Source organism: Giraffa tippelskirchi, chromosome 13, assembly GCF_054371585.1.
Source record: "Giraffa tippelskirchi isolate mGirTip1 chromosome 13, T2T-mGirTip1v1.2.pri, whole genome shotgun sequence".
Classification (NCBI taxonomy): Eukaryota; Metazoa; Chordata; class Mammalia; order Artiodactyla; family Giraffidae; genus Giraffa; species Giraffa tippelskirchi.
This window is the reverse complement of record NC_137287.1, coordinates 106122065-106407601: the sequence shown is the minus strand read 5'-3', so window position 1 is coordinate 106407601 and position 285537 is coordinate 106122065. Positions and strand designations below refer to the sequence as shown.

The window sequence follows — 285537 nt, the reverse complement described above, 5'->3', positions numbered from 1 at the left end:
GCTTAAAGCTCAACGTTCAGAAAACTAAGATCATGGCATCTGGTCCCATCACTTCATGGGAAATAGATGGGGAAACAGTGGAAACAGTGTCAGACTTTATTTTGGGGGGGCTCCAAAATCACTGCAGATGGTGACTGCAGCCATGAAATTAAAAGATGCTTACTCCTTGGCAGGAAAGTTATGACCAACCTAGATAGCATATTAAAAAGCAGAGACAACAAAAATAAACTCAAAATGGATTAAAGATCTAAACGTAAGACCAGAAACTATAAAACTCCTAGAGGAAAACATAGGCAAAACACTCTCTGACATAAACCACAGCAGGATCCTCTATGACCCACCTCCCAGAATATTGGAAATAAAAGCAAAAATAAACAAATGGGACCTAATTAAACTTAAAAGCTTTTGCACAACAAAGGAAACTATAAGCAAGGTGAAAAGACAGCCCTCGGACTGGGAGTAAATAATAGCAAATGAAGCAATGGACAAACAATCTCAAAAATATACAAGCAACTCCTGCAGCTCAATTCCAGAAAAATAAATGACCCAATCAAAAAGTGGGCCAAAGAACTAAACAGATACTTCTCCAAAGAAGACATACAGATGGCTAACAAACACATGAAAAGATGCTCAACATCACTCATTATCAGAGAAATGCAAATCAAAACCACAATGAGGTACCATTTCACGCCCATCAGAATGGCTGCTATCCAAAAGACTACAAGCAATAAATGCTGGAGAGGGTGTGAAGAAAAGGGAACCCTCTTACACTGTTGGTGGGAACGCAAACTAGTACAGCCACTATGGAGAACAGTGTGGAGACTCCTCAAAAAACTGGAAATAGAACTGCCATATGGCCCAGCAATCCCACTGCTGGGCATACACACTGAGGAAACCAGACTTGAGACACGTGTACCCCAATGTTCATCGCAGCACTGTTTACAATAGCCAGGACATGGAAACAGCCTAGATGCCCATCAGCAGATGAATGGATAAGGAAGCTGTGGTACATATACACAATGGAATATTACTCAGCCATTAAAAAGAATACATTCGAATCAGTTCTAATGAGGTGGATGAAACTGGAACCTATTATACAGAGTGAAGTAAGCCAGAAAGAAAAACACCAATACAGTATACTAACACATATATATGGTATTTAGTCAATCGGTAAAGATAACCTTGTATGCGAGACATCAAAAGAGACACAGATAAATAGAACAGTATTATGGACTCTATGGGAGAGGGCGAGGGTGGGATGATACGAGAGAATGGCATGGAAGCATGTAAATTATCATATGTGGGGCGAATCGCCAGTCCAGGTTCAATGCATGATACAGGGTGCTCGGGGCTGGTGCACCGGGATGACCTGGAGGGATGGGATGCGGAGGGAGGTAAAAGGGGGGGTTCTGGAAGGGAAAACATGTACACCCATGGTGGATTCATATCAGTGTGTGGCGAAACAGATACAATATTGTAAAGTTAAAAATAGAAAATAAACTAATTATAAAAATAAAAATAAAACAATGAGCCACTATTAAAAAAAATAAAATAAAATAAAAAGCAGAGACATTACTTTGCCAACAAAGGTCCCTCTAGTCAAGGCTGTCGTTTTTCCAGTGGTCATGTGTGGATGTGAGAGTTGGACTATAAAAAAAGCTGAGCATCGAAGAATTGATGCTTTTGAACTGTGGTGTTGGAGAAGACTCTTGAGAGTCCCTTGGACTGCAAGGAGATCCAACCAGTCCATCCTAAAGGAGATCAGTCCTGGGTGTTCATTGGAAGGACTGATGTTGAAGCTGAAACTCCAATACTTTGGCCACCTGATGCGAAGAGCTGACTCAGTGGAAAAGACCCTGATGCTGGGAAAGATTGAAGGCAGGAGGAGAAGGGGACGACAGAGGATGAGATGGCTGGATGGCGTCATTGACTCGATGGACATGGGTTTGGGTGGACTCAGGGAGTTGGTGATGGACAGGGAGGCCTGGCGTGCTGCGGTTCATGGGGTCGCAAAGAGTCAGACGCGACTGAACTGAACTGAAGGTGGCAGGGAATCCCTGGCTGTCCAGTGGCTAGGACTCTGTGCTTTCAATCTCTGATCTAAGAACTAAGATCCCACAAGACGTGCGGTTCGGGGAAAAAAAAAAAGTTGAAGGCTTAAGAGACAGGTGGAGGTGTCTCTTATTTGGAGGCATTCTGTTTTGGAAAAGTGGTTTTGTCTGGGTCTAGACTGTGGATGCTGTGATGATGGGGTTTCAGCCTTTCCCCCACGTCCTTCCCTCTACCCCCTCTCCCATCTGTCCACGTATCCCCTCCCCGCTGTCCTCATTCATGTTTCCTTCAGGGGAGAGAATTCCCACTCCCCTCTCCTGGAGGCAAAGTGTGAGAGGACCACTGCTGAATCCTCACTGGCTCCACCCTCCACAGAGAAGGGGAATGATTTGTCTTTCATTCGAAGACAAAATGCTGTCTTTACCAGTATTTCTCTTTTTATATTTATTTATTTTTGGCTGTGCTGGGTCTTTGTTGCTGCACAGGCTTTTCTCTAGTTGCAGCAAGTCGGGGCTACTCTTCGTTGAGGTGTGTGGGCTTCTCATTGCGGTGGCTTCTCTTGTTGCAGAGCACGGGCTCCAGAGCAAAGGCTCAATAGTTGTGGCGCCCGGGCTTAGTTCCTCTGTGACATTATCTTCCTGGATCAGGGATCGAATCTACGTCTCCTGCATTGGCAGGTGTATTCTTGACCACTGAGCCACCGGAGAGACCCCTACTGGTACTTCTGATAAAGCTGATTGGAGAACATAGCTTTTGCTCTCTGGCCAAATGGACTTTCTAATATCTTCCCCAAACTAAACATGCACACCCCCTGCCCGAAGACAGTAGACCCCTCTCCCTTGTGGGGACAGAACCTCCTCTGGAATTTTACCATGTAGATCAGTGGAGAATATGCTACTTTTGCAGAACTGAGACAGAGAGACAGAGAAACCCAGAAATACCTGAACCCAGCTCCTTCCCTCAGCTACCAAGTGAACAAATCATTCCCCTTCTCTGCGGAGGGTGGAGCCAGTGAGGATTCAGGAGTAGTCCTCTCACACGTCGCCTCCAGGAGAGGGGAGTGGGAAACATTTCCTGAAGGAAACATGAATGGGGACAGGTGGGATGGACTAGATGGACAGATGGGTAGAGGGGGTGGAGAGAAGGATGTGGGGAAAAGGCTGAGACTCCATCATCACAGCACTCCACAGTCTAGACCCAGACACAACCACCTTTCCAAAACAGAATGCCAGAATCCTTATTCCTTGTGATGGCGCTTGCTTGGCGCGCATCCGGGTATGCAGAGTGGAGAGAGGACCTTGCCTCCTGTGCGCTGAGCTAAGAGGCCAAGTCTCAGAACCACACTCCACTGACATGGCCCAGGGTCCCATTTACCTTCAGGGCTGGCCTCTGCTCTGGAGGGGCCCAGAGACTCACCAGGAGGCGCTCCTCTGATGCTGCTTCGTTTGTTGTCAGGCCTTCCCTGAGCCCCTGCCCCTTTATGGCTGCAAAGACTCTAAACCAGCATGTCCTGAACTCCTCATCCTCCTCCCAGTCGGGTCCCTGACACAGGGAGTCCACTTATTCCTCTCGACAACCTGGTGAAGGAGACAGTGTTGGCCCCATCTTACAGATCAAGCCACTGTGACTCAGTGCTCAGCTCACCCGTTAAATGCCAGAGCCAGTGTGGCCTCTGGAGACCTTCGTGGTGCTCTAGAGCAGCTAAACCACAGCATCCGGCTTGTTGCTGGGACTCTGGTGGTTTGGGCCACTCTGCCCCCCATCCCCTGACCACTGCACCCAGTTCCTTCAACAAGTCTGTCCCTGCCCCTCTAGTCCTCCAGCCTGGCATGCCCAGCCCACCACTCCACACATCTTGAAATCTTTCTCATCCTCTAATTCCCAGTATGAGCTAGTCTCTGGGAATCCTCACAACTTGTCCCGGTGTCTAGCTCTTAGCTTTGCCTTGATTCGAGAGATCTGGGGGACTTCTCTGGTGCTCCAGTAGTAAAGAATCTGCCTTCCAATACAGAGGACATGGGTTTGATCCCTGGTGGGGAATCTGAGATCCCAAATGCCATAGAGCAACTAAGCCCTCGCTCTGCAACTACTGAGTCCACGCACCTCAACTAGAGACTCCGTGCGCTGCAACAAGAGAAGCCTGCATACTGCAACAGAGTTCACATGGTACAACTAAGACCCAAGACAGCCTAATTAATTAATTAATTTAAAAAAGAGAGATTTGGGCATACTCTGGCTCTCCTCCCAGCCCTGGCTGCTCCTTCCAGGAATCTTGTCTTCTCTGACCCAGAGGGTGCCCCAGTAAAGGTGTGTGGCCATGTTGGCATCAGAGCCATTTGCAACTGAAGAGCTGCAGCCCAGCCTCTGCTCCCACCACTCAAACAGGACATTCACCTGCCCAGGCGCCACTCAGCTTGTAAGAGAGAACAGACAAGGCTAAATAGCCCCCAGGATGGTAGAATGACAGGCGCCTGACACACCTCCTGGACAGGAAGAGCTTTTTCTTCCTCTTAATAATAGTTATTAAGGAGCCTGTTCCTGACACACTGTGGCCAGGTCTGGGCTTAGCTATCCACATGGCTCTCATCACCCTGGGTCCCCACCCCTAGGCTCAGCCCCAAGGCTAGGATCTATCTGTCTACCCTCCCACTGCCCTTTACCCACTCAGCTCACTGAGAGAGTGAGTGGTGCTGCAGCCCTGGGGAATCTGGTTTGATTTACATGCTTTTATTGGCTGGCCAATAAGTTCGTTAGGGGTTTTCCATAAGATGTAATGGAAAAATCCAAATGAACATTTTGGCCAATCCAATATTATCAGGGTATCAGGGATCCTTGGGGCACTTTTCAACTCAGTCTTCCTATCCTGGCCCCTCTCAGCTGAGTTCCCTTGTGCAGACACTTAGGCCCATGGTCTAATGTTAGGGTCAAAGACCACTCCTGATGCCAGGCACTCATACACCCAGATATGCACCCACTCACACACACGAGAACACACACAGATGCACATGTAGGTAAACACACTGATGTGCAGCTAAGGCAGCCAAGCAGACACACAAACATTGCAGATAGCATGTAATGTGTGTACATGCACAGGTACAATTGTGCATAGGTACAGTGTACAGGCACACCTCATTTTATTGCACTTCGCTTTATTGTGCTTTGCAGATATTGCATTTTTTACCAACTGAATCTTTGTAGCAACCCTGAGTTCTCAGATGATGGTTAGCATTTTTTAGCAATAAAGTATATTTTCAAACTTTCTTTTTGTCTGTGTCATGCATCAAGTGGGATCTTAGTTCCCCAACCAGGGATCGAAACTTCACCCCCTGCAGTGGGAGCCCTGAGTCTTAACCACTGGACACCTAGGGAAGTCCCAGCAATAAAGTATTTTAAAATTAAGATATGTATTTTTTTAGACATAATGCTATTGCACACAATAGACTACAATGTAGTATAAACATAACTTCTGTATGCACTGGGAAACCGAAAAATTTGTGTGATTCACTTTATTGAGATGTTTGCTTTATTGCAGTGGTCTGTAATAAATGGTCCGAACTCATACTATCTCTGAGGCATGTCTGTATATGTTGAGCCATATGAAATGTGAAATTGCCAATATTCAGTGGCTTTTTTACTTACAGAAATGGAATCTAATACAAATGTGGGCATGGAGGGAAATTTTTAAAAAATACAGAGCCAAATTTTTACACCCATGTTCAAGCAGCATTATTCACAGTAGCCAAAAGGTGGAAACAATTCAAGTGTCTATCAATGGGTGAGTGGATAAACAATGTGGTATGTACACACAATGGAATATTATTCAGCCTTTAAAAAGAAGGAAATTCTGTCACACATGGTCGAACATCAGTGAACCTTGAGGATATTATGCTAGGTGAAATATGCCAATCATAAAAAGACAAAGACTGTATGATTCCACTTACATGAGATACCGTCAAATTCATAGAGTTAGAAAGTAGAGTGGTGGGGAACTTCCCTGCTGGTCCAGTGGCTAAGATGCTGCATTCCCAATACACAGGGCCTGGGTTCGATCCCTGGTCAGGGAACTAGATCCCACATGCCACAGCTAAGACCTGGTGCAGTCAAAAAAGTTAAAAACGAGAAAAAAAGAAAGAGTGATGGCTATCAGGGGCTGGGAGAGAGAGAGGAAGGTACTCAGCCTTTTATAGGGACAGAGTTTCAGTTGTGGAAGATGGAAAAAGTTCTGGCAATGGATGGTGGTGATAGTTGCATACCATTGTGGGTGAACCACTGAACTACATACTTAAAAATAATTAAAATGAAAAAAAAATAGTTAAGATGAGGGACTTCTCTGGGAATTCAGTGGCTAAGACTCCGGCTCCCAATGCAGAGGCCCTGGGTTTGATCCCTGATCAGGGAAATAGATCCCACATGCCACTAAGGCCCCGGTGCAGTCAAATAAATTTTAAAAAGTAAATTAAAAAAAAAATTAAGATGGTAAACTTTATGTTAATTAAAAATAATTTTTAAAAAGAGCCAAAAATATGTATCATCAGATAGATATATACACACTGAGGGATAAACCACAGAAACTCAACAGCACTGAAATATGCCTGCTCCCTTCCCAATAGAGCTTCTCTGACCCAGATAAGGTCCCTGCTCCCCCCTCAACAGATCTGGAGATAAGGCCCTAATGAAGGCCCTGCCACCCTGGCTACCCCCACAGCTTATTACCCTCCCACGGTCTGGCTCTGCTTACTCACCCCCCACCCCTCACTCAGCCTCCCCACCTCCAGGGAAGGGCCTCCTTTTATTTTTTTGGCCGCACAGCATGGCACACGGGATCTTAGTTCTGCAACCAGGGATCAAACCTGTGCCCTATAGACACAGAGGAACCTGTGTCTGGTCTGGGCATGACCACAGACCAGTTGAAGCAAGTGCAGCCAGCACTAAACAGGGTCAGGAGACATGGCCTTAGGTCTCCTGCTGTCCTGACCATCCTCACTGGACCTTGTCCCACCACAGAAAAGTGGTGCCTCGGGCTGGCACTGGGCACCGCTGTGACCACTCCTGCCCGGCTTGCCTCCCCCGTGAGCTGCCATCTGCTGACTCCTTTTCTCCAGCACAAGGCCTCTCACCCTGCTCCTGAGGACTCTGGGACTTCGGCCCTTGATGGTGGCAAAAAACAGAAAATTGCCTCCAGACCTGTTTGCCTCCGAACCATGCAACGTGTGCCCTGATCCTCTCAAACGACTTGCTCATAACCGTTAAAAATTAAATTTTATTTATTTTTGGCTGTGCTGGGTCTTCGTTGCTTTGCATGGGCTTTCTCTAGTTGCGGCGAGCAGGGGCTACTCTAACTGTGGTGCTTCTCGCTGTGCTCCTGCTGTGGAGCAATGGCTCTAAGCACACAGGCTTCAGCAGGTGCAACCCACGGGCTCGGTAGTCACTGCTTGCGGGCTCTAGAGCGCAGGCTTGGTAGTTAATGGCTCACGGACTTAGTTGCTCCATGGCATGTGGAATCTTCCAGGCCAGGGACTGAATCCATGTCCCCTGCATGGGCAGACAGATTCTTCTTCACTGAGCCACCAGAGAAACCCATAATCATTTAATATCCATCCCCTGAGGAGGGTTAGGGTTAGAGTTAGGGTCTGGCCCCACCAGGTCAAGAGCTTTCCCAGAGTTGAGCTTGTTGGAAACAGCCATCTGAACAGAATTCTTCCTGAGTGGGACAGCATTTTTCACCGGGACTCTGGAAGGTCAGGGTTTGGAGGAAATTGCTAGGAGCCTGGTGGGGAAGGAGCAGGTGATGCTGGGGTGGGGCTGAGGGGGGTGGGGAAGGAGAGTGTGCTGAGGGCCTGCCTTTCCCTGGGCGGGCGAGTCCCAACAGCAGGCAGACAGGTGAGGCTGACCCGACAGGTTCCTGAGGCCGGGGGCAAAGGGGTGGAGCATGGCTCTGACACAGGGTGACAACAGGCCCGGGGCCCTGCCACACAGGGCAGGCGAGGCGGCAGGCAGGCCTGCTGGGATCTTCTTCCTGCTGTGGCCAGCCCAGGGTGCAGGCCATGGAGCCTGCTGGAGGGTGAGAGGAGCCAGTGGGCAGGCGTGTTCGGAGGCCCAGGGCATGGCGGGGCCCCTGAGGAGCCGGGTGGACGAGCTGAAGCGACCCTGGTGGCGGGAGAGCTCCCCGCTGGTGCTGCAGCACAGCGAGGCGGCCCGGCTGGCGGCCGACGCCCTCCTGGAGCGGGGCGAGGATGCCTACCTGCGGGTCATCTCCGAGGAGCGGGAGCTGCCCTTTCTGAGTGCCCTGGACATGGACTACATGACCAGCCACACGCGAGGGGGCCCGGAGCTCGGCGAGGCCCAGGGACCCGAGGCCTTGGGGCCCGACCGCCTCAGCCTGCACTCCGAAGTCACCTCGGGCACTTACTTCCCCCTGGCCTCCGACATAGACCCTCCAGACCTGGACCTGGGTTGGCCCGAGGTGCCACACACCACGGGCTTCAGCCCCACACAGGCTGTGGTCCACTTTCAGCGGGACAAAGCCAAGAGCATCAAGGACCTTCTGCGTTTCCTCTTCAGCCAGGCCCGCACGGTAAGGGCCCCATCTCTTCAGACACCCATTTCACAGACGTGGAAACTGAGGCCCAGGGAGGGAAAAGGACCAGCACGCATGGCCACCCAGCAGCTTGAGGGCAGCACTGGGACAAGAACCTCTGTGCCCTATCAGATCACAAGCTCCTAGAGGTTTTATTTACCTTGGTAATCCCTTGGTGGGCTTCCTTGGTGGCTCAGATGGTAAAGAATCTGCCTGCAATGCGGGAGACCTGGGTTAGATCCCTGGGTTGGGAAGATCCCCTGTAGGCCGGAAAGGCAGCCCATTCCAATATTCTTGCCTGGGAAATCCCATGGACAGAGGAGCCTGATGGGGTACAGTCCATGGGGTCGCAAAAGAGTCAGACGCGACTGAGCGACTAAGCACAGCACAGCACAATCCCTTGGCAATCAGGGTCATTATAGATAAGCTTAGAACGGGGCCTCAGAGACACCACAAACACCCTAAAAACAGGTGCAAACGGGTGCTCATTGCAGAGAGGAATACTCTCTCTTTTGGGGGAAAGGGTCCATGGCTTCCATCATATTCTCAGAAAGGTCTATGATCCTAAGACAAAGAGCCCCAACCTCAGTGAGCATCTGAGCCACCCCCTTGACTTACAGAGGAGGAAACTGAGGCCAGGGAGGGGATGGTACTTACTCAGGGAGGTCCAGTCCATTGGTGAAATGGAGCCAGGGCTCGGCAGAGGAAAGAGGTCTAGACTCAGGCCCCAAGACCCAGGCACAGCCCTGACGTATGGCTCTGACCACGCCTTGCCTCTTGTGTACCGTGTCTCCACTGGCCTGAATCAGGGGAAGGGGCACTGGAGCCCGGGCCTCCACTTGGCCTTGAGGGCTGGGCTTTTAGCTCTGCACCCAAAGGAAGGAGGAGAGGAGGCTGCTGGGCTCAGGGATGGGGAGCAGGGGCTCAGGAGAAAGGGAAATGGGGGAGGGCAGGTAAGGGTGCTAGTGCTGGGAAGGCTGTAGCCACAGACTAGCACAGCCTCGCTCCTGGAGCCCAGACCACTGACTCAGGAGGCAGGGGGGTGAATCAGATGACGCCAGGCAGGGTTTGAGGCAGGTTAGCCCCAGTGCCCTGGCTAGGCTAGGAGCAGCCTGCAGGGAATCCGCTGCAGATGTTAGGAGCCAGGACGCCGCTACCGGGACCTCCAGAGCCTCCCTGGAAAGTCTCCCTCTGCCCCAGGCAGGGAAGGGCAGGGCCTGATTGGCAGCGGGAATGGGGTTATTAGTGAGTGGCTGCTGTCATCACTTCTGCCGCTTTGATCTTTCTTGCTTATCCTCCCCCCCACCCTCCACCACCATTCCTGGCCAGACCTGTGCCATGGAGCAGGGCATCCCTCGATGCTTTGGTTCCTTGAATCTAGACCCTCCGCCTCTGGGCCAGAAGCCAGACTCCCACTCTGGGCTGTCACTGACTCTCGGTGACCTTAGGAAGTGCTTCCTCTCCCCGTGGCCCAAGGTCCTTGTTTGTTAAGGAAGCAGCAGGAAAGGATCATTTATTGAGCTTCAGTTGCGTGTTGAGGTTTTTCACGTTTGATTCTCCATAACTCAGAGAGGTAGCTATCATTATCTCCATTTAACAGATGAGGAAGTTGAGGCACCCAGAGGTGAAGGAACTCGCCCAAGGCTGTGTCAGTAGGAAGTAGCAGAGTGCAGGTTTGAACCCAGTTCTCTCTGGCTCCAGAACTGGAGTGCTTTGCTCGGTACATGCTGCCTCTCAACCTGGAGGACTGGGAGGGGAGGTTCTCACAGCGGACAGTGAGCAGAAAACGTGGTCCCAGTTGGTGTGGGTGGAAAAGGTCACAGCAACCTCTGCAGCTTCACAGAGGAACAGATGGGTCTGGCAAAGGGCACCGAAGACCCCAGTCACTGCCTGCAGCTCTGATCCGTGACAAGGGAGCCTCAGAGACACAGAGCGACAGCTGGAGCTAGTGGGGGAACTGTGAGGTGCTGGCCTGGGAACTGGGGGCTGGGTTCTGTTTCTGACTCTTTCCCTCTCTGGGCATCAGTCCTCACCTATGTAGAGTAGACCTTCAGACTAGAGCAGCTGATCCACGGACCTCTTTGAGAATCTGACAACAGATAAACAAACTGTCCTTAGAAAAATGCACACAAAAACTTTCAAACATCCAATAAAAATCAATTAAAAAAAAACCCACAAAGCTTTCAAACAGCCTTCTGGGCTTCAAGACAGTGAAACCTCTTTCTTTCTAAGTCAAGAAGCCCTGGGCTGGATCACCACTAAAAGCCCTCCCAGTTCAGATGGTCTCATGGGTTCTGGCCTCCTGCTTTTCAGTCCAGCGCCTGTTTCCTGGGATCTAGCCCCTGCCCCGGGGCTGGGTAGTGCCCCCCGGGCAGGGCTGAGCTCCCCTTCCCTCCTCAGGTGGTGGCTGTCGTGATGGACATATTCACTGACATGGAGCTTCTGTGTGACCTCATGGAGGCCTCGGGCAGGCGTGGTGTCCCCGTCTACCTGCTCCTGGCCCAGGAGCACCTGAGGCACTTTCTAGAGATGTGCTACAAGATGGACCTCAATGGAGGGCACCTGCCGGTCAGTGAGGGATGGGACAGGAGCCAGGGCATGGGGTGGGGCTGTCCATGAGCACTGGGAATCAATAGGAGGGATCTGGGTTCTCTTAGTTCTTTCTGGTCAGAGACTCCATGGGATTTAGACATGGCTTGAGCCCCGATCTCTCAAGGTCACCCCCAACCCCCTTCCCTCCTTGGCTCAGAACATGCGTGTACGGAGCATATGCGGGGACACATATTGCAGCAAGGCAGGTCGCCGCTTCACAGGGCAGGCCCTGGAGAAGTTTGTCATCATCGACTGTGAGCAGGTGGTGGCGGGCAGCTACAGGTGAGTGAGTGGGATGGGGTCGGGGGTGCACCTGGGCCTGGGCCATGGGCTGGTGAGGCTGCCTGGGAGCTGGCAGCTTTGAAGTGCCCTTCTTTCATCTGTCCTTTCCAACATGGACTGACCAGCCGCCTAATGTCAGGCATGGTGCAAGGCCCAGGGGCCAGGGTGGGGAGCAAGAGAGCCCTGGGCTGGGCCCTGGAGAAACTCACTCTGTGGAAGGATTACTTTAATGCCCAGAAAATGCACAGAAAATGTTATTGTTGTTTAGTTGCTAAGTTGTGTCCGACTCTTTGCAATCCCATGGACTGTAGCCTGCCAGGCTGCTCTGTCCACAGGCTTCTCCAGGCAAGAATATCGGAGTGGGTTGCCACTTCCTTCTTCAGGGGAGTCTTCCTGACCCAGGGATTGAACCCTTCTCCTGTCTTGGCAAGCGGATTCTTTACTGCTGAGCCACCAGGGAAGCCTAGAAAATATTGGTGTTGGCCAAAAATTTCATTCAGGCTTTCCTGTATGATCCTATGGAAAAACCTGAATGAACTTTCTGGTCAACCAATAACTTTTGCACCTTGGAACTGGAGGGACTTCAGGGAACCTAGCCCTCAGTCCATTTTACAGATGGGGAAGTTGAGGCCACGACGGGAAACCGTGTGTCCAAGTCCACTAAACCGAACAGCACAGACTCTGGAGTCAGAGCTCTGCTCCTCACCTGGGCCCTTGCGGTGGCGGTAGTGGGGGTGATTTTGTCTTCCTCCCCTGGTTGTGACTCCCGCCTGGTCCAAGGGCCTGCACTTTGCCTCCTGACCCTGACTCTCTGCCCGCAGCTTCACCTGGCTTTGTAGCCAGGCCCACACAAGCATGGTGCTGCAGTTGAGGGGCTGCATTGTGGAAGACTTTGACCGGGAGTTTCGCTGTCTTTATGCCGAGTCCCGGCCGGTGGAGGGATTCTGCGGAGGTGAAGATCCCCCATCCTTCAGGGCACCATGCCATCCCCCAGTGGCCTTGGCCTTTGGGCCAGGAGTTCCCAGCACCACGTCCTCATCACCCTCCTGCACCAGCCTCAGCAGCATCAAACGCTCACCTCGCATGGGCCACTCATACCTTGCTCTGCCAGGAGGCAGTGACCGCACTGACATGGGTGTGGGGTCCTCATCCCCCGGCCCTACCCGCTGTGAGGCCGATGGCCAGCCCTCCCTGCAATGCCAGCTGTCAGACCCTAACCATGGCCCTCTGCTAGGGCCCTACAGGGCCAACCTGAGCAAGCTGGGGGCGTCCCCCTGGTGCCAGTCTTCCCCTGCCCTCAACCACAATAGCACCAGCCCCATGACCCTGGCAGGGGGGTCACCTCTGCTTGCTTGCTCTCGCCCTCTCCTCCCCTTTCCCTGGAGTGTCTCAGGTCTGTCCCGGTTCCCAGAGAACGGGGTCCCAGGAAGCCAGGAGCCTAGCCCCTCACGGGGCCGCTGGGTACCCAGCACAGCCCTAGAGACACTGGAGGAGAACAAGGTGTCTCTGAGTCAGAGCCATGGCCAGCTGGATCTCCTTGTCCCCTTCCCCAGAGCACGAGAAGCAGGAGGCCCTGATTTGGGGGTGGCCTGCAACTCAGGCTCTCTTTGGCCTGGTGAGCAGGCCCCAGAGGACAGGAGGTTGGCTCCAAATCAGAGATACAACCAACTGGATTTCCTGCCCCAGGCCCAGGGTGCCAGGGGAGCCCCTGAGTCAGGCTCATCCAAGGTTGGCAATCGGACCCCAGAGGACAAGAGGCTGTCCACAAACCACAGCCATGGCCAACTGGACCTCCTGGTACAGTCCCCCCAGGCTGGGGGCTCCAGAGTACCTCCTGAAGCCAACTCCTCAGCCAGGGCTGGCAAGCAGGGTCCAGACGAACGACGGCAGACCCTGGGCCACAGCCAGCTGGACCTCATCACAAAGTTTGGTCCATTCCGGGGTGAGGGGCCTGGGCCCAGTGAACTCCCTAGGCCGAGCCCTGCTCAAAAGGCTGGAGTGGACTTGGGGGAGGAGAAGCGGCGGACGCTGGGCCACAGCCAGCTGGACCTCATCACCAAGTATCATCAGTTGCAGGGCGCCAGGCAGGGATATGAGCCTGGCCTCTCCGGGGGCCCCATGGGTGGCCAGCGCAACAGCAACAGCAATGGCCTGTCTGAGGATGAGAAACGGCGGACCCTGGGCCATAGCAAACTGGACCTCATCACTAAGTACAACAAGTCCAAGTTCAAGTTGCTCCGAAGCCGCTTTGAGACCTAGTCGTGCTCCCAGAAAGGGACATGTCTGTCTTCCACCTACTGTGACCAGATTTGTTCAGGTCCCAGACTCTGGGGAGGAAGCTCGGGTAGGAACTGTGTGGGGAGAGGGATCTAGAAGCCCAGGTTAGACATTCCCTGGGCTCAGGATTCTTGATCGTATATGCACATGCACACATATGGGAAAATGGAATTTATAGTTACTGGGCACCTGCCATTTGTCACTGTGCTGGGCCCTCCATACCGGTTACTTCTCATCATTCATCCTTACTCACAATATCCTACAAGATAGATGCTGGTAGGTATACAATTCTAGGACTATAGGTATCGTCTTCCTTATAATATAAATATGGAAGCTGAGACCTAGCGAGTTTGATGACTTGCTTGGAATCAGGTTCAAGTAACTGACAGGGGCTCAAATCTTTATTTCTTAAAGAGATAGTGTTTTTGCACAGACAGGACACACAATATAAATAGTTCCCATGTCCTCATGCACACAAAATCCATATATCATAGAGGTGCCCCAAATACCTGCACAATGTATACTGCACACTGACAGGGTTCACACCTACAGACACGGTCCATGTGATAAACCAGAACACTCAGGATTCTAGTTATAGGTACTCAATAAATGTCACTTGGCTAAATGAATCCAGTACACATTCAGTGCACACTGTAGACCCCTCAGGATCCACAGACTATAAATATGCACTCAACTACACACACACACACACACTCATGGGCATGCATGTACCAACCAATAACTTTTGGTACCTAAAGCTGTGTATCCCGTCTTGTGCTGGACACGCAACAGGGCTCCCAGTCCCTGGAAAACAAGGATTCAGTGCATAAATCATTGGTGTTTGTAGTGAAAGGCTAACCAGTGACAGACGGTGGTAGAGAGCGAAGGCCAGAGAGTGGTGGTGATGATGGAGTGGCGAGAAATGTTTCTCAGAGGAGGCAGCCTTTGAGCCAAACCTTGAAAAGTGGGAAGGACTTGGATAGATGGAGGTGAGATTTAGAGGAATTCCTGGGAGAGGGAACCAGGTGAAGAGAGACCAGGGAGAGGACTGAGGGAGTGAGTCCGAGAGGAACTGAGGAGGAAGGAGAGGACACGGATGCTCAGACCCTAACACACACACACACACACACACACACACTCATCTTGCCTAGTGTCGCCAGAAGTATAGGCTGTCAGATGTGGGTCCCTCTCCTGAGCTGCGGCCTGCCTGGGAGCGTATTTGTGATACAAATCAATAAAAGCAGACAAGCTCTGACCCAGAGGCTGCCTGGTGTATCTTGAGAAGGCCGAGTTACAACTATGCGGGTGAGGGACAGGAGAAAGGCACCATTTGGGCCTTTCCCTGGAAGAAAGTGGATGGCTGGAGGAGGGTGGGTGTGGCAGGGGGTGGGGTAGGAAAGGGGCTCCAAGCTTCCCTCTGTTCTCACTGAGAGTGACACCCTGAGAGACCCTGGGGCTTTTGTTCAAAGTGTGGGCCAAGGTCATCCGTCCACCAGAGCATGTCTCTTGACTGCCACCATCTGTGGGTGGGGTGGCACGGGGGCAGAAATTGGCCTGCCGAGTGTGATCAAGCCTGTGCAAAGGGCACAAGTGGAAGCCATCAGCACCCAGACACTTGCCCACTCTGGACACCCCGCCCCCCGACACTCTGCTTCATTCACCGTCCTCTCTCCAATACCTTCTTCAGTACGATGATTTCCTTTACTTCTCTGGCTGTGCCTCCTCCTCCAGCCTCTGTCACGTCTCACTTCTCCCTAATGGACACTTTCTCCATGAATGACCTCATCCACCCCAGGCTTTGGCCCCACATCTCAGCCCTTCAGTCTCCCCTGGGCTCCAGATTCGGCCTGGAAATCTGTCCCGTACCTTACTCTGTCCCTCACCTCCTCCACACCTTCTCTTCCTCCCCAGGCTTAACTTCAATAAATATATCTCCAGCATCAACCCATCTTTTGCGAGACATCCTGGCTCCTCCATTCTGATACCTCACATCCAACCAGCACAGGTCTCTCTGTCAGTTGTTCCTCCTACAAAGCTCCCGATTGAATGAATGAATAAAAGAATGAATGAGAAGCTTGCTGGAGGCGGGGCCAGGAGGGGATCTGGATCGGATCACTTGGAACCATAGAGTCCGCTCAGGGGTTGGGAGCTAGAGTGGCCGCATGCGAGGAGGCGTGCGCCGCCCTCTGTCGGAAATCCTCTTGGTGGAGGCGGAAACGGAAACCTAGCGAGGGCCGAGGAGGGCTGCTGCCGCGTGTGGAGATTGCGTTTACCTGGTGAGTTGTGGCAGGACACCGGAAGGGTCAGCTCGGGGCGTCCTGAGTCGTGAGGGGTGAGGGCCGGAGGATTTGGGACCAGAGAGTCTGGATGGGCGCGGTGGGCGGGACCTGAGGGGTGAGGGCCGAGTGGGGCGAGGTTGCAGTGGGGCTGACGCGCGGAAGCCGGGGGACGGTAACCTGGAAGCCGGGGGACGGTGACCTGGACCCGGCGTCGAGGCCGAGGCACCCGGTCCCGGGAGAGGATCCACAGGCCCTGAACTGCAGTCCCACAACCCCTAGGCCTCATGGCGGTCCGTGCGTCGTTCGAGAACAACTGCGAGATCGGTTGCTTTGCCAAACTTACCAACTCCTACTGCCTGGTGGCCATCGGAGGGTCGGAGAACTTCTACAGGTGCCGTGGGAGCCCCGGGCCCGCGGGCAATGTGTGGGTGGGTGGCGGGTAGAGGTCCTTGGAGTCGGGCTCCGGCAGCGTGAGGAGGGTTCGGGCCCCTTAGCCCCATGATCATTGAGTCCGTGTCCCCACAGTGTGTTCGAGGGCGAGCTTGCTGGTACCATCCCCGTGGTGCACGCGTCCATCGCCGGCTGCCGCATCATCGGGCGCATGTGTGTGGGTAAGCCAGCTGAAAGTCGCCGAGGGAGAGAGTGGAGCCTCCCAGCGCCTTTAATCTTACCCCTAGAAGGGACCCGGAGGACCCAGGGATTTCTAGGCTTTCATCCATCATCTCCAGCGACTACAGAATCTCTCATTTCTGTGCCAGACCCGGTCTAAGTGTCAACAGATCAGGGACAACCTCTGGCAAAGGTTTCTGGATCATTGTAATCAAAACGTTAAGGGCTTTCACTTTTACACTTGTTTCAGTCCTTCTTCACTGAAGACCCTGGGAGGTAGGAATTACTGGCCTAATTTGACTGATGAGGAAGCTGAAAATCAAAGAACCTAGGTGACTCACCCGGTTCCACACCTAGTGTAAGGGAAGATTGGATTGTCATCTCGCCCTCCCTGGCCACTGACTCTGGTAGATTGCTTCCTCTTTCTGAGGGTCCGTTTCTACCTCTAAAAAAATGACAAGCTAAGATTCTGAGGGATCTTGTGCAGTTACCTATTTAAAGCTTAAGTTCTGTTTACCAGGTACCCCTATAACCATCAGCACTGTTGACCCTGGCCATTGGTCCATCCTTTGAACTGGCTCCGTTTTCCTTTACTGCCACCCCTTATTTGTAGTTCTGCTCAAATAGGAGTTTTTCCTTTATTTTTTATTGTAAGCCTGATGACCTTGGACTCTGAGTGTTTCTTATTCAGGCAGAACACTCTTATCTCTGACTATGATCTTTGGACTTGAAGCTAGTTTTTATGTAGTAAGAGAGAACTTAGCCTGATCATTCAGAGAAGGCAATGGCAACCTACTCCAGTATTCTTGCCTGGAGAATCTCATGGACTGAGGAGCCTGGTGGGCTGCAGTCCATGGGGTCCCGAAGAGTCGGACACAACTGAACGACTTCACTTTCACTTTTCACTTTCACACATTGGAGAAGACAATGGCAACCCACTCCAGTGTTCTTGCCTGGAGAATCCCAGGGACGGGGGAGCCTGGTGGGCTGCCGTCTATGGGGTCGCACAGAGTCGGACACGACTGAAGCAACTTAGCAGCAGCAGCCTGATCATTGGTGTTTTTTTTTTTTTTAAAGGATGGGACAACCTCATAGTTCAGAAGTTCATAGTTGTGTCCTTGCAGAGTTAGGCAGAGGTTTAGTCATTGTTGTCACAATATAATTATAGTTCATTCATCTTGCTGTGTACTCAGTTTTGTGTAAATGTACCACAATGTATTCATTCATTCTGTTGACAGTGGGTATTTGGGGTAGTTTTCAGTTTGATCTGTTATGAGTAGTGCTGCTGTATTTCTTAGTGAACAAATGTATGTATTTCTGTTGGATATATAATATCTGGGAGAGGAATGGCTGGGTATCCAGTGTAATAGGTGATGTCACATAAGTTTCTGAAGTTGTTGCCCAATTTACACTCCTATTGGTTGCTCCATATATCTTTGCCAGCCCTTGGTGTTGATGTTCTTTTTAAGAATTTAGCTGTCTGGTACGTATGAAGTGTTACCTCAGTTTTTAAGTAGTGAAATATAGAACTAATGCCCAAGAGCCCTTCCTTTTGGTCTTGGTCATCCCTGGTGGATGATGGCAAATTGGGCAGGATGTTTGGGACAGACTCCTAGGCCATCTCTGGCCTGCCCAGTGGGACTCCTGGTTCCCTGGTTGCTGTGTGGCTCAGTGGTTTGGAGGACTGGGGTCTGGATCTAAAGCTTTCCTGGGGAAGCTACCTGGACTGGGTTGTATTTTTAGGCCCCAATGCTCAGCAGGTGTCTTATGAATTTACAGTTCATCCTTACACAACCTGCCCTAATTTGGGTCTCTCCAGGGAACAGGCATGGTCTCCTGGTGCCCAACAATACCACTGACCAGGAGCTACAGCACATTCGCAACTGCCTCCCAGACAGCGTGCAGATTCGGCGGGTGGAGGAACGGCTCTCAGCCCTGGGCAATGTCACCACCTGCAACGACTACGTGGCCTTAGTCCACCCAGACCTGGACAGGGTGAGGCAGCCCAGTTTAGCCCAAGAGTCACAGGATATTAGCCTAGTCAGTGGTTAGCCACTGTTCTTGCCTATCAGGCAGGAATTTGGGGTATCTCTTGTGGTTTCTCTTTACACCTGGGCTCCTGCGGTTCAGGCACTGGTTGGAAGAGTGAATAGAGGCCTTTCGTGATGTGACCAGCTAGGGAAAAGAAGCTAGGGAGTGTATTAATCCTCCCTGTATTAATCAGGGAGATTGACTCATTCAGTCTTGCAGCCAGGGCTGGAGAGAAGATTGACAGTTGAACTCTTGCCTGTGGGTTAGAGGGAAAGAAGGTGATGTGGAGACCAGCCTCTGGCTCTTCAGGGCATGCATGGCTTTGTAGCTGGCCTTGACTCTGCTCCAAGCTGTATTCCCTCCTTTTTCTGGGTGCAGCTTCCATATGCAGCTGCATAGCAGAGGAATGAGCTTAGGGAGTCACGCCCTGGGTGGGTCTGGGTGTGGAGGCCCTGGGTACTTTGATTTGCTTGTTCTAGGTGCTGAGCACAGTTCCTTTGGCTAACAGGAAACAGAAGAAATCCTGGCTGATGTGCTAAAGGTGGAAGTCTTCAGACAGACAGTGGCTGACCAGGTGCTGGTAGGAAGCTACTGTGTCTTCAGCAACCAGGGAGGGCTGGTACATCCCAAGACTTCAATTGAAGACCAGGATGAGCTGTCTTCTCTCCTTCAGGTCCCCCTTGTGGTAAGCAGTCATGTTCTCTGACCTCTGTTTTCTGTTGGAGCAGATCCCTTTGCCCATATTTGGGAATCTGGGTTATTACCTGTTACAGTTTGGGGTTGAGGCTGCAGGTCAGAGACCAGGGATTGGGGAGAGTCCTCATGATTTGCCTGTTGGTGCCATGATCCACACTGAGCCATCCTTCGGCAGGCGGGCACTGTGAACCGAGGCAGTGAGGTGATCGCTGCTGGGATGGTGGTGAACGACTGGTGTGCCTTCTGTGGCCTGGACACAACCAGCACAGAGCTGTCAGTGGTGGAGAGTGTCTTCAAACTGAACGAAGCCCATCCTAGCACCATTGCTACCAGCATGCGGGATTCCCTCATTGACAGGTATCGGGGCCTTTCTTGTGTTGAGGGGAGGGGAGGGAGATGCTGGCTATAATGGGAGCCAGACTGTTCATGCTGGTAGGTTCTCCTCGGTGAGGCTACATCCACACAGTGCTGAGTGGGCACAGGGTACAGTCCACAAGCATTGCCTGAGTATCTGCCCATCCCCATCTTTGCAGACGTTGACTCAGTGTATCCCTTCTCTAGGCTGTCTTGCTTTATCACTGACCACCTTCTTTTATAGTTTTTAATCTGCCTGTGTGTTGGTGTACCCAGCCAATAGCCTGAGACAGGAAAGATCTTTTTATTGAGGGAAGAAGGGAAGGCTGCTTTGGTGCCTAAGGGACTTGGGGGTGGATGTGGCGAGTGCATCAGAATCACCATCATCTGTACTTCGGTGGGTTTAAATCAGAAGTGGGTTCTTGAGCCCTAACTCTGGAGATTTTGGAGTGTTAGGCTCTAGAATCTCATCCTTTGGAAGAGCATCAGGTGCTGGATGCTTAGTACCCCCTCCCCCGTTGAGGATTCTTATCAAAGCATGCCATACCTAGCTGGCACAGGAGTCTATTAGGATAGAAAGTAGAGTAAGGGCCTAGTAGCAGACACCCTCCTTAGTAGGGGCAACATTTCCCTTCATTTTCCCACCTTCATTCATTCAGTCACCTGATGTTCATGGAACCCTGTAAACAAGGCTCCATGTGGGATAGTCAGGCAACTTAGTGCTACAACCCTGCCTCTGAGAGGGACTCAGTGTGTAGTTGGGGAAAGAAGACTTAATGGCCACATATAACTTAGCTACCTTCAAAGAAGAAATAAAAGGTGCCTTTTGAGGCTTTGGAGGCTCCCATGAGACACTTAACTGGAGTCCAGGAAGGTTTTGGGAAGGACAAATCAAAGCCCAGTCCATCAGCCTGGGCTTCAGGGAATGAGTAGCTAATTGAATATGCAGAGATAGGGTGGGGAAGTGTGAAGGGTGTGAAGGGGAAAGGTTTTATCCCCAGGGTTCAGGACTCTGAATGCCCATGTCAAGAAGTTTTGACTGTAGTAGGTTTTTTGACCTCTGTTCTGAGTTGGGATGCTTATTAATGTAGATTCTTGACGTCATCCTTCAAATCCTGATTCCCTCAGTTTGGCGTAGGACCCAGCCACGTGTAGTTATTTCAGTAATCTTTCCTGGGTGATTCTGATGAGGGCAGTTTGGAGACCACACTGACAAACTGCTCTCAGCACTGGAGAGCAGTTGAAAAGGTCTGAACAGGAAAATGGTACCAGTGGTTTTGTTATTTGTTTAACAACTTTTATTTTTTAATACCTACTATGTATCAGACAATAATGATGTGGTGATGAATAAAATATACCCTCCCTCCCCTTTTGGAACATTGACCCTCATAAAGAAAACAGTACTTCCACAATTAACCATTTAATTAAAGAACAAAACAGAGAAACTTCTTAGCAACTGAGAACAGAAAGACATTTCTGTAATCTAATAATTCAGGTCAGGTCAGTTCATTTCAGTTGCTCAGTCCTGTCCGACTCTTTGCAGCCCCATGGACTGCAGCATGCCAGGCTTCCCTGTCCATCACTAACTCTTGGAGCTTGCTCAAACAAATGTCCATCGAGTCAGTGATGCCATCCAACTATCTCATCCTCTGTTGTCCCCTTCTCCTCCCGCCTTCAATCTTTCCCAGCATCAGGGTCTTTTCCAATAAGTCAGTTCTTTGCATCAGGTGGCCAAAGTTTTGGAGTTTCAGCTTCAACCTGATAATTGTTACCTACTAAAAAAAACTACAGCAATGTTGTATTTAATAGAAAAACTTAAAAAACTGCTAGGCAGAACTGCCTACAGGCAGCAGCATTGGTCAGCATTGTAGTTACTATTTTTAAAAAATGGGTATTGATAAAGAAGAGACAAAACTCATTAGCCTCCTTTGGCTTTGAACCTGTTGAGTTTGAGGTGCCCATGAGACCTCACAAGGACGGTGTCAGATAAGGAATTAGAATTGTGTACTTCAGGCAATTCCCTGGAAGCCCAGTGGTTAGGACTCACTGCTTTCACTGCTGAAGGCCTGGGTTCAGTCCCTGGTCAGGGAACCAAGATCCTGTAAGCTGTGAGGCACAGCCAAAAAAAAAAAAGATGTACTTCACTTTTACACTCATGCAAATGATTATCACCTCCAGGAAGAATGTTCTGGCCCCAGTCCTGCCACTAGAGGATTTGTGACCTAGACGTGTCCCTTTTCCCTCTCTGAGCCCCCCCATGCCCTTGTCTAATTTAGTCTGTTGGACTTGACCTGTGAGGCTCTGATTATGATCAGCAATTTGAATAAGTTATTTTGAGTTCACCTGCTTGAGTGGAGAAGGAGTTACTTTTCCTTTTTAAGCATTGAGAGTTCTGGACTGGATTGTTACTCGTGGGAGCAGTGGAATCTGGAGAGGGCTCTTCAGGGCAGAGCTGGAACAGGGGTCCTGGGGTGAGGGTGGAGGCAAGCACCCTGAGCATGAGGGTGAACTGTGCTGTGAAGCCCCTACTGACAACACTCCTTCCTCTCTCTCCAGCCTCACCTGAGTCACCGTCCATACTGATCCTGCCTCGGACTTTGGTTCCCTCTCAGTGTTCCACCCAGTCTGTCCTGAATGCTGGCAGGGCCGTGGCAGAGAACTCACCTGGACTCGTGGCTGTATGCCCAGCTTTTCTTCATCTGTGCCCATCTCCTGAATCTATAGTTACTGCAAACATCATGCTGGCTGGCAGGTCCTATAGCTTCTGGCTGAGAGCTCTGTTGTCTGTGCCACCCCCATTAAAGGGCAGCTTCCTCTGGCCATTCTGAATGTGTTATTTGGGGATTTCAGCCTGCACTCAGCCCCCTCATCATTGTTCCAGGGGGAAGGTGGAGTAGGATCCACACACCCCTTAGTTTTACAGTCAATGCCCCCCATCATTAGATGGGCAGCTTCATCCCAGGGCAAGAGAAAGAAACACTCCACTATACTGCCGTTTTCCACACAACCTCAGCCTCATCCTTTTGGCTTCAGAGATTGAGAGTCTGTTTCAGCGCTCCCCTACGCCAGTGTGAGGATCCTGAAGGGCTTTGGGGCACCTGGCCACAGGGCAGCCTTGTCCTCTTTGACCCGCGGTGGGGGATGGAGATTGTTGGCCTGGCTGCTAGGTGCCCCGGACAGCCTCAGACTCATCTCCAACCCTTTGCCTTAGGGCTCTGGGTGCGTGCGGAGCCAGGCTTGGAGAGGCGTGGGTAGTTGGGGCGGATCCCATCGTCTCAGAGCTGCTCGCGGGGCGGGGCCCCGGGACTTGGGGGCAGGTTTGGCCGGTTGCTGGTGGGTGGGGTCGGGTATGTTGGGCCCCGCCCCTGAAGCCTTCCCAGGCTTTCAGGGGGCGTGGCTCGTGCGCCGTGACGTCAGGACGCCAGTGCCTCCAGACGCCGCTGCGCTGGCGAGCCCGGAGCGGAGACCCGCGCTGGGACCGTTCGACGCGCGGCTCCGGCTTTGCGAGGTGAGGGGCGGGCCCCAGCGGGGCGGGGTGGGGAAGGGGTGGTGTGCGGCCGGCCCCGGACCTGACGGGCCTCTCCTCCTGCAGAACATGGGCACTCAGCTGAGCGGTGGCCAGGGCGCCACGGAGCCGCCGCAGCCCCAGCCGCAGCCCCAGGAGCAGCCCCAACCCCAGCCTGAGGCGCCGGAGGGCCCTGCTCGGCCCCGGCCAGAGCCTAGCCCTTGGGGGCCGCTGGACGACGTGCGCTTCCTCATCACCTGCACCTCCTGGTACTGACTCGCCGCCCTCTGCAGTTAGCGCCCCCCCGCCTCCTGTCGTCCGGTCCGCTTCTCCCGGTCGGGCCCTTGTCTCTCCCCACCTTCGCCCACCCTGGAGGCGCGCGGAGAGTCGGGGAACTCGAGGGGGACTGGAAGGAAGCCTCCTCCGCAGCCTCGCCTCGGGGCACCGTCTTTCCTCCGGCCCCTCCCGTACCGGGATTTGTTCGCTTCTCAGCCTGCAGCCAGACTAGCTCAGACCTCCGTGTTCTTGCCCACCCCACAGTTTCTCCGGCCGTCTGGGTCCTGGGGCAGCCTTCCCGGTCACTGGCTTCCAGAACCAGGCCAGGACTCTTGGTAAGAAGACCCCAAGGCTACTGATCTCACCTCACCTCACCTCACTTTTCCCTATCACCAAGAACTGGGCTCTTGCTTTTGTCCTGGTCATAGCACCTTGTGCCTTGACTTCAGAAAAGACCTTGCCGCAGTGAACCTGCCCATCCATACGTCTCCTGGGAGAGGCGCCATCCTGGGTGGCCACCCTGGCATTATCCGGTTGTATTGCTGGGACCCCAGGCACAGAGGGCCTCCAGGGCCAGCCTTTTGGAGAGAGAGGGCATCTGATTTTGGGGGCTGGCAAATGCGTGGGGCAGCTCCCAGATACCGCAAAGCATCCTGTCTCCCAGAAGCTTCTTCAGGCCACTCAGAACCTGATTCCTATTCCGACAGCCCAGGGAAATGACACACTCTGTATTTTTGTTTTATTTAGAAATGATTTAAAAAACATTATACAAAGGCTGATCAGTTTAAAATGTGACTGACACTGAAATGCTGTGATGTTCCCCAGACTGAGGGGAAGCTGGGCTCTGGGGTCCCCAGTGCTTTGCCCCTCTGTCTGTCTGCCTTGTCCTGGGATGATGGACAAACAGATGACCCCAAGGCAGGAGAATCCATGACTGGAAGCCTCCAGGCTGAGCCCTCTCTGGGCCTGGCCCTGCGTCCCTCACATCTGCAGCCTGGGCTGCTTGCCTGCATCTCCCGCTCTTTCTCAGCTGACCTCAGTAGTACCAGGAGCCAGTGGGGAGCCTGGGGGGCCTAGAGCTTTCGCGAAGTGAGAGCACCAACCTGAGGAGTCGAGAGGGACCAGGGAGCGGGGAAGGGAGGCCGAGGAAAGATGGATAAAAGAGACACTTCTGATCTCATCTTGGACCCTAGAGGGGTCCACAGGTGGGGACCCAATGCCCAGCAAGCCCACTAAATGGCCTGGGCAAGTAACAGCCTCTCTGTGCTTTGTTTGAGGGCACAGTGAGAGTTATCCTTGGCCCCCCAAGGACTATATGAGTTACATGTGAGTGGACAGGGGTGAGCTAATAAAGTGCTTTGCAAAGTATAAAACACTGTACAAACCTATGAATCACTAATATCTCCGCAGTTGTTCCCCACCCGCCCCAGGGAGCCCGCCCTTGACCAAAATGAGAAAAAAAAACAAAGATGATGACGGAACACAGTGGACCCATATAGGTATCTCTGGGACAAGAGAGATTTTGCTCAAGATGGTTCCCAGAGGTCCTGTCTGCTACAGGTTAAGCAGACCCAAAGCTCAGAGGCCACAGGGTGGAGGGCAAGGCCCGTGCAGACTCAGGGGCCCTGCCAGCACCCCCAAAGACTGACATCTCCTCTTGGATTTGGCAGAGAGCCCGTGGACATTGAGCCCATTGGTCCTGCCTCTGGCTCCTTAGCGACAAGCAGGTCTGCCTCTTCCTGGGTTGGTGTGAGGCACGCTGAGCCCTAGGAATTCCTGCCAGAGACAGTGAAGGGCGGGCCCCTAGGCTTGGGGCTGTTACCAGTTATGGGTGCCCTTTTCCAAAGAGCAGTGCAGAGTGGTGGGCCCAGAGAGCTGGGTTAGCAGGGGCCAAGCTCATGGTATAAACACTGCGTCTGGGCTGAGAAATTGAGTTGGTCTCAGGGGACCTAGGGGTGCGGGCTCTGAGCATTTCAGAAGACTGCCCTGGGCTCCTTCCCCCAGGGTCATGAGAGTGTTGGCCTGGAGTCATTTCTGTCTTAACCCATCAGGCTGAGCTGTCAGGCCACAGGCGACAGGCTGGAGCAGGGCAGGGACTTAGGGGATGGTGAGAGAGACGGCAGAGTAGAGGACAGCTACAAACTTAGATCAGCCTCCAGAGAGGGGTCAGCTCCTGCTCGCACCCTGTAGCCTCAATAGCAGGGCCCGGCTCCTGGGTGCCAGGGCACTGGAGTGACCTTAACAGCACCTTGGTCCTTATCGCTGGGGGGAGGGCTGGCCTCGCCAAGACAGTCACTGCTAATTCACCTAAAGCCTCAAGCAGCCTTTGCAAAATGGGACTATAAACAATAGTGACAGGACATTGAAATATTCACGACGTGACAGCTGGGTCCTTGTCAGACCCAGCTGGGCCACAGCCCTGCCTGCAGCATGTGACCCTAAATTATGGGCCTCAGAGGAGACCCTGACGTGTGGAGCAGGTTTCCTGAGGGATCTGCTGTGGCCAGCAGGGGAAACCCAGGCTTGTTGCCCACTGTGTTGGCGGCAAGGGTCCTGTAGCCATGGAGGACAGTGGGAGTGGGGTGGGGGGACATCTGACCAGCAGGTGTTGGCAAAGGGGGACCAGGACTGGTGGCATCTCCCAGATGGGGCTGAGAGCTGTGCTGGCTTCCCACAGAAGGTGCTGGGTCCAGCCAGGTACAGCGCCGTGGTGCCTCATGGACACCACGGGGCGCAGTGACCACAGGGCCTCCTCCTGGCATGGGCCCTGCCTCCTGACAGGGCCTTGCCTGTTCCCTGGAGTAGGGAGCAGTTACCCAGGACAGAAGGCTGGCAGCTGGGCGCCAGGCACCCACCCTGGGGCACAGCCGCCATCACTCCCTGCCCCATGCTCAGCCCAGGCCAATGCACCACCACTTCAGCTACGTGACCCCTGGCCTAGGGCCCTGCTGGCCCCAGTGGGCAGTGGCCAGAGCTGCCCCTCAGACCCTGGTGAGGAGGGGCCTGGCCGGCCAGGCCGAGTGGACAGAGAGGGCTCTGAACTGCTCACACCCACTCTTGGACCGGCCGCTTATAGTAGGTGACAGGCTGAGGGCCCGCCTTGTTCTTGAACTGGAAGATGGTGTAGACCAGCACCAGGATGCAGAGGGACAGGATGCAGGGAATAACCACGGCCACCGCATTGACAGAGCCTGGCACGTCGTTGATGGTCACCATGATGTCCACATCGTCCTGGGGCAGCCTCCGCTCCTTGCGCCGCTCCGCCTCCTTCTGGTTGCAGCCCATCCAGTCCCGCAGGATGTTGCGCGGGTAGCCTGGCTCCACGCTCAGCTTCTGGTTGTCAAACTTCCAGTAGTCCCGGCCCTTGTAGAAGTAGGTGTAATCTGCAGAAACACGGCCCAGCATCACCATCCCAGACACTTCCCTGTACCTGCTCTGGGCCAGCATGAAAAGGTACAGGGGCTGTGGCAATGTGGAGGAGGGGGTACATCTCCCACCCGGGAGGAGCCCATGAGCAGCTCTGAAAGGGGGGGTGGGCACATGGTGGTGGTGGGAGCAGCGTGTTGGTACCCCTGGAGTGCCTGGCACACCCCGCAGAGAGTGTGGCTGGTCAGGGAGTATGACCTGCCCAGATGCAGAGGCACCCAGACCCGGAGCAGCCCACCCTGTCATCTCAGAGGTGCTGGGAAGCCACTGAGGGGCTTTAGGTAGAACTGGTGAGTTCATTTTGTGTTTCCCAGACAAGGACCCCTCTCAGCCTTGGCTCTCAGCCCTGTTGTACTATGTCCATACCCCCTCATGTCCCCCTCCCCCACATGAGTCAGATGAAACCCCCACTCAGGGCTTGGACAGCACTGCCTCCGCAGCTGGCTCCAGGGCTGCGCCCGCTCCTGCCTGAGCCAAGGGGGACAAGGAGCCAGAATTCTCTTGTCGACAGTGGACACCACCTCTTGGTAATTACCGTGCTTTTTTGGGGGCTTGGCACATGTGACTTCACAACACAGATTGCAGGGTCGCTGGGACCCTGCTGGGGGTGGGGCGGTGGTTGGAAGGAAAGGAGGCAGCAGGGCTTGGCAGCCACCACAAGGCTCCCTGCAGCAGCCTTATCGGCTGAGTCAGTCCTGATGCAAAGCAACTCAATCACATTCTCCCATTGGCCAGCTCCTCACACTGGCTGGGACTTTCACTGGCTAAGGTTCCTGATGTCACCTGTCTCTGAGGCTCCCCCAAAGAGTGAGGCCATGTGTGTAAAGCATCAGCTACACAGGAGAGCCACCAAATAGCAGCTCCACCCCTGTTAGCCCCTGGCTGTCTTACCAGAGACGTCTCCTTGGAGAACCCTTCCTGACAACCCTCTCTCACAAGGCCCTCTGCTCAGATGCTCTCTCCCAAGTGCTTTCCCTTACTGCCTTTGTTGCCACCATACTTGCTTTTTGCCTCCAGGCTGGGAGCCAGAGATGCAATGCCCGTCTCATTCCAAGCTCCATCTCCAGCCCTCCCACACAACCTGGCTCTCAGTAATTACTGTGGAATGAATGAATGACCCTGTCGTTCCATAAAAACTAAAACATCCCAACAAGATGACAATAATGATAACAGCTGAAACTTCTATGGCATGGGCCAACTGCTCTATGTAATTTATCTTCATCCTCACAAAGCTCTGTGAAGTAGGGACCATTATTATCCCCATTTTATAGATGAAGAAACTTAAGTGCTATGCCCAAACTCATATTGAGTAGCGGGGGTGGGATATGAAACCAGCCAGGTTGGTTCCAGGGTCTGCTTTTGACCAGATCAGTGGAGATGAATTCAAACATTCATGGATACGTGCTCGGCACCTGGCAAGTCCCAGCCCCTCTTCTTTTTTTTTTTCGGTTGTGCTGTACAGCTTGTGGGGTCTGAGTACCCCAACCAGGGATTGAACCCAGGGCCTCAGCATTGAAGTACAGAGTCTTAACCACTGGACTACCACGGCATTCCCTCAGTCCCTCTTCTTGACAAGCTTCTCGTCTAGTGGGGAGAGAGGCTCTGAGTCAGCCTGCCACCCAGGAGAAGCTTAGAAAATATCTCATACATAAAAAAAAAAAAAAAAGACTTCTCTCTGTTATCTCCAAGCCCTGTGAAAAAGTCCTTTGAACCACCGCATCCATCATTTCAGATCTGATAACTCAAGGAACTCCTAGAGTACTCCTGAGGACCTCCGCTTGAGAAATGCTGCCTGAGGGAATGAAGTCAGTCTATGAAAACCTCTCTCAGTTGTGAATGATACCCGCAGATGAGAAACTGTGACTTGGCAGCTGTTAAGAGAAGATTAAGTGACTGTGTGAATGTGGGTCGATATGAGGCAGTTGTCTTTGCCACCAGGTGATCTTTCTCAAACCTGGATACCATGAGAGTATGGCTCCCGTGGGCGGACCCCAATGAGACCTACACTAAACCAGATCCCCCCAAACACGGCCAGGTTCTTACGTACATCCTTCCTTGCTGATGAAGGCCCCTTGGGGAGCCTGGGGAATGCCCTTCCACACGGTGATGGGCTTGGGGTAGCCAGGGTCTGTGGCCCGCCGCTCCTCACTGTAGCGCCAGTACCGCTCGCCTTTGAAAAAGTAGGTCTTGCCCACAGGTTCCCAGCGCAGAGCCGTGTCAATGCCTTCTCGGGGCAGACAGCTGCCCAGCTCCCCCAGGCTGTGGGGGTACCCAGGCTCCACCGTCACCTCCTTAAACACCCAGTACTTGTCACCTATAAACAAGAGGAGCCCAGGATTAGCTTTCCTCAGTCACTCAATGCCAGAGGTTGTGGTTAGATCCACTTGCCCATCATCTACTGGGACCGAAATCATTCATGAAGCCAGTGTCAAGGGGAAACAGCCCTAGGCCTGCTTGATCCCCATGGCGGGGAAGGCTGGGGCCCCTTGGCCCAGGCAGAGTTTAGAGGACAAGAAGCTGGAATCTCGTGTCAGATCCTGGGCAACTCGCCCCGCGCTGCCGTGGCTCTGTGCCTCACTCTCTTTTCGTCTCACATGACTCACTCCTTTCTCCTTTCTGGGCGACCTCAGCTTCTCCTGGCTTCACACACACACAAGTACTCACCTTCCACCAGTGACACCCAGTTCTGAGACTGTGGCCCATGGCTGCTCTCCCAGTGGACCTGGGCCCCAGGCCCAAGACCCTGATTGCCTACTGACCTCTGGGAATTTCCAGGTCTGCTTCCAGAGTTCCTCATCTCCACCACGAGGGCTCCCTCCCTCACCACCTCTCTGCCCTGCAGCATCCCCAAGAAGATGGCATCACCCTTGGTCCTCTCTTTCCTCCTCCTCTCAGCACTCAGCCTCTTGGCGAGGCCTTTTCCATCTCCTGACCTCACTGCTCCTCCTGGCACAGGCCTTACAGACATTTCCCTCAACTCCAGCAACATCTCAGAAACAGCCTCTTGCCTCTGCCCAGATTGCCGCCTCCCTCTAGCTTTCTGCCACTCACAGACGAAGAGTGAATGCCAGAACTGTCCTGATGGATCGAGACCGCAGTCTGGCTGGGCAGCCAGGGCTCTCAGGACTCTCCCCTAAACGACCTTTCCAGGCATGGCTCTCGCGTGGCACTCCATGGCCATCCAGTGGGTTTTCTAAAGGACTTGAACTACTCCTTCGGCCTGCTCTTCCTTCCCCTTGGAATGCTTCCCTTGCTTCTCACTACCTGCATCTTATCCTTTGTGCACCCCCCTCCCTCCAGGCTCTTACAGAGCTCACACGGCGGCCTCCCGTGGAGCATGGATGCCCTTCAGTTGTCCACCATCCTCTCCCCTGTGTGGGTGAGGCTTGTCACCCCACCAACTCTGGCACATAGAAACCCTCAACGGTCACTCCCTGACTTAACTGCCTGCCCTGCCTGAAGGGGTCTGTCCTGTCAGATGTCAGTGTTAGGGCTAGAAAGACCCTTGCAGGAGATCCACCTTCACCCCCCTGCGTCCCCACCACTCCGCCCTGTCTTGCCTCTTCAAAGTTAGAGAAAGGGCGTCCCGAAAAGGGAAGGGAACTGTCCCACCCCTCCGCACAGACCATGTTACCTTTGAAGAAGACAAATCTTCCATCTGCCCTTTCATAGGCTGCGTCTATGCGGGCGGGCAGGCCCTTCCAGAACTGCTCGATCTGCATGGGGTAGCCCTCCTGCACCCGGTTATTGCGCAGGCGCCAGAACCAGCGATCCTGGGGGTTAAGATGAGGAAAAAAAGAGGCATAGCCTTTGAACCCAGTGATCTCAGCTCTGGGACTCAGGCCCCAACAACCCAACACCTTCCCCTAATCCCTCTCTTGCAAGCCTCCATGAAGTTTGTCCATTTACTAAATGGACATTTACTAAATTTTGGAGCCCAATGACGAAGCCAGGATGCTCATCACCTCTCTTCAATAAGGCACCCAGTGGCTCTTGTTGCCCAAGGGGCCGAGACAGAGCTGGTGGACAGACCTAGGGGGAAGAGGAGGCAGCGTGGAGGAGCTGGAAAGGATGATGCGGTGCCCGGGTTGACCGCAGGAGGGCAGTGGAGAGTTACTGACATCAAAGGGGCCCTTCCCGAGGCTGGGCAGCAGGGGGCGCTCATTGATGCCGGGCAGAGTGCCCGCCTCATGGCGGGCTCCAGCTGGCAAGCAGGGCAAGGACCATGGGAAGCAAGCTGTGGAAATTCCCCCAAGCCCTGGCTGTGAATTCAGGTTCATCCTCTTACAGTTGCATGACCTGGGGCTCAGTACTTGAAGAGCCTCACCTTCACTGTGCTGTGCTTAGTCGATCAGTCGTGTCCGACTCTTTGCGACCCCGTGGACTGTAGCCCACCAGGCTCCTCTGTCCATGGGATTCTCTAGGCAAAAATACTGGAGTGGGTTGCCATGCCCTCCTCCAGGGGATCTTCCCAACCCAGGGATCAAACTCAGGTCTCCCGCGTTGCAGGCAGATTCTTTGCCATCTGAGCCAGGTATTAATGAAGGGAAAGATGAGAAATTATAGGTGAAGTGCCTAGAACAGTACAGGGCCCATAGCTGATGTTGATTAAATGGTAGCTCAACAGGCCAAGTGTGGAAAAAAGCCCTCCTCCGCACACTGGTGCCTTGTCCCACTGCAGCCCTGGTTGGTAGGCACTCTGGGCGAGGCCTGTAACTTCCCGGGGCCTCAGTTTTCTTATGTGTCAATGGGAATGATAAAACCCAGACTTGCTTAGGAATCATTCAGCTGAAGGATCCGAGGGTACAGAAGAATGAACGTGATACATAAAAGATGGTTCAAAAGCTAGAGAAGGTTTGCTTTTTTTAGGTGTTTTACAAAGCACTTTCACATCCAGCTTTTTAAACCTTATTTTGACTTTCACAACTCCTGTTAAGTAGATCTGAGAGAGACAGAGTCTTAAGGAAGGCCTAGTAACTTCCTTTGAGCCTCACAGTCAGAGCAGGACTGGAGTGGACCTCTGTCACCTCATTCTTGGTCAGAGCTCAAAGCTTGCTGGGGAGAATCCACAAGGGGGTGGGATGGGGCAGCCCTCCACAATCCCCCAGTGTGCTGGAGACACGCTGCCCAGACCCCCGTCAGTGGAGGGATTCTCGTCCTGGGGGCTGGGAGTGTGGTCAGCAGGCAGTTTTCACCTGACAGCCTCTCTGGAGATGGCATCAGCTCCAGAGAGCTCCCCCAAGGTCACGGCCTCCTTTGTCGAGGGACTGAATAAAGTTCCAGCCATTTGGGGCCCAAGTGGGACAACTCTGATAGGCCGTTCTAGTTCCAGAGCTCTCTGCGGGGGTGGCCGGATCTGCAGTGGGCCTATCAGTATTGTTAGTTGCTCAGTGGTCTGTGCGATCCCATGGACTAAAACCCGCCAGGCTCCTCTGTCCATGGGATTCTCCAGGCAGGAACACTGGAGTAGGTTGCCATTTCCTTCTCCAGGGGGATCTCCCCAACCCAGGGATCATACACAGGTCTCCTGCATTGCAGGCAGATTCTTTACCATCTGAGGTGCCAGGGAAGTCCCTCTAGTGGGCCTAGTTGCTGCTCATTAACCTCTTCTCCTCCTGCTCCGCTGTGCTTCCCTCCCTTCCTTCCCACAGATGTGGATCCCAAAGGTGCGTCCTAGTCAAAATCCTGCATCCCAGGACTTCCCTGGCAGAAGTGGTTAAGACTTCGCCTTGCACTGTAGAGGGCATAGGTTCGATCCCTGGCTGGGGAACTAGGAGCCCATGTGCCTAGTGGCCAAAAGGCCAAAACATATAACAGAAGCAAAATTGTAGCAAATCCAACAAGGACTTTTAAATGGTCCACATCAAAATAATCTAAAAAAAAAAAATCCTGCATCCCAAACACTGTCCCAGAGTCAGCTTCCCTGACAACCCAACTGTAACACAGGAGCAGGCCACCACTCTGTCAAGCCCATGGCTAGAGAGACTGGAGCAGGACAAGCGATGTAGCCTGGCCAGCTTTCTGTCAGGGGCACCTCAGAACCATCCTCTTGGCCCTGCCGGGACCCGGAGACAGACTCAGCCACGGCTGCACCAGCCCCTACTCCAAGCTGCTGTCTTCACAGCCACGACTCATGGGATCTGCACACACTCTTCGTTAGAGCAATGACTCCCCCAGCTCTCGGGGAGAAACCGAGGTCCAGACGATGGACGTGACTTGCTCAGAGTCACAGACCAGAGGCCAGTCTCCAGCACTTTTTCCCCAGCATTGACCCCTGGGAAGGGGCAGGCTCACCCATCTTCCCCCCTCCCTCTTGAAAACATAGTCCACTGACCCAGCAGCGCCAGGAAGGGACCCCGTGTCCTGGCTGCTGGGCTTGCTTCTGTCCATCTGGGCCCCCCCTGCAGGCCTAATCCCAGAGCAGCCGCTCTCTCCCACGCACAGCGGGGGAAGGGGAGGGAGGGGAGCACCAAGGTCCTACCTTAAACACAAACATCTCGCCCCGGAAGAGGGCCACCGTGTTGAAGTTGCCATCACAGATGTTGGGTTTGGCGCCCGGTGTGGCTGGCCGGTCCCCGAGGGGTGGCCGAGGGGGCCTGGGCTGGCGCTCGTGCTTCCTCTCGGACGGTGAGTGGATCCTGCGAACTGGCAGTGTGGGGAGGGGCCTGGTGGGCTCCAGGGGCTCGGCCGGGGGTCCTGGAGAGAGGGGCTGCGTCTTAGGGTGGGGGCAGCCGTTCCCTGTCCCCCACTGTTGTTGCCTCCGCATCGCCCAGGCGGTGTGAGACAAGCCTGTCACACTTCCCTCTCCTATCCTGTCCCCTGTCTCCATCGTTTACTGCCCCAGTCTTTCAGAAAATAGGTGAAAACAGCCATTAAATGGGAACGCTCATCTTCCCACCCCCCAAAGCTGGGATCTTTTCTTCCTTCTCTCCTGTTACGAGAGAGTACATGTCCCTTCTTAGGCTCGGTGTCCCCTACCCTCCCTCCCCGCTCCCTTCTTTCTTCACCCTGCTCCAGTATGGCCTCTGCCCTGTCACCCGTGGAAACTCCTGTCAAGATCACCCATGACCTCCATGTTGCCAAATCCGATGGTTACTCGACTCAAACTTTGATGTCCATATGAATCATCCAGGGGTCTTGATAAAAATGCAGATTGGGACTCAAGAGTATCTAGAGGGGGGCCTGCCATTCTGCATTTCTTCAGTCTCTCAGGTGAGGCCAAAGTTGCTGATCTGAGGCCCACACTTTGAGTAGCAAGATCACAGAAACGCTTTCCTTAAAACACTCTTCTCTGTTTTCCAGAACCTGCACTTTCTTGGTTTTCCTTCTGCCTCCGTGGACTGTTCCGGCTTTGCCTCCTTTGCTGGCAGCCTTTCCTCATCCGCTCTGCTCTACGGGTCAGCATAGCCCTGGGCCCTCTTCTCGTCTCTCTGTTTTGGTCCCTAGGTGCTTCTCAACTTGGGCTGCACGTTAGGATTACCTGGAAAGCTTTGAAAACCCTGATGTTCAGAAGGCACCCCAGGCCAATTAAAATCAAATCTCTAGGGGTGAAGCCTGGGTAACAGTATTTTTTAAAATTCAACTCCCAAGATGATTCCAGTGGGAAGTGAAGTTGAGAATCACTGCCCTCTGTGATCTCTTCCCAGGTTCATGGCAGTAAAGACCCTCGATGTTAGAGCTGTCCCATAGGATGTTCTATGATGACATAAATGTTCTATATCTGCACTGTCTGGTATAGCAGCCTCTAGCCACGTGCGGCTCTTGAGCACTTGAAATGACTGATTAGTTATTAGCGTGGCAGAGGAACTGAAATTTTAATTTTATTTAATTCTAATTAATATGAATTTAAATAGCTACATGTGGCTAGTGGCTACCATATTGAATACCAAAGATCCCAAATCAATATCCCAGTCAGATCTCTGAGTTGCAGGAGTCAATCCCATCGCTCCACAGTTACAAAAGCCAGAAACCTTGGCATAATCGTCCCCTCACCCCCAGTCTACTCTATCAGCAAATATGGTCCATTTTATTTTCAAAATACCTTGCAGTCCCCACCACCTATCCAGTCCTCCAGGGCTTCACCTATGGAGATTCTACCCATCCTTCAGAGTCTGGGTGAAGCCACCTCCTCTGTGAGGTCCTCAGGGCCCCAGACGGAGCCCTCCTCCCACGCTCCACATCCTGGGGTCTGTGAGGATTGTGCTATAAAGATATGCTGCTGCTCTAATAAATGGGTCTTCCTGTCTCAACTGCCTTGGCAAGAACAAGAACTTCCCACATCAGTGTGAACAGAGCATGGAGTGGGGCATGGTAGCGGGCCCCTCAAATCTCATCAAGATATCAGCCTAGTTTCTTTTTTTCTTGTTTAAGCAAAAAGCTCTGGTGATAATACTCATCCTGTTGTACCACCGTTACTTGGGCGGACGTGTGACTCTCTTGGCTTGACATGGGACCCCTTGAGAGGAAACTGCAGAAGGTAAGGGGAGGGGCATGGAGGGAAGGTGAGCGGAGGAGGGGGAATGGGTGGCCCGCTCGTCACTTTTGTCCCTCCCAGTGGCAGCTCGGACCCTCCCCTATGTTTCCCAAGTGTTCAGGGAGGGAGGTGGGATGCAGCCTTGCCCTCTCTGGTTAAGCAAAGACACCACAGGTCTCTAAAGGTCAGACAGTGGTCAGAGACTGCCGTGCTCCCCAGCCTCCCCCTCTGCCCAGGTGGTGACAGCCCAGCCCCGAGGGGAGAAGGGTGGCCCCTCTCGCCTCCACACACCGTAGATCTTCTGGATGCCCTGGAGATCGTCCTGAGGCAGCTTGAAGTTGTGCGTCTCCATGTACTGGTAGAAGGGCGCCATGATGGCACTGGGGTCGTTGGAGTGCTCGAGGCCCAGCGCGTGGCCCAGCTCGTGCACAGCCACCAGGAAGAGGTCATTCCCTGAAGAGGGCGAGATGGGGAGGTGCCCGGGGTGCCCACTTAGGTGTCAGTGTCAGTCCATTACTTCAGCAATACCCAGCATAAACTTTGTCTCAGGCCCTGTGCCAGACACTGGGACATACAGAGAACTCAAGACATGTCCCTGCCTTTGAGAACTTTCCATACAGTGGCAGTGGTAGGGACAGAGAAAAGAAAATAAGTGAAATTAGTGTTCCAGGCGCTTCAATAGCTGTCTCCAGGGATCAAGTGAGGATTCTGGGGAGGAGGGAGGAGTTATTAACACTTGGAAGGAAGCTGTTCAAGGGAGAGCTTCACAGAGGTGAAGCTTCAGGTAAGCCTATAAAGATAAGAAGTTAGGAGAATGGATTCAGTGGGAAGGAGAGGAAGAGGGGTGGGGGTGGCCTTCCTGACAGAGGGAATGCCTGTAAACAAGGTCCAGGGACAAGCAGTTTCATTTCACTTGGCTCCGGAACAAAGCAGAGGGGAGGGCCAGAGGGAGATGAGGTCAGCCAGGCTGGCCAGCAGGGCTTGTGATGCCTGTGCAGGAATTCGATTGGCTTCTTGGTCCGCGGGGGTGGTGGGGTGGTTTGAGCAGGAGTGGGGGTGGTGGCATGATGTAATCACTCCGCAGTTGGAGGAAGGATCAGTGGGTGATGAGTCCAGAGACAGGGAGATCAGAGGGGTCTGTCCAGAAGCCGTAGTAAGAAAGGGCCTGTGCCAGGAGGAGGGAGCACAATGGGCAGAGGGGAGTCCTGGGGGCGGCAGGCTGGCTGTCATCTTCAGGGACCCGGGTTAGGCGGGGCTTGGGGGTCACGCAGCCGCTCCCAGTCCTGAGGTCAGGATCAACGTGGGGATTCAGATGAAAAAAAAACAACAAGGTCCAGGTGCTGAAAGTGGGACTGGGATCCCCAGTGTGAAGCTGAGGCAGCAACACAGCAGAGTGGTCATGAGCTGGGCCCCAGAACAGGACAGGTCTTGTTCATTTCCGGCTCTACCCGTCCCCTCCCCCCCGCCAGCTTTGTGAACTTGCCCAGAAGGTCTACCTCCGAAACCTCAGTGTCCTCATCTGTACAATGGGGAGATCATATCTACCCCGCAGGGCTGTGAGAGGATTGGATAGGATAAGACACATGACAGCAGTTGTCACCATGCAGAAGACAGAAGCGTGGTCCCCGGAACAAGCTCATTGACCAGAAAAGGAGCATGAAGCCATCGGGGTTCCAGCAACCAGATCCTCTTAAAGTCAATCCCCCACCAAGTGTCTTGATCAAGCCTGGGACAGGGCAGGGCCTGACTTTGCCAGGATGAAGTTGCCCTGGCTTTGGGAAAGAAACGCAAGGGGCAGAAAGTTGAGCAGGCTGGCATATCAACAGCCCTGACTCATATATGTCCAGTTACAGACTCCTGCTGGCCTCAACCTCTGGCAGTTGAATGTCCCTTGAGCCCTGCCTCTATTGCTCAGCCCTAAAAGACAGTAAAGAATCTGCCTGCAATGTGGGAGACCTGGGTTCAATCCCTGGGTCTGGAAGATTCCCCTGGAGAAGGGAATGGCAACCCATTCCAGTATTCTTGCCTGGAAGATCCCATGGAGAGAGAAGCATGGTGGGCTACAGTGCATGGGGTCGCAAAGGGGTGGACACAGCTGAGTGACTAACGCTTTCACTTTCAAGGCATGTCATACCCGTTCCTGCCACCTTGAAGTGCAGGGGAGGCTGCTAGGAGCCCAGGAGGTGCTCAGGAGGCCTTGCACCCATCCCGGCCCCAGTGTCTCTAGCCAACTTGTCCTACGCCCACCGGGCTGAGGGCCCCCTGAGGGTCAGAGGAGGCCGGGGATTGCTTCTGGCCTTCCTGGGTAAGGTTTTGGGAAGCAAGAAGAGCCCTCTGGGGCACACGTGCCTGCCTCCCGCGCTGCTGCCGCCACCAGTGCCTTCAGCGAAGGGGGATGGGTAAGATCAGGGCAAGGTTGGCCAAGAGCCTGGGGCTGGCCTTCTGCTGGGGCAGGGCAAGCTGGCATGAGGAGGCCAGGCTGCCCCCAGTTGCTTCCTCAGGCCCTGGCCCCTCTGGCAGCGGGGAAGGGTGAGCTCATCTCTGAGCTCCATCCCAAACAAAGGCGGCTGCTAGCGCCAGCGGGAGGCAGCTCTGCTTCCTGGGGTCCAGTCCTGGCTCTGCTCCTGGCCTGTTCTACGACCTGGGACAAGCTGTTCGGGCCTCAGTCTCCTGACCGGGCTGTTCCTTGGCGGGTGGGGGTGGGAGGGTGTCCTCAGCTAGCAACCAGGGAACAGAGCCTGAGCACCTGGCCAGCCTCTAACCCTCGGTCCTGTGTCTATTGAGAGCTTCTGTGCCGGGTCTCGGCAGAGAACAGGAGGAAGTCTTGAGGGAAAGGGGCCTGTGGATTTGCTCCAGGGACCAAAATGGCAGAGGAGAGCTGGGGAGCTGGCATGCTACTCCACAGAAACCCAAGAGACCTGTTCAGTGGGGGGGATGCTCAGGGAGATAGAAGGAGAGAGGAGAGGGGCAGGAGAACTACTGGAGGTTGTGAGGGGAAAAGTAGAGGGATGGAGAAGACCCTGTGCTTAATGAGCAGGAGGCGGTTAGGGGCTTCACCTTCCAAGAAGGCGAGAGGCAGAGAAGGGGCATGGTCAGAAGTGGCATCCCAGGGGGCCAGACTGCCAGGAATCCTGGCTCTGCTCTGTCCTAACAGTGTGACATTTTAAATCTCTTCGTCTGTAGAACAAGGGGACTAATGGTACCTTCATCATAAAAATGGGGTGAAGATTAAAGCGGCAAGGTATACACAAAGCGCTCACACCGCCTCCAGGCACAGAACTATTGCGGTTAATTAGCAGGGTCACATTGAGCTGTGTGTTGAAGAAACATCTTCAACAGGGAGAGTTCCCTTGAGCTGGGTGCTCAGGTCCTTTGGGCCTCCTAGCAAGCACCCAGAAGTCTACTTGGCCATTCCAGTATACCTGGTCTCAGCTTCATTTCCTTCTCTTAGCACCTCCATCTTTGGTGAGTCCCATCTCACTGACTCCTGCAACCCCCAAAATGATATGTGCTAAGTCACTTCAGTTGTGTCCTACTCTTTGGGACCCTATGAACCATAGCCTGCCAGACTCCTCTGTCCATGAGATTTTCCAGGCAAGAATACTGGAGTGGGTTGCCTGCCATGTCCTCCTCCAGGGGATCTTCCCGACCCAAGGATCAAACCTGCATCTCTTGTCTCTTGTATTGGCAGACAGGTTCTTTACCACTATCGCCACATGGGAAGAACTCCAAAATGGGACAGCATTTTCTTTTGCCTCTATTCTTTTGCCAGTGCTGTCCCCTCCACCTGGAACAACCATACTCCTTCAGTGTTCAGCCACATCCTCCAGGAAACCTTCCTCGATTTCTCCAATTGGCAGCAAGTGCTTCCTTCTCTACACTCTCCCAGCAGTTTACCTGTACCATCTTGATGGCCCTGACCTCTTTCCACCCTCCATCACAGCCAGGAGCACACTCTCTTCTGCCCCAGGACTGTGAGCTCCTCAAGGAGAATCTCTGTGCTTGACAAGGTAAGGTGACAGCAGCCAGGATGGAACCCTGCTGAATGGTCAGTATTTTTCCAGGTGCAGTCTTTGGATGACCTGCAGCGGAACCAACTGGGGCGATTGTTAAAAATTCAGAGTCCTGGTTGTGAGACAGTTCATGTTTTCTTTGGACAAGAGTCAGAACTTTGCTCTGGAAAACCAAGCATAAACTTTCCAGATGCAGCTCATAACCCCAGCAATAGACTGCTAGAAACTGGAATGCAGCCATTGCCCAAGGACAATCTTTGGAAGGAGACAAAAGGGACCAAGATTGATTGAGCACCTGTGTGTTATCTCATTTAATTTCCACAGAAACTCAGTGAGGGCGTGAGTGCAGCCTTCTGGGAATTTTTTTAAAAGTACGCTTATTTTGTTTGGCTATGCCAGATCTTAGTTGCTTAGTTGTGGCATGTGGGATCTAGTTCCCCAACCAGGGATCAAACCTGCATTGGGAGCGTGGAATCTTAGCCACTGGACCACCAGGGAAGTTCCTCTCCTGGGAATTTTTTGTTTGTTGGCTTTCTGCTCTATTCTTCTGTCACTGCCTGTGTGAACTTCTTAACCACTCAGAACGATCCTTTCCTTACCACCCTGCCAGTCCAGTTCCCGGGGTGAGGAGCGATCTCTACAGTAACTGAGAAGGGCTGGCCTTATGACTCTTCTGGTCTTGTCACCTTCCCCAGGGCTGGGCTCCCTCCCAATCTCTTCTCTGCTGGCTTCACTGCTTGATCCACTGGAAAGAGATGAAGACATGGGGTGCCTTGGAGACTCCCCGAACTTAGCTTAAATGTGTGGTGGGCCAGATTGCCCTTCACACAGACTCTGAAGAGGTGGGGAACTAGAATCATCTATGCATTCCAGGTGGAGAAGGCAATGGCACCCCACTCCAGTACTCTTGCCTGGAAAATCCCATGGACGGAGGAGCCTGGTAGGCTGCACTCCATGGAATCGCTAAGAGTCGGACACGACTGAGCGTCTTCACTTTCACTTTTCACTTTCCTGCATGGAGGAGGAAATGGGAACCAACTCCAGTGTTCTTGCCTGGAGAATCCCAGGGACAGGGGAGCCTGGTGGGCTGCCATCTATGGGGTTGCACAGTCGGACACGACTAAAGCAACTTAGCAGCAGCATGCATTCCAGGAATGGTTCTCCAGGAGCACCTTCTAAACGCACAGGTGGAGGAGATTCTGATTAAGAACTTTGTGGTTAGGGCTTCAGTTCTGTTCAGTTCAGTCACTCAGTCGTGTCTGACTCTTTGCGACCCCGTGGACTGCAGCACGCCAGGCTTCCCTGTCCATCACCAACTCCCGGAGCTCACTCAAGCTCATGTCTATTGAGTTGGTGATGCCATCCAACCATCGCATCCTCTGTCGTCCCCTTCTTCTCCCTCCTTCAATCATTCCCAGCATCAGGGTCTTTTCCAGTGAGTCAGTTCTTTGCATCAGGTGGCTAAAGTATTGGAGTCTCAGCTTCAGCATCAGTCCTTCCAATGAATATTCAGGACTGATTTCCTTTAGGATGGACTGGTTGGATCTCAAGAGTCTTTTCCAACACCACAGTTCAAAAGCATCAATTCTTCAATGCTCAGCTTTCTTTATAGTCCAACTCTCATATCCATACATGACTACTGGAAAACCTATAGATTTGACTAGATAGAACTTTGTTGGCAAAGTAATGTCTCTACTTTTAAATATGCTGTCTAGGTTGGTCATAACTTTTCTTCCAAGGAGCAAGCTCAGCTGGTAAAGAATCCACCTGCAATGCGGGAGACCCTGATTCAATCCCTGGGTTGGGAAGATCCCCTGGAGAAGGGAAAGGCTACCCACTCCAGTATTCTGGCCTGGAGAATTCCATGGGGTGGCAAAGAGTCAGACACGACTGAGCAGTTAGGGCTTAGACAACCTTTTTAAAATAAAGTCCCCTGGGTGAATTTTATAATGGTTGAGTCAGGCTGACATACCTGTACCAACCGTTCAACCTTCATGTCACTAGGAGTGGGACAGCCTGCATCACACATGCTTCCCAAATGTGATACAACAAGGAGGATCAGTGCCACCTGGGGAGCATTCTCTCCAGAAGAGTCAGTCCAGCCAGGCCTGTTGATCTAATTATTGTGTGTACCTGCTAAGTCTCTTCCGTTATGTCCGAATCTGTGTGACCCCATGGACTGTAGCCCACCAGGCTCCTCTGTCCATGGGATTCTCCAGGCAATAATACTGGAGTGGGTTGTCCTGCCCTCCTTCAGGGGATCTTCCCAACCCAGGAATCGAAACCACCTCTGTTGCATTTGCAGGCAGGGTTTTTGTTTTTGTTTTTTAAACCACTAGTGCAACCTGGGAAGCCTACATCAATTATTGATATTCAGGATAGACAGGGAAGAGAGATATGGTAAGAGTGTACCTATGTCAGAGAAAGACAAGTATCATATGATATTGCTTATATGCAGAATCTTAAAAAAATAGGTTTAGATGAATTTATCTGCAGAACAGAAATAGAGTTACAGATGTAGAAAATAAACTTACAGTTACCAAAGGGTAAGAGTGGGGAGATTGGGATTGACATGTACACAATACTATATATAAAATAGATAACTAATAAGGACCATATAGCACAGGAAACTCTACTCAATTCTCTGTAATGGCCTATATGGGAAAAGAATCTAAAAAAGAGTGAATATACGTATAACTGGTTCACACTGCTGAAAACTTGAAACTAACACAACAGTGTAAATCGACTATATGCCAATAAAAAAGAAACAATTATTTATTAAAAAAAGTGAACCCGAATCTAGTTGAGTCTAATGCCTATACCCAGGACAAATGACCTAGTTTCTTCAACAGATACAGGGACAAGAAAAGCGAGGTGACTTGTAAATGGAAAGCGCCTTAAGAGACGTGTCAACCATGAATGATGTGTGGATGCTGTTTGGATCCTGATGAAAGTAAATAACTGTAAAAGCCATTTTTAGGTGATTTGGGAAAATGAACACAGATTGAGTATTGGATTTTTTTAAATTTTATTTTTGGGTATTGGATTTTAAGAAATTATTATTAATGTTGTTGGGTTTGATCATAATTTTATGGTCATGTTAAAAATAATCTGTTAGAACTCAGGGGTTCCCCTGGTGGCTCAGATGGTAAAGAATCCACCTGCAATGCAGGAGACCCAGGTTCTATCCCTGGGTCAAGAAGATCCCCTGGAGAAGAGAATGGCAACCCACTCTTGTATTCTGGCCTGGGAAATCCCATGGACGGAGGAGCCTGGCAGGCTACAGTCCGTGGGGTCACAGAGTTGGACACGATGGAGTCATTAACACTTTCACTTGTTTTTTTTTTACTTTTAGAACTTAGAGAATGAACTTATGGTTGCCAGTGGGGTAGGGTGGGAGGGAGGGACAGACTGGAAGTTTGGGATTGACATGTACATGGTGTTATATTTAAAACAGGTAATCAACAAGGACCTACAGTAGAAAGAAATGTCTTTTAGCAAGAAGGAAAAAAAAATCTGTTAGAGGTATGCATTGGGTTGACTAAAAAGTTCAAATGGTTTTTCCATAACGTCTTACAGAAAAACCCGAATGAAATTTTTGGCCAGTCCAGTACTAGCATATTTACATATAAGATGACATTGTATTTAAAATTCTCTTTAAAATATATATAAAAAAAATCAAGGTAGGGGGAAGGTAGATGAACCAGTACTGATGTAATATTGATAATTGCCGAATTAGGCTGATCGGTGCCTGGGGGCTCATATTATCATTCTTCCTACTTTGTGAGCTTGAAATTTTTCCTAATGGAAATTTAGAATAGAGAAGAAAGCCACCAAACAAAAAATTCCCAGGAAGCTGCACTCAGTGCCCTCATTGAGTTTATGCGAAAATTAATCGAGATAACACACAGGTGCTCAATCAATCTTGGTTCCTTTCATCTCCTTCCGAAAGCTGTCCTTGGGCAATGGCTGCATTCTGGTTTCTAGCAGTCTATTACCAGGGTTATGAACTGCCTCTGGATAATTCATGCCTGGTTTTCCAGAGCAAAGTCCTGACTCCCATCCAAAGAAGACATGAGCTGTCCTGGAATTTCTATCCGAATTGTTGATCATTGGTCATGATGGGGTGGGGCCGACAAGAGGGTGTCAGGATGGTGCCCATCCACTCCTCCCCACACGCACCCCCAGAAGTTCTCTGGATTTTGGGACTGGCCCAAGGTCTCCACCAGCAAGGAGCATTGAAGTGTACACCCGGAGCTGGGAGGGGCAGGGCAGAGGAAGAGTGTCTTTAATCATTCATTTATCTCTCTCGGGGCTGTTATCAGCTAGCAGTGCCTGGCACATAATGGGGGCTCAAAAATGTTAGTTCTCCTCTCTTCACACTTTATCAGCGCACACAGACCGCTAACTGGTTGACAATGATCCAAGAATAAGAATGAGATAAAGGATAGGTGTTCAGAAAGCCGGGAAACACATTGAGGACACAAGGGAAGGAATGCCTGGGCAGAGGAAATGGAGCTGGATGGGAAGGAGGACCAAACAAGAGGGGAGGCGACAGGGAGAAATGAGCAGCTTCATAGCATTGGCCAGGCCATCCCCTGGATCACCCTCTGACAGGCAGGCCAAGAGTCGAGGTCCCTGATCCGTGCGATGATATGAAAAGCTTTCAAGGAGGTGGTCTGCAGCAGATACAGCCTCTGAGGAAATGGGTGTCTAAAGGCTGCTCTCAGCCTGAAGCATCGCCAAGGAAAAAGAAATCACTAAGGATTCCCAAATTTAAGAATCGGAATCTCCAGGGAAAGGGCCTGGGAATCCACATTTATAATAAGAACCCCAGTTGGTTCTTATGATCAGGCAAGTTGGGGAAACTGCAGATTAAGACGGTGTTTCTTAAACGCCTACCTCAGAAGCCCTTGGGGGAATTTATGAGACCATGTGCAAATTCTCACATGCAAATTCCTGACCCCAGAACCAGAGAATTAGAATAGCAAGAGGTCAGGGGCCTGCAGCCTGGGATTGGAATTCATAAAAAAAAGTTTCTAGGTGAGTCTGGTGTGCCCTACAGTGGGAGAGCCGTGGAAACAGCGTGGTGGCTAAGAGCATGTGCTCTGGAGTCGACATACCCGGTTTGAAGCCTTATTTCCCCATTCACCGACTGTGGGCCCTTAGTAGGGACCTTAGTAGGTTACTTATTGTTTCTCTACACCTCAGTTTACCTAGCTGTAAAATGGGTATAATAATAACATCTACACATTATATAGTATGTGGAAAATATTTGACATAGACCTTAGAATATTAACATCCTGATTCTAACCTATTATAATCTAAAATAGAATCAAATCGAATCCTCTGTCCCTCTTCCCTCTAGATTCCTACTGATTTTCTTGGTACTTCTGCTATGTCCTTCAGCATAGTCCACCTTGTGACAGGGTGACTTCTGTACACATCTGTCTTCCCCACTCAACTCTGGACTTCCAGAGGGCAGAGACTGTGTCTTTTTTATATTTTTATTATTTACATTTAAAAAATTATTTATTTACTTATTTAATTGGCCATGCCATGTGGCATGTGGGATCCTGGTTCCCTGACCAGGGATCGAACCTGTGCCCCCTGTTAACCACTGGACAGCCAGGGAAGTTTCCTTGGCAGTGTATTTTTTAAATGTTCAAACACATGCGTCATGTTCTATTAGACTCAGAAGAGGTCACCTAATCCAGCCTCTCATTTGATAAATGAGGAGACTGAGGGTGAACGTTTCGCTCCAGGTCACATGGCCAGGTGGTTAAGCTTTAGTTGAGCCCCTGCAATGCCACCTACCAGCTATGCCATATGAGCCTCAAACTCATCTTTAAAATGGGCATAATGATGTACACTTGCTTACTTACTAAGCAAGTGACTTACAAGTAAATACTGATGAGGAACTCTTGCAAACTGAGGAGTCTTGTTATTATTCCTGCACAGAGGATGCTAGAGTAATTACAGGGCCTGTTATTTACCTGTGAGGTTGACATAAGGGTGACTCAGTCATGTCTTCCCACAGCGTGGCCTTTGAAGCCTTCATCAGTCAGGCCAGAGCCTACCACTTTCAGCTTTAATGCCTATTTAACCTTTTCCTCCAGCCTCTGATCCATTACTTTATCTTCTTAGTCATGGCCTAAACTTCCTCATGACTCTGTTCATTTAGATCATGAACCAAGTAATCTGACTCATCTCCCTGCTCTGATGGATCAAGTGTTGACCCAAGTTCCCACCCTCTTAGGTTCTCAGCTATTTGACAAGAATCTCTGGAAACCAGGAAGCTCAACTATGGGATCCTCCAAGCTCATCCTTAGGGCTTCTTTTCCTGACAGCCAAGCAATCCCCTGTCCCCTCATGGCCTTACCATCATGGTTGGCATTTCCTAATGTCCACGGCTCGTCTGAGTCAAAGTGAGTGTCTCCACCAATCCCTGGGCCAGGGAAGTAGGCATGAGCCAGGAATCCCCCTTCTCCATCAAATGGGGAGCTGTCACCATGGAAACCAGAGGCAAAGAAGATCATGATGTCCGCCTCCTTCCGGTCACTTTTGATCTCGTGGTATGGCACCTCTTCAAAGGTCAGCGGGGTCACCTTCTGCCACACATCGAAAGCCTGGCGAATAGCTTTCCGAGTGTCTAGCTCACCCACCTTTGGGGTGTAGTTGTGAATGCTGGTGAGAGAGGGGAGAAACCACAGGGAGGAACAGACAGGGAATTAGAGACTAGCAGAGCTAAACGGAACATGAGAAGCTGTGTGGGCCTGGAATCCTGTGAGGTAGCCCAGGGATTAAGGAAGAGGCTGGGTAGATAAGGCTCTGGGTCCTCACCCTGCCTTTTACTCAGTGTTTTTGTATTTGATCTCTGAAAGAGGTTATGTTGAATTTGTAGAAAAAAATTAAGTTGATGTATGGCATTTCCTAATTTTTAAGTGTTTCTCCCAATACATAAAATATGTACATGTATAAAAGTTATAAAAACTCTTACACTGTAGAGAGTTTCGTGGAACATCCCTTTCTTTGAAAGGGGGTGGGGGAAGGAGAGGGTGGGACAAACTGAGAGAATAGCATTGATGTACACACACTGCTGCTAAGTCACTTCAGTCGTGTCCGACTCTGTGCGACCCCATAGACGGTAGCCCACCAGGCTCCCCCGTCCCTGGTATTCTCCAGGCAAGAGTACTGGAGTGGGGTGCCATTGCCTTCTCCGGTACACACACTACCGTGTGTGAAATAGATAGCTAGTGGGAAGCCACTATATAGCACAGGGAGCTCAGTTCTGTGCTTGTGTTGACCTAAAGGGGTGTGATGAGGGAGGCTTAAGAGGGAGGGGATACACATGTATGTGTGTGTGTGCGCACGTGCTCAGTTGTTTCAGCTGTATCAGACTGTTTGCGACCCCGTGGTCTGTAGCCCGCCAGGCTCCTCTGTCCATGGGATTCTCCAAGCAAGAATACTGGAGTGGGTTGCCATGCCTTCTTCCAGGGGATCCTCCTGACCCGGGGATTGAAACTGTTTCTGTCTATGTCTCCTGCATTGCAGGCGATTCTTTACCCAATAAGCCACCTGGGAAGCCCAGATATGTATACATATAGCTGATTCATGTTGTTGTATAGCAGAAACTAACACAACATTGTAAAGAAATTTTACTGCAATTAAAAACATTTTTTAAGTCTTTGGCCCCAACTACTACTATTTGTCTACCTAGAAGCTAGTATAAGGGTGGCATCTGATTGGATCAGTTATAGGTTCAGCTATGTAAGGTTACTGTATCCATATTGCATGGTTCTCCGTGATGGAGCATCACCACTTCTGGCTGCTCTGTCCCATGAACACCTGGGGCAAGGACTAGTCACTCATTCTGCAGATACGGAAACTGAAGCCCAGAGAGGTTGCAGGATAGAAGTTAAGGTCAGAGTTCAGTTAGGAGCCAGTTCTTTCTCTCCATCTACTCTATGTCTTCTGGAGACTCTAAGAGTCCATCCAGGTTTCTTAAGTTTCCTTCTCTTGTCAGATTTCTGAAAAGATTCTCTTCTGGCCTCTACAGCTTGTGAGCAGGAGAGCCCTTAGTAAGTTAGTGAGTGTTAGTCACTCAGTCATGCCTGACTCTTTGTGATGCTATGGACTGTAGCCCACCAGGCTCCTCTGTCCATGGAATTCTCCAGGAAAGGGTACTGGAGTGGGTAGCCATTCCCTTCTCCAGGGGATCCTCCTGACCCAGGGATTGAACCTGGGTCTCCTGCAGTGCAGGTAGATTCTTTACTGTCTGAGCCACTAGAGAAGCCCCAGGAGAGCCCTCAGCTCAACTCTGAAGATCTCTGTCTTAGATCCTACTCCTGAACCCAGGGGATCCACCTGAGATGGAATAAGAGACTTGAGAGGTGCCTACCAGGGCCCAGCCGAGCCTGCACTATGCCTGGTCCTGGCCCCACCCCATCTGAATCCAGGTGTCTGCATCTCCTGTGATGGGTTCCAGCATCCCTGCCTGTGGTCACTGGACTTGGAGCCTGCTTCTGTGTTGCCCTTGGTTTCCTGAGACAGTGAAGGGATAACACTGTTGCAGTTCAGCTCCCAGCTCTTTACAGTCCTTAAGAAACAACTGAAACTCTGTGCTGGGAATCTCGGCTGAAGTTCATCAATCAGGCTAAGTGGGAAAGCGATCCAGATGAGAGGGAGTGGGGTTTGGCAAGCGGTGGTAGGGAGGATGAGTTCAGCCATGGTTCTTTAGCCCAGGTGAAAGTTATCAGATAAGTCATACCCCACTTTCCATAACTAAAAATGCTAGGAATCTAAACAGAACAAAATTCATGAGCCCCTAAAGGACCAAACAAACCTGAAGTTGGAGACCCGGCAATCACTGTATGCTACAAGGAAGACAAAGTTGTAGGCTCTTAGAGCCAGGCCCTGATCACAGACCCACCTACAGAATGAGCCTCAGAAACTCAGGCCAGGAAAAGATTGAGTGAGGGTGGGGCCAAAGCCAGGGAGGAGGAGGGGGCGTTGAGGCACCTGTAGGTGATGTGTTTCTGCCTCCATTTCTGTCCCGTCAGGGCATAGCGCTTGTGTCTCCGCCTTCGGCTCAAGTGCGGGTGATCTGGGACACCACACCGAGGCTTCTTCATCCACCTGGGCAGAGAGAGGACACACATCCACATAGACACTGTGGTCACAGGACACTCTAGGAAGGCACTGCAGCATCCCTGCCGTCCCAAGCTGAATGGCAACGTGCACGTTCAACCTAAACTCTGGGCCCTGGCTCTGTTGGGGTCCCCAACAGGAACACCATCGATTGTTCATCTGTTCATTCATTCCTAACTGAATATGAAGAAGCACTGCTGCTTGATAGATTCGGAGTCAGAAGACACGGGCTTGCTAGTTCCAACTCTGCCACTAATTGCACGAGTCCAGGCCAGTGACTGAATCAGTGTGAGCCTCAGTCTCCTCATTGGCAATGCGAGAATTACAGTTCTCCCTGGTCTTAGCTTGTGTGGAGCCTTCAAGGAGGGAGTGCCTGTGGACATGCTCTATATGTGAAATCAGATCACATCACTCTTTGCTTTAAAACTCCCAATCACCTGGAAAAAAAATCCAAATTCCTCACCTTGGGGCTTCCCAGGTGGTCCAGTGGCTAAGACTCCATGCTCCCAGGTTTGGTCCCTGGTCTGGGAACTAGATCCCACATACTACAAGAGTTCACATGTAGGAAGTAAAGATCCTGCATGCTGCAATGGAGATTAAAGATCCCGAGTGCCGCAACTAAGACTCAGAGCAGTCAAGTAATTACATATTTAAAGACAAACAATCAAAATAAACTCCTTGCCTTGGCCCACGGCCCCCACGTGATCTGTGATCACCCCCTCTACCAGGCACCTGTACCTCCTTCCTTGCATCCACTCTGCTCCAGCTCCAGCGGCCTCCCTGCTGTGCCTTGAACATCCTAAGGTCATTCCAATTCAGGGTGTTTGCATTTGCTGTGTCCTCTGCTTGTCATGCTCTTCTTCACATGGTTTGTTCCCTTACTTTATGAAGCTCTCCACTCAAACATCAACCCTTCCAAGAGGGCTTCCCTGCCACCTATCTAAAATAATAGCCTCCCCCCACTATCCCACCTCTAACTGTTTATCCTGCTTAATTTTTCTTCATGGCCTTTATCACTGCCTGAAATGACATCTTTTATTAGCTTGTTGTTTATCCTTTGTCTCTCTTACCTGATTCTAAGGTCCATGAGGGCGGGAACCTTGCCTGTATTCCCACTGCCATCACAGTGCCTGACTTAGGAGGTGTTGAAGGGTGATGGTTGAATGAATGAATCAGATCTAGCCCATGGCAGAAAGGCACAGCTTGGAAAACAGTAAATTTTATATCATTCCAGATGTTCAAAAAGTGCCTGAACAACTGTAGGGCTTAGAGTGTAGTTATCCACAGCACTTAACTACGTTGTACTGTGATTTGAAATCTATTAGTTTATTGCCTCGAATAAATACTAAATTTTCTGAGGACAGGAATGAGTCGTATTCATCATCCTGTCCTTAGAAGCTAGCCTTGTGCTAGGAGCTAAGTAAATCCTGATGACTATTTGTTATCAGTTAAGTTGCATTAGGGAACAGTGAGCCTGGGACTTCTTTGGAGATGTGAACTAGGGGCCCGGGTAGGAGATTTAAAAGATCATGGCTGATTGGAAGGGTCACTCTAGCATCTCATGTCCCTTTGCCGCCCTAATGACCAGCTCACTGAACTAGAGATTGAGATTGCTGCGGGGGAAAACAGTCTGACCTCATTTCCAGTGGTTGAAAGCAGTTGCCTTTGGCAATAGAGAGGAAAGGAGACAGAGACTATTTTAACCAAATATTAAAAGCCCCTTGAGGGACTTAACCAGGTCCCACTCATTTTGTATCTGCCTCACCTAGAACGTCCACACTCAGAAATCAATAATAAAAGACTAAATGTGACAGTAACAGGCATTGATATAAATATGTATAATTTTCAGTGTTCATTCTCTTTTTTAAAAAAATTTAATTTGAGGGACTCCCTGGTGGTCCAGTGGCTAAGACTCTGGGCTCCCAATGTAGGTGGCCTGGTTTTGTTCCCTGGTCAGGGAACCAGATCCCACATGCTGCAACTAATTTCCCCATACCCCAACTAAAGATCCTTCATGCTGCAGCCAAGACCCTGGCAACCAAATAAATAAATATTAAAATAAAATAAAAAAAACAAGTTTGATTCTCAAAGCAACTCTGTGAAGTAATCAGAAATGACTGACCCTGATTTTATAGACAAGGGAAAAGATACACAGATAAAACCAGTAACTTGCAAAATACAACCAAGGGTGAGGCAGGACTGGGACTCTGTTGAATGAATAAATGAACTATCCACTAATGTACCTGAACAAACAAAAGTTGGGGTTTTTCTTTTCTTTTTCCCTCTGCTTAGCACTAGGTTGGGTTAGAGGAGCTATGTTTGTTGAATGAATGAAGGAGTGAATAATGTGTGACATTTCCCAAGGCAGACACTCAAAAATAATCCTTTGAGGGGCTTATCTAGCCTCCTTTCACTGATAGTCCCTGGGAAGAGACCCAGGAGGCACCTTTGCTACAGCAAGCTGGAGCTAGACCCAGAAGGGCCCCGGGGTGGGGCAGGGAGGAGACCAGCTCAGAGAGAGGCAGCGACACCCGAGGTCACAGAGCTGGAGCTGAAACGAAGGTCTCCAAGTTCTCCCTGCAAACACGCTCCCCACTCAGGTCTGGGATTAAGTGTGAGCACCTTCTCCCTTCCTGTGCCTCCAAAACAGCGCCCCCTCCAACCCTGCCCTCCTTCAAAGAGCGGGCACAGAGCAGCAAGTGGGAAATGCCAGCCCCTTCCCTCCGCCTCCTCCTTTTGCTGCCTCCTCCTCCCTCCTGCCACTCCCTGAACCCGGTCCAGAGGGCCTGGGGCTTCTGGAACAGAGTGAAACCCAGGGCCAGGTGGTGCCTCAGCAGAGCCACCAGTGCTGCTGCTGCAGGAGGTGCTGCCATGAGGCCTGCGCAAAGCCCTCAAAATAACCTTGGCTTGGAAAGGTGGCCGGGCTCCCCGGGCCGCAGGCCCAAGGCGTCCACTTACTCACAGCATCACAGGAGCCATCAAGCGTATTGTCTCAGGGGTTCACAACCTCACAATCAGAGGATCTGAGGCACAGGAAATGTTTGTACTGGGCTATGGGATCATAAAACTCCAGACTCACCAAATTTTATTTGAAAGCTTGAGGCTTAGAATAATGGAATCTAGAATCTGAGAGTCAAAATCCAACATTTCCCCTCCATCCCCCCCCCTCCCCCAACCCCTTCAGTAAATGAGCAAGCTGAGGGCTAGAGAGATGATTACCTTAAGGAGTGACTCACCCAAGGGGTGGATTGATCCTGGGTCCACCATTGGCTGGATTTCCCGTTCTCTGCCAGCCGCCTATTTGCCCTCATCCTCCCTAAGCCCTGCTCTCTCCTTCCACCTGAGTTCGGGTACTCCCACCCCCCCAATCCCCTGCCGGGAAACTCTTTCCAAGCTCTTGGCCGTGCCTTCCTGGCAGTAATGGCTTTTCTTTTCCTTTTTATGTCTTTTTTTTTTTTTTTAATCTTTTTATTTTGTATTGGGGTACAGCCCCAATCCCCATGGAAAAGAAATGCAAAAAAGCAAAATGGCTGTCTGAGGAGGCCTTACAGATAGCTGGGAAGAGAAGAGAAGCGAAAAGCAAAGAAGAAAAGGAAAGATATTCCCATCTGAATGCAGAGTTCCAAAGAATAGCAAGGAGAGATAAGAAAGCCTTCCTCAGCAATCAGTGCAAAGAAATAGAGGAAAACAACAGATTGGGAAAGACTAGAGATCTCTTCAAGAAAATTAGAGATACCAAAGGAACATTTCATGCAAAGATAGGCTCGATAAAGGACAGAAATGGTATGGACCTAACAGAAGCAGAAGATATTAAGAAGAGGTGGCAAGAATACACAGAAGAACTGTACAAAAAAGATCTTCATGACCCATATAATCACGATGGTGTGATCACTCACCTAGAGCCAGACATCCTGGAATGTGAAGTCAAGTGGGCCTTAGAAAGCATCACTACGAACAAAGCTAGTGGAGGTGATGGAATGCCAGTTGAGCTATTTCAAATCCTCAAAGATGATGCTGTGAAAGTGCTGCACTCAATATGCCGGCAAATTTGGAAAACTCAGCAGTGGCCACAGTACTGGAAGAGGTCAGTCTTTGTTCCAATCCCAAAGAAAGGCAATGCCAAAGAATGCTCAAACTACCGCACAATTGCACTCATCTCACATGCTAGTAAAGTAATGCTCAAAATTCTCCAAGCCAGGCTTCAGCAATATGTGAACCGTGAACTTCCAGATGTTCAAGCTGGTTTTAGAAAAGGCAGAGGAACCAGAGATCAAATTGCCAATATCTGCTGGATCATCGAAAAAGCAAGAGAGTTCCAGAAAAACATCTATTTCTGCTTTATTGACTATGCCAAAGCCTTTGACTGTGTGGGTCACAATAAACTGTGGAAAATTCTGAAAGAGATGGGAATACCAGACCATCTGACCTGTCTCTTGAGAAACCTGTATGCAGGTCAGGAAGCAACAGTTAGAACTGGACATGGAACAACAGACTGGTTCCAAATAGGAAAAGGAGTCCGTCAAGGCTGTATATTGTCACCCTGCTTATTTAACTTCTATGCAGAGTACATCATGAGAAACGCTGGGCTGGAAGAAACACAAGCTGGAATCAAGATTGCCGGGAGAAATATCAATAACCTCAGATATGTGGATGACACCACCCTTATGGCAGAAAGTGAAGAAGAACTAAAGAGCCTCTTGATGAAGGTGAAAGAGGAGAGTGAAAAAGTTGGCTTAAAGCTCAACGTTCAGAAAACTAAGATCATGGCATCTGGTCTCATCACTTCATGGGAAATAGATGGGGAAACAGTGGAAACAGTGTCAGACTTTATTTTTTTGGGCTCCAAAATCACTGCTGATGGTGATTGCAGCCGTGAAATTAGAAGACGCTTACTCCTTGGAAGGAAGGTTATGGCCAACCTAGATAGCATATTGAAAAGCAGAGACATTACTTTGCCAACAAAAGTCCGTCTAGTCAAGGCTATGGTTTTTCCAGTGGTCATGTATGGATGTGAGAGTTGGACGGTGAAGAAAGCTGAGCGCCGAAGAATTGATGCTTTTGAACTGTGGTGTTGGAGAAGACTCTTGAGAGTCCCTTGGACCGCAAGGAGATCCAATCAATCCATCCTAAAAGAGATCAATCCTGGGTGTTCATTGGAAAGTCTGATGTTGAAGCTGAAACTCCAATACTTTGGCCACCTCACGCGAAGGGTTGTCTCATTGGAAAAGACCCTAATGCTGGGTAGGATTGGGGGCAGGAGGAGAAGGGGATGACAGAGGATGAGATGGTTGGATGGCATCACTGACTCGATGGACATGGGTTTGGGTGGACTCCGGGAGTTGGTGATGGACAGAGAGGCCTGGCGTGCTTCAATTCATGGGGTCGCAAAGAGTCGGACATGACTGAGCGACTGAACTGAACTGACAGCCGATTAGCAATGTTGTGATAGTTTCGGGTGAACAGCGAAGGGACTCAGCCATACATATACACATATCCATTCTCTCCCAAACTCCCCTCCCATCCAGGCTGCCACATTAACACTGAGCAGATTTCCCTCTGCTATATAGTAGGTCCTCGTTAGTGATCCATTTTAAACACAGCAGTGTAAACATGTCAGTGACGGCTTTTCTTAAATAGCTTTAATAACTTTCATGGCTATTCCTTAGAGGCAAAAAAACTCAACTCTCTCCCATCTTAAATAAAAATTCATCCCTCTCTAGCCACCATCTATTCCTCCTTTCCTTCACTTTCAGCATTTTTTTGAGGGGGCGGGCAGGCTCATGGGATCTCAGTTTCCCAACCAGGGATTGAACCCAGGCCACGGCAGTGAAAGCCTGGAGTCCTAACCACTGGATCAACAGGAAACTCCCACTGCTCAGCTTCTTGAAAGTTGCCCCTACGTTTGCCATTGCCGCTCCTCGCCTCCCCTTTTCCCTGTTGCAATCTGACTTTACTGCCATCATTCCATGGAGGTTTCAATGCCCTCTTTGTTACTAAACTCAGCAGACACCTTTCAGCCTCCTGTTTGACCACCGCAGCAGCTGACCCTGCTGATCATCTCCCCCTCCCCCCCAGCCAGCCCCCAACAATGGCCATAGCATACCTGCCAGGCTTCCTCCATTTCTCAGGTGGCTCCTTCTCTTGGGGGTTCTACCCTCATCACTCTTCTCTCCCTCCTCTTTATCCTCTCCCTGAGTATAAAACCATCCGTGTGGTTTGGCTTACTTGTCTTTACCTCCTAAGTATCTCCCTGAGATTCAGTGTTTCCTTCTGAGTTCTAGACCAGCAGAGCTAGCTGATGGTGTTTTTCACTAAATGGGGAGCCTCTGGAGCGCAGGGATCAAAGGACCAAGCCCACTGCCCAGCACACGCAAACATTCAGCAAATGTTTAATAAATGGGAAAAGTGGAACAAGACTTGCCAACTCATCATTATTCTAGAATTTTCTATATCTAGTGAGATGCATACCTCTTAGGGACGCCAGAAGGGTGACTCACAGACCCACAAGTTATTAGAATCAGAGGAGATTTAAGGCCATCTATAACCAAATCCCTTATTGTGCTGATAAGGAAACTGAGGCCCAGAAGGGTCAAGAGTCTTGTCCAAGGTCACACAGCAAGTTTACGGCAGAACACATCCCCAGCTCACGTGAGAGAGGGCACCTTAGGGTACTCCGTCCTCGCTGACACTGCAGGAGTGGAAGATAGGAAGGTAGGATGGGCGGGGTATACAGATGAGGCCATGACAAATGTGAACCCAAACGTAACTCTGGAAAGTTCAAAGGCACAATGTCCTGTGCAAATCTTACTCGATTGTTGTCTGATCCAACACACCGGTGACGGGGATCCCGTAGAACTGCTGCATTGTGGCGACTGCTGACTGTAAGGCCTTCCCTGAGTGCAACGCAGATGACCGTGAGTCATAGGGCAGCAGATAGCCGTAGGACTTTAACCAGTTCTGAAAGACACATGAAAAGAAAAGAACAAATCACGCAGGGAAGGCTCATTTGCCCTTGAAACTAGGGACCAATTTACCCAAAGGACTTATGCACTTATGTTCTGATTTCTGTCTCCTTCACTCCCTCCTGCAGATGCTGTCAAATGAACCTCCAGAAAACATAGCTCTTGTTGGCTTACTCTTCTGCTATCAATCTTCTGATGGATCTCTACTGGCTATAGAATAAAGATTAAAATACATTCCAGCCTTTCCAGCACCCCTTCTCTTTACCATGTACTCAGTGGTTTCCACTGACATATGACTAGACAGGCAAGAGGACCAGAACAGTCATTCTCTGAAGCAGAGTGACTTGATGAAACACTGTGCCCCCCAGACACTCACTGTATCTAGAGGCAGAGTCTGCCGTAGGAACCTTTTGTAGAATGGTAATTCGCATGAGATTATCTACAGTTTTCATTGCTAATCCCTCCAAAGAAGCAAGCTATTATTAATAAATAGAAACAAAATAAAACAGTGTATTATTTAATTTAAATATAACTACATAAATATGAGCATAGAAAAAAGTCTAGAAGGGCATACATAAAATACAATAATATAGCTATGTAAGAGAATTCTTTGCTTTTAGGAAATATACACTGAAGTGTTTCAGCTTACATAAGGATGCAATGCACAAAGTCTGCAACTTTTTCTTTAACAGATTCAGGGAAAAAATTAGAGAGAGAGAGAGAGGAGAGAGGAAAAAAAAACAAATGTAGTAGAATGTAAGAGATGGGGAATCTGGGTGAAAGGTGTTCAGGAATTCTCTGTCCCATTCTTGAAAACTTTTTTGAAAGTCTGAAATAATGTCAAAAAAAATTTTTAAATAAAAAAGGAATGAATATGATTAGCTTTTGTTATAATATCATGGGGACTTCTTTTTTCTGTGCTTATCTAAGTGTTATGCATGGAGTCATTAAAAAAAAAAAAGAAGATAAACTTTAAAAGAGCAAGAGAATCTGAAAGTAGCTTGGATGATGAAGTTCAAACAGACAATGAATCTGAAGGTCAGAAAAGTAAAGATGAGTATTTTCATTGACCAGCTAGAAATCTGAAGAAATCAGAGGACCGGGAAATATCTGTGGCATTAATTGGAAAATGAAGAAAACATCCATGTATCTGTGGAACCCACAAGCATGTCCTGTAGAGAATGCAGGTACATGCTGGTCTCTAAGTCACATGGAAACTGCCGCCCATCCTCAGAAGATTATTTTGAACACTGAGTGAGCAAATGGAGAAAAAAGACCTCAGGAAGCTGTATTAATGCTCTTCCCATCTACAGTTTTGTTTCTTTTCTAAAAATATTATTTATTTATTTGGCTGCACCAGTTCTTAGCTGTGGCACGTGGGATCTTCCATCTTCATTGTGGCATGTAGAATCTTTTTTTTTTTTTTTTTAGTTGCAGCATGTGAACTGTTGCAACATGTGGGAACTATTCTTCCACCAGGAATTGAACCTGAGCCCCCTGCATTCCCCCCTGGCCACTGGACCACCAGGGAAGTCCTCATAATTTTATTTATTTGTTTCTATATGAACATCTTGTTGTGGATGTGCCTGTTATGACAAGTCAAATCAAACCATTTTGGGAAGGAGGCAGACCAGAAACTATAAATAAGTTATTATTTATTTCACCAAGGTGGCTGTCACATCTTTACTGCCTTGTGATGAAATCCATCTGACTGATTAAGAACAAAATAGTCAGAATAATAAAGTCTTAAAACATCCCCAAGAGAGTGACAACCTTACTCTTTTATTAGAGATCTACAACCTGTTTTTCATTCTAAATTTTGGCACAGAGTTTCAAGACTTCTTGTGCTTCCCCCAACGCTGAATCTCTGTCATGCCTTTGTATGTTTTCCCCCTGTATGCCTCGCATACTTCTTAGTTTGGCAAACATCTTTCATTATTTTAAGGTTAAGCCTATAAATTACTCCCTCTGGAAGACTTACCTCACTCCCTAGCTCGGTACTTTCCTCCTCTTCTGTGTTCCCGAAATCCCCTGTTATAGACAGTATAGCTCTTGTAACGTTGGGATCCAATCATTACTGTATTTATCAGACTCTGAACTCCTCCAGGGAAGGGTCCATGTTTTACTCATCTCTCTATATCCGGTGCCCAGGGAGCCCCTGACACAGTAGCTGATCATTGTGTCCACTCAATGAACATTATTGGGCACAGACTACCTAATAGGCACTGTGCATGGCTCTGGGAATGCAAAGATGAATAAGGAGCTCACCAACCAACAAATAAACCCATTGTGAAAATGTACCACTAAAAATCAGATGTGTAGAGAGTTCCATGGAAGAACAAAGTAGGGGGCATGTTATCCACATGGAGGGGTGGGGATGGGGAGCAAGGGGAACTCAGGGGAGGCTTCCAGGTGGTGGTGGTATCTCAATCTTTTTAAAATTAATTAATTTTTGGCTGTGCTGGGACTTTGTTGCTGTGCATGGGCTTTCTCTGGTTGCAGCGAGTGGGGGCTGCTCTCTGGTTGTGGTGTGAGGGCTTATTGCGGTGGCTTCTCTTGTTGCAGAACATGGGCTCTAGAGCACGTGGGCTTCAGTAGTTGTGACACATGAACTTAGTCACTCCAAGGCATGTGGAATCTTCCTGGCCCAGGGATTGAACCTATGTCCCCTACATTGACAGGTGAATTCTTAACCACTGGACTACCAGGGAAGTCCTGAGCTAGGTCTTGAAGGATGCAGTATGTGTAATTACCCGGAGGTGCTCGGGAGCATGGCACATTCTGAGCAGTATTTAAAATGGTGGGAACTTGGGAAAGAAGAGTATGGTGATGAGTGGAGAGGATTGGAAAGGAGGGAAGTGGAGAGAGATGATACACTATTAATTATCTGTTCACAAAGTGGACAAATCACAGAGAATCACTTGTGACTTGACCGTGGTCTCAGGTTAGCCAAAAAGCTCAAAACACCTGGAAATGGACATGACAGGGCAATTGACAAGTTACCTGTCCATTCATCAAGCTCCAACTTCTATTTCCAGGTCAGTTATGTCATCAAAGTATTAAATCCCTGCACTGTATTCCTCAGCCCCTTCCAGCCAGAATGCCACATTATGTTCTTTACAGAAACTTCATTGAAGAATTGTTGGATTAAATAAACAGGGTGCTATCGTGGGAAAGAGGCACAAAGTCCTGAGATTGAATCCCAGTTCATCACTTGCCAGCTGTGTGACTTTAGGCAAATTGAGCATCAGTTTCCTTATTTGTGGGCTTCCCTGGTGGCTCAGATGGTAAAGAATCTGCCTGCAATGCAGGAGACCTAGGTTCAATCTCAGAGTCAGGAAGAATCCCTGGAGAAGAGCATGGCTACCCACTCCAGTCTTCTTTCCTGGAAAATTCCATGGACAGAGGAACCTGGCAGGCTACAGTCCATGGGGTCGAAAAGAGTTAGACATGACTGAGCAACTAACACCTTCCTTATTTGTGAAATGTAAACAATGACCCTCCTCCACAAGACTGCTAAGAGGAAATGATTGAATGTACCTGACATAATCACTCAAAAGTGAAAGTGAAAGTGAAGTTGCTCAGTCGAGTCCGACTCTTCGGGACCCCATGGACTGTAGCCTATGAGGTTCCTCCATCCATGGAATTTTCCAGGCAAGAATACTGGAGTGGGTTGCCATTTCCTTTTCCAGGGGATCTTCCCAGGAGACCCAGGGATTGAACCCAGGTCTCCCGCATTGCAAGCAGACACTTTTACCATCTGAGCCACCAGGGAAGTGACTTGTTTACTCTCCCCTTAGTTGGTGTCTCTGTCACCTTTTGTAAAATCAAGGTGGAAAACACGGTCTTTGACTCCTTCTCTGCCTTTTGAAATCTAGTTATCCTGCCCTCCCTCTGGACCGAGAGCCACCTTGAGGGTGCTATGGAGGGTGGCGTGACAGTCACAATCAGGTCCACTTGCTGTCGGTGAGCTGCAGGGCTGACCACCTCTCTGGGAAGGTGGTCACTGGGAACACTGCGTGCAGAGAAATGAAGCTGACTGGAATTGTTCTCTTCGCCCTGTCACTCAGCTTTACTGAGCCCAAACACAATCACTCTCTGTCAAGCTTTACCTTGACGAAAATGGTGTCTCTACAGGATACTCTGTATGCTTTCTGCTTTCAGAAAATGCATATTGGGTAACCCGGTGGTTTTCCTTTTTGGTCTTTCTGCTGGGAATCTTTCGGTCAAATTTATCACGTAAGTGTTGAACGTGGTGATGCTTGCAAGTTGCCGTTACTTTTTTCATTTTTCTGACCACTAAGTTGTGTTTCACCCTGAAAAATCTTATTTAAAAAGATTGTTTCACTCTGTAAACTGCCTCACACCCTTCCCCAAAGAGGTGTGGTACCAGTCTAAAATCCAATTCCTCCTTATTTGTGGACTCCATTAGTTAATTCTCTTAAAATCCAACTAGGATGAATTACAGTGTCTGGGAAATAGCTGGAGAAGTTTTTTTTTTAAACAACACTAAGGGGAAGTTTTTTTTTTTTTAATTTATTTATTTTTGGCTGTGTTGGGTCTTAGTTGCGACATGCAAGATCTTCCTTGGAGAACATGGGCTCTGCAGTTTGCCACACGCAGGCTTAGCTGCCTCACAACGTGTGGGATCTTAGTTCTCTGACCAGGATTGAACCTGTGTCCCATGCATAGGAGGGAGGATTCTTAACCACTCTGGATCACTGGGGAAGTCCCAGCTGGGGAACTTTGGACAGATGCTTCTGACAAACTGGTCAACAGAGTATTTTCTGAGCACCTGCCTTCAAGCTAGTATGGAATTTGACAATTTTCTCCTCTCTTGCCCTCATTTTTATGATATTGTAGGGGATAGGGAATAGAGAATTTTTGGCATAAACTCTCTTCTAAAATTTGGGGGATTGAAAGGACCTCCTAGTTGGTAAAGGGCCACCAGGTTTACCCAGCTCCTTTGTTTGGATACTCAAGCAAAGTGTTAGTGTTAGTCATTCAGTTGTGTCCGACTCTGCGACGCCATGGACTGTAGCCCACCAGGCTCCTCTGTCCATGAGATTCTCCAGGCAAGGATACTGGAGTGAGTATTCCCTTCTCCAGGGGATCGTCCGGACCCAGGGATCGAACCCAGGTCTCCCACATTCCAGGCAGATTCTTTACCATCTGAACTATCAAGGAACTCAAGCAAGGAGCATCTCAAAGCCAACTAGGATCCATTATGAAGGTCACAGAGTCTAGCTCAGAAGCATCAGGAGTTAGGATCTAAGTACTCAGACCTTGGCCAATGTCTAGGTCACAGACAAACACTGGAATGGATATGACTTCTCCAGATTCTGCTTCCCTCCCAGGTTCACTGGGGACAATCCTCAGGGCTCACGGGCAGACACCTAAGAGCAGAAATGGGAACAGAAGGGGCTGGCCAAATGACAGCTCTAAGTCAGGGTCATTGAGATTGGACCTGGTGTGTGTGTTTGCGGGGGGTGTGTATTACAAGGTGGGAGGCTAAAGACTATGCATTAGGTACCAGACAGTTCCAACTTCTGCTCTTTAACCCTGTCTCTGCTATTCACCTGCTCTGTGACCCAGACAATCCTCTGACTTCTCTGAGCAGAAGCTCCTGATGTCGAAGCAAGTCTTCTACACTGCGGTCAACCCCAATCCAGAACACTCTCTGCCTGTTCACACTTCCAAGCTATTCCTGCTGCCAACAGAGCCCATTCTCCTTAGGCATGCTAGCAAACTCATCCTTCAAAGTCCAGCTGAAATGTCACCTTCTTTGGAAAACCTTCCTAGACTCTCCCTGGCAGAGCTAGTGGGCAACCCCCTTCCCTCCTGCAGTGCTTACTTCTCTGCTGCTCTAAACACAACTACCACAGTGTATATCACCCCAGTTGATTGATATGTTTTCCTCACCAGATTGGTTCCCAAGGAGCAGAGATTGTCATATTTATTTTTATATCTGCTACAGTACTTAGCACAGTGCCTGACATAATAAATAATCAGAGTGAGTGAATGAATGAACGAATTAACAGTTGGTCTAGGAGGTACTGTCTGTGTACCCACGAAGGGATTCCATCTAGGGAGGTTTAATGAGTAATACACACGAAAGCACTAAGCACAATCCATGGTATCGATTAGGCGCTGAAAAAACTGCTGAAATTCCATCTTTTGTGGTTTGACTTTGCTTGATGAGGCAACAGGCTTCATGGTCCCAATCAAAAAAAGATAAAATTCGCTAAAGGAAAGACGCCCCATTCAGTTTTAAACAAAATGACCTAACTTTCATCTTTTTTACACCTGGATCCATTAATCCATCACCAGCCACGTCAGAATTCTAAACTTTACAGCTCAGTTAACTAACTCTAAGACGACGTCTGTCACCCTTTAAGTGCTGAAAGAGGTGTCAACCCACAGGAAAGTGAGAAAGATCTCAGAGTGCGAGCAGGGACCAAAATAGCTGGGCTGAGCCGGAGATGCAGCCGCGTGATTGGTCCGCTGGCCAGAAGGCGGGATTTTGGTGGCGAAGCCTAAGCTGAGAAGCGGAAGCTGAGACGTTGAGCGGTAGTGGCAGGCAAAGGAGAGAGTGGAGAATAACAAGGAGATGAAAAAGTGGCCTGGAGTGGGAAGAGAGAGGCAGACAGCAGAGGCGGTGGTGAGATTAGAAGTATCAAAGGAGGAGGCCAGAAGCAGATCAACTGGTGTGCTGCCGTTTGCTCTTGGCAAACAGAGATGGCCATGGGGGAGGAGAGATGGATGGGCCAAGACAGGGTGTCTCCTGGGGGTGTTCAGGAGCCTCACACCTGGCTGGGCAAACCAGACTGTACAGGCCTGGAGCAGGGGAATGATTAATATCTGGTGTTTGGTCAGGAACACAGAGGGAGAGAAGGTAATATCAAAAAGGTCAGAGGTGAAATCTACAAAGAAGGGACAGGCAGGAAAGTATTAAAATTGGAAGCATGGACTGGAATGAGAAACAATCAAAGATCCTGATCAAAGAGTTGGGGCAGCTGAGGTCATAATCTAGGGTGACGATGTGAGGAACAGGAAGGAGGGATTGACCTCAACATGCATGGGAGGTCCAAGTCCAGTTCTAGAGGTTGTAGATGCAGTGCATGCATGCTAAGTTGCTTTTGTGTCTGACTCTTTTCAACCCGATGGACTGTAGACCACCAGGCTCCTCTATCCATGGGATTCTCCAGGCAAGAATACTGGAGTGGGTTGCCATGCCTTCCTCTAGGGGATCTTCCCAACCCAGGGATCAAACCCGGGTCTCCTGTGTCTCCTGCATTGGCAAGTGGATTCTTTACTGCTGAGCCACTAGGGAAGCCCTGTAGATGCAGACAGACAGTGACAAGCTAGAGCATGACTGAGGAAGAGTGGTCAGGAAAGTGAGGCAGCCATTCATAGGAACTGTAGCCCATGAGGAAAGATGAGGAATGTTTAGGCTGGAGAAGGGAGGGCTGCAGGGGATAGGACTGTCTTTAAAAAGCCAAATGGCTATGGATGAAGGAGATTTATTCTCGTTGGCACAGAGGGCCACGCTAAGATCAGTACAGGAGATCACAGGACATAGATTCAGACTCATGAAAATAAACTACTTTTTAATAGAGATGTTCTATTGGGTTGGCCAAAAAGTTCATTTGGGTTTTTCTGTAACATCTTATGGAATTATAAATCGTACTATAATTATAGTAACTACGATAACATTGTTGTTGCTTTAGTCACTAAGTTGTGTCTGACTCTTTCGTGACCCCACCATGGACTGTAGCCCACCAGGCTCCTTTGTCCATGAGATTTCCCAGGCAAGAATACTGGAGTGGGTTGCCATTTCCTTCTCCAGGGGATCTTTCAGACTTAGGGATCGAACCTGAGTCTCCTACATTGGCAGGAAGATTCTTTACCCCTGAGCCACCAGGGAAGCCCCAAAATGACAACAGTTACTATTATTAGAACATTTATTATATACCTGGCACTGTACCAGGCACTCTAGACTGCAACAACCCCACAAGGTAGGAATTATGATCCCCAATCTGCAGATGAAGAAACTGAGGTTCAGAGAGGTTAAATAATTATCCAGAGCCACAAAGCTAATAAGCGGCAGGATTCAAACTCAGTTTTACCTGAAACCAGGCATTTCACGCTATCAGATCACTAGTCAGGCATCCCATTCCCCTTCCAGGACTTTCTGGATCTCACACTCCTACAGAGTAATGCCTGATCTCAGATCACAGTATGCTCTCAATACCCTTCAGCTAGATTCCTATGCCAGGCTATGGCATCAAACCGGAAGCTTCTTATGACCCAGGTTTCCTCCTTCTCCTTGGCCCACATTGTCTTTTACCAAAGAACTATTGGCTCTGCCTCCTAAACATCAAATTTTTTCCAGCTATCTGTTCATTCAGTAAGTCTTTATGGAGGACCTACTATGAGGACCTACTTACTAAGGACCTCCATGTCCCAGGCATGTGGGCTGGGCTCTGGGATAAAGCATCGAACAAAAACACTCTCTTTACTTTCTAGCTACAGTCTTGTGGATGAACCACGTCACAGTCAGTGCTATGAAAAATAAAGTAGGGTAAGGATATGGCAAGTATGGGACAGCTATTTTATAGAGAATAGTCAGGGAACGTCTCTGTGGAAGTCACATGAGAGCAAGGGACCTGCAGGAGGTGAGGGAATTCCAGGAAGAGGGAACAGAAAGTGCAAATACCCTGAGGCAGCTTCAAAGGCTTCCCATCAAGAGCTTTCACAGGAGGGGGAGATGGGAGGTGTAAGTCAAACGGTACAAAGTGTCAGTTACACAAGATGACTAGGTCCTGGAGACCTACTGTTCAGCATAGTGCCTATAGTTAACAATACAGTATTACACACTTACAACTTTTGCTAAAAGGGCAGCTCTTAAGGTCTTAGCAGAGGACGATGATGATGCTGATGCTGATGATAGAAATAAAGAGGTCAGGAGGAAACTTCTGGAAGTCATGGATTTGTTGATGGCATAGATTGTGGTGATAGTGTCACAGGCGTATATTTATCTCTAAACTCATTAAGTTGTATGCATTAAATATGTGCAGCTTTTTGTACGTCAATTTTACCTCAGTAGAGTGTTTTTGTTTTTACATTGAGGCATCATGATATGGCTCCTGACTACCTCTGCAGCCTCTTTTACCACTCCCCACCTAGCCCGCTGTGTTCTAACTCTTCCAGATTCTGACATATATAGTTCCTTCTATCTAGATCACACTCTTCTTTCTCTAGGGAAGCCTTCCTTGAATCCTTAGCTCAGGAGTTCCACCTACATCCCTGGTCAGTGTTCATCCTTCTTATCACAATTCTTTTTTTTTCTTTAATTTTATTCAGTTATTTATTTATTGGCTGCGCTGGGTCTTTGTTGCTGTGCATGGGCTTTCTCTAGTTGCAGCAAGCAGGGGCTACTCTCTAGTTGTGGTGTGCAGGCTTCTCATTGTGGCGGAGCACAGGCTCTAGGGTGCGGGCTTAGTAGATATGGTGCACGGGCTTAGCTGCCCCAAGGCATGTGGCATCTTCCTGGATGGGGAATCAAACACATGTCTCCTGCATTCATTGGCAGGCAGATTCTTAACAACTGGACCACTGGAAGTCCTCTTGTTGTTGTTGTTCAGTTGCTCAGTCATTTCCGACTCTTTGCAACCCCATGGACTGAAACACGCCAGGCCTCCCTGTCCTTTACCATCTCCCAGAGCTTACTCAAACTCATGTCCTTGAGTCAGTGATGCTATCCAACCATCTCGTTCTCTGTTGTCCGCTTCTCCTTCTGCCTTCAATCTTTCCCAGCATCAGGGCCTTTTCCAATAAGTCAGCTCTTTGCATCAGGTGGTCAAAATATTGAAGCTTCAGCATCCATCCTTCCAATGAATATTCAGGATTGATTTCCTTTCGGATTGACTGGTTGGATCTCCTTGCAGTCCAAGGGACTCTCAAGAGTCTTCTCTAGCACCACAGTTCAAAAGCCTCAGTTCTTCACCACTCAGCCTTCTTTATAGTCCAGCTCTCACATTCATACATGACTACTGGAAAAACCATTGCTTTGACTATATGGACCTTTGTCAGCAAAGTAATGTCTCTGCTTTTTAATATGCTGTCTAGGTTGGGCATAGCTTTTCTTCCAAGGAGCAAGCGTCTTTTAATTTCGTGGCTGCAGTCACCATCTGCAGTGATTTTGGAGCCCCCCAAAATAAAGTCTCTCACTGTTGAAAAGAACCCATCTGAGTTATAACTGATTTTTTAAAACTTCAGACTTGAAGGCTTAACCATGCAGTTTATCTAGAAAATGCTGCTGCTGCTGCTGCTAAGTCACTTCAGTCGTGTCCGACTCTGTGTGACCCCATAGACGGCAGCTCACCAGGCTCCGCCGTCCCTAGGATTCTCCAGGCAAGAATACTGGAGTGGGTTGCCATTTCCTTCTCCAGTGCATGAAAGGGAAAAGTGAAAGTGAAGTCGCTCAGTCGTGTCCGACTCTTAGCGACCCCATGGACTGTAGCCTACCAGGCTCCTCTGTCCATAGGATTTTCCAGGCAAGAGTACTGGAGTGGGGTGCCATTGCCTTCTCCGCTAGAAAATGCAGTCGTTTATAAATAATTTAAAAATTATCTAATTTAACATGCTTATTTTGCAGGAGAGAAAAATTCAACTGAGGGAGAAATGACTTATCCAAAATCACAGAGCAAGTTGGTGGAGGAGCTTAAAACAGAGCCTAATGGCCCTGCCTCCCAGGAGCATTCCTGCTGCCATGCGACACCCTCCACACTAGCTCTGGTTTGCCTCCAAACACTGTGTTGTTTTTTTCCCCCCACTTACAGCCAGTCTAAAAAGGGCTCTCAGGATCGCCCACAACGCCCAACTTAGCTTCTTGACAAACACCTTAATGGCGCAGCACTGCCTCTTGGCTGCCACCATCTCTTGAGTGGGTGGTAAGTGCACTAGCGGGAATTCCCTGGCACTCTGCACAGTGTCCTTGGCCCACTCCCAGGAGGCCACCACAAGCCAGACCATCGCCCTGCCCAGGGAGGTGGCACATTTGGGGTTTGGGGTCAGCCCTGGGATGTCTGAGTTTCCCAGTTCTGGGCAGGCCTCCTTCCAAGGCCAGGAGTGTAGCCATGCGCTCATTCACGCTCTGAGAGGCGAGGGCGCTTGTCTTCCTCGTCCTTTCCAGGGCCTTCCTGTAGATTCGCCATGTTTTCCGTCCTCTTTGGGTTGACTTATTGATGAGTTTAGACAAGGGAAGAGGGTAGACAAAGACTGTGGTCAGGCCTTGGTTTCTCAACTGAAACGCAGACGGCTGAAGTAGATAACCTCTGAGTAATTATATGAAGTTCTATTACTTTAGCTTAATTAGATTGAGTGTGGAGCAGATCCTCTGGTTCCTCACCGCCAGTCTTCAAGTCTGAGCTCCTCAGCCCGGCACTCACAAGCCTCACAGTCTGATGCCAGTGCACCTTTCTAGCCTTAGCCTCTAACTTGTATGCCCCACCCTTCTACTGCCCATCCCATGGGCCCCCTCCTCAAGCTACTGACTTACCTGGGTTGCCTGAACACAGCCTGCAAGTTCCTTCCTCTGCGTCTTTTTTCACTCCCTCTCCCTAGAAGGCCTTTCCTACATGGACACTAGTCACTCCCTGATGATCTATTAGGTATCCTTAGAAAGGCAACCTGAATGCCACTTCACCTGGGAGGACCATCCAGGGTTAAATGGACTTCCTCTGTGCTCCAGAGCTTCCTTGGTAGCTCAGTTGATAAAGAATCCGCCTGCAATGAAGGAGACCTGGGTTCGATCCGTGCTTGGGGAAGATCCCCTGAAGAAGGACATGGCAACCTACTCCAGTATTCTTGCCTGGGAAATCCCATGGTTAGAGGAGCCTGGTAGGCTACAGTCTGTGGGGTCCCAAGAGTCAGTCATGACTTAGTGACTAAACCACCACCACCACCTCTGTGTTCTCATGTATACCTGTTGCTTACAGTGTCTTTCATAGTCCATCAAAAACAGTGGTCTCCGTGCCTGTCAGTCCCACTGAACTCTTATTCACGGAGCTTACTGGAGGGGGAGGTAGACATGCAGAGATGAAATGCTTCATTCCAATGGTGATAAGTAGAATGAGGGAAAAGGAGAAGGTGTTGGGAAAGAAAGCCAGTGACACGGGACTTCCCTGGTGGTCCAATGGCTAAGACTCTGTGCTCCCAATGCAGGGGGCCCAGGTTTGATCCCTGGTCAGGGAACTAGATCCCACATGCCACAACTAAAGATCCCACATACAGCAACAAAGATCAAAGATCCCTCGTTGCCACAAGTAAGACCCGGCATGGTCAAATAAATAAAATTAAAAAAAAAAAGTAAGTATGTGACAGGAGATTTTGACCTCCTGGAGCATGTATCATCTCAGCTGAGACCTGTATATGAGCGAAAAAGGTGAAGGTCAAAGAATGAGCACTCCCGGAAAAGAATATCTTATTGAATTCCTGAATGGGAAGAAGCCTGCATATTAGGAAAAGAGAAAAAAGGCCAGGATGGCTGGAGTTTACTGAAAACTGAAACCGTTAGTCACTCAGTTGTGTCCAACCCCATGAGCTGTAGCCTGCCAGGCTCCTCTGTCCATGGGATTTCCCAGGCAAGAATACTGGAGTGGGTTGCCCTTTCCTTCTCCAGGGGATCTTCCAGACCCAGGGATTGAACCCAGGTCTCCTGCACTGCAGGCAGATTCTGTACCGTCTGAGCCACCAGGGAAGCCTGACCTCTCAGGGAGGTTACTGAGAAGCTGGTATAAAAGGGAGCAGAGAGCTGGGGAGGATTTGGTGATGCAGGGCCTCAGAGGCCTGGTGCTGGGTGCAAGGGGCTTCATGATACTGTTTGTTATGCTTCCAACGTGTGTTTGAAATTTTTCCATCATAAGAATTAAGAGAACTGGCCGTAGTATAGCAATATTAGTTTAGCCTTTACCTTAAAAACCATTTTTAGCAAAGTGAAAGTGGGAGTCACATATCAGATGTTTTTGTTTAAAAAATTTTTTTAATTAAATATTGCAAGCATTCAGAAAGGCATAAAAATAGCTTTTTTTTTTTTTTTAAGCCTTGCATAATCACCTATTGGCTTTGTTAAATCTTGGCTTTGCCATATTTGCTTCAGATATAACTGGCCCTTGTGTAGATTTATTTTTGAAAGGTCACTCTGGCAGCCACGGGAAGAAGGATTAGAAGTGGGCAAGAGAGGCTGATCAGGTGGGAAGTTTCTGGAAGCCAGACGAGACAGGATGGAAGTTTAAAGTGGAGGCAGTGGTGATGGAGAGAAGCAGTTACAGGGACGATTGGTCCAGGAGGTGGAGGTGCTAGGCTGGCTGCTGGTTCTCCTTGAGATGGGCGAGGAGAAGTGAAGGGAAGGACACCTCTTTCCGGTCCATTGCATTTGGAGCACAGAGAATGGTGTGCATGTGAGTGTTTGTGGTACGGAAGTGTTTTAAAATTATTATTGCTAACAAAGTTGTTCATACCCATGCCTTGTTTTCTATACCTTGTTTGTTATAACAACGTGTCTGATCTTTGAGAAAATATTATCTTTTATATACATGGCTTTGCTGTTATCCTATAGATCGTCAAAGCCTAGTTTCAAACTGCCCTTTAAAATGAATGCATGAGACTTCCCTGGTGGTCCAGTGGCTAAGACTCCTCACTCCCAGTGCAGGGTTTGATCCCTGGTCAGGGAACTAGATCCTACCATATCGCAACTAAAGATTCTGCATGAAGATTGAAGATCCCATGTGCCGCAACTAAGACCCAGTACAGTCAGATAAATAAACACATATTTTTTTTAAAAAATGAACGCATGAAGTAATGATGAAGAAACACCAGGGAAGAACTTGAACAAAATCAATCCTGAGGTCCAGTGAAACCAAAAGATTTGTTCCAGAATCACTCTGTTGGGGAAGGCCAGAGCTGGGGTGCACAGCTTTTATCCACACACTAGAACAGGAACACAGACCTGGGTTGTGCTAAGAAAGCTAGTAGAGCCCCAGCAGGGGCCAGCACCCAGCACAACTTGGCCTTGGTGCCTCCACCCACTCAACACGGCTCTGAGGCTCTGAGCAGGTCACTTCCCTGCTCAGAAACCTTTTATGACTCCCCTCAGCCTTTGGACAAAAGCCAATTTCACAATCTGCTCTTAGCCTCTCTTTCCAGAATTTTCTCAAACATTCTTACTGGAAATAGCAATAAATCACGGCCTCAGGCACATCAAATTGTCCACCATTTCCTAAATATGCCCCGCACTCGTGTGGAGCCTTGGTTCATATTTTCTTTCTCTGTGGACTGCCCTACTCACCACTCTTTGTCCTTATCCCCCCTCAAAGTTTCATCTTTGATACAACCTTCTTCCTAGAACATTCCCTGATCTCCCCAACCACATCTCCTCCCGTTTTGGTGCTTGCTCAGACCTTGTTTAAACTTCTAGCACACATTCATCCTTCTTCAAAAAAGGTACTGACTTTTTGCATGCCAACCACGACTTTTTTTTTTTGCTTTTTAAAAAATTCATTTTTTAATTGGCGTATAATTGCTTTACAATGCTGTGTTAGTTTTTACTGTACAACAAAGTGAATCAGCTATATGTATACATATATTCCCTGCCTCTTGAGCCTCCCACCCTTCCAGGTCATCACAGAGACCCAGCTGAGCTGCCTGTGCTATACAGCTGCTTCCCAGTAGCTATTTATTTTACACAAGGTAGTGTATATATGTCAATGCTACTTTTCCAACTTTTCCCACCCTCTCCTTCTCCTACTGTGGACACAAGTCCATTCTCTATGTCTCTGTTTCTATTCTTACCCTGCAAATAGGTTCATCTGTACCATCCCAACCACTATTAAAAGAATTTGGTTGGGGGGACTCCAGTGGTTAAGAATTCACCTTCCAATGCAAGGGACTCAGGTTTGATCCCTAGTGAGGGAACTAAGATCTCATGTGCTGAAGTGCAACTAGGTCTGCACGCCGCAAATACTGAGCCTGCCTGCCTCAATTAAGACCTGATGCAGCCATAAAAGAACAAATGTTAAAAAAAAAAAAAAAGAAGAAGTTGGTGGGGGACACAGATAATAAAATCAATTTAAAAATATTTATCAAGTATCTAGAGTGTGCCAGGCAGACACTGTGCTAGGTGTCATTGGCTGCAGTCTTATTAAGAATTGGTTCTTCTGGTTTTGAGTCTAAACTTTACCATATCATAAGGCTAGATGTTTCCTAAGATTAACCTCTATGGTACTATTATAATTTACTTGTATTTGCTCTAAAACTACCTCCTTCAATGACTGGAATGGCTAAAGGCTATTACAATACTCCAGAATAGGACAGTTTAGTATAGAGGGGAAAACACTCAGATCTGGGGCAGAAAATCCTGTTTCTGGTTCTTGCTTTATTGTTTATTAGCTCCATGTGGGTCCCTGGACAACGTGTGGATAAGTCACATCTCTCTCTGAGTCTCCATTTGCATCTCTATAAAATGAGAATGATATCTTCCCTGTCTACCTCACGGTGCTGTTGCCAGGATCAAATGGGGCCACATGCATGAAAGCATATGGAAAATGCAAAGCACTGTAAGATATGAGGCTGTTAAAGTGACAGGAAAAAACACAGTCATAATAAGAGAAAATGAATGAAAAATACAGCAGATTAGACTCAAGTTAGGCAAAAGGAAGAACTTCCTCATGATGAAAAAAAAACTTTTGAATAGCTGCTTTTAGAGAAAGCATGACATTTTCTATTTATTTATTTAATTTTTGGCCGCACTGAGTGGCATGCGGGATCTTAATTCCCCAACCAGGGATCGAACCCGTGCCCTCTGCAGTGGAAGAATGGAGTCCTAGCCACTGGACCACCAGGGAAATCCCTGAGAAGTTATTTTTTCAGACAAGAATGAAGATATATTGGAGGGCATGATCACACTGAAATAAATTTTGGGCTTGGGAATTTGTTAGCGCTTCCCATCCTTAGACTTAAGTGGCTCAGTGGTATTCCGCGAATACAGAAGACGCAGGAGACATGAGTTCGATCCCTGGGTTGGGGAGATCCCCTGGAGGAGGAAATGGCAAACCACTGCTGTATTCTTGCCTGGAGAATTCCATGGACAGAGGAGCCTGGTGGACTATACCCCATGGGGTCACAAAGAATGGGACATGACTGAGCACACACACATACATATGCACCCCTAGACTCACTCAGGGCTCTAACTTTTATCGACTGCAGGTGCAAATTGAAGAACTTTCTCCACCTGCCCAGAGCAGACTCTCAGAACCCGTCTAGAGAGCAGGAATCCATTAACCCCTGGGACCTGGAGTCACTTTCCATGCTCATGTGGCCAATGGTGATGGGTTTATCCCTTTCTGCCTATAGCGACCTTCCTCGGAATTAAACTGGAAGGTTGGAGGGCCAAAAATCTATTTGTGGGGCACTCAGCTAATAATAAGAGAAAGAGATGTTTTAAATAAACCAAATGCAGGAAGCCAGTTAGAGAATCAGTGGGACCACCCAAAGTGCAAAATATAAAAAAGACTCAAGAAAGCAAAGGAGAAAACAGATTGAATGAATGGGGGGGGGTGGGGCTTTGTCTTTTGGTGATAAAAGATGGGAAATATGAAATCAAAGCCAAGGATAGTGAAATTGCTTTCAACTAAGAAGTCAGGGGACCAAGGAAAAGTTCTACTTCAGGCTTAGTGACCTTGGGCAACTTACAGCAATTCAAGAAATACCTGTTAAGTACTGCTGTGTGCTTTCTTGGTGATCTCTAAGGTCATGGCCACCTCTTCATTCCCCTCTATTTTATGCCACTACCACTAGATGACAGCCTACCTAAAGAGTTGTGAAAGAACTCAAGGGTATCATCATAGAACCACTGTCAAGAGGAATAACACTAATTTCATTGAAGGAAGGATAGGGAGGCAACGAGTCTTATCCCTAAGAAGATTATCAAAGGCATCCTGAGACCACAGGCCCATGAGTGTCCATTTCAGATGCATGTAAATCTTTGGCATAAAGGATATGGAGCAGAATCATGGGTTGCTTACTAAGTAATTAACAATGAGCCCTGAGGGACTTCCCTAGCCGTCCAGTGGCTAAGACTTCGCCTTCCAGTACACGGGGCGCGGGTTCCATCCCTGACTAGGGAACTAAGATCCCACATGCCTTGCTGTCAAAAAACCAAAACATGAAACAGAAGCAATATTGAAACAAAGTCAATGCAGACTTTTAAAATGGTCCACGCTAAAAAACAAACAAAATACCAACAATGAGCATCAAGAGTTGGGGACTGTGCTGAATCTAAAAACATAAAGTGGGGTGGTGGTGGTGAGGGGGTAAAGTAAGTAAATAAAAACATAAAATGTTTTGGTTGGGGAAGGTCCTGCCTAAGAACACAACTTTTTTTTCCCCCTAAATGATGCTTACATTTTTTTTTTTAATGACAAACTCTGGAGCTGCCTCAAAATGCTCCTCTGAGAAGAGAGAAGAAAATGCCTAGAGAAGTCAGGGAGAGTTTCCTAGAGAGCAGGATTTAAGCTGGAACTTTAAGAAAGGAGGCAGACAGATGCGGGGAGGTACAGATGTAAACAGCATGTGTAAATGTCCAGGGAAACACAGGTAGCTTGCCTTAGGATAAAGGAGAGATGAACTTGTCTGGAGTAAGGATGTGTATGGATGAACAGGGGGAAAGGCAGCTTCTAGTGAGGAGGTAGGGAGAAGTCAGATTTCAGAAACCTTAAAAGACAGAGAGAGGACTAAGCAATGTTATGTGCTGGCTGAAAAGCAACAATATTTCTATAAGGTTTCAATCACGTGATCCACTCGGATTCAGTGAGAGGATAATAGTGTGCAAATTATTCAGAGAAGCAGTGGACTTAATTATCTTACAGGAAGTTTTGGATGATATATTAGAAATGGAAAATGGAGTCATTGTGAAATTGAGGGTGATTTTTTTTAAACCAAGGCTTGAGAACTCAGAGAGAGACAGAAAACAGTAGAAGAAAAGAAACAACAGAAGAATAGAAGGCAAGAAATAAACAGGTGGATATAAATAAATAGATGGAGCTGGTCACGTCTGTAAATGAAGGAAGATTAAAAATGCAGGGGGCCCCAAGAGACCATGCCAGGACTTGTCTGATTTAAATTTTTTATAAGTGATCCAGAAGAAGTAGAGCAAAGTGAAAATTTCAGGACTGCAGATCGTGTTAATCCCTTTCAGGTAGGGGCACGCTCTGCCAAAGGACAGAGAGAGAGCGTGCGCTGAAGGAGGGTACTGAATGGATGCAAAATGGCAGATAAATGTCACCCTGGGGAAATGTAAGGTAACATGTACTCTGGTAAGAATAATCCACAGATAGGGTGTTGTGTTCCAGGCTATCAATTTTGGCCCAGGAAAGGGATCAGGGAGCTGCTGCAGATTGTTTCCTAAAGGCAGTGTCCTAATGTGCTGGGGTCAGTCAGGAAGGCTGACAAAATGATGCACAGAAGTGGGAAGGGACCTAAAAACCAAAGAGGAAATCATTCTCTATTGTATAAGATGAGAAGGTCCCATATCTGGGGACAGTGGTCAGGTTGACATCTATTGAAAGTTAGGGCCCAAGGATAGCTAGAAAACGGCAATAAAATGACTCAGAGAATGAATGTGGCTATTCTAGAGGTGTAAGGGGGAAACTTAAGTATGAAAAAACAAAGGCTAAGAGAGGTGGAATAATCAAAGCCTTTATAAAACTGATAAAAATAAGGAATAGGTAGCACTACTCTCTCTTCAGATCCTAACATATTCAACCAAAGAGCTTGTTCTTAATGCTCGAAATATCACAGGAATAAAAGGGTTTCAAAGTTGCGATCATTTAGCCCCATCTCTTTGTTGTTGTTGAGTTGCTAAGTCGTGTCTGACTCTTTGTAGCCCCATGGACTGCAGCCTGCCAGGCTCCTCTGTCCTTGGGATTTTCCAGGCAAGAATACTGGAGTGAGTTGCCATTTCCTTCTCCAGGGGATCTTCCTGACCCAGGGATCAAACCCTTGGCTCCTGCCACATCTCCTACAATGTAGGCAGATTCTTTACCGCCGAGCCACTGGGGAAGCCCCTCTCTTCTTGTATTAGAGATGGTCATGTTCAGGAAGGAAATGGCCCAAGGTCAGAGAAACCATGGTAGGATTAGAAGCCCAGGCCTCCTAAATCCCAGACTGGGGTCTTTCCATTTTACCCTGTGCAACTGGGAAGACTAAAGGAATTCTACTTTTTATAGGGTATAAACTCATGAAGTGCATCACTTTGAGATCAAATAAAGCTGAAAACACAAACAGGCTAAGGAAAGTTTTCACTCAAAGTCAATAACAATTATAAGGCCTTTGGAAGAAAACTACCAGCAAGACTAAAGACTTTCTACACACTTTGATTTGAGGGAATCATATACCCCTTGACAGTCTGAAGAAATCTAGGGATTCTCTCCAAGAAAAACACATTTGCACATGCAAACACAATTTTATACAAGATTTCAGACTCTGATGCCCAGTTAAGAATCCTCGTTCTGGCAGATTCTTCTGAACAGACTGCTTCAACAAACACACTCCATCTCTTATGAAAAGTGAGGCAATTACTTGGATATTCTTCATCAAAAAACAAAGAGCCCACCCCACCCCACCCCCAAACCTACTGTCTCAACATCATTTATTGGCATTGCTATAGGTTGGAAGAGACCAAAGAAATTACCTAGTCCAGTGCCCCTGCCTGGACTTGTGTGACACAGGATAATATCATAGTTAAATATGTGGGGGGAAAAAAATGTGGAGACTACAGTCAGTCTGCCTAGGTTAGAATTCCAACTCCATCACTCACTAGCTGTGTGACCTTGGGCAAGTTACTTAGTTCTTGGAGTCTATATACTCATCTGTAAAATGAAAATAATTACAATTATCTCGTAGTTAGGAGGCTTAAACGAGATAATTCTTATAAAACTTAGCACCAGGCCTGACACATAGTGAGTGCTCAGTAAACGCTAGCTGGCATGATTGTTATTATGCTTGTATCCATGCAGGTATTATGCATACATCCATCCAATCCCCTCCTGGAGCTTTTGCTTGCACATGTCTGTGATGAGCAGCTCATCGCCTCCCAAGCTGGTTGAGCAGCTCCGATTGTTACAAACTTGTTCCTGTGTTGAGCTAAATCTGCCTTCTTGCAACCTTTACCCCCGCCCCTGTGGGCCCTAGTTCTGTCCTGTGGGGCCACGCAGAGCAAGTCTATCCTTCCTCCACGTGACAGCCCTTCAAATAGGAAGACAGTGATCGAGTCCTTCCCCAGTGCCCCGCCACCCCCCTCCCCCCAATCTTCCCGTCTCCAGCTCGAACATCCTCGGCTTCTTCTCCCAACCCACAACAGACTGGCTGCGCTTACTATTTACTCCCAGGCGTTGTACGGTTTCCCTCACACATAGTCATGCAGGCCACACACCCCACTGCCGAGACAACAATCCCGACCCTCCCGCTCCGCCCCCGCCCGCTGCCCCTGTCCGCGGTGCTGAAGCGGCTCCGGGCCCCGCGGGCCTGCGCGGCCCTACCCGGCCCCGGTCCAGGGTCGCTAGCCCGGACCCCAGGCGCCGACCCTCCGCGCGCCACCTCCGCGCCCCCGGCCCCGGCGCCGCCCCCCGCCCTGCCCGGAAGCCCCGAGCCTGCAGCCCGGCCCGGCGCGCCAGCCCCACCTGCCCGGCGAAGGGCGCCTCCGCCTTGGCCGCCCGCGCCGCCCGGTCCCCGGCCCCCGCCGCCGCCGCCGCCGCCGCCCGCGCGGCGCCCGGGAGGCAGCAGAGCGCGGGCAGCAGCAGCAGCAGCCGCCCCGGGGCCCGCCAGCGGCTGCAGCGCGGGGCCAGGCCCAGCGGCGGCAGCGGCCCCGGCGCGGCGCGGCCGCCCCGGCTCTTCGGCATCCCGGCGGCGGGGCCCGGCCGCCCGGCTGCGATGGCGGCGGCGGCGGCGGCTCCGGCCGGGTCCTCCCGCTGCAGCCGCTGCGGAGCCGCCGAGTCACCGCGCCGCGGACACGCGCCCGGCCCGCCTGTCTCCGCCGCCGCCGCCGCCTCGGCCGCCAGCGCGCCCCCGCCTCCGCGCGCCCCGCCCCGGCGGGGGGCGGCCAGGGGCGCGGGGGCAGCACCCAGGCCGGACCCGCGGGGCCGGCGGCTCCGGACCAGCCCCGGAACGCGAGCCGAGGAGTGGCTCCGGGTGCGGGTCGCAGAGGCCAAAAGAACAGCTCCGGAGGCAGGGTCCTAAGAGATGAAACTGGAGGAGGGGGCCCGAGGGGCAGCCCTGTGGGAGGGGGAAGAAGCTAAATAAATAATCCTGGAAACAGAACCGCGCCAAGGCTCTGGGGGAGGATATCTGGGATTGGGGGTCCGAAGCCAAAGGCATAGTCTTGGGGGAGAGGGTCTGAGGTGGGGCGGGGGTCTGGGCCTGGCAGAGGGGAGTGAGGCGCTGCCCTGGGGTAATGGTGAGGTTGAAAGGAATGAGCTGAAGAAATAGCCCTGGAGAAAAGGATCTGAGAGGGTGGCAGTGGAGAAGAGAGGGCAGGGAGGGTGAGAGACTAAAGCATAAACCTGAGGAGCAGTTCAGGGGGTAGACCTGGAGACATTAGGTGCCAATAAGGTGAAGCTCATTCTCTCACCCCCAGAGCGAGAGACATCAACCAGACATCTTTCGTCCAAAACCACCCGTATTTATCGAACACTTTATATATGTAGGGCTCTGGGCTACTTGGGATTAGGGGAAAAAAAGAGGTTGATTGCCTGAAGAGTAGAGGTTTCTAGTTTGGTGAGAAAACATAACTGGGTGGCAAACAAAGTGTCAAAAAGCATACATGCAGCTGCTCCAGGGATCAAAGGGGACTTGATGGGGGAGTGGTGAAGTCAGGACAGGCATTACTGGGGTCAGGTGGGGAGACTCTGGCTAAGCCTTGAAGGAAAGGCCAGATTTAGACGAGGGAAGGGGAATGGAGAAGGCAGGATATTGGGTAGGAAGGTGAGGGTGTACAAGATGTGGTTGGGGCAGTAGGTTTGTTTCTCTGAAGCACAGGGTTCCCATAGGAAAGGGCTGGGAAGTAGGGAAATAGTCCGAGACTGTAAATCCTAGGAAAATGGATTATGTTCTGAAGGGCAATGGGAGTGGTGGTGATTGAAGGCTTTTTTTGAGCAGGATGCTGTGTGGGAAATGGTGTTTTATGGTTACCTGTAATTTGGAGGTGTCAGGCTTTGGAGTCAGGTCTATGTTCAGATCTTGACTCTGTTCCATTTTTATAAAATGATGCTGATATTACTGCATAAGGTTGCCGTAGGATGAAGTGCTTGGCACCTAATAGGTGTTGCATATTAGTTCCCCTCCCAGCCTATAAAATAATGACCAGAGAAGGCAGAGAGATTAGTTGGGAGATTACTGAAATTGTCTAGATACAAGGAAATGATGGTAACAGACAGCAGTTGTGTCCAACTCTTTGCAACCCCATGGACTGTAGCCTACCAGGCTCCTCCGTCCATGGGATTTTCCAGGCAAGAGTACTGTAGTGGGTTGCCATTTCCTTCTCCAGGAGATCTTCCCAACTCAGGGATCGAATCTGGGTCTCCTGCATTGTAGGCTTTACCATCTGAGCCACCAGGGAAGTCATTGAATGCCTATCATGTATCAAGTACTGGGTTAAGCCCTTTAATGTTTTGTATCTCTAACCATGTTTCATGAGTGGCTGAGCCAAGGCAATCTGATTGCATAACTCATTTTTTTTCTTTTTTAGAATGGGGCCATAAAACAAGAAATTTAAGAGATACTGAACAAAGGAGAAAAGGAAAGGAGTTTGGAGTAATGGCAAACCCAGAAAGATGGGTGATGATATCTTTGCAGACTTGTCATAAGGACGAACAGGCTTGAGGGAATCAACAAGGAGTATGGTTTTAGGCTTGCTGCGGTTGAGGTGACCCCTGAGATGGGTACAGCAATGAGTTCAGAGGAGGGTAGAGAATAGATATTTTGGAAATATCCAGGTCAATATGATAGCTGAATCTGAAGGATAGGAGTAGAAAAGACTGAGGAATCAGGGTTGTGAAATATATGTGTGTTAGTTGCTCAGTCATGTCCAACTCTTTGCAACCCCGTGGACTGTAGCCTGCCAACCTCCTCTGTCCATGGAATTCTCCAGGCAAGAATACTGGAGTGGGTTGACATTCCCTTCTCCAGGGGATCCTCCCAATCCAGCGATCAAACCCGGGTCTCCTGCATTGCAGGTGAATTCTTTACCATCTGAGCCACCAGAGAAGGGAGAGAAGGATTTCAAAGGAAGAGAGAGGTGTTGGCAGTGTCAGGGAGATCACAGAGCTGGAAGACTGCATCCACACCATTTGCTTGCACAGCTCATAGTCTAGGAGAGAGATAGACATAAGCAAGTCATTTTGGTTATGTGATAAATTACAACAGAAATGAGAACAAACTCTGTGGAAACACTGAGGAAAGAGCAGCAGACTGCTCAAAGTTAGAAGATTTGGGAGAAAGTACATTTCAGAAGGAGTAAATAGCACATTCAAGGAGTGAAAGGAAACAGACTGGACTGAAAGTCTAAGGACAAGATCTGTCTTATTCATCTCCTTATTTGTAAGGCCAACTGCTCATTGAAATGCAAATGAGAATGTAGGGCTCAAGTGGTCCATGAGCCAGCTACCAAGGGTGCTGGACACGAGTGGCAGTAGGTAATTGGTGATAAAGAAGGAAGAGACTGGATGCTTATATAATGTAACCCTAAGGTAGGTCTCTAGTAGGAAAGGTCTAGAGAGCTTTGTGAAGCCAGCCCATGAGGAGGTTTAGCAGGCTTCAGAGTAACATTCTAAGATGGAGTCACTAGAGTGCTGACTTCTGTTTTCCCCTCTTCATGGAAAAAGCACTGGACTTAGAGTCAGAAACCTGGATTCAGTATTGGCTGTCACTAATTTGTTGTGCATCTTTGGGCAAGTCATTTCATCTCTTTGAGCCTTGGTTTCTGCATTTGTAAAGTAAAACTAATGATCCTGCCCTCTCCACTTCATGTGGAAAGAAAAAGTGAAAGTGAAGTCACTCAGTCATGTCCGACTGTTTGTGACCCCATGGACTGTAGCCTACCAGGCTTCTCCGTCCATAGGATTTTCCAGGCAAGAATACTGGAGTGGGCTGCCATTTCCTTCTCCAGGGGATCTTCCTGACCCAGGGATTGAACTTGGGTCTCCCGTATTATAGGCAGATGCTTTACCCTCTGAGCTACCAGGGAGCCTTCATGTGGAGGGCCACATAAATGCTTGGGATTCACTTTGTAAACTAAACAGTTAATTGAGCAGATGTTAGGAAAAAGTTAAGTATTGATAACCTTATCAAAAGGCATTATTTTCATCAGTGCCAGAGCTCCCTATAGGGAAACTGGAACCCTCTCTTTCTTTTACCTCCTCTCTTAATTTTTTGTTCAACAAATATTTCTGAGATTTCATTTGAGTGCTAGCTGGGGTGGGGGACATAAAGGAGATTAAGTTATAATTGCTTCCTCTAGAAACATAGTCAGTTTGGGAGATAGACACATAAATAGATACCGAGAAGATAAAATAGTATGTGCTATATAAGAGGGAAAAGAAATTTATTATGGGAGTAGAGAGGAAAGAACAAATGTCTAGAGATGGCAGGCAGTGAGATGGGCCTTGAATGACCAGCAGGGATGTGCTGGGTAGAATGGGAAGTGAACTGTATACACAAGAGTGTAGAGATTCATGAACACCATGCTAAGGATAAAAAAAAAATTATTAATACAGTTTTATTTATTTATTTATTTTGACTGCACCCTGCAGCACACGGGCTGTTAGTTCCCTGACCAGAGATTGAACCCATGCCCCCTGCAGTGGAAGCTCACTGCACTGGACTGCCAGGAAAGTCCCTGTGGGAAGGATTTGGGACTTCATCTTCTAAATCAGCAATTTTCAAAATGTGGTCCTGACCCTCTGGTGGGTCTGGAAGATCAGAATTATTTTCATAATAATAGTAAGATGTTATTTTTCTTTTTAGCTCTCATTTTCTCATGAGTGGACTTGTGTGGTTGTCCAGAGGCCTCATGACATGTCACAACAGATTGACTGCGGAAGTAGACATGAGAAGGCAACTATCTTTTATTAAGTCAGATTTAGCAGGTTTTCAAGACTGTAAGACAATATTATTATTTTAAATGAATTACTATGTAAACATTTCTGTTTCTTAAAAATTTATTCCTTTATTTATTTACAGTTTACTGCTCTGGGTCTTTGTTGCTCCGTTGCTGGGGGGAGCTGGGGCTACTGTTTGTTGTGGCACACAGGCTCTAGGTAGTTTCAGTAGTTGCAGCATGTAGGCTTAGCAGTTGTGGTGCATGGACTTAGTTGCTCCATGGCATGAGGGATCTTCCCAGGCCAGGGATCGAACCCGTGTCCCCTGCATTGGCAGGTGAATTCTTAACCACTGGACCACCAGGGAAGTCCCTGTAAATATTTTTAAAAGTCTCAGCTTTGATTTCTAGCGTGGTGGTAATTGTCAATAGAGGTAATCTACATGAAGAAAGCTCTTTGGAGTCCTCAATAATTTTTAAGAATATAAAGGAGATCTTGAGACCAAAATGTTTGAGAACCTTGTTCTAGGCAGTGTGTCATCACTGAAGGGTTTTCAATAAAAGAATGACATGATAATATTTCAACAAATTGTTCAACAAGTATTTATTCAACACCTACTATATGCCTGGCACTAGTCTAGGTGCTGGGCTTCCCTGGTGGCTTATCTACCAATATGGATCTGCCTGCAGTGCAGGAGAACTGGGTTCAATTCCTGGGTCAGGAAGATCCCCTGGAGAAGGAAATGACAACCACTCCAGTATTCTTGCCTGGGAAATTCCATAGACAGAGGAGCCTGGTGGGCTACAGTCCATGGGGTCACGACAGAGTCGGACATGACTTAGTGGCTAAAACAGCAATAATTCTAAGTGTTGGAATAGGGCAGTCAGCAAATCAAATCAAATTCCCTGCTTTCATGGAACTTATGTTATATCGGGTGTAACAGAACACAAACCAAATAATCAATATATATATAGTATTATATGTTAGTAATAGCTGTCGAGAAAAGCAGGATACTAGGATATGAAAGCTGAAAGGTGTGTGTGTGTGTGAAATTTTGGATAGGATAGCCGGGGAAAACCTCAGTAAGAAGGTGTGTTTTCAGTAAAAACCTGAAGGAACAGAAAGACAGTGGACCATGTCACCATCTGAGAGACATGAATTCAGGAGAGGAAATAGTAAATGAAAAAATTCTAGGTCAAGAGCACGCCTCCACGGTTTGAGTAATATCTTGGAGACCAGTGTGATTGGAGTGAAAGAAGGGTGAGGGTTTTAGAAAGTGAGGGTTAGGGAGGGAAGGGGTGCTCTCGCTGAGAAAGAGAAAAAAAAACAATAAAAACTTTTGAGAACTGAAGAAACATCTTTTAACTTATCTTTAAAGAAGGTAAGAACCAAAGAAGCACTTTGGTTACTACTGAGAACGAGTGAAAGGTCATAAGCAGAAAGGCCGGAAACAAGATTATCGCAGTAATCCATCGAGGGCAAGAGGATGGTGGTTTGAACCAGAGTCCAAGAGGGGTTGTTAGATATAGTTGGAGTCTCAAGAAATTTTGTAAAGTTGACCAAATGTACAGAAGATTGGATATGAGGTATCAGAAAAGTTAAGAGTCAACCATTTTTAGTTTGAGTAACTAGGTTGTGGAGTAACTAGGAGAATGGAGCTGCCATTATCTGACATAAATAAGGTTGCAAGAGGGATGGGTTGGAAGATAAATATCAAGAGCTTGGTTTTGGACATGTTAAGTGGGAGATGTCTGTTAACTCCTGAATGGATGTGACAGGCAGGTAGGCTGTTTCAAGTGTGGGTCTGACTTCAGGAGAGAGGTCTAGAGGGGAAAATGAATTTGGAGGTTCTCAGAATAAAGATAATATTTAAAAACCTAGGGACCAGATGAAATTACTCAGGAAATGAGTGAAAGTGAAAAAGAAAAGCGTTCTAGTGTTTCAATCTCCAAATCACTACGGACAGTGACTGCAGCCAAGAAATTAAAAGACGTTTGCTCCTTGGAAGGAAAGATATGACAAACCTAGACAGCATGTTTAAAAGCAGAGACATCACTTTGCTGACAAAGTCTATATAGTCAAAGCTATGTTTTTTCCAGTAGTCATGTACAGATGTGAGAGTTCGACTGTTAAGAAGGCTGAGCACTGAAGAATTGATGCTTTCGAACTGTGGTGCTGAAGGAGAGTCCCTTGGACTGCGAGGAGATCCAACCAGTCAATCCTTTAGGGAATCAACCCTGAATATTCATTGGAAGGACGGATGCTAAAGCTGAAGCTCCAACAATTTGGCCACCTGATGCAAGGAGCCAGTTCATTGGAAAAGACTGTGATGCTGGGAAATATGAAAGCAAAAGGAGAAGGAGGTGGCAAAGAATGAGATGGTTAGATAGCATTACTGATTCAATGAACATGAATTTGAGCAAACTCCAGGAAATAGTGAAGGGCAGGGGAGCCTGGCGTGCTGCAGTCCATGGAGTTATAAAGAGTTGGACACAACTTAACAACTGAACAACAGCAAAATGAAGAGGAATCAACAAAAGACTGAAGAGGAAGAAGAAAAAGAAGAAGCCCAGGAGAGTGAGAAATTCTGGAAGAAAATATTTTAAGAAAGAGAGAATAAACAATTGTGTTACATGTTGCTTACAGATCTAATCATATGCAGATTAAGAAATAGTCATTGGACATGGAAGTAAACTAAATGTCCATTAGTAGGTGAATGGATAAAGAAGATGTGGTACATACATAGGATGGAATACTACTCAGCCATAAAAAGAATGAAATAATGGCTTTGGCAGCAACATGGATGGACTTAGAGATTATCATACTAAGTGAAGTAAGTCTAAAAGAGAAAGACAAATACCATATGACATCATTTATACGTGAAATCTAAAGTAGGACACAAATGAACTTATTTACAAAGCAGAAACAGACACAGACATAGAGAACAGATTTGTGATTATCAAGGGGGAGGGATGTAGGGGAGGGATGGATTGGGAGTTGGGGATTAGCAGATGCAAACTCTTATATATAGAATGGATAAACAACAACCTACTGTATAGCATGAGGAACTATGTCCAATATCCTGTAATAAGCCATAATGGAACAGAATGTGAAAAACAATATGCATTAAAAAATGGTCATTGTATTAACTATGTGGAGGAGTCAGTGATCGTGAGAAGAGCAATTTGGGGGCATGTAAGGGATGAAAATCTGATCTGGAGTAAGTTCAAGAGAATAGAAGAGGAATTGAAAATGTTGAGTGTGTATATATACCTTTTTCAAGCTTTGCTACAAAGGGAAGGAGAACATGTGGCAGCTGGAGAAGGAGGTAAAGTCAAAAGAGGGTCATTTGTTTGTTTGTTTTCAATATGGGAGAAATAATGTTTAAATGCTGACCGAGAGTAGTCCAGTAGAGAGAGAAAATTTGATGCTTCAGGAGAGGGGGAGCATTGCTGAAGGCACATCCTTGAACATACAAGTATACAAGTGGAGAGCTGGCTATGAGCCAGGACACTTCATCCACAGTTAGAGGGAAGAAGAGGATTTGCAGGAGTGTGAGCTTGGTGCCAGAGTGGCAGAGAGTAGAGGGGACCTTGCACTTATTGGCTACTTGCTTTCGTCCAGCATTGTGCTAGATGCTCTCCTTATAATAGTCTTTGATATAAGAGGGAGATGGATTATAAGGCTGTTGGAACAAAGGTACAAAAGATGAGAACTGCACTAATGTTCCTGAAGTTTTAAGGCACTCTGCTGTGTGTTCCCTCCCATAGAACTTTTTCTTTTTTTTCTAGATCATCTTGGCTTCTCATTGCAGATATCAGAATGACTTCCATTTGGTGATAAAGATACTTTACTTGGCCAAACTTGAGTCAGGCTCCTAAATCCTTTCCTGGGGCCATCTGTGTACATGTCCTCATAAAAATCTAATTTTATTTTTAAAATAGTTCTTTTAAAAAAAAAACTTGTTTTATTATTAATATTGTTATTTCATTTATTTTTATTTTTTGGCCATGCCATTGGTCATGTGGGATCTTAGTTCCACTCCCAGGGATTGAACCCTTGCCCCCTGCTTTGGAAGCTTCGGAGTTTTAACCACTGGGCCCACTAGGGAAGTCCCATAAATGTCTAATTTTAGCAGGAACCCAGCTAAGTCAGTTTAACCAGAAGCCTCCCCTCCCTTCGATATCTGATCACCCTCAATATCTAATCAGGTCCCTAATCCTTCACCATCCCTCAGGTGATGTCTGATCACCTCGGTTTATCTTCAGCAGGAATCCTGTTAGATTGGTTTAACCAGAATCCCCTTACTCCTGTTGTTTCTTCTCAGCATCTTCTAGTAATTTTCCAGTCCCTGCTCATTGCCTATAAATTCCCACTTGCCCATTCTGCATTCATAGTTGAGCCTAATTTCTCTCCCCCAAGGCAAAATTCCATCACAGTGGACCCTGTATCTATTGCGATAGTCCCCCTCCAAGAATAAAGTCTTCCCTACAGTGCTTTAACAAGTGTCACTGAATATTTTCCCCTTTAATATTGAGTAGGAAGAAAGTAACTTGTTAGCTCAACCACAGTGTAGAGATGCCTGCTTCTTCTAAAGAAAAAAAATCATGGAGTGGTCCCCACAGTCTGCAGCACTGGGCTGTTCTTGGTACTGGAGGGCCCTGGGCCTGAAACTAGGCAAATTTACACAAAAGATAAAGACAGAAAGAAAATACAGGGATAGAGGAGAGTGATGTTCTGATTTTGAGTCTGAAAGGAAGTATAGCTGGGAGGTTGGAGGGCATGATTCATCTCAGGAAGTCCTAATTTCTCTCCTCCCTCTGAATTCCTAGTACAGCAGTTGACATTTAATGAGGCCTAATTATGTGCAAAGCAATTTGTCTTCATTACGTCACTTCAGTTCAGTTCAGTCGCTCAGTCGTGTCCGACTCTTTGAGACCCCATGAATTGCAGCACGCCAGGCCTCCCTGTCCATCACCAACTCCCGGAGTCTACCCAAACCCATGTCCATCGAATTGGTGATGTCATCCAACCGTCTCATCCTCTGTCATCCCCTTCTCCTCCTGCCCCCAATCCTACCCAGCATCAGGATCTTTTCCAATGAGTCAACTCTTTGCATGCGGTGGCCAAAGTATTGGAGTTTCAGCTTCAACATCAGTCCTTCCAATGAACACCCAGGATTGATCTCTTTCAGGATGGATTGATTGGATCTCCTTGCAGTCCAAGGGACTCTCAAGAGTCTTCTCCAACACCACAGTTCAAAAGCATCAATTCTTCCATGCTCAGCTTTCTTCACCGTCCAACTCTCACATCCATACATGACCACTGGAAAAACCATAGCCTTGACTAGACGGACTTTTGTTGGCAAAGTAATGTCTCTGCTTTTAAATATGCTGTCTAGGTTGGCCATAACCTTCCTTCCAAGGAGTAAGCATCTTTTAATTTCATGGCTGCAATCACCATCAGCAGTGATTTTGGAGCCCCCCAAAATAAAGTCTGACACTGTTTCCACTGTTTCCCCATCTATTTCCCATGAAGGGATGGGACCAGATGCCATGATCTTAGTTTTCTGAACGTTGAGCTTTAAGCCAACTTTTTCACTCTCCTCTTTCACCTTCATCAAGAGGCTCTTTAGTTCTTCTTCACTTTCTGCCATAAGGGTGGTGTCATCCACATATCTGAGGTTATTGATATTTCTCCTGGCAATCTTGATTCCAGCTTGTGTTTCTTCCAGCCCAGCGTTTCTCATGATGTACTCTGCATATAAGTTAAATAAGCAGAGTGACAATATACAGCCTTGATGTACTCCTTTTCCTATTTGGAACCAGTCTGTTGTTCCATGTCCAGTTCTAACTGTTGCTTCCTGATCTGTATACAGGTTTCTCAAGAGACAGGTCAGATGGTCTGGTATTCCATCTCTTTCAGAATTTTCCACAGTTTATTGTGATCCACACAGTCAAAGTCACTTAGTCTTCACAATTAACGTCACTTAGTCTTCACAATTATCCTGTGAGGAAGATTCAAAGAAAGGATGAGAGGAGAAGCAATCTACCTGATGATACACCTGGAAAATGGCAAAAGCAAGACTAAAACCCAAGTGTCTGACACTAAAGCTTGTGTCTTTAACCCCTTGTTCCTTTGTACATTCATTAATCACCTCAAAAATTCTATAAACATTACTAAGTAACTATTCTGAAAGGTGCTGTGGTGAATGAGACTGTCTGCAGGTAAAAGAGCTAAGACTTGAGCACGCGTGTGTGTGTGCAAAGTTGCTCAGCCATGTCCGACTCTTTGCAGCCTCACAGACTGTCAGCCTCCACTGTCCATGGGATTCTCCAGGCAAGAATACTGGAGTGGGTTGCCATGCCCTCCTCCAGGGGATCTTCCCGACCCAGGGATGGAACCTGGGTCTCTTACATCTCCTGCATTGGCAGGTGGGTTCTTTACCACTAGTGTCACCTTGGAAGCCCTTGAGCACAAGCTGTGTCAAATGACCACAAAAAGTTACATCCTCTAAGATTTCAGAGGCAGTGAGGTCACTCTGGCTGGGGAAAATCAAAGATCAACAAGGCTTCCAAAAGAAATAGCATTTGAGGTGAGCCTATCTAACCAAGTAATATGGTTAAAACTAATTGTTTCACGTGCAGTATACACTGAACATTATCACACATATGTTTAAAAGTTACAAGCAATGACAAGAGTATGTGAAGTTTTAATTGGCAGAAAGTGGGGATGAAGGCATGAAGGAAGAAAAGAACCTGATTATTCAAGATATAGAGAGGTCCCAGTTCAATCTCCTACCTCTGTCTCAGAATCCAGCTTCAAATGACTCTGGGTTATTTTCCACTTAGATTTTTTCCCTTAGGAGCATCCTCAAAGTGATGTGCATTCAATAAAACACACTCAGTCATTTAAGAAAATGAGGAAGTACTTTACGAACTGTTAGGAAATTATTTCCAAATAAGATGTTAAACAAAAAAAAGGAAAGTGCAGAATACTGGGTATAATGGGGAAAAAAGATTGTGTGTGTATACGTGTGTGTGTGTACGTGTAATCCCTTCTTTACAATAATATATGGAAAGATATCCAGGGCACAGATAATAGTGATTACCTTCCTAGAGAGGAACTATGTGGCTTGAGGACATAGTGAGAGGAAAATTTTCACTGTATACCTCTATGACTCTTTAACCATGTAGATATATTATCTATTAAAAATATACACATATAGTGACTTCCCTAGTGGTCCAGTGGTTAAGACTTCACCTTCCAATGCATAGGGTGTGGGTTCAGTTCCTGGTTGGGAAGCTACAATCCCACATGCCTCAAGGCCAAAAAAACCAAAACATGAAACAGGATCAATATTATTACAAATTCAATAAAGACTTTAAAAATGGTCACATCAAATATAAATAAGTAGATAAATAAATGGGTTTCCCTGGTGGCTCAGATGGTAAAGAATCAGCCTGCAATACAGGAGACCTGGGTTCGATCCCTGGGGCAGGAAGATCCCCTGGAGAAAGGCATGGCAAGCCACTCCAGTATTCTCACCTGGAGAATTCCAGGGACGGAGGAGGCTGGCAGGCTACAGTCCATGGGTTCGCAAAGAGTTGGATATGACTGAGCAATTAACACTATCACTTCCTTCCAAAGGAAAATAGGTATGAAGTTTAGCTCCTGCAGAGGTAGGGGGCGGAAAAGCAAACTTAGTTACAGATAAACAAAGTTAAGAGCACTTAAAGTAAAAAAAAAAGAAAAAAAGCTAGGAATGTTCAGACCTGCTCACTGTTCTAACTTCTATCTATATAAATAAATAAATTTAAGTTGAACTTTTGAAAAACTAAGTGTATTAGTCTGTAAAGGATATTACCTGAAAGGAGGGCATTTATATTATGATATGGGGACTTCCCTGGACATCCAGTGGTTAAGACTCTGCCCTTCCAAGGCAGATGGCAAAGATTTGATCCCTGGGCAGGAGCCAAGAACTCACATGCCACCGGTGGTACAGCCAAAATAATAATAATAATAAATAAATATATTATGATATGGTAGAAGCAAAAGCAGTTTACTTAGGTGGTCAGTTTCAAAATTTCAGGCCTTGATTTGCATTACCAAAAAAATATCAGAAATAAAAAGAAAAAAACAATAAACTAAAGGTAAAATATTCATTATTAATATTCTTAACATAAGACAGCTCTTTAGAAACCAATAAGAAATGGATCCATTACCCGGTTCAGAAACGGCAAAGGATAAAATGGGCTTCATGTAAAACAGAAACATGGACTTATGCTCTTCTTTTTAAAGTCCAACTTCATTTGTAACTAGAGAAAGGCAAATTGGAACAATGAGCTGTTGCTTTCTCACCTATGACTCTGCAAATACCAACAAGCTGGATATCACAGAGTGTTAAGGAGGGCATGGTGAAAGTACTTTGAGAAAGAATATAAATTGGTAGGTTCTCTTTGGAGCACAAATTAGTGATGCTTTTCAACCTTGAAAATGAGAGTGTGCCTTTGACTCATCAATTCTCATTTGGAGAATTTATCCTAGATGGATAATCCTTGCATATGTACTCAGACAAACGTATAAAATTATTCATTGCAGCATTCTTTGTAATCACAAGACATCAAAATCAACCTAAATATTTTCCAACTGGGGAAACTGCTACATCTAAACAGAGGAGCACTAGGTAGGTGTTGAAAGGAACAGTGTGCTTCTGTATGACTGTTATGACAAGATTAATTTATTCCCTCTCATTATCTCCTGTTTGGACTACAGTGTCCTGCCAGGTTTCCCTGCCTTTAGCTTGCAGGACCTGCTACATAATGTGCAGGCCCAGGGCAAGATGAAATTTCAGGGCCCCTTGTTTAAAAAACATTGTGAATTCCAAGATGATGACAGCAGAGCATTAAAACAAGTGTGGGGGCCCTTTTAAGTGCGAGGCCCTGTGTGACTGCAGAGGTTGCACGTCCAGGAAGCTGGCTTTGCTCCAGGAGTGACAGCTTAGACACTGGCTGCCAAAATGGCATACAGTTTCCTCTGCCTCTACCATCTTTCTACCACTGTCTGATGCCTGTCATGTCTGTCAAGAAGTAACACAAATTATGGGGGAAATTTTCCCTTGAACTCTCTCACCCAAGACACTCTTCACTGCTCCTCCAAACCTTCCAGATTGTTTTATTAACTTTCTTTTTTTCCCTTTTTGGCCGCATGTGGGATCTTAGCTCCCAGGCCAGTGATTGAACCTACACTCCCTGAATTGGAAGTGCTGAGTCTTAACTACTGGACAGCCAGGGAAGTCCCTGTTTTATTAACTCTTTAACAGTGTATTATGATTATTTAAAAATCTCTCCCTCTAAGGTTCTCAAAGGTTTGGCTTATGCTTGTTTGAGTAACCCTAGAACTTCATACATTGCCTGGACATGGGAGGTGAGGAATGAATGAATAGGAGTGGATAAGTTGGGGGTGTGTGTTAAATTATCAGTCATATGGTTTCATGGTTATACTTTGCCTTGATGTTGCTAAATCAGATTAGATTCTAATTTCACTGAGGTCAGCAGGCCTTGATGACTGGCTTTTGGTTCTAAGAGCCATGATAGTTTCAGATGGTCCCCTGAAGGGGAAGAAGGGGCTTGAAACTGAAAGCCTTTGGAGGACCCCCCCAAGTCACCCACCCCTATCTCTGCATCTCCTTTTATACCCTTCAGGCATTTAAAAATAGGGGTTTGATTTCATCAGGTCCAACTGACCCCATCAGTCAGTTGCAGGAACCAGGCAGTAGTTTCAGATTGCCTCTAATCCTTTGCAACACTGGCTTTCAAATGGAGGTATACAATACCCCTATGCTATAGGGACTTCCTATGGGGTTCTCAAGTACTCATTTTAAGGGAATTTGTTTCCAGACCCTCCACTTCTGTATATATTCTACCAGAGAAAGTTCTGGGCTAGAGGCTTCAAGCTGGCTTTTACTTCATAATCGTAGTTCTGCTAGCCTTCATAAGAAAGGCGTATCCTGGCCCAATCTGAATCTTACTGTATTGCCTGGGGCAATTAAAAATACATTTATTGCCTGGGGCTACAAAAAATCCTGGAAGTGACAAAGGGGCAGCATTTCTCTGAGTACCAGTTTTGGGGAAAGATCTTTTCTTTTTAAGTATTAATGTAATGACCGAAAACACTGTATTAGTTTCAGTACACAATATAGTGATTTGATATTTCTATATATTACAAAGTAGTCACCACAATAAGTCTAGTACTATCTGTCACCATACAAAGCTATAACAGTGTTACTATGTTCCTCATGCTGTGCATTTCATCTCTGTGACTCATTTGTTTTGTAACTGGAAGTTTGTACTTAATCTTCCTCACCAATTTCACTCATCTCCATATTCCCTCCCCTCTAGCAACCACCTGCTCTCTGTATCTCTGAGTCTGTTTCTGTTTTTTTATGTTTGTTCATTTGTTTTGTTTTTTAGATTCCCTATATAAATGAATCACATGGCATTTGTCTTTCTCTGTCTGACATCTCACTTAGAATAATACCCTGCAGGTTTATCTATCCATGTTGTCACAAATGGCAAGATTTCATTCTTTTGATGGCTGAGTAATACTCCATTGTATATATACACCACATCTTCATCAAACATTCATTTGTCAATGGCTATTTAGGTTGCTTCCATATCTTGGCTATTGTAAATAATGCTGCTATGAACATTGGGATGTATATCTTTTTGAATTTATGGGGTTTTTTTTCCAGAAAAATACCTAGAAATGAAATTGCCAGGTCACATGGTAGTTTTAGCTTTAATTTTTTGAAGAACCTCCATCCTGTTTTCTGTAGTGGCTGGACCAATTTGCATTCCCACCAATAGTTACGAAGATTCCCTTTCCTCTACTTTCTCATCAGTATTTATTTGTTGTCTTGTTGATGGTAGCCATTCTGACAGGTGGGAGGTAATATCTCATTGTGGTTTTGATTTGCATTTCCCAGTAATTAGTGATGTTGAGCATATTTTCATGTGTCTGTTTGTCATCCACATGTCTTCTTCAGAAAAACATCTGTTCAGGTCCTCTGTTCATGTTCTACTGGGGCTGTTTATTTTTTTTGATGTTGAGTTTATGAGTTCTTGGTACATTTTGGTTATTAACCCCAGATACATTGTTTGCAACTATCTTCTACCACTCAGTAGGCTCCCTTTTCATTTTGCTGACAGTTTTCAGGGAAATATCTTTTCATTATGGGGGACATCATTTATCAAAATTATTTTGAGTGGTATATGGAAGAAAAATAGTATGAAGACCACCGGTTCAAAACAACACACTATGATAGCCTCTGGAGGGTTTCCTAGGAGGTCCTGGACTGGTCTTCTCAACCTCTGGGCCTCTGCAACTGGACCTCAATTTTACCAGGAGGATCAAGTAAATAATTTTTACCTGATTTCTTTTTAAAAAATAATTAATTAATGTATTTATTTTTGGCTGCACTGGGTCTTTGTTGCTGCATGTGGGCTTTTCTAGTTGCAACAAGTGGGGACTCTCTCTAGTTGCATTGAGGTGCACAGGCTTCTCACTGCGGTGGCTTCTCTTGTTGCAGAGCATGAGCTCTACAGTGCCTGAGCTTCAGTAGTTGTGGCTTTCGGGCTCCAGAGCACGGGCTCAGTAGTTGTGCCACACAGACTTAGCTGCCCCGTGGCATGTGAAATCTTCCTGGGCCAGGGATTGAACCTGTGTCCCCTGCATTGGCAGATGGATTCTTAACGACTAGACCACCAAGGAAGTCCTTACACAATTTCCTTTTTAAAAAACTTATTTATTTATTTAATTTTCACTTGATTTCCTCATAACTTCCAGCACGGTTGGCAGTCTCCCTCTTAAAATGCATTCTTTCCAGGGCTTTTGCACTGTCATACTCTGGTTTACCTTTCTACTTCTATCCCTCATTTTAAGTTTCCTTTTCTAGTACCACCTCCTCCAATTGACCTTTTAAATTCAGGAGTTTTGCACTTCAGTTATAATCCCTCTTCTCTTTCTATTTTGTTTCTGTTTTTTGCTGCCTTTGGTTATTTTTATCCCTAGTAATTTATGTTAACAAGTCTTTCTCTGTTGGTTTTCCTTAAAAGCAATACTTTAAAGGAATTCCAGGGGGCACTGAGTGATCTTCTCCAGACCCTTAATCCAGCCCCTAGACTCACTTTCTCTCCTCTTTCTGCTCTTTTCTTACTAAGAGATTTCATCCATTAACCACAATTTTAAATACCATCTGCATCCCAACAACTCCCAGATTTCTTATTCTAGCCTAAGACCTTGTTCCTAAACTCCTAAATCCTATTGCTTATTACACATCTATACCTGAAGGTCCCACAGAATTCATGCTAAAAAAACCTGAAAGCCAAACTCATGTTTGTCCCATTAAGAATATAATTTTCTGCCAAGCTTCCTCAACTGAGCCACAGTATTCCATCTGCCTAGTTTATGCCAGAGGCCTGGGAGGCATCCATGATACCTCCTTAACCTCCTCCATAGCCAATAGACATTCTCTTCCTATGGATTACACTTCGTGCAAGATTCCCCTAAGCCTCCGACTAGGCTACATACCTCCATTCTATACCCTCATATAGCACCTTGTACTTTATAATACTTATTCAAATTGTAACTGCATAATTATCTGTGGAAGTCTCTCCCTTCTTACGTCATAATCTCCGTAAGCACAAGGACCATGCCTGCCTTTTTTTTGACACATGGTAGGATCTCAATAAATATTTGTTGAAAGAAAGAAAGTGAAAGTGAAAGTTGCCCAGTAGTGTCCGACACTTTGTGACCCCATGGACTATACAGTCTGTGGAATTCTCTAGGCCAGAATACTGGAGTGGGTAGCCTTTCCCTTCTCCAAAATGAAAGTGAAATTTGCTCAGTCATGTCTGACTCTTTGTGACCCTATTTCCATGGAATTCTCCAGGCCAGAATACTGGAGTGGGTAGCCTTTCCCTTCTCCAGGGGAATCTTCCCAACACAGGGATAGAACCCAGGTCTACCGCATTGTAGGTGGATTCTTTACCATCTGAGCCACAGGAGAAGCCCAAATTTAATATTGTTAATTTAACAAATTAACAATACTTAGTAGCAACTATGCCTGTCTTGGGAATTTAGTGCCTAATGCTATGTGCCCAGTAGGGGCAGCAGAGTACGGCTAATGGAACGCATCTCGGCCTCCGTGTTGAAACGGGTGACTTGGAGGAAATGATTTAACCTTTCTGAGACTCTATTTTCTTCCTCGGAAATTAAGGCTAATTCTTCTCCCCGCAGGCCAAAAGAGATAAGTAGATATAAAAGGGCTTTAGTGCAAACAAAAGAGAGTGTTATTGGAGTCAGTTATGATAAATACTTGTTGAATACACGGGGACAGAGGCGAGCGGACGGGACGGTCAGAAGAGATAGCGTGAAAGTTCAGGGAAGAGGCTGGCCTGAGTCCAGGGCCAACCGGAGGCAAAGCTGTGAAGTTAACACATTCTGCTCTTGGCAGGCTCCTATCTCTGCCCTTTGATCACTGCCCGCGCCTCCGTCCACCTCTGGCCTCTGGTGCCCTATCACTCACCGTGCTGTTGCAGCTCATTCTTTCCCTTTCCTCTCATCAAAGCACGTCTGTTCTGTGTCCCAGCCCCTCAGAGGCCTGCTCATTGCCATCCACAACGACAGCCACTTAACCCAATAAGGGGCCCCGGCTAACACGGAATGGCAGGTAGTGTGTTATTTTATTGCCCCCCAAAATAGGAATTGGACTTCCTTTTTTTAAAAAAAAAGAAATTAACTAATTAATTTTTTAGGAATTTGACAAAGACACTTGCTTCTTGGAAGAAAAACTGTGACAAACCTAGACAGTGTATCAAAAAGCAGAGACATCACTTTGCTGATAAAGGTCCGTATAGTCAAAGCTATGATTTTTCCAGGAGTCATGTGTGGATGTGAGAGTTGGGCCATAAAGAAGGCTGAGCACCGAAGAATTGATGCTTTTGAACTGTGGTGCTGGAGAAGACTCTTGAGAGTCCCTCGGACAGCAAGGAGATCAAACCAATCAATCCTTAAAGAAATCAACCCTGAATACTCATTGGAGGGATGGATGGTGAAGCTGCAGCTCCAATGCTTTGGCCACCTGATGTGAAGATCTGAGTTATTGGAAAAGACCCTGATGCTGGGAAAGATTGAGGGCAGGAGGAGAAGCGAGTGACAGAGGATGAGATGGTAGGATGTCATCATCGACTCAATGGACATGAATTTGCTCAAACTCCAGGACATAGTGGAGGACAGGAAAGCCTGGAGTGCTGCAGTCCATGGGGTTGCAAAGAGTTGAACACAACTGAGCGATTAAACAACAACTCAGAAAGAATACATTCCAGGGACTTCCCTGGCAGTCCAGTGGTTAAGATTCCATGCTTCCAATGCAGGGGGCATAGGTACGATCACTGGTCAAGGAGTTAAGATCCTACATGCTTCTCGGACAAAAATTTTAAAAAAAAGAATAAATTCCAAATGATGACGCTTTAGGTTCTGTGGAATAAGAAAAAATGGAAAGTTAACAAGGATTAAGGCAGTCCTACAGGGTATGAGGTGGTTGGATAACATCATCGACTCAATGAACATGAGTGAGCAAGCTCCGGGAGGTGTGGTGTTCTGCAGTCCGTGGGGTCGCAAAGAGTCGGACATGACTGAGCGACTGAACAACAAATCTTGGTCTCAAGAAAAATAATTATACAAATACAGAATCTGCTAGATGTGCCTTGATAGCAACATGAGGAGAAAATCTTCTTAAAAAATTCATAAAGATACACATCCATCCATTCTTATGATAAATGTATATGTATCCATATATACAACTTAATTGTAGTTATTATCAGAACAGTTGACTTTTTGGTGTATAGTTGTGTGAGTTTTGACAAATGTACCATCATGTAACCAACCACTACAGTAAAAATACAGAATGGTTCATCATTCTCTAAAAATGTCCATGTATTGGGACTACCCTCGTGGTCCGGTGGTGAAGATGCCAAGCTTCCACTGCATTGGGGCACAGGTTAGATCCCTGATTGGGGAACTAAGACCTGAATTCCACATTTGTTGTTCAGTCTCTCAATCATGTCCACCTCTTTGCGATCCCATGGATGGCAGCAGGCCAGGCTTCCCTGTCCTTCACTGAAGATTGTTGAGATTTCTGAAATACCTGAGGTCGTTGAGATTTCTCCCAGCAATCTTGATTCCAGCTTGTGAGGCATCCAATTAATAAACATACAAAATAAAAATATCTTTTTTAAAAAAAGGTCCATGTATTAACCCTTTGTAGTCCAAACCGTCTCCCACCCTTAAGCTCTGATCATACTGATGGTGTCTCGAGCCCTATAGTCCAATTTATCAAGTTTTCCTTTTATGAATTTTGTTTTAATTTTGCATTTAAGAATTCTGCCTAACCTAAGGTGACAAAGGTTTTTCTCCTTTGCTTTCTTCTAGAAGTCTCATAGATTTTCATTTAGGTCCAAGATTCATTGCAACTAAATTTAAAAAATAGAAAGTGTAAGATACAGGTCAGGTTTACATTTTTACATAGGAATGACCAGTTACTCCAGCATCATTTGTTGAAAAGATAATCTTTCCCATCACACTTTTGTAAAAAAATCAATTGACCGGATTTGTGTCAGTCTGTTTCTGGACTCCCTGTTCTGTTCTATTGATCTGTGCATCTATCCTTTTGCCAGACTATGCTATATTTATCAATGTAGTGGTATTTCTCCATCATTGTTCTACTTTCCCAAAATTGTTTTAGCTTTCTAGCTTATCTGCTTTTCCGTATAAATTTTAAAATCAGCTTATTGATATTTACAAAAACTCCTGCTGGGATTTTGACTGGGATTGTGTTGAGTCTGTATATCAATTGGGGAACTATTGACATCTTAACAAAATTGAGGCTTCCAATCAATGAACATGTTGTATTGCTTTGATTTCCTTCACTGATGTGTTTTTCAGCATAAAGATCCATCATATGTTTTTTTGTATTTACCCTTAAGACTTTCATTATTTTGGTGCAACTGAAAATTATTATTTACTTAAATTTGTTGGGACTTTCCTGGTGGTCCAGTGGCTAAGACTCCACACTCCCAATTCAGGGGGCCTGGGTTCAATCCCTGGTCAGGGAACTAGATCCCACACACCACAACTAAGAAGATCCTACATGCCCCAGTGAAGATTGAAGATCCAGAGTGCCGAAACTAAGACCTGGTGTAACCAAATAAATATTTTAAAATACAAAATAAATTAGTTTGCCAATTGCCAGTATATAGACATGTAATTGATTTTTTTAAGTGTTATTTATTTAGGCTGTGCCATGTCTTATTAATAGTTGTGGCATGCAGGATCTTCAGTTTTGGCATACAGACTCTTAGTTGTAGCATGTGGGATCTAGTTCCCTGACCAGGGATCGAACCTAGGGCCCCTGCATCAGGAGCTCGGAGTCTTAGCCACTGGACCACCAGGGAAGTCCAACATATAATTGATTTTTACATTATGACTTCATATCATGCAACTTTGCCAAACTCATTAATTAGTTTTAGGAACTTTTTTTTGTAGATTTAATAGAATTTTCCATATAGACAATTATGTTGGCTATTAATAGAGACAGTTTCATTTCTTCCTTTCCAATCCATATGTCTTCTTTCCTCCTTGCTTTGTTGCATTAGTTAGAATTTTCTGGATAATATCGAATAGGCAAGAGTGAATATCCTTTTGTGTTCTCAGTCTTAGGGAGAAGTCATTCAGTCTTTAAGGATGATGCCCTTTTGGTGAATGTCCTTCTTTTAGGTTAGGGAAGTTTCCTTCTATTCCTAGTTTTTTGTGAGATTTTATCATAAATAGATGCTGAATTCTGTTAACGCATTTTCCATTAACATGTGTTTTTTTCTGTTTTAGTCTGTCACTATGGTAGTGGGTAAAGAATCCACCTGCAGTGAGGGAGACCTGGGTTTGATCCCTGGGTCAGGAAGATCCCCTGGAGAAGGAAATGACAACCCACTCCAGTATTCTTGCCTGGAGAATCCAATGGACAGAGGAGCCTGGCTACAGTCCATGGGGTCACAAGAGTTGGACATTACTTAGCAACTAAGCCACCATGGTGAATTACATTAATGTATTTTTGGATGGTGTATCAGCATTGAATTACCTTGAGTAAACTCTGATTCTTAGTGAATTAGTAACCTTTTTATATGTTTCTGGATATGATTTACTAATAGTCTGTTGAGAGCTTTTGGTCTATGTTCATGTGGAATGTTGGTCTGTAGTTTCCCTGTAATGTCTTTTTCTGTTTGTTTTTTTCATTTTGGTGTCAGGATAATGCTGGCCTCATAAAATGAGTTGCACAGTGTCCCTCCTTTTCTATTTTCTGGGAGAGTTTGTATAGAACTCTACCACTTTGTCTACTAAACACTTCCTCAAGTGTTTGGTAGAATTTGCCAGTGAAATCATCTATATTTTCTTTGTCTGTGAATTCAGTTTTCTTAAACATTGTCCCACAGTTCCCCAAGCTGCTTTCTCCTCTGTGATCTTTTTTATAAAAAATAATTTAGTTAATTAATTTATTTTTGGCTGCGCTGGGTCTTTGTTGCTGCACTCGGGCTTTCTCTAGTTGTGGTGCACAGGCTTCTCATTGCAGTGGCATCTCTTGTTGCGGGACACGGGCTCTAGGGCATGAGGGCTTCAATAGTTCTGGTGCCCGAGATTAGCTTCCCTGCTGCCTGTGAGATTTTCCCGGACCAGGGACTGAACTGGTGTTGGCAGTTGGATTCTTAACCACTGGGCCACCAGGGAAGCCCCATATTGTGGCTATAATTTGCATTTCTTAGAGTCACTTTTTTATTCCTCTGTTTCTCTCATGCCGCATCCAATCTGTCAGTAAATTCTGTCACCTCTATCTTCATAGTATGTCCAAGTACTTTCACCATTTCTCTTCACACCCTGGTCCACGGCACCATCATTTTTCACCCATATTATTAGTATAGCTTTGTAACAAGAGTGTATGTGTCTGTGGGGCTCCCTGAGTGTGTCTCTGCTCCCTGAGCTCTGTCTTGCCCATGGTAGCCACAGTGACGCTCTTCAAACAAAGTCAGATCACATCACTCCACTTCTCAAAAGCCTCCAATGGCTTCCCATCTCACTCAGCATAAAAAAAAAAAATCAAAGTAGTTATAATTGGCCTCCAAGGCCCTTCGTGATCCTGCTTCTTCTTTTCTCCTTGGCAATATCCCCCGCTCCTCAGATAAACACACTTCCTTATTGCCCAGATAAATGAAACTTAGCCCTCAGGACTTTGGCAGTTGCTCTGTCTACTCAGATTAGATTGTTGCTCCCACAGCCATGTGATGGTTCATTCTCTCTCTTCCTTCAGATCTCGGCTCAACAGTCAGATTTTAGAGGTCTGTCCTGACTGTGCTGTACAAAACAGCAACTCATCACCCCTGGCACTCCTTATCCCTTTATTACTGTCCCTCACCTCCTTTACTATTTCTTTTATAAATTAATTTTTACTGGAGTATAGTTGCTTTACAATGTTGTGTTAGTTTCTACTGTACAGCAAGGTGAATTAGCCATATGCATATATAAATCCCTTCCCTTTTGGACTTTCATCTCATTTAGGTCACCGTAGTGCATTAAGTAGAGCTCCCTGTGCTACACAATATGTTCTCATTAGTCATCTATTTTGTGTACAACATCAGTAGTGTATATATGTCAATCCCAGTCTCCCAATTCCTCCTACCAGCCCCCTTCCCCCACTTAGCATCCATATATTTGTTCTCTACATCTATGTTCTTTTACTTTTCTGCCTAGCAGTCGACAGTAAGTTCTATAGGACAGGGACTTGGTTTTGTTCTCTATTACAGTCCCAGCTCCTCAAATAGTGTCTAAAACATAGTAGGCACACAATATCTTTTTGGAATAAATTCACATAAATTGACAAGTTGTGGTAAGTTCAGAAAAATAATACCAGTATACTAAAAAGCCACGTCACGTAAGAAACCCTTGAGGGAACCAGAGGTGTTTAACCTAGAGCAGATCTGGGGGAATAGGATCACTGTCTTTGAAGCTAGGCAGGGCTGTCACATGTGGTTTTGGAGATCAGAATTTAGACCTGACCCGCTTGAATACTTTTAGTGACAGGGAGCTCCCTACTCTGTGAGGCTGCCAGTTCTGTCATCGGAGTGCTCTGCTAGAAAGTTATACTGAAGTAACATTTATTTCTCTATGGCTTCCCCTTATTCATTCATCTGTTCTCTGTGTTAGTGGCTCAGTCATGTTCGACTCTTGGTGACCCTATGGACTGTAGCCTGCCAGGCTCCTCTGTCCATGGAATTCTCCAGGCGAGACTGCTGGAGTGAATTGTCATTTCCTTTTCCAGGGGATCGTCCTGACCCAGGGATCGAACCCCAGTCTCCTACATTGTAGGTGGATTCTTTACCATCTGAGCTACCAGGGAAGTTCTAAAATCTGTTCTCTGGAGCTCCACAGATCAAATATCCATCCCTCTTCACCTGTTACTGCATGGAATGAGATACCAAGGGAGGGAATTCCTGGAAGTCCAGTGGTTAGGACTCCAAGGTCTCACTGCTAAGAGCCCTGGTTCAATTCCTGATTGGGGAACTAAGAATCCACATGCTTCAAGGTGCAGCAAAAAAAAAGAGAGAGAGAGAGACCAATGGGTCTGCCTGAGGAAATTAAAAAAATGAAAGAAAAAAAGTGACAGGATTTCTGTTTCGTAGAAAGGAATGCATGCCTGACTTTTTGCAACCCCATGGACTGTAGCTCACCAGGCTCCTCTCTCTATGGGTTTCTCCAGGCAAGAATACTGGAGTGAGTTGCCATGCCCTCCTCCAGGGGATCTTCCCAACCCAGGGATAGAACCCACGTCTCTAATGTCTCTTGCACTGGCAGGTGGGTTCTTTACCACTAGCACCACCTGGGAAGTACATACACACACAGAATTGTTGCTGCTTTATTTTGGTGGAAAGGGCTTCTGAGAGGAAAGAGAAGGGAGGGAGATGAGTTGATGGCTTGGGAGTGGAATCTTGGGGAAAAGGACGGAAATATCTACAGGAGAATTTGATTAAGTGTCTGCTGATGGCATGATGATTGTTTCTACCAGGCTCTCCATTAAGTAATCAGTAAAATATTCCTGCTCTGTAGACTTGAATCTATTTGGGGAGGGAATATACAGGAATCTCGAGTCTGGTGAGTGTTGAGCGAGGCTGAGGCTGCTCATAAGAGGGCTGTTATATGCAGGTCCACATACACCAGTCCTTCAGCCCTACGAGGGGATATCAGAGGAAGCAGAGTTTTGGATTCTGCACACTGCAAGTGAGAATAATAACATCTGCCAGGAAATGAGCATAATAACATCCACCAGGAAATGAGGATAATACCTGCCCTTCTTTCCTAATAAATTTGTTTGGCAGATCAACAAAAATTTTAATGAGATAATAGAATAAAAATGTTTCTGTAATGATAAAACTGTATATAAAAGGGATTATTATTACTATTAAGTAAGCAGAAGACTGGAAGACATAACTTCACTTCTCAAAAAATGTCAGTTTATTCATTCATCTAGCCATTTGTTGTCTTTCTTCTAAATTCCTGGCACTGTTCTAGTTACTAAGGCTACAAGGATGAACAAGGGTGTTTGATTTCCCTAGAGGAGGAACTAATTAACTACTGCCTGTAGAATCAAGTATAACTTTTTAGCATGGCATTCTTTCCTTCTTTCTTTTTAAAATTGGCTTTGCTGCCCAGCACTCGATGAGAGATTGAACCCGAGTCCCCTGCAGTGGAAGCACAGATTTTTAACCAATGGGCCACCATAGGACGTCCCCAGCATGGAGCTCTTAATCTGGTACTTAAATGACCCGTTTTATGTCCCAAGACATTTCCTTATACAGACTATATTCAAAGCAGCCAGGTCAGACCATTTATTATTTTCCAAACATACGGTGCTTCTTCACCCTGTTTGCCTTTATGCTGTCATATCCATCCAAACTCCACTCATTATTCATTCATCAAACAATTATTATTGGACTCTGTTGTCTCAGAGGCCTCTTAGGCTTTCTTCATTTTCTTTTTTCATTCTTTTTTCTATGTTTTGTTCTGTGGCACTGATTTCCACCATCCTGTCTTCCAGGTCACTTATCTGTTCTTGAAAGTGAAAGTTGCTCAGTCGTGTCTGGCTCTGTGTGACCCTATGGACTCATGGAATTCTCTAGGCCAGAATACTGGAGTGGGTAGCCATTCCCTTCTCCAGGGGATCTTCTCAACCCAGGGATCGAACCCAGGTCTCCCACATTTCAGGCAGATTCTTTACCAGCTGAGCCACAAGGGAAGCCCAAATCTCTTCTTATGCCTCAGTTATTCTGCTATTGATTCCTTCTCGTGCATTGTTCATCTCTGTTTGCTCTTTCTTTAGTTCTTTTAGGTCTTTGGTAAATATTTCTTGCATCTTCTCCATTCTTTTCCCGAGATCCTGGATCATCTTCGTTAGCATTATTCTGAATTCTTTTTCTGGAAAGTTGCATATCTCCACTTGGTTCAAGATGGTGGAATAGAAGGACGTGTGCTCATCTCATCCTGGGAGAGCACCAAAATCGCAACTAGCTGCTGAACAACCATTGATAGGAGGACACTGGAACCCACCAAAAATGATACCCCATGTCCAAGACAAAGAAGAAGCCACAATGGGATGCTAGGAGGGGCGCAATCATAATGAAATCAAATCCCATACCTCCAGATGGGCAACCCACAAACAGGAGAACAATAATATCAAAGACATTCTTCTACTGTTGAGAAGGTTCTGAGCCCCATGTCAGCCTTTCCATCCTGCGGATCCAGCAAAGGGACTGGGAATCCCCAGGGAATCTGACTTTGAAGGCCAGCAGGATTTGATTACAGGACTGCCACAGGACTGGGGGAAACAGAGATTCCAGTCTTGGAGGGCACAAATAAAATCTTGCATGTACCAAGACTCCGAGGAAAGGAGCACTGACCCCACAGGAGACTGAACCAGACCTGCCTGCTAGCTTGATTAGGCCCCATTTGTTTATTTTTATTTCTATTGCCTTGGGAGATAGACCTAAGAAAACATTGCTACAATTTATGTCAGAGAAAGTTTTGCCTCTGTCCTCTTACAAAAGGTTTATGGTGTCTTTTCTTATATTTAAGTCTTTAAACCATTTTGAGTTTATTTTTGTGTATGGCATGAGGAAGTATTCTAACCTCATTTATTTACATGAGGCAGTCCAGCTTTTCCAACATTACTTACTGAAGAAATTGCCTTTTCCCCATCGGATAGTCTTGCTTCCTTTGTCAAATGTTATTGACCATAGGTGAGTGGCTTTATTTCTGGGTTCTCTATTCTGTTCCATTTATCCATAAAACCATACGTATTGAACTAAATTAAAAGGAGGGAGAAGACTGTAAGCCAAGCTACCCAGAAGGAGGCTTTGAGAATATATGAGGGCATTACTTGTTTATATTTATTCCAGATTTATTTACTTATTGTGTAAATTCAAATTGGGCCTTCAATAGGCTGACTACTGATGGGTAGGCCTAAGCCAAACATTCTGTGGTTGTTCCAGGAAGAAGAATGGGACTTCTAGAACTCTTACAGTTTCCAAATGCCAGCTGTCTGGACTTAGGAACTTAAAATTCTAGTTATCAGAGCTGGAAAGTAACTCAGAAATTTAAGTTCCCTTTTGGCAGAGTGTGACTTAGCCAAGGTCACATAGCTATGAACAAATATTCACATGCATAAGCATAGGCAACGAACCTTCTATTAACTCTTTATTGTGTAGAACTTTCTAGAAATGAGAATCATATCATCTCCCTAGAAGGTCAGAGTTACTCATCCCACTGTTTTTCTGATGCTTTATCTCTCCTTCTTCGGGATGTGAACAAGAACTTTCAGAAAAACCCTGCAAGTAATTCCATCACCTCTACAACTTATGACTCCTGCCACCTCTCACAGCATGTAAAGGAGCATTAACTCAGGATCAAAAGTTCCTAAGTTGTAGTGTCAGTTTTCATACCAGATAACTGTGGAACCTCGGACAAGCTGCTTAGTCTGTCCCAGCTTCAGTTTTTCCATCAGGTCAAGAGTATATGACCTGATGAGAGTATATGGTGTAGGAATGCAAGAGATTTCAGTGCATTAATTTTGTATCCTGGAACTTTACCAAATTCACTGATTGGCACTGCCATTTCTGGTGGCATCTTTAGGATTTTCTATGTATAGTATCATGTCACTTGCAAATAGTGATTGCTTTACTTCTTTTCCAGCTTGGATTCCTTTTATTTCTTTATCTTCTCTGATTGCTATGGCTAGGACTTCCAAAACTGTGTTGAATAATTGTGGCAAAAGTGGATATTCTTGTCTTGTTCCTGATCTTACAGGAAATACTTTCAGTTTTTTACCATTGAAAATTATATTTTCTGTGTATTTTTGATATATGGCCTTTATTATGTTGAGGTAGGTTCCCTCTATGCCCACTTTCTGGAGACTTTTTATCATAAATGGTGTTGAATTTTGTCAAAAGCTTTTTCTGCGTCTATTGAGATGACTGTATGGTTTTTATTCTTCAATTTGTTAACATGGTGTAGATATTGATTGATTTGCATATACTGAAGAATCCTTTCATCCTTGGGATAAATCCCACTTGATCATAGTGTATGATCTTTTTAATGTATTGTTAGATTCTGGTTGCTATTATTTTGTTGAGGATTTTTGCTTCTATGTTCATCAATGATACTGGTGTGTAATTTTCTCTTTTTTTGTGATATCATTGTCTGGTTTTGGTATCAGGGTGATGGTGACTTTGTAAAATGAGCTTGGGAGTTTTCTTCTGTAGTTTTTTGGAAGGTTTTAAGAAGGACAGGTGTTAGTTCTTCTCTAAATGTTTGATAGAATTTCCCTGTGAAGCCATTTGGTCTTGGACTTTTGTTTGTTGGAAGATTTTTAATCATAGTCTCAATTTCATTACTTGTGATCGCTCTGTTCATATTTTCCATTTCTTAGTGGAAGCTTATACCTTTCTAAGAATTTGTCAATTTCTTCCAGGTTATCCATTTTATTGACATATAGTTGCTTGTAGTAGCCTCTTATGACCCTTTGTATTTCTGTGGTGTCAGTTGTAATTTCTCTTTTTTATTTCTAATTTTATTGATTTGAGTCCTCTCTCTTTTTTTCTTGATGAATCTGGCTAAAAGTTTATCTATTTTGTTTATCTTCTCATAGGATCAGTTTTTAGTTTCACTGATCTTTGCTACTTTTTTTTGTTTCTGTTTAATTTACTTCTGCTCTGATTTTTATGATTTATTTCCTTCTACTAATTTCATTTCGATACACTAGCAATAAAAGACCAGAAAAAGAAATTAAACTGTAAGATACTGATGAAAGAAATCAAAGATGATGAAGGTTAAGAGATGTACTATGTTGGTGGATTGGAAGAATCAATATTGTGAAAATGGCTATACTATCCAAAGCAACCCAGAGATTCAATGCCATCCCTATCAAATTGCCGATGACTTTTTCAGAAAATTAGAACAAAAAAACTTACAATTTGTATGGAAACACAAAAGACCCTGAATAGCCAAAGCAATCTTGAGAAAGAAAAACAGAGCTGGAGGAATCAGGCTCCCTAACTTCAGACAAAACTAAAAAGCTACAGTAATCAAGACGGTATGATACTGGCACAAAAACTAAAATATAGTTCAATGGAACAAGACAGAAAGCTCAGAGATAAACTCACACACCTATGATCACTTAATCTATGACAAAGCAGACAAGAATATTTTTTTTTTTTTTTTAGACAAGAATATATAATGGAGAAAAGACAGTCTCTTCAATAAGCAGTTCTTTGAAAACTGGACAACTGTATGTAAAGAATGAAATTAGAATACTCCCTAACATCATAACAAAAACTCAAAATGGGTTAAAGGCTTAAATGTAAGGTTGGACACTATAAAAACTTCCAGAGGAAAGCATAGGCAGAACACTCTGACATAAATTGCAGCAAGATCTTTTTTGACCTACCTCCTAGAGCAATGAAAATAAAAACAAAAATAAATAAATGGGACCTAATTAAACTTAAAAGCTTTTGTAGCAAAAGAAACCATAAACAAGATGAAAAGACAACCCTCAGAATGGGAGAACGTATTTGCAAACATAGCAGCCGAGAAGGGATTAATCTCCAAAATATACAAATAGCTCATGCAGCTCACTGCCAAAAATAACAAGCAACACAGTCAAAAAACAGGCTGAAAGGACTTCCCTGGTGGTCTAGTGGCTAAGACTTCGAGCTTCCAATGCAGGGGGCTCAGGTTCAATCCATGATCAGGAAACTACATCCCACATGCCAAAACTAAAGATCCCACAACTAAGACCTGGAGCAGTCAAATAAATAAATATATTTTTAAAACATGGGCTGAAGACCTAAACAGACATTTCTCCAAAGAAGACTTACAGATAGAAAGAGGCCTATATTTCTGTTTTTGTGCCAGTACCATGCGATCTTGACTGCAGAAACTCAGTCCCATATTCAGGCTGCATTTCTACTTCTAGTTCTCTTGCTATTTCCATACCATCTGCAGTTGCTTTCTCTGCTGAAGTCTTGAACTTTTCGAAGTCACCTGTGAAGGTTGGAATCAACTTCTTCCAAATTTCTGTTAATGTTGCTATTTGACCCCTTAATATACATGTATTTTTTTTGACTGTGCCACATGGCATGTGGAATCTTAGCTTCCAGACCAGGGATTGAACCCCACCCCCTGCACTGGAAGTGCAGATTCTTAACCACTGGACTGCCAGAAAAGTCCAGCCTTGTCATTAAATGTCTTTAATGGCATCTAGAATGGTGACTCCTTTCTAGAAGGTTATTAATTTACTTAGCCCAGATCCATCAAAGAAATCACTACTATGGCAGCTATAGGCTTACGGAAAGTATTTCTTAAATAAAGAAAGTTGAAGTTGAAATGACTCCTTGATCCATGGGCTACAGAATGGATGTTGTGTCAGCAGGCATGAAAGTAACATTAACCTCACTGTCTATCTTCATCAGAGCTCTTGGGTGACCAGTAGTATTAACGAGTAGTAATATTCTGAAAGGAATCTTTTTTTAATTTTAATTCCAGAGAAGTGGGTCTCAACAGTGGGCTTAAAATATTCAGTAAGCTCTGTTGTAAACAGATGTGCTGTCATCCAAGCTTTGTTGTTCCATTTATAGAGCACAGGCAAAGTAGATTTAGCATAGTCTTAAGGGCCCTAGGATTTTCAGGATAGTAAATGACCATTGGCTTCAACTTAAAGTTATCAGGTACATTAACCCCTAACAAGAGAGTCAGCCTGCCTTTTGAATCTTTAAAGCCAGGTATTGACTTCTCTTCTCTAGCTATGAAAATCCTAGATGGCATCTTCCAATAAAAGGGTGTTTCATTTACATGGAAAATCTGTTGTTTAGTATGTGCTGCTTTGTCTATGTCTATGGAATTCTCCAGGCAGGAATATTGGAGTGGGTTGCCATTTCCTACTCCAGGGGATCTTCCTGACCCAGGGATAGAACCGTTGTCTCTTGTGTCTTCTGCATTGACAGGCAGATTCTTTACCACTAGTGCCACTAGCAAAGCCCACTTGTTTAGTGTGACCACCTTCGTTACTTATCTTTACTAGATCTTCTGTGTAATTTGCTGCAACTTCTACATCAGCCATGAATATTCATTGGAAGGACTGATGCTGAAGCTGAAGCTCCACTACTTTGGCCACCTGATGTGAAGAGCCGACTCGGAAAAGACCCTGATGCTGGGAAAGATTGAAGGCAGGAGGAGAAGGGGATGAGAGAGCTCCAGGAGATGGTGAAGGACAGGGAAGCCTGGCATGCTGTGGTCCATGGAGTCACAAAGAGCTACTGAACAAAAACTACATCAGCATTTTTGCTTTACCTTGCACTTTTATGTTGCAGAGATGGCTTCTCTCCTCAACCTCATGAACTAACATTTGCTAGCTTCAAACTTTTCTCTGTAGCTTCCTCACCTCTCTCAGGCTTCACAGAATTGAAGAGTGAAAGTGAAAATTGCTCAGTCGTGTCTGACTCTTTGCAACCCCATTGACTATACAGTCCATGGAATTCTCCAGGCCAGAATACTGAGTGGGTAGCCTTTCCCTTCTCCAGAGGATCTTTTCAACCCGGGGATCAAACCCAGGTCTCCCTATTGCAGGTGGATTCTTTACCAGCTGAGCCACCAGGAAAGTGAGTTAGGGACTTATTCTGGATGAAACTTTGACATAAGGCAATGTTGTGGCTGGTTTGATCCTCTCTCCAGGCCAACCTTTCTCCATATCAGCAATAAGGCTGTTTCACTTCCTTATCATTCATGAGCTACTGAAGTAGCATTTTTAATTTCCTTTAAGAACTTTTCCTTTGTAATCACAACTTAATTAACTTTTTGGTACAAGAGGTCTAGCTTTCAGCCTATTTTGGCTTTCAATATGCCTTTCTCACTAACCTTAATAATTTCTAACTTTTGATTTAATGTGAGAGATGTACAACTTTTCCTTTCATGTAAACACTTAGAAGCCTTTGTAGGATTATTATTGGCCTAATTTCAATACTGTTGTGTCTCAGGGAATAGAGAGGCCCAAGGAAAGGGAGTGAGACAGAGGAACTGTCAGTTGGTGGAGCAGTCAGAACACACACACATTTAATAAGTTTGCCATCTTATATAAGCAGAGTTCATGGAGCCCCCAAACGATGACAATAGTAACATCAAAGATCAGTGATCACAGATCACCATTACAGATGTAATAATGATGAAAAAGTTGAAATATTGTGAGAATTAACAAAAATGTGACACAAAGACAGGAGGTAAGCAAATGCTGTTGGAAAAATGCCTCTGGTAGACTTGCTCAATGCAGAGTTGCCACAAACCTTCAGTTTGTAAAAAACTGCAATATGTAAAATAGATAGTTAGTGGGAAGTTGCTGTATAAAACAACTCCCAGTTTGGTGCTCTGTGATGACCTAGCGGGGTGGGGTGGGGGATGGGAGAGATGCTCAAGAGGGAAGGGATATATGTATTCTTATGGCTAATTCACGTTGCTGTACGGCAGAAATCAACACAACATTGTAAAGCAATTATACTCCAATTGAAAAAACAATACCCCCCCAAAAAAGAAACACAAACCCACAACCCTGCAACATCTGCGAGGTGCAATAAAGCAAAATGCAATGAAACAAGGTACACCTGCACTGAGATATAACTCACATACCATAAAATTCATCTGATTAAAGAATGCAATTCAGTGTTTTCTCTATCTTGTGCAACTATCATCACAGTCTAAGTTTGGAATATTTTCATTACCCCAGAAAGTAACCCTGTATTCTTTAGCAGTCACTTTTTCTCAACACCTCCTCCTCCCAACACTAAGCACCACCAATATAATTTCTATATCTATGGATTTCCTATCTGGATATTTCAGGTAAATGGAATCATACAAGATGTGTTTCTTTGTGACTGGCTTCTTTCATTTATCATAATGTTTTTAAGGCTTATCCATGTTGTAGCATGTATCACTATTTCATTCATGTTTGTGGCTATGCAATATTCTGTTGTAGAAACACACCACATTTTGTTTATCCATTCATCAACTGATAGATATTTGGATTGTTTCCACCCTTTGGCTGTTGTGAACAATACTGCTATGAACATTTATGCAGATGCATTTGTGTAGACATATTTTCAGTTCTCTTGAGTACATACCAGGACTGGAATTGCTGAGTCAATTGAAAAGTATGTTCAACTCTTTGGGAACTGTCAAATGTTTTCCAAAGTAGGCGTACAATTTTAGATTTCCAACAGCAATCTCTGAGGGTTCCACTTTCTCTACATCCTCACCAATACTGGTTTATTGTCTGTCATTAAATTTTAGCCATTCTTGATGGTGTGAAATGGCATCTCAGTATAGCCTCAATTTGCATTTCCTTAATGACTAATGATGTTGAACATCTTTTCATGTGCTTTTGACCACTGGCATATATTCTTTCAGAAACGTCTATTCAAATTTTTTGCCTGTTTTTTATATTGGATGATCTTTTTATTTTTGTGTAGTAAGAGCTCTTTATATATTCTCAATACTAGATCCTTATTAGATATACGATTTACAAATATGTTCCTCTATTCTGTGGGATATGTTTTCATTATATTGATAGTGTGTTGTGAAGCACCAAAGTATTTTATTTTGATGAAGCTCAATTTATCTGTTTCCTTCCTTTGTTGCTTGTACGTTTTGTATTATATTTAAGAAATCACCACCCAATCTTAGGTCAATATTTACACTTACGTTTTCTGCTAAGAGTTTCATGGCTTATATTTAGTACTTTGATCCATTTTGAGTTAATTTGTGTTTTTAGTGTAAGGTTGGAATTCTGACTTCATTCTTTTGCATGTTGATATCCAGCTACCCCAGCACCATTTGTTGAAAAAATTATTCTTTCTCCATTGAATTACTTTAGCAAATTGTAGAAAATCAGTTGACCATGATATAAGGGTTTATTTCTGGAGTCTCAGTCCTTTTCCATTGATCTATATGTCTGTTGTTATGCCCGTAAAACACTGTGCTGATCATTGTAGCTTTGTAGTAAGTTTTTAAATCAAGAAGTTTGAGTCCTCAACTTTTTTTTCAATGTAGTTTTGTGAGCTATTTTGGGTCTCTTGCACTTCATATGAATTTTACCAATTTCTACAAAAAAAAAAAAAGCAGCTGAGATTTTAATAGAGACTGCATTGAATCTGTAGATTAGTTTGGAGACTATTGCTGCCTTAATGTATTAAGTCTCTGATCAAGGAATACAGGCTGTTTTTCATTTATTTAGAACTTCTTTAATTTTTTTCAATAAAGATTTTTACTTTTTGTTGTAAAGATCTTATGCTCTTTTTGTTAAATTTATTTTTAGGTATTTTATTCTTTTTCATGCTATTATAAAGGGATTTTTCTTCTTAAATTAATTATTGGATGGTTTATTGCTAGTGCATAGAATAACAATTTGTTTTTGTATATTGATCTTGTATTCTGCAATGTTGCCAAACTTGTTTATTAGCTCTACCAGTTGTTTTTAGTAGATTCTTTAAGATTTTCCACATATAAAATCATGTCATTTCTGAATAGATATACTTTTATTTCTTCCCTTCCAATCTAGGTGCCTTTTATCTTGCCTGATTTTATTCTTACCTGTAGAACTTCAAGTATTGATACAGTATATTTTTAAAGTAGGTAGAGCAGAAATTCTTGTTGTTTCTGATTTTAGGGAAAAAGTTAACTATGACGTTAGCTGTGGGCTTGTCTGTAGACAATGTTTATAAGGTTGAACAAGTTCCCTTCTGTTTCTAATTTGTTAAGTGTTTTTTTCATATAAGGTATTGGATTTTATCAGATGCTCTTTCTTCATCTACTGAGATGACTGGGTTGATTTTGTCTTTTATTTTATTGATATGGTGTATTACACAGACTGATTTTCATAAATTGAGCCATATATTTATCCCTGGGATAAATCTTACTTGATCATGGTATGTCATCCTTTTTATATTTTGTTGGATTCAATTTGTTAGTACTTTGTTAAGAATTTTTGTGTCTATATTAATTAGATAGCTATAGTTGTCTTGTAATTCTCTATCTGGTTTTGGTCTCAAAGTAATACTGGCTTCATAGGATGACCTGGAAAGTGTTCCCTCTCCTATTTTTTGAAAGAGTTTATCAAGGATTAATGTTAGTTCTTCTTTAACTGTGGTAGAATTCACCAGTGAAGTAATTTGGACCTGGGCTGGCATTTTTTTGTGGGAAGTTTAAAAATTACTAATTCAACATCTTTGCTTGTTATAAGTCTATTTACATTTTCTATTTCTTCTTAGTCTGGGTCAGTTGTTTGTATTTTTTAGGAACTTGTCAGTGTCATCAATGTTATCTAATTTGTTGACATACAGTTGTTTGTACTATTCCTTACAATCATTTTAATTTCTGTGATAATATTTGTAATTTGATCTTCTCTTTTTTCTTGATAAGTCTAGCTAAAGTTTTGTCAAATGTTTATTTTTTCAAAGATCAATTTCTATTTTATTTTTTATAGTCTCTATTTCACTTATCAGCTCTAAATCTTATTAATTCCATTCCTCTATTTGATTTAGATTTAGGTTGTTCCTTTTTTTCTAGTTTCTTAGATGGAAAGTTAGGTTACTGATTTGAGCTATTCCTTCTTTTTTAATATAGGCACTTAACCCTATACATTTCCCCCATCTCTAACTAATCTAGCTACATCTCATAAGTTTTGAGATGTTTCACTCACCTCAAACTATTTTCTAGTTTACCTCACAAGTTTTTTTTGACCCATTTAAAATTTAGGAATGTGTTGTTTACATACAAATATGTGAATTTTCCAAATTTTCTTTTTATTGTTGATTTCTAACTTAATCCCACTTAATGTCAAAGAACATACTTTTAATGATTTTCTTTTTAAATTATTGAGACTTGTTTCATGGCCTAACACATGATCTGTCCTTGAAAATGGTCCATGTATACTTGAGAAGAATATATATTCTGCTGTTGTAGGATGGAGAATCCTATAGATGTTGGTTTATATTGTTTATATTGTTGGTTTATATTGTTGGTCTAGTTGGTTTATATTGTTGTTCAAGTCTTCTGTGTCATGATTGATTTTCTGTAATTATTAAAAATGGAGTACTGAAGCCTGCAACTATTATTGTTGGATAGGAGTTTGCCAGGGAGAAAAAAGAACATGGCATGAAATGGCATGACCGGAAAGGACAAGGTATGGTGGGGAAAACAAGGGTAGCTTGAAGGGGACAGAAGGTGGGTGGAGAGAGGGGGAGGGTACTGTAGACTGCATATTTGTGTCTCCCCCTCCCAAACTCAGATGCTGAAACCTAATCCTCACTGTGGTTGTATGTGGAGGTGGGGCATTTGGGAGGTGATTAGGTCATGAGGGTAGAACATTCATGAATGGCATAAGTACCCTTAGAAAAGAGACTCCAGAGAGCTCCCTCCCCAATTCTACCTTATGAGAACACTAAGAAGATGGGCACCTGTGGACCGAGAAGTAGGCCCTCATCAGATACTGAATATACCAGCAGTCTCATTTTCCACTCTTCTTTTCTCTAGTCCCACTGGGCTGGTTATCCTTCCTAACATCTACTCTGTTTTCTTTTTCTAACTCTAAGCCATTATTTAAGCTGCTCTATGTTTTCTATCTGTGCACAGTCAGATCTTACCCTCCATAAAACCCATCCCTTCCCCCCACACATTCCTCTGATGCTCTATTTTGGAAAGAGTTGAAAAAGCATAAATTCTAGAACATGAAGGCATGGATTTGAATTCTGACTCTGTCACTTTCTTTGCTTACTTACTTTACTTTTTATACTCTTCTGACTAAGACTGTTTCCTAATTTAAAATGAGGAGCCTGCCTTTCTTAAGAGATCTGATGGAGTATTAAACGATAAATGAAAGTTAAAGAACTTAAAAACTATAAAGCACTATGTAAATCACACCATAGCATCTTTATATGTTTCTTCCAGATATTAGGATATCTCAACATTTTTTTTTTTTTTTGGCACTGGGTCTTTGCTGTGGTGCTTGGGCTTTCTCTAGTCAAGGCTCATGGGCTCCAGAGCATGTGGGTTCAGTAGTTGCAGTTCATGGGCTTAGTTGCCCCATGGCATGTGGGATGTTAGTTCCCCAACCAGGGATCGAACGCGAGACCCCTGCATTGCAAGGCAGATTCTTAACCACTGGACCACCATGGAAGTCCCTTGTCTTGTATTATTTTTATTTGTGTATGTTTTATCTTGCCAAGTAAACAATGAGCTCCTCAAGAAGGATCATGTCTTAATCATTTAATATCTTCTGAAGTACATAGCATAAACCCTTGTATGTGGAAGTTACTGATAAACATTTACTGAATGAGTAAATGCATTGATAAATAAATGAGTAAATACAGTAAGAGATATAGGAATATTTAGGGTTTTATTTTGGTTTTCCAACATCTGAAAGCCTGTCCTCTGTGCAAATTTTAATGAGATAGGGTCCCACCTCCCACAAGAGAAACCAAAGATACTTAAAGTTTCCCTCTCATCACCCCCTTGTAACTATAGCAAAGGCAACACGATCCAGGCATGGCCATTTGACTGCTTCCAAAGGACTTTGAATCTTGAACAAATAGTATAAGACACAGGGTAGAATTTCTTTAAGATGTCACCGTGCAGTGGTGATGAAAGCAGCGACTCCAGCTGTGGTATCCTTAACTAGATCATTACAGAAATGAGGCAGAGTCTATCATCATGGTCTAGTCAAAAGACTGAGAAATTTTCTCAGTTTGGAAACAGACACAGAGAGAGTCAGTCACAGGTTGGAACTTTGGGAAGCAGATGCCAAGACAGGATTTGAGGTGCAAGACATTAACTAGGGTCAGGAAATAGGATTGAAACGAGAAGAAATCAAACTATAATGTAGGTCTGACAAAGACCCTTTATTGAGCCCATCTTATTGTCACCCTATTTATTTAACTTACATGCAGAGTACATCATGAGAAATGCTGGGCTGGAGGAAGCACAAGCTGGAATCAAGATTGCTGGGAGAAATATCAATAACCTCAGATACGCAGATGACACCACCCTTATGGCAGAAACTGAAGAAGAACTAAAGAGCCTCTTGATGAAAGTGAAAGAGGAGAGTGAAGAAGTTGGCTTAAAGCTCAACATTCAGAAAACTAAGATCACGGCATCCGGTCCCGTCACTTCATGGCAGATAGATGGGGAAACAGTGGAAACAGTGGCTGACTTTATTTTTGGGGGCTGCAAAATCACTCCAGATGGTGATTGCAGCCATGAAATTAAAAGACGCTTACTCCTTGGAAGGAAGGTTATGACCAACCTAGACAGCATATTAAAAAGCAGAGACATTACTTTGCCAACAAAGGTCCGTCTAGTCAAGGCTATGGTTTTTCCAGTAGTCATGTATGGATGTGAGAGTTCGATGGTGAAGAAAGCTGAGCATGGAAGAATTGATGCTTTTGAACTGTGGTGTTGGAGAAGACTCTTGAGAGTCCCTTGGACTGCAAGGAGATCCAACGAGTCCATCCTAAGGGAGATCAGCCCTGGGTGTTCATTGGAAGGACTGATGTTGAAGCTGAAACTCCAATACTTTGGCCACCTAATGCGAAGAGCTGACTCATTGGAAAAGACCCTGATGATGGGAAAGATTGAGGGCAGGAGAAGAAGGGGATGACAGAGGACGAGATGGTTTGATGGCATCACTGACTCAATGGATATGGGTTTGGGTGGACTCCGGGAGTTGGTGATGGACAGGGAGGCCTGGTGTGCCGTGGTTCATGGGGTCGCAAAGAGTCGGACACGACTGAGCAACTGAACTGAACTGAACTAACAAAGACCCAGTCAACCTGGTGGGGAGCTCTGGAGTGAATACAGCTCATCAGAAATACAGTGGTGTTTCACTGTATTTCAGTGACTTCCCTGGTGGTCCACTGGTTAAGAATCTGCCTGCCAAGCAGGAAACGAGTTTGATCACTGATCCAAGAAGATTCCGTATGCCTTGGAGCAAGTAAGCCCGTGTGTCACAACCACTGAACTGGCACTCTAGAGCCTGTGAATCGCAACTACTGAGCCCGAGTGCTGCAACTACTGAAGCCTGTGTGCCTAGAACCTGTGCTTCACAACAAGAGAAGCCATCGCAATGAGAAGCCTATACATTGCAGTGAAGTGTAGCCCCTACCTGCCACAACTAGAGAGAATCCAAGCACAGCAAAAAAGACCCAACACAGCCATAAACAAATAAATAAAATTTAAAAAGAAATATAGTGCGTCAGAATGGCTGATACTTTATACTTTATACCCTGGCTTTGCTCAGTCACTGGGTGAGAACAGTCCCAGGATGAGCATGGCCTTGTGCAGGACTGTGCTCTGCAGTGAGACAGACACTAAAGGAACGGAAGCCTTTAGAGGTTATCTGCTGGTTATACTCTCTATAGCTAAACAGTACATCTTTCCTTGAAGGCAGCACTGGGTGGCACACCTGTTGTGCCTACCAGAGAGAAAGATGAATTATGACATCGTGAACAAAGCAATAGAGTGGAAAGGAGGGAGAGGATTCTACAGATACTGTATTTTGTAGGTAGGGATGAAGAGGAAGTAAACAAACATTAACATTGAGGTCTCTACATTGATACGATTTGATGGTAATTCTGTTTAACCTGGAGTAAACAACAGATGAGAGAGAATAGGTTTGGAGAGAAAGATAAGGAATTTCATTTTGAACATGTTGACTCTGAAATGTCTGCAAAATATTAAGGTAGAGACGATTTCAAAAATCAAGGCAAATGGGGGCGGATCAGGAGCTCAGCAGCAAGTGCCAAATTTATTAAGTATACATATATTGTCTTATATGGTGGTGTGGTGGTGGTTTAGTCACTAAGTTGTGTCTGACTCTTGTGACCCCCATTGACTGTAACCTGCCAGGCTCCTCTGTCCATGGGATTTCCCATGCAAGAAAACTGGAGTGGGTTTTCATTTCTCCCTCCAGGGGATCTTCCCGACCCAGGGATCGAACCCACTTCTGCACTGCAGGCAGTTTCTTTACTGCTGAGCCACCAGAAAGCCCATTTATCTTATATATATATATACACACAATTTAATACTCATAAGCCTCTATGAGGTAGGTATTGTTTTTATTATACCCTTTTTGTATATTTTATTATACCTTTTGTTTATGAAGTGAGGAAGTAAGTGCCTGGCTCAAGGAGGTAAAACTTGAGTCTGTCTTATGACAAAGCACATGCTCTCAAAGACACCATGATGTTTCCCCACGGAAACCACCACATGTAGACAGTATTTGAAGTCATGGAAGTTAATAGGTCACCAGAAATGGTAGTTTAAGGGGGGACAAAAGGAGCCAAAAAAGAAATTTTAGGAAGTCAACATTTCAAAGGTGAATTGAGGAAGCTGATACATGCAAAAGGACTGACTGAGTGGCCAGATCAGTTTTTAAAAGTGAGAAGTATGCTATCTCAGAAGTTAGGGTAAAAAGAAATTCCTAGTCCACAAAGTGAATTGTTGCAAATATCATGGAAGATAAAGGTTTCACATGTAGAGGTCACTGATGATCTTAGAGCAGTTTATAGACAAGTCAGATTGCAGTGGGTTGGATAGTGAGTGGGAGACGAGGAAGCAGAAGCAAAGGGTACAGTTTAAGGACTTCCCTGGTTAAGGAACTAGATCCCACATGCCACAACTACAGATCCCACATGTTGTAACTAAGACCTGGCACAGCCAAATAAATATTTTTTTAAAAAAGAAATTCTCTCTTTCTTAAAAAAGAGGGAGGTATAAGCTACTTTCCCCAAAGTTTTGCAAAGTAGAGGAAATAATAATGCTGTATACATAAGTAAGGAATTTTATTAGTTATTATTATTGATTACTTAATAACTCCTTGCTCCCATATTACTTGAATTTCACACTTCCATCATTTCTCTGGTTACTACAACCTCTATAGCATCAGTGTCTCTTCCCAAATCTAACATACCTGAAAGCACAGAATGTTGGTTATTTGGGTTGTGGATGACTTGTTTTACTTGGTTGTGTGTTTTAAATGCCTTAGACTCTGTCTTTGAAAGATGGGCCATAGACCACCTCCGTTGCCCCAACTCCATCATCTGTTTTCCACAAATACAAATAAGCATTCACTTCCCAGACCAATTCAGCAAAATAAGGGAGTTCTTTGGTTCTTAGCAAGCGGAGTACCCTGTCTACCTAGGCTCCTCCCCTTCCTTCCCCCAAACTCTTGGTGAGCAGATCTCAGAGAAGAAATAAGCTGCCACTCTAAATCTTCTGGAATATAATGTCCCAGATGGAGAGTCTGCACAGTTCTGCAGGGAGCTGAGATCAGTCTAGCCTTTTTCCAGCGAGGGCTGGAGATAATCAACACCGCCGCCGTCCACCTGTGCACAGGAAGATGCCTACAGCCACTCCAGTGACGATGAAACAGCCCACCAGGACGCCCAGGACCAGTGAAGTGTAGGAACGGCCTGTTTGGCTTCCTGCTGAACGTGGGAAGAGTTAGCTTGAAGAACATACCCCCAACAAGTGAGTCCGTGGTTTGAGTCAAACCCCAAAGGATTTCTTCCCCAAAGGAAGTAGGGGAGGGGCTAGTTTACCAATTCACAAAAGATGTGTGTACTCAGTCCCAAATCGCCAGCCCTGGGGCTCCTGTTGCTCAAGGTATCCATCTTTCAGTTCCACCCATTTGCCTGGAACCCACCCAACACAGGTCCCTCCCTGCGCCCATCATACCTTTCAAGTTGTTCGCGGTGATGTGTTTCTGTATGTATTGCACACAGGTGTCCTGTAGAAATTCCCGCAGTTCGTACCGAGTACGATTGTACTTGTTGAGCTGCTCAACCGTGTAGGTGACCACTCTGGACGGTGCATGAGGTTCCGCCACCCATGAGGCTGTCTTTGGCTGGAAATTTACAAAGGAGCTCCCATTCACAGCCACTTCGAAGAAGACACGGGCTTCCGAGCCCTCAGGAGGCAGCTCGCAGCCCAGGAAGCAGCGAATGATCAGAGGAACTGCAGGTAGGGGATTCAGGATCAGGGGACAGTGTGGAAAAGGTGTCAGGTGTGAGGGGAAAGCGGGAGTTCAGGGTGTAAGGTGGATCAGGGACAGGGACTCCCAACAGGGACTACCCCGAAGTCTTGCCAAGCAGGAAAAGGGCCTGACGGACAGTACAGTACGTCAGCTAGGATACTGACTCTTCTCCAGCCTCAAGCACCCATCCAGCAATCAGCAAAGGCAACGTCGGGCGGGGACACCCATCCCAGAACTCGGCCCCGCCTCGTTCTTCCATAGCCCCGCCCCTCGTTGTGGCCCGCCCACAGGCCACGCCTCTCACCTCAAGGGCCCGCCCTCTCCAGCCCCGCCCCCGTGTACGTCACTCACAGGCCACGCCCCGCTCCTGGTGCACCACCTGCACCAGGCCCACGAACTCTTCCAGGTAGCGATTCAGGTATCTCTTCGTGAGTGCCCAGCTGTCGGGCTCCTGCAAGGGCTGCAGCTGTTGGATCGAGACGTTGTGGCCTGGGCCTTCCAGCACGTGCGTCAGGACCCCCCCCAGCGTCGCGTTGCCCTGGTGCCACACTTGAGAGGGGTTGCGGAAGTAGGAGACCTGGGTCATGTGGAGGTCCCACGGGCCTGGGGGCGGAAGTCAGAGCGTCGGGTCCGGGCCGGCGTGGCAGGGGTCAGCGTGTAACTCGAGATAATAACCCCCCACCCAGAGGTCAGCCGCCCACCTTCTCGGCCCTTTATAAACATAAATTGCCCTTCCACCCTTCCACCCATTTGACGCTGTCAGTAGCCCTGCCAGGAGGGCAGGACGGGGGTTATTATCTTTGTTTTACAGATGAGGAAACTGAGGCTAGACGTGCAGAAGCCACTTGCCCCAGGATAATCCAGAGGAGTGGAAGAGCCACTCTGACCTCCTTTCAAGCTCTCACCCCTTCCTCCCCCCACCCCCCCACCTCCACCCCGCCATTTCCAGTTGGTTATTAAATCCTGGTGGCTCAGACACCTGCAATGAGGGAGACCTGGGTTCAATTCCTGGGTCCGGAAGATCCTCTGGAGAAGGAAATGGCAACCCACTCCAGTATTCCTGCCTGGGAATTCCCATGGACAGAGGAGCCTGGAGGGCTACAGTCCATGGGGTCGCAAAGAATCGGACACGACTGAGGGACTAACACACTTTCACATGAAGACCCAATTTCATCTCCTGTTCTCTGCCTCTTCTGCCGCTGCCCTACTTCAGGCCTTAGTGGTTCTCATCTGGACTGTAGTAGTGATTTCCTCATCCCCTCCACTCATCCTTTAGTCTCACCCCTTTTTATCTGACCTCCACCTGGCCCAGAAATAAGATTACATCCTTCTGCTTAAAATCTTCCAGGGACACACTCCTCTATCAACAGCAACAACAATAATAGCTATTAAGTGCTTATTATGACCTGGGCATTATACTTTACATGCACTATTATCTTATTTGTGCCTTCCTCCTATTAAGTTGATGTAGTGGCTACTATTATTAACCCCATCTATATGGAAAACAGACAAGTGGCATAGGAGAGTTAAGGTTAGCATGCAGGCTGTCTGAATCCAGCACTCTTAACCACTCAACTACACTGTCTCCTCACAAGCTATCTGTCTGTAGAATCAATCCAAAGTCTTTAGCCTGACATTCAAAGCTTCCCGAAGGCTGGATCCTGCCCCCCAACCCCCAGCTCTTTTGGTCTCTTCCCTATGCTTAGATAATACATCAGTACTTGGAATCCGTCACACTGCCTTTCGGCTGACATGTGAATAGCATGTCAGGGTTGCTCTGCCTCTTGGCGAACTTCTATTCATGCTTTAAGGCACAGCTCTATTGCCCTCTCCTTGGAGAAGTTTTCCTAATGCTTCTCCTCTTTACCCTTCCATACACAGTGAGTCAATTTCAGTGATCCCAGATTCTGCATTAACTGTCTTCCAACACACAGACTTCCATCCCTCTTGGTGCTGGAGTCATATCTGGTTATCTCTGCCTCCTACACTTGCCAAGGGCCTGGCATGGAATTGGTGCCCAGAGAATGTTTGAGGAGGGAATGAATCTGGGGTTGTAAATCTCTGTGTAGGGGTGTGTCTCTGTCCATGTCTGCATCTGAGAAGTTGTGCTCTGCATCTATAGATGTGAATAAGTATATCTGTGTGGGTCACCCCCAAACAAGGTTCTTACCTGCTCGGTGACCAGTCTCCTTTGTAAAATGGAGATAATAGTATTACCCACCTTGCAAATATTTTGTTGAGGTTAAATAAGTCAATACACGTATTAGGTGTAGTGAGCACTCATTGAATACTGGTTATTTGCTGTCTCTCTGGGGCAGGGGGTGGGGGAGACTGAAGCTACAGGGACGGCAGGAGAGGAGAGAGGAGGCCCTTGTGCAATTATAATGCAGGGCAGAAACTCCTCTTCTCTGCTTAAATGGAGCCACTGCGACAGCCTGATCCCCATTGAGTTTTCCCACTGACTACAGCTTGTCTTTCCCCTGAGATTCCCCTCACTAGTCTTCCTCCACCGTCTCTATAGTCTCCTCTTCTGCCTCACAGTTCTCAGTCCTAGTCTTTCCCAAAAACTCCCATCACTTCTCCCAGTGTCTCTCATTCCTTCTATTTCTCGTCTCATCTCTTTTCCCATCTTCCCTAAACTCACCTCCATCCACCATCACCCTCAGACCTCTCCCTCTCCAGACTTCACCCACCCATCTCTCCCCTCTCCCCATGCTAATTCTCTCACCCTTTCTACCAGCCCCTTTCCCATTTGTCCAGTCTTGTTTCCCCCTGGCCTCCGCCATCTTCCCCTTCCCAGGAGCTGCACTGTAACTTCCTCACCTTGGCTTTGGGACACAAACCAGTCCCCAGGATCTCCTGCCCTCTGGAGAGATCCAGCTGGCTGCAGGCCCAGAACCTGGGGGATAAACTCTCCTCTGGTCTTGCCTGGGTACCCAGACAGGCTGAGAGTCGCTGGAACCATCCCAGGACAGGACATGTGCCCTCGACTCACCATCTGAGGCTTCCTGGCTGCAGAGGGCCCAGCTGGGCAGGAGCAGTAGTGGCAACAGAGGCAGCAATGTTGTCATCATTCTGTAGCTGAGATTCTCAGCCCCACCTGGGCTCTTGGCTCTGGCAGACTGGGGGCTCCGGCCGGCTGCTGCCTAGGGGAAAAAGAAATGAGGACTGTCTGGGAAGGGAGGAGGCTGGACGGAAGAGGCTGGAAGGTGGCCAGGGCTTGGGAGGAGAAAGAGGGCGGCAGGCTTATAAAGTGTTTTTCTTACCCTGTCTCATTTCCTACCAGGGGGCCGGCCTCCCTCTTCCCCTCCCTCTGCCCCGCCCGGCATCACACCGTGCTGCCCAGACCTGCCTTTTCCATTTTCCCTGGGCCGCTTCCGAGGAACAGTGAGCGAGCGGAAAAGGGGGAGAAGGGCCAGAGAGAAGTCCTGCCCTCGCTGAGTCAGGGGGTGGGGCATCCACTCAGAGCAGATTTTAGGATGTTGAGATCAGCATGTTTCTGACAGGGAAACTGAGGCCCAGAGAGACGTAAGGAATTACCCAAAGTGTATACATCATGGTGATGACAGATCCGGGATTAGAATTCAGTTTTCCAATATGTTGACTACATTTTATCGGAATTTTAAGTAAATAGTAATTATACAGTCAGGGATCTTGTTCTCAGAAATAGTCACAAGGGGAGGGAGGTGGGAGGGGAGTTCAGGATGGGGAACACATGTACACCCATGGCTGATTCAAGTCAATGAATGGCAAAAACCACTACAATACTGTAAAGTAATTAGCCTCCAATTAAAATAAATAAATTAAAAAAATAGTCACAAAATGAAGATAAAGCAGCTTCATGCAGCATTGTTTGAAACAGGAGAGAATTATGAACAATCTAATTCTCAGTAGAGAATTGGTTCCTTGCAGTAATATTTTTCAAAATGAAGTCACAAACTATTAGTGGGCAATGAAGACAGGCAGGTTATGATTAGCAGGGTTTCTCCTTTGAAAGAAATAGAACAGTATAAAAATTTTCAGTGCATCACCCTTAATCAGGGTAAATATCATTTCATGAAATATTTGTTCAACTGTACATGTGTGTGTATTGGTTTTGTGCATGTAGGTTTCTATGATGGATATTAAGTAGCAGTGTAAAGTGTATTTCTTACTCTAGGAAGCAAATACAGTAAGTCCCCTATACACAAATGAGTTCTGTTTTGAGAATGCATTAGTAAGTCCAACAAAGTTAGCCTGGGTACCCAACTAACACAACTGGCTATATAGTACTGTACTGTAATAGGTTTATAATACTTCTCAGGCAAATAAAACAAACACAAAAAATAAAACATTTTTAATCTTCCAGTACAGTTCCTTGAGAAGTACGGTAGTACAATACAACAGTTGGCATAAAGGGACTGGCGTGCATCTTCGCATCTTTGAACATTTGCAACTTGAAGGTTCATATGTAGGGAACTTACTACCAGTGCCCACTCTATTTTCATCATATTACTTAGCACTACCTGAAGTTATATTACTTACTCATTTACATGTTTGTCTGAATGTCCCATTATAATGTAAGCTCCATGAGGATAGAGACCGTCCATCTTATTTTCTTCTGTACCTAGAACAGTGCAAATAATAGCATAATAAATAATAAATATCAGCTAGTGGATGACAGAATGAGATGGTTATAATATGTAGAAATCATCAAGAGTAAGTTATGGAACATTATGTACAGTTTAGAACCACTTACGAAACTCCAATACTTTGGCCACCTCATGCGAAGAGTTGACTCATTGGAAAAGACACTAATGCTGGGTAGGATTGGGGGCAGGAGGAGAAGGGGACGACAGAGGATGAGATGGTTGGATGGCATCACCGACTCGATGGACATGGGTTTGGATAGACTCCGGGAGTTGGTGATGGACAGGGAGGCCTGGCGTGCTGCAATTCATGGGGTCGCAAGGAGTCGGACACGACTGAGCGACTGAACTGAACTGATGTGTCAACCACATACACAGCAACTAAACAACCTATTTCTTTGTGGGAGTAAATGAATCTGGAAGGATATACATCAAATATAGCAGTGGTTTATCTCCAGGGAGGGGCCTGAGATTAAGAGAGTGTGTGTGTGTGGTGTGTGTGTTAGGGAAGGCAATCTCATGAAAGGTTTTCTCTATTTTGTGAAGGATTTTATCATTCTATCTATATTGTTTGAAAATTTTGCATCTAGAATGTGACCATGTATCTCTTGTTGAATTAAAAATAGAAGTTTAAGTAACAAATTGTGGTAGAAGAAGGTGGCAAATCACTACAAGCTGATGTGTTGACATGAGACACTGATAAATGAAAAAGGAAAGTATGTAACAATACATATAATATTGCTGTGCTGTGCTTAGTCAGTCAGTCCTGTCTGACTCTTTGCAACCCCATGGACTGTAGCCCACCAGGCTCCTCTGTCCATGGGGATTCTCCAGGCAAGAATACTGGAGTGGGTTGCCATGGCCTCCTCCAAGGGATCTTCCCAACCCAGGGATGGGACCCATGTCTGCCACGTATTGTATTGGGTTGGCCAAAAATTTCATTCAGATTTTTCTGTAAGATATTACAGAAAAACCCAAAAAAAACCTTTTTGGCCAACCCAATAAAATTATGTTTATTTTTATTTTAAAAATTTTACTTCTGTCCATGTAATCCATGTATAATTCCATTATTATATTAAAAGAAACTTTATGTGTGTACCTATATATTTGTATATGCATAGAAAAAAATGCCTGTAAGGGGACTATCAGTAGAGAGTATCTCTGGGAAATGGGATTAGATAAAGGGCTTATGGGGGGATTTTAACTTTTTATTTTGCATACTGTTTCTCAGAGGGAGAGTTGATGTCATAGAATTGGGGCAAACCTTGGGTACATACCCGGCTCCCAGTCTCTGAGCTGAAAATATGAAGGAGTATCCATACTCACCTCTCAGTTGTTATAAAACAACATAGAAATAACAAAGTTTTTTCCAGCTCATCAAAACAATCTAGTTTGAAGGAGAAGATGGGCCTTGTTTTCCTGAACTGGGGCTCAGAAAAAGCAGAAGAATTTAAGTCACTGCCAATTATATTGTCTCACCTTTTATACAAAATTCAGATCAGTTCAGTTCAGTTACTCAGTCATGTCTGATTCTTTCAACCCCATGGACTGCAGTACGCCAGGCTTCCCTGTCCATCACCAACTCCCAGAGCTTACTCAAACTCATGTCCATCGAGTTGGTGATGCCATCCAACCATCTCATCCTTCCAGCATCAGGGTCTTTTCTAGTGAGTCAGTTCTTCACATCAGGTGGCCAAAGTGTTGGAGTTTCAGCTTCAGCACCAGTCCTTTCAATGAATATTCAGGACTGATTTCCTTTAGGATTGACTGGTTGGATCTCCTTGCTGTCCAAGGGACTCTCAAGAATCTTCTCCACACCACAGTTCAAAAGCATCAATTCTTCAGCACTCAGCTTTCTTTATAGTCCAATTCTCACATCCATACATGACTATTGGAAAAACCAAAGCTTTGACTGCTGCTGCTGCTAAGTCACCTCAGTCGTGTCTGACTCTGTGCGACCCCACAGATGGCAGCCCACCAGGCTCCACCGTCCCTGGGATTCTCCAGGCAAGAACACTGGAGTGGGTTGCCATTTCCTTCTCCAATGCATGAAAGTGAAAAGTGAAAGTGAAGTCGCTCAGTCGTGTCTGACTCTTAGCGACCCCATGGACTGCAGCCTACCAGGCTCCTCCATCCATGGGATTTTCCAGGCAAGAGTACTGGAGTGGGGTGCCATTGCCTTCTCCAAGCTTTGACTAGATGGACCTTTGTTGGCAAAGTAATCTCTCTGCTTTTTAATATGCTGTCTAGGTTGGTCATAACTTTTCTTCCAAGGGGCAAGTGTCTTTCAATTTCATGGCTGCAGTCACCATCTGCAGTGATTTTGGAGCCCCCCAAAATAAAGTCTGACACTGTTTCCCCATCTATTTGCCATGAAGTGATGGGACCAGATGCCATGACCTTAGTTTTCTGAATGTTGAGCTTTAAGCCAACTTCTTCACTCTCCTCTTTCACTTTCATCAAGAGGCTCTTTAGTTCTTTGCTGTCTGCCATAAGGGTGGTGTCATCTGCATATCTGAAGTTATTGATATTTCTCCCAGCAATCTTGTTTCCAGCTTGTGCTTCATCCAGCCCAGTGTTTCTCATGTTGTACTCTGCCTATAAGTACTCTGCATATAAATTTACACAAAATTAGTATGAAGTAATTCATACTTGAAGTCATTCACACTTGAAGAATTTTATCACATACACCCACAAGCCCCCAGCGCTCAGCATAAGAAATAGAATATTATCAATATAATTGAACCCTCTTCTATACTCCTCCCTAATTGCATCTCTCTCCCCCATGGCCCATCATCAAAGTAACCACTAATCAGAATTTGCTATTTTTTTTTACAGCCTTACATTTCTGTATTCTTATACAGCATATGCGTTTACTCTTAAATAATATATGGTGGTTTCTGCAAAAGTTGGGCTTTATGTAAGTGGTATTGAAGTGCTTGCATTCCTCTGCAATTTGCTCTTTTTCTGCCATGCGTAGGTCTATTCATTTCCACTGCTTTATGACATGCCATGATTATGAACATATCACAATTTATTCATCCCTTCACCTGTTATTAGACATTTCAGTCTTTTTTTCTAGCTTTTTGCTATTATAAACAGCATGAATGTTCTTATAAACATTTTCTTGTGCATGTGTGGGAGAGCTTTTGTAGATACAAACCTGGGAGTGGAATTGCTGAGTCATAGGGTATATGCGCATCTTCAATTTGACTAGATATTGCCAAACTGCTTTACAAAAAGGTTGGACCAGTTTATACCCTAGTAGTGCATGAGAGCTCCCTCATCCATCTCCTGGCCAGCTATAGACGTCATCAGATGTTGGGTGTCAAATGGCACTTTGTTTTGGTTTTCCTTTGCTTTATCTGGTTCCTACTGAGTTTGTGCATTTTTGCTTTGCCTTTTGTCTCCCTTGGGGGCTTGAAGGGTACTTTGGGATGAAGTGTCATAAAGTATATGATTGAACCAATTTGGAATTGAAGGCTGTGAGTCTTTGATCTAAGTAGATAGGGCCTGGGTTACTGGGATTATTAAAGTGGATACATAGCAAGACTTCCCTGGTGGTCCAGTGGTTAAGACTCCATGCTTACAATGCAGGGGATGCGGGCTTGATCCCTGGTCAGGGAACTAACATCCCACATGCCACATGGCCAAAAACATAAACTAAAAAATAAATAAAAATTTTAAAAAGTGGATCCACTCCAATATACACAGAGCTAATTACAGAGAGGTCTTTCCCACCAAACTACGATCTGTTGTGGACACAGTAACAACAGCAACAGCTGTTTCCCAAGCGCCCTCTTCACATATCAGTGCCCTGAAAATTAAGTAGCAGAGATAGCAATTATTATAGGTAATGTTTATCGTGGCTAGGAACAGTGTTAAGATCTTTACACAAATAATCTCACATTATTCATATGCCAGCCCTACCAGGTAGGTTTCATTAACGTCATTTTATAAATAAAGAAACAGAGGCTTCGAGAGGGTAAATGACTTACCTAAGGTCATACAGCAAAAGCTCTAATTTGAAACCACATCTCTCTGATGCCAAAGTTTGTGAATTTAACCACCACATAGTATCTCGAAAATTGGGGGCGCTAACTCTCCATCAATATATTTTTGAACACATGCTTCCAACATGCTTGAATATTTATGTTATATATATATAATATAAAACATGCCAAAAGTTCATACCTAGTGTTGGACCTTTATCACTTCCTCTGGGGCAGATAGCCCCAGATTCATTGTCTCCATGTGACAAATTGGATAATTAAAACACAGAAAGGGTAAATGAACTTGCCCAAGGTCACAGAGCTGAGAAGTGCAGAGCAGGGATTGAAACTCGAAGAGGATGGGGTATGGGATTGGGTACAGGAAGACCAAAGAAAATATTGGGGGTGAGGAAGCTGGTAAGTGGGGGCAGCTCAAGGGGTGTCCCCATTCCCTTTCTAAAGCCAGGGATGAGAGTGGTAAGAGAAGAGAAATGCTGCGCTTTGAGCCAGAGCCTCTCCTGCGTCTGGCCTGGGTGGCCGAGGGGACAGAAAACCACCAGGCAGGGTGGGCACAGGGCCAGACACTGGAATTTGACTGAGACCTGAAGAATGAGGGTCCTGTGAGCAAAGGGAAGTGAAGGAAGCGAGTGGTAGTGTTTCCCACTGCAGAGAGCACATGCAGGGGAAAGATAAGGGAGACAGGAAGCTGATAGGGGCCAGCACTGGTGCAACCCCACTGGGTGAGGAGAAGCCCTGCCAGGGCTGCAGGAGCTGGGCTGAGCTGGGGACTGGCAGGGTGCCCAGCTGGACTTCAGAGGACCAGCCCTCTGCCTCTGTGTGAGCTACTGAAGAGAGGCAGCTTAACCAACCAGGTCCAACTCACAAAACAACAAATAACAGGCGAGTGTGCTTCCTTCAGGGATCACCTCCCCCTGAGGATGTGAAAAAATAACAATAATATGTATTGAAGTTTATTATGTGCTAAGCATTGTCAGTAGAGTACTTGTGTTTTATTCTCACTGAAAGTGAAAGTGAAAGTGAAGTCGCTCAGTCGTGTCCGACTCTTTGTGACCCCATGGACTGTAGCCTACCAGGCTCCTCCATCCGTAGGATTCTCCAGGCAAGAATACTGGGGTGGGTTGCCATTTCCTTCTCCAGGAGATCTTCCCAACCCAGGGATTGAACCCGGGTCTCCCACATTGAGGGCAGATTCTTTACCATCAGAGCCACTAGGGAAGTCACTCTTTAACTCTGAAGCCATCCTAAAAGGGTAAGTGAGATGACTCATACAAAGTACCAGAACACAGTACGTATTCAGTAGGTGGAAGAGATAAGAAAGGAACTTGGCTTTGGGGGCAGCAAACAGAACTGACTGTACAGCAGGAAGAACGGAGGATAAACATTAAGTAGGATTTCCTGAAAGAGAGGCAAAGGGATAGAGATGAATCTTACTCAAGATTTCGCCCTGTACACACTCGCACAGCCCAACTTAGGAAACATGAAAACATGCCCCTAAAGTAGGATGATTCCAGCTCCTGCCTTCCCAGCAAGTGGTGGGAGACTGGCATTCCTGGCTTGGCACCTGCCCATCTTTCCAGCCTTATCTTTCCATGTATTCCAGTCTCAGCCAAATCTGCTCCTCTTGGTTTCCTGAGCAGAGAACACACAAATGTTATCTTTTCACTTTATCTTGTCTTTAGATAAACAGAAGTTTCTAATGTTAGCATAATCAACTTTATCATCTTTTCTGTTAGTCTGAGAAATCCTTCCCTACCCTGGGATCATAAAGACATTCTCCTATTTATTTTTAAAAGCTTTATAGTTTTGTCTTTTGTCTTTAGGGGTATGGTGTGAAATAGAGATCAATATTAGTTTCCTTTATGTGGATAGCCAATTGTCCCAGCACCACTTCTTGAAAGTCTGCCCTTCCTTACTAATTTGCAGTGACATCTGTGATTTATAGTTAGTTTCTTTTGTTTCGATGGCTTAGTCGTCTCTCCCTGCCCCAATGCCACATTCTCTCAATTGGTATAAACATAATACATCTTCGTATCTTGCAAATCAAGTCTTCCCACCTTGTTCTTCGAGAGTGTCTTGACTGTTGAACTTCTATACATAAATTTTGAAATCATTTTAACAAGTCATTGGGATTTTAGTTGTTATTTTTAGTACATATAACATGTTAGTGGCTTTGGGGAAAATTGACATCTTCGCGATATTGAATCATCCAACACTTGATAGAGTATATTCCATCATTTATTTATATCTCTGCTAGCATCCCAGTGATAAAGAATCCCTAGTGATAAAGAATCCACCTGCCAGTGTAGGAGACACAGGAGACATGAGTTCGATCCCCGCATGGGGAAGATCCCCTGGAATAGGAGATGGCAGCCCACTCCAGTATTCTTGCATGAAAAATTCCATGGAGAGAGGAGCCTGGCAGGCTACAGTCTATGGGGTCGGAAAGAGTCGGACACGATTGAGCAACTGAACAAGCACACTGCTAGGGTCTCCCAGTGTTGTATGAGTTTGTCTCCAGACATCTTGCCCATACTTTGTTAGATTTCCCCCCCAGGTCCTTTATATTTTAAAATGTTATTGACAATGGTATTTATAAGAAATTTTATGTTCTTACTATTTATTGCTATATATAGAAATACTGGGACTTCCCTTATGGTCCAGTGGTTAGCCCTGGTCCAGAAAGATTCCACATTGCTGTGGGGCGACTAAGCCCGTGAACCACAACTATTGAGCCCATGCTCTAGAGACCTAAAGCCTGTGCTCTGAGCCATATGCCGCAACTGAGCCTGAGAACCCTAAAGCCTGTGCTCTGCAGCAAGGGAAGCCACCACAGTGAGAATCCTGCACACTACAGCTAGAGAGTAGCCCCCACTCGCTGCAACTAGAGAAAGCCTGCCTGCAGCAGTAAAGACCCAGTGCAGCCAAAAATAAATAAATAATTAAAATACTGATAATTTTTGTTGCATTGATTTTGTATCTAGAAACCTTAATTAACTATTTTATTTATTCCAATAATTTTGGGGGATTCTTTTAGATTTTCTACGTGCATAGTCACATCACTAGTAGATAGTGACAGTTTTATTCCTTCCTTTCTAATTTTTATATAGTTTCTTTTTCTTAACTTATTGTTTTGGCTCTGACCTCTAGTACAATGTTAAATAGAAATGGTAGAAAATATAGATGAGTATTCTTGTCATTTTCCTGGCTTTAAAAAGGAAAGTTTTTATGATGTTTGTTATATACAAAAAATAGATACCCTTTATTTGCATAGAGAAGGTTCTTTTTATTTCATTTGCTGAATTTTTATCATAAATCTTTTGAGTTTTTCAAATCCATTATTATCATCTAATGAAATGATCATATGATTTTCCATCTTTAATTTGTTAATGGGGCAAATGGATTAAATTTCTAGTGTTAAACAAACCTTGTAATGTTGAACAGACTTCACGAGGTGTTATCAATGTTGCATATATTTTACCACTCTGATGTTTTTCTCAACTTTCCCAAATGGAGAGTGAGTCCTTCAAAGCTCTTCTTGGATATCACCTCCTTCTGAAAGCCTTCCAGGATGCCCCCAGCTATGGAACCAGTGGAACATTGCCTCCCTATGTAGCTTCATTGTTGCTAAATTGTCACTTTCTATCCCCTTGTCTTCTCTCATGGACTATAAACTTCTTGAGAGATCTTTGTGCACTCTTCTCAGCCCTCTTCCTCCTCCCAGGACCCAGAGCAGAGGTGGTATCAAGTGTAACACCGAGGATGAGGCCATAGATTCTGGGGTAAAGCTGCCTGGGCTCACATCTCAGCTCAGCCACTTGTTAGCTGTGGGATTTAGGGCATGCCCCTTGGTCCCCCTGAGCCCATCCATTAAATAGGGAGAATAATAGTACCTAACTCATAAAGTTGTTTTGAGAATATTTTTCTTGTTATCTTAGACCATAGCAATTGCCACTACAGTCTATGCTTCTCTCTCCCTCTTTTTTCTGTGCTTTTCGTACTCTGAACTACTCACAATTTATTTCCAAGAGTCTCCTTGTGGGATCAGCTTGTAGGATCTTAGTTCCCCAACCAGGGGTCCAGGGATTTAAACTGGGCCACAGCAGTGAAAGCACTGAGTCCTAACCACTGGACCACCAGGGAACTTCTTATTTCCAAGGGTTTCTGAGAGCCATCTCATCTTCCTTTGTTTCCTCTAAAGCTGTTCTTATGCTGCTTTGTTCTTTCATTCAGTGGACATTTATTGAGCAATCACTGTGTGCTAGGACCTGAAGCAGACAACCAAGCAAAGGAGAGAGACATAGAGGCAGTCACTGATAACACAATGTGATAAATGTTAAGAGAGAGGGCCAGGGAGATGGGGGACTGGGGCTGGGGAGCATGGATGGGGATTGAGTTTATGTGAGTAGAGTCCTCTAACTTAGCTGGGTGATTAGAGAAGACTTCTCTGAGGGCTTGATGCCTAAGCTGGTCCTGGAGGGTGAGTGAAGGATGGGAAGTGAGGGGAAGGCAGGAGGTGTGGGAAAAGTGATCTCAAATAGAAGAGAAAGTGCAAAAGGAAATAATGCGAGAAGAGAAAGAATATAACATGCTTGAGAAATTGGTAGTACTTAAGCATGACCAATTTGCCTTGATTCATGGACCTAACATTCCAGGTTCCTATGCAATATTGCTCTTTATAGCATCAGACTTTGCTTCTATCACCAGTCACATCCACAACTGGGTGCTGTTTTTGCTTTGGCTCCATCTCTTCATTCTTTCTGGAGTTATTTCTCCACTGATCTCCAGTAGCATATTGCACACCTATCGACCTGGGGAGTTCATCTTTCAGTGTCCTATCTTTTTGCCTTTTTATACTGTTCATGGGGTTCTCAAGGCAAGAATACTGAAGTGGTTTGCCATTCCCTTCTCCAGTGGACCACATTTTGTCAGAACTCTCCACCATGACCCTTGGGTGGCCCTACACGGCATGGCTCATAGTTTCATTGAGTTAGACAAGGCTGTGGTCCCTGTGATCAGATTGGTTAGTTTTCTGTGATTGTGGTTTTCATTCTGTCTGCCCTCTGATGGAGAAGAAGGATAAGAGGCTTATGGAAGCTTCCTGATGGGAGAGACTGACAGAGGGGGAAAATGGGTCTTGTTCTGATGGGCAGGGCCATGCTCAGTAAATCTTTAATCCAGCTTTATGTTGAAGGATGGGGATGTGTTCCCTCCCTGTTATTTACCTGGGGCCAAACAATGGTGGAGGTAATAAAGATAATGGCAACCTCCTTCAAAAAGTCCCATGCATGCACCACTACACTCAGTGCCCCTAACCCTGCAGCAGGCCACGACCAGCCACCCCCAACCCATGCCTCCGCCAGAGACTCCTGGACACTCCCAGGCAAGTGTGGGTCAGTCTCTTGTGGGGTCACTGCTCCTTTCTCCTGGTTCCTCTTGCACACAAGGTTCTGTTTGTGCCCTCCAAGAGTCTATTTCCCAGTCCTGTGTAAGTTCTGGCAGCTCTATAGTGGGGTTAATGGAGACCTCCTCCAAGAGGACTTTTACCATTACCCACGTCTGCTGCACCCAGAGCCCCTGCCCCTGCAGCAGTTCATTGCTGACCCATACCTCCACAGGAGACACTAAAACACAGCTCTGTCTCAATCTCTGTGGGGTCTCTGGGTCCTGGTGTGCACAAGGTTTGTTTGAGACCTCTGAGCATCTCTGGTGGGTATGGGGTTTGATTCTAAACATGAATTCGCCCCTCCTACCGTCTTGCTGGGGCTTCTCCTTTGCCCTTGGATGTGGGGTATCTCTCACAGCTGCTCCAGTGCCCCACAGCCACCTTTTTCAATTGACTTTTAAGCAGGGTTTTTGCTGCAGGAGACTGTCTGTTCTCACCTCTGGGATGTGCCAAAACAGACTGGTTCCAAATAGGGAAAGGAATACATCAAGGCTGTATATTGTCACCCTGCTTATTTAACTTATATGCAGAGTTCATCATGAGAAACTCTGGAATGAAAACGCTGTGAAGCACAAGCTGGAATCAAGATTGCCAGGAGAAATACCAATAATCATGCAGATGACACCACACTTACGGCAGAAAGTGAAGAAGAACTAAAGAGCCTCTTGATGAAAGTGAAAGAGGAGAGTGAAAAAGTTGGCTTAAAACTCAACCTTCAGAAAACTAAGATCATGGCATCCGGTCCCATCACTTGATGGGAAATAGATGGGGAAACAGTGGAAACACTGACAGACTTTATTTTTTTGGGCTCCAAAATCACTGCAGATGGTGAGTGCAGCCATGAAATTAAAAGACTCTTGCTCCTTGGAAGAAAAGTTATGACCAACCTAGACAACATATTAGAAAGCAGAGACATTACTTTACCAACAAAGTTCTGTCTAGTCAAGGCTATGGTTTTTCCAGTAGTCATGTATGGATGTGAGAGTTGTACTATAAAGAAAGCTGAGTGCCAAAGAATTGATGCTTTTGAACTGTGGTGTTGGAGAAGACTCTTAAGAGTCCCTTGGACTGCAAGGAGATCCAACCAGTCCATCCTAAAGGAAATCAGTCCTGAATATTCATTGGAAGGACTGATGCTGAAGCTGAAACTTCAATATTTTGGCCACCTGATACAAAGAACTGCCTCATTTGAAAAGACCCTGATGCTGGGACAGATTGAAGGTGGGAGGAGAAGGGGATGATAAAAGATAAGATGGTTGGATGGCATCACCGACTCAATGGATATGAGTTTGAGTAAACTCCGGGAGTTGGTGACGGACAGGGAGGCCTGGCGTGCTGCGGTCCATGGGGTCGCAAAGAGTCAGACACGACTGAGCAACTAAAATGACTGACGGAAGCGTGACCAAAACAGACCAGGGGGTGGGGAGGGAGAAGTGATGTGAAGGGGTAAGCAGGAGTCAGATAAAGAGTCTGTCATGCTGCACTAAGGAATTGAGACTTTATCTCTTTTCTTATTTTTAAAAATTATTTATTTTTTGGGCTGTGCCAGGTCTTAGTCGTGGCACCGGGGATTGAACCCTGGGCCCTCTGCATTGGGAGCTTGGAGTTTTAGCCACTGGGCTACCAGATTTTATCTTGAACTAATTCTCACCCCTTTCTTTGGCCCACCTAACACCTGAGTACATGTCACCTACCCCAGAAAGCCTTCCCTGACATGCATGCAAGCCTGTCTGGCATATTTCCTCTGTTTTACCATAGGCCTTTCTTTTTCCTCATCACAGCCCTTACTTCTTTCCATGATAATTGTCTAAGCATCTTTCCTCCATACCGAAAGCTGTAAGAGGGCAGGGAATACTTTAACATTTCTGTAACGCAAGGCTAGTAGAGTACCTGGAACACAGTAAGTGCTCAATAGATACTTATTGGATGAATGAACAAATAAATAGAACAACCAGGGAAGCAGAGAAAATTGGGAGCAGCAAATGCCTGGCACAAAATTGGCCCTTAGAAAATGATTTAATCTTTTAGCATGTATCAGTTTTTCATCTGGAAAATAGGGATAAAAAAGAAACTACCTCAACAGGATATCACGGGTCTGTGAATTGCTTAACCCTTTAGTGTAAAGGATAATTCTCTGTGTGTTAAAAACATAGTTCTCGTACAAATAGACAGTGAGCCTGGGTCAAAATTTCATTTAACTCATTAGTAAGGGAGCTAGCAGGGTGACAAAGCCAGTTCAAAATAGAATATAAAAACTGAGGTTTTTTATAGTCAATGAAAAAGAAAAATCTTGCAATGAGATTGCTAAATTATATACAAAAGGATTAATGTCCTACAGGGTTGAAAAAAAAAAATAACCTTTAGGATCATCTTCTCTACCAGACAGAAAAGGAAATCATCACATCTTATTACTTCACAGAATTGTGAAATGTCTGGCCCCAATCGTTTGTGTAAATAGTGTTAAATTTCTCTTCGGAGGAAGATGACATCTTTTTAATTGGTAAGTTTGTTTGCTTGTTTTTATTTTTTAACTGCACTGTGTGCTGTGTGGCATCTTAGTTCCCTCACCAGGGATGGAACACTCACTTCCTTCATTGGAAGCAGGGTCCCATGGACTGCCAGGAAAGTCCCCGAGGCAGATGACTCTTAAGTGGATTTGCTAATCAACGTTTTATTATGACATCAAAAGGTCACATAATTATCTTTTTAGTTTAGTAACATGTTTTAGATAGTTTTTCTTAACACTGGTAAGTTTAGTTTAATAAATACTGTTATTATAATAAGGCTCCCAGTAAGTATCTGTGGAAAGAATTTTTGTTCCATTAGCTTTTTTCCTTCTCTCCTGCATCAGAGTTTGGGATCTACAGTGCTGGTAGACTGAGGGGAGAACCCTGTAGGGCCCTGTGCTCTTTCTCCCCTCAGCCTGGGGCGGTGTTGGGCTGATTATGTGTCATTAAACAGGTAGAGGAAGTTATCTGCTTTGGGCATCAATAAAGCAGGCACATACCCTCCCTCTCCCAGGATAATTTTTTTTGGAAAGAACTGGATATTTCCAAAAAGGTAGTGAAGTAGGACACCATGGGAAAAAATCAGAAAATTTGGGTACCACTATACTATCCATTTTTTGGGGGGTCCATTTTTCAATTTAGAAAATTGTGGTAAAATATAGATAACATAAAACTTACCATCCTAACCATCTTAGGTGTACAGTTCAATGGCATTAAGTATAGTCACACCTTTGTGCAGCCATCCATCTCCAGAACTCTTTTCATATTGCAAAACTGAAACTTGGTACCTATTAAACAGCAACACATTGCCCTTACCCCAACCCCTGGCAACCACACTTCTGCCTTCTGTTTCTGTGAATTTGACTAGGTATCTCATATTGATAATGGCACACAATATTTGTTCTCAGGGACTTCCCTGGTAGTCCAGTGGTTAAGACTCCTTGCTTCCAAGGGACACGGGTTCAATCTTTAGTTGGGTGGGGAACTGAGATCCCATGTGCTGTGTGGTGTGGCCAAATTTTTTTTTTAAATAAATAAAATGCTGCTGCTGCTAAGTCGCTTCAGTCGTGTCCGACTCTGTGTGACCCCATAGACGGCAGCCCACCAGGCTCCCCCGTCTCTGGGATTCTCCAGGCAAGAACACTGGAGTGGGTTCCCATTTCCTTCTCCAATGCATGAAAGTGAAAAGCGAAAAGTGAAGTCGCTCAGTCATGTCCGACTCTTAGCGACCCCATGGACTGCAGCCCACCAGGCTCCTCCGTCCATGGGTTTTTCCAGGCAAGAGTACTGGAGTGGGGTGCCATTGCCTTCTCCGAATAGATAAAATAGCATCAAAATATTTTTTAAAAATTTGTTCTCTTGTGACTGACTTATTTAACTTAGTATCATGTCTTCAAGGTTCATCCAAGGTAGCATGTGTCAGAAGTCCCTTCCTCTTTAACGCTGAATAACAGTCCATTGTATTTATATCACATTTTGTTTATCCCGTTATCCATTGATGGTTGCTTGCATTGCTTCCATCTTTTGGCTATTGCCTTCTTTTATTTTATAGTATAAGGTTGTTTTTGTTTTGAATTGCCTTTGAGGGATGGATACCATTTTCAAGGGCTTGAGATCTCAAATATTGTAATCTGGCTCAGAGCCTGGGACCGACTAGACTCTGAGACCATCTGTAGTCACTTCTTGATTCTGTATTTTTGCCTTAATACCACCAGGATGACTAGGTTTCTCTAGGCAGATTTAGCCACATGTCCCTGTTTACATGGAATATGAGTGTTAAAAACGTGTTCTGGGGCTCTGATGTGCTCTAAATTTTGCATACACTGGAGACAAGGGGAATTCAAGCATTTCGACAAAGCAACGGATGGAAAATTTCCCAGGAATAAAGTAATTATTTCTTGGAAGTCCAAAAGTATGTAGTTCACAATCTCTGCTCTGGGAGTTGGGAGAATCCACTTGAACCACATGACTTCTTGATTCTAGAAAAGGGATTCCCGGATGCCACCCTGTTAGAAGTAGTGACAAGTACGGGGTCAAATGAGGACTAAAATGCCTTGGCTTCCAGCTTCAGGGAATTGAACCTTTTTTCCCTGACATTCCAGCACAAAGAGAGGGAATGGTGAATGTATCCCCACTTTTTAATTCTGTTTTGGACTTTTATTTATACAATTGTCATCAATTTCATCAACGTAGTAGAATATAGACTAGGTCTGAATCTTGGCTCTATTGCTTGTTCAGTGTGAGACACTGATTATTACTAAATCTCTCTTCAGTTTTTACAATCTATGTCTCGATTTTTAAAATCTTTAAAATGGTACTAATAATAGTATTGTCTCAGAGGATTGTGGTGAGGACTAATATCCCAAGAACCGTGCCTGGGACATAGTAAATGCTATATAAATTCTTACTCTTATCAATATATTTTTGCCTCCTCCTCCTTTCCTCTTTGTTATTATTACCATTATTATTTAGTTGGTAAATAATCAAATTTTATTTTATTTGGAGTGTCTTCCTACAGTTTCTGGGGGGAAAATTTATGTAGTGGATGTGTATTGAATTCTGCTTTCTGATTTTTTGCAATAACTCTATGAATCTGTTAATATTAATATTATCCTTGTACTGAAAGATAGTCTTAGTCTCTCATTTTCCAGATTTGGAAACTGAATCCCCAAAAGGGAATGTGACAGAGACAGTGACTAAAGGACTTCTGAACATAAGTCCACAGCTTGTTCCACTTGACACAGAGTACAAGAATACTGATCTTGTATTAATAAAAACACTCTGCCCATCCTCCAAACACCCACAGGAAGACTTGAACACTCTATGATTCCAAATATTCTCCAAAAGATGTCTTTCCTTTCTACCAAAATTGCAAGCATTTCAAGGGAAAGGTCTGTGGCTTGACTACCTTATCATCTTCATTGTATGCCCAGCACTACGCTTCAGGCTCTTGAGGGCAGAAATTATTGCCTATAACACCTTGGGTTGTTAGGGGCAGATGCTCAATAAATAGGACTAATTAATACACCCCCACTTTAAAAAAAGAGGAATAAGGTAGTGGAGAAAAGAGAATATATATTAAGAAATCAATATGTTCTGGTCACTGCATTAGAATTTTCACCACTCTTCCATTTCCTCCCCAGATATTCTTTACGGCATTATCAATTTCCAGATTTTGAATCAAGAAATTAAGGTTACTCTGAGTTTTCATGAGTAAGTATTCAAGATTGACATATCTCTGGTGGACTACAACCTTTTAGAATCTCATATGATAACCATGGAGTGAGAGGTAAAGCCAGGAATGAAGAGACCTAATACTTTCCAGAAGGTTAAAAAAAAAAAGTTTTTTTCTCATGAACAACCGTGAAATCAACCATATAAATTGTGAAAATAAAAGTCATGATCGTATTTGCTCTGACAATGTGGAAACATACATTTTCATCAAGCTAAGAAAAAGAAAACAGGGACTTCCCTGGTGATCTAGTGGTTAAAAATCTGCCTTCCAATGCAGGGGATGCAGCTTCCATCCCTGGCTGGGAAGCTAAGATCCTACATGCAGTGGGGCAACTAAGCCATGGACCACAATGTAAGATCCTGCATGCCACAGTGAAGATCCCATGTGCTGCAACTAAGGCCAAATACATATTTTTTAAAAGATCTACATTATAAAAACAGAAAAAACAAAGAAAAATTATGAGTATTTGAATCTTGCTAATAAATAGAGACCCATCATTACCAAATCCAGTTAACCTGACTCCACTCTCCCTGTGAACATTTAATCACACTAGAGTTTTGAATGGAGACAAGATAAGCTACAGGAGAGAACAATTAGGCCTGGGCAAGTTTCATACCATGAAAGGGCTCAGACCTGAAAAATGCTTAATATCTGTGCTAGGTTAAAAAATAAAAGTGGTTCCCTAAAGGTAATTAGGTCCAGTGTGTGTGTGTTAGTCACTCAGTTGTGTCTGACTCTGCAACCACATGGATCGTAGCCCACCAGGCTCCTCTGTTCATGGAATTCTCCAGACAAGAATATTAGAGTAGGTAGCCATTCCTTTCTCCAGTGGATCTTCCCAAACCAGGGATCGAACCCAGGTCTCCAGCATTATAGGTGGTCTCCTTACCATCTGAACCACCAGTGAGGCCCAGCTAGGTCCTAGTCCCTGGAATCTGTAAGTATGCCCTATTTGGATTTGGGAAAAGGGTCTTTGCAAATGTGATCAATTAAAGGATCTTGAGATGGAAAATTACACTGTATCATCTAGGTCAGCCCCAAATGCAGTCCCAAGTGTCCTTAGAAAGGCAGAGAGAGGCAGAGGGAGATATGATACAGATCCACAGAGGAGGAGATGGTGTGAATGTAGAGGCAGAGATTAGAGTGATACAGGCCAGGAACGCCAGCAACATTCTCTTCTCCCGGAGAAGCTGGAGAGGCAAGCAGCAGATTCTTCTCTAGAGGCTCCAGGGGGAGTGTGGCTTTGCTAATATCCTGATTTTGGCCCACTGAAACTAATTTCAGACTTCTGGCCTCCAGAACTGTAAGAGAATACATTTCTGTTGCTCTAAATCACCAAGTTTATGGTAATTATAATTCGTTACCATGGTCACAGGAGACTAATACCATGCCCCTGTGCTGTTATCCAAGTCTCAGTTTACTGTCATCTCCTTCCCCTTCCATCTGGTACTTCCAAGAAGAGTTTCCAAAAGCTTCCTAGTGTGTTTTGTTTATCTCTTCTGCCAGGCACTGTGACAAGTACTTTACAGGTTCATTGAATCCTCATAAATCCTATTAGGTAGATCCTAATGTTATTCCTGTTCTACAGATGAGTGAAATGATGTTCAGAAGAGAAGCTGGTGGAGCCATACTCATAATAGGTGATGGAACTAGTATTCCAACTCAGGTCTGCTTAGATTTAAAGCCCACATTTTTAACCTCTATATTGTACTACCTCAAGCTCTCTGGGTTAAATCAGGGTTTTAATTCTCATATCTACTGCCGATGTTTTAGCAAGTTTATCTGAGGGATATTTTCAAGGAGTCTGTACCAACGGAGACCAAACATGTCTTTGTTCTAGCTCAAGGAACTGAAGTGCCATTTTTCAGAAAAGAGAAGAGAATGGCCAGTTCTAGCATCACAGAAAGCTCAGTTTCAAAAGACGTCAGTGATCCATTTATTCAAATTCCTCATTTTATATATGATGAAACTGGGTTTACAGAAGGGGAGGGGCTTGCCTAGGGTCACCTACTGAGGCTTTAACTGGTAAAGTTGGAATTGAAGTCCCAGTTGCACTTCAAACCCGGGGTTGATTCTGCTGCACTGTTCAAAGCCAAGTGTGTTGCTATGGTCTAAAAAGCTGATGAAATTCTGGGAACACGCAAGCAGGAAAATGGAAAAATGGGTCCCGCCTTCTTAAAGCTATAGTGCCCGATTTTCACCCGGGATAACCCACAGGGCTGCAGCCACTGAGCTGGTCCAGGGGATTGGGAGGGAGAAGCTTCTGCACTGGGACAGAGACTGAAGAGACCATGATAATGTGACCACGCCCCACATGGGAAAAAAGATATGGCAAGAATTCATGAATTCCTAGAACTGAAAATATTTCTGAAAATCTTGACAGTAGCAGCTTTGGACAAATAAATGGAAGTAAGTTGTGTCTTACACTTAGCAGGGTACTTGTTTGGGAAACTCAATATATCTAATTATAGTAAAGGCTGGACATTCTTTATCCATCTTTAAAGGCATCCACTAAGAAATATTAAGTCCCTGCAGATCTCTGCTTTAATGCATAATAAGGTGGTTTTTTTAAAAAAAGATAATATATTTAAAGTACTCCATACAGTCTTGGTAACAAGTCCTTTAAAATGCTGTTGCTAAGAAAGAACTTGAAGATGTCACAAACAGATGGAAAGATACAGTCTGTTCTTGAACTGGAAGAAATAATATTTTTAAATGGCTATACTACCCCAGGCAATCTATAATTTGATACAGTCCCTACCAATCTACCAGGGCATTTTTCACAGAACTAGAATAAATAATTTTAAAAATTATATGGTAGTACAAAAGACCCTAGATAACCAAAACAATCTTGAGAAAGACAACAAAGCAGGAAGAATCATGCTCTCTGACTTCAGATGACACTATAAAGCTACAGTAATCAAGATAGTATGGTATTGGCACAAAAACAGAGACATTATGGTCAATTAACCTATGACCAAGGAAGCAAAAATATACAAAGAGAAAAGACAGTCTCTTCAATAAGTGGTGCTGGGAATACTGGGCATCTAGATATAGAAGAATGAAATTAGAACATCCTCTAACACCACATACAAAAATAAACTCTAAATGGACTAAAGAGCTAAATGTAAGACCTGAAAACATTAAACTCCTAGAATAAAACATAGGCAGAACATTCTTTGACACAAATCATAGCATTATTTTTTGGATCAGTCTCCTACAGCTAAGGAAATAAAAGCGAAATCAAATGGGACCTAGTCAAACTTAAAAGCTTTTGCATAGCAAAGGAAACCTTTGACAAAACAAAGTGACAACCTGCTGAATGGAAGAAAATATTTGTAAATGATATGACCAATAATAGGTTGATTGAAAATATAAAAACAGCTCATACAACTCAATATCAAAAAAACAAACAACCCAGTTAAAAAATGGGCAGAAGATCTGAATAGACATTTCTCCAAAGAGGTCATGCAGATTACCAACAGGCACAGGCAAAGATGCTCAAAACTGCTAACCATCAGGGATATGCAAGTCAGAACCACAGTGAGCTATCTCCTCCCATCTGAAGGAACGGCTGTCATCAATAGGACCACAAATAGAACTACCATATGACCTGGCAATTTCACGTCTGGATATACATCTGAAAAAAATGAAAACACTAATTGAAAAAGATACATGCACCCTAATGTTCATACCAGTATTATTTACAATTACCAAGATATGGAAGCAAACTAAGTGTCAATCAACAGATGATTGAATAAAGAAGATGTGGTATTGATATATTTATTTAATGGAATACTACTTAGTATTGCTGGGAAAGATTGAAGGCGGGAGGAGAAGGGAACGACAGAGGATGAGATGGTTGGACGGCATCGTGGACTCAGTGGACATGGGTTTGGGCGGACTCTGGCAGTTGGTGATGGACAGGGAGGCCTGGTGTGCTGCGGTTCATGGGATCACAAAGAGTCGGACATGACTGAGCGACTGAACTGAACTAAACTGACTCAGTCATAAAAAAGAATGAACATTTTGCCATTTGCAAAATCGATGGACTTGGGAGGGCATTATGCTAACTGAAATAAGTAAAAGAAAGATAAATACTGTATGATATCACTTATATATAGAATTTTTAAAAAACCCAACAAATCAGTGACTATAACAAATAAGAAACAGATTAATGGATATACAGAACAAACTAGTGGTTACCACTGGGGAGAGGGAAGTGAGGAGGGGCAATGTTTTAAGGGTAGGAGATTAAGAGGTACAAAGTGTTATGTATAAAATAAGTTACAAGGACCTATTTTACAACACAGGGAATACAGATGATATTTTATAGTAACTATCAGTTCAGTTCAGTCGCTCAGTCGTGTCTGACTCTTTGAGACCCCATGAATTGCAGCACGCCAGGCCTCCCTGTCCATTACCAACTCCCGGAGTTTACTCAAACCCATGTCCATTGAGTCAGTGATGCCATCCAACCATCTCATCCTCTGTCGTCCCCTTCTCCTCCTGCCCCCAATCCTTCCCAGCATTAGGGTCTTTTCCAATGAGTCAACTCTTTGCATGAGGTGGCCAAAGTATTGGAGTTTCAGCTTCAACATCAGTCCTTCCAATGAACACCCAGGACTGATCGCCTTTAAGATGGATTGATTGGATCTCCTTGCGGTCCAAGGGACTCTCAAGAGTCTTCTCCAACACCACAGTTCAAAAGCATCAATTCTGCGGCGCTCAGCTTTCTTCACCATCCAACTCTCACATCCATACATGACCACTGGAAAAACCATAGCCTTGACTAGACGGACTTTTGTTGACAAAGTAACGTCTCTGCTTTTAAATATGCTATCTAGGTTGGCCATAACCTTCCTTCCAAGCAGTAAGTGTCTTTTAATTTCATGGCTGCAATCACCATCAGCAGTGATTTTGGAGCCCAAAAAAATCAAGTCTGACACTGTTTCCACTGTTTCCCCATCTATTTCCCATGAAGTGATGGGACCAGATGCCATGATCTTAGTTTTCTGAATGTTGAGCTTTAAGCCAACTTCTTCACTCTCCTCTTTCACTTTCATCAAGAGGCTCTTTAGTTCTTCTTCACTTTCTGCCATAAGGGTGGTGTCATCTGCATATCTGAGGTGATTGATATTTCTCCTGGCAATCTTGATTCCAGCTTGTGCTTCCTCCAGCCCAGCGTTTCTCATGATGTACTCTGCATAGAAGTTAAATAAGCAGGGTGACAATATACAGCCTCGATGTACTCCTTTTCCTATTTGGAACCAGTCTGTTGTTCCATGTCCAGTTCTAACCGTTGCTTCCTGACCTGCATACAGGTTTCTCAAGAGACAGGTCAGATGGTCTGGTATTCCCATCTCTTTCAGAATTTTCCACAGTTTATTGTGATCCACACAGTCAAAGGCTTTGGCATAGTCAATAAAGCAGAAATAGATGTTTTTCTGGAACTCTCTTGCTCTTTCGATGATCCAGCGGATATTGGCAATTTGATCTCCGGTTCCTCTGCCTTTTCTAAAACCAGATTGAATATCTGGAAGTTCACGGTTCACGTATTGCTGAAGCCTGGCTTGGAGAATTTTGAGCATTACTTTACTAGCGTGTGAGATGAGTGCAATTGTGCGGTAGTTTGAGCATTCTTTGGTATTGCCTTTCTTTGGGATTGGGATGAAAACTGACCTTTTCCAGTCCTGTGGCCACTGCTGAGTTTTCCAAATTTGCTGGCATGTCGAGTGCAGCATGTTCACAGCATCATCTTTCAAGATTTGAAATAGATCAACTGGAATTCCATCACCTCCACTAGCTTTGTTCGTCATAGTGATGCTTTCTAAGGCCCACTTGACTTCACATTCCAGGATGTCTGGCTCTAAGTGAGTGATCACATCATCCTGATTATCTGGGTCGTGAAGATCTTTTTTGTACAGTTCTTCTGTGTATTCTTGCCACCTCTTCTCAATATCTTCTGCTTTTGTTAGGTCCATACCATTTCTGCCCTTTATCGAGCCCATAGTAACTATAAGTCGAGCATAACCCTTAAAGACTGTGAATCACTATACTGTAACATATAACATTATACATCAACTATACTTCAATAAAAAATAACTAAATTTAAGAAAGCTTTAAAACATGCTGTTGCTAAAACATTAATTAACAACAGAAGCTATAACAGCCACTATCTTTAAGACACGTTGATCTCCGCTTCAGAGACTATATATCCCAAGGTTTTGTTTGCTTGAGTTCCACCGCCCATTGCATTCTGGGGCTTGTAGTCCGGAAGTGAGTGGATGATTCATGGGCACGCAGGCGTAGTGCCGCAAACTCCCGGAAGAACCCGCTGGGGCTCGCAGGATGAGCGTGTGGCGGTGGCTGCTGCTGCAGCGGCGGCGCTGACAGGACACGATCTCTATGCTTTTCCGGCTGCTCGTCCCGCTTGGCCTCCTGTGTGCGCTGCTGCCCCTGCACCATGGTGCACCCGGCCCTGATGGCACCGCACCCGACCCCGCCCACTACAGGTGAAGTGGGGGGTCAAGCTCCCTGCCCTTCCATAGTTGGGGAATGGGAAGCCCAGACTTGGTCCCTTCCCTAGTCCCTCCATCCCGGGACCCCCATCCTGACCTCCTGGGACCCTACTGGGCTCCTGGCAGAAATCAGGTTATAATTCCCCCTTTCCGCCCTGTTTCTTGTCCTTTCCCCTGCCTGGTTTCATTTGGTGACCCTCTGCCTTATTTCTCCTACCCTGCACAGGCAGCGAGTCAAAGCCATGTTCTACCACGCGTACGACAGCTACCTGGAGAATGCCTTTCCCTACGATGAGCTGCGACCTCTCACCTGTGACGGGCACGACACCTGGGGCAGGTAGTGCGAGGGGAGGAGCAAGGGGGAGGCCTGGGTCTAGCAGTCTGGTCCTAGGCAGGCAGGTCTACTGAGACTGGTGGCTTCATGGTCTCCTCAAGGGGTTCCAGAAAAAACTCCTAGCCAGGGTGGGGTCGCATTCCCCTCAATTCAGGCCCACGCCACCAGGATCCACCCAGCCTCCTGAAAATTTGGATCACAAGGTGGGAAAAGGCTGTGTTATCCTAGTGGGCTGGATCTCTGCGCTCTGGCCACAGCAGTAACAGGCACCAGCTGTTGGGACTTGGGCAAATCTCTGGAGCCATAGGATGTGTGGAAGGGCTTCAAGAAGTCAGAAGACCCAACCCCTTCATGTTATAAGTGGTCAAACAGGCCCAGGAGGAGCTATACCTCTTCCAAAGGTGAAACTTCAGGGCCTTGGTAAGTGTAACTGAAATGCACTTCCTCCTTTATCTTCACATCCCTGACTGCTTCTTGAGATTTCAGCTCAAACTGTCACCTTAGTGTCAGTTCCCTTAAATACCCATCACCTACTAGTCAGTCTCACAAACACACTTTTTAATCTTCTTTGTAGCACTTCTCACTCTGATACTGTCGTTTTCACTTATCTGCTAGTTTGTGTTTCTCACTTTCACTAGAATAAAAATCTATGAAAAAAAAATCTATGATATGGAATCCTCTGTCTTGGTCCTTGCTGAGTGAGTGAAGAATCATTGCAGTTAGCTGAAACTGACATTGATGAAACACTGTGCTAAGCATTTTCCTTGCATCATCTCATGTAATTAAGGCATTAAGTGCCGTTATCTCCATTTTACAAGTGAATATGCTAAGAACTGGAGAAATTAAGTAAAGTGAAAGTGAAAGTCGCTCAGTCGTGTCCAGCTCTTTGGGACCCCATGGGCTATACAGTCCATGGAATTCTCCAGGCCAGAATATTGGAGTGGGTAGCCTTTCCCTTCTCCAGGGGACATTTCCAACCCAGGGGTCGAACCCAGGTCTCCTGCATTGCAGGCAGATTCTTTACCAGTTGACCCACAAGGGAAGCCCAAGTATACTGGAGTGGGTAGCCTATCCCTTCTCCAGTGGATCTTCCAGACCCAGGAATTGAACCGGGGTCTCCTGCATTGCAGGTGGATTCTTTACCAACTGAGCTATGAGGGAAGCCCCCAAAATTTGTTGGGTTGTTTTTTTTTAGTTGAAAAACTATTGCACGTGAATGGCAAATTTAAGCAGTACAATGTCATATAATAAAATAAATATCTCCCATATGCTAGAACTCCAATCACTGTTAACTTTCTTGTGGGTCCTTCCAGAAATATTTTTGATTTATACCATCGTATAGATATGTATATGCTACCTTGTAGCTCAGTCAGTAAAGAATCTGCCTGCAGTGCAGGAGGCCCGGGTTCGATCCCTGGGTTGGGAAGATCCCCTGGAGAAGGAAATGGCAACCCGCTCCAGTATCCTTGCCTGGAAAATCTCATGGACAGAGGAGCCTGGTGGGCTGCAGTCCATGAGGTTGCAAAGAGTTGGGCAGACTGAGCGATAACACTTACTTATAGATATGTATCTATGTGTCTTTTTAAATTAACTTTTTAAAGGTGTAACTTACATGAAATGCACTCACTTTAAGTGTATAGCAACCCATCATAGTCAGGATAGAGAACCATTTCTGTCACCCTGAAAAGATCCCTTGTGGCCTTTTATAGTTAATCCCTCCACCACCACTGGCCCCCAAAACTGCTAATCTACTTTCTGTATATATTGTCTGTTTTTGAAAATGCAGTTGGAACATATGACACTACCTATTCTGTAGCTTGTCTTTTTCATTGAACTAGATAATTTGAATATTTGCACATTAGCCCATAGAATCTTCATAACAATCTTTTTGAAAACCTCATAGTTTTGCATTGTTTGAATATATTACAATTTGGTTACTCACTCTTCAACTGGTGTACATTTGGGTTATTTCTAGCTTTTTGCTGTTCTAAAAACGACACTGCCATAAGTATTCTCAAGCCTACAGTTCTGTGCACTGTGAGATAAAGTCATAGATGTGGGAGGCCTGTGCTCTGAGCTGCAATCTTATACTGCCTCCCTATGGTGGAGAAGAAAGCCAGAGAATATAGGTGATGTGTTTAACTACAGTCAGCTGCATCTGCCCACCTCCCAAGTGCCTTAAAAGGGTCAAAGGGTCCTGGCGATTTTCACTATGGCATCTCTGTTGTGACAGCAAGTGGGACTGGCAGAGGCATTGCTGTGCCTCACTTATTAGTTTCTGGGGTATCTGATCTGAGGCCTTAATACCTGGTGTCTGATTTTGTTACTAAGCAGCTGATATTTTTGTCCTTTTACAGTTTTTCTCTGACTCTGATTGATGCTCTGGACACCTTGCTGGTAAGTGTCTCATCTATTCCTTTTTCTCTCCAACCTTGCATAACCAATATCCTTCTTTTGGCAGCTTGGCTGTGGGTGAAAAGTGAATTCTTCACCTGGGCCTTTGATTTTCATCTTTCATTTTGATCTTTAATTTGAGGGCAGTGGAAAGCCAGTGGCATTTTTCAAGATGAGGGCAGGAAATTAGATTTCTGTTTTGAGAAGATCGCTGGCTACAATGTGGAGAAAGATTCGTGCAATCATTTAACAAATAGTTTTTGAGTAATTGCTTCATGCACTGTGCTCAGCCCTCTGGGGGAGTGTAGGAATGAGTGAGGCTCCTGCCTGTGCAAATATTCTCATCACATGGAAAGAAATCGATGCCTCAGAGTTGTGGGGATAAACTTAACTGGGGTCTTTTGCAGGAAGAAGAGGTCAATTTCAGCTAGAGAAGGTAACATGTAGACAATTGAGGGTAAGTTGGATTTGTAAATGGGAAGACACAGGGTGTGATTTCTGGTGGAGGGAACAGCATGTCTGAGGTTAGAAAATCAAGGAATAGTAGATACAGTTCTACTGAAGTGGATGAGACAAGGCTAGATGAACAGTGAGAGACACAGAGGATAGATTAGGTCTAAATCATACAGAGGGCTTTAAATGCTGAGATAGGATTGTTTGGGTTGCAAGTGATAGATTTAGACAGGAAGGAAATTTACTGAGTCACATAGCTAAAAAGTCCAGGTAAAGACTAGCCTCAGACCCAGCTGGTTCCAGACAATATAAATAATGTCAGTAGGAATTTCTTTCTCAATCTCTCATTTCTGCCTTCTTTGCTGGCTGTATTCTCAGGCTCTCCTTAACCTGACAGGGTAACTGATGGTAACTCCAGGCTTATATCCCACTCATTTAGTAACCTGTGTGTGGAAAGAATTAGTTATTTTTCATTAATTGCATTGACTGAGTCTCAACGATCTGGCTTGGGTTACACATCTATCCCTGAACTAATCAGTTGGCCAAGAGATTTAGTATGCTGGCTGGTGCAGGTGAAGTGCCCATTCTTGAAGCTGAAGGAATGGAATCAGCTTCTTCATATTATAAGAGTGACTGTGAAAGAAGGGTGATTCCTCAAGGGAAAATTGGAGCAGTCATATCAGAATAAAAGGTATCAGGATTGCATTTGACTGACAGCTTAAACAAAAAGGGTTTAATTTTCTCAAGTAAAAGTAAATCTGAAGGTATTAATAATTTCTAGCATTGGGTCAGCTGCTTAACTGTGTCATCAGAAACCCATGCTCTTGGTATCCTTCTGTTCTGCCATCATTAGTATATTGACTTTCATTCTCATGCTTTGTACCTCATGGTCTAAGATGGCTGCCACAGCTCCAGAAATCAAGTCTGCTTTCAAAGTAGAAAGGAAAAGAGTAAAAGCCATGCCAATGGTGTCTTGTCTCTTTTTATTAGGCCATTTCTGAGAAGTGCCCTTAGTAGACTACAACACTCAGAATTGATTGGATAACACAATCACCTCTAGTGGCAAATGAGGCTGAGAAACAAGTGTGTGGATTTCTAGCTTCTATGGCTGGAAGCTACAAGTATAAAGAAGATTGGGAATCAGTGTTGGGTCAACCAACCTGCAGTATTTTCACCAGGATGAATGTGACAAGGTTAAAAACAACAGATATCCACTGAAAATGTCAAACTAAGATTTCCTTATGTGGTCTACAGTCTTTATATTGGTTTCATTTAAATGAGTACATAGGATTCTTAAATTGGAACCAAAGAATTTACTAATGGCTTGATACTGGGTCTATGTGATTTCCAGCTCTCAGTGTTTTCAACTGTTACCGGCAGTTCTAGAACAGAAACTGTAGGTCTTAAGTTGAAAAAGTGAGAGTCACACCAGCATAAGATCCTAGATTCTGATCTAGCATCTCCAGTGCCTACAAGCCTGGGAGCCTCACTATCAGGTCTCTCTTTCCTACAGATTTTGGGGAATGTCTCAGAATTCCAAAGAGTGGTTGAAGTGCTCCAGGACAATGTGGACTTTGATATTGACGTGAACGCCTCTGTGTTTGAAACCAATATCCGAGGTGAGGGGTGCCTTCAAGGGTCCTTGGAAGAAAGGAGACTGTGGAGTTTTGGCTTCCATATCAACCAGGATGTGGTAAATAGGATCCTATGGGCTAGCCTTGCCAGGGTACTTGACTCAAAACAGATCGACAGAGCTCTTCCCTCCTGGGGGTGGGGTAGGGAGGTCTCAGGATTCCTTATCAGTTTTAGACATCAAAGTGAGCAGGGGACAGAGAAAAGACTGAAGAGAAACATGCCAGGATTACTCACATATTTAACATATACTTGGTACTAGGCTTTCAGCCAAGAGCAAGAAAGATGTAATCCTTGCCTTCTCATAGCTTATTGCCTAGGAAGCACTATCCTATAGAACTTTCTGCACTGATGATGGAAATGTTTTATGTCTGTGTTGTCCAGTCCAGTAGCCACATCTGAAACATGTTTGAAAGGGAAAGTGAAGTCGCTCAGTCGTGTCCAACTCTTTGCGACTCTATGGACTGTAGCCCTCCAGGCTCCTCCGTTCATGGGATTTTCCAAGCAAGAATACTGGAGTGGGTTTCCATTTTCATCTCCAGGGGAAATGTGTTTACTGCAACTGTAGAACTGAATTTTTAATTTTATTTAATTTTAATGAATGCAAATTTAAATAGCGGCATGTTTTTACTACTTGCTATATTACATAGTGTGAGTCTAGGGTATTAGTTTCCAAACCTGGCTGCCGACCAGAAGCACCTGGGACCTTTTTAAAAGTTCAGCTGTCTAGACTCCACTCTAAATCTAATTAATTGGAATCTTTGGGTTGGGTCCTAGAATCAGTATTTTTAGCAGGTTCCAGTGAATCTTTTTTTTTAAATGATTCATTCCTTTTGTTGGGGTAAATTTACATATACTGAAATGCACAGATTTACACATTTCAGTGAATTTTGACCCAATGATTCTTATGAAGCTAGTACAACCCTTCTTTTCAGTGAGCTTCTAGACCATTGGTGGCTTAACAGCCATCACCTCTGGATGATACAGTTATATTTTTTCCTCCTTATTTTTGTCATCTTTATTTTATATATTATGTGCAATGAAATTTGTATTACAGATATATAATTTTTTTAATTAAAAAAGAAAAAGACTACGGAGCAGAGGGACAGCATGGTATAAAATCCTGGTGTAGGGATCAGACCTGAGTTTGAGGCCATGCTCAGTGCTGTGTCCCACAACTGCTGAGCCCAGATTGTCATCTATAAGTTAAGGTTGTCCTTATGTCTGTTTCTGATATGCATGTAATTGTATCAGCCTTCTTTTGGTTGACATTTGCCCAGTATGTCTTTTTCTTCTCTTTTATTTTCCATCTTGCTGTATTTTATGATTAGCTCTGTCTTTTGTAATTTACATAGTATGTTTATCCATTCTGACAATCTTTTCTTCTAACTGAAGCATTCAGTCTCTTTACATTTACTGTAACTACTGATATATTTGCATTCATTTCTATGGTATTACTTTGTGCTATTTGTCCCATTTTTCTCTCTACTCTTTCTCTTTTTTTTTTTTCAATTTTGTTTTTTTTGGCTGTGACATGTGGCATATGAGGTCTTAGTTCCCCCGACCAGCGACCGAACCCACCCATACCCCACGCAACAGAAGCATGGAGTCCTGACCACTGGACAGCTAGGGAAATCCCTTTCTTTTTTATGCCTTCTGTAGGTTGATTTGTTTTCTCCCTCACCCCATTTTTCTTTACTAATCTAGAAAGAATGCACTATATCTAGCTTATTAGTTTTCTTGGAAAATTTAACAAACATAGTCTAAAATTAATGAAGATCTTTATTCTCCTCCTGAATAATATAAAACCTGGCTCTGAGGATATCTGTACCTGTATGCCCTAGTTATATATTTTAATTATTTGTTTTAAGCCATCCATATATTATTGTCATTCTATCGAGTTGAAGGTTTGGATTTACTACTATTTGCCACTTTGAGACCATCTTTCCTTCTTGTATCACAGACCTTACATCTGTGCTCCCTTTCCTTTTATCTGAAAAACTTCCTTTTGAATGTCCTTTAGTGCAGGTGTGTTCTTGGCAAACTTTCTCAGCTTTTCTTAATATGAAAATGTCTTTATCTCACTGCCTTTGTTTGTCCTTTGAAGGGGGGAAACTGAAGCTCAAGTTCACCAGTTTAGCCATATTTCCAGATATGTAACCTTTAGGTCTGTTTTTATAAATCCTAAATATTATATAATAAATTGAAATAGAGAATTGAGTAAAATGAAGGTAATAAGTATCTTTCCCTTCTTCTGGTGACTGGGAGACAGTGACCAAGTACAGTGAGCATGGGCTTTGGAGTCAGGCAGACCTGGGTCTACCACCTACTAGATGGGTGACCCTGGGCAAGTCGCTTTACCTCTCTGAACCTCAGTATCTTTGTCTGAAAGTGTTTGGTGTACGTGCGTGCATGCTAAGTTGCTTCAGTCATGTCCAACTCTGTGCAACCCTATGGACTATAGCCTGCCAGGCTCCTCTGTCCATGGGGTTCTCCAGGTAAGAATACTGGAGTGGTTGCCATGCCCTCCTCCAGGGAATCTTCTTGACCCAGGGATTGAACCCACATCTCTTATGTTTCCTGCATTGGCAGGCAGGTTCCTTACCACTAGCGCCACCTGGGAAGCCCTGTTTGGTATACCCTAGGGACTAAAAGTGATAGTCATTGTTCTTGTGACCCACCAAGAAGAAAAAAGACTTGGTGACCTTAACGCTGTACCAATGTGGGTGTTACGGACTCTTCTTTCCCTTAGTAGTTCTACCCGCTTCCCAGTGAACCACTGAACAGAGCATTGGGTTTAATTTGCACAAGGGTAAGACTGGTCCTTGGGAGTCTGACACTTGCTTTTTGTGCCGTCTGTAGTGGTAGGAGGACTTCTGTCGGCTCACCTGCTATCAAAGAAGGCTGGGGTGGAAGTAGAGGCCGGATGGCCCTGCTCAGGGCCTCTCCTGAGGATGGCGGAGGAGGCAGCCCGGAAACTTCTCCCAGGTAAGACCCATGTCGAGACAGAGCGGAGAGGAAGTCCAGTAGATCCTGCCGCTCTTGCTGGAGAAGAGAGTGGCTGCATTATTATACCAGACCCTTGGTATTTCTACCTTTCAGCACCCACTGTGGAAATCAGGGTAGTCCTGGGCATTTGGAGGGCTAAACTAGGATGGATAAGCTAACCTCATGACTGTGGGCAGGGAGCCTGGCGGCTGCAAGGCTCTTGCCCTTATTTGAGTGAGTGCTGTTGCCCCCTCCCAGGCCCACACACTGCTGAGATGAAAGGATTCCAGATCTGAGTGTTTGCAACCCCAGATTCCAGATTTGGCTCTGCCAGCCAATCTCTTGACCCATATCTCTCCTTGGTTCAATTTCTCCATCTATCAGATGACAGTCATAATTCCTACCTCCCTCTGGGGAGACATAAAATGAGATCAGAATGGAGAAAGCTCTTGGAGGACCTCAAACACCACTGAGACACAAGAGGGACTTCTTTTGTAGCTAAGCCATGTCCAGGACTGCAGGCCAAGCCGCAGTGTTTGTCCGGTGGGGCAGTAGCTGGGCTCGGCAGCATCAGCTGGACACTGCGTTCTCTTCAGGGTGTGGTGGAGGCTCTGAGCCCTGTTCACACCCAAACACGTCACGCTGTGCTTTCCACCAACATCTTGGCCATGTCACTTCTCCCCTACACCCAGGACTTGCCTCTCATCCTTGGGGATGAGCTGAGGAGAATGAGCGAGCCCAGTTCAGGCTCACTGTCTCCAGGTCTGCATGTCTTTTTAAAGCTTCGTGTCCTGTGTGACTCATCCTTGGAGGAAACTCTACCTGGTTTCTCCCTTTTCTTTTGCATTAATTTTTTTTTAATTGAGAAATATACATATTGCAAAGTGCATGTTGGAGTCGGCACCCGTGTCTCTACCATTCAGGTCAAGAAACAGAATTTCGTCAACCCCTTCTCTTTTTAAGACTGCCTGGCTTCTCTGAGCTATCTCTTTGGGGCTTTCTTGGTGGTGACTTGAATCCTCCTTGCTTTCCATTCATGTCTGCCAGATAGCAAGTTTCTTCTCCTACAGTAAAGTTGCTGGGTCTTGTGGTTCTTGGAAGTTTTGACAACTTTGTTCACAGTTTGGTGACGCACGGGCTGCTCTGGGGTTGTTTGACCTTTCAGCCTGGAGAGGAAGTCTCTGCCTCTGGCTTGCTGTCTAGATCCTTGCCTTGAATCGGAAAGCACTGGGGTGGGGTGGGCAGGGCACTGGGCCTGTGGGGAGGGAAGAGGGAGCGGGCACATGGCAGTCATTCCCATCTTAGCTCCGTTTGGCTCGCCGTGTGACCTTTGAGTCAATTCTTTGCAAGCATGTCTTCCTACCTATGAATTGAGGATCGGATTACAATCAGCAGGTTCATGGTTTATATCCTTTAAAAAAAAATAACATAGCCACTAGCTATCTATTTTACACATGGTAGTGTATCTGTGTCAATGCTAAGCTGCTATATAGCACAGGGAGCTCAGCTCAGGGCTCTGTGATGACCTGGAGGGGTGGGGTGGGGGGAAATGGGAGGGAAACCCAAGAGGGAAGGGATGTATGTATACGTATAGCCGATTCACATTGTTGTACAGGAGAAGCTAATACAACATTGTAAGGCACCTATACACCAATTTAAAAAAGGAAAGAAAAGAAAATAACATAGCCCCTAAAACCCTTTAGAGCAGGAATCCCGAACTGGCTCCTCTGGGACTGTTAAGAGGCTGCAGATACAGTTCATTTGTCAGAATGGTGTTTTAAAAAGTAGATGAACGGCTTCCTCGTTGTGCCAACAGCCCCACCACTGCCTATGGCTTAAGCCCCACCTGCTTCACACTAAGTTACTTGCCTGGCCCCTAAAGGCACAGTATAAAACAAGTGAAAGTGGAGCTGTTCTAGCTACAGTGAGCATGCATGTCAACCTGGAGCATAGCCTGCTGTTCCCCTCTGCACCACAGGCAAGAGCCCGAGGCATGGGGAGCAGTGTTTGGCAGCATCTGGATTAAGTGGCCACTGAGGTCTCCAGTTGCGACACTTATCCTTCTCTGGCTCAGTCTCTAGCAGATCGCCTAGGCCAGGGGTCCCCAAACCCCCAGCTGCTGACCAGTACTGGTGTGCAAGCTGATAGAAACCGGGCCACCCAGCAGGAGGTGAGTGGCGGGCAAGCGAGCAAAGCTTCATCTGCCACTTCCCATCAGTCCCCATCACTCGCTTTACCGCCTGAAACATCCCCCTGTCCCAGTCTGTGGAAAAACTGTCTTCCACGAAACGGTCCCTGGTGCCAAGAAGGCTGTGGACTGCTGAACTAGGGGACAAGAGGGAAGCACTGGCCAAAACCTTAGGCTTTAGGCCTGTGTCCAACCATCCCCCCTCCCCGCTCTTGTCTAGGGTCTTAATTTTGTGATGGTTCAGCCTTTCAGACCCCCACTGGCATGCCATATGGCACGGTGAACCTGCTTCACGGTGTGAACCCAGGAGAGACTCCTGTCACCTGTACGGCAGGCATCGGGACCTTCATCGTGGAATTTGCCACCCTCAGCAGCCTCACCGGTGACCCCGTGTTCGAAGATGTGGCCAGAGTGGCCCTGATGCGCCTCTGGGAGAGCCGGTCTGACATTGGGCTGGTAGGTCCCACTGCCACCCTTCCCATCTAGGTCAAGTTGGCCACCATGGCCCGTGCTTACAAGGCTCGGGGCTCTGAGCAACAAATTGCAGTTCAGCTGAAGGAAACTAAGAGTGACTTCAGGAGTGGTCCGAGACTTAGGCTCACGACACGGAAAGTAGATGAGACCTCCAGTTCCTGCTTTGGCACAGAGAGGAGGAGAGCGTGAGAGCTCATCCTTTACCAGGAAGGGGGGCCATGACGAGCTCTGACTCCTTGAGCTTCTCTGATTTCTAGGGAGTGGGTTGCATGCTTCATGCCCTGACTCACTCAGCGACCTTAGATAATCAGCCTACCTGGCCCTCATTTTTACATATTTTTGTGAAACTGTGTTTCCTAGAACCAGAAAATATAAGAGACACAGAATGGCTGTTCCATGAAAAAAAGATTCCTGGTCAATTAAGTTTGGGGAATATTATAAATAGTATCCTTTTTTCTGAAGAGTCATAATGAACACAAACAGGTTAAAGGTTATGAAAACCTCTGATAAGTTCATCTGTTTAATTTTGCTTAATACAATGTTTCATAAACTTATCTGATACCAGGGCTTCCCTTTCCTCTCCACACCTACTAACCCATGAAAAATGTGACCAGTCATCTATGAGGTCGATTGCAGTTCCTAAACTGGATCATCCAGTGAAACTAACAGTAACTGAGGCAGAGCTGTTCAGGAAATAGCTCTGGATTTAGTCAGAAATGAGATTGAGTTCTGGCTTTACTCTGTTGAAACTGTGTGACCCTGGCCAAGTCACTCAACCTTTCTGATCCACAGTTACTTCAGTAGTAATGGTGACGTACTTACATCTCCTCACTGAGTCATTATGACCGATAAAGACTGTGTTGTCTGAAAATGATTCAGGTGGGGGCATGTTTTATACAAATTCTGGTTCTAAGTCACCTTGAAAGTGAAAGTTGTGTGAGGAATCCTTAACATTTCCTTAAGAGGGTGCCACTCTGGGGACCTCGAGTAACTCCATTAGTGAGTCCAACACAGGCAGTCTTTTCTCCAGCCCTGGAACCGTGGTGGACTCCATGGCTGGCCTGCCCACATCCCCTCAGCCCTTTACCATTTCCGTGCACACTGGCCTGTCTTCCAGCTGCTATCACCCAGGTCTCTTTGCCTACAGGCCTTTTTCTGGTACCTGGATCCTGCTCTGCTTGTCCTTGGCTGAAAGCGCCAAGACTTAATTCTCCCCTGGAGCAGTTCTCAGTCAGTGACTGATACTGATGGGAGTTTGTGGATAAACACCTCACTTCCCCATCCCACCTGAGGACTGAGTCCTCTACGCTGAGTCCCAAAGTTGCCCAGCGGGATGGAGCTCCCGTTCTCTGGTGGTAACTTGCCTGATGGTACAGCCTTCCTGGGATGCCTCCCTGCCCTGCCTCACTTTCCCTCCTCTACCGGAGTTTCCAGGAACTCACTTTCCAAATCAACTACTTCCTGCCTTCCTTACTGTGGATCTGCCCAAACTAACAGGACAGTTAGCTGTTTCTTTGAATACCAGGTGAAGCTCTCAGCATCGATTAGGGTTGCAGTTATATGGGCAACATATCTCTTCATTTAAATCTTCAAAGTGTATTTCTGTTTTATTTGGCTGTGCCAGGTCTTTCTTGGCCTCACGCAAGATCGTCGATCTTCATTGCAGCATGGGGAATCTTTAGTTGCAGCACACGGGGTCTAGTTCCCTGACCAGGGACTGAATCTGAGCCTCCTGCATTGGGAGCACAGAGTCTTAGCCACTGGACCAATAAGGAAGTCCCTAAAATTTATGTTTAAGTGGTTCACAAGTCAAAGAATACAAGAAAGTACCCTTAGTTACCCAGTTCCTCTCCTTACAAGCAACTGCTCTGTTTCTTGGGTGTCCTGCCCAAATTGATTAACAGAAGTACAGAGTGTGCCTTGTGTCTTTAGACACTGGAATTGCATGCAGATTCTCAGGCTGAGAAGTCTGAGACAGATTGTGGGAACAGCATGTTCTCATATCCCGGCTCACAGTCACTCTAGACACTAGGCATGAACACATTCTAGGCATGAACACGTTCTTTGCGTGAACACTCCAAGTCTAGTTCTTTTTTCAGTTTTTGACCAGTTTTGTATAATTAAGTCCTCCTAAATGTACATGAGATGCATCTCCATTGTACAAATATGCAGGAGAGCTGGCTGTGAGCCAGCCTTGCTCCCCAACCCTGTACCCCAAGAACCTCCATGTCTCCCAAGAAGTGCTGGGGTGCCTACCTTGCATCTCACCAGGCAGCCAGGGGGGTGGGGACATCCTTGCTCATCTTGGGTCCTCCTTTGAGACCACGTGTCTTTCTCCTAGGTTGGCAACCACATCGATGTGCTCACTGGCAAATGGGTGGCCCAGGACGCGGGCATTGGGGCTGGCGTGGACTCCTACTTTGAGTACCTGGTGAAAGGAGCCATCCTGCTTCAGGATAAGAAGCTCATGGCCATGTTCCTAGGTAAAGAGGGCAGGGAAGGGGGGCTTTTCCTCTTGGTCTCCCCTGTTGAAATATCATTTATTTATAAACTTTCAATTGCTCCCAAGTGCCTGCCTACAGAATTATTTCTGAGTACCGGAGTCTGCATTCAAAACTACCATAGACTTACACTGCCCACTTGAGGCCCGTAACACCTCTTCATGCTGTCCTGCGAGAGCCCAACTGAACCATGCTGCCTTCCTGTAGGCAGCCCTGGATTTTTTTTTATTTCCTGTATTGCACACACTGTGTTTCCTTTGCCTTAAATGCCTTTTTTTCCTGCCATTATGTGTTCAAATTCTGTTCACCCTTTACGGCTCAGCTTAAATGTCATTTTGCCCAGGAAATAGCTTGATGCTGCCTCAGAATTTAGGTCCTTCAGCATCTTTTTTTTGCCGTCAGCTGTCATCACGCGTTACAGCTCTACCAACTAAGTGCAACATCCAGGCCTTATTCATCTTTGTACTTCCCATAGTGCTTTTCAGGAAGTAGCTAGCAGATGAATGTCTGTTGAATAGAAACATTTTACCCTCCAGTCCCTTAGACACTAGTTATAATGATACTGAGGAATTATTGGGCACCTAATAATAATTATGGCTACCATTCATTTATTCAGCAAATATTTGTTGGGTACCATTGATGTGTCAACTGCAGTGCCAAGCACTGAACATAGACTATTTCTTTTAATCCTTACAACACTGAGATTGTCTTATTTATTTGGATGTGTTTTTGGTACTTCATTCATTCAGATAATGTTTTGTTTCTATTTTAAATATCTGCTTTTAAAAAAATATTTGTTTATTTATTTGACCGCATTGGGTCTTAGTTTCAGCCTGCAGGATCTTTGTTGCATCATGAGGGAATCTTTCATTGAGATGCATGGACTCTCTAGTTGTGGCATGCAGGCCTAGTTGCTCCGTGGCATGTGGGATCTTAGTTCCCTGACCAGTGATCAAACTTCTGTCTCCTGCATTGCAAGGCAGATTCTTAACCACTGGACCACCAGGGAAGTCCCCAGATAATGTTTATTGTGCATATTTATTATGTACTCTTCGTGTTGGGGATCTTGCAATCAACAAAACAAAGTCCTAACTCTCATGGATTTACACTCTAGGGGGAGTTAAAAGTTCAAGTTGCCACTGGAATGCAAGCTCCCTGAGGGTTGAACTTTGTCTTGTTTGCCATTCCCTAGATACCTGGAACCTAGGTGGTTTAGTTGCTAAGTTGTGTCTGACTCTTGCGACCCCATGGACTGTAGCCTGCCAGGCTCCTCTGTCCATGAGATTTTCCAGGCAGGGATACTGGAGTGGGTTGCCATTTTCTTCCCCAGAGGATCTTCCCGACCCAGGAACCTAGAGGTGCTCAGTAAATATTGTTGGGTGAACAAATGACTGCATTATCCCATGAGATGTATAACATTACTTTCATCACTTTATAGATAATAAGATTGAGGCTTAAATCTGAAAAAGAGTGGATATATGTATATCTGACAGATTTTATTTTCTTGGGCTCCAAAATCACTATGGACAGTGACTGCAGCCATGAAATGAAAAGACACTTGCCCCTTGGAAGGAAAGTTATGACAAATCTAGACAGCGTATTAAAAAACAAAGATATCACTTTGCCGACGAAGGTCCGTATAGTCAAAGCTATAGTTTTTCCAGTAGTCATGTACAGATGTGAGAGTTGGACCATAAAGAAGGCTGAGCGCTGAATAATCAGTGCCTTCAAATTGTGGTGCTGGAGAAGACTCTTGAGAGTCCTTTGGACTGCAAGGAGATCAAATCAGTCAATCCTGAAGGAAATCAAACCTGAATATTTATTGGAAGGATTGAAGCTGAAGCTTCAATACTTTGGTCACCTGATGCGAAGAGCCAACTCACTGGAAAAAACCTTTGATGCTGGGAAAGATTGAAGGCAAAAGGAGAAGAGGGCGGCAGAAGATGAGATGGTTAGATAGCATGGCCATGAATTTGAGCAAACTCCAGAAGATAGTGAAGGTCAGGGGGGCTTGGCGTGTTGCAGTTCATGGAATCACAAAGAGTCAGACACAGCTTAGCAGCTGAACAACAACAGCATAACTCTTGACTTTATGGTACACCTGAAACTAACACAACATTGTAAATCAACTGTACTCCAATAAAAATACTTTTAATTAAATTAAAAACCCAAAACTGAAGCTTAAGAGGGGAAAAACTTGCCTCAGGGTCACAGCTAGCAAGTAGCAGACCTGGAGCTGGAATTTGAACCTGGAAGTTCGACTCCAGAATCCACACTCCTTCATCCATCTCCTTGCATCCTTGTCTACTTTGAGGCTGGGTCACCCGAGGGTCTTTCAAATGTTTAAATCCATCCCTCAGTTGCCAAAACCTGCCTTCTGTGTCCCTCATCACTGACATGTCCATTGTCTTACTTCTTCTGCAGAATATAACAAAGCCATTCGGAATTACACCCGCTTCGATGACTGGTACCTATGGGTGCAGATGTACAAGGGGACTGTGTCCATGCCAGTCTTCCAGTCTCTGGAGGCCTACTGGCCTGGTCTTCAGGTAGGAGCAGTCAGAGACGGTGGTCCTTTTTCTATGGAATGGGCAAAGCAACCTCATTCTGATGTGTGATCAAAAGCGCTTGAGTACGTTTTATTGGAGGGCTGGATTGGGGAGGGAAGAGAGGCTTAGAGTGAGTCAGACAGATTCAAAAGTTCTGCCAGACTGAGTTTTTCAGGGGGAGCTTTCAGGTGTCAGGAACTGAACTTCTAGTTTGCTGTGGAATGTTGTACCATTTGAAGTACACAGTGTCTTTTCTGGGTTGGGCGGTCATAGCCATTGGACATTTCTGTCACATATCCTCATTCTTGACAGCGGCCTAAGAAGGGCATGAATGCATCTGGGGCCACTCTGCTGCCATCGTTGTGTTTTCCCATTACATGGTCTGACAGCATTGCAGTGGGAAAGGATCTTAGAGCCCATGTAATCAACCCTCTGGGTGTCCTCAAATATTTAAAATATTTTTATAAGCTGTAAATATCTTAAAATACTTTATATTTAAAGTATTTTTATAAACTTTTTTTTAACCTTAAGAAGTTAAAAAACGGTAATAACATGTAGGGGCTTCCCTGATGGCTCAGATGGTAAAGAATCTCCCTGAAATGCAGGAGACCTAGGTTTGATCCTTGGGTTGGGAAGATCCCCTGAAGAAGGGAATGGCTATCCACCCCAGTATTCTTGCCTGGAGAATTCCATGGACAGAGGAGCCTAGCAAGCTATAGTCCATGGGGTCGCAAAGAGTTGGACACGTAGATGGTAGTAAATTTTTTCAGCATAATAAGAAATGCCCAAAAAGAGAGGAATACAGTGATAAATAAGTCTCAAGCTCCCACCCTCAGATTCTCTCCCCAAGCCAGCCCTTATTGCCAGTTTTCTGTACCTCTTTCCAGAAATCCATATACATAGATATGTGTGTATTTATGGCCCCTTTTTTTCTTTATATAATTAGGACCATTTTATTACTTTTCACTGACTGTCTTGGAAATCATTCTTTATTGATACATATAGATCAATTTGGCTTTTTTAACAGTTGCATATATTCCATTGAATAGATATAGTATCATTTATTTAACTAGTTCCCCATTATATAGTTTTAGCCAACCCTTTCATTTTACAGATGGGGAAAGAAGCTCAGAGAGAACTTGTGGATAATATTGAATATTGGTCCAGCTCGTCTAAGATCTTCAAATTTTATTACTTGAATATCCCCTAAAAGGATTTTAAAAAATTATAGTGTCCCTTGCATGTTTTTAATCTTACGAATTTAAATAGTGGCATACCATTCCTTTTTCTCCTCCAACTCATATTTCCATTCTACTACCTCAATAGGATTTTATCCTAATTATAATTTTATGCTGAAAACATTTTATTGGACACCCTATTATATGTCTCTGTGACAAAATTCCGGAGAAGGCAATGGCAACCCACTTCAGTACTCTTGCCTGAAAACTCCTATGGACGGAGGAGCCTGGTAGGCTGCCATCTATGGGGTCACACAGAGTCGGACACGACTGAAGTGATTTAGCAGCAGCAGCAGTGACAAAATTTATTCATATGTAGAAATTTTAAATGTTTTAAAATTTCCCATGCCCATAGGCTCTGAGTATTTATTTTCTCCTGAATTTAGTAATCATTAGTATGTAAATGATTAAAACAACATTTATAGCTTACAATTTTTGATGATTATTAACCTGAAAGCAACTTAATTGGAGGTTTATTTCTTAATGAGATTTTTGGGGCTTTTTAAAATTTTTAGTAGTTTATGTATCTTTGCATGAAGAATGTTGTTGTTTTAGTTGCTCAGTCATGTCCAACTCTTTTGCAACCCAATGTACTAAAACGGGGCACAGTTAACATCAATTTTATTCCTGCTTTTCACTTTTTTTAGATATAAGTGCCGAGGAGCCTGAGCACATAAATAAGTAGATGGAGATGGAAGGCGTTTGATAATTGCAGTATCATTCGGTTCTTTGAAATCATTGAGTTAAGAGATTGAACTGTATAAAATTGCCAGCATTCAACCATTTTTGACCTGAAGAAGTAGCAATATTATATTGTTCAAAGAAAATCACATAATGATCTGTCATCAAAAATTATTTTTAATGATGTCTCTGCTGACAACTTGACCAGTTCCTCTCTTCATTTTCTGAAAGCAAAGACTTGAAACCCATCTGATTTGCAGAAGGATTTGTTACCCAGTGGTTAGAGTCATTCATTTTTCTTAACACCTAAGCTAATATTTTTTGTTTTTGTTTTTCATTACACTAATATTTTAAATTTAACCTAGTTGAGTGTTCAGTGTTCCACAGTAAGGTTGGAGATTGTTGGTGGGTGCATCTTGCTTTGTCAAGTGGTAGAAGGACAGTTGTGAAAGAGACAGAACAGGTAGCCTGCCTTTGTGTTGGTGATACATTTTAGAAAAGTTGAGGATCTGGAAATCTATTTCCTTAAAACCATTTGTAACTACATTCCTCTTAAAAAAACCTGCTTGTACCAGCCAGCCATACAACTGATCACACCTATTGACTTTGCATGATTTTATTTCTGTGCATATTTTCCAAGAAAATAATTGATCAGGGAAAGATGCAACTCATATATGGATATTTCTAGCAGCAAAGTGTATGACAAAGAAAAACTGGAAATGATCCAAATGTCTAGTAATGAAAGAAAAATAAATGATTGTATTTTTTTTCCTTTTTTTAAATTGTGGCAAAATTCACACAACATAAAAGTTACCATCTTAATCCTTTTAAGTGTACAGTTCAATGTAATTTATATTCATGCAGACCACCATCCATCTCCATAACTCTTTTCATCTTGTAAAACTAAAACTCTACACCTTTTAAACACTAACTCTCCATTCTGTCTTTCCCAAGCCTCTTGACAACCAGCGTTATAATTTCTATCTTTATGATGTTGACTACTCCAGGTATCATATCAGTGGAATCACATGGCATTTGTTTTCTTGTGACTGGCTTATTTCATTTAGCATAATGTCAAGTTTCATGCTTGTAACCTATATCAGCATTTCCTTCTTTTTTAGGCTGAATGATATTCCTTTGTGAGTATATATCACACTTTGCCATCCCAGTTTGTATAGGACTTGTGTGCTTTGTGTGTGGCACTTTTCCTGCTTTGAGAAAGGTTTCTGGGGTTATTTCTCTGTGAGGTTATAATAACACTAATAGCTAACATTTAGCTGACAGTTTGGTACATAGAGGTGATAAATATTTATGAAAGAATGATTTATGTGTTGGGCATTTTACACAGAATCATCATAGCCCATTGAGGTGATGTTCCATAGATGAAGAAAGGAGGACACTGAATTTGTTTGTATCCTCAACAGATATTTGGGTGCCTTCACGAAGTTCATAGAGAGTGAAACAAAAAGAAAAACTTAGACAAATTCATAAAATAATAAGTTGCAATTAAGGAAACAAATAAGAGGCCAAAAGAGAGAATATTAGATGGGGGCTTACTTTAGATAAGAAGGACTCTCAGAAGTGGTAATGCTGAAGCTGATATGTGAAGTAGGGGTGGGGTGATGTTCCAGGCAGAGGAAACATGATGTGTGAAGGTCTTGGAGGCAGGAAGGTCTCGGGTGTTTATCAGAGACAAAAGCAGGATGGCCACAGTCCAAGGAAGGGAAAGAACAGTTAATGGAAAGTCAACAGTGGCCAGATTGCACAGGGCCTTGAGGGCCATGGTGGCATCTTGCCTTATGCTGAGTCTGGTCAGCATAAGCCTCTGAGTAAGACAGTTTCTCTGGCTGCATTGGGGAGAGTGGACTAGAGAAGACAAGTCATAGAACCAGTCACTGAGGAGGCCTTTGAGGTCATCTCAGTGCAAGATGCTGGTGAACAAGTGGTGGCTCTGGAGATAAGTAGAGAAAAATCTTGATGTTTTAGAGAGAGTGAATTGATGGGTGTTGCTGATAGAATGGATGTAAGGGTCAGGGAAGAAGGAAGAGCCATGGATGACCCCCAGCTATCTAGCCAGAGTGGAATCAGTGGAAGGTGGTGCCATTTACTGAAAAGGGAGAGAGGTGAGAGTAGAGGCAAATTTGTGAGAGAGTGAGGGAACCAAGAATTTAGCCTGGAAAATGTCATTTGTTCTATCCCTGAGACATCCAGTAGAGATGTCAGGAAGGTCAGCTGCTTCCCTGTGAGCTTATATTAATATGAATAGCTACTTAGAAGCACCTAGTAAAATGACAAGCACCTATATCCTCTGGCTCAGCAATCCTAATTCTGGAAATGTATCTTACAGATACACTTCACATGTTTGAGGTGACATAAGTACAGGGTTATTTGTTGTAGCATTGGTTATTATAGCAAACAGCAAAAGATTGGAAGCAAGTCAACTAACTATCAATAAAGAACTAATTAAATTGTGCTCCAAGCAGTGGAATACTATGCAACTGTATAAATAGGAGGAGGGAGAGGTACTTACTTGGAAAAATTGAGATGTATTGTTAAATGAATAAAGGAAACTGCAGAAGAGTATATTGAATAAGCTGTATTTAATGCAGGGGAAGTGATATATACTCATACACCTTTGCTTATGTTTACAAACTAATGCAAAATGATTACTTGCTGGGGTGTAGGGTAGGAGTGAAACTTAGTATAATCAACCTTTTTCTTATTAGAATTTCAGATCAGATGGCTGACTTACCTATTTAACTATTAGTAGCCAGTACTGACTGAGCAAGTACTGGTGGGCAGGGACTTTGTATACACCCTGTGTCCCTTACAGCAAAATAAAATATACATTATAATTACATGTTGTACATGAGGCTCAGAGAAGTTAAGTGTCTGATTTAAGGTTGCAGAGTGAGTAAATGGCCAACTCAGGCTTTGATCACAGGTCTTGAGCTCCAAAGCCTTTGCCTCCTCTTTTCCTCGAGGGTCTGTGTGGGGTTCTGTATCTGGGTTTCCTGCCTGGTGGCTGCTTGCCTGACAACCAGTTCTCTCCTGCAGAGCCTCATTGGGGACATTGACAACGCCATGAGGACCTTCCTCAACTACTACACCATCTGGAAGCAGTTTGGGGGGCTCCCAGAATTCTACAACATTCCTCAGGGATATACAGTGGAGAAGCGAGAGGGCTACCCGCTTCGGCCAGGTAAGCAGCATCTCTGGCCCATGGCCAGCTCACAGCCTTCAATTCTCCGAACCCCAAGCCCTCAACATCTCTATGAGGTTCCATGCCTCACAAATGCTCACAGCTCCATCCCCACCCCCGCCATCTGCTGCTTCCAGTGACTCTGGGTGGTTTTCCTGCTAGGAATTCTATATCCCTTTTATTTTCAGAGAAGGAAATGGAAGCCTGGTTGGTTGCAATGGCTTCCCCAAGGCTGTTAGGTGTAGGAGTTAGGACTGGAACCCAGGTCTCCTCATTACATCTTATGCTCCTTCAAACTTGGACAAGCGAGTGAGATGGACAAAGCCAGGTTGATGCCTTTTGAGTTCCTGCCATTGGGATTTCGGATGCATAGGCAATCTTAATCGTAAGTCAATGGGTCAGGTCAGATAAACTGTGCATCTGTGGAATGTCGGAACTTTAGGAATGGACTTTAGGAGTGAATCATCTCTCGTCATCCACCTCCTCATTTGCAGCTCAGTCCTCAAGACTTAGAGAAAGAAGGGCTCACACACTCAATAACTCTCTTACGTTCTTTTCCAGCTCTGATCTTCTGATTCACTGAAGGAAAGTTAAACATTACAAGGAGGGGGAAGGAAAGAGGGGCAGAGGAAGGAAGCTGAGTCAGCACACAGTCACCCCCCACCACCTCAAAATAGCTTATGTTCCCATTGTTTTTGACTCTTCCCACCTGAATGCCTTTTAGCTGTGGGATGGGCCTTCTAGTGGCTTCTGTCCATTCTGCCCTTCTCTACCCCACTTCCTTCCTCCTCTGACCTGCTGATCTTCTCAGTGATTGTTGTAGGAATCTTGGAGAAGCAACAGCAGTGGGAATAAAACAGCAACTGGAAACAGCAAATTAGTCATTTTTGACTCCTTGGAGGCTGCTGTTCTTACTATTGCTCATGCATTTATTCTCATAGCTTTTCTTTCTTTTTTTTTTTAAGAGAAAATGGTCAGATTATATTGATGCCGTGTTACTAATAAATAGGATGAAGACAGAGTTTGGGACTAAATGTCAGACCTAGGCTTGTGCATTCCCAAAGATAGAGGGAACCTGAGAGGTCTTCTAATCCAGTGGCCCCAACCTTTTTGGCACCATGCATCAGTTTCATGGATGACAATTTTTCCGTAGACCAAGGTTGGGGGAGGGATGGTTTGGGGATGATTCAAGTGTATTACATTTATTGTGCACTTTATTCTATTATTATTACATCAGCTCCACCTCAGATCGTTGGGCATTAGATCCCAGAGGTTGGGGACTCCTGTTCTAATTGATATCCCCCTGCAATAACCCTATCATGTAGTTATCTCCTGTCTTTGTTCAGTAACCAACAGTGACAGGAGGCTCACTACTTACGGAGGCAATGTGTTTTGTTTGCAGGATAGGCTGGCAGAAAGGCTCAGTGGAAAGTAAGGCACCACAGCCAGGAATCCAGAAATGCCTTAGGCCAGTCACTCTTCCTACCCCAAACAATAGCAAGTGGGAGGTAAGGGAGTCTTCTATAATTAGGCTGGCCAGTGCCGATGCTCTGGTGCACATTTCTGACCAGCAGTGTTGGAGCAGAGAACCTGGCCTAAAAGCCTCCGAAGGCCTTCACCTTCACCTAAGTCCAAGTCTAAACCTTGGGCTCTCACCCTCTTCCAGAGAGTTGACCAGATACACAGGAAATTCAAGCAATCACTAGCAGACGCAGGCCTATGTGTGAGGAAGAGGAAACAAGAAACAAGATGCTTGGCCCTGGGTGCACGGAGCCAGACAGCTGCGAGAAGCATAAGGGGAGGCTTCCCACGAGGGCACCATCTTTTCCATCCCTGAACACGCACAGTGTGTCCATCTACCAGTAAATGTACCCCCATCTATGCTTAGAATATGAGCAGTTAGATTAGTAAGTGTCCACAGGCCTGTGGGTTAAAGGGAAGGAGAAGTAGGAGAACACTGCGGAGATCGGCAGTGGTATTTTCTCCCAAAATAAGACACAGATGGGACTTCCCTGGCCGTCTGGTGGTTAGGACTCTGTACTTCCAATGCAGGAAGCCTGGGTTTGATCCCTGGTCAGGGAACTAGGATCCCACATGCTGTGTGCACGGCTTAAAAAAAAAAAAGGAAATTGAATATAAAACAATTCTGCTGTCTTCTCAACTCTGCCAAAATGAAAAGGAATAATAATTCCTATTGAAACAAACTCTATAAGAGCCAATGTGTTTAATTCCTTGAATTACACATGAAAATGCTCAAGGGACTTCCCTGGTGGTCCAGTGGTTAAGACTGTGTTTACATGACAGGGGGCACAGATTTGATCTCTGGTTAGGAAACTAAGATCCCGCAGGCCAGAAAAAAAACAAAACCAGAAATAGAGTTTGCAGTAATAAATCATTAGGGAAGAAAGTAGTGATCAGGAGTCAGGAGGAAACAGGAAGTAGAACATGAGGAGGAGAGGCTGGTGTAGGGAGAGGAGAAGAGTTCTTTCCTGTCCGAGTAAAGACAGGTGAAGAAGTAGCAAAGTCTGTAGAGCTGTAGCTTCTACCCACCGGGCCCACCCCAGAAGTCATATCTTTCTTTTCCGTAATGGCCCTCTAGATATCTGAAAGCAACACACACATTGTGCTGGGTTTTCTTTTCTCCAGATAAATATTCCCATCTAGTCCAACTCCTGTTGGCTAGTTGGCTAATATTCATCTTATGATAGGGCTCATGTCTGAATGTCAGATTCCAATTGTGTAGAACAAAGCAAGACTGTTGCCTTGTTCTGGGCACAGTGAACTGATGGCTGCATCTTTGCTAGATTGTAAGTTGATTCTTGAATATCTTAACCTTCACCTTTTTGCCCATCCCATCTTGGAAAGGGCCTTATAATGACAGAGTCATACTCTTTGAAGCTTTAGGATCAGGTTAGGCTGTAAGTGGCAGAGAAAAAATAGTAGCTTAATTAAAATAGAAGTTTATTTGGGGGGGGCTTCCCTAGCAGTCCAGTGGTTAAGACTCCTCGCTTCTACTGCAAGGGGCCTGGGTTCAATTCCTGGTGGGGAAACTAAGATCTACACGCCATACCATGTGGTCAAAAGAAAAACAAGAAATTTAATTTATTCTCTGATTTTCTGGCCTTATGTGGTACTCTTTGGTATCAGGGACCTTAATCCCACACCTGCCTGCTGGGAATAGTTGTTAATCCAGGCAGCCTTGTGCTTGGGTAAAGTTAGTGATTCTGTTACTAAGGAAGAAGGAGGGAAAAGATATGGGGAGGTGGGCAGCAGCCTCTGGTCCCTTCCCCATCCCAGAACCTGGCTGCCTGTCTCTCCCTTGGGATGGGAATCCATGATCTATTTTAATGCTGGTCTCCACTAAGCCTCAGATTGTGGGTGGATTGGCTCTGAAGATTCATATCGAGGAAGTTGCCCCCTGTTCCCCCTCGTTGGGACCCTGTGGACACAGTAAGGAGGGGAGGAGTCTCTTGCTGCTCCAGGCAGGCTCCCAGCCTTCCCTGCCCAGCCACTGGATGAGAAGGGTCCATTTTGAACTTTGCAGAACTCATTGAGAGTGCCATGTACCTCTACCGTGCCACGGGGGATCCCACCCTTTTAGAACTCGGAAGAGATGCTGTGGAATCCATCGAGAAAATCAGCAAAGTGGAGTGTGGATTTGCCACAGTAAGTGTTTCCATGGGCCCAAGAATTGGGAAATGTCTCCCCCTGCTGCTAAAGAGCCTCTGGAATATTAACACTGGAAGGACTCTTAAAGGTGTAAGTAGTGTCGGAGAGGGCAGTGGCACCCCACTCCAGTGCTCTTGCCTGGGAAACCCCATGGACAGAGGAGCCTGGTAGGCTATAGCTCATGGGGTCACAAAGAGTCAGACACGACTAGGAGACTTTACTTTCACTTTTCACTTTCATGCACTGGAGGAGGAAATGGCAACCCACTCCAGTATTCTTGCTGGAGAATCCCAGGGACGGAGGAGCCTGGTGGGCTGCCATCTATGGGGTCGCACAGAGTTGGACACGACTGATGCGACTTAGTAGCAGCAGCAGCAGTGTCTTTATTCTATAGACGGGGAGGCTGAGGAACAGAAGCTGAGCCTGGCTAAAGGTCACAAAACAGATAGAGGTGGAGCTAGGATTCGTTCCCAGGGGTCTAGACTCCATGCCCTTGGCCTTCTCCCTACTTCAGAGACCCTCTAGCTGTCTGAATAGGCTACTTTGCTAAGAAGTGTTTTGTGAAACATTTTGTGAAAAGGCCTATAAAATGGATTTTAGAAGGGAATTACAGTCCCACAGCCTTGTTTGCAGGGAAGCCTGATGGCTCAGCAGTAAAGAATCCACCCACAATGCAGAAGACACAGGAGATGCGGGTTTAATCCCTGGGTCAGGAAGATCCCCTGGAGGAGAAAATAGCGACCCACTCCTGTCTTCTTGCCTGGAAAAATTCCCATGGACAGAGGAGTCAGGCTGCCTGCAGTCCTTGCAGTCACAAAGAGTTGGACATGATGGAGCAACTAAGCATGCATGCACACACACACGCACACAGCCTTATTTGTGGGCTTCCCTGGTGGCTCAGTAGTAAAGAATCCCTCTGCCAAACAGGAGATGTGGGTTCAATCCCTGAGTTGGGAAGATCCCCTGGAGAAGGAAATGACAACCCAGTATTCTTGCCTGAAGAATCCCATGGACAGAGGGGCCTGACTGGCTACAGTCCATGGGGTTGCAAAAGAGTTGGATATGACTTAACGACTGAAAAACAACAATAAGCCTTATTTGCAAACCCAAGGATCCTAAATGAAACAGCCCTAGTGGTCTCACAGATGTTTACTGAGTGTATTTCATGGGCCAGGTGCTGTGCTAGACTGAGGATTATAGCAATGAAGAAAGACCAAGCCCCTGAGCTGACATTTTAGTAGAAAAAACAGTGAATGTGCATCTAGGAGACAGAAAGGAGGCCATTGTGGCTGGAGGCGGGTGAGCAAGGGGGAAAGCGGGAGAAGATACATCCCCAGAAGCAGGCAGGGGCTAGATCACATATGGCTTTGTATTAGCCATGAGGAAGAGCTGGGATTTCATTCTGCTGGGAACGAGAAGCCTTGGTAGGATTTACAGCAGAGCAGTGATGTGCAATATTTTAGAAAGATCACTCTGGCCCCTCTGTGGAGAATGGATTGAGGGGGTCAAGGAGGAGAGCCATATCACATCCTTAGAGGACCCAAGCAGCCAAGATAGAAATAAACAGTGGTTATAGACATGTAAAAGCCAGATGTGGAAGCAAACAGTCTGGGAGGAAATTCACCAAAAAGCCTACAGAGGTTTTTTTAGTGTATGGAATTAAAAACAATCAAATCAAAAAAACTCTTCCTTTTCAAAAAGTTGTAATGTGATTATATTCTATGAGTAAAACATAGATGCATATTTTTAAAGAAAAGACCTGTATGTGTAGGAGAAATATAAAGCAACGATGTGCTTTAAATTTCTAGTATGTTGTATTTTGTGAAAAGTCAAAGTGGATGAGCTCAGTGGGACCTTAGAACTCTTGACTTATTTCCATGACAGTGAAGTCTTTTGGAGCCCTGCCAAGGCGAATGATGGGAATAGGCATCTGACTCCTCTGCCTTTGGCAAATAGGACAAAAGAATAATAATTCCTGGTACATCAAGTCCATATTTTAGTCACATTTTTTGGGTATAAAATAGATGTCTACTGAGAATTGGTTTTGTTTAAGAAAATGTATTGCTAATTCTAAAATAAATATTTATTTTAGAAACTAAATGTTTGTAGCAAGTAAACCTATTCATCCCCGACTATAAACTCAGTATGAATTTTTCTTCGTAAAGACTCCTAATCAGTTGTGTACAAGAGCAAAAACTTGGTAACCATCTTAATGTCCAATAAGTAAATGATGCTCCATTTTTACATCATTAAGAGACGTAAGCATTAGATCAATGTTTGGAGTCACAAAAGAGTAGGATAAAGGGGCTAGGATATTGTTGTATCATGTAGGCGGACCAAGAAAGACCGTTCTGATGAGGCAGCATTTGAGCAGAGACCTGCAGGAAGCGAAGGATGGGGAACATATCTGAAGGAAGATGGCTCCAGGCTTCAAGAACACCACTGAAAAGAACCGGGCCAGGCATGAGCTTGTTCACAGAATAGAAAAGCTGAGTGGCTGGACCTGCGAAAGCCACAGAAAGAGCAGGAAAAAGATGAGGTCAGCAAGGAGCAGGAGCCAGATCACACCTGTTAGGCCACAATAAGGACTTTGATTTTAGTTTGTGGGAAATGGGATGTTAACAGAGGGTTTTCCATAGAGGAGTAACAGGTAAGACTTAAGATAAAAATATCCTTGAGCATAGCGTTTCCCAGGTGGTTCAGTGGTGAAGAATCCGCCTGCCAAGCAGGAGATACAGGTTCGATCCATGAGTCGGGAAGATCCCCTGGAGAAGGAAATGGCACTTTAGTATTCTTGCCTGGGAAATCCCATGGATAAAGGAGCCTGGCAGGCTACAGTCCATTGGGTGGCAAAGAGTAGGATACAACTTAGCAACTAAACAACAACAACAAATCCTTTAGGGTAAGAATGGAAGCAGGAAGCCCAGTTGAAAATTGTGATAAACTTGGTGAGAGATGACGTTAAGTGATTTGCTCAAAGACCCGTAGCCTCCTAGTGGCAGGAAGGACTGAAGGGGTCCCCCGACCCTTTCTCCTGCTCTGATGCTAGTCTGACTTACTTCCCTCTTCCACGTGGCAGATCAAAGATCTGCGGGACCACAAGCTTGACAACCGCATGGAGTCTTTCTTCCTGGCTGAGACTGTGAAATACCTCTACCTGCTGTTTGATCCGACCAACTTTATCCACAACAACGGCTCCACCTTCGATGCGGTGATCACCCCCTATGGGGAGTGCGTCTTGGGAGCCGGGGGTTATATCTTCAACACAGAAGCGCACCCCATCGACCCCGCCGCCCTGCACTGCTGCCGGAGGCTGAAGGAAGAACAGTGGGAAGTGGAAGATTTGATGAGGGAATTCTACTCTCTCAAACGGAAAAGGTCAAAATTTCAGAAGAAAACTATGAGCTCGGGGCCATGGGAACCCCCAACAGGGCCCGGAACATTCTCCTCCCCTGAAAACCATGAGCGGGCAAGGGAAAAGAAGCCTGCCAAGCAGAAAATCCCACTTCTCAGCTGCCCTAGTCAGCCTTTTACCTCAAAGCTGGCATTACTGGGACAGGTTTTCCTAGATTCCTCATAACCACTGGATGATATTTTGTTTTTGAAACTAAACTGTAACAATAAATCTGCTTTTGATGATCATGGTTTTCTATTTTACAAATTGGGTTGTTTCATGAGATTTCATTCAAAGGTAGGGTGCACAACTAAAAACAATTGAAAATCTAGTTTTTCTCATATAGTTGGAGAAATAGCTGAACATAAAGTTAGCTGGCTCCAACAACCCCAGGGCTTGATACTTGAATCTCCCTTCCTTTCAAGGTTCCCATTTTCTGGAGGGTGCTGTAAATGTATTTGTTAGTCCTTTTTTGGGGGGCAGGGGGAAAGGTTTTCATTTTTTATTTTTTAATTGAAGTATAGTTGACTTACAATATTATATAAATTCTATAGGGCTTATATAGTATAGAATTATATAAGAACTATACTGTATGTAGAATATAGTAAATAGATACTTTTATACATTACAAAATGATCACCACAAAAAGCCTAGTTACCATCTGTCACCATACTAAGTTTTTACAGTATTATTGACTATATTCCTTGTGCTGTATATTACATCCCCATGACTTACTTATCTTATAACTGGAATTCTGTACCTCTTAATTTCTGTCATCTATTTTAGTCTTCCCCCCACCCCACCTCCCCCATGGCAACCACCGGTTTGTCCTCTGTATCTATGAGTCCATTTCTGTTTTGTTATATTTGTTCATTTGTTTTTTAGGTTCCACATATAAGTGAAATCATAGGGTATTTGTCTTTTTCTGACTTATTTCATTTAGCATAAATGAAATGTCTAGGTCCATTCATATTTTTACAAAGGGCAAGATTTAATTCTTTTGTGTGACTAATATTCACACACACATATATATATATGCATACACTACATCTTCTTTATCCATTCATCTGTTGATGGACATTCAGGTTGCTTCCATATCTTGACTATTCTAAGTAATGCTGCATTGAATATAGGCATACATATCAGCATGTATATATCTTTTCAAATTAGCATTTTTGTTTTCTTCAAATAAATACCCAGAAATGGAATTGCTAGATCTTAAGGGAGTTCTATTTTGAATTTTTTCATACTGTTTTCCACAGTGGCTACATCGATTTACATTCCCACCAACAGTACACAGGGGTTTCCTTTTCTTCACATCCTCGCCCACATTTATTTATTGTCTTTTTGATGATAGCCATTCTGACAGGTATGAGGGAATATCTCATTGTGTTTTGATTTGCATTTCCTGATGATTAGTGATGCTGAGCATCTTTTCATGTGTTTGTGTGTTATCTATATGTCTTCTTTAGAAAAATGCCTATTCATGTCTTTAGTCTATCTTTTAATTGGGTTGTTTGTTTTCTTGATATTGAGTTGATGTTGGATAATTAATCCCTTATCAGATATATAGTTTGCAAATATCTTCTCCCATTCAGTAGACAGCCTTTTCATTTTGTTGATAGTTTCCTTCTCTGTACAAAAGCTTTTTAGTTTGATATAATCCCATTTGGTTTTTTTTTGCTTTTGTTTCCCTTGCCTGAGACATATCCAAAAAAATTGTTAACACCAATATCAAAGAGCATACTATGTTTTCTTCTAGGAGCTTAATGGTTTCTAGCCTTATGTTTATATGGTATGATAAAGTTCATGTATTATTTCTAATAGTTTTTTGGTGGTGTCTTTATAATTTTCTATAAATAGATTCTATATCATGTCATCAATGAACAGTGACAGTTTTACTTCTTTCCCAACTTGTATTCTTTTTGTTTGGTTGTCTGATTGCTGTGGCTAGAACTTCTGATATTATGTTGAATAAAAGTGGTGAGAGTGGGCATCCTTGCCTTTTTCCTTAGAGGAAATGCTTTCAGCTTTTCATCATTGCGTATGATATTGATGGTAGATTTGTCATATATGGCCTTTATTATGTTGAGATATGTTCCATCTATACCCACTTTGTTAAGAGTCTTTGTCATAAGTGGATGTTGAATTTTTTTTGATAGGCAAGAAATAGACTTATTAACGTAGGACCCTATGAAGGATACAAATAGGCAGGCAAGAGGGCTCTACCCCAAGAACTAAGTGGACCACATTTTTATAATCGAAGGAGAAGTGGGGAGGGGGAGAAGACCACCTTATTCCTCTTCCTTTGTAAAGATGTTTCAGGAAAATGATGCACAAGAGGGTGGTCATGTCCTAGGTCTCAGGTAAGTTCCTGGGACAGGCCACCAAGTGAGGTCCTTGGCTTCACACAGGAAAGAATTCAAGAGCGAGCCATAGTAAAGTGAAAGAGATATACACTCTATAGACAGGGTACAGTCCATCTCAAAAGGTGAGAGGAGCCCTGGGAGAAACACACCCCACAGATTGTGGGCAGTCTCAGAAAGTGAGAGCAGCCAGATAGGTGTTGAATTTTGTCAAACACTTTTCCTGCATCTATTGAGATCATCATATGGTTCTATTTTTCAGTTTGTTAATGTGTGTATCACACTGATTTATGGATATGGAGCCATTGCTGGGATAAATTCCACTTCATCATGGTGTATAAACTTTTAATAAGATCTGACTGAAAGTTGGGGAAATGACAGCATCTAGAAACTAACAACTACCATTAGCTATGGCTGCTCATAGAACCACAACCCACCCCACTCATTATTCAGAACTTCTTTGTGGCCAAGGCTAACTCACCCCACATTCTGGGATACCCTTGATCATCAGTCAACATACTGGATTCTAGGCCAAAGAGAAGAAGGAAAGTCCTTTCCTAAATCCTATTCCCTTCCCCAATTTACTGCTACTGCTACTGCTAAGTCGCTTCAGTCGTGTCCAACTCTGTGCGACCCCATAGCCGGCAGCCCACCAGGCTCCGCCATCCCTGGGATTCTCCAGGCAAGAATACTGGAGTGGGTTGCCATTTCCTTCTCCAGTGCATGAAAGGGAAAAGTGAAAGTGAAGTCGCTCAGTCGTGTCCGACTCCTAGCGACCCCATGGGTCTGCAGCCTACCAGGCTCCTCCACCCATGGGATTTTCCAGGCAAGAGTACTAGAGTGGGGTGCCATTGCCTTCTCCGTCCCCAATTTACAGAGTGGCATTTTTTAAATTAAAGTATAATTGACTTACAATATTATACTATTTAGGTGTACAACAGGGTGATTTACTATTTTTAGGAGTACCACATAATGATTTGATATTTTTATACATCACAAAATGATCACCAAAGAAAGTTGTATTTTTCAGGAATTTATTAACATAAAGTTGTTCTTTCTTATCCCTAATGCTACTTACCTATGCCTTGATTAGTCTTGCCAGAAATTTTAAATTTTATTATTTGTTTTTTAAGGACAAACTTTTGACTTGGTTGTTACTGTCAATTGTTATGTTTATTTTCTACTATCCTAATGCTGGCTTTTATCATTTTATTTTTTAAAAATTCTTTCACATTTTATCACTAATCAGGTACTTTATTTTTTATTGAAATGTAATTTACAGTATGATACTAGTTTCAAGTGTACAACACAGTGATTCAGTATGTTTTATTGTTTTCTTCCTCATACTTTCTTTGAGTGATTCTGATGAGGTTGTCTATCACTGTGGCATAAGCTCGTGTGAGGGTATCTTCCATTTACTCCTCTGGATGTCCTCTCCACCTTCTCTCCCCCATGAGGGTGGATTGTTCTCTACTCTTGTGGTCCTGTATGAACTACACCACTGGGTTCACTTTTTCTCTGGCTTCTACTTGGGTTCAGTCAGTGGGGTGTCTGGGCAGGAGATTGGCGAAAGGAAGTACAATGAGGTCATGATATTTATTCCCATGGCTTTCCTCCAGCGGGGGTGCTTCAGGCTAGCTAGTCTCTCAATTGAAGGTCACTGTTTCTCTCAACTTCTTTTCAGGTGATGGTAACCTTTCTGTTCCCTTATTCTTTCAGGCTAGGTATGGTAATGGCTATGCTAGTACTAGCCCCAGATTACCATGATATCCCTTGAGGTTCTCTTACACTCGGCCCATATACCTTTGTAGATTCCTATCAGGTGCCTAACTGTTATATCTAGAGACCATTCCGACTGACACATGTTTTTAATTTAAAATCTAAAGTTAATCGTTCTTTGTATACCTCTCCCAAATAAGAGAAAAACATTAGATTAACAAGATTGCAGGATATAAGATCAATATACAAAAATTGATTTACTTCTGTACATTTGCAATTAACAATATAGAAATTAAACATTTCCACTTATAACAGCATAAAAGAGAATAAATTATTTGGGAGTAAATTTAACAAAAATACAAGAAGATTTGTACACTGAAAACTACAAAACATTGTGAAAAGTTTAAAGACCTAAGTAAGTGGGAAAATATTTCCATTTGCATGGGTTAAAAGACATAATATTGTTAAGGTGGCATTTGTACCAAAATTAGTCTACAGATTCAACGGAATCTCTATCAAAACTCAGTTGCCTTTTTTAGAGAATTGGACAAGCTGATCTTAAGTTATATAGAAAGTCGAGGGACCCGGAATAGTCAATACAATCTTAAAAAAGAACAAAGCTGGAGGATTCACTCATAATGATTTTAAAACTTACTACAAAGATACAATAATCAAGAAAGTGTGGTGCTGGCATAAGGGTAGACATATAATAAATTAATGGAATAGAACTGAGAATGCAGAAATAAACCTTCATGGTCAATTGATTTTTGAAAAAGGTGCCAAGGCAATCCAATGGAGAACATTTTTAACAAATTATGCTGGCACAACTGGCTATCTACTTGCATAAGAAAGATTTTGTACCACTATTTAACACCATATAAAAAACTAACTCTATGAATCAAAGACCTAAATAGGAGCTAAAACGATAAAATTCTTTGGAGAAAACATAAATTTTTGTGACCTTGGATTAGGCAGTGGCTTCTTAGAAGACACCTTAAAGCACATGTAAACAAAGCAGAACAGATAAATTGGATTTCCTAAAAATTAAAAACTTTGTGCTTCAAAGGACACTGTAACTAAAATGAAAAGACAGCCTACAGAATGGGGGAAAATAGTTGCAAATCAAATAGCTGGTGAGGGTTTCATATCTGGAATATATAAAGAACTTATGCAACTCAACAGTAAAGACAATGCAATCAAAAAATGGGCATAGGAGATAGACATTTCTCCAAAGAAGTATACAGACGGCCAACAAGCACATGAAAAGATATTTAACATCATTAGTTGTTAAGGAAATGCAAATCAAAACCATAATGAGATACCACTTCATGCCCACTAGGACATGGTGTCTTAGTCTATTTGGGCTGCCCTAACAAGTTATGAATGAAAGTGTGGGAGAATTTTATTCATTTTTGCAACATTGTAATGACTTTCAACTGAGTTTTGGTTAGGAATTTGCAGTTTGGTTTTTGCAGACAGTCCATAATCAGGAATATCTTGAACGTGTGAAAAATGTAGCATTTTTATTGAAATAGTTCAAATTGTCCTTAAATGGACTGTTTTCATGCTACAAAAATTGAGAATGAGAAGGTGAAAATATAGGAAGAATGAATAGTGATATTGGGGAAAGTACTTAACATTAGTTAGCAGACAATGGCTTTATTTGTGCCTCATTAAGAAGAAAGGGTAGAGACTTCCATGGTGGCTCAGTGGTAAACAATCCACTTGCTAGTGCAGGAGATGCGGGTTGGATCACTGGTCTAAGAAGATCCCACATGCCTTGGAGCAACTAAACCTGTGTGCCGCAACTATTGATCCTGTGCTCTGGAGCCCGGAAACTGCAACTACTAAGCTCTTGCACCACAACCACTGAAGCCCGCATGCCCTAGAGCCGGTGCTCCACAAGAGAAGCCACTGCAATAAGAAGCCTGTGCACCGCATCTAGAGAGTAGCCCCCACTCTCTGCAGCTAGAGAAAACCCCACATATCAAGGAAGACCCAGCACAGCTGAAAAAAAAAGGTAAGTTTAGTAAGACAGGGTTTTAAAAATGACTTGATCAAATGTACAAAACCAAAAGTGACATATACTAATGCATTATTTGTAATGATACTCTTGCCAATGAAAGCATCAATAAGCCAGCAATATTAAAAAGATATTTGGAAACATGACATGCTGAATCAGTCCCTTGAATATTTTCAAAAAAAGAAAAGTATATATAATGTGATAGGACAGATTTTTCTGAGCCATGATGTAAGCTATCAATGAGAAATCCTTATTATCATTGTATTGGATTGTATATTCAGTGCCAAAAGGGAAAACTGTTCACATGACTCCTGAAAAAATAAGAAACTGTTCTTCTGGCATATATATATTTTGCTTTTGTTTTTCTTCCAGTTTTATTGAGATATAAATTGGCACACAGCACTATATAATGATTTGATTTACATAACATTATGAAATGATTTTCACAGTAAGTTTAGTGAACATCCATCATCTCATATAGATACAAAAGAAATAGAAAAAAATATTTCCTCATGATGAGAACTCTTACGATTTATTCTCTTAACTTTCATATATATAGCAGTGTTAATTATATTTATGTTATATATTACATCCCTAGTATCTATTTATCTTATAACTGAAAGTTTATACCTCTTGACTACTTTCATCCAATTCCCAGCCCCCTCCCCCTGCCTCTAGTAACCATAAATCTGATCTCTTTTTCTGAGTTTCTTTTTGAAGTAAAACTGACCTGTGTACACTGTGTTAGTTCCTGTTACACAGCATAGTAATTCGATATTTTTAGACATTGCAAAATGATTACCTCAATAAGTCTAGTTACAATCTGTCCCTGTAAAAGACATTACATAATTATTTATTTTATTAAAAAACTTATTTTGGCCTTGCTGCACAGCATGTGGGCTCTTAGTTCCTGGACCAGGGATTAAACCCACGTCTCTTGCATTTGAAGCACAAGGTCTTAACCACTGGACCGCTGGGGAAGTCCCCGTAATTATTGACTATATTCCCCATATTGTCCATACATATGGACATTTCATAGCCCTGACTCATTTCTTTTGTAACTTGAATTCTGTAACTCTTAATCTCCTTCATCTCTCTCCTCCCCCCACCCCTGACTCCCTTCCCCTCTGCAACCACCTGATTGTTCTCTGTATCTATCACTCTGTTTCTGTTTGTTATGTTCCTTTGTTTTGGTTTTTAGATTCCACATATAAGTAAAATCACAGAGCATTTTTCTTTCTCTGACTTACTTCACTTAGCATAATACCTTCTAGGTTCATCCAAGTTGTCACATATGGCAATATTTCATTCTTTTTGTGGCTGAGGAATATATATTTATACCACATACTCTATCCATTCAGCTGTTGATGGGCACTTAGGTTGCTTCCATATCTTGGCTGTTGTAAATAATGCTGCAGTGACCACAGTAGTGCATATCTTTTTTTTTTTTTCCATTTTGAACACTTTATTATTTTTTTTTAATAAATTTATTTATTTTAGTTGGGGGCTAATTACTTTGCAATATTGTAGTAGTTTTTGCCATACATTGACATGAATCAGCCATGGGTTTACATGTGTTCCCCTTCCTGGACCCCCCTCCCACCTCTCCCTCCCCATCCCATCCCCCTGGGTCATCCCATTGCCCCAGCCCTGAGCCCTTGTCTCATGCATCGAACATGGAATGGTGTTCTGTTTCACATATGATAATATACATGTTTCAATGCTATTCTCCCAGAACGTCCCACCCTCACCTTCTCCCTCAGAGTCCATAAGACTGTTCTATGCATCTGTGTCTCTTATTCTGAATCTCGCATATAGGGTTATCGTTACCATCTTTCAAATTCCATATATATGCATTAGTATACTGTATTGGTGTTTTTCTTTCTGGCTTACTTCACTCTGTATAATGGGCTCCAGTTTCATCCATCTCAATAGAACCGATTCAAATGTATTTTTTTAATGGCTGAGTAATATTCCATTGTGTACATGTACCACAGGATATCTTTTTTAATTAGTGTTTTTATTTTCTTTGGATAAATACCCAGGAGTGAAACTGCTGAATTATATAGTAGTTCTATTTTTAACCTTTTTGAGGAATCTCTATAGTGTTTTCCGTAGTGGCTGCTGCTGCAGCTGCTAAGTCGCTTCAGTTGTGTCTGACTCTGTGCAACCCCATAGACGGCAGCCCACCAGGCTCCCCTCTCCCTGGGAGTCTCCAGGCAAGAACACTGGAGTGGGTTGCCATTTCCTTCTCCAATGCATGAAAGTGAAAAGTGAAAATGAAGTTGCTCAGTCGTGTCCGACTCTTCGAGACCCCATGGACTGCAGCCTACCAGGCTCCTCCGTCCATGGGATTTTCCAGGCAAGAGTACCGGAGTGGGATAGTGGCTGCACCAACTCACATTTCCATCAGTAGTGCAAAAGGGTTCTCTTTTCTCCACATCCTCACCTACGTTTGTTACCTGTTGTCTTTTTGATAATAGCTGTCTGACAGGTGAGAGGTGATATCTCATTGTGGTTTTGATTTGCATTTCCCTATTGATAAGTGATGTTGAGCATCTTTTCATGTGCCTGTTGGCCATCTGTCTGTCTTCTTTGGAAAAATGTCTATTTGGATCCTCTGCCCATTTTTTAATTAGGTTACATAGGTTTTGTTTTGTTTTTGATGTTAAGTTGTATGAATTCTTTGTCTCTTTTGGATATTAACCTCTTATTGGATACGTAATTTGCAAATACCTTCTCCCACTCAGTAGATAGCCTTTTCGTTTTGTTGATGGTTTCCTTCCCTGTGCTAAAGGTTTTTAGTCTTCTGGAATATTTTTTGGTGTGTACTGTTTTTATGGTAAATCAATAAACATATGTCTTAGCAATAATATGATTTCTCCTTGAATCTTTGCAGAATTTTAGAAGTAGTGTTAATTATGGTATTGATTTTGTGATCCAACTTGAGAAAGACAAGTTGGATATTGCACAATGCTTAGTTTATGCCTGAGATGAGTGGTAAGGCCATTTTAAGGAGGGTCTTGTCATGTATTTAGGTATTCTCCTCACACAAAACTGGATTAAAAATGTTTACAAAGTTGATGAGGGCAATTTGGGTCAATATAAATTAGTCTGGAAAAATTAAAATATGACAAAGGCGTTTTAAAAATGTTAGCAGCATCTGAAAACAATGTTATTTGGCATACCCTTATAGGTTGTAAATCTTTGGAAAACAGATTTTGCTGAAATTCATGTGTATATTGGGCAGGAACAGTGGAAGTTGTTCATTTTATTAAAGGAAGTCAACAAAATAGCCAATTTTTGGAAAAAAATTCTTCAGGGATTAGAGATGACCTACCACTTATTTTATCATATAAGAGTTAGTTGGTGGTCTTAAGGGAAAGTCCAAAGCACATTACAAAAATACAAGAATAAAATTCCTATTTTTCTAGCCAAAAATCAATCTCATTTGGAAAATCTTTTCAAAGTTGTTTTTTTGGAATAACAGTGTTGGCCTATTTGACTGATATATTTTTTAACATTCTTAGTGAAATAAATGAGAAAGTTCTTGGGAAACCCAGTCCAACATTTCAAGCCTATCCAAGCATTTTCAAATGATATTACTGCAATGGCAAGCAAAATTTCAATGTTAGGTTGGTGCAAAAGTAATTGCGGTTTTGCGCTGTTGAAGTTTGCTGTTTGATATTAGAATACATTCTTAAATAAATGTGGTTATCTTATACATCATTTTAATTGCATTTCTTGCTTTATGGTTTTTTTTGCTAATGACATTATTTTATATTTATTTTGGACTGTAGAAATGATGTTAGACAAAAAGCAAATTTGAGTGATCTTTTTTATTCGAGTTCAAAATGGGTCATAAAGCAGTGGAGACAACTTGCTACATCAACAATGGATTTGGCCTAGAAACTGCTAACAAATGTACAGTGCAGTGGTGGTTCAAGAAGTTTTGCAAAGGAGACAAGAGCCTTAAAGCTGAGGAGCGTAGTGGCCAGTCGTTGGAATTGAGAACGATCAACTGACAGCAGTCATTGAAGCTGATTCTTGTTATAATGATTTAAAATTCACGGTCTGAAACTGCAATTACTTCTGTACCAACCTAACACATGCCACTGGTTCCATGGATTTTAAGTGTGGCCCCTGGTGTAGAAGCAGCAGCATCACCAGAGAACTTGTTACGAACGCAAACCCATGGGCTCCACCCCAGAACTTCTGATTCAGAAAAGGGAGGGCCAGCAGTGTTTTAACAAGCCTTCCAGATGATTCCCAGGTGGCGCTAGTGGTAAAGAACCCGCCTACCAATACAGGAGAGGTAAGAGATGCAAGTTTGATCCCTGATTTGGGAAGATCCTCTGGAGGAGTAAGTGGCAACCCACTCCAGTATTCTTGCCTGGAGAATCCCATGGACAGAAGAGCCTGGCGGGCTACAGTCCATAGGGTCACAAAGAAGTGGACACAACTGAAGCAACTTTGCATGCTCAACTTGGCCAGGTGATTCTGATGTAAGCTTACGTTTCAGAACCAGGGTATTTGATGTCCCCATCATTGTTGCAACAAATCGATGAAACCTTATTAATGAAAGCAGCTCAACTTAAACGAAATAAAATTAGAGGTTTTCATTGCCCCTTATCTCTTATTGTTGGTATTTGTGTTATGCTGGCCTCACAATAACAGTCGGGGAATATTACTTCTTTATCTGGCTTTTGGAAGAAATTATACATTACTGGTATTATTTCTTCCTTAAAAGGTTGGTAGATTTCATAGCCATTTGGGACTGAAGTTTTTTTGTGTGTGTGTGGGAAGGTTTTTAAATTATAGATTCAATTTCTTTAATAGTTATGAGATTATTCCAATTTTCTATTACTTCTTGTGTCCATTTAGGTATAGATATTTTTTCCTAGAAATTTTATTCCATCTAAATTTTCAAATGTCTAGGCATAAAATTGTAATTATATCCTCTTACGAGCTTCTGAATGCTGAAGAATCTTTCAATTTTTGACACTAATTCTTGGTGGGAATCAATCTATTCTGTTTTCTTCATAGGCTCTCTTCTAATTTGATTGATTGCTTTCTAGGATTGCAGCACAACAGTCCATCTGGGACTTCTTTTCCTTATACTGAAGCTTTAAAAAAACAAACAGAAAAATGATGGTTATGTAAGATGTAAATATTGGAGAAAGATGAGATATGAGTGTAAGGGAACTGTTTGTACTATTCTTGCAACTCTTTTGTAAATCTAAAATTATTCCAAATTAAAAAAATTTTTTTAAAGAACAGAAAAAAATAGTATTAATCATCCACTATTCATCGTTTCACTCAAGGACTTTGGGCTGTTTTTGAGACTTGAATTCACCAGAGAAGTCAAATTTGTCACCTGTCAAGAAGTTCTCAAGAATTATAGGAAAGACTCAGAGGCAGTGGCTTTTACTTAGATTTTTTTCTTTTCAAAAGAGATCTTTTTTTTTTTTTTTGGATTCTCTCCAAAAAGGAGTTTCAAAAAGGGATAATTATACAATTGCAGGAAATAAGGTTTTGAATGTCTTTTGAACTATATGTATGTTAGGAGGAGGGGAAGTAATCTTGTTACTTTATCCTTCTGTCAGATGCAGGCTACCAGGAAGTTGAAAGAAACCACGAGAACTAAGTATAGAACAATACTAAAAATGTTGGTGAGCAAGGGTTAGGTTGTTCGAGTCTGACCAGAAATGCTTCCGGAGTTCTGAAAAGAGTAGGAACTTAGTCTTAAAGAAAATGTGGGATTTGCAGGAGTTGGGTCTTCTCATTCTTAGTAGGACAGGAGGTCTCTAAGGATCCCAGTCTGCCTGGAACATGGAGGGGATGTGGAAGAATGGTGGGAATCAGGGTGGGGTGTGTGTGTGTGTGTTACTCGCTCAGTTGTGTCAGACTCTTTGGAATAATGATGGGAATCAGGGGTGTGTGTGTGTGTGTTACTTGCTCAGTTGTGTCTGACTCTTTGCAACCCCATGGACTGCAGGCCACCAGGATCCCCTGTCCATGGAACTCTCCAAGCAAGAATAATGGAGTGGGTTGCCATTTCCTTCTCCAGGGGATCTTCCCAACCCAGGGATGGAACCCAGGTCTCCCACATTGCAGGCGGATTCTTTACCAGCTGAGCCACAAGGAAAGCCCCTTTGACAACAGAGGAAAGGTTAATTACTATCATCCTAGGGAAAAGGTTGCACTTCCCAGGTGACTCACTGGTAAAGAATCCACTTGCCAATTCAAGAGATGTGTGTTCGATCCCTAGGCTTGCAAAGATCCCCTCGGGAAGAAAATGGCAACCTACACCAGTATTCTTGCCTGGGAAATCCCATGGACAGAAAGGAGCCTGGCAGGCTACAATCCACGGGGTCTCAGAAGAGTCGGACACAACTTAGCAATTAAAACAAGTTGGTGGGGGGGATCAAGATAGCTTCAGTCTTGAGGCCACATATTACTTATTAATTACAAAGGGAAAAAGTGTACCTTTCCAATAAGACCCTTGGCAAATACCACTTAGGCCAAGAGATCAACCTTGGCATCATTAATAATGTGATAAATTTATATTATTTCATCCTGATGTGAAGCAGTGGGAAAGATACCATCACCTATATAGTATTCTTGCTAGAAAATCTGAACCCTAATCTAATCAAGAAATCCAGATAGTAGGGCATTCAGCAAAATTGGCCCAGACTCTTAAAAACTGTCAGTGTCATGAAGACAGAACAGATGAGAGGACTCTTAGACATTAAAAGACACTAAAGAGACATGATATTCAAAAACAAAGCATGATCCTTGATTGAATCCTGTTGGGGGGTGGGGGGGGGAGACCCTATAGGACATCTTGGGGGCAGCTGCAGACAATTGAATAGAAGGTGATATTATACAACATTAAATTTCTTAGATGTGATGGTGTCATAGTTATTAGAAGCAGGTGTGTATTCTTGGGAGATAATATGCTAAAGTATTGAGGTGTAGTATTATGATATCTGTAATTTACTTTCAAATGGTTTGGGAACAAATGTGATATGTGTATATATATATATGTATATATATGCAGATAGAGAAGAATAAAAATAAAATAATGTTAACAATTGATGAGTTTAAGCAAGGATATCTGAGCATTCATAGTATTATTCTTTCAACTTTTCTGAAGATTTGAAAATTTCCCCCAAAAAACTGGAGGGAAAATAAAATATTGCAAATAAAGTGCTTGGCAATGGTAAATGCCCCCCAGCCCCGAAAAAGAAAAGGGTGGGTCTTACATAAGCATATAAGCTCCATGAGGGCAGAGACTTTGTTTCTTTTATTTAGCACTGTATCCCAAGCACCTATAATAGTGCCTGGCAAGTGAAACTGTACTCAACAAACATTTTTGAAACAAATCCTTGAAAAGTTGTACATTAGAAGTGTAATGTGTAAAATATAATCATTGGAAATAACAGCAAAGGACGATATATGAACAGCTGTTTCTATGGTCTGAATATAACTGCCAGTTGCTTTGATTAAAATGACTTTTCTATGTTGAAAAAATTTTTAAATTGCCCCAGAAAATCCATCTGCCCAGTTGAGTAACTAATTTACAGGAAGTGATAGTCTCTGAGTAGTATCAGCATGTTTGGTTAAACCATTTGGGATTAATGGGGGAGCGGGGCGGAAATTAGCCTATTAAGAAGCTTTAGTTTTTCTAACCCTGACCCAAATTGACATCAGCTGGGCTCTTTTGGGAGGGGTCCTACGCCCTCTGGTGGTGAAAGACACTCGTCTGGTTTCTATGGGAAAGGCCGGCAGAAAAGAGATAAAGTGGAAGGGGTGCCTTTATCCAGAGGCTTCTAGAAACCTGGGCTTCCCTGGTGGCTCAGACGGTAAAATGTCTGCAATGCATGGAGACCCAGGTTCAATCCCTAGGTCGAGAAGATTTCCCTTGGAGGAGGAAACAGCAACCCACTCTAGTACTCTTGCCTGGAAAATTTCCATGGACTAAGGAGCCTGGTAGGCTATAGTCCATGGGGTTCCCAAAGAGTTGGACACGACTGAGTGACTTCACTTTCACTTTCTGGAAACCTGTCTCCTTATTTCCTAGTCAGTAGTGACTTGGGACTGAACTTGAAGTGATCATTTTTGACTCAGCAAATAGACAGATTTGGAGAATGCCTGGGCCAGGCTGGGCTGAGGAACGTACAAATTTAGGAATGGACAGTGACATTTGTGGTTGGGTCACAGCTGAGATGGGAAGACTTGCCTCCAGCATGATGAGTGCCAAGGGAAACCTGAAGGGCCATTTGAACTGTAAGATCTCTAAGGATCCTGTCTCCCAGTGTGACAAAGATGAGAGTATAGTCCACCATACCTATTGGGTTGTTTGGTTTTCCTTGATTTTTGTAGGTGTTAATGCATCTGTTCATTAATTTACTGAGCCAATAAACATATTTGATCACCTACTATGTGTCAAGTTCTATTCTGTGTGCTGGGGATATAAATGCAGCAATGAGCAAAGACCAGGATTATCCTCTAGGCGGGGGGAGGGGTGCAGAAAGTGAAAAACCATGTCAGGTCAAACAAAGCAGGTAATAATATGGAGAAGGTAAGTAAGGAGTGCGAGTGCTGTTTTTATATGGATGGTAGGGAAGGTCTTTCCTTGAATAGAAACCTGGAGTACATGAGAAAGCAAGCCATTCAGAGAGCTTCCTGGGGATAAGTTTTGGCTGAGAGCACACTGTAAGTTCCTCACACATTCTGGATACTGACTGTTTCCCAGAATATTCCTTGCCTTTTATGGTTGTTTATGTTGTCTTATGGGGCTTCCCTGGTGGCTCAGACAGTAAAGAATCTGCCTGCAATGCGGGAGACCTGAGTTCAATCCCCGGATTGGGAAGATCCCCTGGAGAAAGAAATGGCAACCCCCTCCAGTATTCTTGCCTGGAGAATCCCATGGACAGAGGAGCCTGGCAGGCTACAGTGCAAAGGGTCGAAAAGAGTTAGACATGAATGAGCAACTAACACTATAGTGTCTTATACAGAAGGCTTTAATGTTGTTATCGTCAAACTTGTCAACATTTTTCCTCTTCATGACTTCTGGGTTTTATGATTGAGAAGAACTTTTCTACCCCCAAATCATAAAAGTAGTCCCATAGATTCACTTCTACTGTTTGTATACTTCGATTTTTAACATATATAATTTACATATCATAAATTTATGAGGTATAATTTACATACAATAACTCACCCATTTTGAGTGTACAGTCCAATGATTTGTAGCCAACTTATGGTTGTATAACCATTAGCACAATCCAGCTTTAAAACTGTACTTTGATTTTGTTACATACAGCTTTTAGTATGTCAGAGATTCATTTTAGCTTTTGGTGTAAAGTTCAACACTTAACTTTTTTTTTTTTCTTTCCCCATTGATTTGAAATGTCTCCCTTACCACATGTTAAACTTCCATGTATACCTGAATCTGATCTTGATCTCCTTGTTTCAGGGGTCACAAATAGGGTTTTATTTGGCCCATGGAGTTTTCAAAATAGGGTAATTTCACATAAAAATTCAGACTTTCGGCCTTTCTGGAAAAAACCAGACAATTTAGCAACAACCTGCTGGAGGCGAGTGGAGCCCACTCCCTGCAGATAGTAATGAGGATGGTGACCACAATCCCAGTTTACCAGAAACAGCCTCTTTATATGCCTACTGTCCTGTTGTAATTAATAGCACCCTTTCATTCTTAAAAATGTTCAGTTTGGGGCAATAAATTATGAATTACAATCTCCACCATTCCTTATTGCACCACACCCAGCATTCCTTTTTCATTTATGTTATTAATACAAGACCCCCTCCCAGGAAGAAAAAAGGCAAGGAGACGCCACGATCCTACCACAGAAGTTTGCCAAAAGCATGATTATGTGGGCTCAGAGTAGAGTAGAACATACTGGGGGGGAGTAATCAGGTCGAGTTTCCTCTGACAGTGAATATGATGTCACAATTTACCAACCATTTTCTCTTCCATTATTTCATTTAACTTCACAGCAACCTACCAAGTTACACAACTTACCCTACTGTGCGTCTGAGTAGGGATGTGCTGTCTTCCCCTGTAACTCGCATTCCAAAACAGGGACCTAGTTATCTTCTCTGCTTACCACTGCTTTTCCAGGGACCGCTCGGTGCTGGGCTCAGAGCTGGCTCCGGGGAACTATGTATTGGCTGAATAGGCTCCCAGGAACTACCGATTGAATGAACTCGGGAAAATGAGGCTCAGGGAGGTCCGCGGCGAGTCCCAGCAGGAAGAAGCAGGTGGGAACCAGAACAGGCGGGCTGATGCCTGGTCTGGAACCCAAGATCTTTTCCTAGTCATTTGACTGTAACCTCCCCAAGTTGGCAAGAAATGGGAGACTTCGCACGCAGGGAGTTGTCTTCGACCTCGAGGGACCTCAGTGAAATGCTGGACCGAGAGGCCAGAGGGACATGTGGCCCGAGAAACGCCACATCGCTCTCTCGCATCTGCCCGCCTAAGAGCAAGACTACATTTCCCAGCAGCCCCCGCGGCACGACGGCCCCTGCCACGCGGCCTGCGCCTCCGCCGTCGGCCCACTGGGGGCGCTGCGGCGACCCTTCTGCCGCCCCGTAGAAATCTCCGCGGCCCCGGGGCCGCTTGCTTCCTGTTTGTCGGACGAGGAGACATGGCGGCGGCGCCGGCGGCTGCTGGGTCTGGGGCCAGCCGAGGGCGACGGGCGGCGGCAACGGTGGCGGCTTGGGGCGGATGGGGCGGCCGGCCGCGGCCGGGTAACATTCTGCTGCAGCTGCGGCAGGGCCAGCTGACCGGCCGGGGCCTGGCCCGGGCCGTGCAGGTATGAAGCCGGCCTGGAGGGGCGGGGCGGGGTGGACCGGGCGGGAGCTGGCGGGGGGCCGGGGAAGAGGCCTTTCCAGGCCGCCGCAGTACGGGCCTGACCCCTCTTGGCCGGTCGCGGGGCCTCTCTGTAGGCTGTACCAACGCTGTCAGCCGCGGCGGGGCAGTGGGCAGCGGCAGGCTAGAGGCTCCGGGTTAGGGGCCGAGCCGGGCTGGGCTGCATCGGGCACTGATGGCGTGTACGAGTCCTGGGCCCAGCTCCTGGATCCTCCCTTCCTTGCGCCACGTCTGCACGTCTGGGGGACCCTGGGCGAGTTTGCTTTAGCCTTTACGGGCCGCGAGTTTCTCCGCGATGAACGGGGCGGTGGGTCATCGTTGCAGCCACGAAACGGTTCCCAAGTCATCATAAATGTCATTCTCTCGGAGAGGCCTTTCCTTGACATAACCCCTCCCCCCCTCTAAAGTAGGTCCCCATTGTTATTCAGTTACAGCCCAGAATTCGTTTCGTTCACATTACTTTCTTAGTCTCTAATTACATATTTCTTTATTGTCTAGTCTTTTTCTCGCCTGTATCTTACATTAGGCTGAGCTCCAACGGGTGCAGGGATTGTATCTGTGTTGCGTGTGTAAAGCGTCCTGGTTAACAGCTAGGGTTCCGGAGTCAGGCCTGGATTCAGAACCCTGCTGTCTCTTGGTTGGGCAAGTTTACCTTTCTGTGCCTCAGTTTCCTCATTTGTAAAATGGGGATGATAATTAGTAACCAACCTGTTAAGGTGTTGTGAGGATCAAAGACAATTGTGTAAAGCGTTAAATGCGTTTCTGGTGCGTAGTAAAAAGCTGAAGGGTAATCAGTTAATATTAATGCAGTACTTGTTATCTAGCTTACGCTACGTGCCTATTATATGATTAGTTTTTTTTTTTTTTTTAATGAATGAAGGACACTGCTTTAGGGTAAATCAGGATGAATAAGACCAAGGTTGCTCTCTCCTCCCCTCCCCCCCCACCTTGTTCCCAGAACTTACCTTGTAAACACACCTGTAAAACATTAGCTTAACTTAAGGACAGCTTTTGCATAAAGAAACTTAAGTATGTACAGAAAACTAATAAAGTGATTGGTGGAGTGGGAATTGGGTAGATGAGAGAGAGAATGAGAGTGAGATTTTTCATAGTAACTTAGTTTTGAGCCATTTTAATATTATATGTTTAAAAGGACATATATATATATGTGTGTATGTTTGTATAGGGTTACAGATGAAGAAGCAGTTCTGGGTGAGCAGTATTTTCCTTGCCATAAGATAACCATAGATGAGCAACTTTTTTCCCATTGCATTCTTCTCTGTCTGCCTTAAGATCCTGGAAATACTTGCTCTGTCCTTTAACCCAAAGACTCTTACTGACCTGTGTAGGTAGGAACGGGCAGAAAGGGAACTCAACTCACCTTTATTGAGTACATGCTTTGCATCAAGCATTGTGCAAGTTATACAGTGTCTTCCTAAGCACTCTTCTTGAGAATCTTCTGTGTTCTGAGAGCAATAGAGAGCCACCAAAGTTCTTTAACTTAATGAATGAAAGAAAATTAAGTTCTTTACATTTAATTTGTACCCAGTGCTGGATGACTTGGAATGGAAGGAGACTGGAGAAACTCATCAGATAGAAGGTACTGGAATGTTCTTGAGCCCCATTTATAGTCTGTGGTAATAACTGATTACCACATTAATTACCGCCATTAGTATGGTAATCAAGTTGTATACAGACAGGTGTGGGAGCTATTTCAGAGGTTGAGACTGAGGTTCCTTCCCAAAACTATAGTGAAGATAAAGTGGGGATCTCCATCTTTCAAATGTGTCACTTCTTAGTAACTTTCTTTGATCTCTTCCTTGCTCCACTCTTTCTCCTCCCCCACATTGCAGAGTAAATGATTTCCTTACAGGTATTTCCATGACACACTGAGTATATTCTCTATGGCTTGTGGAATACTTGGAAAGACCAGGTTAAAATTTTCTTCTTTGCGTTTTAAACACATGATGTAAAGTTTACCATCTTATTCGTTTTTAAGTGTGCAGTCAGTAAGTATTCACATTGTTGTGAAGCAGATCTTCAGAATTTTTTCATCTTGTAAGTCTGAAACTTGAGCCATTAAACTACTCTTTTCCCTTCTCACAGCCCCTGGTAACCACCATTCTACTGCTTTCTGTTTCCATGAATTTGATTACTTTAATTACCTCATGTAAGTGGAATCATACATTGTTTGTCTTTTTGTGCCTGGCTTATTTAACTTAGCACAGTGTCCTCAAGGTTCATCTGTGTTGTAGCAGGTAACAGGAATTCCTTGGGAAAAAACAGATTTTGAAGTAAGATGGACCTGGACTAAACCCTAGTTCTATCATTTATTGCTAGGTTATATTATATAACCTCTCTTAACCTCAGTTTCGTTATTTCTAAAATCGCAATGGTAACTTCTCCTTTTTAGTGCTGTTAGGAAGAGTAAGTAGAATAATATATCTAAAAACCTTGCCCAGTGTATGGCATGTAGTAGATGCTCAGTAAATAGTTGTCATCAGCTCATAGATCTGAGACTGGGCCTCTTGAAAGACTGTGTTTTATTTTTTTATGCGTCTGCAGAGCCTGAAGCAGCACCAGTCATTTGATCCTCAGGACTCAGGAAATTGCCTTGAAATACTGTATCTGAGGGCTTTGTCTTTCTCAGTGCTGTCTCTTTGTATATCCCACACAGTCCTATGGCTTTAAAGAGTTCTAGAGTCAGATTACTTAGATTTGAATCCCAGCTCTGGTACATACTTGCTGTGTGTCTTTGAACAAGTAGTTTAATCTCTTTTTGCCTCAGTTTCTTCATTTATAAAATAGAGATAATCATGGGATCTAGCTTGGTAAGGCTGTGGTAAGGACAAAGAGCATTTATACATGTAAAGCACTTAAAATGGTGTCTAAAATATAGTAGGCATGCTATAAAGATTAGCAAGTATTGTTTTTAGCAAAACTATATTCTGATAGATCCTAAATCTGTATTTCCATCCTGATTTCCCCCTTTAGCTCCAGTCGGATATATCCAAATACTTTCTCAGCATCTCCACACAGACATCTAATGGGCACCTCAAAAACTTAGTATGGCAAATACAGCCCACCAAACCTGATCTTCCTCAAGTCCCAAATGGAACTTGAGAGGAGCCTGGGAGAAGACTCTGGGCTGAATGATTTAAAATGGACCTATCCTACTTGGATTTTAGTGTACCTTATTTTCATCTCTCCCTTTCAGTTTGTCCTCTGTCAAGGTAATAAAATATGCTGGTATGATGCTTAGTGTTTACAGAGCCTGTCCAGATTTATCAGCACATTTGATCCCTAAAACAAATCAGATCTTATAATCCCTTGCCTAAAATCCTCCAGTGGCATCCCATGGCAGTTGGTATCAAATCCAGGTTCCTTCCCTGGGGTGCACAGGATCCTGCATGGTCAGTGGGATTGCGGAAAAGGGATAGACTAGGCAAGGCAACTCAATAGGTCATGACCCACCACACCTCGAGATACCACTTCAGTTTGGAAATCTAATGACAGGCTGGGTTATGGCATCCTCTTCCGTTTCTCAAATTCCAGTCAACACTTCCTTCGTGATTATTGGTGAATTCTACTTGAGTGTTATTTACTTCATATGTATCTTTTTAGATTGACCCCTCTTTTAAAAAAAAAAAAATTTCAATTGGCACTGCCTCTTTCAGCCTCTTTCTAAGCATTAACATTTGAAACCTAGAGGTTCAAATCAAATACTGTCTTCTTTGCCTATCAAGGGTAATTTGATATTGAAAACCCCCTGGTAGGATAAATTCTTTTAATTAAAAATATGGATAATATTTAAACAGGTTTTTATATTCACAAACCATAAAATTCACTTTTAATTATATTAAAACATAACAGAGCCCATTAAAGTGGACGCAAGCATTCATTGGTTAATATTACCAGAATAATCTAACAATGTCTTTTATCTTCATTAATTAAAGGTATTTAATCTTCATTAATCTTTAAGAAGACTATTTACTTGCACTTAATTTATTTCAAAGCATTTGATATATTACACTTAGAACTAAACAAATAAAATATACATTTTATGTTTATGGAATTCAGCATTTAATTGTTTAAAAAGAAAAGCACTAAAGACAAAAATAAGTCAACAAAAACTGTAAATATCTGGAAGTGTAATATTTACTAAATAGGTTGACAGCTTAGGCAGCATGATGTAAGAGATTATCACTCCTATAAACTGTCAAACCACAAGTACTCCAAGAGAAAACAACCCATACAACACCTGCCAAAAATTCAGCTTTCAAGATGCCTGGATAGTGGCTCTTTTCATCATACGACTCAAATGTTCACAAGGAAAACAAAATCCAGATGATTATTTTTAAATGAGAGTAAAAGCCTTGTAAGACAAACTAGTAGTAGTAAAAGAAATTCCATGTGAAGTTGAATATTTTGAATATGATTTGGAGAATTTCTGGGTATCATGAACCTTGTAAAAAATAGCAGCAGTGCCCCCACTTTTCACCCCAAGTTCCACCCTCCCCAGGCAGTCACTGTCCACACTATGGCTGTTTTCTTTTGCAGGCGAAGAGTCCAGGAAACAGGAAAGCCAACATTCTAAATGACATAAGGCTAATTCTTGACTGTACAGTTTTAGAGGTTATCTATTCTCTTCCTCTTGTAGAGGATTAGGGTTTAATCACAGCACCCTGTGCCACACATTTGGTCTCCATGATTCTCCTAATGTGGTTGTGTCAGTTTTGGCCATTGGTATTTTCATCATGATGATAGTGATAAGATAATTGTTTACGGCAGAGCCATGTAGTATGCAACAATTATATTCTGTATAATATGTTTTTCTTGGTTAAAAGCTGCCCTTTCTTCCCCTACTTCTTAAATTGAGGCCTGGGTATAGTAGAATTCACCCTTTCAGTGTACAGTGCTGTAAGTTTTGACAAACACATATAGTTGTGTGACCACCACTATAGTTAAGATTCAGAAAGTTTCCCTGTGGTAATGGACCCCTGCCCCACCACCATCCCTTGGCAACTGCTCATCTGTTGTCTATCCTATTATGCTGTTTTACTGACTGTCACAGAAATGGAATCATTCCATATGTAGACTTTTGAGTCTGGCTTCTTTCACTATAATCATCCTTATAAAATGTGCTTTACTTTTTGTTACAATTTACTACCAAATTCTTAAACGCCTACTTTTTTCTTTTGAAAAATTCTTCTTGGAACCCTCTGGCCCACTTCAGCTTGGACTACTTACTTGCTAGGATAGCTGTATAGCTGAATTCTTTGGGTTGCTGCTGCTGCTGCTAAGTTGCTTCAGTCGTGTCCAACTCTGTACGACCCCATAGATGGCAGCCCACCCGGCTCCCCTGTCCCTGGGATTCTCCAGGCAAAAACACTGGAGTGGGTTGCCATTTCCTTCTCCAATGCATGAAAGTGAAAAGTGAAAGAGAAGTCGCTTAGTCGTGTCCCACTCTTAGCGACCCCATGGACTTCAGCCTACCAGGCTCCTCTGTCCATGGGATTTTCCAGGCAAGAGTACTGGAGTGGGGTGCCATTGCCTTCTCAGATTCTTGGGGTTTCCCTTCACCAAATTCAGGACATTTTATTTCTTTTTCTCATGTTTTGAATCTCTGTTTTCTGAATCCTGTGTTCCTTTTTCTTGGAGTACATTCTCTAGTAGCCACCGAAGCATACATGGGAGGTAACTTTCTTTTAAGTTTGTATGTCTGAAAATGTCTTTTTTTTTCCTTATACTAGTATTTAGTTTAGCTGGGTATATAATTCTAAGTTAGAAGTTATTTTCTCTTAAAGTTTTAATGGCATATTATTCCATTATCTTTAAGCATTTGGTGTAACTGTCAAAGGTTCTGTTCTCATTCCCCATCCTTTGTGCATGACCTATATTCCCACTCCTTACCTCCTAAGAGCTTTTAGGGTTGTCTCTCTTTCTGGTCTTCTGTAATTTTAGCTATAATATGCATTGATGAAAGTCTTCTTATTCATTGTGGGCACACTTTGGTAGATGTACATTAAAATATGTAACAACTATAATGAAGTCATGTCTATCACCTGACTAACCCCTCTGCAAAATGATTGCACTAAGTGTTCTCTTTCTTCCTATTTTTAAAAGACATTTTCTCTCCCTTGAAGTTTGGGCTATGATTGCTTTGGAGAACTTGATGGAATAAGTGAGACATGAGTTGGTTCTGAAGAATGAGTAGACTTTTAACAGTAGCATAGATATTTCTCAGGAACACCATTGAGAAAGTCCTCATAACTGACCATTAGAAGACAGAAGAGAAAGTGAAGTGCTCCTGTGGGAGATCAGTGGGAGATAAGTTTAGATATTTGGGATTATGGTGGGGAACATAACTAACATTTATTGAATGTACACAGTGTGCCACTGTGCATATAGTTGGCTTTTTTTTTTAAGTTTATTGGTAAATATTTGACCTTTAAAAAGCTGTAATAAGTAATACCAGTGTATTACCACAGTAAACTTGTACCCATGGCCAAATTTGAGACGTTATTAATGTATTTAATGCCCCTTTCATGTCAGTCCCTCCCTGCTGGAGGTAACATTTGTTTAAGTAACGTATACACATGTGCAAAAGGGAGAAAAGTAAATCTGCCTTACAGATGGCCTACTACCACCTCTACTATCACCCTCCAGTTCCACTCCCAGATGCATTTTTGATATTGATTTCTTGTAGATCCCTCTATCTAAGCTTAGGAAAGCAAATATGTCTCTATGCATTCTTCCTTACACAAGTGATACTGTACTATACATACTATTGTGTAGTATGTATACATACTATACATACTATGTGCTTCTAGCTTTTTTCACTTAAAAATGTATTTTAGAGATCCTTCCATAATCAATACATAAGATTATTTTATTTTAGGCATTTACAAAACTTTCTGTGTTGAAATGACAAATAAAAATGCACGAAGATAAATGAACAGCTCAATGAACTAAAATAAAACTATCTACTATGTAGCAACCACCAGCTATGGCAAAATTATCTACTGTGTAGCAACAACTATGGTAGTTGCTAAATAAGTTACATTTCTTACTAACCTCTCTCTCTGCTCTTCTTCCCCTCAAATGAAATCGCTAGTCTAGCTTCTAACTTTGCATTTAGTCATACTAGTTTTTATACTTTATTCAAATGGTATCAGGGCTTCCCAGGTGGCACAGTGGTAGAGACTCTGCCTGCCAATCCAGAAGATGAAGGTTCAACCCCTGGGTTGGGAAGATTCCCTGGAGGAGGAAATGGCAACCCACTCCAGTATTCTTTCCTGGAAAATCCCATGGACATAGGAGCCTGGTAGGCTATAGTCCATGGGGTCACAAAGAGTTGGACACGCCTGAGCATGCACATGCATGCATACATACATACATAGAATCAAACAGTATGTACTTGGTCTGCCTTCTACCTTCTTTCAGTCCACATTGTGAGATTCATCTGTGATGACAGGTAAAGCTGTAGTTCATTCATTTTCATTGCTATATTGTATTAAACCACAGTTAATTCATTGTAATTTTGATGCGTATTTGGGATCTTTCCAGTTTTTGGCGGTTTTGAATAATGCTTGTGTGAACATTCTTGTACTTGTCTCTTGAAATATATCTGTGCAATTTCTTTGGGGTATATACTTAGAAGTAGAATTGCTAGGTTATAGGATATACATAGGTTTAACATCAGCAGCTAAAGTTTCCCAAGTAGTTGTACTAATTTACAGTCCCACCAGCAGTGTATGTGAGTTCCTGTTCCATGTTCTGACTAACCTGTGGTGTTGCCATTCTTTTTAATTTTAGTCATTCTAGTGTGTGAGCAGTGGCATCTCATGATTTTAATTTGTGTTTCCCTCATGACTAGTGAAGTTAAGCATCTTTTCAGGAGTTTATTGGCCATTTGGACTTTCCATCTTGTGGATTACCTGTCTAAATCTTTTACATATTTCGGTGGGGTTTTTCATTTAAAATAAATTTTTATTTGAAGTTCTTTTTATTTGCTGGATATGAGCCCTTTGTAGTTATGTTTGACAGATATCTTCTCTTATTTGGTGGCTTGCCTTTTTAGTCTCTCAAAAGCTCTTTTGATAAACAGAAGTGCTTAATTTTAATACCACGATTTTCCCTTATGGTTCGTGCTTTTTGTATTCTGTTTAATAAATTCTTACCTACTCTAGGGTCATGAAGATACTCTGCTTATTTTCTAGAAGCTTTACTGTTTTGCCTTTGCCATTGAAATATATGTTCTGCTTGGGGTGTGGTGTGAGCTTTTCCATAGAGACATCAAGTTGACCAGTTATTTGTCGAAAGGTCTTTTTTGTCCCTCCAGTGCTCTGTAGTGTTTGTTATCACATCTGTTTCATGTCCGTTCTGTTCCTCTGATTTGTCCATTTACCCTTATGCTAATATCACATTGTCTTATTTTCTGTAATTTTATGTGTTGATTTTGGTTATAGAATATTGAATCAGAAGAATAGCTTCTACTTTTCTTCAAGAATTCCTTGGCTCTTGGTCCTTTGCCATTTCCATATACATTTCTGAATGAGTGTGTACATTTTTACAACAGAATTTTGATTGGGATTGCTTTCAGTCTATTCAGTACAGCACACTCATTCTCTCCTGCCCTTACATCTCTTTTTCTCTGATTTAATCTTCCTTAATCTCTCTTGATGATATTTTATAGTTTTCTATGTAGTGGTCTTTGTTAGATTCATTCCTTGGCATTTGACATGGTTTGATGGTATCATAAATAGCATTTTTTAAATCATGTTTTCTAACTATAGCTGTAATATAAAAACAAGATTGGTTTTTGTATTGCTGCAGCATTTATATTGCTCCTGTATTTTAATACTTTAGATTATTTTGATGTGTACAGTCATCTGCAAGTATATCTGCAAATGAAGCTTTTATTTTATCCCTTCCTATCTTACATCTTTTTTTTTTTTTTCTTACCTAACTGCTGTTTGGGATGCTCCTGTACAGTGAATTGAAGTGGCATGTTCCTGATCTAAGAGGGAGAGCCTTAAACATTTAACTATTAAGTATGATGTTTGTTGAATATCTTCTGTAGATACTCTTTATTAGTTCACTTCTTAGTTCCTGTGGTGTTGAATTCTATCAAAATGCTTTTTCTGCATTGAGATGTTAATATAGTTGTTTTCCTTTATGTTATTAATATGAATTACACTGAGTAAACTTTTCAAATATTAAACCAAATCTGAATTTCTGATTCAAAACTTCACCCTTTTTTATAGATTGCTAAATTTGATTCCTAATTTTCTTATTAGGATTTTTTTCCTTCTGTGTTTATGAATGAGAATGGCCTATAATTTTCCTTTCACTGAGTTTTGGTATCAAGTTTATCCTGGCCACTAGTCGTAGCTTTAGTTGGACCCCACAAATTTTGATCTGTAATATTTTCATTGTCATTTATTTCAGAATATTTTCAAATTTCTCCTTGGATTTCTTCTTTGTCCTATGCATTTTTAAGAAATATACTTTTTAATTTATGAACATCAGGGTTTTATAATTATCTTCCTGTTACAGATTTTAGACTGATTGCACTGCAGTCAGAGAACATAGTTTGTGTTTTGATTCATTTAGATATGTATTGAAATTTGCTCCATGGCCCAGCAACTGGGCATTTTGTAAATGTTCTATGTACTTGCAAAGAATGTATAGAGAGTAGCTGTTAAATGTAATGTCAGTTTCTGCAGTGAAGCCATCTGGAATTTTTATCAGTTCAGTTCAGTCACTCAGTCATGGCCAACTCTTTGGGACTTCATGGACTGCAGCACGCCAGGCGTCTCTGTCCATCACCAACTCCCGGAGTTTACTCAAAGTCATGTCCATTAAGTCAGTGATACCATCCAACCATCTCATCAATATGGAGAATATTGCCATATTAGAAATATTCAGTCTTCCAGTCTCTGAGCATGAATGGCTTTCCATTTATTTAGGCATTCTTTACTTCTTTAATTTCTTTCAATGATGTTTTGAGTTTCATTGTACAGATCTTGTATTTTGTTAAATTTATTCATAAGTATTCTTTTTGATGCTGTTAATAAATGGGATTGCTTTCTTATTTTCATTTTTGGATTGTTTGTTGCAGATGCATAGAAATTCAGGTGATCTTTGTCTATTGATTTTGTATCCTGAAACCTCGCCAAACTCATTTATCAGCTCTAAGTGTGTGTGTGTTGGTCTCCTTTGAAAAAAATGTCTCTTTAGGTCTTATGCCTATTTTTAAATTGGGTTGTTTATATTTTTTTCCTCTATTTTTTCTGTTGAAGTATAGTTGATTTATAATGTTATGCTAATTTGTGCTAATTAGTTTTTTGTAGTTTTGATTTGAGTTGTGTGAGCTGTTTATATATTAATCCTTTATTAGTTATATCATTTGCAAATATTTTCTATCATTCAGTAGGTTCTGCCTTTTCATTTTGTTGATGGCTTCCTTTGCTGTGCAAAGGCTTTCAAGTTTAATCAGGTTCCATTTATGTGTTTTTGTTTCTTTTGCCTGAGGAGACAGATATAAAAAACATACTGCTATGATTTATGTCAGAGAGTGTTCTGCCTCTGTTCTCTTCTAAGAGTTTTATGGTTTCTGGTCTTACATTTAGGTCTTCAATCTATTTTGAGTTTATTTTTTATATTGTGTGAAAAAATGTTCAAATTTATTTTTTTTAATTTATTTTATTGAAGTATAGTTGATTTGCAATGTTGTGTTACACATTTCATTGTTTTGTATAGCTGTACAGTTTTCCCAACACTGCTTATTAAAGAGGCTGTCTTTTCACTGTTGTATTTTCTTGTTGGTTTTGTTGTAAATTAGTTGACCATAGTGGTGAGTTTATTTCTGGGCTCTCTATTTTGTTCCATTGATCTATGTGTCTGCATCCATGTGCCAGTACCATACAGTTTTGATTCCTGTAGTTTTGTAGTATAGTCTGAATCAGGGAGTGTGATACCACCAGCTTTGTTCTTTTTTTTTTTTTTTCAGGATGGTTGTGGCAGTTCTGGATCTTTTGTGGTTCCATATACATTTTAGGAATTTGTTCTAGTTCTGTAAAAAATGCCATGGATATTTTGATAGGAATTGCATTAAATCTGTAGATTGCTTTGAGTGTATGGACGTTTTAACTAGTCTTCTAATCCAAGGACACAGGATATCTTTCCATTTCTATGTATCATCCTTAATTTGCTTTATCATTGTTTTATAGTTTTCAGAGTATAGGTCTTTCACCTCCTTGATTAAGTTTATTTTTAGGTATTCTTTTAATGTCTTTGGTTTTGGTATGAGGGTAATACTAGCCTCATAGAATGAGTTGGGAAGTGTTCCTTCTTCTGTTTTATGGAAGAATCTGTGAAGTATTTGCCAATTTCTCTTTAAATGTTGAATAGAATTTACCAGTGAAGCATCTGGACTTGGGCTTTTCTTTATGTATTGTTTCCTTACTTCATCCCTCCCTCTTTTTCTTCCTTTTGTATTAAATCACTAGTTTGATCTCTTTAATTGTTTTAGGTATATCAGATTTACTGTTTCTTCTTAAGTTAGTTTCTGTTATTTGTGTCCTGAGAATTTGTACGTTTCATCTAATTTATGTAGTTTGTTGGCATACAGTTGCTCCTAGTATTTCCATGTAAACCTTTTTATCTCCTTAAAATTGGTAATTGTTTCCTCTTTCATTCCTGAATACATGGTAATTTGAGGCAATGTAAGTTAGTCAGTGTAACTATTTTCAATATTGTTGGTCTTTTCAAAGAACCAAATTTGATTTTGTTGATTTTTTTTCTGTTATTTTTCTTTTCTCTATATCACTTATTTTTGCAAGGATCTTTTTAATTTCCTCATGCTTGCTTTGGGTTGGGTTTACTCCATTTTCCCCCTAGTTTCTTATGATGGAAGATAAGATAATCTGAGATTGCTCTCCTTTTTAATATAAATGTTTATAGCTATAAACTTGTAAGCATTGCTTTTGCTGAGTCCCATGAAACCATTATTGTTTTCTGTCTTTTTCCTTTCAAGGAAGGGAAAGGTGTTTGTTTTTTTTTTCGTTGTTTTGGGGTTTGCCTTAATTTGAGTTTGCTTGAAGAATATAACATTTCTGATAATATTTAGACCTACAGAAATGGTAATTTCATACAGTTCACCCTAATACAAATACTCAGATACAAATACAAAACATTCCATTACCCTTGAATTATTTTATTTTTACAAACTAAGAAAACAAGCTCAGGAAGAGTAATGGGACTTTCCAGGATCAGAGTACTGATGTGCATCAGGATAGGCCAAGCTGTTACTGAAGACCTGCATGTCCTTTGTAAGCTGCAGTGAGCTTTTGATCTAATTCAGGGACAAGTCTACATAAAATAATTCACTTCTGGCACCGATAATGCCAGATCCCCAAAATAGACACTGCCATGATTAATGAACCTGTCATTAGACTAGGCTATTGCTCATGCCTTCAAACCCTTTCTGAGTCCCTGCTCTGTGCCTGGTGTTCTTTTAGAGAATGAAGGTGTGCACAGTAAACACAGCCTGGCACCTACTCTATTGGGGGGGGCGGTGGTTAGGACAAATGAAGCAATAATTATGATACAGTACGATAAATTTTAGATAAGGTCCCAGACCCTCTTAGAAGGGAGAGAGAGGAACTCTTTTCAAGGAAATTTTCTGTTTTTTTGGCTTGCATTTTGAAGGAGAAAGAACTTTCTTGGTAGAAAAGATGGGGGAGAAGGAGCTTTCCAGGTAGAAAAGATGTCCAAAAATGTGCTGTGCCACAGAGTTCCCCCTTGAACAACACAGGGGCTTAGGGGCGGTGACCCTTCACAGTCAAAATTCTTGTATAACCTAAGAGTCAGCCCTCCATACCCACAGTTTCCCTGCACCTGCAGATTCAGCAAGCCATGGATTGTGTAGTACTGTAGTATTTACTATTGAAAAAAATTTCTCATATAAGTGGACCCATGCATTTCAAACCTGTATATGTGTGTGTGTAAATAATTATCCCTCTTGCTCCCACCTTAGGTTTATTTTCTCCCCATACAGGTGGCATACCTATATACAGGTACATGGCTCTATACAGAGCCATTTACAGGAGACGAACACATGCAAAGAAGCATAGAGAGAGAACACATACATTTGGAGCCTAGAGTGTGTATTGGGCAAAGAAGAAGTTAAGAGAGGAAAGTAGGTGATAGAATAGGAAGGGAGTGTATCATAAACAAGGAGCTGGACTTTAACCTTACAGGCTGTCAGGGAACTTTTGAAGATTTCTAGAAAGACCTTTGACTTACTTGTCCTGGGTGGGTTTGGGAGCCAGCTGCTCTCTTTTGCCATATGTGCTAGTAGTTCTTTCCTCACCAGTAATAGTTTCCTCTTTTTTTCTTTTTGGACTTACAGTTCACTGAAACTTTTTTGACGGAAAGGGACAAACAGTCCAAATGGAGTGGAATTCCGCAGCTGCTCCTCAAGCTGTATGCGACCAGCCACCTCCACAGTGACTTTGTTGAATGCCAAAACATCCTCAAGGTAACTGTTAGGGGCGTTGGAGGGGCTGCATTCGGGGCCTCCAGGTGATACTAGACATCTGGGTTATTCCTCTTCTTCAGTCTGCTTTTTAAAATAGCTTGTATTTATTGAGTAAGCTTTAGAAAATTTGGAAGTTCAGAAAAAGTGCAAAGAAGAAAATAAAAATCACCTATAATCCCACCACCCAGAGATAATCACCATTAAGTTCCCAGTGTATATACTTCTGGGTTTTATTCACACTTGTTTTGTCCTGCTGCTGCTGCTGCTAAGTCGCTTCAGTCGTGTCCGACTCTGTGTGACCCCATAGATGGCAGCCCACCAGGCTCCGCCATCCCTGGGATTCTTCAGGCAAGAATACTGGAGTGGGTTGCCATTTCCTTCTCCAATGCATGAGAGGGAAAAGTGAAAGTGAAGTTGCTCAGTCATGTCCGACTCTTAGCGACTCCATGGACTGCAGCCTACCAGGCTCCTCTGTCCATGGGATTTTCCAGGCAAGAGTACTGGAGTGGGGTGCCATTGCCTTCTCTGGGTTTTGTCCTAGTACTTGCCTAATTAAGGAGGCCTTGCCCTGGGATTGGGATACATTCTTTTCAATGGAATTTAAAAGATCCCATTTTGGTGAGACTTCAAGGAAGTGGCCTTGTGGTTGTTGATAAGTATGACTGGCATCTGAAGGTGAAAGGATTTGGAAAGAGTGCAGAGACATCGAGGGCAGTTGTTCTCAATCTGGAGTGTGTATCAGAGTCACCTGGAAGCCTTGTTAATGGTGGGCCCTGCCAGTAGAATTTCTGATTTAGTAGGTCAAACTTCAGAGAAGGCAATGGCACCCCACTCCAGTACTCTTGCCTGGAAAATCCCATGGACGGAGGAGCCTGGTAGGCTACAGTCCATGGGGTCGCTAAGAGTTGGATGCGGCTGAGCGGCTTCACTTTCACTTTTCCTGTTCATGCACTGGAGAAGGAAACGGCAACCCACTCCAGTATTCTTGCCTGGAGAATCCCAGGGATGGCGGAGCCTGGTGGGCTGCCATCTATGGGATCACACAGAGTCGGACACGACTGAAACGACTTAGCAGCAGCAGGTCAAACTTCATATTGGGAAAGCAGGTCCAACTTTGAATTTAGATTACCGGCTCTAATGTAGCTAAAACCTATGCAAGTTATATTTGATCATAATAAAATATGTTTTTCAGATGTGAAGTTCTGTTTATTATTTCACATAAATCATTTTTAAATATTAATAGGGCCAAATAAGTTTAATCTTGACTTCTCAGAAGAGATGTTTTGTCTACACAACTTTTTTGGTAAATTAAAAATCATTCCCAAATAAAAATTTATAAATAGACATTTATGTTCTTGATCTTCTCACAGTTTGGTTTAGGATAGAAATAATTATAATATCTTATGCTTGCTTGAAAACATTTTGTGAAGAACTATACATTATTTCATTTGATTCCTGCAAAATCTCTGAGATATGAGGTAGATGAAAGAGGGAAATTAATATTTGTGAGTGCTTGCTATGTGATCATTATTTCTTTATGCATTCAACAAATACTTGAAATTTACTATGTACCAGGCATATTTAATTTTTATAGTAACTCTGAGATGGGTGGTATTAGTGGATTAGTCCAAAATACTTTGATTGCATGTAACAGTAACCCACTCAGATTAGCAAAAAAGATTCTTTATTGTCTCACATCTTCAGAAAGCACAGATGTGAATTCAGGGGCCAAATAGAGTTAGGCCGTCTATTTCTTATCTTGACATCTGTGTGTGGCCTTGTATTCTTCCACAGAAGTAGGGCTGTTACCTGAAGAAGAGAAAAGGAGATACTGAGCAGGAAAATCCTGATGTCTTCTCCATTTCCTTTCTCAGTTAAGAAAACAGATTCAGCATAATCCACCCACCATCATGTGGTTATCATTATGATGAACCCCAGCTTCCATTGTACTGTGTTGCCAGCAGAATTACATTCTAGTTTTATAAATGAGAGAAATGAAACCCAGAGGAAGTAGTTCTCCCACTAATTATATGACCTTGTGCAACTTCGTGATTTTTGTTTTTTAATCTGTAAAATGGGTCAAACTATACTCACTCCATGGAATTATTTTAAGGATTGAATGGGCTTAAGTATAGAAATCCAGTGCTTGTCATGTAATAGGTTATCTGTAAGATAGAGTTCTGCTTTTTCTTGATGAGTGGTACTTGGACCAACATCAACATCACTTGGGTACTTATGATAAATGCACATTCTCAGGCCCCAGCCCAGACCTATTAAATCAGAAACTGCAGGTAGGACCCAGCAGTCTGGGTTTTAACATGTCCTTCAGATGATTCGATTCTCACCACTGTGTGAGAACTACTGTTCTAGTCCGGTGTGTTCGGTCTTCCCTTGAGGTTCCTGAGAAGAGAGCATAATGTATTCTTCCTACTCTTTCTCCTGTTTGACCCACAGTAGGTATGCTCGCTTTTGTAAGCACAGACTCAGGAGCCAGACATCCCAGGTTTGAGTCCTGACTCTGTCACATACCCTGTTTGACATTGACAACTTCTTTGTGTCTTGGTTTCCTTATCTGTAAAATTGGGCCAATGCATTACTGTTACATCATAGAGTTGTGAGGATTAAAAGAGGTAACATGAAGAACCATGCGTGGTACATAATAAGCATTTAATAAGTTAGCTTCTACTATGATTACAACAACTTTTATCATATCAGCTTTTCTGTAAGTTGGCTTTTTTTTAATTTCTCATTGTGGAAGCTGTCTTTGGCCTCATGGGAATTCAAGTTGTGACTAAAATGCAAACTGTTCTTTTGGTGTCTGGTTTGTGTTGGATACTAAAACTCAGTGTCTCTTGGTATCCTTTTTCACTAGGAAATTTCTCCTCTTCTTTCCATGGAGGCTATGGCATTTGTTACTGAAGAGAGGAAACTTACCCAAGAAACCACTTATCCAAATACTTATATTTTTGACTTGTTTGGAGGTGTTGATGTAAGTCATTGTTTATTATTACTACTGCTATTTAATGGCTTGGGAACTTTCGAAATGGGAACTAGGAAGCGTTTTAGAATTTATAGCAAGCATTTCAGAATTCTCTCTTAGAAGCTCCATGGTATTCACCTGTGTTGGAGTACCATAGCTTTTACTTTGAAAGAGTTGATTTATGTGAATTGGTAATAATATCAACTTTTTAAGGCACAAAGTTAATGTTTCCTAGTTCAGCTGTGATTACTAGTTTCTTCTTGGTCCTTCCAGAGATGTAATATATATATATATATACGCGTCTGTGTGTAAATAGTTACCCTGACTGCCCCCACCTTAGGTTTATATTCTCCCCATATAGAAGTAGCATATCATATATACAAGTACCCTGCTTGCTTTTTCCATGTAATTCTACAACTTGGGGGTAGATTCATTTTAATACATGTAAATCTGCCTCATTATTATTAATAGCTATATAGTATTCCCTGTTATGATTATACCATTATTTACCCAGGCCTTAGTTGATGGACATTTAGCTTTCTCAACACCTTTCCTATAACAAACAAGGTTGCAGTAAAAGTTTTTGTACATATGAGTACTGTATACTTTTAGGATCAAAGCATATGTCTTTTATTGTTTATAAACTTACCAATTTATGTACCTAAAAGACTTTATCAACTTACATCCCCAGTAACAAAGAAGAAGAGTGTCTTTTTATCCACTCCATCACCAACACAGTGTGTATATGTGTATTTTTATGGACTTTGTTATCGAGGTACAACTTGCATACAGTGAAATATGTCAGTAACTACGAGAAGATAAATTCACCTTTGCCACCCAAACCACGAAATAGATCGTTACCAACACATAGTAGCCTCCTTCACTAAACAGTATGTTTTAAGTATTTTAAGTATTTGTTAAGCAGGTAAGAGAAAAATGATGTTTCTTCATAGTTTTTTAAAGTTTTATTGAGATATAGTTCACATCATATAATTCACCCATTTAAAGTGTACAATTCAGTAGTTTTTAGTGTATTTGTAGACATGTGAAACCACCACCACAGTCACTCTAGAACATTTTTATCACCCAGAAAAGAAACTCCATATGTTTAAGCTATCACTCTCCCACTCCTCCAGCCACCAGCCCCATCACAGGCAACTGTTACTCCACTGTGTCTTTATAGATAACCTTGTCTTGAACATTTCATATGAACAGAGTCACATAATATGTGATGTTTTGTTATTGGTGTGTTTCACTTAGTTTAACGTTTTCAAAGTTCATCCCCATTATAGCATGTTTCAGCACTGTATTCTATTTTATGGTTGAATAATACTCTACTGTGTGGATATATCACATTTTGTATGTTCATTCGTCAGTGGACACTTGGGCTATTTCTACCTTTTGACTATTGCGAATAATGCTGCTCTTAACATTTGTGTACAAATTTGTGTGTGGAAGTATCTTTTCATTAATCTTGGGTATATACCTAGAAGTGGGATTGATGGGTCATATATAGTAGCTCTTGTATTTAATTCTTTGAAGATTTGTCAGACTGTTTTCCAAAGCAGCTGCACCGTTTTACATACCCATCAGCAATGCACAAGGGTTCTAATTTTTCCACATCCTCTTCAACACTGGCTATTCTCTGTGCTTTTGATTATAGCCATCCTACTGGGTATAAAGTGTTACTTCATTGTGGTTTTGATTTGCATTTTCCTGTTGCCTAATGCTGTTGAACATTATTTTATGTGCTTCTAGGTCATTTGTTTGTCTTTGGAAAATATCGTTATTATGAATTCTGAGAGCTCTTTATATAGTCTCTGCATAGTTTTAAAAATTTATATCTTTCTATGAGTGGAATTGAATATCTTTTCATGTGTTTATAAGTAGTTCCTTTTTTTTTTCTATTTGTTTATTAGGCCCTTCTCTTATTGATTTTTGTCTTAGTTCAGGCTGCTGTAGCAAAATCCACAGATTGAGTAGTTTATGAACAACAGATTGATTTCTCAAAGTTCTAGAGGCTAGGAAGTCCAGGATCATGGCACTGGCAGATTTGGTGTCTCGTGAAGATCTTCTGGGTTACAAACTGCCAGCTTCTCCCTGTGTCCACACAGGATGAAGGGGCTAGGGAATCTCTCTGGAGCCTCTTTCATAAGGTGTAATACCATTCATGGATGCTCTGCCCTCGTAACCTAATCACTGCCCAAAGGCTCCACCTCCTAATGCCATCACATTGGACATTAGGATTTAGCATGATTTTCAGGAGACGCTAATGTACAGATTATAGTAACTTCTAAGTACTCAGTTTTTAAAGGTCCTTTGTCTTAAGTGTTCTATTTTTTTCCCTAGTTTGAAAATTGAATTTTGACTTCGTTTATGATACATTTTAATGTGAAACTTTTTAGGTTTACTTTGTAGGTTGTCAAACTAATCAGTCATTCCTTTCATGGGTTCAGAGTTTTTCTTTTCCCATTGTTGAATTATAAACTATGTCTTTATTTCCATCTGATACTTCAAAGTTTTTATCATGTATGATTAATTTTTGTACCACTTGAAATTTATTTTGATGTAATTAGTGAGGGTACTGGGATCCTGCTTCTTTTCTCTCAGATATCTGTCTTTTCCCTTGTCACTGAGAGCATGAGGGAGGCTTTCAGGGTGTTGTGGTTGTGTTGTATCTTAATCTGGGTGTTGATTGTGTTGGAATGAGATTCACTTTGTAAAAACTGGAGCTGTGTGTTTACAATTTATACTGTTTGCTCTATCATGTTTTTCAGTTCAGTTCAGTCACTTAGTCGTTTCCAACTCTTTGCGACCCCTGGACTGCAGCACGCTAGGCCTCCCTGTCCATCACCAACTCCCGGAGTTCTCAAACTCATGTCCATTGAGTTGGTGATGCCATCCAACCATCTTATCCTCTGTCGTCCCCTTCTCCTCCCACCTTCAATCTTTCCCAGCATCAGGGTCTTTTCAGATGAGTCAGCTCTTCACATCAGGTGGCCAAAGTATTGGAGTTTCAGCTTCAACTTCAGTCCTTCCAGTGAATATTCAGGACTGATCTCCTTTAGGATGGACTGGTTGGATCTCCTTGCAGTCCAAGGGACTCTCAAGAGTCTTCTCCAACACCACAGTTCAAAAGCATCAATTCTTCAGTGCTCAGCTTTCTTTATAGTCCAACTCTCACATCTATACATTACTGCTGGAAAAACCATAGCCTTGACTAGACGACCTTTGTTGGCAAAGTAATGTCTCTGCTTTTTAATATGCTGCCTAGGTTGGTCATAACTTTCCTTCCAAGGAGTAAGCGTGTTTTAATTTCATGGCTGCAGTCACCATCTGCAGTGATTTTGGAGCCCCCCAAAATAAAGTCTGCCACTATTTCCCCATCTATTTGCTATGAAGTGATGGGACCAGATGTCATGATCTTAGTTTTCTGAATGTTGAGCTTTAAGCCAACTTTTTCACTCTCCTTTTTCACTTTCATCAAGAGGCTCTTTAGTTCTTCACTTTCTGCCATAAGTGTGGTGTCATCTGCATATCTGAGGTGATTGATATTTCTCCCGGCAATCCTGATTCCAGCTTGTGCTTCCTCCAGCCCAGTGTTTCTCATGATGTACTCTGCATAGAAGTTAAATACGCAGGGTGACAATATACAGCCTTGATGTACTCCTTTTCCTATTTGGAACTAGTCTGTTGTTCCATGTCCAGTTCTAACTGTTGCTTCTTGACCTGCATACAGATTTCTCAAGAGGCAGGTCAGGTGGTCTGGTATGCCCATCTCTTTCAGGATTTTCCACAGTTTATTGTGATCCACACAGTCAAAGGCTTTGGCATAGTCAATAAAGCAGAAATAGATGTTTTTCTGGAACTCTCTTGCTTTTTCAGTGATCCATCGGATGTTGGCAATTTGGTCTCTGGTTCCTCTGCCTTTTCTAAAGCCAGCTTGAACATCTGGAAGTTCATGGTTCATGTATTGCTGAAGCCTGGCTTGGAGAATTTTAAGCATTACTTTACTAACGTGTGAGATGAGTGCAATTGTGTGGTAGTTTGAGCATTCTTGGCATTGCCTTTATTTGGGATTGGAATGAAAACTGACCCTTTTCCAGTCCTGTGGCCACTGCTGAGTTTTCCAAATTTGCTGGCATATTGAGTGCAGCACTTTCACAGCATCATCTTTCAGGATTTGAAATAGCTCAACTGGAATTCCATCACCTCCACTAGCTTCGTTCATAGCAATGCTTCCTAAGGCCCACTTTGCTTCACATTCCAGGATATCTGGTTCTAGGTGAGTGATCAAACCATCATGATTATCTGGGTCGTGAAGATGTTTTTTGTACAGTTCTTCTGTGTATTCTTGCCACCTCTTCTTAATGTTTTCTGCTTCTGTTAGGTCCATACCATTTCTGTCCTTTATTGAGCCAAACTTTGCATGAAATGTTCCCTTGGTATCTTTAATTTTCTTGAAGAGATCTCTAGTCTTTCCCATTCTATTGTTTTCCTCTTATTTCTTTGCACTGATCACTGAAGAAGGCTTTCTTATCTCTCCTTGCTATTCTTTGGAACTCTGCATTCAGATGGGTGTATCTTTCCTTTTCTCCTTTGCTTTTCACTTGTCTTCTTTTCTCAGCTATTTGTAAGGCCTCCTCAGACAGCCATTTTGCTTTTCTGCCTTTCTTTTTCTTAGAAATGGTCTTCATCCCAGTCTCCTGTACAATGTCATGAACCTCCTTCCATAGTTCATCAGGCACTCTATCAGATCTAGTCCCTTAAATCTATTTCTCACTTCCATTGTATAATCATAAGGGATTTGGTTTAAGTCATACCTGAATGATCTAGTGGTTTTCCCTACTTTCTTCAATTTAAGTCTGAATTTGGCAATAAGGAGTTCATGATCTGAGCCACAGTAAGCTCCTGGTCTTGTTTTTGCTAACTGTATAGAGCTTCTCCATCTTTGGCTGCAAAAAATATAATCAGTCTGATTTTGGTATTGACCATCTGGTGATGTCCATGTATAGAGTCTTCTCTTGTGTTGTTGGAAGAGGGTGTTTGCTATCATGTTATTACTTCAATTTGAAAAAACATTTCCTTTCCTTAAAGATGCCATTTTCCCCAAAGCAAAAACTTGAGTGTTGAACATTTACATCCATAGTATGAGCCATAGACTGTATTCCTTTAACTGTTGCTCAGCATTCCCTCTTCAGCAATCCCAGCGGTCCTGTTGCATTTACTTACTGGCCAGTTTGAAGGGCCTTCGCTTCGCTTTGCTACTATTTGCTTAATAGTAACCAGTGTGTTCCTGGGAGGAAAAATAAGATAGGAGTCTTTAGCCTGGTGTCTTATTTGCAGTGGGAATGAGGCTTTTCTGTTGCAGGTACATGTCCCATCTTAGGACATCTTTGGATCATTAGTTCTTGATTTTGTGGAATTTTTCTTCCCTGCTTTGAGTTAGCTTCTCCAAGAATCTCAGTCTGTTTACAGATAGAGGCTTTTGCTTGGATCATTTTTTTCTTCACTAACCATTATTTGGGTGCATTTCTTTTTGCTGAATTCTCTTGTCATCTTGCTTCTAAAAGTACCTTTCAAAGATCTTTATTTCTTCCTCTGCCAATCCCCAGAAAGGCTCCAAAGTAATTCCCTTTTCAACATGCTGCCTAATGCTTAGCTGAAGTGGAATAGTGGCTAGACCATTCCTTGTCAACTTGAACAAACCCCTAATGTAACACTAGAAAGTGTATCCTAGAGTTCGTGAAGTTAGATGCCTGTAGGATCAAGTAGTCATATAGTGAAGCAGGCCCAGAATAAGATGATCTACATAAATTAAATGACTGCAGGGACTGAGGTGAACTGGAGAGTGCATGCCTGCTTTTATGGGGAAATGACTTCCATTTCTGTTGACCTTTGCCCTCAGGGATGTAGGAAATCTAGATTCTTAAGTAGAAACACAGCTTTTCAGTAGATATGGACCACATGAATTATGTCTGTGGGCCAGGTATAATCCATGCTTGGCATTCAAGGACTTTTAATTTGTTCATTGACATAATACATCATCTACTTGAAGACACTTTATTTTAAATATAATAATCTATGCTGGATGAGCTCCTCATACTTTCCTGGGATGACTGAAAAGCAGGGCATCTCTTTGAAAAGCTTTTGTGTAGTACATCTCAAAATCTTAAAGATCGTTACTGATTTTGCTCTGTTTGCCTTTATGTGAATCTCTTCTGAGGACATAAGTCAAAATGAGATAAAGCTTTATATACAAAAATGCTTAGTGTGGCATTACATATAATAGTTAAAAATATTCATCAGGAGGAAGGTAGTTTTTGTTTTCTATAAGGTCAGTGGTGATATCCTTAATATTCTCTGTTATTTTCTATTCTCTGCTAAATTAGTTTCCATTCTAATCTTTATTATTTCTTTTCTTTTGCTTGCTTTGGGTTTGGCTTACACCTCTTTTTTCAAGTGAATTGAAGTAAAAGGTTAGGCTATTGGTTTGAGATAATTCCTTTTTTTTTTTCTTTTAAGAGAAATTGTTTGCATTTTTACTGAAGTATAGTTGCTATACAGTGTTATATAAGTTACAAATGTACAGCATAGTGATTCACAGTTTTTAAAAGTTAAGCTCCATTTATAGTTATTATAAAATACTGGCTATCTTCCCCATGTTGTATAATACTTTCGTGTAGCTTGTGTCACACTCAGTAGTTTGTACTTCCCCCACCTTTATGTTGCCCCTCCCCACAACTGGTAACTACTAGTTTGTTCTCTGTGAGTTTACTTCTTTTTTGCTATAGTCACTATTTTGTTTTTTTTTTTAGATTCCACATACAAGTGATAGTCATATAATGTTTGTCTTTCTCTGTTTTATTTCATTTAGCATAATGTCCTCCAAGTCTGTTCATGTTGTTGCAAATGGCAAAATTTCATTCCTTTTTATAGCTGAGCAGCATTCCTGTGTGTGTCCACGTGTGCTTTAGTAGAACATGTATTCTGCTCTTGCTGGGCAGAATTTTATAGCTGTTAGAGCTTATTGGTTTATCATGTTCAGGTCTTCTATTTGGTGACACCCTATTTTCTATCCATTATTGAAAGTGGAGTATTGTATTGTCCAACTACTGTTTTTGACTTGTCTGTTTCCTTCAATTCTGTCAGTTTTTGCATCATGTATTTTGAGGCTCTGTTGTTAGATGCATATATGTTTATTATTGTTCTATCTTTTCCAATGGATTGACCCTTTTATCATTATAAACTCTTTCTTTCAACAAAATGTGTGGGGTTTTTTTTTCAGAATGAGCTTTTAAATGCATATTTATTATAAACAGTTTAAACAGTTATGAAGTGAAAGTGTCAGTCATTCAGTCATGTCTGACTCTTTGCAGCCTCATGAACTATAGCCCACCAGGCTCCTCTGTCCATGGGACTCTCTAGGCAAGAATACTAGAGTGGGTTGCCATTCGCTTCTCAGGGGATCTTCCTAACCCAGGGATGAAACCTGGGTCTCCCACATTGCAGGCAGATTCTTTACTGTCTGAACCACCAGTGAAGCCCTTAAACAGTTATATGTTGTATTAAAAGTATGTAAAATGATAAATGAATGCATATCCTGTCCAGCCCCCTGTGGAAATCAGTATTAACAGTTTATGGTGTATCTTTTGTGATTCTTTTTATAAACTTGTGTTTATAAAAGAACATAAATATTCTAAAGCAAGAGTAATCATTGTTATAATGTTCTGCAGCTTTTAAAAAATTGAAGCCATATTGGATCCCAGACTAATCTAACTAATCTAGCATTCTTATCTTTTGAAATGAGAGTTGAGACTACAGTGGGACCCTGACCTGCCCAAGTTTACATGGAGAATAGGTGGCTGAGCTGTGACTAGAACCCAGGTTTCCTGACTCTTGGTACAGTGCTCATGTCCCTGAACTTCACTGCCTTCTCCCTGTGTTGGGAACAAAAGGGTCTTGCAGTACCATGACAGATATTTGGGCCATGAGTTATCACAGCAAAGATTGTTTTATAAGTTGTGCTTTGAATTTTGAAGGTTTTATCCTTTTTTTTTTTTTTTAAATAGCTCCTTGTAGAAATTCTTATGAGGCCTACAATCTCTATTCGGGGACAGAAACTGAAAAGTAAGTATACTCAGCAGCTACTGGTGCTCATTTCCTAACCTGCTGTTGTGGCGATTCCCAGGAGTGTCTCTTCTTTCCCTTCACACTGAGAACATGCCTTACATTCAGCTGTAGAACATTCTCCGCCTAACTGCTCTCTTTATTTTATACTCGGTAGAAAATACAAATCTGGTGCTTTAAAACAAAAAGTATGAAAACTACTGGACTAAAAGAATTGCATCTTTGTAGTTTCTAACAGTCTTTGGGTTCAGCTTTTATGTTTTCTTTGCAAATTCTTATTTCTCATATCATTAATTGAGAGAGTAAGGGAGAAACTGGCAAGATCATTTATTTTATTTTTTTTTAATTATTGTCTTCTTTTTGTTGTTGCGAGGTTATTCATGCTGTTTGTAAAAAGTTCTGTTATTACTGGAATGTGTATGGTGAAAAGTGTTAAGGTAGCACATAATTTCTTGAATTGGGCAGTGGGTATATGGGTATTGTCCTATTATTAGTCTTTATAACTTATACATGTTGCAAATACTATTTTTAGGTAATCCTTTTATAATTTTTTAAAAAACTGTAAGTACACTTACTTTGACATTAAAAGCCAGAGATCAGTTAACATTTGATGAATGTTTATTACAAACATCAGTTTTTTTTGTTTTTTTTTTAATGAAAAATTTTTCTTCCAAACAAAATCAGCATGACATAGTGTATAAGGAAGGCCTTGTTTATATGTGCAGTAGCAGTTAAGAGGGTTTATATTCATCTTTGATGTCGTACTTTTGTATCCTATCTAAATTGATTCTTCATGTCCTTGGTCCTCATAGCAAGTAGCATCTTGTAATTACCTGTTGGTGTACTTATTTATTCTCTCTTCCCCTCTAAATTTATAAGTTCCATGAGACGTTGTCTCTTTTTTTCCCCTGCTAACCTCTGTATATTCTGTGTATGCTCTAGAGTGGATGCTGAATAAATATTTGATGAATGAGTGAATTCCAATTCCCTTTGAGAATGAAGGTCTAGAAGTACTGAAATACACTGATTTGGTGTTCCAGCCTGCTCTGAAGTCATGAAGTAAACCAGAAAGCCCCCTTAGGTTGAAAAGCGGTGGTGAGGGATATAGAACATCTCCACTGTCTCAAGATTATGTCAGTTAGCCCTCTGGTCACTCTAGCTTGGCAGGGCTGCCCACTGGGATTGTAAAGGGAAGCCTGACATTTTAGAGTTTATGACAGCATGAGAATGAATGTAAACAGTTTTTAAAAATAAAAAGTGATGCCAAACAAAACACATTATCCATGGTTCATACCCAGCTTTATTATCTCCTGCTTTTGAGGTCATGAAAATTTATTTTCCTTTTTGTCGTACTCTTCTGTTCCTGCTCACAGAGAAGTAACTAGTTCTTTATTAGAGTCAGTAGGTTAGGGATTAAAAGCCTTTTATTTAGCACAAATAATAAAACAGAACACTTTGCGTCTGGAGTAAAAATGACTTCCTTGTTTGCTGCTAATAGAATTTTCAGTGGAGATTTTTATAACAACAATCATGGTGCTGATACTTTAGTTTTAGTGGATTCTTATAATTCTGTTTTTGGAAATGTGTTTTAGGGAACCAGTTCAACACAAGCATAAAATTAAGGCTATATGTTACGTTATTTATTTCTAGACTATTTAAATAGCAAAATTAAAAGAAAAAGAAAAGCTGGATATGATTTTAAGCAGGCTACAAAGGGAACATGGCTTATTAAGTGATAACACCACAACAGGTTGAAATTATGAAGACTGTGGAGCCTTTGTAGTAGTATATAATAGTATATCAGACCAAAAAGCTGTATACAAATTGGTTAATAGGCTCTGATAGGCATCCTGAAACTTGGGTAAATAAGGACTGGAAGGAGGTATGCTGAAAGGAAAATAATCATTTTGGGATTATGAGGAACAATTCTTATGTTTAAAAATTTGATTCTGTTGTACTGTCTTTCCAATGAGAAAAATAACCAGTTGTTTCCCTTTCATTTTCAGTAAGTGATGAAATGTCCAAGGACTGTTTGAGCATCTTGTATAATACCTGTGTCTGTGTAAGTACCCCTGCCACTGGCACCTCATTTATCTCCCTACCAGATCTGCAGTGCTTGAGGAAGGAAGATTTGAATGGGGGTGGTAGACATGACAGCTATCTTCACACATTGGAGAAATGGACTTATGGACTTATGTGTGCCTGAGAACCAGAACCAACAGGTAGAAACTGTGGGGTGGCAAAATTTCATAGTAATTGCTAAGAACCATGGCTGATTCAATAGCTACTGAACTCCCCTAGCCCTGGAGGAGTCCAAGCAGAGACTGAACAAATATTTGTTAAATGGATGCAAGCATTGGAAAGAGTGTCTATGACCTTTTAGGATTTCTTTAAACTCTACTGTGCCTACTCCTTTATTTTTATTGTTAGAAAACAGAACAAGAACCAGAAGGCCCACCTTATATGGGGCAGGATGCTCATCTAGGTTGATCACTGAGTGAGAAATAATGGTGACTAGAAGAAGCAGTTTGGTAGAGAGAGCATAGCGCTTAGTGCTGGAAGCTGATTTGGGGTTCTGGCTCTTGTCTTCATGCTTATTCATTCTCCCTGTGCTTCAATTTCATTTCTTAGCAGAGTGTGGTTAGTTATCATACTAATAACACCACAGGATTATTGTGAGGATTAAATGAGATGATAGATGTGAAAGCGCTTTATAAAGCAATATACTGTGTTAATTTTTGTAAGACACAGTACCTGTCTTTTGGGAACTTATGTGGTAAACTGTAAAGAGTGAATCATATACAACAGAAAGAAACAGATGCTGTTGTAGAAATGAAACCTATATGCAGTGAAAGCACAAAGGAATATTTCATTTCATTTCATTGCTTGCCTCATTCAAAGAAAGATTTCAGGCATCTTATTAGGAGCATGTAAAATCTACCAGGATCATTAATTTAGAAGCGGGTATCCAGGAATTGGGCTGACCATAAAATCATCTGTACCATGGATGGGGTACAAATTTGGGTTTAAGCTTCTTAGCAACCAACAAAAATAGGGAAATATGTTTCAATGCTTAACACAGTTAAGCATCTATTATAACAGTGCTCTGCAATAGAAATATAACACAAAACACTCAGGTTCTTTTTATTTTACCTTTAGGAATAATGTGTTTATTAATTCAGGATTGATATCCTAAGGTAAAAATCAGCATCCACAAAGATCTTGACAACATACATGATAGACCATTTGAATAAAAAGAATTAAAAAGTGATAAGCTTTGGATTGGAGAAGGCAATGGCACCCCACTCCAGTACTCTTGCCTGGAAAATCCCATGGACGGAGGAGCCTGGCGGGCTGCAGTCCATGGGGTCACTGAGTCGGACACGACTGAGCGACTCCACTTTCACTTTTCACTTTCATGCCCTGGAGAAGGAAATGGCAACCCACTCCGGTACTCTTGCCTGGAGAATCCCAGGGACAGGGGAGCCTGGTGGGCTGCCATCTATGGGGTCACACAGAGTTGGACACGACTGACGCGACTTAGCAGCAGCAGCAGCAGCAGCAGCAAGCTTTGGATATAACTATAAACATACAGGAAATAAAAACTGAGGTCCTGAGCAAAGGAGTTATGTCTTAGGGACATACAAATGAAAAATAGTTTAGGGGCCTAAATTGTCAGTAAGTTCAGAGTTCAAAAGGATTCATCAAAGACTACTGTCACCAAAAAAGGCTAAAGCAAGCTTAGTCTAATGATCAGTCGAAATAAAATATTTAAAAGGAGTTACATCCCTGTGTGTGACTCAGCAGTGGTACCCTGCTTCCATGGCTGTGCAGCTTTCTTCTGGGGGCACTCCTTGCCAGAAATTTCCTCCCTCCTGTTCCCTCGGGCCATCTCTCTGTGGTAGGCTGGGGTCCTGGGGTCCTGGCCCTGGGACTGCTTTCCAGTCCCCACTCTCCGGCTCCTGGCCACTGTGCCCACCGGTGGACCTGCGTCCCAGTCCAGGCTTTGGGTGCATCTTAAAGACCATAGCTCCTTGGAAAAGTGATGGAGAAGGAGTACTGTCAGGCCAAAAAGGCACAAAACATTTAAAGTTCCTTTGGGGACAAAGTTTTATAGAGTGAAACCTGTGTCATGGAAGAAGAAAGTATAATTTATGGAAGAAACTGAGACATTCTGTGACATTTTTCTGATTTGTCCAGCAGTGCTCATTCATCCCTTCCAACACAGCAGGCCATCTTTTTATAGAAAAGTTAAAATAATAGTCTAGTTCAGTGGTACATATCATTTACTATTTACCTGGTTACATTTTAGGAACAATAAATTCATCAAAGCTCTCAGCTGAATTAAAGTGGTTTTTGTTTTTGTTTTTCTACCCAAGTAGCTGTAGAAATGTGGATCAAACTAGTTCCTTTTTTCAAAGGGAAAAGGTGCATTGTGGCTTATGATTAGCCACCTTAATTGCCTGTTACATATACATTAGCTTGAACTTAGATATTCACTGTTATTGTTAACAGCATTTGTCCCTTTCTGAAACCAGTATCAGAAAACTTACACCTTTTAAGACATTCTTTATAAAATGTATAAATTCTTCAAAAATATTTGAAAGGGAGTTGTTACTGCATGCAGATGATCATAATTTTGAGTTTGCCTCTGTAGACTACGAAAGCAAATTGTTTCATTTATTTTTTTAAATGCCCTTTGATGTTTCAAAACAAAAAGAAACTCTTAATTCCATTGACTGACTTTAAAATCAGCCATAATCATTAGTCTTCCAAAGCATTTTGCACAGATTGGTCACCTGGATTCTACAAGAAGGCATGTGCTGGTGGTGGTCTCCAAGCAGCACACAGCCCTTCCCAACACTCTCTTATTCTGTTTAGAATAATCATACTGAGGTCAGAATTCATGGTTCAGCTTCCGAAAAAAAGTATTCATTGTACATTAACCATTTAGAGGTCATTTAAATAACAAATGTATTGTAAAAGACAGGTAGAATTTTAAAACTATGAAGATTCGGACCTGTTTTTTCTTTAAAAAAAAAAAAAAAGGAGTTATGTAATAAACCTGCACCTAACCTGCATTTTTAGTCACTGATGAGGCTATGTATATTTTGTGTTTGCTTCTGTGTACCACATTTTAAAAAGTATAAAAATGTATTATACCGGTCTCTCAAGAATATTAGAGTATAATATAAAAATACTCCCCAAAACAGATGAAATAACCCATTACTCCAGCATACTAGGTTGTTTTAAATGTCCTTGTAGCCAGTTTTTTCAAAAGTAAGAAAAGTAGGAAGAAATGGTTGAAGTTAATTTTAACAGTGTATTTTATTTAATACAGAGTATATCAAGAATACTATTCCAACATGTAATCAACATGAGTACATATTATTAGTGAGATAACATGTAATCAGTATAAGTAATTATTAATGATACATTCTTTTTTTGTTTTAAACTTTTAAAATCCAGTGTATTTTTTACTCTCACAGCACATCTCAGTTCAGACTAGCCACATTTCAAGTCCTCAGTAGTCACATGTAGCTAGTGGCACAGGTAGGCACAAACAGACCCACAAGATAATAAGCTAATTGTTCAGGTAGTGAGCAATTATTCTTATAACTAAAGCCAGTAAAAAATTGTTCTTATTAAAAAAAAAGATGATGCATGTATGATATAAAGACTCCATCATTCACAGCTTCCGTGCTGTTAATAGTCTTATGGGGCAGTCTTACGAGAGTGTTTGTTAATAATGATACCTAATGTTAATGATACTCCAGTAGAACACAGTTCAGTTTTAATAAAGGGCAAGGAAGGGGAAGGAAAGACAGGGAAAGAAGGAAGAAAAAAAGAAAAGGAAAGAGACAGAAAGAAAATGAAACAGAAGAAAGAAGAAACAAAAACATAAAGAAGATAGGATGATATGGTCCAACCTTATGCTCATCTGATTTACATCCAGGTTAGATGGAAACCTAGGGCTTTTAAAGTTGCAAACACCAGTGCCTCCAAGGATCAGGTAGAAGACAAGAAAGGTTTGCCTGTTTTGGAGTGGGAACTTGTGACTAACCTGGAGTAAGATTGTCCTGTTTAAAGACTTAAATTCAAAATTTTAAAGTTGCTGCTGGCCAAATAAAACTTGGCCTACTAGGTGCTGGTTTGTAGCGCTTGATTTAAATACTAGGCAGATAATGGGTTAAGAACCTATGATGGATATTATTTAAAAACTCCTCCCCAGAAAAAAATGCATTCGTACAGTGTTTTATGTATAGTTTTAGGAATTTAAGGTCTCAGCCATAATTCCTGCTATAGCATGGAGTTGCTTTTCCAGTGTCTCGAGGGGATATTTTGCCCTTCATATTTTATTTTGTGATTTTAACCTGTTCTGTCTTTTCTTCTCCCTTGATAGACGGAAGGGGTTACAAAGCGTTTGGCAGAAAAAAATGACTTTGTGATCTTCCTGTTTACACTGATGACGAGTAAGAAAACATTCTTACAAACAGCAACCCTCATTGAAGATATTTTGGGTGTTAAAAAGGTGAGCTGCGTCCTCTAGCTGGTGCATGACCAGGTGGAGCAGAATGTCTCAGACAGTTGTATTCTTAAACATGAGTAATATACAAAAGCTCTTTCAAAGAAGAATTTTACCATATTCCTTATAAATGCTTAAATATATTTATAAATATATAATATTTATTATATATAATATATGCTAACTGAATATTTATATATAAACTTATAAATACTTAAAGATATTTTTAAATACTTATTTTTAAATAACTTTTTTGTGTTACTTAGATATATTTACTAGGTTATGCTCCTTATAACAGGTCTTAAGTGACTATAAAACTTAGATTGAAATCAAACTAATTATAAAACTCAAAAGGACAAGTTGACGTGAATTTAATGTGTTAGCTAATGTTACTTTGCTGAAATCAAATTGTTCCTCATTAATTATTATGATGCAGGATCTTTTTGGCAGAGCTGTGCTGCTGTATGCTGTGCAGGGACTCTATTTTGCTACCACTTCTCTATGTTTGAACTGTTGTGCAACTTTCTTGTGGTGATGTTTGACTTTCACTGGTTACATTCACCTGTGTTTTTTCTCATTACTCTTCAGCAGTTACTTTTAATTGACACCAACATAGGAAATAACAAATACGAGCACTGAAATCCTGCTACTTGGTCTTAAGACGAACTTTCAAATGATCCAGAATATGCTTAGGAAAAAAAAAAAAGGCAAACTGTAATCGAAAGCACTAAATTAAAAACTTGTCATCAAGCACTCACAGACCTCCCCAGAACACATCTGTAGACGCGTTAGAGAAGCACTGTATTAGATTTTTGGCATGATGCTAGTTATGAGCTGGTTTTCTTCCCCCAGCCCGTGTCAGTTACAGTTGGCAGATTTCTTTCTTTCACTACTGAGGAGGTGGGAGTTGGCATTGCTCTTAGAGCTGCTGTTGCAATGCAAAGAGCGCCGTGTGCACGGTGGAGATCCCCACCTTCACTTCTGTCGTCCTGCTGCACTTGCCCCAGGCTCTGCTTGTCATTGTTCACGCCAGAGATGCACAAGTGACCCACTGTCTGTAGGAACACGCTGGAGATGTGTGCAGGCCCCAGACAGACCCTTTGTGCCCTTTGATGAAAAGGCTTTGCTATTTTTCCAATAATTGTATGTTCCAGTTTGTGAGAAGGGGCTTCCAAGGCGGAAACTCCGAACTCCCTGACAATCTCAGCATGAGACTCTAAGATTGTTCCTTCATAACTTTGCCCCCTTGTCCGTCGTGTGCTCTCTCCCCTCTCATACTTTTCTGTGTTGCCAAAAATAGCGACAGTTCTGCTAGATGTTACGGGTATGTTAGTGCAGTTTGAAAGAATAGACACCGTAAAGAGAGTAGGAACACAAGCCACAAACTGGGAAAAGATATTTGCAACTCATTCAACTAACAAAAGATTGGTATTCAGAATTTATCATGAGGAATTCCCTGGCACTCCAGTGGTTGGAGACAATGAGCTTCCACTGCAGGGGGGCACAAGTTCAATACCTGGTCAGGGAACAAAGATCCCACATGCCTTGTGGCATGGCCAAACAAACAACAAAAGGACCAAAAGCAACAGTAGAATTTATCGTGAATTCTTACACATCAGCAGGGAAGAGACAAAAGGCCCAGTAGAAAAATGGGCAGTGATAGGAACAAGCATTTTACAGAAGAGAGACAAATGATCCATAAATAGAAGATGCTTAACTTTCATGAGAATGTGTATCACTGCAAACACATTACTGCGGACACCTTTTTGTATCAGTGGAGTAAACTTATTTTGTTTTCTAGTTGAATATGTGCTTTCCCTGTGACCCAACACCTACGGAAGCGTTTCCTTGAGGACTGAGGCATTAGTATCGTGGCCTAGGTCACCTATAACCTATGCCCAGGCACACTTGTGGGGAAGCTCAATTCCAGGACAGTGATTCTTTTATTTATTTATTTTTGACTGTGCCAGGTCTTCATTGCTGTGTAGGCTTTCTCTAGTTGCAGCGAGCAGGGGCTCCCCTCTAGTTGCAGTGCACAGGCTTCTCATTGCATTGGCTTCTCTCGTTTCTGGAGCATGGGCTCTAGGGTGCACAGGCTTCGGTAGTTGCAGCATGTGGGCACAGTAGTAGTGGCTCGCAGCCACTCGAGCACAGGCTCAGTAGTTGTGGCACAAGGACTTAGTTGCTCCATGGCATGTGGAATCTTCCTGGACCAGGGATCAAACCTGTATCCCTCACATTGGCAGGGGGCTTCTTAACCACTGGACCACTAGGGAAGTCCCCAGAACACTGATTCTTAGAAATAAAAACACTAAATTGAAGCCACGAGGGTGTGAAATCAATTCAGTGGATCTACCAGCTAATAGAAAAGATAAAAATGTATTGTGTAAAGGTACTAAGTTTTTGTTTCATGTTTATACACATTTATGCATTCACCTATGTATGTTTGCTAGGTTGTGATGGAAAATTTATTTTTTACGCTTGAATATTGTCAGAATGGTTTGGAAGCCACTGCCCCAGAAAAACTTCTGCACCTGTGCATCAAGAAACACATAAGAACATTTGTAGCATTATTGATTAAGAGCCTGAAATCAGGTCTCTCCGATCCATTAACAGGAAAATGAATAAATGTCCTCTATTCCCACAATGGGGTATTATACAATGAATGTTGCCATAAACAGCAACATAGCCAAATCATAGAAATTATCAATAGAAGTCAAAGAAGATTGTATATAGTATATCATTTTTACAAAGCTCAAAAATAGGCAAACTCAAATTATACAATACTTTTTTCAGTGAAAAAACAATAATAAAATTCAGGATAGTGGTTACCTCTGGTAGAGACACAGGGAAATGTGATAGAAAAGGCACACATAGCTGTTCACTTTGTTTTACTTTGTAGCATGTATTATACCAAGTATTAAATAAAAATTAAAATGTAACCCAAAGAAGTGCACCTGAAGAGTGGGAGGGCCTGGGTTGTAACCCCACACCCTAAGTTAGCCAGGGCTAGAGGAACTGATGGGCTGAAAGTCCCAGTTTTCAATAATAACAGTAGCCAACATTTATTGTTACTAAGAAGCAAAGGTGGAAGAAGTTGTTCCCAAATACCCCTCCACAGACAACCAGAAGTGGGAGTAGGATTCAGGAGGGCTTCTAGGAATCATCTACTCGTTCAGTACTTATTTATTGAGACCCTCACTACCAGGTTCTATGCACTGAAGCTCTGGAGAGAAGGTAAGACACACCTCGCCCTCAAGATAGTGTCAGTTTATTTGGGAAATTAGATGCAAGAATAGAAAACTTCAAGTTCATGTGATATGTGCAGTGATAGAGAAATACCCAATCCAGTGAAAGTTGAGTAAATTTATGGGATGAGGGGTAGCAGGTGTTATCTGAGTAATGTCAGGATGCTTCAAGGAGAGAAACTCATGTGATGTATGTGCAACATTTGTGGCTATTAAGAAACAAAGGAAATGAGAATATAACCAAATAACAAAAAGCATTTCATTAAACTCAGTACTCATTCATGATAAAAGCTACGAACAGAAAGAAAATTCCTTAAGGTGATATTGAATATCTATTAAAATTTACCGCAGACATCAAACTGAATCTGAAACTTTGGGAATACTTATATTACAGGAAAAGGGGAGAATGTCTACTATCATTTACTCTATAATTGGTTACATAGGCAGGTACACAAGGAGACAACTGTGGGAATGTTCATTGCAAATTTGTTTAATAGTGAAAAATTGTAGTCTACCTTAACATACACATATTTTAAAAGGAGAATGACTGAATAGATTGTAGGGTAAAACAGTGAGAAATGAATAAACCAGACTTACTTGTATCAATAAAGTTAAATTACATTGTTGACTGTGAAAAATAGGGTATAATATGTCAATCACACTGCATGCAGAACAAAACCATATATTTTTCTTTATTGAGGTATAATTATATTAGTTTCAGGTATACAGCTTAGTGATTCAAAATATTAAAAAATTATACTCCATTAAAATTTATTTTAAGAATTTATTTGGCTGCATCTGGTCTTAGTTTTGGCACATGGGATCTTTTGTTGTGGCACATGGACTCTCTAGCTGTGACATGCAGGCTCAATAGTTGGTGGCATGCAGACTTAGTGGCTCCTAGGCATGTGGGATCTTAGTTCCCTGACCAGGGATCAAACCCTCATCCCCTACATTGCAAGGAGAATTTTTAACCACTGGACCACAAGGGAAGTCCCTAGGTTATACTCCATTTAAAGTTATAAAATACTGGCTGCATTCCCTGTGCTTTACGATATATCTTTGTAGCTTATTTTATACATAGTAGGTTGTGAACAATAACATGTATTTTTGTGGAAATATTTGTAAGTGTGAACATGTGTAGAAGTAATAGAGTTCAAAGTAATGATTACCTCTGAAGGGAAAAAAGTGAATGCAGCTGGATAGGGACACACAGGGGCCTTCAGCTATATTTAAAATATTTTATGTCTTAAAAAGAGAACATCTGTGGCAATTTCTCATTCATAAAACTTGAATGGTAGACTTTTTTTTTTTAAGCCAAAATGGGACATATGAGCAAAGGTAGAGAATACAAATAGTGGCGCTCAAAGAGTTTAATCCTCAAACCAAGCCTGTGAGGTAGATTAGTTCTGTTTGACAAATGAGAAAACAAAGACTTAAGTTCCATGACTTAAGGTTACACAGCTGCAAATTGCGGAGCTGGAATTTGAACCTAAGCGGTCTAGATACCAAGCTCCATTCTTAGGGGAATGCAGTAGAGCGGCACATTCAATCTCAAATGGACTGAGCATGGAAATTGTTTTGTTTGTATCTTTTGTAGGAAATGATCCGACTAGATGAAGTCCCCAATCTGAGTTCCTTAGTATCCAATTTCGATCAGCAGCAGCTTGCTAATTTCTGCCGGATTCTGGCTGTCACCATTTCAGAGATGGATACAGGAAATGACGACAAGCATACGCTTCTGGCCAAAAATGCTCAGCAGAAGAAGAGCTTGAGCTTGGGGCCTTCTGCAGCTGAAATTAACCAAGGTAAACTCTCTGAGTTGTCAGAATTTTGACATTGTAGTGCTGAGATCCCTTCCTAAATCTTCTCTTTCAGTATTTCTAGAGATTTGACTCCCATGTGAGGGCTCCTTGGGTCCACTTAGAGTGTATAAAATTTCTGTGTATCTGTCCATTATTTTGGGGGACCAAGTCCATAGCCATCAGATTTTTTAATAGATCCAGAATTTCAAAAAAGTGAAGCACCATTATTTATCAAAATTAAAAGCACATATACCTTTTGTTCCACTACACCTTTTCTGGGTCTTTATGCTGTATGCAAAAAGTCTTTGGTCATTACTTTGCTGACAAAGGTCCATCTAGTCAAAGCTATGGTTTTTCCAATAGTCATGTATGCATGTGAGAGTTGGAGTATAAAGAAAGCTGAGCACTGAAGAACTGATGCTTTTGAACTGTGGTGTTGGTGAAGACTCTTGAGAGTCTCTTGGACTGCGAGGAGATCAAACCAGTCCATCCTAAAGGAAATCAGTCCTGAATATTCACTGAAAGGACTGATGCTAAAGCTGAAACGCCAATACTTCGGCCACCTGATGCAAAGAACTGACTGATCGGAAAAGACCCTGATGCTGGGAAAGACTGAAGGCAGGAGGAGAAGGGGATGACAGAGGATGAGATGATTGGATGGCATCACTGAGTTAATGGACATGAGTTTGAGCAAGCTTCGAGAGTTGATGATGGATGGACAGGGAAGCCTGGCATGCTGCAGTCCATGGGGTCGCAAAGAGTCGGACATGACTAAGCAACTGAACTGATACTGGCTGATGCTATATGCTATGTGTGTGTGTATATATATATGTGTGTGTGTCTCTATGTATGGGGAAGATCCCCTGGAGGAGGGCACAGCAGCCCACTCCAGTATTCTTGCCTGGAGAATCCCCATGGACAGAGGAGCCTGTTGAGCTACAGTCCATGGGGTTGTGAAGAGTCAGACACAACTGAAGCAACTTAGCACATGTGTGTGTGTGTATATATATATATATACACATGCACACGCACACACACATATATACACACACACACACAAACGGAGAGAAAGATATATACAGTCATACATTAGAGAGACTGGAAGGTCGGTTCCAGGATCTGCAGCACTGTGATAAAGCAAATGTTGCAATAGAGTCACACAAACTTTTTGGTTTCCCAGTGCATATAAAGGTTATGTTTACACTATACTTAGTCTATTAAGTGTGTAATAATAGCACTATATCTAAAAAAAGGTACATACTTTAATTAAAAATACTGCTTAAAGTGCTAGCCATCATCTGAGCCTTCAGAGAGTTATAATCTCTTTGCCTCAGTGTTGAGGGCTGCTAGCTGATCAGGGTGGTGGTTGCTGAAGCTTGGGTAGCTGTGGCAGTTTCTTAAAATAAGACAGCAGTTTGCCACATGGATTGACTCTTTTCATGAATGATTTCTCTGTAGCAGGCAATGCTGTTTGTTAGCATTTTACTCATAGTAGAACTTATTTCAAAATTGGAGTCAATCTTCTTAAACCCTGCTGTTGCTTTATCAACTAAGTTTATGTAATATTCTTAAATTCTTTGTCATTTCAGCAGTCTCTTTTTTTATTGAAGTATAGTTGATATACAATGTGTTAGTTTCTGCTATATAGCAAAGTGAATCAGTTATACATATACATACATCCACTTTTTTAAGAAATTCTTTTCCCATATAGGTCATCACAGAATACTGAGTAGAGTTCCCTGTGCTATACAGAAATTTCTTACTAGTTATCTATTTTATATATAGTAGTGTGTGTATGTCAATTCCAGTCTCCCAGTTTATCCCTCCCCCCCTCCCCCCTTAGTAACTGTAAGTTTCTTTTCTCCATATATGACTATTTCTGTTTTGTAAATAAGTTTATTTGTACCTTTTTTTTTTCTTTTAGATTCCACATATAAAGGGTATTATATGGTATTTATCTTTCTCTGGCTTACTTCACTCAGTATGACAATCTGTAGGTCCTTCTGTGTTGCTGCAAGTGGCATTATTTCATTTTTTATGGCTGAGTAATACTCCATTGTGTATATATACCATATCTTTATCCACTCATCCATCAATGGACATATGGGTTGCTTCCATGTTCTGGCTATTATAAATAGTGCTGCAATGAATGTTGTGGTGTATGTATCTTTTTGAATGATGGTATTCTCCAGGTATATGCAGGGCTTCCCTTGTAGCTCAGACGGTAAAGAATCTGCCTGCAGGGCAGGAGACCCGGGTTCGATTCCTGGGTTGGGAAGATACCCTGGAGAAGAAAATGGCAACCCTTTCTAGTATTCTTGCCTGGAGAATCCCACGGACAGAGGAGCCTGGCAGGCTACAGTCTGTGGGGTAGCAAGAGTCGGACACGACTTAGTGACTAAACCACCAGATATATGCCCAGGAGTGGGATTGCAGGATCCCACTGGTAGCTCTGTTTTTAGTTTCTTAAGGAAATAGAGGTATACATAATGGTCAGGTTTGGCTACCGTAACAGGATAGCATAGACTGAGTGGCTTAAACAACAGAAATCAGTTTCTCACAGTTTTGGAGGCTACAGATCCAAGATGCAAGTGCCATCAGCAGTGGTTTTCGTGAGGCCTCTCTTCCTGACTTGCAGATGGCCACCTTCTCACTGTGTCCTCAGTGTGACCTTCTCTCTGCACATGCACAGAGAGCTCCAGTGTCTCATCCTCGTAAATAAGGATACCATGCCTGTCAGATTAGGACCTCATTTAATTACCTCCCTAAAGACTCTGCCTCCAGATACAGTCATGTTGTGAATTAGGGCTTCAACATACGAATTTGGGGGGGACACAATTCATTCCATTGTAATAGGGAAAGCTAAAGTGTGTAGGATGTTGCCAAAAAGTTTTTGTTTTGTTTCTAATAAACTGTGGCTGTGAAATAGTTTTCTTGACCAGAAAAATGATGATTTATGCTATCTTCCTGGCCCTCAGTTAGTAAAAATGTTATGGCACTTTATAGGCTGCTCAGAAACTACCAATTATCTCTTCTGTTGATTCAGTTGGGAACAAATGGATCCATCTGTGGGGAAAAAAAGTCCTTCAGATTTTAGTCAGAGATGTAAATAAAGCCACAGGCCTGGCTATTATCAATTTATAGGTGACACCAAGATGAGAGGGGCTAATTTACAGAGCATACGAGCTAGAATGGAATTCAGAATCCACTCAGAGATCTGGAAAGCAGGGCCTCAACTGCAGCAGAGTAATTTCCAGGAATATGTGGGAAATACTGATGTTTTAACAAATAGGAGCGACAAGGTCTGCTTTTGCAGAAATTATTGGAAGTTGTGGATGTTTTAATTTTCAACTGGTTTAACATTAGCCAACAGTGTGTGTGGTAGCTACTGGTAAAGCTGTGAGAAGTACAAAGATTGTACAATGCTGGGGTGCCAGTCCCCTGAGATTGTGCATAAGTTGGTGAGTAAAATTAGGCCAGTGAGTTTTTTCTGAGAAGAGAATCCGTAACTTTGATCAACTTTCATAATCAGAGAATCCATAACATTCATCAAAGATGAGTGACTAGCAAAAGCTCAGGACCCTGTGGGGTGGGAATCAGTCTCAGAATCCTAAATACTGGGCAGGTCACATCTGAATGGCTGTGTTTAGTGTTCAGGGTGTGTAGACTAGGTCTTAGGAACTGCCCTCCGAGGAACAGTTAGGAAAACTGGAGCTGTTTACCTGGAGAAAGACGGTGTGACTAAAAATCCATGTTTTTGAAATTTTTCAAAATTAGAAACTTTTAGAATTCAAACTCTTCATTTATTTTATTTTTTGTGGGGGGAAATCTACAGTTTTGTTTTTGTTGGTTTTTTATTCACAAACTACAAGAGGAATAGCAGATATACAGCAGAAAGTTTGTTCTTCTCCCAGTGGTGACATATTACCAGTTTCTCATCTGTCGCTCCAGAGATAATCTGTACATGCCCAGTCATGGGGGTGGAGGAGGGAATGAGAGAAGACTGGCTCCTTTCTGTTTGTACTGATGATGATGTAAAATAAGCACCATTCTGCCTCTGACTCTTTTCAGATAACTTTATCTTGCAAAGCATCCCATTCTAGTACATGTGGAATTACCTGATTCCTTTTTACAAGTGGATAGCCAGTGTATGGGCATACCATAATTTATTTAACTAGTCCCCTGTTCATGTAAATTTGGTTTCCCTCGTCTTTGTTCCTACGAATAACAGCTTTATGTATAGAGTTTAATGTGCTGGATATTTGCCTTTTAAATGTTGATAGATGTTAGCAGATTTACCTTCCATAGAAATTACTAGTTCATCTTCCCACCCTGTATACCCTTCCCAGTATAGGGCTGTTTTAAACTTCTTGATATTTGTCAAACTTGATAAGTAAGAAATGGTATCTCAAAAAAACAAATGTAAAAACAAAACCAAAAAATTCTATCCCAGTATATTTTTGTTACTTGAGGTGAAAGTCACATTAAAAAACTAACCACTTAATTCAGTGACTTATAGTACATTTGCAGTTTGTGCAGCTGCCACCTCCGTCTAGTTCCAAAACATTTTCCTCATCCCAACAGGAAACCCTGAACACATCCAGCAGTTATTCTCCAACCCCTCTCCCCACACCCCCATGCTAAGTGGCCTTAGTTGTGTCCAGCTCTTTGCAACCCCACCAGGCTTCTCTGTCCATGGGATTCTCCAGGCGAGAATACTGGAGTCGGTTGTCATTGCCTTCCTCCAAGGGATCTTCCTGACCCAGGGATCAGACCCCTGGCATCTCTTAGGTCTCCTGCATTGGCAGGCAGGTTCTTTACCACTAGTGCCACCGGGGAAGCTCTGTTCCCCCCCAGTCACTGGCCATCATCTGCTTTCTGTCTGTGGATTCACCTATTCTGGGTTTTTCATATAAATGGATTAAAAAAAATGTGTGGCCTTTCATATCACGTCTCATATGTTTTTCACTTATCATGATGTTTTTGAGGTTCATCAGTGCTGTTGAATGTCAGTGTTTCATTCTTTTTTGTGTGTATATAACAAAATTTGTGTATCTATTGATGGACATTGGGTTAGTTACACCTTTTGACTACTGTGAATAGTACTGCTCTGAACACATGTGTTTCACTTCTTTTGGGTATGTATTCGGTTGGCCAAAAAGTTCATTCAGATTTTTCTGTAAAATCTTACAGAATGAATACTTACGATGGAATTGCTAAGTCATATGGTATAATAATTCTATGTTTAACTTTTTGAGGAAAAGTTAGTTTAAATGTAGTTTTAGTTCATCTTTATTAATGAGGTCATACATTATTTTATAGTCAGTCACTAATTTGTAGAGGATGGAAAGGGGGCTAAGATGATTTGCCAATTTCTGCTGGGACTAAATTCATATGACCTCTTATAATCCTAACTAGTTACTTTGTTTTTATTTATCCTATTTTTAAAGAATTTTCTTTAAAGTTGTATTCTTTTAGGTTTTATTTTAAAATTTTTTATTATGGGAATCTTCACACATATAAAAGTAGAGACATGTATATAACAGTATAATTATCTCTGTTTACATATTACCTACCTTTAACAGTTATCAGCTGATGGCCTGTCTTTGTTTCTACCCTCCTTTACTCCTCCCTTCCTCACTTTGGATATTTTGAAGCAGATCCCAGATGTTACAAGATTTCACCTGCATATATTTCAGTGTTTCTATAAGATGGTGATTCTTGAAACATAACTCTTAGTACCATATTATGCTCTCCCAAAGTAATATTAATATGTTAATATTTTCAAATATCTATTTGTTAATTTTTGATTAGATGTTACATTTTCATGGGTCAGAAAATTTACAGATTGAGAAAGGTGTTCACTGAAAACTTCCCCTCACACTGTTCCCAATGGCCATATTCTCCTTCCCTTTGGCAACCACTCTTTTCTGTCCTTCCAAGATTTAGTACATCCACAAGCAAATAAGCATAGACATTAGCTTTATTTTAAAGAGGGTTAAATTTTGGAGCCAAGATTTGAACCTGGATTCCCTGCCTTCAAAGTTTATTATGTTCTTTATGCTGACCAGAATTTCTGTCTTACTCATCATTGTGAGTAAAATGGAACTGGTGGAAGTAGGAGTTGGGTGGTTAAGTTTCTTTTATTACCTTTAAAAAAAAAAAAAAAAAGGACTATCATTTTTTTCTTCCTGGTGTGTGTGTTATAGGAAAATCAGATAGTTAAGTAATTTTACAAGAAGCATTTGTATCCTCTCCTACTCAGGAACAACCACAATAAATACTGTGGTATATATCCTTCCATTTTTCATGTGTGTGTGTATATATATATATATAATGTGCATATTTTAAAGAAGAAAACTTTAAAATTTAAAGAAAATGGGCTTAAGCCAATACTGTTTAATAATTTACTTCTTTAAGAAGTAAATTAAACACCTCTTTAGAGTTGCTGTATAAAGGCATATGTGTCATTGTTTTTTAGTATCTGTGTATTGTGTTCCACTGCATGGATGTATTGTATTTAATCAGTATGCTATGAATGAACATATAATCATCTGTGACTTTCTCTGTTATAGAAACACCAGTGAACCTCTCTATACAGACACCTATTTATCTATCTATCTATATGTAATTAATTATTTCTTAATGGTGAATTCACAGAAATGAACCTCTAACTCAAAGACACAGAGATACAAGGCCTAAAGGTTATTCCAATTTATATTCCCACCAATTGATATGAGAGAACCTGACTCCTTGCACATGCTAAAATTGCTCTTATTTCTCTACCTTTATTACTATTTTACCTTGGGTGGACATCTCATTTTAAAAGGAAGTTCTGACTGCTGTCAGATTAAGAGGCATTCCTCTGGGTGGGATGCAGGGAGTGGGAAAGAGGCTCAAGAGGGAGGGGATGTATGTATACATAGAGATGATTCAGGTGGTTGTTCAGCAGAAACTAACACAACATTGTCAAGTAATTATACTTCAATTAAAAAAAAAAAACACCAAAATTTTCACTTGAAAAGATCATTCCTCTCGAGCAGGTGAGGATCTGGCTGTTTGTTGAGGGCTGTAGCACTGGTCTCTGTGGTCACATTTCCTCTCTTGTTTTTCCTCGGCAGCGGCCCTTCTCAGCATCCCTGGCTTTGTCGAGCGACTTTGCAAGCTGGCAACTCGAAAGGTGTCAGAGTCAACGGGCACAGCCAGCTTCCTGCAGGAGTTGGAGGAGTGGTACACATGGCTGGACAATGCTTTGGTACTAGATGCCCTGATGCGAGTGGCTAATGAAGAATCTGAGCACAATCAAGGTACCCGGGGCAGGTCCCCTGAGAGGTGGGGAGTGTTCCTGTGGGTTCCTAGAGCCATTCTTGACCTCTTTTCCAAGGAGAATAAGTTGAAATTGACTCAAAAAAGAATCTCCCTCAGGGCAGTCCTGAATCATGACTGTTCAGATTTTAATAGCAAATGACAGAATTTCTTGGAGCTCCCTCAAAGCAGACCTGATTTCAGGGACAGGACCTTTATTACAGAACCCAAAGGACCAACTGGAAAACCATTACCAGAACATTCTTAGCAACCCAGAGGATCTTTCTCTGTCCCTGCTTCTTTCTACACATTTCTTTAGACTTCTCTGTTCTCCGTTCTGATGAGTATACTACCTGGAAATGTGTGGACTGCAAGTCTCAGCTTCAGCTTCTCGGTGAACTGCTCTGTTTTGGATGAGGTGCTCAACCCAAAGCATTTGACTCGGGGGTCAAATTGTACAAACACAGGAATTCTCGCTGGAATCATGCAGATAAAAGTGAAGGGAGGAGTTTCATTCCTGGGATACACAACAGCAGCAACAACAGACATCTATGTAAAGTCTGTGGAAGTTGTTCTCAGAGCATACAGCGAGTAGGGAAACATTTCTTCCAGGAAAATCTACTAAAATTCAGTGGGAACCTTGAGAGCTTGTGGCAGTGGAATTTCTGCTTGATGCAAGTTCCACTCTGGGCAGGTGTGGCCAGAAAAACAGGGCTCTCTCAGCTCCCAAATAAGGATACAGAATCTCACTGGGAGGGATAGGCTCTCATTCCTTCTAGCTCCAAGTGGAAGAGGCTGAATTCTTGATGAATATAGCCAAGAGAGCAGGGGCTTCTTTCCTTCTCCCTTCCTTTCCCTTCCCATTGTACAATGTGTTGATTTCATACATTTATGTATTGTAAAATGATTACTACTGTGGCATTAGCTGACACCTCTATCCCATCAGATAATTAACGTTTCTTTTTTTCTGGTGAGAATATTTAAGGTCTACTGTTATTAGCAACATTCAGGTATATGATAATGGTATTATTAGCTATAATCACCATCTTCTCTTTTGGACACCCAGAACTTATTAATCTTATAACTGGAAGTTTGTGTTCTTTAACCAATAACTTCTCATTTTCCCGACTCCCAACCACTAGTAACCACCACTCTGTTTCTCTGAGTTCAGCTTTTTTTAGATTCTACATATAATTGGTATTATACAGTATTTGTCTTTCTCTGACTTATTTTACTTTGCATAATGCTAGGGGCTCCTTCCTTCCATCCACCTCCATACCGTACTCATAGCTCAGAAGCTTGGCCCAGTAGGCCAAGAATTCTATGGCCCTTATCACCTTGCCCCAGTTCACTTGTGGAACAGAGGTTCCACCACATAGAGAGAGGCAAGCTGAGAAGACAGTGGAGGCTATCAATCCTGCTCAGAGTAGTAGCACTGAGATTTTGCCAGGTGGAGAGGTAATAGGTAAGAACAGAATGTTGGGAAGTTTGAGCTCAAGGTCATTCTCAGAAACAATGTAGATTTTTTAAGAAAATAAAAGGACTTATTTTTAATTGAGAATTAAAAGTCAAACCATATGCCAGCTGGTTCCCCAGAGAACCAGGGAAAGAGGTGGCTGAGAAGAGCTTAAAGCTGAGGTCACAAGAAACCTCAGTCTCAAAACTACCCCTGCCTGAATTTAATTGAATCAGACTCTGGAGCAATTTATGCCTCAAGGCTTTGTCAAAAACAGTAGAATGGTCAGCTAGCAATTAGTGGAGCCTGACAGCTGAGTTTCGTATCAGATGAGGCAGAAAGTTTAACAGAGAGATGAGGGAAAGATCCAGACAAAGAGAGCCCTGCTAAAACACTGTCATCCAGGGACACATGCCCAAGGCTGGCAGAAGGGCTCATCAGTCCTCAGAGAAGTAGACTTGACCACAAGTGGCTAGGCAGGTCACTGAACAAATAAGAAAACAACAACATGCCCTGAAAGGAGGAAGGGGAATCAGCCTCAAGAGTTGCTATATTTACCTAAAATGTCCAGTGTTTAACAAAAATTGAGACATGCAAAGAAACAGGAAACTATGACCCATACCTAGGAGAAAGCAGGCAAAAGAAATTGCCTGTGAAAGAGCTCAGATGTTAGAATTAACAGAGACATCATAATTATGGTCAAAGAGCTAAAGGTAACTATGCTCAAAGAAACTCAAAAGCTATAAAAAGCCAAAAGGAAGTTCCAGAGATGAAAAATATAATAACTGGAGTGAAAAGTTCACTGAGAGAAAGGAACATAAAAAAATATTCAAAGAAGTAGTAGCTGAAAACCCCCCAAATTTGATCAATGTGCACATCCAAGAAGTTCAAAGAACTACAAGTAAATAAACTCAAAAGAATTACACCCAGGCACATCATAATGAAAATGCTGGAAGACAGAGAAAATCTTGAAAATAGCAAGAAAGAAATGACTCATCATGCCCAAGATCATCTCAGTAAGATCATCAGAAATGATAGCAGCCAGAAGGGAGTGAAATGACATACTCAAAGTGCTGGGAAAAAACTCAGCCAAGAATTATATCCAGTAAAACCTTCTTTCAGAAATGAAGGTGAATCCCTCAAGGCAATAAAAATACAAACAAAAATAAACAGAAGAGACCTAATCGAACTTACAAGCTTTTGCATAGCAAAGGAAACCATAAAAAACAACAAGAACAACAACGAAAAGACAACCTATGGAATGGGAGAAAATATTTGCAAATGATGCAACAGACACGGGCTTAATCTCCAAAATATACAAATAGCTCCAACAACTTAACAACAACAAAACCCAATCAAACAATGGGCAGAAGACTTTAATAGACATTTCTCCAAAGAAGACATGACAGATAGCCAGTAGGCCCATGAAAAGATGCTCAACATCACTAATTATTAAGGAAATGCAAATCAAAAGTTCAATGAGGACCCACCTCATACTGGTCACAATGGCAATCATTAAAAAGTCTATAAGTAACAAAGGCTTTAGAGGTTGTGAAGGAAAGAGAACTCCCCTACACTGTTGGTAGGAATGTAAGTTGGTAGGAATGTAAGTTGGTATAACCACTGTGGAAAACATGGTGGAGGTTCCTCAGAAAACTAAGAATTACCATATGGTCTAGCAATCCTATTCCAGGCATATAACCATATGAAACTGTAATTCAAAAAGATACATGCACTGCTATTCACAATAGACAAAAACATGGAAATAACCCAAATGTCCATCAGCATATTAATGGATAAAGAAGAGGTGGTATGTACATATAATGGAATACTACTCAGTCATAAAAAGGAGCAAATAATGCCATTTGCAGCAACATGGATGTAATAGATATTATCATACTGAGTGCAGTAAGGCAGAAAGTGAAAGACAAATACCATATGATATCACTTAATATGTGAAATCTAAAATATGGCACAAAAGAACCTATCTACAAAACAGAAACAGACTCACAGACACAGAGAACAGACTTGTGGTTGCCAAGGTTGGGGGGAAGAAGGACTGGGAGTTTGGGATTAACAGATGTAAACTATTATATACAGGATGAATGAACAGAAAGGTCCTGCTATATAGCACATGGAACTATATTCAATATCCTGTGATAAACCATAATGGAAAATAATATTTTAAAAAAGAATGTCTGTACATGTATAACTGAGTCACTTTGCTGTATAGCAGAGATTGGCACAACAATGTAAATGAACTATGCTTCAATTAAAAATTTTTTCTTTTAATGAAGATGAAATAAACACCTAGATAAAGAAGAACTTAGGGAATTTGCTGCTAGCAGATCTCCCTTATGAGAAATACTGGCTGAAAGCAAGTGACCTCAGCCAGTAATTCAGATTCATACACCAAAAAACGCAGCATCAGTAAAAGTAATTATAAAAGACAATATAAGTGCATATTTTTCCTAAACTAATTTCAAAAGCAATTTTGTAAAACTGTGTTTATAATTATATTGTTGAACCTATAACAAATAGAAAAGTAATATATTTGACAATAACAGATCAAAGAAAGTGGGTGGGACCAAAGTTGTGTTGGAGTAAGGAAATTGTTACAAGATAGTAACTCAGGAATTGAGAGGAATCTGAAGAAAATCAAAATGGTAAATAAAGAGGGTCATTATAGAATATTATAAGTATTTATTCTCCTTAGCTTCTTTAATGGACATACAATTTTATGAAATAATTACACAGTGTTGTGTAACAATGTATTGTATAGTACATTGTATTGTTTGGTTTTCAGCATATGTAGATGTAGTATGCATAATAATAATAGCACAAAAAGGGAGAAGAGGGACCTTTAAGAGCCCTGGAGTTAGTTTAAATCTAAAAAAGAGTCTGTCAAGTTAAGATGTATATGGCAAGCAAGCCCTGTAGTGATTGCTGACATAGTAACTTTAGAAATATAGTTAAAGGAATTACATTGTTACACTAGAAAATATTTACTTAATACAAAAAGTGTTCAAGAAGAACTAGGGGAATACAAGTGAGCTTTAACAAGACAAAAAGTAAAAGGCCAAAGTACATTCAGTTTTGTCAGTAATAACATAAATGTGAATAGATTAAACAATTCATTCAAAAAACAGATTGCCATGTTTGGGTTGTTAAAACGATCCATTATATGCATCCTACTTTCTATTCAAAGATAGAAATAGATTGAAAGTAAATGATAGAAGTGTATCATGCAGAAGATAACCATAAAAAACGGTAATGGCTGTACTATAAGAGAGACTTTAAAAACAAAAAAAAAAGTTATCGGAGATTTATAAGTAGATTTTATAGTAAATCTATCGAGATTTAGCAGTTAAAATCACATATGTAGCTAACAACAGAGACAAAAATAAGTAAATGAAGCAAAAACTAACAGATTCGAAGAGAGGAAATAGTTCAACATAATAGTTGGAAACTTTAATAACCCAGTTTCAATAATGGATAACTATATATAAAGATCAACAAGGAAATAGAAGACTTGAGCAACACAGTAAGCCAACTAGACTAAATGCTGCTAAGTCGTTTCAGTCGTGTCCGACTCTGCGACCCCATAGACGGAAGCCCACCAGGCTCCGCCATCACTGGAATTCTCCAGGCAAGAATACTGGAGTGGGTTGCCGTTTTCTTCTCCAGTGCATGAAAGGGAAAAGTGAAAGTGAAGTCGCTCAGTCGTCCGACTCTTAGCAACCCCATGGACTGTAGCCTACCAGGCTCCTCCGTCCATGGGATTTTCCAGGCAAGAGTACTGGAGTGGGGTGCCATTGCCTTCTCCATTAGACTAAATAGATATATGTATATGCACTAAGCCCTAAAAAAAATTCAGAAAACTTAAAAAAGGATTAAAATTGTACAGAGTATATACTTCAATCACAACAGAGTGATATTAGAAATTAATAGTAGAAAGAAATTTGGGAAATTCACAAATGTGAGAAAGTTAAGCAGTCCACTTCTAAATAATTGATGGTTCAAAGATAAAATCACAAAGAAAACTAGAAGATACTTGGAGATGAATGAGATGAAATGAAAGTGATGACACAGCATAACAAAATTTACAGAATTTCAGCTAAAGCATGCTTAGAAATTTATAGCTGTAAATGCCTACATTTAATAAGATCTCAAAAAAAATAACCTAACTTTCTGCTTTAAGTCATTGAACAAAGAAGAGCAAACCACATTCCCAAAGCAGACAGATGGGAAGAAATAATAGGATTGAATTGGAAATTAATAGAGAATAGAAAAACAATAGAGAAAGTCCACAAAACCAAGCGTTGGTTCTTTGAAAATATCAGCAAAATTGACAAATCTTTAGCTGCACTGATCAAGCAAAAAAAAAAGAGACAAGATTCAAATTACTAAAATCAGGAATGAAAGAGGATATATTATAACCAACCTTACAAAGATAAAAGGACTTTAAGAGAATACTATAAACAACTATATGCTAATAAATTAGATAACCCAGCTGAAATGGAAAAATTATAAGAAAGATACAAATTCCTGAAACTGACTCAAGAAGAAATAGGAAATCTGAACAAACCTATAACAAGAGATTGAATTAGTGATGAAAAACTATCCCGAAAACAAGTCCTGGCTCAAAAGGCTTCACTGGTTAATTCTACCAACCATTTAAAGGAGAAGTAATGCCTGTACATCACAGACTCTCCCATAAAGTAGAAAAGGAAAGAACATTTCTTAATTCATTCTGTGAAACTGTATTATCCTGATAACAAAACCAGAGACTTCACAAGGAAATTACAGACTAACATAACTTAAGACGTATATGCAACAACACCTCAACAAAATACTGGCAAACTAAATACAGCGACATAAAAGGATTATATACCTGATCAAGTATGTATACATGACTAAAGGGAATTTATGCAAGGTTGACTCAGTATATGAAAGTCAATTTAATATACCATATTGATGGAAAAGGGACAAAAACTACATGATTATTTCAGTAGATGCAGTAAAAGCATTTAACAAAATCCATCTTTAAGATAAGAACATTCCAAGTGGGAATGGAAAAGAATTTCTCAACTTGTTAAAAGGCATCTAAGAAAACCCACAGCCAACATTGTAACACTTAGTGATCAAAGACTGATAACTTTTCCCTCACTAAGATCAGAACAAGACAAAGATATCTGCTCTTAACACTTCTGTTCATTGTACTGGAAGTTCTGGCTAGATGGTTAGGCAAGAAAAAGAAAGAAAAGGAAGAAGTGAAACTGTCTCTAGTCACAGATGGCATGATCTCTTATATAGAAAAACCTAAGGATCCACTAAAAAACTGCTAAACCAATAAACAGGTTCATTCAACAGTTTTAGCATGCAAGATAGGTATACAGAAATCAGTTGTATTTCTGTACAGTAGCAGTGAACAAACCAAAAATGAAATTAAAACAATCTCATTTAAAAGAGCATCAAAAAAGAATAAAATACTTAGTGACATATTTAACAAAGAAATAGAAAACTTACACTCTGAAAATTACAAAACATAATTGTTACTGAAAGAAAGAAAACCTAAAAAATTGTGAAGAAAGCATTCGTTTATGAATTAGAAGAGTTGATATTATTAAAGTAGCAGTAATTCACACCTTGATTTCCAGATCTGTTTAAAGATTTGACACAGTCCTCGTCACAATCCTGACTGACTTCTTTGCAGAAATGAGCTAGTAGGCCCTCACATTCATTTGGAAATGCAAGAGGCCTCAAGTAGCTATGGCAGTCTTGAAGAACAAAGTGGAGGACTTACATTGCCTAATTTTTCAACTTAGTACAAAGCTGTAATATTCAAGACATTGTGCAACTGACCTCGAGAGTTACACACAATGAAATAAAATTGAGAATTCAGAAATAAATGCTCACTTATATGGTCAGTTGATTTTCAACAAGAGTGCCAAGACCATTTGGTTGGGGAAACAGTAGTCTTTTCAGCAGATGGTACTGGGACCATTAGATATCCACATGCAAAAGAATCAAGTTGGACCTCTCTCCCCTGCCACTTTACATCATATATAAAAATGAGCTCAAAAAGATTGAAGACCTAAATGTAAGAACTAATCCTTGAGAACACTTAGAAGAAAACAAGGATAACTCTTTAGGACTTTGGATTTGATCGTGGTTTCTTTGTTGTTGTTGTTGTTCAGTCATGTCTGACCCCTTGTGACCCTGTTGACTGTAGCTCACCAGGCTTCTCTGACCATGGGATTTTCTTGGCCAGAATACTGGAGTGGGTTGCCATTTCCTTCTACAGGGGAACGTCCTGACCCAGAGATTGAACCTACATCTCCTGCAATGGCAGGTGGGTTGTTTACCACTGAGACACCAGGGAAGCCCTAGTGGTTTCTTAGATGATGCCTAATACAGGCAACCAGATGAGAACTAGGTAAATTGGACTTCATTAAAATGAAAATATTTTGTGCTTCAAAAAGCAACATCAAGAAAGGGAAAAGCCAGAATGGGTGAACACTTTTGGAGGGCAGAAGAGAACATTTTTGCAAACCATATATCTAATAAGGGACTTGTATCTAGAAAATATAAGAACTCCTACAGCTCAATAATGAAAAGACACCCATTTCAAATTATGGGCAAAAGATCTGAATAGACTTTCTCCAGAGATGATACAAGAGTAGCCAGTAAGCACATGAGAACATTCTCCACATCATTAGCCATCAGCCAATCCAACAATCAGATATCCCTTCACACCCACTAGAATGACTATCATCAAAAAGACAGGTAACAGGTGTCCTTAAGGAAATAGAAAAATCAGAACCCTCATTCTCTGTTGGTAGGCATGCAAACTGGTGCAACCACTGTGGAAAACACTCTGGCAGTTACTCAAAAAGTTAAAGTTTTTGTATGACCTAGAAATTCTACTTCTAGGTATACACCCAGGATACATGAAAATATATGTTTACACATAAACTTACACACGGATGCTCATAGTAGCTGATTTATTATAACCAAAATACAGAAACAACTCAAACATCTATCAACTGATGAATGGATAACAAAATTGTTATATTTTATGTAATAGAATATTATTCAGTAGTTTAAAAAATGAAATACTGATACATACTGCAGCCTGAATGAACCTTGAAAACATTGTGCTGGAAACAAAAAACAACGAGTTGTATGATTCCATTTGTACAAAGAGACAGAACATAGTCTAAAGGATGCCTGGGGCTCTAGGGGCTTGGTGAGAAATGGGGAGTGGCTGCTAAAGCAAATAGATTTCTTTGTGGGGTAATAAAAGTGCTCTAATGTTGATTGATGATAGCTGCACAATTCTGTGAATATATTAAAGACCAATGAGTTATATCCTTGAAAGGGATGAATTATATGGTATGTGAATTATAGCTCAAAGCTATTTTTTTAAGTTAATGTGCTCCAGGGTACAGTACAGATGTATGGAGGGTCATACCCACTTTAATCAGTATTGTGGAACTGAAGAGATTTTGGAGGGAAGCCCAGGCCTTTTAAACTAGTTTTCCCATCCTCATCCTTGGGAATTGTCTTGTTCCTGCACACTGGCTATTGCTTTGAGGCCTGTGTTTGTTGAAAATATTTATCCCAGAGAGTTTCTTATGAGGCCTTTGCAAACCAGGCAGCAAAAGTTGGCAGTGACTCGGAAGAGTCCAAGCTGCCTGCGTCTCTTCACAGACGTTCATTACTGAGGAGGGCTCGTGTGCCACCCACCACACCTGCTCCTTCCACACAGGTCCTCTCTCACAGCGGCCCCCCCCCCCCCCGATCCCTGGTCTTGGTGATGAGGACACTGAGGCACCAGAGGCTTCACGGCACCCAGTGGGTGTGCAGCAGAGGTGTGGTTCTGCATGATAACTCATCAGATTCTCTTTACCAGTCAGTTGACTGAAACTGTTCTGGGAGCTGGGCCAAGGAGTCCCAAGACATAAAATTGAGTAATTATGGTTTTTCTCCCAACATGCAAGAAAATATATGTCAATAAATAGCATTTTCTCAATTAGATTTTCTTGAGTAAATTTTTCTTTAGTCTTTGCCCACTGCCACTTTAGTTGCCATTAAGAGCTTGCAGATTACAAGAAAGAAAACAAGTAGCAAGCAAGCATTAACTGAAAATCCCAGAGTTAGTTTTTTACTTCTTTTTGACACATACTTGTATGTAGGGTATAGGTGCTTGGCAATTTTTAAGTACTTTTAACATATTAAGTCATTTAATCTTTGCAACATTTTTAATAGATAGATACTGTTGCCATTTTAAGTCATTTAATCTTTGCAACTTTGGTAATAGATAGATACTGTTGCCATTGGGCTTCCCTGGTGTTGCAATTTTAAAGAATCCTTGTCCCAGTCCAGAGATGGTTGGATGGCATAACCGACTCAATGGACATGGGTTTGGGTGGACTCCGGGAGTTGGTGATGGACAGAGTGGCCTGGCGTGCTGCAATTCATGGTGTCGCAGAGAGTCGGACACGACTGAGCGACTGAACTGAACTGTGCCAGGCCAAGAGACACAAGAGAGAAGATGCAAGAGACGTGGGTTCAATCCCTGGGACAGGAAGATCCCCTGGAGCAGGAAATGGCACCCCACCAGTATTCTTGCCTGGAAAATTCCATGGACAGAGGAGCATGGCGGGCTACAGTCTAGGGGGTTGCAAAGAGTTGGATGTCACTGAGCAACAGCATACACACTGTTACCATTATTCCTGTTTTATAGATGAGGATGGATACTGAAGCATAGACATGTCAACAGATTTCCTCAATGCCACCTAACAGTCTGGCTCCAAGTCCTTAGCCCCTGTGCTGCAGTCGTGCTTCTTTTAGCAACTGGTCGTCTTCCAGCTTATATATTAGTGATGTTTAACATGGCTGGAAAAATAGTTCCAAGTCCATGGGGTGGAGTAAGTTAGGTTCTTGTGGCGTGATATCACCATACAGAAATCATAACTGTGAGTGCCTCACCTGAGTGTATCTTGTCACCATTGCTCTGTAACACACAGATTTTCTGGCCTTTTCAAAAGGTCTCCAGGGCAGCAGTTCCAGTAGGAGTATGAAAGGACCTCAGTAGTTATTGATTTATCCTTTCACCTTAAAGATGAGAAAAACTAAGAGGAAGTAAATCCTAAAGTCTCCTGACTCTGAGCATTTAAAATAAAAGGGACCTAAGAGCGAGACTGGGGCTTCCGAGGTGACTCAGTGGTAAAGAATCCACATGCCAATGCAAGAGATGTAGGTTAGATCCTTGGGTCTGGAAGATCCCCTGGAGAAGGAAATGGCCATTCACTTCAGTATTCTTGCCTGGGAAATTCCATGGACAGAGAGCCTGGCGGGCTACAGTCTTGGGGGTTGCGAAGAGTCGGACACAGCTGAGCACAGCACAGCAAGAGTGAGGCTTCCCAAAAATCAGGTTCTGGGCTTTCTTGTGTCCTCCTTCATTCTGCACAGGATTTCTAGCTGACCACTGCAGCACTCCCGTTCTCCCCATTTACAGAACCCTTGAAAGCCTGATGAGGAGGTGACACGCCCAGGGTCCCACAGCCAGCAGGTTGTCGTTCCACAGCCCTCAGTCTTCATCCCTTTGCTCTGCCACACTCCTGAGAATTCCCTCCACTGTGTGACTCACTGAGACTATTTTGTTAATAGGGTAGTGGGGTAAATGGTTTATCTAAAGCCCAGAACGCAATGCTTGGAACATATTGTGTCCCATAGGTACTACATAGCTGTTGCTGTCGTTGCTAATAATGAAACCGGGGGAAATGAAAATCTGCTAGTAGCTAATATGTTCCTCTCCATCTCTAGTATTGATTGTGATGCCTCGTCTGCCTTAGGAAACTTCCCATGGCTGCTGTTTGAACAATAGGTGGGAAAAAGTCTTTTAAAAAGATCCCTTTTAGTCCTTCAGTGGTGCCCCCTTGTGGAATCTCGGCAGAACGACCAAATATTCAGTCATTTGTGACCTGAAGAGAATTTGACACAATTTCCTGCTGGACATCTGTCTGGGCACCTTCTGGGGCCGGGGGTGGGGTGAGGGGTCCAGATGAGGGCAGAGAATGGGTTAGGGTACTGCGTGGGCTGTGTCAGAGTATTTTTACTGTGTGTTAAAAGCTGATGGGGTAGAATTGCAGAGTCCATATTTCCTACATGTCTAAGCTTCCCTGACCCCTGGTGGCCTGACTTTCAGAGTCTCTGTCACAGACTTGGGGCCCAGTCTAATGGCTGTCACCTCCAGTCTGTTCAGAGCAGGTTTGAGGAGCAGAAACATGTTTCCTCGCGAGCAGTGACTGAAGCCTCTCTCCTGGTGGCTGTCTCAGCCTCCATTGTGTTCCCTCCTCCAGGGACTTCTGAGGAGAACGGCCTGCCTCACACTTCAACTAGGACTCAGCTGCCTCAGTCGATGAAGATCATGCATGAGATCATGTACAAACTGGAAGTGCTCTATGTGCTCTGCGTGCTGTTGATGGGGCGTCAGCGAAACCAGGTGAGCCCCCCCCCCCCACGTCAGGAGCAGACGCTCCCCGGGCGCTTGTGGCGTGTCCTGTTCAGCTGCCTCTCACAATGGCTCTGTCCCTAGCCCAGCAAAGCAAGCAGTTGGGTTCCTTAGCCCTGCTTCACAGGTCAGGAAGCCAGTCTGATTCCAGAGCCCATAGTCTTTCCACCGTACCTTACTGGGGGCAACATTTCTAGACAGAGCTCTGGTGCCCCAGGCAGAAGTGGGTAGCTTAGCCATGTTACCCGACCTTGTTAATACACAGAGTAAAGGTGGGTGTCTTCCCTGCAGATGCACTGGAGTAGTTGCCGGTCTGATGGGGGCTTGGGGTGGTGGGCCAGAACTAAGTCGAGTTACAACAGCTGGGCAGCTACCAGGGGTCCAGCCGTGCGGAGGTTCCCTGAGTATTGAAGCAGTTCCAGGAGGGAGGGATGCAGGGGTGCTCTGGAAGTACACCCCGCTCCTCCCCAGGCTGGACAAGTGGACCCCTCCAGTTCCCTCTACCTTCTAGGGATGTAGCTAGGCCTGAGGGGAGCTGGGAGCTTGGCAGTCCCTGAGCACCTTTTTGAGTCAGAGACTGTACTCTCACACAACTCTCTGTGAGATGGATGCGGTTATCACAGGTTTACAAGTTAGCAATTTTAGAGAGCGTTGAAGGGGAAAGACTGGCTGAAAAGATAACATCTGGCCTGGCAGTGTCCTGAAGAAAGCGAGGGAGCCAGGTGTGCTGACTGCCTCGCCCGAGGCGGCCTACCAGGTCAAGGAAGCAGGCCCTGGTGGGCACCGACCTGTTGGTTTAGTGGAACAGTAGAAAGCTGGGGGGTGGACTAGAGCCAGCAGTCAGGAAAGGCAGGCCGAAGGGTCGCAGGGGGCCAGATTGCCACTGGCTTTCATAGGCCATTTAAGGACTCTGGCATTCACCCTGAGCGAAATGGAAAACCATCCTCCGGCAGCGGTGTGCAGGAGCTGACAGTAGCTGGGACCCACATGTTGATGGCAGGGGTGGTAAGTAGTGCTTTTGTTCTGGATCTGTTTTGAAGGTAGAACAGGTAAGATTTGCTAAGAAATTAGGTATGGACTTCAGTGGAGAGAGGAAGTAACGATGACTTCCTTACCTATTTCCAAGCAGGTGGGAGGAATGGTTTGCCGTTTATTGAGATGGTTAAGACTAGTTGGTAAGGAATGGAGGGGCAGACATCTGTAGGGAGGAAGGGGCAGGGTTCAGTTTGAACAGGTTAAGGTTAGGTGTCTATTAGAATTGGCACTGGGGCTGCCTGCACCTGAGTTAGGGGCGATATGGGGCCTGAAGGTATAACTTTGGGGATTGTCAACCTGTGGTTGGCGTTTAAAACCAGGACACTGGATGAGATCCTGCCGTGACGTCCACAGCACTGGGGCTCCTTCATTCCATGTGGTATATATTTCATATAAAAAATACTAGTCATGATATGCTACCCGTGTTGAGTGCTTTTTCTTTTTCGAGGCACTTCTGTAATCATATTTGAATTTGCAGGTACTTGGTAAGTTAGATGGTGGCCTCCATCCCACTTGATATTTGTGAAAACCAAGACGCATATAAGGGCCATGTTCTCAGTCTCCAGGCATCATCAGAGCAGGACTTAAACCCTGCTGCTCTGACTTTTCTTTCTGTCCCTTCACTGGGACAGTTCCCCTGCTCTCTTAATCTTCCCAGTACCAAGTTTCTATGAATCTTTGTGGTCTTTGGTTAAACTGATCACAGCCCCTTTAAACCCCTCCCAGCTGGCCTCAACCCTGCCTTCCTGAGAGCTAGTGTGATGCTGGTGTGTCCTCATTTACACAGTCAGCATTTACTGAGCTCCTACTGTGTGCCAGGTACTACAGGGACATGGATTATTTTAGTAGGTCAGTAATTCACATAGTTCTGTATTGAGGTATAAATAAGTATCAATGAAGCCTTTCTCCCCTCTGATCCTGAACATTCAAGGTTCTTCCATGAGGCATCTAATTTTACCAATTGTTAATGTCTCTAGAGAGTGTGAAAGTGTATTGGTGCATAGTGAGAATAAGTGTAGATGTTTTCTTTAAAGCTCAGCATTGCTTTCTCCGTCCTGAAGGCTTCTTGTACATATATGCCTGGGCTTTTGATCAACCTTCACCGCTTATCTGTCTTCATGCTTTTGCCTTCCTACCCCTCCAGGTTCACAGAATGATTGCGGAGTTCAAGCTGATCCCTGGGCTGAATAATTTGTTTGACAAACTGATCTGGAGAAAGCATTCAGCATCTGCCCTCGTGCTCCACGGTCACAACCAGAACTGTGACTGTAGCCCGGTGAGCAGGGACCCTGATGGCAGATGCCAGGAGTGGTTGTTTCAAGACCTGCTGTTGGCCCTTTGAAATTTCCTTCTTTGAGAGTAGAGCAGAAACTAAAAGTCACAGCCCGTGTACTGCCATAACTGGAAGCCACCTTGGGGAAGGATCTGACCCCCACCCTCCACCTACCCAGGAATCCCTTTGGAGGCCCTTCACCAGCCTCCCATTGTTCATTCACCTCCAGGCAGGGCCACCCACTCCAGAGCAGCAGGTTTTTCTTCATTCTGTTCTCTACCCCATTCTAATTGACATCCCTAGTAGTAGGTTTGCCTGCCAGAATCATGCCAGTGGTTGGCCTCCAAAAAGGACTTTGCTGCTGCTGCTGCTGCTAAGTTGCTTCAGTCATGTCTGACTCTTTGCGACCCCATAGATGGCAGCCCACCAGGCTCCCCCGTCCCTGGGATTCTCCAGGCAAGAACACTGGAGTGGGTTGCCATTTCCTTCTCCAGTGCGTGAAAGTGAAAGTGAAAGTGAAGTCGCTCAGTCGTGTCCGACTCTTAGCGACTCCATGGACTGCAGCCTACCAGGCTCCTCCATCCGTGGGATTTTCTAGGCAAGAGTACTGGAGTGGGTTGCCATTGCCTTCTCCAAAAAGGACTTTAGGAAGTTTTTTTTTTTAAGGGTCAAGGGCTTATGTCTACCTGGTTTTCCTCACAGTGCCCTAAAGAGCCCTGAACTGGGAGTCTAGATCATCGGCCATCAGCACCAGGGGGACAGTGCCACATGGCTGTCAGGGCCCAGTGCCATGGGTCCTGCCTGGTCTCTCTGCTGCATTCTGGGGACTTTCCTCAGTGCCATGTCTTCCAGTTTGCTGTTTTTCTCCTTGGCTTTGTCAGATTTACCTTTCAACAGATCCATTTGAGCTCATCTATTTTGCGTTTCTAGACATTTTGTCTGGATCTTTGTCAAAAAGTATTTGGTCTTTTATTCATTATGTTAAATATTTTCTTCTTCTGTTGCATTTTCTGTCTTTAATTTCATCTCTTTAATTATTCATATTTTTTTATCGTCTTTTTTGGGTTGTTCATAGAGTGCTAATACTTGTGTCTGCGTCTTCAGACTCAGCTTGGGGTGGAGTGTTGCCTTGTGTTCTATACTGTTTATAGAAGGTCACCTTCAGGGGGCTTGTTTTCCTTGGGGATACTGGAAGTAGTCCCACAGAGCATTTGGCTTTTGTCTGCTAGGTGCTTTAGGGAGCGGTGTCCCAGGGCAAGTTTTCACAATGAGTATCTGCCCTCCCCCTCTGAAAGTGTGAGCCCAGGGTCCTGCAGACCTGGGGGCTCCCCTCCACCAGCAGAGACAGGGTTCTTTGCCAGCTCCCTGGGCTGGTAGGTGGGGTTTTTCTAACCCTTTTTTCACTAAATATATCAGCTCCACAGGCTTTTACGTAGGCCCAAGGTCCTGTCTGGTCCCTACAGAGCATTGAAACCCAAGCCCTGGTCCAGATAAGTCTCATTTGCACTTCTCTGCCAGCCATCAGCTCTTGTGCTCACCGCTCTGAACTCAGTCCTCCCTTCGTTTCTGATTCTAGTGAAATTTCCTTTCTTTCCTATGTACTTAACCTCACATTGAAAATAATTTCAGTTATTTTGTATCCAGTATCTTGGAGTGTTTTTAACAGAAAGGTTCTGCCTTAGCTTAATCCACTGTTGGCCAGATGTGGACAAAAGGTTCTCTGACTAAAGACGAGACCTCCCTGTCGAGACCTCCCTGTGCGCCAGGACAGGGGAACTCAGAGAAGCAGCAGGATGCCCAGGCTCTCACCAGAGCCTTTTGTTTTCTTTTGGAACGTTGTGACTGTGGTCTTAACATCAAGGATGCACGTGTATTTTAGGACATCACCTTGAAGATCCAGTTTTTGAGGCTTCTCCAGAGTTTCAGCGACCACCACGAGTAAGTACAAGCTGTCCCCAAGAGGAGCTTGGTTCGCTGTCTCTGTTCTCCCTTTGTCTCATCTCTGAGATGAGCTTCCCCTTGACCCCCTCAGCCACCTTGGAAGTGAGTGTGGAAGTTGCTGGCCCCTTATTACCACTGGAGTCAATGCAGCTCTTGGCTATCTGTCCCTCTGAGCCAGGAGTAGACAGCTTGGCTATTCACAGGGGCATGTAGGAACCTCAGATGGCCAGAGTGGGCTGAGTATTTATATGTTGAACAGATGGGATATTCTTTGCCTGTACGAGGGATGTACTGTCTCCCATTTTTGTTGGAAGACATTCTGCCCTCTCATTTTTTACTCTTCAGCCTTTGATAGAGGATGTGTAGGAGAATGATTCTCTGCTATGAGGAAACAGTGCAGGCAGGGGAGGAGTAAATGGCAGCTGACCCTTGACCTTGGCTGGGAAGATGGTGAGCTGGCAAACAGAAGCAGGTGCTACTCAGCTCTTAACCACCTGTTGGGTACAGGAAACAGGGCCCACTGTTGTATAGTTTCTGAGTTTTTCCCTCAAGAAAAGCCAGAAATGAAGATGTATGTGCAAGGTCCTGATTTTTAGGTGCTGGTTTAGATTCTTTGTGTAAGCTAATAGAACATGCCTTGAGGACCCATGTGGCCTCAGGGGCTTTCACTTGCAGCTTTTGTGTGGGTGGTGTGGATCATCCTCTCTGAGAGGTTCTCTGTTTGAAGGCCTTAAGCCCCAGGAAGTATGTCAACTCTCTGAAAAATGGCACCAGTATGTCCTGAATGTGTCCTTTTTTTCCTGAGGAACTGGGTCCCTCACTTTCATCATTTGATGGGTCACATTCGCAGGCTTGGATTGTGTATATTCTAAAGCAGTGGGAAAGGGGGAGAGTGCTTTCCATGGGAGTGGCAGGATCAGGTTCCAGTTTTCCGAAGATCATTCTGGGTGCTGTGTGTGGGATTGATTCTTGTGGGAGACGGTTTAGGAAGCCGGTTCTCTCCACATGACTTGGGTGACGAGAGGTCTGGGTGTGAAGGGGGAAGGAAGAGTGTCACATTCGGGCCTCCTGGTGGGAGAGCTGTAATCGGGCCAGGCTTGAGGAAAGTGATGAGCATCTGGGTGTCATGGAGTTGGAATTGCCTTTGAGAAATTAAATAGAAACGTTCAGTGGGAAAAGAAAGGCCTTAGACATACTAAGGAAAGGGGCCTTGTTAGTGAACATTCGAGCAGAGGGTGGACGTTGGGGCCAGGGAGACTCCCTCAGCCGAACAGCAATGGGCTCCGTGCCCTCCCCCAGAATGCTGCCTTGGGGTGAGTGGTTTTCAGGGTGGCTACCGGGGGCTTCTTAACACAAGTGGGCAGCAAGAGACTGGCCTAGTGTGGACACGGCAGCCCCAGTTCCTGTCCATTACTGCCTTCAACATGTCTGTTTCAGGAACAAATATCTACTGCTCAACAACCAAGAGCTGAATGAACTCAGCGCCATCTCTCTCAAGGCCAACATCCCTGAGGTGGAAGCCGTCCTCAACACTGACAGGTGAGCATGGGGGGTGCAGCTGGGGCCCATAGCCCGTCTGGCTGCCTGCATGTCCCGCCTGGCTGCCTGCGTGTCCCGGGGCTCACAGACAGGTGCAGCCAGGTCTGCATACTTGTCCTTTCTCACCCACATGTAACTGGCATGCCGAGGGCTCCTGTGTACCAGGCTCTGTTCTCCTGTCACCTGCATTGTCTCATTGGGGCCCCTTGGCAGCCTCAGAGGGAAATGCCATTGTCACCCACTTTACAGACTGGGGAGCAGGGGGTCAGGCGAGGTCACCTGCCAAAGGTCGTAAATGCTCTGCCCCCTCCCTGCTCACTCAGTTTCGTTGACCTCCTCCTTTCCTGCCCTCTGCCAAAACCCATTAGCTGAGTAATGCCTCACTTTCTGGAGCAGAGCAGGGAGGTCTCAGGCTCACAGGGGTCAGGGCAGGGAGGACTGTGCAGCAACAGGAGTCATAATTCTCTGGTCTTTTGTTGTTGTTTTTGCTTTAAAAGCAGCAGAAATCTTTGTTCAAATGAAATTGAATGTAGTCCCACATCTGTCGGCAGTGCAGGAGACCTGGGTTCAATCCTTGGGTTGGGAAGATCCCCTGGAGGAGGGCACAGCAACTGCCTCCAGTATTCTTGCCTGGAGAATCCCCGTGGACAGAGGAGCCTGGTGGGCTACTGTCCATGGGGTCGCAAAGAGTCAAACATGACTGAGCAATCAAGCACACAGCACAAGGCCTGCAGTAGGTGAACAGTAGAACTGCTCTATTTGAAGGGAAAGTTTAAGGGCCTAGACTCGCTGGCTGCTTTGTCCTCTCTCCTCCATAATGCAGCCTGAGTGCTTTTCTCATTTACTGTCTTTGCTTCCTAGACCAGGAAGAGGCCCAGAAACTAGTCCCTGGCCACCTGAAGCCGAACCTGGGGCCCAGGGTACTCCCTGCCTTACTTACCCTGTCAGTGGCACGGACTTTGCCCCATCTGTTAGACTCTGTCATGGTGGTTCAAACCCACTTTTGTCACGAGCAGCCCTCCCTCCAGCAGTTCCGAGCCCCATATGACTCTGGATTAGTTTTTGGCCTCTGGTCACTTGTCAGCGAGCCTGGGCAGGGAAGGCTGCCCTGAGATGTGCGAATGCATTTGGCTCTTTAGTTCTGAGACTGCAGGAGTCCTTAAGGTGCTCTGGACCCAGGTGGAGCAGGAGGACATCCTGTAGGTTTAGAAATGTCCTCATGTTTTGTTTTGTTTTGTTTTGCTTTTTACCCACCTGTGTCAGCAAAGATACCCAGCTCCAGGGTCTCAAGACGTAGTTCTTCTGCCATATGGAATTTGGCCCCTGTCAGCCTCTCAAATCTGCCACCAAGATTTTTGTCTGTTTTCTTTCAGGAGTTTGGTATGTGATGGGAAGAGGGGCTTATTAACACGTCTGCTGCAGGTTATGAAGAAGGAGCCAGCTGAGTCATCTTTCAGGTAGGTCTGGACACACCCCTCCCACTCCTGAGGGTGCAGAAACCAAGTGTTTAAGCTGTTAGAAATGCCTTCTGTCGTCACCAGCTTCCACCCTGCATAGCTGGTTACTGTCAGGGAGAGGGAATCTGCTGGCTCCCTGGTGTTGACTCAGCACGTACTAGCTTCTGCTGTGTGCAGGCAGTGTGATTTAGGAATTGAGCCAGCATTCAGCAAGCACCTATTCTGTGCTGATGCTGGACAGGCGGGGAGAAATGGGAGCTACAGTCCCTACCCATATGGAGGCCCCTGGGTTGCAGGAATTAAGCATGGAAAGACCCTTATGTGGGGGATGCGGTGTGGAAGGGCTCAGAGCCAGGACCTGCCCTGGGGACTGTGGGAGCAAAGGAAGGGCTTGTGGAGGGGGTGCAGACAGGGAGGGCATCCCGGTTCCTTAGACTCATCCATGTTGTCTTAGAGGCTGTGGACAGGACAGCGGCTGAGGGAAGCATTCTATCAGGGTGGGTGTGAGCTGTCAGCAGGCTCCATGCCCAAGGGTCCCCTGTCAGCTCAGCCTGCCTTGTCCCTTCATCCCCTCATGGATCCAAGCATTGCGCTCTGGGGCCACTTGGTCAATATCAGCCTTCTCTTCTCTAGGACAGCCCATCAGAAGTGAGTTCAGTGACCCGTCCACATGGCCTGTGTGGTCCCTCATGCATTTCTGACCCCTCTCTTCCATGTCCTCCTGTTCCTCTGAAGGAGCGGAGCCTAGAGTATGTTTTCACACATGACTCCTGGGGCAGTCCTCTGAGCCCACATGCTCCTTCCAGACGAACCACATAGAGGACTGTTCCCCACTGAGCCGTCAGCTCCCTAAGGATGGGGACTTGCCATGTGTTCCCAGAGCCCTGTATGAGGCCCAAGGCCTGGTAGATGTTCAGTGTGTTGGATCAGTGAAAAGAGCAATAGACATCTCCCAGTCCCTCGGTGAATGGAACATGGGCCAGAAGAGGGCAGCCTTAGCCACCTGGGCCAGGGGTCAACATTTGTGTCACAGGTTTTGGCAAGCCCGGGCTGTGGAGAGTTTCCTCCGAGGGACCACCTCCTATGCAGACCAGATGTTCCTGCTGAAGCGAGGCCTTCTAGAGGTAATGGCCCAGAGGAGCCAGGGTGTCGGGTGTCCCCTTTTCCCCCAGCCCCATGCATTGCTTTCCTGCCCTGAGACCTAGACAGCTGGCAAAAGCAGACCAGACTCTCTATCTTCAAATGCCAGTGCACATTGCTCTGGTATTTCCCCTGAGCTTTCAGTTCTGGGTTCTCCATGGGTGCTTACCAGGTGATTGAGGGATCTGAGGGGTGGCCATGGAGGATTATAGGAGTCTGTGAGGTTGCTCAGCAAGGCCTTTTGACCCCAAGGATACATTACTGCTATTTAATTTCCCTTTATTGAAAAATGGCCTCCAGAAAAAGCAAAATTTACAAAAGGGGGTAGAGCAGAATGTCCAAAGCTACAGTTGGTTTAAAAAAAAAAAAGATACAAATAAGAAACTAACCCATGAATTGTTATAAAATCCATAAAGTAAAGAATTCATCCAAATCAATATATACAACTTCAAGAAAATGAGAAGGAAACACTTTAACTGTCTTGTAAAAATCCACTCATTGTAAACTTTCCCATTTATTAACATGAACCATGAGGTCAAAATGTGTCTCCTGTCCTTAAACCCCGTGCTTCACCTGATTGGCCTCAGTGCTCAGGCCAGGGACCTCAGTGCTCAGGCCAGGGGCTGTGTTACCTCTGGAGACAGCTCCCTCCCTGTGAGCTGGAGAGCTTGGCCATCTTGCAAAGACTTAAGCTCAGACCTGGGCAAGCAAGAGAGGTTGTGGCTACACACCCCAACCTGCGCTCACCCCTACCCGCCCCACTTCCTGGTTAGGTGTGTCAGGCCTGGCCCTGCCCTCGGAGCCACCAGCATCCTCCGATGAGAATCTAGACAGGGGAGCAGGTTCTGTCAACCTGGATGCTTGCTCAAAACTAACACCACGTGGGCTGAGCTATGTACCACGGCTGGGGGAGGCAGGTGGTGGGCAGCTCAGATGAGCACGGCCTGGGGGCTCTGGGAATCAGCCACCTTTTCCTGCCTTCACCCTATCCTCTCCCACCCCCAGCACATCCTCTACTGCATCGTAGACAGTGAGTGCAAGTCACGGGATGTGCTGCAGAGTTACTTTGACCTCCTAGGGGAGCTGATGAAGTTTAATGTTGATGCATTCAAGAGGTTCAATAAGTACATCAACACTGATGCAAAGGTAAGTCTAAGCCAGCGCTTCATGAGTTCACCATTTTGTCCAGAAGTTATGTCGGAGCCCTGGTCCTTGCCAGTCTTCAGGTACTGGTTTTATACTGGAGAGTCCTGGGGTCAGCGGGCAGTTTTCAGTAAGTGTTCATTAGCCCTTGCTCTGCGCTAGACCCCTGAGTACGTAGGGATGAAAGTCTCGCCTGCTTGTGGGCAGATGGGAGCAGGTGAGCTTGGAAATGACTCTGACGCAGTGTGCCAGGTGCCATGATGGGCCCCGGAAGGGCAGGACTGGGCCTGATGTGTTAAGCTTTCAGGGTGTATGTGGTAGAAACCCAGCCCAGACTAATTGAAGTAAAAATGACAGCAGTCCCTTCGGTGCAGAAAACACTGGACATGGTGTCTGAAGATCTGGTTCAGTTCTTGCTGGGGCTGCTTATTAGGTGGAGAGGGCAGGGCACCAAGTTCCTCTGAGCTTCAGTCTTCCTGTTGGAAACAGCTGGGCCAGGGTAGGTGGGTGCCCCCTGCAGTGACCGCACGCCCTGGGCCTTGGCCATCTTTAGCGGAGAGCCCACCACCCCCGTCAGCCTGGCCCCCACTCCAGTTCCAGGTGTTCCTGAAGCAGATCAACAGCTCGCTGGTGGACTCCAACATGCTGGTGCGCTGTGTCACTCTGTCACTGGACCGTTTCGAAAACCAGGTGGACATGAAAGGTAAGAAAAGGCTAAATGCTGAAGTGAGTCAGGCCATTGTGGCTGCACTGGTGTCAAACACCCAGCCTCTCGCAAGGAGACAGAAATTTCTGCAAGTCACTACACCAAACACTCACATGGTTGGCGTCAGGGAAGTGGCTCTCTGGGTGATTTTCATGATTTTTTTTCTATCATCCATGCTTCCTCTGATGGGCATGTGTGATATTTTAATAAAGATTAAAAAAAAACAACATTGTTGCCAGCAAAATCCAAAAAACAACACATACCCTTCCTCTCCTGGCCTGGAATTGCGTGGATGAGAAGGATTCAAGTGGTGAAGCCTGGGGAGGGCCTCAGGGAGGCACGGCCCCAGAATGGGACTGAAGGACAAGGTGAAGGCGCGCTCCTGGCTGGGGCTCTCATGGGAACGCAGGCTTGGCCATGGTGGCAGGGCAGCTGGAGCTTTGTTTCCTGCTGCAGCCCAGCTTTTCTGTAGTCATTTTGACAGTGGGGGCTCCTAGCTTCAGAGTCAGGACCCAAGGGGGGCTTCCATAGAAGCTTGGGTATCAGGCCCCAGGGCCACAGAGCAGCTTCTGCACCTGCTGCTCACCCCTCTGCCTGTCTGTCCACAGTCGCGGAGGTCCTGTCCGAGTGCCGCCTGCTCGCCTACATATCCCAGGTGCCCACACAGATGTCCTTCCTCTTCCGCCTCATCAATATCATTCATGTGCAGACTTTGACCCAGGTGAGAGGCCTACAGACCTGCCACTGGGAAAGGGGGATTGGAAACAGTTACCCTCATCCCGGGGCCACCTTCACCCTAGAATTACCTCTCCTGTCACCCACCCCTTCATTCCTTGGAGACCCTCCCAGCTATTCTGAGGACTTTTTCCAATAAGGGATCAGCTCCCCATTTTACAGAAGGGGCCTGGGGAAGGAGCAAGGCTCCAAGGTCACAAGTGGTTTGGGTAGAGTCTGGTTGGGCAGTGAGTTCTGACTCCCCATCCAATGCTCTCCAGGCCCCGCCTGCAGCACAGACCTGGGGTTGGACCTGATGTTGACACCCATCTCCTTCAACAAATAACTGTGCAGCTGCCCTCATTCAAGCTTCACATCTTCTTTTCTAAAATGGGGGTGATACTATGTTCCTTCATCTAACAAACATTTATTAAGGCAAGACCCTGGGCTGGGGATGCACAGTGAGTAAACAGACCAAGATGCTTCCTTTGCAAAGCTGTGCCAGTCTAGTGCTGAGTGAGAGAGATGCGTGCGCCCAGCCGCCCCAGGACCCGAGGCTCCCAGGAAGAAGCCATGCCTCAGCCAACTCTGGAGGAGGCATGGACTGACTAGACTAATAATGCTGTTCCCCCCAACTCTGGGGTGGGAGAAGAGGGCAGTGAGGGCCAGGAAGGCAATGGGGCAGGAGCCTCATCGTTCTTCTCCGCAGTCTTCTGTTGGCTTTATGCAGGGCAGCACCACGTGAGGCCCATGGACACCTCTGCCCTGCCCACTACCTCCCAACCCCCGCCCCGGTCCACCAGGGCCCCTGGGCTGCCGGCACACGCCTGACCCGCACAGCCCGATCCTTGCAGGAGAACGTCAGCTGCCTCAACACCAGCCTGGTGATCCTGATGCTGGCCCGACGGAAAGAGCGGCTGCCCCTCTACCTGCGGCTGCTGCAGCGGATGGAGCACAGCAAGAAGTACCCCGGCTTCCTGCTCAACAACTTCCACAACCTGCTGCGCTTCTGGCAGCAGCACTACCTGCACAAGGACAAGGACAGCACCTGCCTGGAGAACGTGAGTGCCCCGCCCCCGAGGGGTGGCAGGCAGGCTGCGGGCACGCCGGCCCAGGCTCCTTGGAGGGGCAGGTGCCCGGGGCACCTGATTCCCACCTGGGCCCTGTGGAAGGCAGCTCTCTACCTCTTACCAGGGCACTTCCTGTGGCCCCTCTCTCTGTGCACAGAGCTCCTGCATCAGCTTCTCATACTGGAAAGAGACCGTGTCCATCCTGTTGAACCCAGACCGCCAGTCTCCCTCTGCCCTTGTCAGCTACATTGAGGAGCCCTACATGGACATAGACAGGGACTTCACCGAGGAGTGATCTTGGGCCAGGCCTCAGGTGGCTGCTGGGCCAGCGCGGATGAGTGGGGTACGCGTGCCTCACGCCCTGCCCTGCCCCCACCCTTTCCCCGCCTCCCTGCTGCTCCACCTGCCCCGGGTCTTCAGGTACAGGCTGGGTGGGTGGGAGCATCTAGAAGCCCTTGGCCCCTGGGTTCTGAGGCCCTGGGTCATTGGGGTGCCTCAGTTCCCTCAAGATCGCCATGATGAGGACAGGGGCGCTGTGCCCACCCTTCGTTCAGAACCCTGGGGCCCTGGCCCACCTAGAGCTAAGGGGACTTTTAAAAACAGCTCTGTCTGAGCTCCTGCCCAGTCTCTTGACTGTCAGTCCTGGCGTGGGGAGGGAGATGTGGGCCCCCTCCCCCAATCTGTGAGCCGAGCTTGCCCTGGCCTTTGGACCCAGGCAAAGGCTTCTGAGCCCCTGGGCAGGGGTGGGGGATACCAGAGAATGCTTTTTTCCCCCAGGCCTGCCCATCTGTCCCTCCCTTCCTCCCTCCCTTGTTTTCCTTTAGCAGCTCCTCTGGTTCTGTTTGCTCATTGGCCACTGTGTTCATCCCAGGGGTTTCCCCCAGAAGTGGGGGGGGGGGCTTTCTCCTTCAATCCCCTGGGGCACAGGGTGGCTGTGCCCCACCCCCACCCCCAGGCAGCGTCTCCTGCCTGAGCCTGCCCACACGGGAGCCTGCCTGGGAGCACACCCCCTGCCCCTTCTTGTGTTGCCAATTTATTAACAACAAATAAACCAATTAAATGGAGACTATTAAAGAATTTATTTTAAATGACTGATGTGGACCTGAGTTTTGTCTGTGAGACCATGTGCTCCCTTCCCCTCCTGAACCCCAAAGAATGAGCAGGAACCCAGTCAGAGCTGCAGCCACAGGATTTATTCAGGGTGGAGCAGGGCTTGGAGTGGCAAGGCTCCAGCAGGTGTGAATGAAGAGAGGCCAGGATCAGGGTGGGGCAGAGAGCAGGTGTCCCTCTTCAGAGCCCAGGGCTCCAGCGTCACTCCTTGTGCTAAGGGGAGAGGGGTGCCTAAGTGAGCGGCCCCCAGGGCAGAGGGCAGGGAGGGTGCCCCACACCACCCCTCACCTTGGGGCCCAGGGCGTCCCGGGTGCGTGCCCGCAGCTTGTTGGCCTGGGTTTCCGCCATATCTGCCCTCTCCTCTGCGTCGTCCAGCTCATGCTGGGCCTTCCGATACTTGGCCAGGTTAGTGTTGGCTTGCTGCTCCTGTGGACACAGGCAGGCTTGCTCACTCTCTGGTCACTGAGAGGGTCAGCTGCCCCAGAAGGGGCTGGCTTCTCCTAGTCCTCCAATCTGCTTCACAACCACTGCCCACAGCCCTCCCCACCTCTCCCCAGTCCCCACAGCAGGAAGGAAGGGCATGGAGCCACTCGTTCCAGAGGTACCCGGGTGCCAGACCTGCCTGGAAGGGGAAAGCAGAGGGGTCCCCTCAGAGACAGAGCTAGGTCTTGTCTCTTGCTGGAGCTGTTAGAAACTTGTCTTTCTTCCCACTGGGCAGTGGGGTCACTGTCCCAGCCAACACACAAAGCCACCGTGGGGGAAACCACAGCCCAGAGATGGAACAGGCCTGACTGTTGCTGGCATCCCCACTGACTGGGGCCAGCTGTAGAAGTGGGGTAACCACTGGCATCCTGACTGGTACTAGACCCCCATGCACTCACCGCCTCTTCAAACTGACGTTTGTAGCTCTTGACCTTGCTCTGCAGCTTGTCCACCAGGTCCTGCATGCGAGCCAGGTTCTTCCTGTCCTCCTCGGCCTGGACAGGCAAAGGGGATTCAGGTCTTGCCCGAAGCAGGCCAGCTCTAGGGCTGCCCCTCGAGATGGTCCTGGTTACCCACCTGGTACGCAAGCTCCTTGACCCGGCGTTCGTGCTTCCGCACCCCTTTGAGGGCCTCCGCGTGCTTCTTCTGCTCCGCGTCCAGCTCGGCCTCCAGCTCCCGCACCTGCAAGCAGCCAGCCAGTGGGCCTGGTGCCCCTGGCCCGCCCTCCCCAGGGCTGACCCACCCGCCAGGGCAGCAGACTGGGAGGCGGGCCGCACACACCTTGGCCTCCAGCTTCTGCACCTGCTTCTTCCCACCCCGGAGGGCGGCTTGTTCTGCCTCCTCCAGCCGGGCCTGCAGCTCCCGCACCGTCTGCTCCAGAGTCTTCTTCATCCGTTCCAGGTGTGTGCTCGTGTCCTGCTCCTTCTTCAGCTCCTCTGCCATCATGGCCGCCTGCAGGGGAGGCGGCAGTCTGGTTAGGAGGTGACAGTCCCTTTGGACTCTGCTCTGGGCACCCCCAGCCCCGGCCCAGCCTCACATCAGTGATGGCCTTTTTGGCCTTCTCCTCAGCTTCCCGCCTTTCCTGGGCGGCCTCCTCCACCTCCCCACTCAGCTGGGCCAAATCCACCTCCAGCTTCTTTTTCTGGTTCAGGAGACCTGTGTTCTGCAGGGAAGCAGAGCTTTAGAGTCGGGCCTTCCAGGCCCCCGCCCCACATGCTCTGGTGACCCCCTCTGTGCCCACCTGCGAATGCAGGAGGTTGAGGCGCTCGGTGGCTTCCAGCAGCTCTTGCTCCGCCAGCCGCCGGCTGCGCTCGCCCTGCTCCAGGGCGGCCCGCAGCTCTTCCAGCTCCGCGGCCAGCAGGGCGGCCCGCCGCTCCAGGGCCTGTGCCTGCTCGCGGAGCTCAGCCGCTAGCCGCTGCTCCTCGTCCCGCCCCGCCTGCTCCTCCTTGAGCTGGGCCTGCAGCAGCCGCGTGGCGGCCTGCGCCTCTGTGGCCTGGCGGGTGGCGTGGCCCAGCTGCAGCTCCAGGTCGTTGAGGTCTCCCTCCATCTTCTTCTTGAGCCGCAGCGCCTCGTTGCGGGCCCGAGTCTCCGCATCCAGGGAGGCCTGCAGGGACTCCACTGCCCGCTGGTGGTTGCGCCTGTGATCCGGAGGGATGAAAGGAGGCGTGGTGACCTGCGAGGAGCAGGGGCTGGGGCACCACACCTGCTGACAGACGCACAAGGAACGCTGGAGACATAAACCCATTGCGGACTAAGTGACCGATCCCACCCTGGTTTCAAGCCCCTCATGACTGCCTGTTGCCCATCAGAGAAACTTCACAGACAAGAGTGAGGCTCCGGAGCAGACAGACATGGACTGAGCCCTGGCTCTGCCTCTACCATGTAACCTTGGACAAGTCCTCTGGCCTCTCCTAGGTTCACCTCTGAACTGTGGACAATAATCCATTCCACCCCCCCAACCAAGAAAGTCCTGGGGAGGGGGGACTAGGTGTCATGCCAGTCTGTGTGCACACTGGGGCTCAGCCAACACCTCCTGCCCTCTGCTCTCAAGCAGTTGGGACGGGAGAGGCTGTTGGCCTGGAGAGAAGGGCCAGCCCACCATACCTCAGGTTAGTACACTCCTCGTCTTTCTCCGCCAGCTTCCGGTCCACCTCAGCCTTGACCTGGGAAAGCTCCAGCTGGATCCGCAGGGTCTTGGTCTCCTCCAGCTCCAGGGCCCCCTGGGGTACAGAGAAAGCCATTGAGCCAGGGGATCCACGAATGTGTGTTGAGAGGGGAGACCGGGGGAGCCAGTGGGTCAGTGTCCGCCCCGCCCCTGACCTCAGCCTCCTCCAGCGCCGCCTGGAGCTCACTCTTCTCCCCTTCCAGTGCCTTCTTGGCTTTCTCCAGCTCCTGGACGCTCTTCCCACTGAGGCTGACCTGGTCTGTGAGGTCACTGATCTCCTCTGCGGAGAGGACAGGGCACCGAGGGGCCACCCCACCACTCATGCTGCAGCCATGCCACTTCACCCACCCCTAATTCCAGGGTGCCCCCGCCAGGGCACCCTGCCTGTGTTACTCGGAGGGAACTCCCAGTGACCCCCAGGGCAGCTCTGACCCTGTGGCGGGCCGTACCCTGCAGGTTCTTGTTCTCCCGTCTGAGCGTCTCCAGGGCCTCCAGGGCCTCCTCGTGGCTGTGCCGCAGCCGGAAGAGCTCAGTGCCCAGGCTGCGGGCCTCCCTCTGGGCTGCCTCCAGCTCCCGCTGCATCTCCTCCTCCTGCCGCCGCCGCTCCTCCAGTGCCCGCTCCAAGTGCCGCTGCTTCTTGTCCAACGCCGCGGCCGCCGAGGTCGCCCGCTCCAGCTCCAGAGTCACGTCCTCTGACTCGGTCTGCAGCCGCAGCTTGGCCTTCTCCAGCGACGAGCACTTGGCGTGAGCGGCCTCAACCCCCTCCTCTGCCTCCTGCAGCCGCAGTGCCAGCTTCTTTCTGGGCCCCAGGAGCAGATGGGACGTGGGCGCATAGCTGAGCCCCCATCCCCCGCTACCCTATGCCACCCCCTCCCCCCAGGTGGTGCTGGCCGGGCTGGCAGGGCACTCACTTGGCCTCCTCCAGTTCCTCGGTCCTCTGGATGGCATCCGCCTCGTACTTGCTCCTCCACTGGGCCACCTCAGCATTGGCCTTGGACAGCAGCCTCTGCAGCTCGGCCTGGGCCTCGGCCTCCTCCTCGTGCTGCTCCCGCAGGAGGTCACAGTCATGCCGCAAAGCCTGCACGGCGTGAGCCAGTGCGCTCTTGGCCTGCAGGGAGCCGGGTGACCTCAGCATGGGCTGGCCGGTGGCCCTGTGCCCCCACCCCCACCATTCCATGGCTGCCCACGGCCGGCCCACCTTGCTCTCCTCCTCCAGCTGCCGCCGCAGTTCCTCCAAGCTCTGGGTGGCCAAGGCCTTCCCACGGCTCAGCTGGCTAATCAGAGACTCCTTCTCCTCCAGCAGGCGGCTCAGCTCCCCTGCAGGGCAAAGGGGAGCCAGCAGGTCAGGGGAAGGCGGGTGGGCAGCACGGAGGCCCCTCCGTGGCCCGGCTGAGCCCCACGCCTCACCACTCTCAGTTTGCAGCCGCCCACGCTGGGTGCTCGCGTCTGCCAGCTGCCGCTGTAGCTCCTCCACCTTGATCTTGGCCTCGCTCAGCTGATCCTCATACGCCCGGCACAGCTTCTCTGCACTGGCCTGGGAGCCGGAGTCAGGGATCAGAACAAGTCAGAGACCCACAAGGCAGGATCTAGGGCTGCCAATCAGAGACTAGAGCCCAGAGTCAGGAACTGGAAGGCTAGACATGTACCCAGGAATCAAAGGGAGAACAGAATCCCAAGTTCAGGGTCAGAAATTCCATTGCTAGACTATGGCTTAAAACATGGGTGTCAGAAGTGAGCGGGCTGAACCAGTCCTAAGGCCAGTGGGTCAAGGTGAGGTTAGGATACCAGAGTCTGAAGTTAGCTAGGGGCATCAGTCACAGGTCAGCTGTTAAGATTAAGTGGTACAAAGGTCAGGGGTCAGGGTTGGGTGCTGGGATTCAGGACAAGAACAAGTCAAGACAGGTCTGTGTTATTTGCTCAGTCATGTCTGATTCTTTGCGACCTCAAGGACTGTAGCCCACCAGGCTCCTCTGTCCATGGAGTTTTCCAAGCAAGAATACTGGAGGGGGTTGCCATTCCCTCTTCGAGGGGATCTTCCCGACCCAGGGATCAAACCCAGGTCTCCTGCATTGCAGGCAGATTATTTACTGTCTGAGCAAAAGGGAACCCCAAACAGGATAGATATGAGGTCAGAATTCAGAGGTCAAGGACTGAAAAGTTGAAATTGGATGCTGGGTCAAAAATCCTCTGGCATCAGGGCACAGAGTTTAGGAGATAGAGTTTGAGGTCAGGACTGGTGGGGGGATTTCGGGCTGGGTGCTGGGTGAATAGGCCAGGGGTCAGGATCGGGTGCAGAGTCAGGACTAGTGTGGAGTCAGATAGGCAGGGGGTGCTCAGGGCTCAGAGGGTGGGGTCAGCTTCTGCAGTCAGGAGGGATTCAGTGAGGGTGAGCTGCTAGCGGCAGGTCAGAGGTCGGGGTCAGGAAGGAGGCCGACACCTTGCCGCGGGCCAAGGTCTCCACGTTGGCGCTCAGATCGTCCACCTCCATGCGGAGCTCGCTCTTCTCCTTTTCCAGCTTCTGCCGCACCCGCTGCAGGCTGTCCACCTGCTCGCCCAGCTCGGCCGCGCTGTCTGCCTGCTTGCGCCGCAGGGCCGCCACCGTGGCCTCGTGCCGCAGGGCCGCCTCCTCCAGCTCCCTCCGCAGCCGGCCCAGCTCGGCCTCGCGCTTCCGGCAGCCCTCACGCTGCCCGGCCGATGCACCGCCCGCCTCCTCCAGCCGCTCACTCAGCTCCTCCAGCTCCCGGGCCGCCTCTGCCCGCTGCTTCTCCACGCGGGCCCGGGCCGCCCGCTCGGCCTCCAGCTCCTCTTCCAGCTCCTCGGCCCGAGCCTGGGGATGGGCAGGCGGCAGGGTCACCTCCGTGGGCCCCTGACCCGGGTCCCCGTCCATCCCCGTCCCCCACACACCTGCAGCTCCTTGATCTTCTTCTGCAGCTGGGCTCCGAGGAGCTGCTCATCCTCCACCCGCAGGTTCAGCTGACTCAGCTCCGAGTCCTTCCTGGAGGAGAGGGTGGGCATGAGCCGGCCCAGATCCTAACTGCCACCAACCTGCCTGGGGCGCCTGGGTACCACCCCCAGCACACATGCTGTCCTGAGGCATCGTGCCCAGAGTAGCCCTCGAGACCTCCCCATGTTCCTTCTCAAGCCCCGGCCCTAGAGCCTGGCCCTAGGTGACCCACCCTTCACCCTACGGTTCAACCTCTGCTGTGATGCAACACTGACTAGAGTCCTGGGGGCGACGAGAAGTGGGCTGCTCCCCGGAGCCAGGAGGTTGGGGCTGGGCCCTCCCCACACTCACTTCTTGAGCTTCTCCTCCAGCTGTTGCTTGTCCTGGGCAGCGTCTGCCACTGACTCCTGCGTCAGCTTCAGGTCCCCCTCAAGCTTGCGTTTGGCCCGCTCCGTGTCCATGCGCAGCTTCTTCTCTTGCTCTAGGGAGCACTCCAGCTGCGGGGCAGGACAGGGTGGGTGGGCTTCCAGTGGGTGGGCTCCCCACTGTCCTGGCTGGCCCGGCCCCTCCGTGCAGCCCCCTGCTCTGGCCCCAACTCACGTCTTCCACCTGCTGCTCCAGCCGGACCTTGGCCTTGGCCAGCGCGCTCACACGGTCCTCCTCAGCCTGCAGGTCACCCAGGGCCTGCTGGTGGGCCTCCTGCAAGGCCTTCTTCTCCTTGGTCAGCCGGACCACAGACTCGTCCAGCGCCGCCATCTCCTCCGTCAGATTCTTCACCTGTGCCGGCGCCACGGTCACCATGGGGCTGCCTCCCCCAACTCTGCCCTGAGCAGCTGCCCCTTCCAGCCAGGGAACCTCGGGCGAGTCAGTTCATCCCAAGCCTCAATTTCTTCATCCTTCAGGGATGGTTGTAGCTTCCTCCTCGAAGGATTACTGAGCCCTTCCCCAGTGGCTGGCCAGCACTGAGAGATCAACAGATGCCAGCTATTTGGGGATTCACAGGTGTTTAAGCAGCTGTTCCCTAGTCCTGGCTTCCTCGGGGAGCACCTGTGAGAACCTGAATAAGCAGCTCATCCCCCTCCAGAGCCTCACTTTCCCCTCTTGTATAATGGAGTCAGTCCCCCCAGTGTGTGAATCACATGGGCTCTCGTGAGGGGAAGCCACCTGGGGTACATGGAGCTGGTGGATGACGATCACTAGCATCTGCTGAGCACCTACTACATGTGAAGCTATGTGGCGAGTGCTCGCACAGACTAGTTACACACTGACTCCTCACTCACCCTAATTAGGGAAGTGCTGCTATTAGCCCCATTTGACAGAGGAGGAAACTGAGGCTCACAGAGGGGATGAGACCTGCCCAGGGCCACATAGGTATGGGTCTTGCAGGTGCCTGGCCCCACAGCTCTGCCCCCCCCACCCCAGCCCCACACCCACACCTTATTCTCCGTGGCTTGCTTCTCCTTCTCAGCCTTGGCCAGCGTCAGCTCCAGGTCATCAATGTCCTTCTTGAGCTCCGTGCACTCGTCCTCCAGCTTGCGGCGGCGGGCAGCCAGGTCTGCATTCACTTCCTCCTCGTCCTCCAGCCGCTCGCTCAGCTCCTTCACCTTCGCCTCCAGCTGCACCTTGGACTTGATGAGCAAGTGGCAGCGCTCCTCTGCATCTGCCAGGTTTTCCTGCTCCTGGAGGGGGACACGGGAATCAGAGTCAGGACAGCCGAGGGGACCCCAGGCCAGACCCTGGACAGAAAGCTCCTTTGTCCATGCCAAGGCCTGATATAGGCTCAGTTGGGTTCTGGGACCAAGGGATGCCATGCCAATGACCTGTTCTTGGCCCTGAAGGCAATCAGGTGTGATGGGATGAGGGCGCAAGTGGAGGGATGGACTGGGGGGCAAGAGGGGAACCTTAGGCTGGGGGCAACCCAGAGAAAGGCCCAAACAAGTGCTCAAGGAGAGAAGCCAACTGCCAGGCCCGCCCTCACTGAAGTTGGGGTGGGGAGGGCCCTGTGCGGCCACGGAAGGCTCAGGTTCTTGGCCATCGTGCTGTTTCCTCACCACCTGACCGAATAACCATCTCCTGTTCTAGCGGGTGGGTTTGTGAGCACAGGCCCTTCTGTCTTCCCACCAGTGTATCTCCAGGGCTTCTGTGTGGCCTGACACTCAAGGTGTTTGCCGAAGGAAGAAACGGCTCTATGGACTTGGGGGAGGATCTGGACCCTTGATCTCTGCCCTCTGGTTGTTACTGTTACCTGCTGCCTGGGTTCCTGTGGCCCTTAACCAGAGAAGGGAGCCTGGCACTGTCTCAGGGATGGAGAGGAGGGGAGAGCTAGGGAGATGGGGCTCCACGGAGACTTTAGCAGGAAGCCATGGGGGCCCAGGGTGTGGGAGCACTGGGGCACATGCACAGACTGGGTGGGGAGGTTGGGTATGAGGAGGCTGCACTCAGGTATGAGCCCGTGAGCCTCCAGAATAGCAAGAAGGACCCAGGTAAAGCCTGAGCACCCAGCACATGCCAGGTTGGCCTTGGCCAGGGGGGTTCTGCTTGTGCTATTTCCTCAGAGCAGCCTGGAGTTCCCTGAGGATGCCTGTGGGTGGGGGCACCAGGTTGTAGGAAGAAAGCCCGCACCTCCCCCACTCACCGCCTGCAGCTGCAGGGCCAGGTCGTTCTTCTCCTGGGTGACGCTGACGTGCGTCTCCTCCAGCTCCTGGCGCTTGGCCTCAGCGGTGGCCAGGGCTCCCCGCAGCCCCCGCAGCTCTGCCCGCAGGGCCGCCAGCTCCTCCTCAGCCTGCGCTGAGCGGAGCAGTGGCTTCATCTTGAAAAAGAGCTTCATCCATGACCAGTTCTTGACAGCGTTGAAGGCACGGATGTTCCACTGGATGGTGAACAAGGCATCCCTGGGGAGGGGTGACCACAGGTGGTCAGCAGGTTCACAGCTGCCCCTTCATAGCAACAGCCCTGATGCTCCTGAGTACCTCCCCTGGGCCAGACATTAGCACTAAGCACTTCAGTGTGTGGTCCATCACCTTAACCTTCCCAACAGCCTCTCAAATAGGTCCTAATCCTCTGCTTGACAGAAGAGGTTGAGGGAGAGGCCCAGGGCATGCAGGTCTGCCTCTAGGGCTGGAGCTCACAAACTCTGAATGGCCTGGTGGTCCCTGCAAGGGTCCTGAAGACAGGACACCAGGGGTGGTTAAGCCACTGGCTGTCATATAAGGTTGGACAGCCTGGGCTCCCATCCCAGCTTCCCACCTCCCCCCAAGAGCCAGCTGATGGCTCTCTCTCTGCTCAGACACCCCCTCTGGTGAGCAGAGATGGTCATCTGCCTCTTAGGACTGTCCTGTACTTAGCCTGTGTGCTCAGTCTATTCCAACTCTTTGTGACCCCACGGACTGTGGCCCACCAACTCCTCTGTCCAAGGGATTCTCCAGGCAAGAATACTGGAGTGGGTTGCCATTTCCTTCTCCAGGGGATCTTCCCAACCCAGGGACAAACCCGTGTCTCCTGCATTGGCAGGCAAATTCTTTACCAGAAGCACCTGAGAAGCCCATCCTGTACCTTAACCAAGATAAATTCAAACAAAATATCTCTCCCAGGGCTTGGCACATAAGACTCTTAGAAAACACTAGATGCCCTTATTCCCACTCAGGACCATACTCTGGGATGGCCTGGAATAGAGATGGACTCTCTTTCCCCATCTTCTGAGGGGAGGAAGTGGTAGGTAGCTGGGGGCTGAAGGGCACAGAGCAGAGCCTTGCCCCTTCAGAGACACTCAACCAGCCATATGCAAAATCTGACCCATAGGACAGTACAACCAGGTTCAGAGAGCCTAGAGGTTCTGTGAGCTGGGGAACAGTACCCCGACCCTGTGTCCCACCCCCTCCCTGCACCCACCTGCCTCCAAGCAGGCGCTGGTACTCCAGGCGCATCAGGCGGCCCCGGCTCCGCGCCTGCAGCAGTGTCAGGACCTTGGCCAGACGCTGGTCGCGAAGGTCCTCCAAGACGCCTAGGAGCCCAGCCTTGAAGAACACCTGGGGTGGGCGTGGTAGGTATAACCCTCAATTGGCTGCATGACCCCCTGCAGAGTGCCTGCCCACACCGGGTCAGGACCCTAACTCCCTTGTGCCCCGACCTTGGTGTGGCCAAACTGGTACTGGGTGTGGTCGATGTCCAGCGAGCCCAGCAGCTTCTCTGTGGCCTTCCTGCTGTCCATGAAGGTGTCATCTGGGATGGCGCTGGGGTTCAGGATGCGGTACCTGAGGGGGTGGGAAAGGGTTGGTGAGGAGGGTGCTGGGCAGGGAGCAGAGGACTGCAGAGGCTGGCCTCTCGGAGGCTAGAGTGGAGGCTCCACTGAACAAGCTGCCGGGTGATACTTGACAGCCTTGTGATACTGGGGGAGTGGGCATACTCTGCTTTAAAAGCTCAGGTAATATTTAAACGGCTTCAGTAGTTCTTTAAGAGGCGGCAGTATTTACAGAAGGCCTATGGCACTGTTATAATTTTTAACTTATAATTTTTAATAATTTATCAGTTTTTTGAGAAGGCAAAAGAAAAGTAAAGGAGGTGATGTGTTACAGCGTATCACAAACTGAAGAAGCATTGGGAGAGAACTGTGACCAACAAGAGCAAGGGTTCCGGCACGCCCACTTCTTAAGGGACACAGTTGCACGTGTGTACAGGGCAGTGTGGGTCAGGCTGCGGTGACCACACTGTGAAGGCAAAACCCTGGAAACACAAAGGGCCCCTCACTAAGGGACTGATGAGCAAAGCACAGGTCACTAGATTACAGAATACTTCACTCCATAACAAAATGGATGATGCTACATGTCATTACATTTATCCACAGTCCTAGAAGGCACAATACCGAGAGTGGACTGTAATGGTGACTACAGACTCGTGAGTGATGATGATGCCTCAGTGTCTGTTCACCCACCGTAACAGATGCCCCACTCTGGTGGGGTTCACTGATAATGGCGGGGGCTGTGCATGTGCGGGGGCAGTGGGTCTGTGGGAATTTTCTGTACCTTCCCCTCAATTCTGCTGCAAACCCTAAACTGCTCTAAAAAAATAGCCTTAATTTTTTTAAAAAAGGGTGATGATGCAGACTTATGTCTATTAACAAGGAACAATCCCCAAGATATGGTTACAGGGAAAAAACAGAACATGTGTGTGTGTGTTCTCATGTGTGCATGTTCATGTGTGTGTGCTCATGCTTGTGTGTGCTCATGCATGCATGCTTATATGTGTGTGCTCATGTGTGTGTGTTCACCCATGTGTAAAGTATTTCTACAGACACACATGTATAATGGTCAGCGTGGATGGCCCCAATTACTTCTGAAGGGGGAGAGACCCATGGAAATTGCAGCCAGACAAAAATCAAACCTACAAAGGGAAGGCAGAGAGGCTACAGCACTGACTGAGCGCTTGGAGCCAGGCATTACATAAAGCCTCGTCCATGTGAACCCTCATTCAACTCCCAAATCCACACCTGGCTCTGCCTGCCCGAGTTCCCTCCCAGGCTTCCTGCTGGAGACACTTCAAATCTGACATGTTCCAAGGAGAGTTCAATCCACTGTCCACCTACCTCCCCCAGCCAAAAGTTTAAAAATCTATCTTGGTTTCTTAGTAAATCTACCACCAACTCCCCAGTTGTTAGGCGAAACACCCGGAAGTCACCCCTGTCTTTTTCTTTCTCTTTCCACTTCCAGTTCATTAGCAAACCCTGCTGGCTGCACCTGCAGTATTTACCCCGAGCCCATTCACTTCTCCAAACCCACTCCCTCAGGTCTCACCGACTAGCATTTCCCACTGGGATGCCTCCCCACCTCTGCCCAGGCCCCCTGCATCCTCCTTGGTGCCCTTCCCACCCCCACCCAGCCTTCTGCCTCCACCTGGGAGGAAGGGAGGAGGGAAGGTGGCTGGCGGGGGAGCTGGGGAGGAGCCAGGGCTGGGGTTGGGAGACACCCACCGCTGCCGGAAGTCAGTGTAGAGCAGCCTGTTGGGGAACCCCTGTCGGCAGATCCGGATCCCCTCCAGCACCCCATTGCAGCGCAACTGGTGCAGCACCAGGAAGGCGTCCATGACCCCTGGGCACGGTGGGGGTTAAAGGAAAAGACTAGCGGTCAGGGGACACACCTTCATGAATTCAAGGCCACGCAGGCCCTGCGAAGAGGGATGACCCAGCTTCTGGTCCACCTCATCCCCTCCCTCCCATGGGGAACCAGCCCACCCCGGGGTGACTACCTGGGGTCTTGTTCTCATTGGGGACGATGCAACGGACAAAGTGGGGCTGCGTGGCCCGCAGATTGGTCATCAGCTTGTTGAGGTTCTCCTGGGGGAGGGAGAGGGGAGAAAGCACAAGAGGGCAGAAAAGCAGGATTGGAAGCCGCAGTGGACCAGCCCGCCAAGGATGGACCAGCCCGCCAGGGATGGATCAGCTCACTAAGGATGGACCAGCCTGCTAAGGACTGGGCGCCTCAGCACTGGGTCTCCGCAGTGCCACCCTTTGACTCTCCTTGTGACCCTTGGCCCTCTTCCATTTGACTGGATGGGTGCCCCAACAGATCCTCAGCCCTCCCACAGGCCCCATGGCTCCCACCCCATCCCCCCTAAACCCTGCCCAGGCAGCGTGGGGACGGGAAGCAGCACAGACTTGCTGTGATGTTCACGTGGAGAGGAGTTAAACATCACTGCAAGTCTTAACAGCCGCCCGCCCCGGGTGCAGGGGACAGAGCAGGGAGCCAGGACCAGGTGGGGGCAGCAGGGTGGGGGCCTGCATGGGGCCTAGATGGGGCCTCACCTTGTGCAGCTGGGACACCGTCTGGAATGATGCTGCCTTCTTACGCTTCTCTTTCACCCCAGACTTGGGGGGCTCGGCTAAGATAGACATGGGGCTAGTCACTCACTGCAGAGAACATCACTCCGTGAGTCCCCTGCAGACTTGCACTGCTTGGTACTCACTAGAGCAGGAGCCAGCATAGTTCTCGTAGAGAGCAGCCAAGAGCTTGTTCTGTGACTTCTGGAAGATGGGGACCACCGTCTCATTCAGTGGATCCTTGTTTTTTTCCAGCCAGCCCACAATGCTGTAAGGCACCTGCCAGAGACCAGACAGGTGCTGACCCGAGGGACAGGGGAACCCCAGGAAGGGAGGAGAGAGGTCAAGAGCTGTGGTTTCAACAGGCACTTACTACACCCGCATAGTGGACCACCTCAAAGTGGGCCTGGTACTTGCGCTTCTTGTCAGGCCGTGGCTGCTGGAAATTGGGTGACTTCCCTGCATGGTTATCATAGAGCTTGGCCCGGAAGCTGGCATCTGAGGCCTTGGGGAACATGCACTCCTCCTCCAGGATGGACAGGATTCCCAGCGGCTGGGGACAGGGTGCAAGCATGAAGGGTCTCCATCAAGCCAGTCCATCCAGGCTGGGATGGACCCCCTCTTCCTGGAGCCCCTCCTTCTGGGAGCTTCCCCAGACCCCCCAACCTCAGCCACCATCTGCCCAGAGGGTGGCAGAATGGATCTGCACCCAGGAGCCCTGTCTTCTAAGAAAGAAAGTTTATGGCTTTGCTTTCAACCCGCTTCTGACCAATTCGCAGCTCTGAGCTGTTCTCTTTGTTTATAAGAAGTGTGCAAATTCAAACCAGGACCCCTGCACCCACACACCCCTGACATCCGTGGTCTCACACTCTCCCACATGATGCAGTCAAAAAAAAGCAGTTGATGTCAAACTCTGGCTTCCTCACTTAGTGGTTCTGGGGCCCTTAGACCTCTCTAAGCCTCAGTTTTCTAACCTGCAAAATGGGGACACGAATACTTTCATTGCTGCCATAACAGCAAAGAATTGTTGACCACCTGAATGTGCACAGGTAGGAGATTACAGAAATGCATGAACATCATCTGCTGCATGAACCACTGTGCCTTCTTCAACAAAACACCACACCCAGAATACACTTTCAGAGAAAAGGTAGGATGAGAAGTGAGTCTGTGTCCATTAGAGAAAGGAGATGCCAAGGATAAAGGATGGAGAGGAAGCCTGCTGTGGTAGGATTGGGGGAAATATTTTTTCCCCTTTATTTCTGATTTTTCCATTTTTCTTTGATTTTTCTTTCCTTCTAGTCTTTGTACCATAGGGAAATATGTGTAATGTTTTATAAACAAATAAACAAACACACCCTACCCTGCCCTGTAGTTCTGGACAATTTTGAGGGTCCAATGAAACTGTGGCTGCAATAGGGTTCATTGTCAGCAGTGCAACAGGGATGCATGCTCACACACGTGCCCTGCTCACCAACACACGATAGCACTCAATCTCCAACACACCTAGTCACACACCCACACACATTTCCGTTCATATACACATTATACACACACACTCACAGCCATGCTCACGTACCCATGCTCACTTCAATGCACGTGCACATGCATGCCTGCACATGCTTGTTCACACACAAGTACACAGGCACTCCTTTCCTGGAGTGACCTGGCCCCGGGCCGCACCTTCTCGATGAGGTCGATGCAGGGCTGCAGGTCCAGGCCAAAGTCGATGAAGACCCAGTCAATGCCCTCCCGCTTGTACTCCTCCTGCTCCAGCACAAACATGTGCTGGTTGAAGAACTGCTGCAGCTTCTCGTTGGTGAAGTTGATACACAGCTGTTCGAAGCTGTTAAACTGTAGAGAGCAGCGCCCAGTTCAGCCGGCCTCCTTGTAGGAGGCCCACAGAGAACAGGGATGTGCGGGACTTCACCCCGCCTCCAGGCAGACCCCCAGGACTCCTGCCCCCATCCCCATGGTCCTCCACCCCAGAGAGAAGAGAACCTGGGGGCATGGGCCTGCCCGCACCTCAAAGATCTCAAAACCCGCAATGTCTAGGACGCCGATGAAGAACTGACGGGGCAGCTTGGTGTCCAGCGTCTGGTTGATCCGAGACACCAGCCATCGGAACAGCCGGTCGTAGGTGGCCTTGGCCAGAGCCCCCACGGCAAACACCACCTGGAGTCGCGGGGAGGCTGGGCTGGGACCTGGCAAGAAGTGGACCCTGCCCCGGCCGTCCCCAGGTGGGCCCCGGCCTGCCAGCAGCTCACCTGCTCCACGCTCTGACCCTTGGTCACATACTCATTCCCCACACGCACCCGGGGGTGCAGAAGGCCTTTGAGGAGGTCCCCGCTGCTGACCCCCATCAGGTAGGCAGCCTTGTCAGCACCTGGCAGGACACACAAGTGAGATGAGGAGGAGGCCAAGAATAGGGGTTCTTGGGGACTCTTCTGGTCTCAACTTAGGGTTAGGAGAGGGAGGTTGGGAGAGGTCAAGTTCAGGGTCAGCAAACTGTACAGCTCAGAAGAGTGAGGGTCTGGAGTTGAGAAATCACGGTTTACAAATCAGGGCCAGACTGAGGTCAAAGATTGTGGACAAGGCTTAGGGTTAATGGTCACGGACTGGAGGTTGGGATCAGGGTCAAGAGAATGACTAGACCAGGTCAGGTCAGGGTCAGGGCGCCTCACTCTCAGTGCCATCGGCCTCAGCCTGCTCCTCCCGCTGTTTCTGCTTGAATTTCATGTTGCCGAAGTGCAGGAGGGCCCCCACGATCTTATAGCAGGCGCACTTCTCCTCCACGCTGAAGCCCAGGATGTCCATGGCGTGCTGTGGGGGAGAGGAAGACTTCAGAGAATGCTGGGCTCCTCAGGGTCCAGCGGAGCCAAGGGACCTGCTCCCCTCGCACCAGACGTACGTCAGTGGCCATGAGCTCCTCCCCGTCATCCATGTTGTCCACGGTGATGACGCCCTGGCTGCAGAAGTGGTAGTCGTAGGGGTTCATAGACAGAAGCAGCATGTCTGGGGGACACAGGGCCGAGAAGCGGGGGTTGGCTGGGTTCACCAGCTCTCCTCCTTCCCCTGATCCCAGCGTGGTGGGTCCTGGGGGCTAGCCCTGCAGGGGACTCTAGGGCCCTCTCTAGACTTTGTACCTGGAGTTTCTCTCCTCCACTCCTATGCCCAAGGCTTCTCTTTGTTTATGAGTCTGGGAAAAGAGCCACAGTCTCTACATCTCACTCACCTTTTGACCCTTGCTCACGGCCACCCCTCTGGCCCAGACCCCGTGCTGGGTGCTCAGATACAGGGAGGATCAGATTCTGCCCTCGAGGGGCTTCCAAGAGAGGTGAGCCAGGCCCAGATGGAGCCCTTGCTCCCTGCTTGGTGCTGGGTGGAACCTCTCTAGCCTCAGGACAGCAGGAGAGACAACCTGGCCAGGGCAGTGGTGCAGAGGGGCCTGCTCCCCAGCACGAGGAGGAGAGGGTTCGGCAGGAACCAGAAATCCCAGGAAGGGGGTGGGTGGATAGAAGGAATGCTGGGTCTCTAGGGAGAAAAGGATGTCACAGACCCCAGAACAGCAGGGGAATAGGCAGCCCAGGGCCTGGTCTGACGGGGCCTGGGACAGGGCTGGGCAGACCCGCTGCCACCCGGACCTGTGGGCTCTGACTCCCACCCTGTCAGGCTGCTGGCCCTCACCCTGCAGCTCTGGCTTCTTCCCTGAAAGGATCTGGTAGTAGACGTGATAGCTTCTCTCACCGGGCAGCTGGAAGATCACCCGCGACTTCTCCAGGAGATCTGGAGGAAAGGGAGGTGCTGGCCTACTGTCCAGAGTGGGTCACCCCACCAGGGCTGAGGAGCAGGGGGGAGGGGCTGGCCGGGGGCAAGGCTGTCTGCACACATCCCCAGCATGTGCTGCAGGAGGTCTCTCCATTGGTACATGTGCCACAGTGTGGGAATGTGTGTGTGTCTATACAACACTGTGCTTGTATTAATGTGGGTGTTTGTGTAGGGGTCTTTTTATTGGCCACATGACTTGTGGGATTTTAGCTCCCTGACCAGGGATTGAACCTGCGCCCTCGGCACCAAGTGCCAAGTCCTCACTGTCCTAACTGGACTGCCGGGGAAATCCCCTGTGTGTGGATCTTGGTTTGTCTGTTCTTTCATCTAGGCTTAGTTCCTCCATCCACATACTGCTCTTTTCCTCCAGAGCAGTGCTGGTGTGTCAATGTGTGCAGAGAGCAGAGCCTCTGTGTGTTTGCACATGGGCCCATCAGGGTATGAATTATGACGTTTCCTCCCATCACCACTTGCCTATGCTTGTCCGTCAGGTCGGGCCCTGCATCCCAAGATGGGGAGCAGTCAATGTCGGGGGGGGGGGTTCCTCTGTGCATGTGACCTGGGCACTCAGTGTCTGCATAGCAGGACTGGGTCAGGAGGGATAGGCAATGACCCCAGAGACACACTGGGGGAGACCTTCCTGGAAGGACAGGGTCTCAAGGTGCCCAAAGATGAGGCTGAGCAGGAAGGGCACAGGTCTGCTGGATGGAGGGTCAGAGAAAAGACTGGGGTCACGGTAGGGGGAGGGGCCCAATCACAAGGAGACTGACTGGCCAAATAAGGGTGTGGGTCTCCATCTTAAGGTGACGGGATCTGGAGAAGGTTTTTAGGCAGGAATGCGATGTGGTCAGATTAGTAGCCAAAAAAGGATCACTCTGGCTGAAAGAAGATCAGGCAGAGGAATGGAGGCTGGGAGATCATGTGGAGGCAGTGGGTAAGTTCCAGGTGAGAGGTGAAGTGGCATGAGCTGGGCAGTGGCCTGAGGATGAAGAGCAGCGCCTGGGAAAGGTGGAAGCCCCAAGTACTTGATGAAAGTTGCTCAATCCGAGTGGGAAGGTGCAGGCCTGGGCCTCTCCCCATCCTCCTCCTGCCCCACCCTCTCCTGGACTCACAGCTGTCAATATCCGCAGATGCCAGCTTCCCAGAGGGACCAAAGTGAATGCGGATGAACTTGCCCTGGGGGCAGAGGAGCAGCCTCAGTCGAGGGCCCAGGCAGTGCTGCTCCATCCACCCAGGGCTCCCCAGACCTTGTGTCTCCCCGCCTCCCCACCCTCCTGCCCCAATCCCACCCAGTCTCCCAGCGCAGCCACTCACAAAGCGGGATGAGTTGTCATTGCGCAGGGTCTTGGCATTGCCGAAAGCCTCCATGGCGGGATTAGCCTCGATGATCTGATCCTCGAGGGTGCCCTGGTGGCAGGATGAGGGGTCTCTCACCCAGTGGTCCTGGGTCTTAGTCCATCCCAGACCACCTCTGCTTGGGAAGGGGAAGGGGAGGGAGAGTCCCCAGGACTTCATAATTATTTCCTGCCCCACTCATACCAGCCCCATACCTACCCCGGTCTTCGTGGCCAGAAATTGCTGGGAGGAGAAGGAAGACAATGTTAGAGGGTGTGAGGTCTCACCAGGCAGGGTGTGGTGGTGTGGGAGTGGGGTAGGTTAGCAGGACAGTGAACGTTAGTCACCCAAATGTCACCCCACTCCCTATGCCTGACATTCCAGGGGCTGTTAAATGGAGAAATTCAAGAAATGGAGCAGGCAGGGCTCTAGTCAGGGAGGGGCTTGAGGCAGGGGCTGCGTCTGGGTGTCCCCTACCCACAGCACCCCAAAGCTCTGCCTCTGGCCTCCACAATATCCCTTCATTTCCCACACCCCCAGAATTGACCCTGCCCCAAGACCCAGAGGTTCCTGACTACAATCTACTCCCCTTTAGAGCCCAGCTCAAGAGCCCCCTCCTCTAGGAAGTCATCCCTGACTCTCTGAGGCTGGAAGAGACTCTTCCTGCCCAAAGCTTCTGACCCTTCACCTCCCTCTGTGACGGCCCTTCTTCATACTTCTTTGTATTGTGATTGGGTGCATTTTCACTGTACAACTGTACACCAAGTATTATTCAAAATAGACCCACCAGGTGCATATTATTAGCCCTAATTTGCAAATGAGGAACCTAAGACTCAGAGCTCGAAAGTGATCTGCTCAAGATGACACAGTAAGTCAGGGGCAGGGCAGACACTGAGTCCAGGCATCCTGCTTCCCATGACACCCAGAGCCACCTGTCTCTCATCTAGAGGGACTTGATGAACTGAAGGACTCCTCCCTACTTGCTCTCCTAGCCTCATCTTCTCTCCATCTCCCCTTCTATCTCTTCCCTGCCCTGGATCCCAGCAGCCTGGGGGAAAAAAAGTGGGGGGAAAGGAAGGAATGGATTCTGGAGTGACAGGTGCCATGCCACCTGTTCCATCCCACAAGACTTTGGTGATTCACTCACCTCCAGGGAACCCAAGACTTAAAAATCCCCCTGAGCTGTTGCTGGGGAGACAGGGACAGGAGAGAGATGACAGGAGCCCTCCCCTGAGCTCCGCCCCACACACTCAGCTCCTGGGCTTTTGAACAGGGCTCCTCCTGATAGATGTGGTCAAATTTGGGGCAGAGGGGAGGCAAGTTGATAAGGTTTTTAAGCTACAACACCCATGGCCCCTGTGGGCCAGCCTTTCTCTCTACCTCCCTTGCCTGAGAGCTCCCCCAAACCTCAAATCCATGATGCAGGGCTCCTTTCTGCCCAGGTGCCCCCTAGCCCCACCTTTCTGGTTGCATCCCCGTCAGCTCCCTCCTTCCATTCCTGTTCCTGGACCAAGCTCCAACTTTCTGTAGCATCCTCAGAGACATTTTGGGAGTTGGGAAAATGAGGTGGAGGGGAGGGAGGAAAGAGTACCAAAAAAGTCAACAGCAAAAACAAAACCAAACAAGAAAAACAACCACCACCACAACAAAAAACCAAAACTGAAATAAAAAGAAAAAAAAAAACAACAGGAAAATCAAATGGGAAAACAGGAAAAGGCAAAAAGAAAAAGGAAAAAAAAAAACTTTAAATGGAAAAAAAGATAAGAAAAAGAAGAAAGAAAAATGCCCCAGAATAAAAGCAAGGCTCAACATGACCAGGAGTGAGGGCTGAGTGGGTGGAGGCCTTAGGCTTCTGGAAAGAAAAGTCAGTCCATTTGGGGGGTGGGGGTGGGGTGCCCACATAGCTCTTAACAGCTGGCCATACAGCTAGGAAGGAAAACTGCACCTCGAAAACAAATTTAAAAACCTCAAAATACTGGTCCTCCGTTGTTTCAGAAAATTTCAAAAACCATAAAGAAATTATAGGGTGCAAAACTGCCCCTTAATCTTGACTGTTGAGAAGGCAAAGTGCCCTTGGCTCTGGCTGAACCTGCCTTGTTTGATTGACAGCAGGTGACTGGAGCATGAAAACCAAGAAACTGATTATTTCTTCTTGGTAAAAGCAGCCTACTTGGTAAACTTTTAAAATATGAAGGTCATGAAAATATGAAAGGGAAAAATTACATGACATGTTGAGGACTAGCAGTGTGATCCCACCCCTCTGTGTTATGGATGGGAACAGTGAGGCAAGCCCGGAACTGTGTCACATGACAGGGAATGGCTGCAGCCTCTCTGGTCAAGCCTTGCTCGGGCCAGAGTCTGCCACCAGGGTGGGAGTCTCAGGCAGGGCTAGAGGCTCTGGGGAATCAACTTTTAAAAAAAAGAAGAAGAAGAAAAGGAGAAAAAAAAAAAGAAAAACAGTGAGAAGCAGCAGGGAGCAGCGCCCGCACGGGCAAGTCTTACGGCCTTCTTGCCCGGCCCGTCTCCCAGGGCAGCGACGATGGCAAAGTACTGAATGACCCTCTTGGTGTTAACGGTCTTACCGGCCCCCGACTCTCCCCTTGGACGACACAAACATGAGTCACCAATGTCCATCTGGATACTCTAATTCCTCCCACCCTCCAGCACCCTACTTCTCCAGCAGGAAGCCTCTGCCCTCCCCACACCCAGCTCCCAACTCAGGAGCCCCCAACCCAAAACTCCTCAGAGATGGGTCAACTCCCAGAGGTGTTGAATAGTTTACAAAACAAACCAGCATAGATCATCCTAGTGAGATGAGAAAACACATAATGCTACTGTTTACTGAGCGCTAACTTACTGCCAGGCCCTGGGCCAAGTGCTTCACCTGAACTGGTTCATTGAAGCCTCAGGAACCCTGTAAGGCAGGTGCCATCATCACCCTCTTTTGATAGATAAGGGGATGTGGCTCAGAGAAGTCATGTAGCTGTTTTTTCTGGGTGCCAGGTACAAACATTCACTGGCTGACTCCTATAGCAGAGCTATAGTTAGGTAGGTAAGTAGGACTGTCCTGTTTTTACTGATGGAATTCAGAGGACCCAGGGCACCAGCAGGAAGTGGACCCGTGAGAACTTGAATCTAGGTCTTTCTGGTTTCAAAGGCCTTACTCTTAACCAGGAGGCTGCACACTCACACACAAACACACACTCACGCACAACTGATGTCCATAATGGCTTGGCTGGACCTAAACTTGGTATGTAAGAATTCTATCACTTTCCCAAAGGGTTATAAATAAGATTCAGAAATAAGAAGCTAGTAATAAAGAGGAAGGGCTTCCTTGGTGGCTCAGTGGTAAAGAAGACTCCTGCAATGCAATGGGTTCAATCCCTGGGTCAGGCAAATCTCCTGCAGGAGGAAATGGCAACCCACTCTAGCATTCTTGCCTGGGAAATCCCATGGACTGAGGAGCACGGTGGGTTACAGTCCATGGGGTTGCAGAGTCAGACAAGACCCAGTGACTAAAAATAACAACAACAATAAAGAGGAAAGGGAAGAGGATCTCCTCTCCCCTCCTTGAGCCAGAATCAGAACTCCCAAAAGATCAAGGTGAGAGAAGATTCCAGGCCCTAGGAACAGGGGGTATGAGGGCTGCCGATCAGTCTGGCATCCCTTTTCTGCCTATCTGCTCAGAACAGGGGCAGACAAGACGCTGTAATTTAGCTTCACCTGGGACACTGGCTCTAGGTGGTAAAACCCCTGCCCTTAGCACTTTGTGTTCAATTATTCAATCTCGGGAAATGATTTTAGTTCCACTCCCTCCCTGCCAGATGGCCAGCATTTCCCACCCCATCCCCAGAGCCCCACACTCACGTGATCAGCATGGACTGGTTCTCTCGGTCTGGAAGAAAGGGGAGGAGACAGAGAAGTTAGCCAAAGTGAGGAACCAGCCACAGGTGGAACACCTGGGGTATCCTTGGCGCTTGGACAGCCCCTCCGCCACCCAGGGCCAGAAATGGGAAGGACCAGGTGGGACCTTCAAACTGCAGGCCAGCTCCCACTTGAAGAGACAGAACGACTATGCTTCAGTGTCCGGCGGGATCGAAAAGAGGGCAGTGCGAGTGGAGGGAAGGGGACCCGGGAGCCGGCGGAGGGGTCTCAGGAGGGAGAGAGGAGTCAAGGCAGCCCTTACTGCGCAACATGTCATTGTAGGCGTTATCCGCCACCGCGTATATGTGGGGCGGGGCCTCCGAGCGGCGCTTTCCCTTGTAAGCGGCTACCACGGAGGCTGTATAGACCGGGAGCCATTTGTAGGGGTTGATGGTGACACAGAAGAGGCCCGAGTATGTCTGGGGAGAGAGAGTATAGATGGGTTATTGGAGGCCAAGTTCCCATCCTCAAGCTCTAGCCCTCACAAAACTATGATCTTTGCAAAAATTCTCCAAAGGAGCTGCCTAAGGTGCGACGCCACACCTCTGTGGCCGTCCTGGCCCCGCCCTAGCCCTCACTACTGCCCCTCAGCCCGTGGCCCCACCTCCACAGCCCACTGCCCAGCGACTCTGCGGCTGCCGCTCCGCCCCTACAGTCCCGTAGCCAAACCTCCAGCTCCGCCCAACAGCCGGTGGCCCCGCCCCCTCAGCCCCATGACATCACCCTACCCTACTTCTAGCCCTGCTCCCCCACCGCACACAGCCTCGCCCCCTCCCCACGGTCCCGACCCCGCCGAGCGTGGCTCTCGCTCTAGCCCCGGCCCTGATGCTACGGCCCCGCCCCCACCACGCACTGCCCCATCCCTCCCGTGGCCCCTCCTCGGTCCCGGGCTCACATAGATCATCCAGCGAGCATAACGCTGGCGCAGGTTGTGCAGTACGGATGCCTCGTTGAGGTGCGTCATCATGGCCATGTCTTCCAGCAAGTCAAAGCGGGGCGGGTTCATGGGCTGCAGCTCAGCCTCGCGAACCGTCAGCACCTGCCAGGAAGGCCATATCGTGGGGGGAGGAATCAAGTGACCTCAGCCTCTCACCCCTGTACACTCCCAGACCCCCTTTCATCCAGAGCATGCCGTCCAGGAAATACACCTCGGGGAGGCAGAGGAGCTAATTCCAGGAAAAGGGGGGAACCAAACCTTCTGGTCTTTGGTCTCCACGTTGACTCTGCCACCACTGGCTTCCGACTTGACCTCAGCCTCCACGTAAGCATCCTGTTCATCAGGTACCCAGACCCGCTTCTTCCCTGGGTTTCCGGGAAAGCATTGGGGCTTGAAAGAGGCTGATGCACATTCAGGGGTTGGGGGCCCAGTGGGTTACCCTGTCGTGTCCCTAGAGCTGTGTGCCTCCCAGGAGCCCCTCTATCAGGACACAGGAGTACACAGGAAAGATCCCTCCAGACCCTGTTTCCTGGAAAGGCAGCACTGGGAGGTTTCCCTAGAGATCTCCTCAAAGGATCCCTCGACTGAAGTAAGAGTCCTCCACAGCCCTGGATTACACACTTCGGTTCAGATTCCTGCTTCTCTTGTATTTGTCCTGAGACCTATGGAAAAATCCCTCATTCTCTCTGGGCCTGTCCCTCAAAGTCAAAACATTGTGAGCATCTCCTTAGTTCTCCTCTGGAGCAACCCTCAGTATCAGGCACTTAATTATTAGTGGGTTCTGTCTCCCCTATTTCACTCAAGACTCAAGCCCTGCGTCTTGTAAATCTTTCTTATGCTCCTTCCTGCCTGGGCAGCTGGTCCCAGAGGTCCAGGGAGCCCATATTTCATGGTAGTTAAAGGCATCATGAAAGTTAAAGACTCAGGTAGCCTGTCAACTACTAGCCAAGTACCTTAGGACCAACTACATAACTTGCAGGCTCCAGTGTTAAAATGCAAGTCCTCTTGTTAACAAATCATTTAAAATTTCCAGATGGTGATAGCAAAGAGTTAAAGGCCCCAGTGCAGCTGCAGAGGTCGCACACCCATGAAGCTGGCCCTGGCCCTGGTCACCACCTCCCCAGGTTGTTGCAACGATTCATGGAAAGTCATCTGCTTTGGGCCTGGCACACAATAAGCGCTTGATACACATTGCCTATTGTTATTATTGTCCTATGAGCAAACCGGGTCATAAATAGTCGCCTTTATTCCTGTCCCTAATAAACAGAGGGTTTGGCTCTATGGAAAGCACTAAAAATAACTCCAGCACAGGTTTTATGGACACGTGGAGGCAGCCTGAACACATACCAGTCACTCTCATCTCAGAAGCCTCAGGCTCCAGCCACAGACTGCAGTCACAGGAGGCAGGTGATACTGTCCCATTTTACAGAGGAGCAAACCAAGGCTTGCTCACAGGCACACAAGTGAGGTGTACTAGGTTCCTGGGATTTTCTTCTTGGGGCTAAAGCTGTCAGGCCAGAGTGCTCCTTCAGACCCGAGCGGAGTGTCATCCCTCCCCACTCCTGTTCTGAGTCCATGAGGGCTTCTCTGTGGCTCTGCCCACCTCTGCCCTTACTTACCATCCCAGAGGACAGTGTGCACCTTCATCTGCTCATGGTAGCCCTGGCGGAGGTAGCGTGCAGACTCCCCAAGTTCACTCACATCCATCATGGTAGTGGGACTGAGAGGCGGAAGATGCAGCAGCAGAGATCTTGGAGGTTCAAGGTGGTCCAAGGCAGCAGGCACTGGAAGAGGGGACTGAGAGCAGAGGCCCCAAACTAGGGTATGATTGACCAACCCACAAGACCTAACAGCAGGTGATTCTTTGAGGTCCCCCCTCAACCTCCCTAGTGAGCCCCTCTCAGACGCCAGAGCATCCTCTCCCACAGAAATGGAGAGACTTGTGCCAACCCACAAGCACCCTCACCCACCAGCCTGTCTGCCCTCCCTTGGGTTCCCACTCCAGCCCTGATCACCCACCTCAGCACCACGGTGAGGGCTGGGAGCTGGGCTCCCTCTTTTATTGCCGCCGTCAAGGTCAGCGGAGGAGAGCTATGTCAGCAATCTCCACGTGTCACAGCCCCCCCAGCCTGGCCACAGGACACAAAAGGCAAATTCCCTTTTATCTCCACCAGCTCGGCCCCTGGGCTATTTTTACCTCCCATTGTCAAGGGATCACAAAGGCGGAGAGAGACACTCGCTCCACTCAGAGACTGGGAGGTTGAGATTCAGACTGACAGGGGCAGGGACAAGGCAGGGAGAGATTTGGGAAGACTGAGGTGCTGGGGGAGAGAAACCGAGTCTCAGGAAGTCTGATATACCCAGAAAAATGTCCACAAGCCCAGGAGTGAAGAGCAAGAAAACTCAGAGAGCAGGAACCACAGGATGCACTCTGGGACTATTTGGTCCAGCCTTCTGTGTACATCCAGAAAAGTGAGGCCCAGGGAAAGGAAAGCACTGGTCAAATCTCACCAAAAAGCAGTGGCCAAGACCAAGTTAAAAAGAGAAGCGGGGACTTCCCTGGGCAGGGGAGCGGGGGTCCAGTGGTTAAGACTCCACGCTTCCAGTGCAGGGGCCGTGGGTTTGATCCCTGGTTGGGAAACTAAGATCCCACATGTCACGCAGCACGGCCAAAAGATTAAAAAAAATAAAAAAAGAGAAGAAGAGAGAGTGAGACTTCCCTCTCCAAGCACCTGGATGCTGTCATTTCCCCCTTTCTGCTCCCCTCTGTCCCCAGTTCTCCTGGGTCCCCTGGGGAAATCACACAAGAAGAAAAGCAGATCTTGAACCACAGGTGAAAAGGAATAACCTGGCTGAAGAGGAAGAAACTAGAGGAAATGTAGACCAGTTAGGAGCCTCCTTCATCCTGGCATTGAAGATTCACAGGAAGCCAGCTTCCCAACTTAGTCCTCTCTTGCACCCTACTCTCATCAGGGGTTGGGGGTGCTGACACTCCAGCTGCCTTCAGCACTTCTGGGCTGCCCTTGTGCGTCACCCCATTCAAGCCCTGGTGGTGCCACAGAATTTTAGAGTCAGAAAATCAAAGGATCCTGGAACCTCCGACACTTGACACGAAGAAGTCCAGAGCCAGGATTCTCGCCAGGTGTCTCAGGCTGAGCTCACAAAGAGAAATCCTCCATACCAACAAGCTACCAGCACCAAATATATAGACATATCTATAGTCTATAAAATATATAGAAATAATTTCAAAGATACTTTTTCAACTGTATATTGTTCAAAACAGGCAAAACTAACTAATGATGATAAAAAGTGAACGAGTGGTCCTTTGAGGGAAAGTAAGGACGGGAGGAGGCACAGGAGAAGCTTCTGAAATGCAGGAAATGCTCTATACACTGAGCTGGGCTGTGGCTACACAAGTGTGTTCTCTCTGAAACTCATCACACTGTAAGCTTAAGATGTATGCACTTTATGGTATGTGTATTACACGAAAACTTAGTTTAAAATGCATTGCCAAGGACTTCCCTGGCAGCCCAGTGGTTAAGACTTTGCAGTTCCAAAGCAGAGGGTGTGGGTTGGATCCCTGGTGGGGGAACTGAGGTCCCACATGCCACGATGTGCCCCCCCCCCAAATGCGTGGCCAACTTTGGCAATGTCTATCAAAATTACAATCACCCAGACCCTGTTAGTAGTTTATCCTACAGATATTTCCCCATGTTACAAAATGATACTGGTGGACATTTAGATCGTTCTCTTTTTGCCATTACAGTCAGGGCTGCAGTGAATATTCTTGTACAGTCTGATGAATTTTCCCAAAATAAACACATCCTGTTCAAGAATCCAAAATTGCCAGCACCCCCCCCCAAATTACCATCATCTCCCTCAACCCTCTTTCAGTTATCACTCCTTCACCTACTACTCTGACTTCTAAATATCATAGATTGCTTTGAAATTTATATGTATTGCTTTCTTCTTTCTCTCCACATATTTGTGAGAACATCATCATTTTTTTTTTTTGTAATTAGGCTGTATTTGGTCTTAGTTGCGGCACATGGGATCTTCAGTCTTTGTCGAGGCAACTGTGATCTTTAGTTGTGAAATGCGAACTGTTGATTTTGGCATGTGGGATCTTGTTCCCAGGCCAGGGTTCAAACCCGGGAACCCCCGCTTTGGAAGTGTGGAGTCTTAGCCACTGGACCACCAGGGAAGTCCCTTTTTCTTTTGTTTTCTTTCTTTCTTTTTTTTAATAACCTGATATTTATTTAATTGGCAGAGTCACATGGGATCTTAGTTCCCTGACCAGGGATCAGACCCGCGCCCCCTGCAGTGGAAGCCTGGAGTCTTAACAACTAGACTGCCAGAGAAGTTCAAGAACATTATTCTATTTTAATGCTCTTCATAGAACTTAGACGCTTTCTTCCCTGCCTCTCCCTCCCCCCCACACCCACACTTTATAAAGCACAAGAGCTTGGTCTATGTCTCCAGCACCTTGCAGAGTAGATGCACATAATAGAAAGTCAATAAATACCTATGAAGTAAGAGAATGAAACAAGAATGAATGAACTTGATTAATAGTTTAGATTATAGAGTTGTAATTTCCACATGGGTTCAGAAGATAAGGAGCTGGGTTTGAGCAATTTATAAAAAGCCAAGAGGGTAAGGAAAATGATGCTCTTGTTTATAAAGATGCTCAGAAAGCAGGGCATTGTGCCTAAGGCCCAAGCAATAGAATTGGCCTGGAGAATCAGAACCTCTAACAAGCCTAGCCTGTACCAAATATAACGTGGATCTGAATTCTAGAATTAACTGCTTGGTGTAGAAACCTGGGACTGAAAAGCCAACCCAAAGAAATGGTTCTGGAACTGCCCTGTGAGTTCACTTCTACTATGCAGGGCACACCTTCCTGCTGAGATCAGTTCACAGACAAACATGACAAAGCAACGAGGAAACCTAGGATGCACCTGAAGTGAAGTGAAAGTCGCTCAGTCGTG

General features: G+C 45.1%; 8 protein-coding genes, 1 long non-coding RNA gene and 1 other non-coding gene across 23 annotated transcripts; 6 read left to right on the top strand and 4 right to left on the bottom strand.

Moving 5' to 3' along the window:
- The first annotated feature begins 7981 nt into the window (after window positions 1-7981).
- SACK1C (scaffolding CK1 anchoring protein C) lies at window positions 7982-13762 on the top strand. Its single transcript, XM_081552304.1, has 4 exons — window positions 7982-8626; window positions 11030-11197; window positions 11379-11503; window positions 12325-13762. Exons 1-4 carry the CDS (start codon window positions 7982-7984, stop codon window positions 13760-13762), a joined length of 2376 nt encoding a protein of 791 aa, XP_081408430.1.
- A 2230-nt stretch (window positions 13763-15992) lies between these two features.
- EIF6 (eukaryotic translation initiation factor 6) lies at window positions 15993-22569 on the top strand. Of its 2 annotated transcripts, none has more exons than XM_081559926.1 (7): window positions 15993-16056; window positions 16339-16450; window positions 16585-16670; window positions 18488-18663; window positions 19208-19384; window positions 19571-19752; window positions 22306-22569. In XM_081559926.1, exons 2-7 carry the CDS (start codon window positions 16344-16346, stop codon window positions 22313-22315), a joined length of 738 nt encoding a protein of 245 aa, XP_081416052.1. In that variant the 5' UTR covers window positions 15993-16056; window positions 16339-16343; the 3' UTR covers window positions 22316-22569. The 2 variants fall into 2 exon arrangements, with proteins under 2 accessions (XP_081416052.1, XP_081416053.1); XM_081559927.1 differs by having other exon boundaries at window positions 15993-16112.
- A 616-nt stretch (window positions 22570-23185) lies between these two features.
- On the top strand, window positions 23186-24903 carry MMP24OS (MMP24 opposite strand). Of its 2 annotated transcripts, XM_081559929.1 has the most exons (3): window positions 23186-23257; window positions 23342-23523; window positions 23795-24903. In XM_081559929.1, exons 2-3 carry the CDS (start codon window positions 23345-23347, stop codon window positions 23997-23999), a joined length of 384 nt encoding a protein of 127 aa, XP_081416055.1. In that variant the 5' UTR covers window positions 23186-23257; window positions 23342-23344; the 3' UTR covers window positions 24000-24903. The 2 variants fall into 2 exon arrangements, with proteins under 2 accessions (XP_081416055.1, XP_081416056.1); XM_081559930.1 differs by having other exon boundaries at window positions 23342-24903.
- Window positions 24904-26575: 1672 nt separating this feature from the next.
- Window positions 26576-55543, bottom strand: MMP24 (matrix metallopeptidase 24). The gene is made up of 8 exons (XM_081559925.1): window positions 55401-55543; window positions 48464-48580; window positions 45825-46129; window positions 35721-35882; window positions 33438-33652; window positions 30591-30729; window positions 29004-29270; window positions 26576-26913 (listed from the first exon to the last, which is right to left on the bottom strand). The coding sequence occupies exons 1-8, from the start codon at window positions 55454-55456 to the stop codon at window positions 26576-26578; spliced, it is 1599 nt and encodes a 532-aa protein (XP_081416051.1). The 5' UTR covers window positions 55457-55543.
- Window positions 55544-67739: 12196 nt separating this feature from the next.
- Window positions 67740-67812, top strand: TRNAG-CCC (transfer RNA glycine (anticodon CCC)). The gene has a single exon. It is a non-coding gene; the product is annotated as a tRNA-Gly (tRNA).
- Window positions 67813-117220: 49408 nt separating this feature from the next.
- On the bottom strand, window positions 117221-121846 carry PROCR (protein C receptor). Of its 2 annotated transcripts, none has more exons than XM_081559923.1 (5): window positions 121777-121846; window positions 121424-121570; window positions 118780-119031; window positions 118131-118409; window positions 117221-117880 (listed from the first exon to the last, which is right to left on the bottom strand). In XM_081559923.1, the coding sequence occupies exons 1-5, from the start codon at window positions 121787-121789 to the stop codon at window positions 117759-117761; spliced, it is 813 nt and encodes a 270-aa protein (XP_081416049.1). In that variant the 5' UTR covers window positions 121790-121846; the 3' UTR covers window positions 117221-117758. The 2 variants fall into 2 exon arrangements, with proteins under 2 accessions (XP_081416049.1, XP_081416050.1); XM_081559924.1 differs by having other exon boundaries at window positions 117221-117877.
- A 22747-nt stretch (window positions 121847-144593) lies between these two features.
- EDEM2 (ER degradation enhancing alpha-mannosidase like protein 2) lies at window positions 144594-172717 on the top strand. 2 transcript variants are annotated; one of them, XM_081559921.1, is made up of 11 exons: window positions 144594-144769; window positions 145002-145112; window positions 147467-147506; window positions 149470-149575; window positions 152451-152576; window positions 155009-155220; window positions 157580-157721; window positions 160164-160288; window positions 165265-165409; window positions 168954-169075; window positions 172158-172717. In XM_081559921.1, the coding sequence occupies exons 1-11, from the start codon at window positions 144663-144665 to the stop codon at window positions 172656-172658; spliced, it is 1737 nt and encodes a 578-aa protein (XP_081416047.1). In that variant the 5' UTR covers window positions 144594-144662; the 3' UTR covers window positions 172659-172717. The 2 variants fall into 2 exon arrangements, with proteins under 2 accessions (XP_081416047.1, XP_081416048.1); XM_081559922.1 differs by lacking the exon at window positions 145002-145112.
- Window positions 172718-182404: 9687 nt separating this feature from the next.
- On the bottom strand, window positions 182405-189747 carry LOC145533143 (uncharacterized). The gene is made up of 2 exons (XR_014073890.1): window positions 188632-189747; window positions 182405-183706 (listed from the first exon to the last, which is right to left on the bottom strand). It is a non-coding gene; the product is annotated as an uncharacterized LOC145533143 (long non-coding RNA).
- Window positions 189231-258110, top strand: TRPC4AP (transient receptor potential cation channel subfamily C member 4 associated protein). Of its 4 annotated transcripts, none has more exons than XM_081559918.1 (19): window positions 189231-189424; window positions 202901-203029; window positions 205902-206018; window positions 214082-214139; window positions 216146-216201; window positions 220543-220671; window positions 225514-225721; window positions 232840-233025; window positions 244850-244992; window positions 247181-247312; window positions 249189-249247; window positions 250688-250789; window positions 252163-252246; window positions 253280-253370; window positions 254392-254532; window positions 255124-255232; window positions 255844-255956; window positions 256804-257010; window positions 257177-258110. In XM_081559918.1, exons 1-19 carry the CDS (start codon window positions 189257-189259, stop codon window positions 257312-257314), a joined length of 2370 nt encoding a protein of 789 aa, XP_081416044.1. In that variant the 5' UTR covers window positions 189231-189256; the 3' UTR covers window positions 257315-258110. The 4 variants fall into 4 exon arrangements, with proteins under 4 accessions (XP_081416044.1, XP_081416043.1, XP_081416046.1 ...); XM_081559917.1 differs by having other exon boundaries at window positions 244826-244992; XM_081559920.1 differs by lacking the exon at window positions 205902-206018.
- An 87-nt stretch (window positions 258111-258197) lies between these two features.
- On the bottom strand, window positions 258198-282686 carry MYH7B (myosin heavy chain 7B). 7 transcript variants are annotated; one of them, XM_081559910.1, is made up of 42 exons: window positions 282569-282686; window positions 282169-282346; window positions 280808-280914; window positions 280508-280651; window positions 279875-280031; window positions 279556-279583; window positions 278191-278287; window positions 275908-275931; window positions 275668-275760; window positions 275466-275529; window positions 274213-274311; window positions 273437-273540; window positions 273210-273348; window positions 272793-272911; window positions 272551-272700; window positions 272209-272379; window positions 270902-271081; window positions 270675-270807; window positions 270514-270590; window positions 269958-270045; window positions 269683-269800; window positions 267847-267970; window positions 267609-267745; window positions 266356-266611; window positions 265157-265399; window positions 264321-264497; window positions 264072-264217; window positions 263681-263771; window positions 263214-263603; window positions 262184-262310; window positions 261975-262093; window positions 261688-261884; window positions 261226-261575; window positions 260932-261056; window positions 260716-260831; window positions 259853-260249; window positions 259649-259774; window positions 259393-259563; window positions 259189-259293; window positions 259011-259106; window positions 258418-258555; window positions 258198-258342 (listed from the first exon to the last, which is right to left on the bottom strand). In XM_081559910.1, the coding sequence occupies exons 2-42, from the start codon at window positions 282257-282259 to the stop codon at window positions 258331-258333; spliced, it is 5826 nt and encodes a 1941-aa protein (XP_081416036.1). In that variant the 5' UTR covers window positions 282260-282346; window positions 282569-282686; the 3' UTR covers window positions 258198-258330. The 7 variants fall into 7 exon arrangements, with proteins under 7 accessions (XP_081416036.1, XP_081416039.1, XP_081416040.1 ...); XM_081559913.1 differs by lacking the exons at window positions 275908-275931; window positions 278191-278287 and having other exon boundaries at window positions 279531-279583; XM_081559914.1 differs by lacking the exons at window positions 278191-278287; window positions 280508-280651; window positions 280808-280914; window positions 282169-282346; window positions 282569-282686 and adding an exon at window positions 280217-280271.
- Between the last annotated feature and the right edge of the window lie 2851 nt (window positions 282687-285537).

Bases quoted from the DNA above. Each gene is read 5' to 3' on its own strand.
- PROCR (XM_081559923.1), bottom strand. The intron at 119,032-121,423 runs GTGAGTCGAGGG...TTCCGCCCCCAG, and splicing joins CAGCCAGGAAGCCTCAGATG to GCCCGTGGGACCTCCACATG. The intron at 118,410-118,779 runs GTGAGTGACGTA...CCCTACCTGCAG, and splicing joins CCAGGAGCGGGGCGTGGCCT to TTCCTCTGATCATTCGCTGC.
- MMP24 (XM_081559925.1), bottom strand. From the start codon at position 55,456: ATGCAGCAGTTCTACGGGATCCCCGTCACCGGTGTGTTGGATCAGACA. The intron at 46,130-48,463 runs GTGCCTCAACGC...CTCTCTCACCAG, and splicing joins CAGAAACACATCACCTACAG to CATTCACAACTACACCCCAA. The intron at 30,730-33,437 runs GTAGGACCTTGG...CTTAACCCCCAG, and splicing joins GCGAGATGTTTGTGTTTAAG to GATCGCTGGTTCTGGCGCCT.
- EDEM2 (XM_081559921.1), top strand. From the start codon at position 144,663: ATGCTTTTCCGGCTGCTCGTCCCGCTTGGCCTCCTGTGTGCGCTGCTG. The intron at 152,577-155,008 runs GTAAGACCCATG...GTGATGGTTCAG, and splicing joins AGCCCGGAAACTTCTCCCAG to CCTTTCAGACCCCCACTGGC. The intron at 169,076-172,157 runs GTAAGTGTTTCC...TCCACGTGGCAG, and splicing joins TGGAGTGTGGATTTGCCACA to ATCAAAGATCTGCGGGACCA.
- SACK1C (XM_081552304.1), top strand. From the start codon at position 7,982: ATGGCTCTGACACAGGGTGACAACAGGCCCGGGGCCCTGCCACACAGG. The intron at 8,627-11,029 runs GTAAGGGCCCCA...TTCCCTCCTCAG, and splicing joins TCTTCAGCCAGGCCCGCACG to GTGGTGGCTGTCGTGATGGA. The intron at 11,198-11,378 runs GTCAGTGAGGGA...TCCTTGGCTCAG, and splicing joins TCAATGGAGGGCACCTGCCG to AACATGCGTGTACGGAGCAT.
- TRPC4AP (XM_081559917.1), top strand. From the start codon at position 189,257: ATGGCGGCGGCGCCGGCGGCTGCTGGGTCTGGGGCCAGCCGAGGGCGA. The intron at 189,425-202,900 runs GTATGAAGCCGG...TTGGACTTACAG, and splicing joins GCCTGGCCCGGGCCGTGCAG to TTCACTGAAACTTTTTTGAC. The intron at 214,140-216,145 runs GTAAGTATACTC...TTTCATTTTCAG, and splicing joins TCGGGGACAGAAACTGAAAA to TAAGTGATGAAATGTCCAAG.
- EIF6 (XM_081559926.1), top strand. From the start codon at position 16,344: ATGGCGGTCCGTGCGTCGTTCGAGAACAACTGCGAGATCGGTTGCTTT. The intron at 16,451-16,584 runs GTGCCGTGGGAG...GTGTCCCCACAG, and splicing joins GGGTCGGAGAACTTCTACAG to TGTGTTCGAGGGCGAGCTTG. The intron at 19,385-19,570 runs GTAAGCAGTCAT...ATCCTTCGGCAG, and splicing joins TCCTTCAGGTCCCCCTTGTG to GCGGGCACTGTGAACCGAGG.
- MMP24OS (XM_081559929.1), top strand. From the start codon at position 23,345: ATGGGCACTCAGCTGAGCGGTGGCCAGGGCGCCACGGAGCCGCCGCAG. The intron at 23,524-23,794 runs GTACTGACTCGC...CCCACCCCACAG, and splicing joins CTCATCACCTGCACCTCCTG to TTTCTCCGGCCGTCTGGGTC.
- MYH7B (XM_081559910.1), bottom strand. From the start codon at position 282,259: ATGATGGATGTGAGTGAACTTGGGGAGTCTGCACGCTACCTCCGCCAG. The intron at 267,746-267,846 runs GTCGGGGCACAA...CGCCCACCCCAG, and splicing joins ACCAGTTTGGCCACACCAAG to GTGTTCTTCAAGGCTGGGCT. The intron at 262,311-263,213 runs GTGTCGGCCTCC...TCCGGCTCCCAG, and splicing joins AGACCTTGGCCCGCGGCAAG to GCCAGTGCAGAGAAGCTGTG.